Below are 288,358 nucleotides of genomic sequence, written 5' to 3' on the forward strand. Positions count from 1 at the left end.
CACTAAGAGCACACTTCAAGCTTTTCCATCCTAATAAAATGGCAGACCATAAAGCGCTCAAGTGATCTGATACCTTTGGTTCCCTTTGCCTCCAAATTATTACTTCATTTTCCTGTTTCTTTTCCATTTCTATGTTACCTCAAACTTGCAGCTTACTTTTACTGGCTGACATTTTATGCTTACATTTGCCTTCACACATTCTAAAGTGAACTTCAATACATCTCCCCTATCACGTCCTCTATTTTAGTCTAACAATATTTTATGAGCCTCAGAGCCAAGTCTTCATCCTTCCTCTTTTGGCTTAAAAACTTGACTCCATACCTATAACCACTTTACATTATACTGTTGCAATTTACTCCTATCTAGACCCAGTGAATGAAGTCTTGCCCCCTCCTTATCCCCATACACATTCAGAATGCTGCTGAAAAAATCATCCCCTCAGTTGCTCACTTAGGTTATGCTGTCAATAACTTTGCATCCTCCAATAATGCTCCCTTATTTGCATCCTCCAGTAATACTCCCTTATTTATTATATACTTCATTCATGATCAAGTGGCAGACATACTTCTGTCTATGATCAATCAAGCTCATGTTACATTTTCAAACAAATTATTCCCTGCTTCCTCCTATGGTAGCATTCATTCTTTGAAAAAAAGCTCTTCATAAAAATGTTTAAAATGTCTTTCTTTAAATCCTCTTTAATATATTATCTGTAAAACAGCTTGCTAAGAGAGTGACTCTCAGAGAACCTGACTATCATGCTAATATTATCTACATTATTTCCTTGTATTTCCCTCTTATTCAGCATTGCCTCCTGTCCTAAGCTTGGATAGCAAGGGCTGTTTTTTTTTTTTTTTTTTTTTTTTAATTCTGAACTTATACAGTGCTTAACAAAATGGACTTCTAGTCTGTAACTTTGATTTTGAAATATTATGATAAATCAATGTTGACTAATAATTGTTTCATAGTATTCTGTTGAAGCTGATGGGATTGTAATATCTTCAAACAAGACATTTTCAAGCTAGTCTTATGACCACCAAAGGAATTATTTGTTGAACAGAACTGAACAGAAGAATATGCTCTTCTCACTATTTCTCAGACCAGAAAACCCCCAAATCCTATAGCCTTTTCTACTCATTGTCACCTAGCATTATATCTTTCTCTTGGTGAGAGATACATTAATAAAGGGTTTTTGAAACTCTGACGATAAAATAATAAATAAGAAAATCTACAATGCTGAAGAAAAATGTAGGAGGAAGGCAGAGAAACTGTGGCAAAGAAATGATACAGATAACATTAGCATTGCATTCAAAGTACATTAATATGAGAATCCTGCATTGTACTTTGCAACTGAGGATGTAATTTATTGCTTAGAAGAAAGAAAGAAAAAACAAACTCGGACAAAAAAGATGCATTGCCTGTTGAAGTCAGTCCTAAGTATCCCTTATTTTCTCTGTAGTCTTTCATGGGATTTGTTTTACTCTAAAGCAAACAAACAAAGACATATAAGTATATTATACGTATATGTATACATATAGCATATATATATAGCTCTTAGGAGGATATTTTAAGATTTTCTGTCTTGACTGATCTACCAAAACATAAATTTTTAGAAAAAAATACAACGCATTTAGTAAGAATGACAGAACAGTTGTGATATTTTAAAGTACTTTCCAAATCTCCAAAATTCCAAATTTTCACATGTATGATGATGTGGCACTATTTTCTAAAGAACAAATAGTAACAGTAGCCTAAAAGACAGACTCGTCCCTATTCTTCTCAGTGGGCTGAACTATTAAGAGCTGAATATGACAACTTAAGTGGCAACATTAACTGTTTCAATACTGAATGCATAAGCAGAAAAACAAAGGTTAGATATTTTCATGAGATTGTGGGATGATACTTGACATATTAAAGAATATTGTCACAACTTTTTCTCATTCCACTCAAAATATACATGAATATCTTTCTATATTACCACAGGTTTTACAAAAAAAGACTGCACTGAGTGAGTCCCAGCAGAACTCACATAACATACTCAGCTGGTATTATATTTCAATTTAGGCCAAGTTTCAGATCTTCAATTCTGGTCATTTACGAGAAAACAAAGGTTTTCTGGTCATGAAGAAAATACATATTTGGCACTAAAGTTTCCAGGAGCTGGAAGATGAGACAAACTCAGACTTTGCTGGAAGAGTTTTGGCCCTTCATCCAGTCCAGTTGATCTGTGGAAAGATTTTAATGTTCTAGCTTCTAATCAATATCTCAGCCAAAAGCCATTACAGTTGCCAAGCGTAAGTAAAGTCTATGAAAAGTAGAACTTTGCAGAAAAAAAAATAAAGTTTGGCCTATTATAAAACTTACAAGGCTGTTTATTTGGAAGCATATTAAGTTGCTAGGTGACATAATGGAATACAAGTCCTTGAACTGCCAGCTCCCAGAATATACTCTGACCCATATTACTTTCTAATTAGAAGAAAACTGGAAGAGTAAAAATGATTTGTTATGATGTTCTAACTACTAATTCAGAATGCAATGACAGATCTTTTTAGAACATGTAATTGCTAGATCCTGGAGCTCTAATCTTACAGAGAGTCACATAATCAGGTTCTGTGGTACACTGACCTTTCTCAAATACAGTAATTGAAGAAAATTTAACACTTATTCCTGAGCTATATTAGGTTTAGCATAAATGCAAATGTCGAAAATTCTTCAAGCACAATGTTGCTTACCAGTGACAACATAAAGACTTTAAAACCAGTACATTTAAAGTAAACCAAAGTTTCTCAGGCCTGCCGCATAAGATGCGACCACTGGACCAGTACATTATCTGGAAAAGTTATCTGTCATGTTCAAGTCCCATTCCCCAAGACTCTTTAAAACTCTAGGGAATACAAACACTGAAAACAGTTCTTTTTCTATGATAATAAGAGCTCCTACAGTCCTTGCATCTTTTTTTACCAGCTCTTTACCATTATCTCTAAAAACAGGCCTCTCTTCCAAATTTGGGGACAATTTAGAGAGCCAGTTTGGTTCTTTAGCTAGGCCTACATACATGATAATCAGCAACTCTGTAATTGTGAATGAAAAATACAGTAAATCTTCCGCTCATCATGTCCCTCATTGTTCCTCTTATACCTTTCTATCTCATTTCTTCTTAGAGCGTGGAAACCTACTGTTTCTATTCTACACACTTTTTTTAAGTGTGAAGATTCTTACTTCTAGCAAGAACTGTATATGGCATGTAGACTCAGCACATGGGAAGATGATCTAAACAAGTCTCTGTTCTTAAGAAAATTAAGTTAAATCGTGGAAGAGTGAAGAGATCAAGACAGATTATCTTAATAATCTCTCTTGGTTAATAAAAGTTTTGTGTTCCTTTACTTTTACAGTTTTAATCAAATGAATTAGTTTAACTAATAAATGCGTTAGCCTTTTAAAAGTACAGAACCAGTTCTGCCCTTATCTACACCTGTGCATATCACTTTGATTATGTATGTAACTCTTCTGAAAAATGTACACTAGCCTAAGAGAATATTGTTATTGCTTCATGGCTAATGCCTGTGAAAATGTGGCACTCATGTTAACATCTGCATTACTACAGCAAACAAAACATTAGGAGATATCAGGTATTATGAGATATTAGGAATACTAGGTATTTCAATAGGTCCCCTTATGTTTTTATTCTTACATGCGTATTTCTCAACAGTTATAAAAACAGAGGTCCTTCTAGCTTCTAGCTTCCACAAGGGTACAAATTTTCTGTTACTCGGGCCTTTAACTCCTATACAAAATTACACACATAAAAGTTATAATTCAAGGATATAAAAAGCTTATCAATTTTAAAATTGGAAGCATCCTTAAAGCTATGAAGTCTGACTCACACAGCATAAAATCTTGTCCAGTAATTCCTGAAATAATCATTTTTCATTGAACTAGAATCTCTTTCAAAGACAAGAGGAACTCTTTTTGAATCTCTATTTTGAATCTCATGCAGCTCTTATCAGTACTTCTTGCTTCTAAGCACAAGAGAAGCTGCATTCAGCCTATTGCCAACAGCTGACTTTATTCTTAAGTCACTTGAATGACTGAACCAAGCTAGCAAAGGTTTTGTCACTTCTTTCCTTTCCTTTTTGACAATACTTGAGTGTAAGGGTTTCCCTTAAGAAGACGACATGAAATGCTTTACTGAGTCCTAACCTCCACGATTCTCAGGCTGGGGAGCAGTAGTGCTCCTGTTCTCTTTGGAACAACAAACAATTCATCTCTGCTTGTACAATGGTGTGAATGCTTTCTTTCCTCTTTAGGAAATGTTACCAATTCACTTATGGACCAAGACTGTCTTTTTCACAGGCATGTTATGTTGGCAGCTATCATCTGGACTTGCACTCCCAGAAAATCCTCTCTTGATTCTTTCAGCTGAATGGATTCTAGCTAATAGAATGTGTTGTCACTAGTCCCCAAGAACATGCCTCTCTGATTTTGTAACTTACCCTAGTCTATCCTATTCTATCCTAAATCTATTCCTTTAGTCCTCAACATCTCCATCTTTTCCTAAATACCTTGATCCTCTTCAATACTGATGACTTTCAATTCCATCTCATCAGAGTTTAATTAATATGCACTCCTATTTTTTCTGGCAAAGACATTAATTAAAATACTACATAAGATCTGTCTCCTGACAAAAGTCTGCTAATAATTTCCTTATAGTCCATAAATACCTTTTTTAAACAAACTGCAATAAATTTACCTTTTGATAGTTTCTCACCTACCTTACAGTTCTTCCAATAATCTCCAGTCTTCTACAGTTTTTGTACTACTTTCCCACAAAGCATTGTATCAAATGGTTTTCTGAAGTCTGCATAGATGAAATCTACTGCATTACTCTCACCTAGAAATCACAGTATATGAAAAAAATCACGACCTGACAAGATCTGACAAGATATCTCTTCGACAAATTCACGTTGCATTTTATCATAATTTCCATTTATCTCTGCATCTCTAAATAAATATTTGTAACTTTTTTCACTGGAGGTCAGCTGGTAGTTGCTCTGATGGTCATCTTTCCTCTTCTTTCACTTTAGAAGCGCAACTAACTCTCCATTACTGACAGAAACAGCAACTGGTAGATACCACAGAAAAGGGGAAGAAAACAAGAGAATTTTGATTCTCAAAAGAACGATGCAGCCTTTTGCATTGTGGAAAGACTAGTAAGCCTAGGTAGTGCTAAACCTGAGCTGGATGGCACTGAGCCCTTCTTAAATGCAATATTTTGGGGAGGACAATACAGAGGCACACTAGTATTTCTGAAACAACAGGTGTGTAACAAAAGACGTACCTTTAATAAGAATTTTCAATTCCTTCTTTCATGTTCCTTTTTTTGCTGCACAAGTGACCATTCTGCAGGTGATCTGGGATTCCTCTTCCCCTTTCAGAAATTCTGCTTGTGCTTTTATGCAAGAACTAGCTTGGGTCTGTGATAGCTCATTGGCTTCTCTGTGCAGGCCACACCATACTCAGACAAGTTCTACACAAACCACTTGAGTGTCTCTGACCTACCTTATAGCTTAGACTTTGTGTTGAAGAAGGGCAGCTAAATTCTTTCCCAGTACTTTGTTTTGAAAGCATTATAGTCTCAGTCACCTGAGTCCATACTTAAGTTAATAAACTCTTTTACCAGACTTAAACTGACTTTCCACACAGCCAACTGCAGTGTCTGTGTCTAATACTCAGCTAATTAGCAATCATTTAACCTGCCAAATAACAATTTAATATCACATGTGCCATTTTCCAAGAATACTGTAGTCTTTCTTATCTGTTTCAAAACAAACAAAAAAAGTTCCTGGACTTCAATTCTATGCCCATTCCTTTAGAATTCTGAGATTATCTACTTTCTCCTCCCAAATCACCACCTTCCAATATGAATTCATTAAATGTTGCAGGGTCTGCTTCACTGTCGGCTGCAGTGACTTCCCTCCCACACTTCCTCCCCATTAGGCGCTTCTGCCTCTAACCCTACCCATAGCAGATCCCCGTCTCTGCTGACAAGAGGCAAAGAATTCTCATTGTTTGAGGGCAATCCAAGAAGATACTCAGCATTCATTTCATTATCCCATTCCAAAGGCCCATTTTTCCTTTGCTGTTTAATCACCAAACAGTATTTTCTATTTGATTTCATTTTTATACTTTTGACTTTTGCACTTGACTCTACTTGGTGATTAGTCCGTTTCCATTTTGTTCCCTGAAGGCTCACTGCATACTCCTTGTTATCCTTTTTGAGATAGTTATTTGTTCAGTTGGGACAGAAAACCTACTTTTTTTTTTTTTCCTATTGGGAATACAAGTTCAAGACACTTAACATCTCTGAGTTAGGGAAATTCCTATCTTTCTCTGTAATCAAGTCCCTGATTTTCCACTTAATTAAAATTAGTGCATCTGTAAACTCTGTAATCTGATCTTTACCACTACATCTTACCAAAACTAAGCCCAAACCTTGATTGCCTAGTGTTGCTTGTGTGGCTTTTTGGTGGCTACTTCACAGAAATTAAACTCTCGCAACAAGAGGGTTTAACTCTGCTCTGCCCTAACAATTTTCTTCAAAGCCTTTAGTCTAAGTCTTCTTATATTAGAATTAAAAATTCGAAGTCTTCCTTCCATCTAAGGATTTTTTTCCCCGAACGCCTCTCCAGTTGCTTCAGCTGGTCCGTAACATTTCTTGGGAGCCAGGCAGCCTTAGAAATGAGGTCGCTTTTTCTCGGAAGAGGAGCGTTTGGAAACGCAGGTCACACGCGCCGGCTGACGCTTCTGACGGGAAACACCCGGCCACCGTGTGCCAGCGCCGCTCCCCCCGCTCACCACAGCTCCCGCCGGGGAAACGCGGCGCCAGCGCAACTACCGTTAACGGCCGCTCGCTCACCCACCTGCGGGGAGGGGGGGGGGGACGGGGGAGGCACCGCCCGCCCGCCGCGGGGCACGCTGGGTAGCGTGCACGGTTACCGTGGCCACGGGGGTCGTGGCGCCTCCGCCTGCCCCAGCCGCGGAGGGAGCGATGGTGAAGGAAACCATCCGCGTCTACGCGCGGGTGAAGCCCCTGGGCAGGCGGCAGCAGGCCGGGGTAGGCGAGGAGCCGGCTGTGCGGTGGTGCCGGCGTTGGGGCGAGCCAAAAGCTGAGGGGCGGCCGGCTGGCAGGGGTGGGGGGTGGTGTGGTGTGGTGAGGGGTTGGGAGCGGCGCAGGACGCCGCACCGAGCCGTGATGCTCTCTGAGGCCCTAAGAAGTTAGTAACGTTTGGGAATACAAAAGCGGAGGCTGTAACTTTTGACGGGGCAAGGAGCTACTTTTCCGCGCCGGTACTGGGGAAAAGGGGCGCAGAAAAAGCCGTTGGCTTTTCCCCTGGGCTTGGACAGTGAGACGGCGTTAGGAATGCTGAAGGGGGGCGTGTGGCTCCTGGCATTTAACTTCCGTTAGAAGGAGTAATAAAAATAACTGGAAGGATTAATAAAAATGCTGAAAGAATTCCTCCAAATAGTCTGTTCAGGTCTCTTTATTGTCTTCTCTTTTTTAAACAAGCTCCATTCATTCTGTCCTAGTCTTTCCTAGTAGATTCCCCCAAGACTTTTGGGATGGCATTGCTTGGGTGTTGTGCTTTGTTTTTCAATAATAGCTTAAATATTAAAGCAGTTTATTAAGCAAATTCGCTTACATATCTTCTAAAATCTTACTGTGGTGTTTATGTGGTAGCCAACAAACTAGTGTTCTATGTGCTTGTCTTGTATAACAGCTGAAGGAAAATCTACCCAAATAGTAAGGGCTTTTAAAGTAAGCAGAGCTATGCTGGTCTACTATGTTATGTTAAGATGCTGATTAGCCATGGTATCCAATGAGATTCTGAAATCTGTATGCAGCTTGTCTTTTGGCAGTTACAGATGCCAAGCTTATGTAAGTTATACCTACGGCGTGTTACACATGTATTTTTTATATATATATATATGTGTGTGTGTATACACACACACACAAATAATACTGTTCTTTTGGTAAAATCATTTTGTTAATTTGCGTCTGTATTTATTAGATTTATTCAGTTCATGGTGATGAGAAATCTATATCGAGTCTGGAGATTATTGTGCCACGTGATTTAGCTGATGGGTTTGTCAATAATAAGCGAGAAAGCTACAAGTTCAAGTAAGTAGAAACCTTATCTTTATCTTTTGTCTTCAGTGGTTGACATCACCATTCCTGGTGGTTCAAATCTATAGAATCAGGAAAAGCCTTTTCTTAGAATTAAGTTTTCATATAGTTAGCTTTATTTTTGTGTAACTCTTTTAACAAGAGGAACGCAGCAGCATATTTTGCTATGCACCTGATAGAACTTGACAGTTGAGGATACATATATATATGTATATATACACACATATATACACACACACACATATATATTCTTGTCTATCCATTGCATGTCATTATACATTAGAGTCTGTCTCAAAAATTGCACCTTCAGTTACCAGTTCTTCAATTCTTACAGCTTGTTTGAAATTTGCATGTGAAAAGTGAATGCAGGACTGTGTGTTCTCATGTGACCTAATGAGCTGGCATAGGCTTGCTAAAGATGTCCTGATGTAAAACGCTCTGTTTAGAACTTGTTGATTTCAGGCATAACCAAAACACAATAAAGAAAACCAGAGATTGTTAAAAGAAGCAGAATAATCACACTAGAATGTAAATATTATTTAGAGACTAAAAATAAGTACAGCATTATCCATTGAATATTTTCATCTTTTCAACAGAAAGTTGGAGGCAGTATTTAAAAATTTTGATAATTATTGCATAAAATGCATAATTATTTTGATAATGTGTTAAATGTATAACCACATTTAAGATAATATCTTCTTCCAACTTGGAAGTTATTATTTTTTATAACACAAAAGCTGTAGGTCTTCAAATTAATTATTTTATGCTACTGAAAAAGAGTGCATCTGACAAACATCTGCAGCTAAACTGATGTCATTGTAAATCAGCTATGGAAATCTATTCTTCTTTGGAATTGAGGAACTACTCTCTTCAACTAGATGAGTATGCAAGACTAAGTTAGGCTGCAGATGCCCAAGCCAGCTGTAAGGAATGCTGATGTTTTTTATGACTTTATCCTTTATTAAAAAGCCTGTGAGATGGATCCTGAGAAATATTATACTATACCTTATAATCCTTAAGGCAATAAGAAATTGTTTATGTAATGCTTTCAAGTAAGTATTTCATTTTTCCTCCTTAAAATCCTCCTAAAAAAAAACTTGCATGTATTCTTTGTATCCTGGTCACCTCAATCATTATTTGCCTTTGTTCTTATTTTCTTCTCCAAGTGTCAAATAAAATTGGTTGCATAATTTGGCAGATTAAAGGTTTGCAGGATAGAGTGTATGCCTCTACCATTTGTATTATGTGTTTCTCGGAGATGTTGTACACACTGTATAATACACACCTTGAAGAATGTGGTGCCTTTCTAAATAAGTGAAATGCTGTGTGAATATACACTTTCATATGGGAGGGACAACATGACAACATGGAAAGACACAAGCAATTCAGGAGATGCCTGGAGTAAGCTGATGATAACTTCCTGACAGGTGAATAAGGAGCCAATGAGGCGTGATGCTGTGCTGGACCACATTCTTGCAAATGAGGAACTGATTAAGAATGTGACAGCTGGGGACAGCCTTTGCTCCAGTGAGCATGGGATGGTGGAATTCAGGATCCTAAGAGGAGGGAGCAAGGCAAAAAGTAAAATTGCAACTCTGCACTTGGAGAGCAGACTTAACTGCTGGTTAATACAACTACTTGGAAGAATCTCATGCAATATGATCCTGGAGAGAGGAAGGGCCCAGCAAAGCTGGTTGATATTCAGAGATCATCTCCCTGAGCTCAAGCATGCTGGTGAGCATGCTGGGATGGGGCTAGGAAAGCCAAAAATTCACCTAGCATTGAATCTGCTGAGGGATGTACAGGACAAGAAGAAGGGCTTCTAAAGGCATATGAGCAGCAAAAGGAAGGTGAAGGGAAAATGTGGGCCCACTGCTGAATGGGCAGGGGACCTGGCGAGAAAGGGCACAGAAAAGGCCGCCTTTGCTGTGGTCTTTATTGTCAAGACGTTCCTTTGGGAGACGCAGACCTCTGGGAGCAGTGGGAAAGTCCGGAGCAAAGCAGAGTAGCCCTTGGTGGAGGGGGATGGGGTTAGGGAACCTTGAAACAAACTGGACCAATTTGTTCAAGGAAGTGCCTGGGAGCTGGTGGGGTGCAGCGCCAAGTGCTGAGGGAGCTGGCGAGTGTCATTGCGAGGCCATAGTCTAGTGTCTCTGCAAAGTCACAGTGACTGAGGGAGGTTGCTGAGGACTGGAAGAAAGCAAATGTCACCCGCTGTCTTCCAGAAGTGCAAGAAGGAAGGTGGAGGGTACTACAGGCTTGTCAGCTTCACCTTGATTGCTGGGAAGGTGGTGGTGTAAATAGTCTTGGTAGTGATTTCCAAGTATGTGAAGGACAGGAATATAATTGAGAGTTGGATTTATGAATGGGAGATCCTGCTTGTCTAACCTGGTAGCCCTCTGCAAGGAGATGACTGGCTTGTTAGATAAAGGGAGAACAGTGGATGTTGTTCATCTCTGCTTTGGTAGGGCTTTTGGCACTGCCTTCCATCAAAGCTGCATAGATAAACTGATAAAATATGGGCTAGGTAAGTGGACAATGAGTTGAACTGAAAAATGGCTGAACTGCTGAGCTCAGGGTGTTACACACAGCAGCACCAAGTCCAGATAGAGGCCAGTCACTGCTAGCATAGTCAGTATTGGTGTCCAATACTGTTTAATGCCTTCATTAATGACCTGGGTGAAGCAGAAGAGTGCACCCTCAGCAAATTTACAGATGATACAAACCTGGGAGGAGAGGCTGAAACTGCACATGGTATCCAAATACCTGTTGTGCTGCCATTCAGAGGGACCTTAACAAGCTGGAGAAAGGAGCAGAGAGGATCATCTGAAGTTCAACAAAGGGAAAGGCCGAGTCCTGCCTCTGGGGAGGAATAACCCTTTGCAGCAGTACAGGCAGGGGCTGACCAGTTGGAAAGCAGCTTTGCTGCTTTTGGGGTCCTAGTGGACAAATAGAATGTGACCCAGCAATGAGCTCTCACAGCAAAGAAGGCAAACGATATTCCAGGCTGCAGTAGGCAGAGTGTACTCAGCAGGTTGAGGAAGGTAATTTTTCCCCTCTGCTCAGCACTGATGAGACTACCTCTGAAGTGCTGTGTCCACTTCTGAGCTCCCCAGTACAGGAGAGATGTGGCCATACTGGAGCAAGTGGAGCAAAGGGCCTCAAGGATGATTAAGAGCTTGGAGCATGTGACACATGAGGAGAGCCTGCAAGAGCTGGGACTATTGACCGTGAAGAAGAGCAGGCTGAGAGGAATTTTACCAATGTGTATAAATACCTGATGGAGATGGAGGTAAAGAAGCCAGAACCAGAGTCTTCTCAGTAGTGGCCATTGAAAGGGTGAGAGGCAATGGCCACAAACTGAAACCTAGGAAATTCCATTAAAACATAAGAAAAAAACTTTTTCACTGTGAGGGTGGTCAAATACCTGAACAGGTTGCCCAGAGAGGTTTGTGGGATCTCCATCCTTGGAAACACTCAGAACCTGACTGGACCTGACCTTGAGCAACTTGCTGTAGTTGCCCCTACTTTGAGAATGGGGTTTGGACTAGGTCATTTCTAGAGATCCCTTCCTACATCAACTATTCTGAGTTTTTGTGATTTTATAAGATAATTGCAGTTTTTTATATAGGGGAGGACAGAATTTAGACTGGGCTAAATATCTCCTTTATCTCCTCTTACATACGGTAAGTATGCAGCAGAATGAAGGAAATAGTTATGAAAAAATGTGAGCCTGGCAATACTGGTGGGATGCTGTATTTGGTTATAGCGTAATCTATTTATCCAGGTTTTAGGCTGGTGCCAGTTACAAACACTGATTCTCTTGATGGATCTAAGAGATCTAAGATAACGTTTTTTTTTTTCCAAGCCACATCATTTTATCAGAGGATTTTATTGTACAGATCTTGTCAAAGCAGCACTGTGTGTAGCCTGTTTATATACAATGGCACAACAGCATGCTGTGGGTAAGATTACAGGGAAAACATTGTACTAAGTTATGTAAGCCTGGTGATGTAAACATTGACTATTACAAACAAAAACAAAAATGTATGAATCAAGTAGTGTTTTAAGATTCTGAACAATTATTATTTGCCTAATATTTTCAGATTTCAGAAAATTTTTGATCAAGAGGCTAAACAAGATGTCGTTTTTGACAGCATTGCCAAGCCAGTGGCAGAATGGTACGTTGTTGTTCTTGTGAGTGATGAGGGGTTATGCAGGGTCAAAATTAGCTTTCATTGCGTTATTTGGAGAAAAGCCGACAAGTGTGTCACTGTTGTAAAAGTGGATTATGTTTTAATTTTCTAAATGTTGGTGTGTCTGCATCTAGTAGATATGCACAAATCTCCTGGGATTTTTATGTGGTAAGGTTCTGTCATTAGCACCTAAATTAGAATTGCTTCTGTTGCCTCTTCTGTTGCAGAAGCATAGAAGTCAGTATCTATTAGGATTTTTGTTTATAATATAAGCTCACTTCGCAGTATTAGAAGTATTCCCTATATAGTTCTGTGAAGGGTTAAACCTAAGAAAATCTAATCCCCCTTATTTATTTTTCATTATGTTGAGGATATTAAGGAGTTAAGCCAAGATACTCTCAAAATTTGCCTTATTTTTGTCTTAATGTGTATAACAGTGCTTTTGGAACTAAATATATATATATATATATATTTCTCCTCAGTATAATAATTAAACACAGCTTATATTTTATGACTCTCAAAGATGGGAGTTTCTACTGATGTAGAAGTCACACTCATTCATTGCACAGTTTAAATGCCACTCTGAACCAAGTGGGATTTCCTAATATGCCATTCTCTTTGTTCAATGCCCTCATAGCTAAAGCTATTACTACTAGTCTTTGTCTTCCTCCCCATAGTGGAGGAATCAGAATGTCTGCCTAATATTTATTTGTTTACTCTTTAGAATCCAAGTTTTGAAGTAAATTTGGAAGTATTACTTCAGGTACTAACTTCTTTCTCATTCATTGTCAGATCTGCCCATGGACTTAAGCTATAGTTCTGCAAGTTATTCTTAGCATTCTCATGTGTTTTCCACCATGTGAGGCAGGGAGCAGGAAGACATCCTGAGTTTGACCCCTGGTGTTTCTCCAACTGTTAGTTGCATGTGGTGGGTTTAAAAAATACACTTAGCTCTTTTTTCTTGTTTCAAAAAGTTTTTTCTTCCTCTCTCTATTTTCTGCATAAAAGGCCCATGTGAGACAGAAGGGGAACTGACTCTAAAAATGCAGAGCCAGTGAAACTGAAACCTGAAAAGCATAAATTAAATGTGCTTGAAAAAATACTTTTTCTGAATTCTTTAGTCCAAAATGGATCTCTGCGCATCTGACTCTGCAATGTATAGCTTCAGGTTAACCCATTTACTTGAAATCAGAAATACTTTGAGTGTTTCTGATTTTAATGATGATTGCAGAAAAATTTCTGTATCTTAAATAAGACTTGACTGTGTTTGGAAAACAAATGGTCAAAACCATTTGTTACATGCTGTGGATTAAATTATCCTCAACAAACTCAAGCTGTTGAAGCTAACTAGCAACAAACAAGCATGTTTTTTTTTTCCTTCGGAGTAGTTTGCCGGAATATGAAAGGATTTTCTAGTTGCACAATTCACCTATGCAGTGCTTCTAATAAACAGGAAGTGATGCCATTTTTCCTTTATTTTAATGTTGGCTGATACAAAATTTTCATACATTGGTTTAATTCATTACATAAACTTTAATTTTCATTTTTAAAGGTCTTTAAGTGCTTAAATGCTGTTGAAATCAGTGGGACTTATGCACATAATCATCTTGAAATATCTGAGCCTTTATTTTTATTGCTAAAGTGAAATTATAAAATCATTCTTAAACAAGAATGTTTTGAGTTTTCTGAGCATTATTAACATGTTAAACTTTGTATCCAGATTAATATTTTTGTTTTTATTGATAAAACTGAAGGATATTTTTTGTTGTATTTTTGTAGTAGAATAGCAAATATCTGAAATGTGTTCCTGCTTCTCCTCTTCATTCATTTACTTCCCAGGCAAAACCAAGTACTTTAAAATGCCCTCTTTGTTGTGAAGTTCTTTGACTGATTGAGTCTTCAGCTGCTGATTCAAATTTCCTTTCCATTAGGGGGCAATAAGGATTGCCCTGTTACTTCTGAAAGACCACAGTCCTTTATGGCAAAATTCTCTTCATGATTTCTTTCTGTTTGTTTGTGAGTCAACATTCTTATTCAGGGAAAAAAACAGTTAAAATGTGCTTATTTCTGATATTGGAGTAATTTTACTGAGTGAACAGATTTTGCTTCTGTATTGCCAGGAAAAGGAAACGTGCAGAAAAGTGCCAATGAAATGGTTCAGTAACATTGTGAGGCTCTTCATCATGCATACCTATAGTTATGAGAAAATGCAGTTAAGAATTTGAATACTCAGAAAAAAAAATCTTGGGACTTGTTTTAAACTAAAACCAGCAATATATGTTTGTGATTCTAAAAGCTTTATAGTTGTTCTTGGATGGATGAAAATTGGGTGCAACTTTTTCTGCTGCTGCCTAAATCTGCTTTATTTGATGTTGTGCCACTACTTTTCTGTCTTTAAATCCAGTTACATTGTCATCCTGCCTGTGGTTTCAGAGGCACCAGACACCAGTTTGCTTAATTTGCTTCTTCTCTCAGAAGTGCCAGTCTCTGAAAATCATTACAAGCATGTGATTCACTTGATTTGTTTTATTACTTTTTGTTAAACCTTGACTCATCTCTTCCTTGGTTCCTTTGATTTTCTTTCCTCTTCTCTCCCCTTTTCCTTTTTGATTTAAGTGCATGTTCTTGACTTTTTTTGTGCAGCCAGCTTGATCTTTAAGATGCAGCACTAACATGGTAACTGTTAAAAAAGAGAAAATCAGTAACATCCTTCTTTTACAGTTCACGAACAAACAAGCTTTACTTTAGTGTAACAACAGAACAAGATTATGCTGATAATGCTTCAAATATCAGTGTTTCGATGATGGTTTCAATAAGAAAATAAGTATTGTTTTTGAATTAGTTTTCTTTTCAATTCTAATATGGCCAGTGTTTTTGTGTTGACTTACATAGCATAGCATTTTCAATAGCACTGAAGATATTTTTTCTCTTCAGATATATCGTGCAATTTACAAATAACTCAGCTGTGGTTTTTGAAAGATCTGATAGCCTCCATGATAATACTCCTTTTTCTGCAGATTTTAGTTTCTTCTAATGTGTGGTGTTTACCTCAATAATCAGCATCTGTATTACTCTATGCACTATTTTTTCTGCTTCTTCATCTTCATACAAAGAATGTAGGCAAAATATTTTGCAGAATATGGCCTAATGTTGACCATACTGTCTGAAGCAGAAATAAAATCATTAACGTCCCTTTTTGCAATTTTAGAAAGTAATTCACAAGTAATTTAAAGAATTTGGGAAAATATTTTCATCATTAGACTCTTTTGTAATATAAAGCCACAGGATGTAGACTAAACATCCTAATAGGACGTTTCTAGTTCTACTAAATATACTTACAGAAATCTAGTGACCTTCATGTGCTTTTTCTACTTTCATATATTTTTTCTTCCTGCGTAAGTCCATGAATAAGATATGTGAAAGTATTTAGATCTGCTCTGATTTTTTCATTATTTTTTAGTTCTCTGATAACTCAAGGATTTGTGTTTTGCTATCTAATCAAGGAAAATAAAGTAGCTACAAGATTCTTCAAACTAATGAAAAATTCAGTAGTCAGTAAAAGGGATACCAGTTTTCTTTCAAGGTATGCTTTCATTATGGCCATCTAAGCTAAATAATGCTATATGCCCTTTTATCAAATTAAATAGGATTATGGGTTAATAGTGGCTCTGAAGTTCAGACCTTTAGATGAGATACTTCTTGAAACAGAGAATCTAACTTATGTTATAAGGTTTTTGTTCTAAATAAATTATGACCTCTATTTTTTAACATCGTATGGTAAAAGACCTGTAGAGATTCTTAAATACTATAAATTCTTATTTCTTAATTGTGAAGGTTTTTCCTTGGTTTTGAAGCTGTTGGGGACAGATCAAAAGGACAGACACAACAATAGGAACATTTTAATTTTTATTTTATTGGAAGATTTCTCCATACATACCTTAGTATAAATTTATCCTAACAAAGCATGTGTAGTTAATATTGATATTCCTTCGAATGTAGTTAAGGTGCAGATTATGTCATGCTCCCGGATTTGATGCAATCTGTACTTTCCTGTGTCCAGTTCTGGGCTCCCCAGTGCAAGAGAGACATGGAATCCAGTGTTGGGCTACGAAGATGATTGGAGGACTGCAGCATTTCCCTGTGAGGAAAGGCTGCCATAGCTGGGCCTGTGTAGCCTGGAGAATAGAAGACTGAGAGATCTTATCAATGTCTACAAACACCTTAAGGGGGAGTTGTCAAGAGGATGAGGCCAAACTCTTTTCAGTGGTGCCAAGCAAAGGGACAAGAGGCAACAGGCACGAACTGAAACACAGGAAGTTTCACCTAAATATGAGGAAGAGCTTCTTTCCTGTTAGAGTGACAGAACACTGGCGCAGGTTGCCCACAGAGGTTGTGGAGTCTCCTTCTCTGGAGAATATTGAATATTCAAGACCTGCCTGGACGTGATTCTGTCTGGCATGCTCTAGGTGACCCTGCGTGAGCAGGGATGTTGGACTAGGTGATCTCCAGAGGTCCCTTCCAACCTCAGCCATTCTGTGATTCTGTGGTTTTCTTGTAGTTTAGACCTTGTGTTGTGATTTTATTTTCCGCATCTCAGAAACCTTGCAATAGTTCTTTCGATTTTATATAGGATACTATATTGCTCTTTTCCTGATGGATCTTTCAGAACCTCCTTAATTTCTCTTCTTGTCTGAAGTTATTCCTGCAAACTTTAAATATTCAGGTAGCTGTCTTGAGGAAAATATCATTATTATGCAATCAGATTTGTTTTTGTTCCCATAATATTTGCTTTTGTATAATTTGAAATAAAAGCTCTTGTTTTGAGTATTTAACAATAAAATTACACGTATGTAACATATCAGGTATTTAAAACACTTTCAGTAACATTAGTAGTAAGAGTACAAAGAGCTTTCAAGGAAGTTTTAAAATACAAAGTCAGGGAATTTATGTAGCAGGAGAACAGAAAAGTAAAAGGCAGTCATGATTATTCGTGTATTCTCTAACATCCAGAAGCCATCATCACAATGAACATCTGATTTGTTACATCTCAGATAAATTTATTAAGAGATACTTTCCATTCTAAAGAGATTATATCTCAAAAGAGCATATAGAGCTCATCCCTTTGAATGGACAAATAATGCATCCTTTTTATTTTAGGAAGAAACCTGAAACAGATAGAATTTTCTTAACCTGTAATTTCTCCTTCAGTGAGGAAATAATCTGAATAAATTCCTTAGAAGATTAACTAAGCTTTCATCCTTAGTTGAATTTATTCTATCTGAGCAGGATGTAGGAGTATGTGAAAAGTCTTGCTTATCTATTCATCTATTTCTCTGCTTCATCAAGGTGTTTTGTGATGTGCAGCTTAAGTCTTTTTCTTTCTTACATAAGAGATTTCTTCTACCAAGAATGCTAATACTTTCTTACAAGAAGTAGAAACTGGTTTATTTCCATTCCTAACTGCAGCAGCATGTGTTATATATGTAGGCATCAATGAAGATTAGGCAAGAATTGGTGTAATGAAAAAAGCAAGAAATGAGAGAAAGAAAGTTAGGTCATCTCAGACAAGAACGTGTCATGTGGACTGTTTGTATATGTTGCAAATTGAGTCCTTTTATATATACAAACAAATAAGATTATCACCATTAGTAATATGTGCTGGTTCCATCAAACACTTTCTTTTTTGTTAATTTCCTCTGCCCAGTACTGTCCATTACTTCATTTGCATATATTTAGGAAAGGGGACAATTCTTGAGTTAGTAGGCATTTTCAGAATGAACACCATGAGACACTTTCTAAAAGATTTTAAGGAGACAGGGTTAGTCAGTTTTGAAAAACAATTGAGGAAATACAACAAGTTAGCATAGTCTATAGTCTTCTATTCTGAGCAGTACGATTTTGGAAGCGGTAATATTGTAGTTGAGTAGAGTAGTTGAAAGGCATATCAAATATCAAAATAAAATGAACATAGATTGTGAGCTAACATTTGCTTCATTGTGTGGCTTTTATGAAAACAAAAATGCAAGTTATGTATCACAAATCATGTTAAATGATTATAAGAGTGTCTAGATTTAACTCAGTAAGCTCAGGGATCAAGGTAAGTGTATTGGAAATGTAGCTTTTGATGTGAAGGGACTGTTTTCTGATAAGAAAGTACTTAAAGGCTGAAACTCCTCAAAAAAGTGGTGTCATTAATTGGTTACCATATTTAAGCATACAAGAATAAAATTTAACTAAACTTCCTATGGAAATAAAGTGAAAAATTTGCCTTAGTTTTAGGAAGTGCCTGGTGAATTCTGCCAGAATCACCGTTTTTTAATAAAAAAGGATAAACACCACAAAACTATAGTGTAAAAATGAGAAACATCTCTCAAAACAAATGTCAGATATTTAAAGGCACCTGTTAACTTCAGTGTTTTCATTCAAATGAGAGAATTGCAGAAATTCTGAGTATTTTTCAAGTCTGTTGTCTTTTGGCTCTATCATCTATAGGAGGCTGTTTCTGCACTCTTTATAGATACATTCTTTCTCCCTGCCCCCAAATCATTTACTCATTATTCTTTGTTCGTTATTGCCACCACTCAGCTGTAGTGAATGATGGCAATATACATACCGCATTTTCCTTTCTCTTTAGGCTTGATTTGTGCAGTAACAATGAATATTGATTCTGCCTTTGTAGGTACTGTTGGTTGGTACAGTAGGTTGCTAGATGACCTAACTGGAAAAAAGAATAGTTTCCAACACAGTGAGCTCGTGAAGAAAAAAAATCTTTTACATTTGGAGTACTAGGATATCAGCATAATCCAACTCTCTTGTAATACAAAAGGGTAGAGTAATTAGAATGTTGTAAGACCCTAGTGACAGAACAGTCATTTACTCATTTTTGTAGTCCTGGCACAATAACTCCCTAACCAGGGTAAAATCTCTTGGTATAATCAGCATCATACAATACTTGCTACTATGATGAGTCTGTGGAACACTGACCCTTACATAAATCTTCATGTTCCTGTGATTTAAACGAAGAATTCCTAGTACAACAATTATGCTTTAATACAATCTTCTTTTCTGGAATTCTGGAAAGGTGCAAATATCAGGCTTTAATATTTGTGTACTTTGTGGAAGATTTTCAGTATTTATTCAATAAATCATAGACTTGAATAAATGATGATCCCTTCTGACTTGGATGTGTTTGTGATGCAGTGTGGTAAATAGTGGCACAGCTCAGCTGCAGGCAAACTTGTATCACGGCTTTATTATTTCTAATGTGGATTGCTTGGGCACAAAGAACTATAGAATCTATATACAGTAAAAGGACACAGCTTTTGAATGCAGCATAAAGTTTGAGCTAAATTGGAAATGGAAGCGGTAATGATTACAGTTCTTGAAAATATGTACACGTATGAGGCAGTAGAAAATGAAAAGACATTATCAGTTAATCACTATTAATTAGGCATGTTTGTTTTGACTTGCATTTAGTTTAGAACTGTTAAAAAAGTTTACTTATTATAGATTACAGTTTGATATCTTTGGTTCAGAGTACCTTTGTGTCACCTATTTTCAGTGTTTGTGGTGGAACTCTCAGTATATTTAGATACTTTAGTTTAAAAGAAATTGTATTATCTTTTTATTTACTTATTTTTAGGAACCTGTTTTGAAATTTCTGAAGAAGCTTATTTGCAGCAAGTTTTCAAGAACAGATACATGTGCATTTGGAAATTGGTCTTCTTTTTGAAGCATGAGGCATAACCAGATTAGATTTATTCCATAAATCTGGCAAAAGTATAAAGAAAGAATATCATACTGAGATACTTTATTTATTTAAATTAGAAAGAACTTTAATCTGCGCTCCAAATGGTAGATGATACCTAAGTACTGAATTTCTATAAAGAAAGATCCTCACTTAGAACTGATTTTCCAGATCTTGCAAATAGTTCTTTACTCCTTTAATCATAAACATCGTATCTGGGAGTTGTTTGTGCAGGATTGTATTGGGTTTATTTATAAAATGACTATGGATTCAGGTTTTCTGAACTAGGGTTAAGGAAAGCAGAGGGATATTGGTAAAATATTTCAGATCAGCAAGAACTGAGATGAGGAAAGAGTTGACAGGATCTAAAGATCAGATATTGGTGTTTTCTACTTTTTTCATCAGTCTGATAATTCCTGGTTGTTGAATGGCTATTTACATTTACATTACCAGTAATTTAAAATGAAGCTGGTTGTTTTTGTTAGCTTATTTCAGATTGATATTATTATTTCAAAGTAATTCAAGCAATATTTCTGAGTCCCAGGTGTTTCTCTTATCTGCATATAAACACTCACAGAATTTAGTCCTTATTTAATAAGGTTTTCTTTTTTCTTCATTAATGTATCTTGACACATTTTATTTATTCACATTGTAAACTTAGTGCAAACCTTACATTTGGAACTTTTTAGTTTTAAAACAAAAATAAGAAATGAAAAAGGTCTTCATCTGCTTAAATGTTTTTAATCCTTTTGAAGACTGAGATGTATGCCTAGTGATAGAAACTAAGTGTCACAGCAAGCAAATCTTTTTGCTCAGACTTAATATTCAGGGTTGCTGTGATGATCTTCAGTGTTCTGGATAAGCTTCATTTAGCAATTGTCAAGATGAGATTCCTCATTTGTAATACCTGCTGATTCTCAAAAGCTTGAGAATAAGTTCATCATTATTTCTGTGGCTTTCTCACAATGAATTGAAGATTTGAGTAACAAAAAAGGAACCAGAGTGCTGTGACGTCTCTGAGGAAGGCCATCATATTGGTGGTTATAAAAATAATGCATAGATGATCTACAGCAAAGTTTGCAGTGCGTTTGCAGGGATTGGTAAAGACTGTTAGTTTGGGGCAGGGGGCATTAGGTTCCCTCCTTTGTAGATGAGTCTGTGTGAATTATGTCTACTGCTAACAAATTCTCTCTTAAAATCAGAGAATAATTTAGGTTGGAAGAGATCCTTGTAGCTTATCTGGTCCAGTCTCCAGAGCAAAGAAAGAATAACTTTAAAGTTAGATCAGGTTGCTCAGGCCCTCGTCCAGTAGAGCTTTGAAAATGTCCAAGGATGGGACACTTAAGATTTCTTTTTGTGTAACGTGTGAACACCGCCTCTTGTCTTACTACTTTATCCTTCTGGGAAGAGTCTGGCTCTGTCTTCTTTGGTATAGCCATGGACACCTTTTCTCCAGGCTGAAAAAGCTCAGCACTTGGCTTCCCCTTGCATGTTATGTGCTTCAGCTCTAGTCAGTTAGATGATCCTCCATTAGACTTGCCTCAGTTTCTTTACAGCGCCCTTCTTATACCAGGGAGTCCAAGATTGGACGTAGGACTATAGGTATGGAGTTATTCTTAATATTCTTCTTATTATTTTTTTACAGATCTTGTAGTTTTCATGGTAGCTTGTCTGTCTGGCCTTACAGAAAGAGTGCAACAGCAGAGCAAGGAGAATACTTCATTATGCTTGGGCATAAGCCTGCGTGCAGCCTCTTTAACAATGAGCACAAAAAGAAATGAAAGTTCTGTGTCCATAAACTTTAAATAGAGCAAATAACCATCGTTGCAAATTAAAACAAAATGTAGTCAGAGGAAATAACCACAATAAAACAACCTTAGTCTGCTTTCAACCTCTGTCTGCTGTCACTGGTTTTTAAACATCTCTTTATATAGTCTTGTATTTTCAAGGACTAAATGCTGAACTATATTTCAAACCATAGTAATTACCCATAAATTGTCTAGCTCTCACTTTAGGAATTTCTCGTGTGAGGAATGTTAAGCAGTTGTAAACATATTGGATCCATCAGTTTAAATAGAATTACTTGCATGAGTTAGACTTCTGTATCAGGCCCGTTATTTAGGAATTATGCATCTTTTAGGGATGAGGTAAATCAGCTGACTGACTGAAAATGCCAATACATAAGTCTGTAAAAGCCTTTCTTTTTTTAAGTAGGGATCTAAATTTGAAATTTTAAATGAAATGGTAATTTCTTATTGTGCATGTTTTAATTTGACATTAATTATATTAGAAAGTACAAGTTGATAACTGAATTAGAAAAAGTGAGAAAAAAAACACATAGCTTTGCTCCTCTTTAACTACATTCTTAGATAAGTGTCTACTAGAAGGAATAGTGTATGTCTCACAATTAATGCAAAGTTCTACTGACAGCTTTTGCTTAGCAAGATTGTGAGGGGAGAGGCAGAATCTTCTTTAACGTAACGAAAGAAATAGTAAGACAGTAAAGCCCTGGATCTTCTCCCCCACCCCTACCGCATTACCTTTTCTAATAAAAGATACTACCTCTCTAAACACCTAGTTTTCCTTATATCCTTAGACCATCATAGTTGCAACTACGTTATTACAACATTTGTTTAATTTTCTTCAGTGTTACTGGTTAAGTCTTTACATGTAATAAATGACTTTCTTATTAACAATTTTTTTCTTGAGACTTTGGGAAGCTCTTTTTTTAAATATGTATAACTGTCTTACCACTGATAAAGTGGAGCTTTTAAGGTTTTAAACCCTTGCTATGTATTTTTTTAATCAATAAATGACTTTTTTTAACTAGTATTTCAGAGCCACAAAACAAAAGAGAAAGCAGATTGTCATTAATTTTTCATAAAGCCAAACTTTTTTTTTTCTTGAGCAAGCATTGTTACATAAACTTGCATATAATAGTATTTAGGTTATGGAACAGTGTTTCAATTATACTGAAAATGGATTAATTAAGAAGCATTTACTTCAACTTGTTGTTTCTTTATGTCTCTTCTCCAAAACAATTGAGTTGTTAAAATTCAGTGTATTCCAAATTAGTTGGGGAAAAAAATTACTCAAAACCTTTCTAGAATGTGTGTTAGGAGAACAGAATGTGTTAATATCAGAAGTACTTTTGATACATGCAGATATATTTAAATGCTGTATTGGGTTTAAGTGCTTATACTAGCAGAAAATCTACATCAGATTGTATTAGTACCTTCCATACTTCGGACCTCACTTAAAGGTCAGTGAGTTCATTGGAAAAATGTTCTGTGATATGAATGAGCTTTGGATTGCGATCTTGCTTAATGATATTTTGCAGATGATGAATTCTTTCTCCATGCTTTTTCTAAATCTTTTCTGCTTATTTCAATATTCTATTCATGAAAATATTGAAAGTATTGTAATTTTTGACTTGAGCGTTGTCAATGTGAAAAAAATACAGAGTATCTGTGTCACAGCTTGGAAGTAAAACTAGAAAATTTCTAGCTTGCCCGATCACAAAATGCTAAATTATGTTGCTATCATAATAAATGGTTAAGTGTATATATACATATAAGTGTCTATATAGTGTATATATAGCACTTATATATATAGTATATATGTGTGTATATATAACCTATATATATATAGGTTAAGTGTATATATAATGTTAAATTTAACATTAAATATTTTCATATGCAATACAATGCTGTTGACAGGCATTTTGCTGTGTAAAGATGTATGTAGCTTGTGGTAAATAGTATTTTCTCTTCCTTTAGTAAATGTGTATATATATATCCTCTGAATAAGGAGATCAAGTTAATCTTATTCAGTTGTGTGCGCGCACAATCTCTCATTTGGAAGAAGTGTGATTTCAGGTGTATGCAGTATAGAGAACATATTAAATACTTTCTTGTATTTAAAATATTTGTTGATTAAATTTGTAAAGTAAAACACATGCTGTTTCAGTTCTAAAGGTCAGGAACAATTTTTAAGTGCTTAACCAGAAAAGAATATGGCTCTTTGAGAAAAATGTAAGAAAAGATCTAGTGTTTCTTCTACATTAAAATCATTTTGAAGTAGGTATATCATTAGACTAGAAGAACTATTGCAGAATAATATAATAAATTTGAGCTGTACTAAAACAATATTCATTCAAAGACTAGGGGCTGCTTAACTGCACTTTATGTTATTAATTAATTAAAATTGATATTAGCTGTTGTTATGGCCTATTTTCATATTGCTTCATTAAAGGTTTAATTTCTTCTTCCTTTAACTTTCACCAGAGAAAACTTCTGGTCTATAAGTTTAGACTGTTCAATGGTTTCAACTTTGAGAGCTGCTTAGTTCATAAATACTTGTTGATGGCTTTAAAATACTTCTGTATCAGGCAGATAGCTAAGATGTTTCCTCACCAATATTTTGCTTTAAATTGACTTTTCTTACAGTAGTTAAAGAAAAAGAAAAGAAATTTATCTCCAAATACCTTGCTGTAGAGAACATGTATGTAAATATATTGTCATGTAGGCCATATATGTTCCAATTTCAAGCAAGTATATGCACCAGAAAACATTACAGTAGTTTTCATTATATATGACTTCATGAACTGTGAGTCTTCAGATGATGTAACCAGATGGATATTTTGAAACACAAAAACAGATAGTTTTTTAAAACATTTTTGCATTTACTGACAAAATTATTAATTATATTACAGAAATTGAGAAATCCTGGTATTTTGACATCATGAGTTAGATGAAAAATGTAAAGACTAAATTTGCTTGTTTTTTCTGAGCCGTTTGGTTTTGCAGCATGTTACATTTTCAGGCTTTTCTTGGCAGTCATGAAACCTAAAGCTCGTGCACCTCAATAACGAGATATAAAGACAACTCAGTATTTTAAATGAGATTGAATTGTGCTTATTTGCAGAACTGTAATACATCTATCTGCAATATGTCTGTGTTTTCCCAGAAATGCCATTTTTTTCTGGAAATCTTGTCTTCATAGAATTTGAGGTCTTGGACAATTTCTTTGGGATTTCTTTGCGTGTAGAAGTCCAGGCCAATGGTTCTTGTCCATATTTAGTGGATTTTGTTGTTCATAAGTGCTAAGTCCAACATGTGGGATTTACTAATCATGCAAATGATGAGCTAGGTGCATCCTTTGCGCATACAGCTTGCTCCATATTTTCCAGATAGGAACGTGGCATAGCTGATTGTTAAGCAGTAGAAGTAAAGCTGAAACAACAAGCTATTTGTTGGAGAATTGTTAGAAACTCCTTTTTTGCCTTTTTTTCTGTATTTTGGGGGCTTAAATTTAACATTAAATATTCTCATATGCAGTACTATGCTGTTGACAGGCATTTTGCTGTGTAAAGATTGCTGTATGTAGCTTGTGGTGAATAGCATTTTCTCTTCTTTTAGTAAAAATTAAATCTATCACAAAATGTTATAAAAAATACACCTGCATGTTCTAGCCTGTAAGTAAAATGACCTCTTCAAATTTCCTAACACAGTGAAACAAATTCACAAATTTGGACAAGTTTAGTCATCCTATTGCTTTTTTTTAATAGGCTCTATAGTTCTGATCTCAGTATTTGTTCCCTCCAGGAACTCTTAACAATCATAACGGGAGTAACTTTGCTAAGATATCTGCTGGAGACAGATTTCTCCAGCAACATTTTAGCTAATCCATCTGGAAGCAGTCCATGAACTTCTGAACAGGGAGCCATACAATGTTGTATAAACTCATGAAAGATCTTTTCAGCAAAGCCTCTCCTTGGATTATGCGTCTTTGATGTGTTTTGTTTGAAGTAGCAAGAGATAATTTATTGAACAAAACATCCCCTTAACTATGCCAAAACTCGGCTTCCTTGCAGAAGAATAAAATGGGCATTCTGATAACACTGAGGGAACATGACTGTGAAAATATCCCTTTAGTGTATGTTCTTCATGTATGAATATTCTAAAGTCTTCAGAAAACTGTTGTCAATAAGCATAAGCTTAACAAAGTGTTGAGATTTGTGTTCATAAAAGTTGGAGAGTAAAGATGTGGACTTTGTCCGAGTAAACTGACATTTTTCAGATGTAGATTTTTCAAAATAAGTTATGCATGGTAGAGAAGAGCTGCTGATTCCCTGCTGCCTTTCCCAGTAGAGAATCTGCTCCACTAGTGTTAGGAACAGCTTTCATTTGTGGATGACAATCCTCAAGAATCCTTTTGGTGGAAGCTTTTCAGAGAACACAGCTTCTTCCCAGCCTCTCATAATTAATATTACCAACTTTTCAGATATCTATTACCGTTACATCTTGTGAAGAATGGGAGACTGTGTGTATTTTCTGAAGATTATATTAACTCTTAGCATTTGAGAGATCCTTCACTTTGTCAACGGTAATTCTACAGTATTTTTATCTTTTAATAACGTTTTGTTAGTGACTAAAGGACATGAGGCCTTATATTCAGTTTTCACCAAACAGGTTGTACATCTTAGGTTGAAAAACAATAGGTGAATATCTTAGACTTAGACTTAGAGTATTTAGCATATAGATATCAGTTTTAAAAGTGATTAAGTATTGACCCACCTATATATATATATATTTATATATGCTTATGATTTCAGTATAAAACTCCATGGGAGAAAGAATTAAAATCAGACTTATAAGGCAGTTTGGTATTCCATTTTGCCTTGAAATGTTTCAAAATAGAGAAAGAACAAAGTATATCTTTAACAAGTAAAGGATGCCAATTCCTTAAAAGAAGTATGAATTAGTAAAGCCAGAGTTTAAATAGCTTTTATATGATTTAATTCATTTTAGACCTTATCATACACAGACTTTCAAAATTGGCATTGACTAGCATTCATAACATTAAACATAGATTTGTAGTTGCATGTTGAGTTTTGAAATTTATTCATTCATTAACCTATATGTCTACGCAGGTTGTAGTTCTGTTTAGATCATAAGTTTAGTTCTTTGTGAACCAGCTGTTCCAACAGAGAGTGTTCCTTTTCACTGCGTCTTCCAATCTACTCTTTTTTTGGGAGCTGAAATCACAGTCCTCAGCTTGATTCTAAGCAAAGGAGCTTTGTCAGTCCTGCATTGAGTTCCTAGTCACTTGTCTGTTATAAAGTCAGTTTTATTCTCAGACTTCCTGAGGGAGTTTATCCTCCATCCTATTTCCGTGGCAGATTGTACTTCAATTTTAGAAGGCTTATGCTTGCAGTTTCATTGATAGCATTAGTAGTCCTCTTTTTTCATAGGCTTCCTTAGCACCTCAGGGTTCCCCAGAGCCCTGGGAATATCCTCAGGTCCCTGTTGCCTTCAGGCTTTCTAAATTGACTTGATTGTTGATTTTAAAATATTCTGAATGAAAGAAATGAATGCTATAAATATGGACAGGATTTATATTTTTTATATACGCACACATGCATATATATACACATATATATGTACATATATAAATATAAAAGAATGATTGAATTTCTTTTTAGATATTACAATGAAATTCATAACTAACACTTTTGTAGTGCTTCTATGCAATGCAATATTAAGATTGCTTATAATTATATTTGACTATGACCATACATTGGCTTTGGTGTGTTTACATTTTATGAATGTTCAGTGTTTTCTGGTAGGCTGTTCAGACTTCATTAATGCATTGCAATGTGTGTAATGAATTTATGAATCAAATATCAGAAGAAAAACTACTCACTGACTTTTGTGTTTTGACAGTGTAAGGTATATGAAATTTTGTCCTACATTTACACGTGTGATGATTTTAACTGGTAGCTTTTTGTATACTTTTTAGTATACTGCTACAATTTTACCATTTTCTTTGGAACACATTAGAAAACTGTTCTGCAGGAGCAACATCACAATAATTGAAATATATATCTTTAACAACTTGAGAATAGAGGAAAGGAGTAAGAAGACTTAACAGCCCAAAATACTAGATCTGGAAGAGCCAAAGAGCAGGGATGTAAAAATAGAAGAGCAACTGTACTTGGTCATAGCAAAGTTACATCTAGCTCCATATATTATCTCTGACAGTAACTAACAGTCAACGCCTAGGGAAACATAGGGTAAGCATGCTGAGCTATTTTGCCCAAGTATTTTCCTAACCTTCAGCCATTTGTAGTTCAGAGGCTTTCGGAATGCAAAAGTGATTTCTCTTTCATGAACTAGTCCATTCTCCAGTGAAGCCCGCGTGAATTTTTAGCATCCACAACATCCATTGCAAGGCGTTTCAAAGCTTAAACTTCATGTTGTGTGAAGAATCATTTCCTCCTGCTTGCCTGCCATATGGAAGTTTCATTGATACCCCCTACCTTCTAACAGCTCGTTACTGTCTTCAGCATTCAGATGCTATAGTGGTGGGCACTAGAAATTCCTAAAATAGATGAATGGGGTGTTTTCTAATAATGGTTATGTCTTGATTTTTAACATCTGGAATCTAAAATCTATATGTGCTCTGTCTTCATTTGGTGTTTTGGTCTTTTGGAGCAGATGTTGAGTGTATTTTCTTTCAGCATGTTTTTGTTTCTTTCTTTGACGTACTACTGTAGTGGATTAAACTAAGCAATTTGGCAACTACTCAGGCTTTTAAATAAACTTTAATAAATTGGAGAAGCATTACGTCTCTTGTGGCGCCAGACCAGCAGCTATCTATACATTGTCCTTTTCCTGTTATGCAACGATTGCTTTTTCTTTATTTTTTTAAAAAAAATCTGGGCTTATTTATCAGTTTCTCAATAAATAAATTACACAAGAATAATTCTAGCCTTTTTTTTTTTTGTACAAAATCTCTAGGTCCTTAACCCTCGTAAATCAAATGCAAGGTAGATTTTGCTTCTAATAAGTTTTATCAAAAATCCTTTTTCAAATATTCTCTTCAATTTTTTTTGTCAGGAGATGTTGGAATTCTGGGAAAAGAGTTTTAGAAGCTGTATAAATCCAGGGCAAGTCTTTCTAAATGACAGCTGTTGAAAGGAAAGGGTAAAGCCTGACACTCTAATCTGGTATCTTTGTTACATATCCTTTCAACTACAGACTCTCTTGAATTCTAATTTAACATTTCATTGCTAACGTAACTCTAATCAATTTTGATAATTTAATTGATTTTCTGCTTTATAGACAATTAAAAATTCAAGATAATAGTCCTCCATCTTTTTACCTCATTGTTTATAGTCTGTCAGTCAGTATAAGGTGCAGGATCTTAGAATACTTGCAATGTTTTTCAAGAATAGGGCAGTAATAAGAAATGGAGTCAGAAGTATAGAAGAAAGTTTTTAGTATTTTATCTTTTGAGATAGTTGACTAATCAGACATTTTCCTTGTAAACTCTAAGAGTATCAATAGAAATTTTTAAAATGATATACATGATTTTAAAAAGTCTACCGTAAATAGCAAGGGAACACAGCCAGATAATGAAAAACTGAATTCATCTTTCAGATATCACTCCTTCAAAGGGGTCTTACTTGAGGAAAATATGACTATCTTCACAAGTGGTACAAGAAAATTTGCCTCATATAAATCAGGAAAAAAACACATATGCTATATTCATGTGTACAAATAATTTCTTCAAATTTTACCAACTTATTGGTAATGAAATCCAGATCACTGTAGTCAAGGGCTGCAGCCAAATTCTAATTTGCCTTCCGAGCATTCAGCTATACTACTGTCATTAAGCTTATCTACTGTCTGGAGAAAATCAGGTTTATGTTAATGGTATAATGGTTTACAGAGGAGAAAAAAACAGACTTTTTATTAGGCATTTCTGCAAGTAGGCATAAGAAACATGAAAAAAGATGATCAAGCAATGGCATAGCTAATACTGCTGTTACAAGAAGCTTTTATGGATAGACACAGTTCTAACAGAAGATACTGCTTTTACTGATGTGGTTTTGATTGTTTTCATGGTGAGTGATGATTTTTACTATGCTGAGAAAAGCAAAAGTTCTCCTCTATGCCCTTATCCAAGCTAGGAGTACTTTGCTGGTTTAGTAGGGTAGTTTTCCCCAAAGTAAAATGCCCCTAGTATAACTGAATCCTTACATGAGTTTCTAACCACAATACAATTTTCTCTGGTTGCAATTAATGAAGTCATATGTGAAGTATTTTTGGATTCTTTAGCTGTAATGTATGAATGGCCACAATTCCTGACGACTACAGTCTTTCAAGAGACTAAACTACTGTTTCAAGAAAATGATCCAGCCCTAGAAAAAGGTGCACAAAAGTAGTGCAGGTAGTAGTAAATGTTACCAGCTAATGATGATACTTTATTATGGAATATGTCAAGGCATAAAGTCGTTGAGTTCTAGAAAATCTAAATTCCATTGGATCTAGAATAAGTGTCTTTAAGTGTGATCCTGTATTACTGTAGACAGCTGATATATAATCAAGAATTACTGTTAATTATATTTCAGTTCTATACAAAGTTATGTAAATTGACCATGGAAAATACATTATGCCTACTCTATTAATTACCTCTTCATGTCTTTATTCCATAGTGCTTTGGCAGGATATAATGGTACTATCTTTGCATATGGTCAGACAGGCAGTGGCAAAACTTTTACCATTACTGGAGGAGCAGAACGTTACAGTGATCGAGGCATTATTCCCAGGACTCTGTCTTACATTTTTCATCAATTGCAGAAGGTATGGGACTTTATTTTCTATTTCTTTTACATGTCTAGTTTACAACTGCTTGATTATATTGCAAAAGACTATCTTTGTAATAGAGTTACAGGTAAGCCCTAAAATTAAAGCAAATGCTGAATAAAGCATGTAACTTACTACAGCAGAAAATTACTAATACTGTTGGGTGACCTGGTTTGTTACGGTAGACTGAAAATAATGGATATCATTGAAGGGGTTTTTGTAGTTTTCAAAGGCATGCTGTTTCTAGTTGATGAGACTGGATCACATTTAGCTCGTATAATTGATTCTAATTTTTTTAACTATATTAGCTCCACTGTAATTTTTGTATTGCATGCATTACATAATACACGTTAAATACAAAAAGATAATTTAATATCTTTCCAGTGTAAGCCAAAAAAGACTGTATAAAGGATATACCATTACGTTCACTCTCATATGTTACTTAATTTCTTTGTATTTGACTGATGCTCGTAAAAATATATATATAATAGCAAAATGAACAATAGGCATTTTAAAATGATGTTTTTATTCACCACATTTTCCTGCTTGCATTTTACTTAACATTTATTAGCTAGAGTATATTATAGAACTACAGCACTAAATGTATTTAAGTATTATGAAAAGCAATTTCTAAAGTCAATAATGCAAATCTTTTAAGTATTCAAAATAGGAGAGAGATGCATATTCATTTTCCTTGCATATTCTTTTCTTCTTAACTCTAATTATTCACTTATATGGAATTTATGTATTTGTAAGTGATATTGGTAATAAAAAGTCTGATTCACTGAGTATAACTGGAAAGTAAGTAGATGTTTGCATGGGCATAAGTTGAACATAGGCATCTGCATAGGTATAGCATACAGACAAATAAAGCAGTAAATAGTAAGAAATGTCATGAATGTTTGTTTTTCTATTATTATTATTATTATTCCTAGTGCATTCTTTCCAAGATGCATTTGTCCCTTTGTTTCTCATTGAAGTTATTGAAAAAGAATTCCTTTGGTCTGTTTTTTAAAAAGGGTATTGGTATTTAAAGACTAGTTAATAATGATTATAAAAAACGCTTTCAAAGGTTGTAAATTTTATTCTGTCCAGTTTTGCATATGCTATACGCATGAAACTTTCAGTGGAACCAGAAAAAGAGGTGTATTAATACGGTTGAAGTGACAATGGATTTGGCTTCATGAAGAAGTTAGGCAGTAGAAATACTTAAAAATATTTATTTTTTCTCTTTTTTCCCTTTTCCCTCATGTTTTAATATTTCTGAGTCTTAGTTCTCAGTAGTTCATCTTTTTAGATATTCCACAGCAGACTTTCCTGCCACTGACAGCTCAATGGCAGCTGCTCTTTGATTACTGAACTTGGCGTAGCTGTTGGGGCAAAGTATGACTCCAGTGTTATAATTAACTTAAAACCAAGAACTATAAAATCACTTTTCAGTTAATCCAGTGATGCTAAATTGAATGGTATTAGGTATTTAAACAACCCTAGCTGTGCCCTGCAGAAGTAGTAGAAGAACAAAGCCTTACGAATTCTCAGAAGAGTTTTGTGATTACAGGAAGAAAAGTACCCTGGAAAAATCATAATTGTAATTGTTGCATTTACAAATTAATCAAGTTGATGCACACATCACTGTACACCACTGAATTTGCAATTTGTACTCTTTCATTTTGAATCAAGAAAAATGCAGTGTTGCATTGTATGCCAAAAAATATCTTGCCTGGCAGAAAGAGAATTGGCAGAAGTTGGCAGAAAGAGAATACTAATTTTAATTTAATTGTATGGTTCTTCTGGATTTACTGTTCTCCAAAAAATACAACTGAAACTGAATTTGGTGATTTCTTTTTTTTTTATGTACAGAAAACATGGCAGCAATCCAGTTTTACAGAAGGTAATAATAGCATTTAAAATACTATACTACACAGTAGTCTCAACATCTAAGAGCCTCTTTACAAATGGTTAAGAAAAAAAATGGAAAATCATAACTTGCCAGAAACACTCCCTAATATCTCTCTATGTTAATTTTCCTAATAACAGCCAACTGATACTTCAGGAATGTAAATAAAGTGACAGCGACAACATTTCTCATTGAATAGTGAAGTTAATTTCAAGTCCACTGCTCTTAATCCAAAGTCTTTTCACTGATTTACAGCCCACAAGCTGTACGGAAAGATTAAATAACACATACTATTTTTGCCCCATATAAGAGGACTGTGAGAAAAAAAACAGTAACAAACTGATGATACTGTGATTGGCATTGCAGGTATAAGAACTTCAGAAAAAAGTTCTTTTTTGTCTTTAATTGTAACCAAAATATTGTAAAATGATTTTAATTTGACATTTGTATGCAACAAAATGCAATTATTCTACTGCTCTTGCAACTGTAGGAGGCAAAAGTGAAGAGAGCGAAAGGACGTTTGTTTTTCAGTCTGACATAGTATAGGTTTTGTTTCCTCATTTAGTCCATCAGGCTTATGACTAATTCAAGATTAATCTTCACATTTTAACAAAGCCATTAAATTAAACAGTTTTGGGCATTATTTGAGCCTAACATCAATCTTTAACTCATACTTTTATATTCTTATTCATCTAATGTAGGGTTGGATCCTGCCAATTCTTACTTGTAAGTGTAGCTATCTCAGTCACATGAACATACTGCCTTTGTAAGGATTAACAATATTGAATACTTACCTTGATACTTTAAAGGTATGACTTCGGCAGGTATGTCTGCATGGCATATTATGAGTGCATATAAGTTTGTTCTTGTGTGAAGAAGAAAAGATGTGTAATCATGTTGCCTTGGATGTTCTGCATCACTCGCAAGAATATAGTAAGGACTTTTGTTGTAGAAAGTAAATGTGCTGATCTTGCATTTGCAAACAACGTGTGGTGTAAACACATCAACATGCTTATACAGTGCTAATTATGTGATAAAAACAAACTAGGAAGAAGGATAACTAATGTAAATGCCTTGTTCTCAGCAAATACACTCTATAGAAAGAAAAATGTTTGAGTTTCTATTTTTGGACTGATTTTTCTGTTCAGGATATTTCTGCCTGCCTGCTTCCGGATCTTTGTTTAATATGTTTTCTTTCTCTGCCTCTTCTTGGTGCTTTATCCTTCCACTTGCCTTTCTTATGGTATCCTCCTCTTGTTTCATTTCTTTTTCTGTATGTAATGGAGCTTTGGAAAGCACAGACACAAGGGAGAACTGTCCTCCTATCCTTAAATATGATAGAACAGAGTAAAGTGATCTTAGGGGACAAGATCTTTTCAATAGGTCACTTGCATTGAGCCCGAGCAGTTTGAAACAAAGGAAATATTTTTTTTTATGAAAAAAAAGAGGCAAATCAAAACCTTTATTTTTAATAATATCTCCTTTTAATTTTTTGTTTAGAAATTCTCCTAGTTTCACAGCTTCCTATTTGAACAGCTTCTTAATCAATTTTTCCATCCATCTGTAGTGTATCTTTTGAAACAGTGTCCCTTGAAACAGTGATCTGTCATGATCAATAAAAAGCTCGTATAGGAAGTAGTTATTCAATGAACATGAAAACTTTATATCTCAAGGTATTTTGAAAAACAACTGTAGCAGATTGGAGTATGGAACTGCTACTGTAAGTGTGATGTGAGTGCTTTCACAGTGGTTTCATCTGCTGAAAAGAAGTGACTAATTTTCTTTCCTTTTGAAAATCATAGCCCATTATTTTGAGGTTTGTGTTGTTTGGATTTGGCTTTGGGGGAGGAGAAAATTCTGTCTGCAAAAACCAGTTGTGTTAAGTTACATTTTGGCAATGTATAATACAGACAAAATGAGGATTATAGAGAATAGCCGACATCATATACACTGTTTGAATGTTATGATAAAGAGTGTGGAAAACAGTATGTCACTGAAGTTTCTAAATGAAGTAAAGTCCCGATTTATTTTTTTTCTCTTTTTTCTTTTTTTTCTTTTCTTTTTTTTTTTCTTTTTTTTTTTTGAGAATAGCCTTTTTATCCATAATGTGAGGGTTTACCTTTTTATAGTAACATTCTTTTTTTGTCATGGAAGTAAAAAATGGCATGTTACACAGTTTTGTAACCAATCTGCCACATTCTAAGTGTACTTAGAATGTACAGACTTTTTCAAATATATGGAACCAATAAAAAAAATAACAGACTAAACTTACTTCTAATCATGGGTGTAGGAGTGTTTTATTTTCTTGTTCTTGGGTTTTTTTTAAGTTTTTTTCCCTTTTCATCTTGAGCTTTTATGTATATGGTAACAGAAAAACATAGAAGTATCATGAATTGAAAAAGGTAAACTATACCCAGGGAAAGAATAAGAGACAGAGTGAGGAAGCAATGTAGAAGCTGTAGAAGTAAATTTATCCTTTGGCCTAGCTCTGGCTGCTATTTATAGATCTTCCTTTTATTTCCTGTCTTATTTAGGATAGCAGCAAAGTGTATACCACTCATGTTTCCTACTTAGAAATCTACAATGAATGTGGTTATGATCTGCTGGACCCAAGACATGAAGCCTCCAGATTGGAAGATTTGCCGTGAGTAATAAAACTACAAAGAATTCATGTGAACAGCAAAAAAAACCCCGTAATTTTCAGATGCCCTCTGACATTGTTTGGGGATTTTCTTGAAACTCTGATTGCAGTCTTAATTAACTCAAAATATTTTTTCAGTATTATCAACACTGTCTGTAGTTTCTCTTTTTTGGTACATATACTAGGGAAACTGGACTGGGCTAATTGAAGGTGAAAGTGTAAAAAATTGATATGCAGAAGAGATCTGTTGCAGCTATTGGAAACAAAAGTGAAGCTAAACTTGTTCTTTTCATGACAGTCCATCCCTTTATATGGTATGCACATGTGTTTGTGTGGTGAAGACATACAGAACAGGGAGTATTTCCTTGAAACTAATAGGAAGAAAAATTCCCTGCTTATACCGGGGCCTTTTCTTTCAAGGATAATTATTTTTCAAGTATAGACAATTACGAAGTAAGCTAAATAACAGGAAGTACAAAAGCTCAAAGGGAACTCTAAATCACAGTATATTTATTTCAGAATAGATTGTCATAACATTGTTCCTTGGTAAGACCCTAACACTTACATTTGGGCAAGGGTAGTAAGGGTAGTAAGTAAAGGTTTATGTAGGTCCTGAACACATACATTTGCTGAAGTTTATGATCTTACAAAAGTTATAGTAAACAGGAACCTTACACGCTTAAGATTCTTCTGAAAAAAAAAATCTAGCCTGTGATATTTGTAAAATAATTCAGCAAACAGTAAATAGGTAGGAAGAAATGATTTGCTGATTTTTTTGAGTTTTAAATGCCCTGAAATGATGCTGGGAACTATGAATCATCACACTCACCTTAATGGTGACTGGAACATGTAAATTTTATATTAAAATCACTAATTATGTTGTTAATTATTAGACCTTTTTTCTTAATTCAGCTGCTGTGAAAGTTTCAGAATTGTTAGAATTTGTAATAAAATCTAGCTTTAGTTTTCTATGGAATTTGTGGTGTCTATCCATATTTACAAAAAAACTTTCACAATTGATCTTTATAAGACAAGCTAGTCTAGAGAAAACAGAAGGGCAGACAAACTCCTATTATAAAATGGGACTAATGTCCATCTTTTTTTGACATTTCCATGCTAAAAGTCCTGCATGTATTAATTAATATCTTTTGTAGTAAAGTTAGGGGTCTAATGTGGTTTATTATCTGCTTCCTGTGCTATGCAGAAAAAAAATAAAAATCAGAGACTAATTTTTGAGATAAACTTATTTTTGCATCCATTCTGTAATTAGTAACTAGTCTGTTGCTTTAAGTAGATGTTTATTCAGCTTATTGAAGTGAATTTATTAATTGGATTGTTAATTCAAATTTATTAAATTATTGAATACATATATTGAATGAATTCAAGTAAAATATAATTTAATGTATTCATTATATTAAACTGAATTAATTGAATTGAATTTGCTTTATATGAAACTTTAATTAAAATGTGGCAATTTGGGACTATGGAAAATAGAAGTCACTTTTTAAAACTGGGTTCTGAATATTTATTAATATTCATGAATTTTAGAATATCAAGATCGGTTGTATTTTGTACTTTAAGCTAGACTGGAGAATTATTCCATATATGTATCAGACTATTGTAGAAAAACAAAAAATTGAGAGAAAATTTGGTTGTGAATTGAGGATAAAACACACTGGGATAATCAGTTACCTGTAAATTTATGTGCTATATTCTATTGCAGAATGGTTGTTAGTGAGACAATCAAATTTTGTTCTACATGGTGACTAATTTTTATAAATACTTAACTTTTTTACATCAATTGTCAAAAAGTTCATACTGCAGCCTAAAACTGTATTTAGTATTGTGTAAAATAAATTCAATGATAAAATGTGATTTTTTTTTTTTTTTTTTTTTTTAGATAATAATGTAGGGAGCTAAAAAAGGAGTACAGGTTGTAGAAGGGTTGTTACATGATTAATTGTACTTTTAGTTAGTTGGATAATTTCTTGTAAATGGCAAATTAAATAGTAGTTATTCAGATTTTAAATTCATTGGATATTTATTTGAAATATATGTAATATATATTTAAAAAAAATTATGCTTAAGACATTAAGATTTTACTGGTAGTAAGCAAAGCACAGAATAATCTAACTTGCTCAGTTTGATTTGAAAACATGTATTTAATTAGAATATTAAAAGCTAAGAATTTACATTTGTTGCACTTGAGAAGAATCCTATTATCGATAATTTCCTGTTGAGTTTCATGGGGGGGGGCATCAAGGTTTTAAGCACCATGCAAAGCCAAATGAAATTTATCTATGCTTGGATATTAGCAGTCTGTGCTGTTATTCCTCCAAGCGTATGAAGTGGACAAAAAAGCGTTGAAGAAATGTGTCACTTTGGAAGATAAACAACATAGATAACCCAGTGAAGTACGTAGATTGTTATTTTGAAAGTAGTATTGTTATGCATAGTCTTGCAAAAGAAAGTGATACATTTCAAATCAGAGATAATGTACTTCTGTCTAACAAACTAATATACAAATGACATTACATTACTTAATTCAGTGAAAGTGATGACATTCAGCAAATAGAAGTACTTCTAGTACTTGAAAACTGAGATGTGAAAATTGTAACTGATGCAAAATAAATAATAGCACTTAGAAGAATTACCCAATCCATCTAAACCTGGTGAGTTTTGGAATCCCCCCTCCTGAAGTCCATGTATTGTATGTAACTATCCTTTGTATTCTATTTTCTATTGATTTTTTCTTTTTGATACTGCTCAATTTAATTGGATTCTGCTGAATGCAGAGGAAAGAACCTTTCACATAAAATCAGTATTTTTGGTAGATAAATTTCTGACAAATATGTGAATGTAATTCACATATGAGCGAGAGAAGAATGTAGCTTGCATGTAAGAGAGAGGAAAAAAAGTCTCTTCAGTGTAAGTATAGTCAACAGAAGTCTGTGAAGTTGGAATCACTAAAGTCTAGATTTTGTCTGATTTAAATATTTAAAACATTTGTTATATGTTACATGTTTACGTAATTGGAAATAACAGTTTATTTTACAGACTTTTCAGTTTATGTGGTTAACTTTAATACTCTAGATTTACAAAAGTAAGGTGGTTCACAGGTCAGGTTCATTAACAAGTGTTAATGTAATCATGTTTCTGATAGCTACTGGTATTTACACATCAGCAAAATTTACTTTTGAAATCCAAGTGAACTTGTAATTTCACAGAAAAAAACTCCAACTTTCGTAGTGTTCAGTTGTGATGATATTACATGTAGCCTGTAGTAGATACTGTCTGATGCATCTTAATGCTTCTTATACGATATGCCTTAGTTGACAGTTACACTTTGTCTTGTTTATACAAAGCTGACACTATTTATTTTAAAACACCAGCTGAAACACAGCTTGTTCAGATGAAGATTCATTTGAAGTCGCTTACTTATTAGAAAGGAAAATATAATTTCCATGTTGACAGTCCCATTACAGTTATAACTGTACACAGTCTCATGCTTATACAAGAAAATTGAAATTGTGATTGTTGTTGAATATTTAACAAGTATAAAACTATTATTCTAAAATACAGATGAAGAAAAACTATTTGATTCCATACTGCCATCTCTTGTTTTTGTAAATGTTTTGCAGGATTGTTCAAATTAAATAACTTTCTGAAGCTCTTCATTAGCTCTAAGGTTGTGTATTTCCCTATGAAATATATTCTTTGGAAATGAAGAGTGTTCAGTCTAAGTGTTACCATTGAATGCTAAAGGTTAGAAGAATATTCAGTTTTTAAAATGTATGCTTTTGTATTTGTTCACTAGAGAGACAACAGATAGCTGCTCTGAATCATTTCTTCAAAGACTACATTTTGTTCTTTACAGTTCAAACAACATATACTTTAAGTATGTAAAATAATTTTAGTGTACGTTATGAACAGTTATTCACATCCACATTTTCTGTTGATTTGTTTCCTCAAAACCAGTAGGGAGCAATCAGTGAAACCTTTCTGAGGTGACCACTTGAAGTCTTAACTTAGATAAGTCATCTAATGAGTGAAGTAGTTCAGTTGAGATTCTTGCTGTGGTGTGTCTTTACTTTTGAATATGGAAGAAATTTATTTAATAGACATTTTACTAAGAATGAGGTTATTGCAGCTGCCTGCAAATTCTAGCAGATTTTGTATGTTCCGTTCCTGCATGATCCACCAGTCCTATCGTTTCAACTGTAACTGTCCATAAAGCGTAGAACAAGCACACTGTTTTTTTCTTGACTCAAATGTAGAATTTATTGGAGAGGGTGGGAATGATTTTCTATCATATATGTCAGAAAAGCAGCCTTCACTGATACTAGCTCATCTCATAGTTTTGCCATATCTCACAAGCAAAGGAGATTATGCTTTGGTTTGTACTTAAATGGAATATCAAATCTGTGTGCTATTGGAACTTTGGTGGTGGTTGAATAGCTTGTAGCTGTCCCTCTTGAATCAATGTTGACTCTGTCCTCTGATGTGGTATAAAGGCAGCTGTGCTTCTGACGGAGCTTTTTCTGGATGTTACATAAAATGATGATCTTAGCCATTCTTTCCTAAAAGCTAAAGCTCCTTGGAATTTTTCACAAAGACTAGCTGTCCATTTTTTTATTCTGTTTTTCTGGACAAACCCCAAGATGCATACTTACTGCTTTTCTCTCTTATCCTTTTAATAAATTTATTATCAATTGTATTGTCTCTTTCTCATTCCAAAATAGCATCACTATATTTTGTTAACACATTATTATGGGGTGTATATGCTCATCAGATGATCTGCCTATATCACTCTGGTTAATATTTAAATGTTTATAAATTTGTGAGATTATTTTAGATGTCTTTGGTTCTAAGCCCTGAAGATAAATATAATCATAGCAGACTTTATAAAAGAAAAAATTGTCATTTGTTTTCCCAAAGCTCTGAGCTTTTTATTGATATTAAACAATTTAATCTGATGGTATTAATGAACCAAAAGAAGCTTTAACTTCATTGTTTCCCAGTAACAGGGATTTCATATATAAAGTACTCACTGTGTAAGGCTAGCTCTTGCATTAATGGCAGCTAAGCTGAGGCAGGAATGGGCCTGAGTTAATAACAGTATAAAAAATGCTGATCCCATCCTACAGGTTTTCTAGTCAGCTACAAATTCCATCCATTAAACCAAATGGAAAAGATTCTTTGTTTATAAAGAAAACAAAGCCTTGTCTCTGCCTTTTTTCAGTCATTATGGATAACTTAACAGAACTTTTCCAATCCAAGATCCAAGTCAGGGCTAAGAAATTTAAACACATCACTAATATGCAGTATTCTGTCGAAATCTGTTGTCATATTATGCAGTAATTTTATAGCACTATGAAATAAATCATTTTGTCATCATTTGAGAATACATCTTTTTGGAGAGGTTTTAACAGATGCTTCTATATGTGTGCAAATTTGGACTTCCATCTGGTAATCCTCCTAACAGCTGAAAGGCCACTGCGCAGGACAGGAGATTGTCACTGGTTTACAATCTCTCCACTCTGCCCATTCTGACATAATAATCCTCCAGAAGTTTTTGTCCAAACTAGTATCTTCATTGTCTGCAAGACTGGAAATCATTTATAACCATTGGTCAAAATATAGTCTAAAAAGATCCTTAGAAGTTGAAGTGCGGTGACAAGCATTTGCAATAAAACAGCATCATTTTCCTAAAGAGGTGGATTATTTTTACTAAGCCATTTCAAAATATTAAAGTCAGTCAAAGCATCATATTTTAATCAGAGATATTCTGGCCTTTAGTGTGTGATTCAAGCACAGATGGAATTGAGGACAGAACATAATTTGATATTATCAAAAGTTGTTTTCTCAGAGCACACGTATGCTTTTGAGTTTAAACTCTTAGTGGAGGAAGTAGAGGTTTCTTGACTTTACTAGGGATTAAAGTTATCTTGCTCAAGAGCACAAAAACAAGGCTATAGCAGGAGGCTATAGCAATCACACTTGGAAAAACAGTTGTTACGACTACTAAAGCAGCATTGTGTCTACTTTTACATGTATTTTTTGCTTGAAAATCCTGTACTGCAGTGCTTTCAAATGATTTCAGATTATCTGTTCTAACATTTTGACCATCAGGATGTAAACTACTCTTCTAATATTCTAGAGTAGTATTTTGGAATGCTGCTTAGCTGCTCAGTTTCTTTTTGCCTGTTTTGCGAAAAAGCAAGCCAAAAGAAAACCCAAACATTGTGTTTTCATAGCAGCTTGGAGTCATTAACATACAAGAATTACCTAGAGATAAAATCTCAAGATCAGCCCCATACTCCCTCTTGTGGTTGACCTCAATGAATATGAAATATATATTTCTATATTTCAACACATTTATACACATAAAGCAAAAGTGCTGTCTTTTTTCCTTTGATGTGTGATTGATCTGTTGTCTCTATTTGCAAAGAGATAGCTCTAATTTCCTTCTTATAAATTGTCTCGAAACATGTCACTCACCCTAGTCTTCCTCGGAATTAATGATGTCCTTCATTTTTAACACAGTCCTGATTCTGGGAGTTTTCCAAATGCAGTGAAACAGCTACTTGGATTCCACATTGGATATTAAAGAATGTCTTAGCTAGGGAGACTCTACTGGCCACTCAGTACAACCAAAACAATTTAATGTTTTATTACCCAATCAAAAGAAAAATGTTTTAGTTAAAGGGTTATTTAAAGAAGTAAAAAAGTGTTTCATTGACAGTAACTCCCCTAGAGCTTTGCCATGTTCTTGCTGCTTCCATCTAACTTCCTTTTTCTTAACTTTTAAGGCTTAAAGAAGTGCAATTAACAGCATTTCTAACCTCAGTAAAAAAAAAAAATCTGTTTTTATGCTTTTAATTACAGAAAGAGATCATTTTCATTTATAGTTATTACCATTTGAAGATAATTGAAAGAAAAATAATCTTGACAAATTCAGAGTTATTAGAAACATGCTGATTACAGATGTGTTGATTCTGAAGTATTCTATGCCTATTTTTTCGTCAAGATTATGCTATTCTTAGGTATCATGTGCTTAAATAATAGTTGCAATGGGAAACAAACTCCTACTTATTATTTGTTTGTGATAATTCATCTAATGTTTTGTTCTTGAGATTTTACTCACCAAAAAGATCCCAAACCTTTCTCTAACTATTCTTTTTTTTATATGGATGCTTATAATAGAATGATAAAAGGAAGGTGATGCAGAATCAGAAATATTTTATTTGGTACTTTGTTTAATATGATCTGTAATTCTCCATATTTCTAATGTATTTTTATTGGGATAGGTTTTGTTTCTTAGGTGCCACCTGTTTTAGATGCGGTCTTACTGAAAATATAGAACAGAAATCACCTTGCAATGATTCTAGTTTTTCTTTCTTTCTTTTCTTTTCTTTTTTTTCTTTTTCTTTCTTTTTTTTTTTTTTCTTGTAGAAAAGTGATGATTATGGAAGACCCTGATCAGAACATTCATCTGAAGAACTTGTCTCTTCAACAAGCAACAAATGAAGAAGAAGCCCTAAACCTGCTGTTCTTGGGAGACACCAATAGAATGATTGCTGAGGTGAGAGCTGCTACCACAATCTTACTTGATACCATCAGTATTAATATGGTTATAAGCCTCTCTACATAAGAATTAGCTAGGAAGCACACAATGATAAATGAACAAGCATTTCTATGATAGTATCTTTGACTTTACAGAAAGCTTTCTGTTTTTCCATATTGAATCTGATTGTTGGTGGCTGGTTATTAAAGTTATTAAGTTATTAAACTTGCTGCAATTAAAATAAGTAAAACAAAAATGTTTTTCTCGTAGCAAAAATGAGACTGGCCTTTGAATATTGGACATTTCAACTTGAATGCCAATTTAAAGATTAGAAAAAAATATGTTTATGAAACATTGTCAAGCTTTCCCATAGACATATTGGCTTACCTTTGAAGTAGTTACAGTAATGATTAGCAGTCTCCTCTTCTTCTTTCTAATTCTGTGAACAGGTCATCTTATGTGCAAAGATTCAAATGGTGGTGTGTAGCACATTCAAAATAAATATTTTCTAGTATGCAAAGACAAGAGCAATTTTGCTGATTCTGGAAAATTCAAGTGAATTCAAGCATATATTGTTTCCATATCCAATTAAGAAATCAAAGAGGAGGGTTCTTATCTTCATGTTTGGAAATGGAATGTAAATATCAAAATGGTATTACACAACATGAGCGTTGTCATGTCTGAACAAATGCATCTTTACTACTACAACTAATCATATTTTAGAAATCTGTGAATTTTTTTCCTCTGTTGGAGCAAAAAGATGTATAGTAAATCAATGAGGAGAAAGATGCATTCAAAGTGGCTTTCTCTGCTGGCTGACCAGGCACACTTGGGCACAAGGGAAGGAGCATTTGATTACAAAATACAGATATGCAAGAAGTTGATCTTTTCTCTCTCTTTTAAGGGAAATTATTTCAGCAGTGACATTTTGAGAGCGCAAAGAGTTTTAGGAAAGAGATGATAAAGCTGTAATTAAGACTGTTAGTAAATATGGATATTGAGGTGAAACTGTAATGATAATTCTTACTGAAAACAAAAAAAGAAAGTTCATGAGATGGAGAAAGATCTTCAGGAAATGTCAATTCAGTTTTGATGAACTGAGTAGGAGATTGAGATAGGATATTTAAAGAATGATGTTCTGCTGGTTGACAGTTTCATAAGTCAGTAACTGTAAAGGATGGTCATGTTACATACATAGAAGATGTCACCTAACATGAAAATATATCCAAAACACTGGAAGTCCTGAACAAGAAGCAGGACTAATGAATATGTTAAGTCATTAGAGCTTTAAATAATGTGTAACACTTAATAAAGCTGTAAGAATATTCCTAATGAGTCAGATGAAATATGTCTGTCCCACATTCTCATTTCAAATAATGACTAGTAGCAGATATATAGAGAAGAGTAAAAAAATAAAGTAAGTAAATAACAGTACTTTCTGAAAAACTCTCTTGGTCTTCATTAATTTTTGATCCAGAGTATTTATAGCTAATAATCTGTGTTGTTTTTTTTTCCACATGAATTCATCCAGACACTTTTTAAGTTCTATAATTTTTTTCATCATCCCAACTCTCAAGTGACACGAAGTTTCATGGCTTGACTATATTATGTGAAGAAAAATCTAGTCTGTTTTTGAATCTACAGCTTGGTAATATTGTTTGAGGTGTGCTATTTCTTGCTAGAAAATGAAAGAATAGACAGAGAGAATGTGTTGGAAAATGTAACTGAATCAGAAGAGTGGCAAGCAGTTGCAGTGGGCCCCACTAATATAGAATTCACTGATCTGAATGGCTTGGAGTAGCAAATACTATTCTGTTGCCATTTCTGCTGCTTTTGCTGCAGTAAGGTTTTCTGTGTTATATAAATACAATAAAGTTATTATTTCATTGGTGGTGTTTAATGCAGCATACTTAAGAGAAAAGATTGTTAGCATATTCCAAGAATACTAGTTTGGAATAGCAGCTGCCCATTGCAGCAGTACATATTTAATTAATCTGAATGCTGATACAATGCTGAATACTTAAAATGATCAAGGTTTCAATCCTATAGTTTTACTTAAGTAATTAACTTGCACATTGTTTCTTTGCAACAGCAGCAGGCACATTTCAGTCTCATGAGTGCTAGGACCATGTATTACAAAATTTGTCACCCATGATCCTTTGGCCTCATGGTTTTAGGTCACTGTGATACTATATATGATGACTTAACAGGATGAGAAAATTGTGGTTGCAGAAATGACGGATTAATGTAGAGGTCTGTGAAAGAGGGTTTGCGAAATCAGCTAAAATTTCTTCTCCAGAGATACGTATTATTAACACTTAATTGAATTATGGCAACATTTCCTGACCTCCTTTAACTAAGCTTTAAAAGATACAAAATGAACAAACTTAAACAAAAAGGAAGTAAAAGAAAAACTAGACTTGATCCATCTTTTTGTTTTTATTGATGAGAAGTTTAGGTATGGAAAAACTATGGTGATCACTGTGGCTCACACAGGAAGTCTGTGGCAGAGCTCCTGTCTCCAAAATTTGTCTAATGCTTTACCCCTGAGATAATCCTTCTTTGAATAGTTGTAGGACCATTTTGATAATGACAATGTAAAGTGTAAGATTTCTGAAATGCCTGAGAGCTGATGGAAGTCTAACTTGTGGTTTGAAGGCTGTGTTTTGCCGTGCCTACTGACTGTGCTTTAAAAGAAAAAAGTGATTGTGATTTTAAATACATTCCTTAGACTTTTTATTCATAAAATGTCTGAACCTAATGAACAGTTGTAAGAGAGTGCTTCCCACACATGACAATATAGCCCATGAGAAGAAAACAGAGGAAGCAACTGTAACTTGCGCGATACTGGTTTATAGACAAATATGGAAACAATCTTTTACTCCACTTCTGACATGTGCCGTGAACCGTGGAAATTGAAGAAATGAAAATAGGAGACATCTATGCATAAATGCTTCATAATACAAAAATCCAAATAGGAAGTTTTTGTCTCATATTTTGGCAGGGACAAATGGGCAGAGGCAAACCCAAAGAATTAATTGTTATGTTGGCAGCTCTTCCAGCTGCACTTGTTATTTTTTCTGTTTGTTTTTCATCCATAAAATGCAGTTTCTTGTTACATTTGAATTCATAAGAATCTCAGCAACAATCTGTAAAAATATCAGAATTATTTTTAATACACCTTTATGACACAGGTGGTAGCAGCAGCATCTAGAAAAGTCCGTGAAAATGAAGAAGTGTTTGTTTGTCTGTTCAGGTGGCATTCACAAATACTTTTTGCTGGTAAATATATTATTTAATATGCCTGTGACTGAGGTTTCCTCATCTAACTTCTTGCGATAGGAAGCTCTTGTGATCATTTTCCTTTGAAGTAATATGTCTGACCCTCTGTGATACTTCTTTAGTATTTCTTTTAAAATAGCAGACCAGCGTAAAGCTAATAGCCTCCCAAGAGCATATATCAATTTCAAAACTGTTAAATATTTAAGCAAGATTGATATGTATATACACTGCACTCTCATGTAAATTCAGCATTTGTTTCTCTTCTAATGAAAAGTTACTTCATTTTAATGAGAAAGAAAATGTTTTAGTGCGTGATTTTATAACTACAACTCAGCATTGTTTACTTTTGGAAGACAGTGCATACACAGTATTGTTCCAGCCTTTAAAATGCTTGTAGTATATATAGGGCAAGCAACAGACTTCTGACAATCTTTAAATACATTTTTGTCAACAAAGAATGAAGCTTTAAAACATTTAAAGATAGTTGTGGGGACTGACTTGTGATGTCTGTGTTGGACTCATTCCACTTGTAGTTAGTTTTACTGTCAATTAGTGTTCTCCTGAATATGTTTGGAGAGCCACTTGAGGTGCCTGAACACATTGCTTCTTAGATAAAATATGAAAAATAGGATTTGACAACATGTGACTATACCAGATTAAATGACACTTTCGTTATCCATGTTTGGGTTGCATTCCAAACCAAATTATAACTTTCTACTTCCCTAAATTCCTCATTGGTGTTAGTTATTAGCACTCTCACAAACCTGTGATGTGTTATTATCAGCACCAAACAGCATCATGATTTCAGCACAGGTGCTTTCATTTTATTGTGTGGTAAAACAATCACTGTCTCATTCTTTGAATAGTCTTTAAAGTGCTTTGGGATATTTATGGATAAAAGGCACTGTGTATTGTAAAGTTTAATAATAGTTTCCCTATGGAATGGTGAATACTTTAAAATTACCTCAGTTACTATGATCTAACTGCTAAACTCTACTTGTAGTAAATATGCACAGGTGCTTGTAGAAATCAGGAAAGTGCCAGAGTACACTTATTCTCTTCCTTGTGTTTTCGTAGCAGATAAGTTTGCAACTTAATCTGTGTCAAGTGGACCTAAATGCTCCACAGGAGCCATTTGTACCATATTAATTGGAAAGGGAATCAAATATATATTAAGGTCTCACTCATTCAGCATATATAAAGGCAGGAACTTCTGATTTTTGCTGAACTCCTATGTCCTTCCATATAGCATGGTCCTGTTGGAGCCCATAGAGTTTATATCTGCTACTTTTTGACACAGGAATCTCTGCTCCTTCTGTCTTGAAGAAACCTATGAGATTCTATGCTGTTATAGTGTGAAAATTTGGGAATGTTCTAACAAGGATGAATTTCAGACAGAAAACCAGACTACGTTAAGTTGCTTTGTTATCGTCCTTGTAGGATACACAGAATGTTTTCCTGCCATCTAAACTGTAACATGACTAAAGCTGTCAAAACTGCTTCATGCAGATATGCATCTGAAGATAGTTTGAGATTGGAGAAAGTCAATGTGGTATCCATCTTTGATACTATCAATGCTTTCTCTTTTCCCTTTAATCTTCTTGAAAAATTTCAAGAGCAAAAAAAGGACAAGAGACTTATTCTTAAGAAAATGGGAGCATTCAGAATCAGCTTTCCTTCATTTCTGTCTTAGCTAGTCAGTAATTCATTCAAACAGGAAAATCATATTCTGACATCTAAATACTTTGATTCAAAGAAGAAAAGAATCCACTGCAACAGTGTAAGCCACCAAGTGGAGAAGACTTGCAATTGAGCTGAATGTCTGCATTTATCACCGGGAAATCTTTTGTCCAAGCTGTCCTAAAATCTTCTTATGTTTTCTCTAGCTTGAGTATACTTGGCAGCCATAATCAACCTAAGATTCTTATAGATAGGAGTGGCTTCCTTTGGTGTGATGGTATTTTTCAAACAGCTTTCCATACATTTTCTACTATATAAGAAGCTTTCTTCTTTTTAGGATATCACTTATTAAGAACTCTATTTAACCTAGTAGCCTGTTCCTTGCTATTCTTAGTGGAAGTTGCATTTTTAATAGCATCTACAACAACCAAAGGGTTTGGGAAATACATTAATTCTTGTATAGGGCAGGACTCCCACAATTTATTGTGGATCTAAGATAGCTAATAATTGAAATTTAAATGTTAGATCTTAAACATTCCTTGTGCTTCAGCAACTTCTGCTGCTTAAACACCGTATGATCTAACACCTAAACATTCAGTCTGCACTGAATGTGGACATTTCTTTCTTGTAATTTGCAGTATGGGGAACGTCACATATATACAGCCTTAATTATTTTTAAATGTGTGTATTTTATGAAATTATGCAGTAAATGATTCCCAACACTTGGGTCAGCATATGTAAAAGGTGTAAAAACATTTGCTACCTGAGGTAAAGGGATTATCAGAAATACAAATGAGAATGGCTTAGCCTGTAGATTGTGTGGTAGATTTTTCAGGGAGTGCAACTGGCTTCATTTTACTGCAAGAGTCTATTTCAGAAGTTCCAGAAATTCCACATATGTATACATAATAAAATGTAAAATGCTGGAATTTGTACTGATCTGTTTACTAAAACTGTTACGGTATTAATTCAATGCGGTCAGTAATGTCAGTCTTTGTTCATTTTTTATTCTGTTTCACGTTTCTTCAGGTTGTGACTTCTACACTATACATTTTAATTTCAGCAAACACAGATATGTTCTGGTCCTGTAGAAACAGGAGGCTGGGCCGTGTGTCCTTGAAATATCTTGTATATATTTTACTACATCAGAGCAAGAACTGATGCTTTACCAAGAAGCGATCTTGAAAGGTGCACATTATTAGATTCCTGTTTTACCATAGCACAGAGGGGCAGCATCGGTTGACCTGGAATTAATTCCTTTGTATTGTTCACGTGGTATCACAAAGGATTTGAAGTCTGCTTCTGCGGCCAGTGAGGTCACAGAATTCCTGGAAGAAATTAGTTCTTTGTAAATAACTGCAGCTCACCTCTTATTCTATATATAGCCTTCACGATGGCAACCATCTGCTGAGAGGCAGACCACTCCCCTCTTTTTTCTTTTTTCCCTCCCTCATCACATCAAATTAATGTAAGGATCGTTTCATATATAAACAAATGGACAATTGCTGACAAAGCCAAAGTGAACCCTGAAGACCAGTAATGGAACCCTTTAATAGGCTGACAAAAATGTCTTTGTTGACAAAAATGTATTTAATAGGCTCTGAGACCCTTTCCAAAGATTTTGTTTGTTTGTTTTTAAACTTCATGAACAGCCAAATCGTAATATTCCATGAAGTTTCATATGTAAGATAGCAAAAGAAAACCCACAAAAAAAATGTTTTAGGCAACAGATGTTGACAAGTTCTCATTTCTGTTGCTTTCTACCTACTTGTGTGGTACAAGTAGCAAAGTGTGGAGGATTATGGCTACAATTAACATTTCATAATCACCACCTTTTTAACAGTTTACATTTTTATTGCCTTACACTACCTGCAAGAGTTCTAATAGAGCTTTCTATAAGTGGGAATGTTTTAACTAAATGTGTATTCATGAGCCAGCAATGTGCCCCTGTGGCCAAGAAGGCCAATGGTATCCTGGGCTGCACTGGGACGACTGTTGCTAGCAGGTTGAGGGAGGTGATCCTGCCCCTCTACTCAGCCCTGGGGAGGCCTCATCTCGAGTACTGCGTCCACTTCCAGGCTCCCCAGGACAAGAGAGACATGGAGCTACTGGAGAGAGTCCAGCAGAGGGCTACAAAGATGATCAGAGGGCTGGAGCATCTGCCCTATGTGGAGCGGCTGCGAGAGCTGGGCCTCTTCAGCCGGGGGAAGAGAAGCCTGAGGGGGGATCTTATCAATGTGTATAAGTACCTGAAGGGAGGGTGTCAGGTGGACAGGGACAAACTCTTTTCATTTGTCCCATGTGACAGGACAAGAGGCAATGGGCAGAAATTGAAGCACAGGAAGTTCTGCCTGAACATGAGGGGGAATTTCTTCCTTGTGAGAGCGACAGAGCACTGGAACAGGTTGCCCAGAGAGGCTGTGGAGTCTCCTTCTCTGGAGATCTTCAAGGCCCACCTGGATGCAACCCTGTCTACCATGCTCTAGGTGCCCCTGCTGAGCAGGGGGGTTGGACTAGATGATCTCCAGAGGTCCCTTCCAGCCTTACTGATTCTATGATTCTAATTGCAAAGTAGAGATAGTACCATATTGTAAAAAAGAGGTTAAATCATGGTTCTACTCTGAAGAAGGACTTTATAAAAATAGCAGTTTTGGATTCTAGCCAATGACTCCCAGATCAGCTTTGTTCATTTTACATGTAAAGAAGTTGTGGAGAGAAAAGTGACGGAGTTTCTAATGACCAGCCCAGCAGAGTCTGCATTGGACATGGAAAATCAAGACGTGGCTAGTGTAGTTGCTGTAGGCAATAAAGACCTTACAGGCAAAATATTGCCCTGAGCTAACTTTTGGCACTGGGAGTCCTGAAATTATTTTCTTTTATTTCTTTGTAACTTTGTTAGATTTTGGGAGTTAAACAGGTGTTACAAAAAGCACATTTTTTGCAAAATGTAAGGTTTTGTTGTTTACTGAAAGCTAAGAGTGTTTAAGCATGATAATTTCTTCTGCTTCTTATATTGGTGTAGTGGCCTTTACTGAACTCTGCACTTCCATTGCTAGATTTGTATTAATATTCAATCTGGCTTGGACTTGTCTTCAGTGCAGTGTGACCAGTGCCATGATTGTAGTACAGAATATCCTTAAATGTTAATTCTGTTGAGGATTGTAAGCTGGAAAAATAAAATATCGAATCCTCCTTCCCAGAGCTACAAGTAGTAAAATCACAGCTCTTCTAGTAAAATAAGTGGAGCTGGCTTTGATTGTTTGTGGAATCAGAATTGCTGAATAAAGTATATTTTAACAGGATATAACTTTCTCTTAGTATAACTGCATTTTAGATATGTTTGGGATGTGCATTTTCTTGCTGTTCACACTACAACTCACTGGCATCTCATTTGTTCAGCTTCACCCCTGAAGACAGCATATCATGTAACTGAACTCTGTCACTTTGTACAAGATTAAGAAATGATCCTTAGAAACCTGGCAGTTAAGTTAACCAGTGACTTGCCTGTATTATTCCAAAATTCCTCATCTGTATAATTCTTAAGTGATTAAAACTCTTTTCCCTCTCCCTCTGAGTTTAGCTTTGTTAGGAAAAGCAGCTCAAAATAAAATAATGCTAAGGCTGTAATTTCATTAGAATGAAATTACATTCACCAACAGTCCAAGCTTATGCTATTCCTGCGTACCACCTACTTGTTCGCACACTGTGTGCTGCCATTTTCAATTATTCTAGCAGACCCGCTTTATATAACTGCGCTGTGACTGAATCAGAAAACTGATCCAGGTTAAATATCTATGGTTTGGAGATTTTTTTCCTTTTTTTTTTTTGGGGGGGGGGGAGCTGGATCAGTTCCCCAAAACAGTTCAATTTTGCTTGCACTATTAAGAAACACGATGCTGCAGCAAGGCTGCAAGTATTGGGAAATTGAAGATGAGACAGTTTAACCAAAAGTTACAGCTGTTCATATTATTCCTATTAAAGGAATATTCAGCTTGCAATCTGTTTTTGGAGAGCTAGATTTACAGAATTTACAAGCCAACAACTTCAAGGCTTGCAACACAAGCTCTTTTAACATCTAGAATGTGTAATACCAAAGCAGATTACAGAAAAAAGCATTATTTTGATGCATCTATTCTGAATCCCTAGATAAGCCTAGATAAATATTTGCTCCAGTATAGCAGAGGAATAAGGTGTAAACAAGAAGTTAATGTATGTTTAGCCAGATTTTTTTAATCTTTTTTAAAGCAGCCATAAATAAGTATAGATTTAGCTACTCAATAAAATTTATTTTTAATTTATTTCACTACCATATTTTTTTGCAAGTGAAGTACTTATGTGCAGATATCAATGTACTCATAGGTCTAATAATTTATGTATGGAGAAGCAGCTCCTTAAAAAGAAAAAATTACTTGTAGGGCAAACCTTTTATCTCAATATATGTACTAAAACTTTATCCATTTATGAAATGAGGATAATAAGTACTTCATTTTAGTTTGTTTGCAACAATAGCATGATATAAGCAGTTTTGAGAACTCTAGCATAGATGCTAGAAGATATCTTTATACATTTTTTTTATGAAAAGTGCACATTTGATATGGTATCTGATCACTGGAAAGGTAAAGCTATGTCCTGTGTTTCAAAAACTGGGAATCCCACTAACATCATAATAAAGCAAGAAGTTAGCATCTCTAAAAATTGCCCAGAAATGGGAATGTGTCAGTCTGTCAGAAGCTAAGGAATCGTCACAGTAACTTTCAAATAAATATATTTAAAACCAAACCTTTTGTGAAAATTGAGTTATGCCATCTAAAATTCTAATGCTAAGTTTGCAAAATTATGAGTAATGAAAATGTGAAAAGCTAAAGCCTTATAGAAATTTTTATTGTTAGTTACACTGGTAGATATCTGGAGAAAATAAAAAGAGATAGTTCTGGTGATTTTACTAAGAAACAGACACTAGTTTATGTGCAAAGTCATATCTAGATATCATGATGTCATACTGATATGCTACAAATGCAGGTCTGTGTAGTAATTAAGTTATTCTGCAGTGCTTTTGTAGCTTTCTACAAATGCTAATTTTATGTTCTGCCCATATGATTTGATAGATTATCAAATCAGGAAGTGAAAATAAAACTTCCTTATCCTTTCTTTGCTACACTTCAAAGTAATAGTATATAGGTTGTAATCTACCTTTTCACATCATACTTTTAGAATTAGTGTTAGAATACAGTGCATAATACAATGCATTCCATAAACAAGCATTATTTATAAAATAAATTTTAAAAAGCTACTAACTATGCTATAAAAAATAGAACGTCGTTATACAGTAGAGAAAGTGTATTCCAAGTTTTTAGTCAAATTGGCCATGCAGCTTGATATTTATTCAAATTCTTTCCAGTGAAGTAGTTTCTGAAATACTGTTGTTCTTTGAAATTTGTGTTGTTTATTTTCATCAATTCTGTGTGAACTGCAAATATACAAATTAGCCAAAGATCTGGTTTTGCACAGACTGCCAAGATTACTTGTAGGAGGTCTTCTGTTGCTAATGTTGAAACTCATGTGCCTTCTGCAGAACCTGATGAGGGTTAACAACACATTTTATGCTTCTGCTAGAATCGTTAAGATTTATATCCTCTTTTCAATTAGTATCTTGCTTTAGTCTCAACAACAGAAAAATAAACCAACAACAACAACAACAAACAAACAAGGATAATGTATGAAGCTTTATAGAATTTATATGTTCCTGAAAGTTTTATGGAAGGGAATGCTTAACAAGTAAGCTCAACTGTGTTCTCTATTTCCTTCAAGATGTGTTCATTACACATTTTAGCTTTCAAAGTAGTTTTAACTTACATTTTCCCTTCTTTCTCACTTGTAGAATATTTATAGACTTATAATGAAATGTACTGGTAGACCAGGTTACTATTTCTGCATCCACAGAGGTAGTTGTCACTGCTGCTTATCTTAACAGTCTCCCAGACTGGCTTTACTGTAAGGAAATTAAGAAAAGGGGAGAAAGAGAAAGAAGGGAGATGATTGATAATATGAAATCAGGGAAAACAGTAACCTCTTGGATATCAGGAATTAGTAAATTTCCCTTTGATCAAGTTCCCCCTTTTTAGAACTGTTCTTCAGTGTAGTGAGGCCAGCTGCTTCTGCAATGTCCTAAATGAGTTTGGGTGGTATTAGAGTACCCTGGAATGAAATCATAGACTTACTTGCAATAAAATTTGCCAAGATTAAAACTATCCAGTTATTCAAAGTGTGAATGCCAGATAAATCCTGCTAGGTTGTTCTTATATTTGTCCCAGCTACCATGGCTCACAAATTGGATAGGTGATCTCAATCACCTCATTTTTGAGCTATACCAAACTAAATTTATTTATTAAATGAACATTTAGGAATCTTTCTCTCTTTTTGTCATAGACACCAATGAATCAAGCCTCAACTCGATCTCACTGCATTTTCACTATTCACATCTCCAGCAAGGAACCTGGATCTGCAACCATCCGACACTCCAAGTTACACTTAGTAGATCTTGCTGGATCAGAACGTGTTGCAAAGACTGGAGTTGGAGGCCATTTGTTGACAGAAGCCAAATATATCAACCTGTCATTGCATTATTTGGAACAGGTAAAATTAAAATAGTGAGAAACATTTTTTTCTTCCCCATGATCCAGTTGAACAATGTGCATTAGTTTGGAAGCCTTACTTCCCAAATTCAGTTAGTCTTAGAACTGTGCATTCATGACAGTTTTTTAAAACGTTTGAGTTGATAGCTCCTCATTTGAAATAAAATATTTTCGAAACCTTCATATTTAAAAATAGCTTGACAATTAAAACAGTAAGGTTACATTAGGTATACATGCTTGTGTTTCAGGAATGGTTTTCTTGTTTTGTTCGGAATACTGAAGTTATTAACAAATTTGCAACTCCATTTCTGCTTAAAATTTTCTTTGTGATCTTCATGCCCTGTCCACACCTGGGGTTGTATCACTCAAAAGTCGTTGAACTGAAGTTGGTTCAAGTAAGCAATGTGATATGGTAAAGCATTAGGCTCTTCCCTTATCTGCTATTTCATTTGATCTCTTTGAGACAAGAATTATCTTCATATATATTTTTATTGAGCAACTGCTACAATTGTTTTTACGCCAATAGAACTCATAGATACAACTGTAATAATAAAAAATCTCCACAACTCTGAGGAATTAAGTTCCTCATTCTAATAGTTCTTTTTCTCTCTCTCTCTCTCTTTACAACCATCTAGAGTTTTAAAGGGGAAAAATCTGCCTGACACTTTCTTAGATCATATTAAAAAAACAATATTGGGAAAGCTGAAAATTCTTACTTTTGGGTTGTATTTATTGAGTTGACAAAGTTCAGTATCTTATTCTTGTTCTGACTTAAAAAGGAAGAAAAAGAAGTGGTAAATTAGCAGAACTAAGGAAGTGGGAAGATGCAGTCTCTCTCTCTGTGTTCCCTGACCACCCCACTGTTGGAAAATAGATTCCCTGGTGAACAGTTTACCAGATTTTTCAATGTTGCTTTTTTTTTTTCCTCTTTGGCAAAAGCAAATGTTGAAAGGGTAGGTTCATCCTGACTAATCTCACTAAATTTTTACTAAACAAAAACTTAAGAAAAGAGTTAAGATAGTGATGGGATGTAAGTGTTGCATGGAAACTACGAAAACATAGCATTGCAATAAAAGTGTTTGGTTCACTTCTTTATGTTGCTCAGGCTTCAGCTGATACAAGTTAAAAGAATTTTTTTCCTTTCTTTCAGGTGTTTCTTTTTGCCTTTTTTTTCCTTTTCTTTTTTCTTTTTTGGTATTGCTAAAAGAAATTTATGACCTTGCAGGAATCTCAAAATCTTGGAGTTGCAGGATTCTATGGTTTAAATTCAGTCAGGTTGCACAATGTTTCCAAATTCAATTTATGTTTATTTATAAACACTTCACATTATATTTACATATCTCTGGAATTCTGTAAACTTTTATATTTAGTGCTGTAAAGCTCTAAGCAAGAGTAAAAAAACACTTGGCAATTCAATGAAATATATTTGTTGTTGCTGTACTATTAAGTTGAAATCATTGGAATTTTTCAAGTGAGGTTTTCAGACTTCACAGCTGTTAAAGAAATGAAGTTGTCTCTAAGTTTAAATATATAGTATTACTTTCATAGTCCAGTAAATGCTGTTGCTATTGCCAGACATTTGTTTATTTTGGAGTTCTGCAAGAGACTATAGTATTTTTTCCAAAAGCTTTATTAAAAACTTTTATATACTACAATATTAAGGTACATATTGATCTGTGAGGCTATCATTTGGTGGGAGAAATGGAAAAAAAGTATGAAGAAAAATGCTTAATTATGAATAATTCAGATTTGCTCTTTTTAATTTTTACTCTGTTGTATGTTTTATTTAGTAAAATTTACAGTTGAGGAAATCCTTCAAAATAGGAAATTTTGTGCTTGTTTGTATGTTTGAATTCTTTAAAATTAAAAATGATTAGAAAATATAAACTGATTTTTCCACTTACTGGGAAGCATATTTTTCATTTTTATGTGTCTTTTTTAGCAATAACAAATGTCTTAGTTTTAATTTAATCTACAGTCAGAGATACTTAATCTGAAAAAAGGGGAGACTTAAGGCACAGTGGATGGCAATCAGTCATTTACTATTACACTGGATTCTTTTCATAGCCCCATTTATTTAAATTTGACCTAGCAGTAAAATGTTTTTATTTTAGTTTTGGTCATGGTAAGTGATAACGATAAGTGATTCAAAAATGGGCCTCTTTGGAGTCATAAATTGCTTATTATGTGTGCTCATGATCCTTTTTATTTACTGTATGAATTTATCTATTTACAATACAGCATCACATGACCTTTTCTGAGGTTGAATTTAATAATCTCTGGAATGTATTTTAGGATACTCAGATTTGAAGTGGTATAGAAGAGAAGAATTTTGCATTTTGTCATGCAACTTTTCATTCCTACTATAGAATAAATACAGTTGGGGATAAGCATGTTGAGTTCTGTTCGGGATTGCATATCATTAATAAAAATGTTTACTATACTAAATCAAAGAGTAATGAAGACAGTAAGAAATATCTTGTGTTCAGTAGGAACTAGTCCATTCAATCATGATTCTGCTGTGACTAATATTAAAATGGAAGCATTCTCCAAAATAATTTATTTACAAGTTCAACTGTTTAGTTTTGATCCATTGATACTTTACTACATGTATGAGAAAAAGCCCCAGTTTACTTTCATAGATGCTTGAGACTAGCATTGGCAGAATATGGTATCCAAAAAATAAGAACGATAAGAACGATTGCAAATTACCAGATGGCAACAGAAGAGGTGGGACTGTGAGGAGCAGAGCTTAAACTGTAAAACTCTAATAGACGTGGGCTGGGAGAGTGGATTGGCAGAAATTAGAAGAGCAGGGAGGTATGGGCAGGAACATGGAAAGTGTGGGATGTGGATCAAGGGTAGGGACAGAGCTCTTGTAACAGTGGACGGACAGGAGAAACAAAGGAAACGTCTGGCATAGGAAGATAGTTTCAGAGCATATGATGCAAGCAACTGCAGGGTGTAGTGTAGCCAATAACTCTGTACCCACTAGAGACACATCCCAAAATCCTCGTTTACTACTCACGCCCTGACTACATTTCCTGTCTGCCTATTGGCATGAGGCATGGGTGCAAATCTTTTGCTTGTACATAGGTTACTGCTTGCATAATGGCTGTGCACAGGGACTGGGCCTCTTGGGCACGCTGCAGAGGGTATCATAACAGCTTGTGACTCTCAGATCTTATTTTGTTCTTAAAAATATTTCTAAGTGTTTCTGTAAAGCTATTTGTGAGTGATTGTACCTATAGTACTTACCACCTGCTCTTTGCTGCTGTATTTCATATAGATACAGTTTTACACTCCACAAGTGGAAATATCTCTGACTGCTTTCATGTTTAAGAGATTAAAGAGGTCTTAAAGTGGTTTCTTTCACGTACTCCTCCTCTAGTCAAACTTTGTGGCTTAAATGATGACAATTCAAATCAATATATTGCAGTCCTGGTTCATCAATGATGTTAATGCCTATCAAAATGAGACCCACCAGTATCAAAAGGAAAATCACTTACTTTTGATATCAAAAAGGTAGACATGCCATTTTTTTTCTGTGTCAAAATGAGACAGTTTTTTTATTACGTTTGGCTGGGTATAGAAAATTCAGGTTCAAATCTTGCCCATTCTACAGGGGGTCCCTGTCACTCACTGAAAGAACATAATTGCCTTGTCCTTCAGATTTGTCCCCTTTCTATTCCAGATTCTTTAATTAGATTCTAAAGATTGATTTTTGCGGTTTGGGTGAGGTTTTACCAAAGGGACTAAAGTGACGTTAGCCATCATATCCTGTGTTACATGACTCACATGACAATAAAGCCACTCTTGCATTGTGAAAGTGGGTCACTAGTTTGGGTAGGTTCAAATTCTGTCTGGGCTACAGACTCCTCTGTAACAGTTCCCATTTTTAATGGAAGTAACATTTATTTCCTCTCATTCTTTTTCCATGTTCTCTATTCAGATTGTAGTCTCTGTATGGGAAACTGAGTGTGCATAGTATACTCTATATTGCATAAGGTTTCTAGGCAATATGATGAATATATATATATACACACGCAGGTGTGTGTATATTTTATATATATATATGTATGTATAAAATATTTAACATACTTCAATCTAACAAGTTGTGAGATGTGAGATGTTAAAACCTTGCTCCAGAAATGTATTTTCAGATTGCTCTATAAGATAGTAACTTTTGTGTTATGCATTTGTCCCTCTGAGGGCTGTTACTATAAAATTTATAGTAAGAAATTTTAACTTTCTGAAGACTATTAATAAAAACTAGTGCCAACAAAAATATTAACACTAGATTTCCTAAAATAACAATTTTCTTAAATGCATCATGAACAAAATATATGTTGGTATGTAACACTTTTCAATGTTGGTATGTAACACTTTTAAAAGGAAAAAACTTCTAACCATTTGGGATAGTTTACATAACTCATATAGCTATAGTTTTTCATTATAGTGCTTGGCCAGATAGCAGTTCAAATCTTTTGTATTACAACAATTCATAGGGTAATCTAGCTTTTTATTTAATAATAACTAGGTCACATAATGTAAACAACTGAAAAGGGAAACTGAGAATAGTAGCTGTATCATTTCCTGTTTGGCTAAGTTGTATATATCTGAACTGAATTAGGCTATTTCTTTCCAGCAGTACATGGTCACAGTGCACCATTTTAACTGTATTTGTACTTTTCAAGAAATTATTTCTAGGAAATAAATGAATTGACCACTCTAGGAACTGTGTGTTTAAAGAATTTATTGTTTTAAAAGCATGCTTTAGCAAATGTTAAAGAAATTTTTAGTTGAATACTATTCATATTTTGCTTTCTTATTATACTAGAAAAGAAAATCTAGGAAAATTTTCAATAACTTACTGTGTATCAGGAAACTGGTTTTAAGTTTATCATGTGTTCAATTTCCATTTTGTTGAGAAGTTGTAAAGATAGAATATAATGAAATTAAATTTATTTAGTCTCTCAACTGCAGCTCCTACGAAGTCATAGAAGCATACTCTAATTTAGGAGATAATTGCTTCAATAAAATCAGTGGGTTTGCAGGTAACTGTGTTTAGTTTTTGTTATATCAGAAGTTTAGGTTGCTGAGCAGATCTTTTTTGTTCTCTTTCTGTGTTAATTGTTAATATATATGTAAATTTAAAAACCTTTCTGCATTTTCACTATTATTTCAGGTAATAATTGCCCTTGCAGAGAAAAATCGGTCACACATTCCCTACCGAAACTCTATGATGACCTCAGTGCTAAGAGACAGCCTGGGAGGAAACTGTATGACTACCATGATAGCAACGCTCTCTTTAGACAAAAGAAACATAGATGTATGTTATTTCCATCTATTTTTAAGGAAAACAATCATTTGTTACAAACTGTACTGTTTTTAATTTTATTACAGTTTGCAGTTACAATATATGTTTTCATTCTTATCCTCACAAAAAATATTTTACCATTGTCTTCAGAAGATAATTCTGTCACTGGTAACTGCAGTAAGATGGAGACAAATTCTTCCTAATATTCTGTAAAGAGGAAGGGAGAATTCTTTCTTGGGAAAGAACTTGCACCTAGTAGTGAATCAAGAAAATTGAAAAATTGAACTCTTTTCCTGATGAATGAAACTCAGAGTTATGGAAAAATATTTCCAAGGAATTTTCCAAAGGACACGTTGGTAAGATCTATCAGCAGAATTCTGATCTCACTGAAAATCTTGAAAGAACTGCCGTAGACTTCTGTGGAGCCAAGATTTCATCATTTGAGTATGGTAGAAAATTCGAGAGTTTATGGTAGTAGGAGGGAGCTGAGTGGAATGATTAGGGATTTTTGGACACTTTTCAGATATTTTTAGCTCCCTTCACTAGGTTCCTGCCCTGGAATTGTACCTATTGATGTTTTCTTCTCTTTGTTTACCAAAATATATGTTGCAATGTGCATACGTAGAGCATTGCTCAAAGCAGTTTATAATCTAGTTATTTTCTGCTTTTCTATAACATCAAAATTCTCTAGTATGAGCAAGCAAAAAGAACTATTACAAAAGCCTGTGAATATTTTCTGAAATGCAATGGAAAGCACTATACTTAAATTCTATCTCACCTAGTTGAAGACAGTTTCTTCTTTAGAAAAGAACTTCGCTGTTAAATGACAACAGATCATTTGAACTTGTAAACTCATAATTATGCAAGTGTGATGCCTGGTTACTTCTGAATAAATCTGTTAATACATTTTTTAGTCTGTATGGGATACAAACTTGTAAATCAATTCACGTCTATCTCGCATTGCAGTCCAGGTTTCTATTTCTGAAATATTTAGCCCCAATAATCATCCAAAATAGGATTCTCACAGCTTTCATGTGCTTGTTTTAACATATACCATCTGCAGAACAGATCTGGTTCCTCAGTCCTCCCAAAAATAAACAGAACACCCTACACTGCCCCCCTAAAATCCAGGATGCATAAGTAATATTAGGACAGATGTTAAATCAATTACCTAACACTGGGACATGTCAGAATTGTCACCATTTAATTTTATTTTTCAGCCCTGGGAGATATGCCATTATCATGGGGATTTTTGTTCATTGGCTGTGTGCTTCATTCATGAATGACAAGACAGACTTGTGATAGTATGAATTCAAATTGTATAGCAAAAGCAACGTCCTTAAGGACCAAGCTTTCTCTCTTGACAAAAATGCAAACAATAAAGCAGAGAATTCAGAATAAAAAAGAACATTCTTATAATAGGGCATAGATTGTCCTAGATAATTACATTATATTGCAGCTTCTACCAAAGAGTTTGTATAAAGCTTATATAACTTATTTCATGCTAGTTTGTGCTTGAAAGAAAAGCTTGACTCTGAATAGTAGATATTTTAATTAGAGCTGTGACTACAGTTGAATGGACTTGAATGGACTCCATTATCAGCAGAAGATAATGATAATGATAATCTGAAGAATTTGGGGTTTTGTCATTCTATTGTTTAATTAAAATTCATTGATACTGTTGACTTCAGTTTCCCTTCTGTAATGTGTAGTCATTCCACCTGCTTACAGCAAAGCAGTACTTAGAGGGTTAATGGATTAATTTTTGTGAAGCTGTCAGGTACAGTAGCAATAAGCACAGTAGAAAGAATGATCAGGAAATTAGTTGTCATCTTAGATTAGCATTGTAATAGCATAGGATAATTAGATCGTAAACTCACAGATTGAACGTTGGTTAGCTATCCAATAAATTAATGTATGCTTCACGCTTAATAGCACGAAGAGGTCTGAGGGAAGTATATGTATAATGTACATATAATGTACATACAATATACTTAGTGAAAATATAGAACTTAACTAAAATTACATCAGCTGATTATAGTGGCACAGGAACTGTACAGCAAAGGTAAACAGAATCCAGCTAAGGCTCTGTGCAGCTCTCTTAATTATAAGGCCTTCTTTTCCTTTCCTTGAGAACTCTGGTTTGATTCACTGAGTATCTTTTGCAATAGACTGTTTGTCTTACTATCTGTAAAGAGCAGTCTTTCATCATATAACCCTAATTCAGATCCCACCACTCTAAATAGTGAGAGAGGCAGCAGTCCTTTAGATAAAAGAGTATATGATCATTTACTTCAATTACTGTTCATGTGTTTTGGGAAACTGAATAAAATTTCTTTAATTTGGAAGTAGGATTCGGACTGTTATCAGTTATGTTATACTGATATTTTATTGTTTGAGCTAACTGAGATCAGTTGGTTGCTTTTATCCGTTAGGTAGGTAAGTTCTTTAGTGGAGTGTGGCATTTAAGTATTTGCTGACCTCAAAGGAGAGAATAGGTCTTAGAGAGCTTCCATTTCATTCTATGTCCTAGTCAGATGTACTAGTTGTACTAGAATACCTAGATGTACTGGTTGTCGCAGACTTTCTTGCAGTCTTGTTTTGGTGACTTCATCAGCTCTTTGTTCCAATTACCTGGTGCCAGTCTAATTGAATTTTTTTTTCTCTTTTGTTTTTTTCCTTCTAGGAATCTATATCAACCTGCAGATTTGCACAGCGAGTTGCTCTTATTAAGAATGAAGCAGTTCTTAATGAAGAGATTGACCCCAGACTGGTGAGAATTATTTGGGGACTTAGGGAAGGAGATTGCTTGTTTTTTAGTTTTGGTAATCTAAAACAGTCAAGTAGATGTTGAAGATTTTATGATGAATCATTCTATTACATGGATTTTAGATGCAAATTCCAGTCTTCTCTGTAAAATAGCTACTACTTTTATTTTATTTTGGGGGCATAATTACAGTTAAACTGATCTTTATAAAACCCCTAAAGGCTTTCTCAGCCCCTAAAGCAGCTAAGGTGCTTTTTTGTGTTGACAACATTATTGTCTTTATGTTGCTTATTTTAGGGTGACAGTTCCTATATCATGGTCACAGATAATTGGACATTCCTAAAGCTCTTAAAAATCTATGAATAGCACTAATCACTTGATGATGCCTTTTTATTATTCCTGTCTTTTACTTTGATATCATACATGTGGGATTAAAGATCTTAATGAATGCATTAATTGTTTTCCTGGTAGTACTCTTCCATGTTATCAACTGCTAAAATTGTCATGGAAGTATTATGTGATAGAGAGAGGTGATTTGGTTTTGCTCCATTGATGTCAGAGGGAATGGGATCAAGCTTAGAAGGAAAATGTATGTATTAAAAGAGAATCTATCGGGTATTATACTGAGCTACAGTTCATAACATGTAATTTCTAGTGAACTTCAGCTGGAAGCTACTGGTAAGTTACTGCTATTTTGTCTCTTGTAAGTCTAATCTAGTTAGCTTTGATCAGGTTACTTGGACAATGCTAGCAAAGTAGCTGCTGAGCATGGAGGACTGCACAGTTGAGCCATCCCAGTATTTTCTCATTTCAGGATTCTAATAGTCAGTTGCAAGCTTTTGGCTGCCCTGGTGCACAGTTAGGAATTATAGTCTGTCACAGTGTTATGATGTCAACTATGACTTCTGAGCCAGTTTTGTCCTTAGCATTTGCAAAAAATGAGTGAAAGCAGCTAATCAACAATATTTTGTTTCTAGATGAGATAGCCCCTGAGTTTCTACAGGACACCAGTCAGATTGTTTTGCTGCCAGTGCTTCTATAGATAAATGCCTTTCTACTAGGCAGTTGTTCTCAGGAATGAAGAGCAAAACTGATTTGTTCTTCAGCCTATTCTCTCCTTTGCTTTATTTTTTCTTAAGCATATTGCAATTGCCTGTGTATCTCTTCCCATTGTATTTTCACTGTTCACAAAATGATATGAATTAATTAATGAAAACAACATTCAATTAAGTGAATGTTTGTTTAACATAAAATTGCTTCACCATTTCCTCTGTCATCATCTATAAATAACTTTTTTTAAAAAAGGAAGAAGAAAAAACATTGCTTAATGTATGGAAGATACAAATTTCTTACAAGCAGAGTTGGTTATTACGTCAATGGATATTTAGTACTTCATTTGGTGGCTGAAGATCAGAGAATTTTAAATGTAATCCCTTTGCACCTATTGTCCTCTGTCTGTATTTCTTAGTAATGTCAAAGCCGACTCGGAAATCAGTGCACCAGACTTAGCATTGTGATATTTTTTATGAGAAATACATCTTGAGCATGATGTTTTTGATTGGAATCCGTATCATGATCTTAACATTTTAGATCATTTTTTGATATCTTGAATCTTTTATAGCATTTGTTAATGTTTTCGGTTTTGTTCCTTTGTAAGTATTTGAAATAGTTGCAGCTAACTTCATCTATAGGTCAGACATTATAATATATATTGTATAAAACTTATCATGTGGGTAAATGCTGTTTTATACCTAAGTGCTCCCCAGATGCTTTAAGTTACTGGGAGCTGCCGAAAGCTCGGCACTTCTGAAATTAGGATGCTAAGTCTGTCCTGCAGTGTACACTGTGGTGTTGAGACAAATGAGCATTCTCTGGTACAGTGAGCAGTGTAGTATAGGAACATGGGACACAGATGCAGGCTTCTGGTACTCGTGGTGGATTTTAAACCTCTCAAAATGTGCACAAAGGGCAATATGCATGAGTGCCAGCAATCCAGAGATTTCAGGAGTATGTTGATGACAATTACTTGATGTAGATGATTGACAAGCCAATGAGGGAAACTGTTAGACTATTAGACTTGTTACGAACAATGATGGACTGGTTGGTGGTGTGAAGGTCTAGTGCAGCTTTGGCTATAGCAGTGATGACATTGCAGAGTTTAAAGTCCTAAGAGAAGGGAAAAAGACAAACAGTGCAATCACAGAACCACAGAATGGTTGAGGTTGGAAGGGACCTCTGGAGATCATCCAGTCCAACACCCCAGCTCAAGCAGGGTCACCTAGAGTACATTGCACAGGATTTTACAACCTCTCTAGGCAACCTGTTCCAGTGCTCTGTCACTCTCACAGGAAAGTTTTTCCTCATATTCACGTGGAACTTCCTGTGTTTCAGTTTCTGCCCATTGCCTCTTGTCTTCTCACTGGGCACCACTGAGAAGAGTCCAGCCCCATCCTCTTGACACTCTATTTTCAGATATTTGCAGACATTGATAAGATCCCTTCTTCCCTTCTCAGTCTTCCCTTCTCCAGGCTACACAGGCCCTGCTCTCGCAGCTGTTCCTCACAGGGCAGATGCTCCAGCCCTCTGATCATCGTCATAGCCCTACGCTGGCCTCTCTCCAGTAGCTCCATGTCTGTCTTGTCCTGGGGAGCCTGGAAGTGGACGCAGTACTCGAGATGAGGCCTCCCCAGGGCTGAGTAGAGGGGCAGGATCACCTCCCTTGACCTGCTGGCAACAGTCTTCCTAATGCAGCCCAGGATACCACTGGCCTTGGCTACAAGGGCATGTTGCTGGCCCATGGTTAACTTGTCCACCAGCACTCCCAGGTCCTTCTCCACAGAGCTGCTTTCTAGCAGCAATACAGCAGGGCACCACTGGTTAAAAAATACCTTTCTAGAAAAGGACTTGGGGATCTTGGTGGACAGCAAATTGAACATAGGTCAGCAATGTGTCTTTGAGATGAACACCAACCAAATACAGGACAGTATTAGGAATACACCACTTGTGAGACCCATCTGGAGTACTGGGTCCAGTTTTAGGTCCAGACCTAGACATACTAAGCAAGTTCAGCAGTGTCATCAAGATGGTCAGGAATCTGGAACACACGGAAGGGCTGAGAGAAGTGACTTTATTCAGCTTTAGGAAGAGCAGATTAAAGGAAGATCCTGTTACTGTCCATGTTTACCTAAAAGTTGAGGATATTGAGAATATGGAGCCAGAGTCTTCTGAGTGTTACACAATGATGGGACAACAGACAACAAACACACATTGGAACACAGGAAATTTCAATTCTGTGTTTGGAAAAAAAATTAGAAAATAATTTTCATCGTGAGGGGGTTAAATATTGAAACAGGTTGCCCAGAGGTTATAGAATATCCATGCTTGAGGATGATCAAAATGCAACTGGACAAGGCCCAGAGCAACTTGATCTATTTGACCCTGCTTTGGATGGGGAGTTGGACTAGAAGATCTCCAAAGGTCTTTTCCAAACTATGATTGTATGATTCTAACTTCACACCAACTTATTTATCTAGCTTCTGATCTAACAGAAATAAGAATTCTACACAGAAATCTTTGCAACAAGGATAAGAGAGATGAGAAACTTGGCTGTTTTTTAAATGTAAGCATTCTTTCAAATTTAAATGTGACGTTGTTTAATCTCTATTTTTTTCAAAGGTCTGTATTAGTCTAATTTGTTATTTAAATCCATCAGAATATTTTTTCAAAATATTCTGTATTAAATCCTCATAAAAAGATAGTGTGAAGCAGGTAGACTATACCTCACTCAAAGAACTGTTCCATATTCAAGATTTGCAGTAAGAAGACACATTATTGCACTGAAATAGCATATAGTAAAAAGCTAAGAGATGTACAGTTGCAGATCTTCCCTAAGATTGTTTTGAGGAATATTTTATCCAGGAAGAAAAAACTCTGTAAAGTTCTTAGGAAACATAGGAAAAAAGGAAGACAAGTAAATGAATCATAGAAATAGGTCTTCCACAATAAAATATTAGACTGCTGTTCACATCCGAAGGAGCAGCAGAGGAGCTCTGCAGACTAAGTAAGGCATTTAAGAAGCAGAGATATAACAATCCACATACATAAACACAAAACGTTGCTACACAAAGAGAACACATTTCTCCTTCTTTTGATGTCCATAACAAGAATATACTTCATTTTTCTATTAATATTTGGTCACTTAGTTCTTTGAAAGATTTTATGTGCCTCTAGCTTATTACGTCCCAGATTTGTTTGAAGAGGTTCTCTGTATTGATGAGATTTATTATATTAATAATCTTCAGTTATTTATTTAATGTAGTTTTCTGCACCTGGAAAATTTATTTCCTTTCTAAATATTCAGGACACCTCCTAAGGAGTGCTCAGTTCAACATAATATAGCAAATAATGGTAGCTAATGGAGCAGCTGGAGTGCATGCTGCATATCAAAGACGTTTCTGTAATGGAAAATGTTTGAGTGATGTTACGCTGGTCACGCCAAAGCTGGATAACAAGGATATAATGAAAAAAGAACTATAGACATATTTCAATATAAAAAAGTGACAGAGACATCAGATGAAAAATAAGTTCAAGTTAAGCTGTTATATTACTCTGTTTATATATAAACAGACATTATTTAAAACTCATAGTACTTTATCAATGTAATTATAAGTTTGAAGTTTAGCTTTTCAATTCTAAAGAATATAAAATCTGAATGAACTATTCTAATTTCAGTAAACCTATCTTCTTTTATTATATACTAGTCTAATTCTTTTTAATGGACAAAATTTTTACTGATTTCTAATTTTCTCATGATTAATTTGTAATCATATGCTTTATGTATTTTGTTCTGATATGACTTTCTGAGCTGGCTAGGAAATGTACTCCCCTTGAATACTGGACTGCAGAAAGGAAAATTTAGATCAAAAGCATAAGAAGTATTTGATTTCTTAAAACTAGTGGATTAGATGATTGATTCTTTCCTTTATTGTTACTTAATGCTAATTAACACATTTCAGTAACTGCTAATGATTATGCCTTTATTTTTTCTTGTTCTGAAAGTTCAAAGGGAATAAGAGAGTCTTGCCAGGTTATTTTTTTTCACTTTGCTGTCCAAACAATTTCTGACAGTAACAGGGTCACAAATAAAAAAAGAGAAGACACTGCACAACTACTGTCTTTCTATCTTTATGTCCTTCTTTTCCTTCCTTCATAGGCTTTGTAGTAGTAAATCATGCAGAAAATTCCTTCCATGGCCACAGAAGCCTTTGACTGAGGTGGAACACGTGCAGGCTGCTGAACATTTGCTACATCCTGTGGAGCACAAATCTGGTATTTCATGCTCTGCAGGATCATTTAGCAAGTAAAATAAAAGTGGACTAGGGAGTTATAAATCCCTTCCCCCTTTTGGAAAAATGAGGGTTAGCACAGTTTTTTGGGGCTTTATATGGCTCTATGCTCATTGTGGAATTTGTTGCCCATCTTTGCTACCTGAAGTATATTCCCAGGGTGCAATTATTCAGTAAACTGCTGGACTTAACGATTTGCAAAATCAAATGCCATTTATTTACATAATTCATCATCTGTAAGTTGAATACATGCTTTATAAAAGGAGCATGTGATACCTTTTGATAGATCTGAGATAGCTCTGACTGCTCTATAAACTTTATTCTTCATAACAGAGACTTCTTCACAGTGTATCTTCACTAAAAAGATAAACATGTATTCATTTTACTTTTTAAGCAACACAGCTTTGAACCTCTCTCACTCATGACCAGAAGGATTTGATTTAAACTGAAAACTAAGCTGTTGACCCTGAATTATATTGAATCTCTTCTGGCATTCATTTAAAAGTATATATTACAACATTATGTTTCTGCAGATTTCCGTTTGCTCTAATATTATTTGAAAATCAACACTTTATCCTTATCATGAAAATGATATTTCCATTGTTGTCAGATTAAGGTTAATTATTATAACAAATTTGAACATTGAACAAAAGTTCAATGAACAAATATTAATCCTGCTCTTTTATATTCCAACACCAAATTATATTTTATGGACTCAAGAGTACAGCACCAGAGTGAGACTTCCTAAAATCAGATTAAAATACTTACCCTGCAATATTCTTGAAGCACTCTTGCAATATCTGTGATTAGCTGTTCACCATTCTAAAAAATTCTTAGATAGAACATTTTTGAACTAATGTAATCTTTCATGCATTATGGTAGCAAATATATTACCTGTAAGTTTAGAGTAAAAACAATCTTGAAGAATATTTAGAAAGCGTTTACTTTTTAAACTAAAAAGAACCATTCAAAGCTTAGGAATTCATTGTTCAAATTAACAATTAAAAGAAATCTAAATATTTGAATGAATTTTAATGTCCAGAGCAGATGCGTCCTTTGTCACCAGGGCCACTGCCCCATTCAGTAGTGGGCCCACATTTTTCCTAGTCCTCCTCTTGCTACTGCATAACCTAGCTATTACATGTGATGCTTGCTTTATTGTTACGCTGTTTTTAGATGATTGCTCAACTGAAGAAGGAGATCCAGGAGTTGAAGGATGAGCTGGCACTAGTGACTGGCAAGCAAAGAACAGCAGAGCTCTCACAAGAAGAGCTACTTCGGTAATGCCATAATCATTTCATTTTATTCTTTCATGATGAAGATTTTGTCAGCTTCTTTGTTGACATAAATATTTAAAATCATCTCTGAGTTTTAAAATTCTCAGAGATAATTGTAAAGTGAAGTTAGGTGCCAGGTTAGAATGGCAGCTTTCCATGAAAAGCTATATGAAGCTGCTGGCAGCCTCAGCTTTGAGGAAGTAAAATGAAGTAAATGTAAAGGATGGGAATGCCTGTCAGATGCCAGGCAAATCTTAAGAGCCAAATCTTCAAATTTTTAACTGAGCATACTATTGAAAAATGCATGATTAATTCATACAAGTGTTTTAAGAGCTCACAGCTTCAGGAACAGATCAGTACAGCTTATAGGAACATGCTGTGCGGAACATAGAAATATTTACTAAGTCTAAAAGTTCACCATAACTAAATTCAGTTCCCAATTTTGAAAAATTATTGATTCCGTAGGATGGACCTATTTAATCTCTTTGCCTCACTAACTTACTTGAGATTTTAGTTGGTTGATAGGTTAATGGTAATTAATTTGAAGTTGTTTACTGTCTGGTCTTAATTTCCCCCGGAAATGATCCAGAAGAATGCTACTAGTGCAGGGGTGACTCCCTTGCCATGTGGGAGATCCTGGAGAAATAAGACATGCTGCTACCTTTAATCTTGAGTTTCTTATGTAGAGGGTGGTTATTCTCCATTCTTGTTTCTTGTTTGTTTGCCTTTTAAGTTCATAAACTAAATGATGCCTATATCAAGGATGAGGAACTAGATAGCCTTGTGTAAATATTTATTTTACAGTGTTAATCTGAGTCATTTTCAATATAGGCAGCTGCCAGCATAACCTGTCAGCTGGCCACCAGTTCCTACTGGATATGCTATTTATCATTCTACCCCAAAGTATGTGAGTTTTCCTTCCCTATGTCAAATGCACCAAGGACTTTACGGGGTTAACACTAGATGTGAGAAAATAAAGGCATAGAAAGAAAATGTAAAAAACAACAAAAGTCACTTTCTTTTCCTTTAAAAGGAAAATTAAATGCCCTTATTGGCTAGTTTCTCTTTGCTCTGACAGTCCTTCAGAAGATGATAGTGACTCTCAGTGAGTTTATTGTGATGTACTTAAGTAGTCTGTACATTAATTTAAAGATTTTCTTTCCTAACTTTACTGTAAACATCTATCACATTAATTTTCTACTATGGTCTAGCTTGCTGTTTGGTTCTGTAGGGAAATCAAGATTTGGGAAATCATTAGGATATTTTTAGGCCAAGGCCATACTCACAGTTCCTGAGATTTTCTACTGGCTTTTTGCCACAAAACTGGCAGTCTTATAGATGGAAATGGTTTTACAGTAGATGAAAGTTTTTAATACGAGTGTGCAAAGGAAACTAAGAAGGTGAAGTACTGGATACAGTGGCACTATAACATACAAACATCTGGGAGGCCTTGTTTTCAGAAATACATTAAAAAAAAGCTCACCATTTGTGTATTTTTTTTTTAATCTGTATAGCAAAATAGTCCATTATTTTATCAGAAAAAGGTTGCTTCTGAAATTATAGCAAGGAAATTCACTTCTTAGTGCTCCAGAGGGAAGCAAGGAGGAAAGTTTATGCCTCTAATAAATTTCTACCTGTAATAAAACACAGAAGGAAAAATTAGTTACAGAGAAAAATTGATTACTCAGTTATATTAGGACAACATAACATTTTTAAGTTTTTTAATTTGTCTTTTAATTATGTTTCCTCAGGCTCATGTACTAGTGATTGAGATACAAGGCATTTCCTGAGGACCGATAGTCAACAAGGACTCAAACATTTACCCTTAGCATTCCAAATAGTGACTTTATTCAAAGATCGTTTTTATTGTAGGCTTAAAATGGAAAACATAATTGGTTATACAGAATTTTTTATGTATACAATGTCTTAAACAGTGTACAAGATATTGCTAGAGATATTCCTATCATATTCATGAGCTAGTCAGACTCACTTATTAACATTATATGCTGAATGGAATGTTGAAAGATGAGTCAATCTTTTCTTTAAACGATGCCAATGGAGGAAATATCAAATGTCAGACTCTATTTATTTGAAGTTTCACATTTGTGTGTTTTTGCACACAGAAAGTTCACAGCTCAACAACTATGAATATAAAAAGCCACTACTTTAATGAAAATATCTTTCTGTGCTTTTGAAAATGTACACATTCTGAACTTGATTTCATATGTAGACATTATTTATATGAGCATATTGCTTGTGGTAGTTTTGAACCTCCTGTCATGATCATTTTTGAGCTTTTAAGTATATGAACATCAGCAGATAGCATCTGAATGTTCCATCTCTATCAATGCATAACATAGCAAATCTTTGTGATAATTCTGTTTATTGAGACTGAGCATCTGAGTTTGGGGCTACTTGTTATCTGGAGAGTTTGCACAAATTAAAAAATAAATATACAAGTGAGCAGTCCAGAGATAAATGTTGACTTGGATGAGGGCTGATAAAAGCAGGATTTACTATTACTGAAACATGTCTATTTTGTGGTTTGCATTTAGTTATTATATAATGAAACCTAAATAATATTACTTATTAGGAGATATATGGAGCAGATTGTTATGACACAGGCTAGAGGAAAAGAGACAGGGTGTATGTGATAATGCAGTGTAGTGTGTTGCTATTTATTTGGAGTCACTACTCAATAATGGCTGTTAGGAGAATAATAAGTACTGTAGGGGATTTCTGACAGAATAATACTTTTTTTTGATTGAAGTTTTTAAAAATATATAGAGTAGATTTCAAATACTATTTACAAGTTTCTGCTTAGTTATCTTCTGCTTAACGTTAAATTAACTTTATCTCAACATATATACATGTATTTTAATAATTCAAGTTTACATAGTTCTTTTCAAAATTTCCAGGTTTAACATAAGTTTTACTGTGATTCATTTTGTTACAACTTAGGAGAAGGTAATTAGTAAGGAGAAAAGTTATTAAATATAGACTAAACAAAAGTAGATATGTTTGAATATTTTAATTTTTCTTATCCTGTTTCATCATACATATTTTAAGGGAGGTCAGAGCAAAATTAATCTTCTGAAAGCATTCTGTGTGAATGTTTGTATTTAATCTTTAATTCTGGATCAGATGATCAAAGGTACCAAACACATCAGTGAAAAACTCCAAGCACTTACTAAATATTTATTTTGCTTTCTGTGCATAAGTCTTTATCTCAAACACTTTTTAGTAGAGGATAGATGCTGATAGGACACTAGACTCAATGAGTACAGCCATAGATCCAATAATATATTTTAGTCTAATAAAATGGAATTATTACTTTGATTTTTGCCCTCTACCTGTTAGTGATTGCCTTGAAAATAAATGTTCATACTATGTTAAAATGGTTAAGTATTTTGTATGTTTTGTGACATACAAAGTTATGCCAAACATTTATTACAATAATGAGCTTCATTCCACTTGCTCACTTGCAGAGTATTCCAAATGAAGTCAGTGGGCTGCTGGAGTTAAAATTGTTAGATTTTTAAAGCCAGTATGTGAATGTGAATATACTGTAGCTGGTTCTTCATTTGTCTTTTTTTCTCATTTGAATCGAAGAAGGCTTTTTTTTTTTTTTTTTTTTTTTTTAAGTTAACAGAAGAAAAACCAGAAGAAAAACTGTCAGATAGGGTTTCCTAAGAACTTCTATGCTGCCACATTGTCGTTCACTAAATTTACAACAGAATGGAAAACAAATGCTCCTGGCTTTACTTGTGAATACTAAATTATTATGCAACACAAGCTCTCCTGAGAATAAAGCTACAGCTATCTCTGAATTCTTAATTCAGAATTCTATTTTTAATAGTTAGTATTTATATTATTATGTAATATTTTTAGTTTTATTATTTTATTCTCATAGATGTTAAACATATATGAATTCTACTGCTCTCATTTTGTTTTTTTAAAGGCACATATAAAACGCTTCGCTAGACTACATAAGTGGATCAGAAAGGAGTTCATAAAATGCTTCCAAAATCTGAATTGCTTGCTTTGGATGTCCATATCTACTTCCTCAGCAGTAATGAGCTGATCTCTAAATATTCTTTGAGCTAGAAAATTAGTTTCTTGTTTAGTAAAAAAAAAAAAAAAAAAAAAAAAAAGGAACGCTTTGAGAAAAATACATAAAATGGCATCATGCTTCCTGAATAGAAGGAAATTGTGAACTTACATGCTTCTGTATTATACTTTAGAATAGAATTAGATTGCATTAAAATGTATTCTTTTTTCTCTGGTGAGAAACATGCCAAAAATAAATGGGAAAGGCCTTTTTGTTTGAATCATTTGGGATTTTGTTGTTGTTGTTGTTGTTGTTATAAATGAGCTCAACAACGTTTTAAAATACATGCCCAGAAAGACAGAACTTCAAATCAAAATCCTGTGTTCCGGAGCACCCACGCTTCCAGAACCGGTGCCAGTTGGAATTCTCTAGTAACAGGACCGGAAGTGCTGGCTTAGCACTTTAATTTATTAATAACTTTACCTTATTTCTTTCAGATACATATGTTATTATAACTCCTGTATTTTTTACTTCAACAGTCATATATTGTTCATCTTATCCTAGTGCTGGATTTCTCATTACTTCTTCCTGTCTTTCATTTTTCTATTTCAACATTGTGACATCTGTATGCTATCATGGTATTAACAATATTGCACTGTTGTAGAATATAAAGCTTTTAACAGTTACTCATATTTAAGCTGTTTAACAAATGGTTTCATTTACAAAGCAGAGCAAATGTTCGTATTTGCTGATGTCAGTGTTCAATTTCAGTTGCAAGATGGAAGAAGTAAAAGCATATTACCTTGCCTTATGTCAACACAGCTATGCAGAAAGTGGATTTGTGCAGAAGTTAAGAGACTATATGACACTGAGAACCAGTACTATGTAGCACAGTATTGAAGGAGGGAAGCTGCATTAACCATAGAGTAGTTTCAAAACATCTCACATTAACACTTCGGTGCCTGAATTAGAAGCATATTAAATCAATTTATTTCTCCAAAGGGCATTTTTTTCACTTAAGTGATAGAAAATTTTTAGCAACTGCACAGAATATTCGGATTCCTAATTCTGGTACCTAAATTAGATGCTCAAAATAAGAAAGTGTAAATATCTTTTCTTTGATCTTAGGTCATTGAGGTAAGTAGAAAATTTTCTTTTATTATTTACACTGGCCAATAGTTTTACATTGAATTATTGAGAAATAATTTAAAGTTCTTTCAAAGATTTGAAACTTTATTTCACAAGGAAAAGGAGACCACATGCTATGTCATATGTTCTAATGTTCAAAAGTATACCAGTCATCTAATGCCATGTTGTTTAAGGAGAGATAATGGATTATACCATAACTCATGCTAATGAGCTGTATGGAAAAAAAAAAAAAAAAAAAAGATAGAATAGAATACCAGAAAGTGGCTGTTTAGATTTCTTTTTCAAAAAGTTTTGGAGTGAATTTCCAACATTCAGAAGTGTCTGGTCAGAGCAGAAGTCTGTTGGATGCCTTTGAATACCTTTTGAATAATTTTTTCTTCTGAGTTTGCATCTAATTAAAAATTTGTGAAAGATACTGACAGAAATTTTTCAAAAAGACCTCTCTCTTCTATATTATAGGAGCATCTCAGTTTTCATCTACATGAGTCCTTTTGACTTTCTTAAGTAATTTTTATTCTTGTCCTATGTTCTTTCTTTTTATTTGAGGTTCCTGCTACTTTATATCTAATGGTAATTATTTTTCAAATTTTAGCAAACTGAAGCTTAGTTTTTCCTTGCTTAGTTTTCTATTCCTACTTACAAATGTACTCTAGTGATTAGATTATGACTATCATTATGGACACAAATATTTGTGGATAGTGAGTAGCATTTCTTCATGTATATGTTTTAGGTTTGTTATTAGCAAGTACTGTTAAAGAAGCAAATGTGTGACCTGCAAGCTTTTTGACATGTTTATTCTCTGCCAAAATTCTGCACTTGTAGTATTACTGAGGATTTTTTTTTTCTCCATATAAGCCAGTCTTGGTCTTATTACAGTCCATGCCAAATCTCCCCTTGACTTACTGGTGCAGAGATTTAGATTTCTGTGCATTTCATCATTGATATGAATGATTTTCAACTGTATAGAAAGACTTAACATCTGTTTGCCATATTGTAGCCATCTAGTTCAGAAGAATCTCCTTATATAAGGACATAGTAAAAATAGCTTTGCCCGTATGTCTAATAAAAAAGAAGAGAGAGTGATACCTACAATAAGAGCTGTATGCTTCCATACTGTGCAGTGCAAATGTTTAATGTTAATTATTCATCTGTAAGTATGATACTGTTTGAGTGCTTTACAAAATTATAAGCTTTATTTACAAAATTTTTACTCTAAAGTAACTAAACTCCATACAGTTGGGAAAAAAGAATTAAAATAATTAAATTCCACACCAACTTGAATTCAGGTAGTCTCTTCGGATACAAATCTATGGACTATATAAAGAGGCTGCATATAAATCCTAATTGTTGTTTATATTGTGAACAAAATGGATATGATATTAACAAATCCATTTTTTCTACTCATTTACAGGAGAGAAGGAACATATTTTTACTTTATTATCAGGTTTTTTTACAAGTACTTGTCACCTGTTGACAATATTAAATAATTAGGAGTAAAGGACTAGGAAATGACCGTCTGGTGTAATAAACATGTTCTTATTAGACCTGGAAATACCAGACAACATTCAAGATTTATGAATACCACTTTAATTCCTTAAATATAATTATTAGCCATATTGCGGTGTTCTCAGTTTTCTTCTTTTTATAGGTCTAAATATGTAACATATATATTTTAGAACTTCAAATTTTGATCACGTCTGTGCCTCTTTTTCCTTTTTTGTACGAGATACCATGGCTTTCTTTTTGGGAAGGTTACTATATTGATAACCATTTTTAAATATTATTTACAAGCTTTATTTCCACCATTTTAGTGAATTGCTATCTGCGTAGTAACAATAGGATTCACTTCCTTATACAAACACTAGAAGTTTTCCAAAATTCAATATATGAGAAAATGTTCCAAAATTGTCTTTAGCAACTTCAAATTCTAATATGTGGTAAAATTTTGAAGATCTGCAGGATTCATTTTCAAGAATAATTTAGGCTTTTAGTAACGCACTTTCAGTTGATTTCCAATGGCAATCATTGTCTGAGGCTTTTAACCAATTTAGATTAACACCTTGTACAGTCAGTCCTAGTATGCATATAATATCATTGAATTAAAACTTCTGTCCTTCTATATGGTTTCCAGACCATCTACATTGTTCACCTAAGCTAATATTCTGTGAATTCACCTAAGCTAATATTCTGTGAATTGCCTGCCTATGTAATTTGGTATAATTATCTGTTTCATAGATTCAGAAATTAAGGAAAAAACAAAGGAAGGAAAATAACATGAATTTTAAAAATCAGTATTGAAGTTGGTATTTGCTTATTCCAAGTTCAGTGTTCTGATTATTCCTGGACTACTCTTTTGTCTTTTAATAATCTATCATGAAAACAATAAATTTTAAATATTAGAAAATTACAAAAAAAAAATTGATACATAGGACACCAGTGAAGTAATGATGTGCATCTTTTATAAAAGTTCATGCATACCTATTTCTGTTTATGTTTACCTCACCAACAGTATCAGTTTTTTCTCATAGGTAGTTAGTAGTGAGTAGCTGGAAGAACGAAGCTGACAGTATGTTAGTTCAGCTTTCATCTCTCTGATCAACTATGGTTGGTTCTTAATTACTATATGACACCTCAGAATCAAGCTTTTAGTTTAAAAAGTTATCCTAAAAATAAATGAGCATTTTGTCATTTGCAGCAATAAATCCATTATCACCCATAATTCTGTTTCTTAAAATGAAGCTACTTGTATAATTCAATACTTGAAAAAATCATGATTACTTACAAACTAGCCTGGAATGCTTTTTCACTTTACAGGGTGAAACTGAACTTCACAGAGAATTCATAAAATGTAATTTTACCATTCTAGATGTCCTCTTACTTAAAGTATACATTTCAATATAAAGTACATTATATTCAGACATTCTCTTGAAAGACATTGCAGTCAGGGCCAGAAAGGAGATCTTTGTCTTTATTATTCTGTAGTAGATTTTTTTCAATTGTTAAAGCAGCATATAGATAATTAAAGCAACAAAATGTATAAAAATTTTCTGAAGTATAGAAACAAAAGAGGCTCAGGAGCTCAGTTGCTCTATTTCCCTGCTCCAGGATGGTACAAAATGTTTTTATGGCAGTCCTCGACTGTGTTTAAAAAACTGTTCTTAAAAGCATCTAATGAGGGAATTATACTAGGCTTAGGTAACTAGTTGCACTATTTAGTTACCTTTATTATTATTTTACCCAAGAGTTAACCTATTTTTATTAAAAGTTAAGCAATTATTTCTAGATATGAAATACATTACCATTATTATATGTCAGTAATTTGTTAGGTAATTGCTATTGTGTTCACCATCGTGCACATTTCTCCCATTGCTTTTTTCTAGACCAATTGCTGACTGAAGTGGAACAAGAGGGAGATCTGTTCCACTAAGGTCTGAAAATGCCCATTTCCTTTTCCCGAAAGCATGCATCTCCTAGTCATGTTGTCACTGTTTTTTGCTGGCCGGCACTTTGCGATAGTTCAGGGTTCTCAAGCTGCTCGAAGTGGTGAGCTGTTCTTTCTGGATACCTCCCAATGTAGATTTGATAAATTACTGAATTTTATCAGTAATGTGTTAGGTTGGAGCCATAAAGTATGCAAATTATCTATTGGACCAGTCTGACCTCTCTAGGAAATTCTTTTCTGAGATCAAGTTATCCTATTGCATGATTTTAAACCATTGCATTTGATGCAGTCAGTGGTAGTAAATTCTTGTTCACCTCTGGATGTAGGCTAAAACATAAGAACCCTCTTGCCTAATGAAAACTGTACTTGAGAGCCTCTGGAGAGTAGGAATAATTGTAACTTAAAAATAATAAAAAAATAACATCACCCATTTTCTGGATTCAGTTACTTCCTGAACATAAAGTTAGGGCATGTCAACTATTGATAAAGTATAAATTAAACTAGCTGTAAGCAGGAAGAATTTCCGAAAGTGTTGAATGTCAATAAAGTCATTTGAAAAAAGAGTCAAGAATATTGTGAATGACAAAATGAGTTATTTTTTGAGTGCACATGTGCTGACCCAATTCCTATTCATTTGAGTGAAAAGACTCCTTTTCTGTTAAGTAAGAATTAAATCAGATTTATCACTTATTAATCTCTATTGTGTTATTAATATTAAAAATAGGTTACATTTGTCTATAATGATATGTGTAAGCAGTAATATAGAACTCTATATGCAGTCTCCTTTCAACAACCTGCTTAACCTCCTTCTCCTGACCTTTTTATGTTTTCCTGCATGACATGCTTTGGTTTGATGAATGATGATTTATAGCTCTTCCCAGGACAAGCTCTGATGCATTGCATACTTTATCATCTTTGTCATACTATTAACAGCAATGCCTGGAAATACTTTCCATAGTCTCTCTTGTCTTTCATGGCACCATTGATAAATTAGCTACTGAGAATCCCCAGGGTTTTCTCTTATTGATACACAGAAAATTTACGTGGTTGCTCTTATTAAATATAGTAGCAACTTTGCTTTAGCTCTCATGCATTTTTTAGGTAGGTAGATCTATAATGTTTATGGAAGATGTGAGTTTAGAAATTGTTTATGTGAACATCATTCACATACTTAAAGAGGATTTTTGGAATGAATTTATAATGGAATTGACGTGGCATTTATTGCTAATAGCAGGCGAGAAAGGTTACTGAAGAAGCCGAGGTAAGCAAACGTCTCTCACTGACGCAACCTCTCTGGTGTCCTCAAGGGTTTCAGTAGCTTCTTTGCAGCTTATTTTTCATAATCTTGGATTTCCATTTTGGATGTCATGGAGTTCACAGTTGACACACAAAATTAATTATTCCTTAAGTGAACTTAATTTTGGTAAGTGATTTACAGTGTCAGTGATCAGGGGTTAAAAGGCAAGCTCTCCCAGAAATGAATCATGGCACATAAAGCAAGGTCAAAGTGAGTCCTTCCAGAATATGTATTTTGAGACCCTACATCTTGCATGTTATTGAGAGTTCTAAATTTTAAAAACACACTCTCAGTTGGCTAGGAGTGCTTTTCTGATGCATTTCAGCTGTGTGATTTACATCCTCCTTCATGCAAACATAAGACTGGTTCAGAAGTAGGAATGTATGTTGAATGTTTTTTAACAGATGAAAGTCTGCTATTTGATGAATGAATAAAATTGTAGTAGCGCACACTCATCTAATCATGGAGCTAGGCTAAAAGAAAACTTGCATGTAATCTAAAATAATGTGGCTAGGCTTTGTGGTTTAGGTGTGGTCTGAATGATAAGCAGGCTTTATTAAAAAGAGTTCCTGAAAGGACAGAAAGTAATGGAAGAGAGGTAAAGTTGATAATGCAAAAGCTGTTTGTGAGCTGCAGTACAGTATGTGTTTACATTATTAGTGAGAATGCTACAGAGAGAGAAATGTAGACCAGAACTTTGTGATTGATTCACGTTCACTAAACAGAGAGCACTAGTAATTTAACACATTTCCATCCCAAGTGCTTGTTATTGTGAGGCGTTTTCATCCTAGCATCAGAGTAAGAACAGACTTGTGCCTGGCAAAGTTACGTTTTCATTCATAGTCTGATATTCATGATTCAAACTCACCTCAATTGACAGTGTAATACCCTTTTTTGTACTATGCTATTATGTATAAGACCACTATCAAAAATCATTTTAAATTAATTTCATAAATGCTGGAGTATGTTTTTTTTGGAATTGCCTTAGAAAACAATTTTTTGATGGGAATTTGCTACTCATCCTTACTGTTTTTTTCTGATGAACATTGAGAAAGAAAACCTTGTTCTTGTTTACTGCTGTTTTTCACAGAGAATGGGTCTTTGTTTGATACTTTTATGTTCTTCCTCCTTCAGGGAGTTTCTTTGGGGGAAAACTATTCTTCCTGATACAGCAGGGTTCTGGCAATAGACTTCAGCACACTCTTGCTCCCATTAGTGTAAATTAGGCCTGCTGTTGTTAGGGCAGAACCTAGCAGTCCTAAAAGGAAGAATGGAGAGAGAGAGAGAGATGAAAAATCCCCTCTTTTGCATCTGGCTCCAGCTACTGTAATAACATTAAATAATAACTCTTCAGTAGTTCATAACTTCTTTTACCTAGCAACATACAGGATAAAAAGAAAAAAGAAGTGAGTTTGGATCTCTAGAAGCTAGAAGAGACATCTTCATTTAATGCTGATTTTAAATATTTTTTTCTTTCATGTGAGCTTGGCTTTGGTTATTAATGTTCCCAATCTGATTAGTATAAATTCTGCATGGAATCACTATTGAGAGCACTTGTAAGCTAAAACAAATGAAAAATGCAGCAGCCTGCTTGTTAATGGTAGCAATTACAAGAAATACATTGTAAATATGATCTGTGATTGCACTTAGTTCCATACTTGTTTCTAAGCGCAATTTGTGGTGTTGATACTGACTTTTCTACACAGAAAGGGGAATTTTAGCATTTCTAAAACAAACTTTTTTTTTGATGTTAATTTAGTACTTTTAGTGCAAGTATCTTGTGGTTAGATACTTTTGTTTCAGAGCAACCTTTTCTGACATGTCACCACTCACACATACACAATTTTTTTAAAAAATAGTTTGTCTCATTTTAAAATAGAACACCAGATTATGAAACAAAGGTACACACTGCATATTCCTGCTGAAGCTGTCAAGTATGACTTTTAAGCAGTTTAGTTACATTTCTCTCTTTGTAGCTAACTGAATTCCATTGAATTTCACTTAATTAAACACTGTCTCCATCATTGCTTTTTCCCATCAAGATAAGTACATGGCTATGGGCTAAATTTTTCTATAAGGGTCTTTCTAGTGTGTTTATACCTCTGGTGGTATGTGAATTCCTGGTGCTGATCTTCAGGCAATAGTATAGAGGTCATGTCTGTATGCAGGTTTCTGTCCCAGTCAGTGAGAGGTATCTCTAACTGTTCTTTTGTTTGGTTGGTTTGGGATTTTTTTTAAATTGTTTCACTACTAGATCTCTGGGTTGATTGTCTTTAATCTTAATTAATTTTAATTTTAGTTGGGCAATTATTGTTCTTGTCACTGATGGATATATTACTAAGCTAATTTTTCAAGATGATATAAAGAAACAGAAATATAGAAAAAAGTACTTATTTGTTCCACAGTCAGTCTCTCATAACAACCATAAAGTCTAGCACTGCTAATAGCACTGGTCTTTATAAATTAAATCAAGCAAAGAAGAAAAATCCCTAATGCATGCAACAGTGTTCATAAATACTAAAGTTGAAAGTTTGTTTGTTTGTTGGTTGGATTTTTTGCTAGAGCCTATCTGTTTTTTGATGTTTTTTCATCATAACCTTAAAAACAGACTTTTTTCCTGGTTTATGAATTACCTTGAAACCTTCAACAGTGTCATAGTAACTAAATACATAAACACTTTTGCTTTTCCTAGATTATTTTCCATTTGCTTTTGGCAATGTGTTAGGGGGACCACATACAGATAGGGATGTTTTTGGAAGAGAAAAGCTCAGTCACAAACTTAGAATCTTTTCAAATATGTAATGGATTGTGTGCTAAGCATGATTACTGTTTTTGCAAATCCATAAAATCTCACTGTTTTGAGCAGTTTTCATTCCTAATTTCTATATTAAGAGGGCATGCAAGTATTAACCTATTTTTGGCATAATGGTAGAAGATGGTCATTAGTGAATTTAAGGATTGATCACTCAAGACTTTTTGAAAAGCACTTTAAATAGTAACTTTTCCAGGAAACAGAACTGACTAACCAAGAGAGGTCTAGGTATGTGAGTTCAGGTCTAAGTTGGAGAACTGACCAGAAATATTTTGTTTCCTATGTTTTTTTAATTATTCCACTATGATTGCAGTCAAAATGCTCATAAAGAAAAAGGATATTGTTATTTTAATTCATGATTTCATATTAGTTCTGTTCTGCCACATATGCCTGCCTCTGAATAGGCAACTAAAGCAAGGTTTGCTAGGGAGTTCTCTAGATATGTACTGAGGGCTTCTTGTTCTTCCTGAACAAGTAGGTGCACCTTTCCTCAGGGCTGGGCTGTTTTATCTGTTTTTCTAGTTTGATATCTGAAGACATATATTCTTGCAACAGCCTTTGGTTATAGAAAAATGGTTTAATATCCATTTCTCTGTAGAGAACTAAGAGGCTAGGTCCAAAGACATCATTAAGTCTGTAGTTCAGTCCCAATGTAATGTCCTTAAAACTGACACCTTTTCATAAAGGAGAAGGTCAAGTCACTTCTTTAGCCCTGGGGAGGCTTCCTATTGCTAAGGAGAAAGATGTTATCCATCTTTTGAAAGTTGAGCTGAATGAAAACTAAAAGCCATTTTGGCTTTCCTCTACCTGTTACAAAAAGGATTTTCTTTCTCTCTTGATAGGAGGATGAATACCACCTGTGGATGATGTTTTGACTAGAGATAATGTGTTTGAGTTGTAACTGTAGATGCCCTATATGATCTTTTTAAACCCCTTCCAGCCCTATTTTCTATGAATCTGTGCTATATTCTAGTATTTCCATTATATATGTTCTAATATTTTCCATTTTATCTTTATGGATGTGCAGTCTTTTAAAAGAGAGAGATGCAATAATCTCATTGAGTTGGGAGTTTAAGAAGGGCAAGGATATTCACCTTATTTAAATGGCACCTGTAAAATGACCAGTAAACATGTGTCAAGATCTGTGAGGAAGAATGTCTCTTTAGTAAGACACTGTTTTGACTTGGAGCCTGCCAACCAAAGAGTACCTAAAGGTTTTCCTTTACTATGTCAAAAGCTTCATTAATTCCCTTCTTTCTTGTATCTCTTTGCATTTTTTTTTATTTTATTAAACAAACTAAGACCTTTGTACCAAAAATTCTCTTTTCTATATAAGGCTTTTTTTGAAGATCCTCCGAGCAAGTTACATAGTCCTTTGTTTCCAAACCACCTACAAATACACTTGCCTTGACTAAGTTAAGGAGAAGAAAATGTACAAAACAGAATTTTCTCCAACAGTTAGTATTCCTTCTTCTGTTATTCTCTATTATTTCTTTCCCTTCCTCCTCTCATTCTTTTTTGTGTGTTTTTTTTCTATAGGCATCTTTGGAATTGGAAGTACCATTTTTGTTTTGCAAATCTTGAAACTGTATAAAACTGACTGTGTAAATTCAACAGAATGTTCAATTATTTTTACAATTGTTGAGTTGATAGATCACTTGGAAAAAATAGTTCAGTTAACTGGGATCTATTCAGTAAAAAGAGAAACTGTAAGTAGCATCTGTATCACATTGGCGGTTTATTTTTACCTTTGTTTAATACTTTAATATACTGGAAGAGTTCCCAGAACATCCAGAGTGCAATCCCTGTAGTTGTCACTGTATATTTTAAAAATAGGTCTAGCAATTTTTACATGGAAAACTAAAGATGTGAGAGGTGCAGTCATTTCTTATGCTTGTCTTCAGGGGGATTTTTTGGTGCATCTCTTTTCTTCTTCCATGTAATTTCATATATTCAGTTTAGACAGTCTAGTTACAAAAAATATTTTTTACTTTTTTCCTCTTATTCACTGAAATCAATATGGTGCTTAGGATAGTGACAGATAGTGACTTTCTTTGTGTCTGTGTACTCACTCTAGCATTCTCATTAATAGTATAAATCTCTCTCTTTTCCCAGTGCTTACACAAATGGCTACCTCCATGTATGAAGAGTTGATTCTCCTGCTCATTGTGCTTAGTGTGTGTGCACAGAGAACGAATATCCTGTTGTAGTACTGGCATTTTTGGAGGACTCTTCAGGCAAAGGGATTTATGTAGCAATAAGAAAAATTCTGATCTCTCTCAACCAGTAATTTTTACAGTCTCTTCACTTGAGAAGCAAGTCAATGCCATGAATGCTTTTGAAAATATTATTTCTCTTTAAATATCCTTTTTTTAAGCTCTTGACATTTACTGCTCACATTGACTTGAGTAGGTGTTCCATAAATTCTGGAGTGGTGAGTCTTGCACATACAATGAATGATATAGACAAGATGTTTGTCTGTAATGGAAATAAGAAAGCATAGCTTATATGAAACTAGGTAAGGGTTGCTATCCTTCCTCCAAAAATTCACAGGTTTCCATGGAAAACTAAGGAGGAGATAAATAACCAAATATGTCCATTATGTTTGCCAGTTTTCATTCCAGTCACACACCTTGAAATTTTTCAGGAGTTACCTTCTGAAAATAATTACCATGTTTTTTTCTGTTTTGCATCTCATTGTTTCATCTTTGAACAGGGAATGTTACTACAGTGGAGCAATGCTATACAGAGGAAGGGAAGCCTTTAAAAGTAGGGAAAATATCCCAAATACCTACTAGAGGGTCAATTTAAGATGCTATGGTATTAATACCTCAAATTTTGGTATATGCTCACAGCAAGGTGATTCAGCAAACAGCAACAAGATTTCCAATTCCTTAATGACTATGAAGTGACATTCAGAAAGTTTGCATATTAAGTGAGGAGCTGAATAGATCTAGGCAAAAGCAAGTGCTAAGCAGTGTTCAGAGATGGCTCTGAATTCCTTCCTTCTCTGGAACTTGAACACTTGATGCTGAAGAACCTGAGTTCATTCAGCTTCAGAGCCCAAGTTCATCTCCTGATGCTTAAAATCACCGAATTATTCTTTAAAGGCTGTCATTGTTGCCCACCATTTATCTATAAATTTAGTGATTACAGCATTTTTCAGGAAATAGGAGACCTTTAAATCCAGCTGATGGAGACAGAACTTGTCCTTGCTATTTCCCAGAAACATACCTTATTAAGTGAGCTGTGAGCTACACTTGGTTTAGAAATCTTCTGCCATTTCTCTTGAGGTTGATCTGCCATGCATCCTGGAATGCAATACTTGAGCAGCTGGTAAAAGGGCTTGCAAGAGAAAATCTGAGGCTGTTCGTATGACTGTGACATTCATCTCAGAGAAGTGGTAACCTCTACTTCCCTAAATTATTACTGTTTATTATCTAGCAGATATATATTGTAAAAGGCATACACAGTACACAGCCCAAAGAACAGGTTGAAGAAGCCTTGAGCCTAGGTACCCTACTTACTGGTGAGTGCTTTAACTAGTAGCATCTCATGCAAAAAGTGTCTACTTATTGCTATTTTAACGTGAATTCTGGTTAATGCAGATTAGGTGAGAACTGAAGATCTGGCAGTTCTGCCAATATACTTGGACATACGCTTGCAAGGAGCTTTTGGAGCTGAGGGGCAGTCTTTAGATCATTTTTATTATGAGATGGTAGGAGAACAGCAGGTTATAAAATAAATGAAAAAAAAACAAAAGACTACTTTTTAAATGCTTTTAGTTCTAGAACTATTCATTAACACATGCAAGTATACTTCGTTATGGATTTGTGTATCTCCAATATCAAATCCAGGAAAAAAAAAAACATTGCAATTGTGTGGATCTTGAAGAACAACAACCTTCTAGAAGCAGTCAGCTTGGCAAATCAGCATTTGACACATTACAAACCAGAACCATTAACCTACAGAATTGTCTGCTTGTTTGTGAATTTTTAAATTTTCCTTTAACATATTGTGTATTTTCAGGCTGGATGAGCTAACTGAAAGATTTCTGGAAGATAATGATCCTGAAAGCATTTTAGATGTTGGTCCTGACATGCGCAAGATCAAGTATTGCTTCATTCATGTGAAGGTATATTTTTTTAAACATACATGGAGGTACAGCTGACACTAAGAATATGAAAGAGGTATTCACAGTTGAAAAGTGTTAAAAGAAGTGCAGTGCAGTTGAGAGGCATTGCAAAAGTGTAACACAATTTAGCAATACTGAAAAGTGCTTGGAGGACTGATATAAAATCTAATTGGAAAAATGTGGCAGGATTGTGTAGAAACCCCTGCAAGGTTTCTGCATGCAGTAAATAATAAGCACTAGAAGTTACAGGAATCAACACAGATATTTGTAAATGGGTAAATGGGTCAATCTGTATTCTCAGCACTATGGAGGCTTTATTTTGGACAGACTATGCTGAAAAAAAATAAAATAGAAGAGTAAAGATACCATATCCTGAATCTTTTGCACTGAGTGTTTTGATGGTGTTATAAGACCTTCTAAACGGTTGAGCAAGCAAGGTATGTTTAAAGTAGGAAGAGCAAGTGAAATTAATAGACTATGAAATTGAATATAGTGTATACTTTTTCTGTATTTTCTGTAGTTTTCCCATATGATAAAGTGTATGTTCCTGAGTTCAATTTATTGTTCATAAATGTTAGTTTTAGTTGTATTGTTAATACTCAAAGTACGGTGTTATCAAAGTACACTAGAGTTTATGTATAGAAATGTTAAAGTAAATTGTATACTTGTTAGTGAAGGTGAACAGATTCAGCTTGTTCCATGCTTAACGCAAAGTATATAACTTGACAGTTAACTGGTGACATGATTTTCCTCTTTCAAGAGCTTAGAATAACTCAACTTTGCTACCATAACTAGGCAGTCAGAGTAATTATATAGTTCGAGATAAAGTTAAAAGAGCGTACTTCTTTTTTTCTTCTGTTAGCAACTGTTGAATTCTTCAAAGATTTCTGAAAAAAACCTGCTCTCACAACACATTTCAGAAGAAAAAGAGACTAGCGTACAAGCAGGTAAAGAAGAGTTGAAGAAACTGAAAGAACTTTTGCAGCAAAGAGACAATGAAATCAGTATCCTTTGTGAGGGAAAGAAAATATTTAGGTTTGAGCTGATCTGGCTTCAATATTTTTTGTGTGTATGAGATGGGAGTTAGCTGTATGAAAGGAATTACTCTCTACTGACTCCAGTGTGTTAAAGCAATTACTCAGTTCCCAACTTTTATGTGGCAGGACCCCTGCTTTGCACCTGCTCCAATTTCAGCCATGACCCAAACCAAAATCCTGGATCCAAGCACCACTTAGCTTTAGAGAGTTCCAGCCAAGATCCAAGTACTATGCACCAGGCCATGCCTAGAACACCCTCCTCAACAAAACGAAGCCTTTTGTCGTATGGGAAACTGTGATGCTATATAAAGAACAATTTATTACCTTACAAAGAAAAAAATTTCCTGTAAGAGTTATTTTTAGCCAGATGAAGTGCTGCTTTGGGGACTCTTGGACTCTGTGCCTTTAGGATAAATATAAAACTTAGGCTCTTTACAAGCAGTTTTAAATTAAGGCTAAGGCTTTTTTACGTATAAAATTATTAAGTTGTTCAGATGTGCTTTGTCCATTTCACTGCCTCAGAGGAAACATATGAGTAGCTGCACCATTGCAAAATGTAGCAAGTGAGTTATTTTTAGCTGGTTGACAGAACTGTGGGCAGACCACAGCATCACCCTGTCCCTAACTGTGGCTGCTTTGTGAGTAAAATTTGAATGTTAGAGAACTGAAAAAGAAAGTTAAGTTTATGGAGAGCAGAGATTCTTTTGCATTTATCAGTAAAAAAAAAAAAAAATCAAAAAAAAAGAAACCCACTCAGTTGCATTTTTTGTGTTCACCAATTTCAGATCAATTTTATATGCCAAATGAGAATAGTTTTTTACTTCATCAATGTATAGCATGCTAGCAGTCTGAAGTGAGGTGGCAGGAAAGCTTCTCAGTTTCTGCTGCATCTGTCACTGAAGATAAGGTGTTTATTTCCCCAAAGACCCTTTCAAATAAATTTAGCAATAACCTTGATTTACTGTTCCTTTAAAAATTCTTTAATTTTGATTTGCTTTAAGATCTGGATTCCTCAAAACATTTTTTCCTGAAGTAAATCATTTAGTTGATATGAGATTGATAATGAAACGACAGCAAAACAACTACTAAATAGCTAAATGCACTTTGTGCCTAAGAGCTATGACTTTCTTTGCTGATGTACAAGCAAGAAGCCTGTTGCTTAAATTCACATTATTTAGAGATATATATGAAGATTGTAAAAATTAAGACTTTGAACACAAAACTAACATACAGATCTGCAGCTTCTAATAATCTCACAATATTGTTAGAAAATTAATATCATAACTAGTGTGATAAAGTGATGAGAAGTGGGGAAGCTGTTTAGTCATTGAACTTTCTTCTTGCCTGTAATAGCGAGGGGCGATCATAACAACTAGTTTGTGAAATGTTTTATTTTTGCTACTTAGTCTTGTAAATAGCATACCCCAAAGGTTACTTAGATTTTCTGCTGTGCATTTAGGATTAAAATAATCAGTGCATCAAAAAACATACCACAGGGAGTCATGTGGTTTTTGCAGCATGCACACAGGGTTTTCATTGTAAGCCCCCTGCATGCTGTTTAGGAAAATGAATTTGTACCAAAATACACTTAAAGTAAATATACAGCATTACTAGTGGAAATTTCCTACATACCTGTTCTCATTTTAGTAAACTTTCTTATTGCAAACAGCTTACAGATGATACACTTGCCAATATATACTTGTAAAAGCTAAGGATTTTTTCTTCTATTTGGAAATTTTGTTTATCACAGAATTTAAAAAAGAAAAAAAAAAGGATGACTATAAATTACTGGAATTTTTATTCCTGTTTTTCTATAAACAACTAATATATTTGGCTACTTTTATCAAAGAATTGGTTGAATGGGATCAGCGATTGTGACCAATGTGTGAGTTTGTTAGCACTCAGTAAAAATGAATTTACTGCTTCAAAAAACTAAGGTGAGTGAATATAATTACAAAGAATATACCTAACTCCAAATTCACATTCACTTAATAAGCTTCTCTATGTGAATTGTTCCTCTTGAATAAAAAAGACTTTATGTTACCTTCTGGTTTAACAAAGGTGATTGCTGCTTTATGAAAGAGATCCTTAGTTAATTCCTTAATATATTTTGCAGATATTCTAGTAAATATGCTAAAAAAAGAAAAAAAGAAAGCGCAAGATGCCCTTTTCCAGCTTAAAGCTGTCTCTGGTGGTTCTAAAGTCTTGGAGCAGTCTCTTTCTATAAACTTGGAAGAAAGTTGGAGGCCATCTAGCTGTGTTAATCTGAAAGAGGCAAAGGATTTCAGCTGCTCAGTTCGCCAACTGCCTTTTCTTTCCAGACAAACAGGTTAGTATAATAAATTAAGAGAGCAATTACTGGATTATTACAATATGAGCTTCAGCATTCAAATGTGTAATGGGGCAGGAAAGTTTTATTTTCAGTTATCAGCAGTATTATGCTAATTCTATATCCACAAATGCTGTGACTTCAATTTTTGGCACTCTCAAGGTGCTGGTGGCTGACTGTGATGTGAATCCTGTGTTGAACAGTCCTCCAAAACCAGAATATGAGTTGAGTTGCAGACCCTCATATCTTCGAGTAAATCTATTCTCAGAAAAGGATTTTTGGGGCATAGTTCATAAGACATACTACAAAATAACATTGTTCCCATGGAAGTTTGAATGTACTGACTTTTAACAGAAAAAAACTCTAATCTGGAACCACAGATATTGGAAATGATTTTATGCAGACATTATTATTTGAACAATTTCCTTAAACACCAATATAGACATTTTATTTTTATTTTTATTTAGTCTTGCAGCCTGGGAGAGAAATATTGTCTTCAAATAAAATGAAGTTCTATTAATTTGCTTCCAGCTATAAGGTCACTTAGTAAACACAAAACCTTTTGTGACTGTAAGACTCTTTAAGAATATATTTTTTTATATTATACAGTTTAGCTACCTGGCTTTTACTTATATTACACAAAATAAATGTGATCAAATTGAGGACTGAGGCCTCAATTCAGGAAATTATTCAGACATTGTTGTGCATGCAAGCAGCTTTATTGAAATCCTAACATCTTACTGCAGCAAGATCTTAGTAAGTCCGAACAAACTGTTCATGTATTTTAGAAAAACTATTTAAACTGTTTGACAAGTGGTACAGGAATTCATATTGTTTGCAAACAGATTAGAAACAGCTGAATTCTTAAATTTGTTGATCTATTATAGATAGCACACTAAGCACAGCTTTACCATCTGGTTAATAATCTCATCAACAAATGAGTACTATTGTATATAGGTGACTGATAAAAAAATTTTAGTCTTTTGTAGCAAAACAGTTCATTTTTATTCATACTTTATTCTAATAGCACTGTTTTGCAAAATTTAATAAGCAAACATACCAAATGCTGTTCATTGAAAAAGGAATTGTTTGGGACAGATAGATGGCACAGGGAATCTGCTGCCATGATCTTTGGTTAACCAGTAAGTAAATGTAATTGATTCATGTCCTGTTAGCATAATGAATCTTAGAGACAGTTACGTGGTATGAAAAGGTAATTGTTTTTTAGATGATGCTTTTTGTATATGGTTTTATCTTATACATCTTTCTCATTCTGTGAGTGGCTGTAAACCTACTTACTTCTTTCCAGTTTTCATTAAAGACACAACACACTATTTGTAAAGTGTATTCTACACAACAAAGATTTTTCTAGCAGTTAGACTGTTATTGTAGCAACTAGTAAGCTAGAAGTTAATTTTGAATGCAGCATTATGTTCACAGTGCTTCTTTTAACCAATTAAATGGTTTAAGTATTATTGTGTGTGCAGTGAATTAGTTGAAGTGAGTTTAAAAAATTGAATCCTTCTTCCTTCTAGTGTATATAGCTATAGGTGGCTTAAGAAAGATACACTTCTGTAGCACCATATTAATATTTCCTTTCTTTCAACTAGAAAATCTGTCACAATCAGTTACAACACTAGCTGCGATTTTAAAATGTTCTTATTACTGATTAATGTGGTCCATGTCTTCTCTTTCAAAAATTTTGTGTGAAGGTAACATTAGACAGTCCTCATAGTTCACTAGAGACTATGTATGGTTTATAGGGTCTCAAAACATTCAGCAAGGACAGTGAAAGGCTATGAAATTCTGGTTTGTTTTATTCTTGTTTTTATGTTATTGAAATAATGAGAAAGCCTGTATGTTCAGCTCCAGTGCTGAGACGAGCCATATTGTTCTCATAGCAGTGATCATAGTGTTTTTATATTTCTGTGTGTTCTGTTATACTGTGTGAGTCTGTTATGTGTTAACAAACAATAATTCTATTTGTATCCTGAAATTATGTTTGTTACTTCGCTGTTTTGGCTCTATCAGCTTTTACATTTTTAAGCCACTGGAGTTTTTTTTTTTTTTTTTTTTTTTTTTTTTTTTTTACATTTATGATAGCAATATATAATATTAAAAAAAAAAGTTGGCATAAAGAAACTCTGTGTGTTTGTGTTTGAGGGGCCCAATGACCATATACATAATAAATATTTTTTTAAAAAAATTTATGCTATAATAATGAAAATATAAGCATGTAGTAAATCATAGTGTCTTAAAACATAATATTATAAAATGCATTCTTATGAAGTACATTAATTGTAATTAAAAGGCTAGATTTTTTAAAAGTAGATATGCATAAATTGCTAGTAATATTTATTTTCATCCAGTTTATTCACCATCCATGCAGAAAATTTTACTTGATGAATCAGCTTTTGTATACTGTAACACATATTAGTTCCTTAAAAATGTCTGAGCACATAGGCAACCATTCGAGGTTGGAGAATCTGAATCTAGATACTGCTAATGAAAGCTGAAAATGTGTTAGTGTTTTAATAGTTTGAATTGGTGTTAGTGTAGCTGAACATAGTGGAACTGTCGTGACCGTGAATTCTCTGACTGAATCATTTTCTTGTGATTCTTACTTAGTCAGTCTGCAGCAGAAAGAGGAGTTCAGAGTCATTAGCTTTTTAGGTCACATAACCCATTGAATCTGTTTAAATTTTTAATATGGGATTACAAAAGATGGCTAGTGCCCTGGAGTTAAGTTTAGTTTTAACTCCTTATCTACTCTTTATAATTGAGGAGAGCAGCTTCCATATTTTAATAAAAACAAACTGCACTTGTTACTTTTCTGTCAGTGAACTGGTTAATGATTTTGGCAACTGTTTTCTTCTCCTAGATGTTATGAAAATTGCTAAATAATGGATCTACACTGGTATCAGGATTTAAACTTAGATAATGAAAGCCAACTAGGGGGTTTAACCACACAATTTATGTCCTAGTTTGTCTCAGTAATTTGGCTAGATGGGTATTTACTTTTAAAAACATAAACTGCTTGCTTTTGGAACAGTTAGTTTTGGGTCAGGTTCCAGTATTCTGGAATGACGTTCAATGTGGACGGGAAAACAATAAGGTCCTCAATAACCAAAATGCTAAATGTGAACATGAAAATTCTCCTTCAGACTCACTTGTTAATTAATTTTTAAATTTTTTTTCATATTGCTCTGAGTGCTATGTATAAATAAAAAGTTATTTTTGACCACTGCATACATAGCGACTACCTAAGTGGCTACATATGTTAAATTGCACTCCTTTAGAGTAGCTGGACACTCAGCTCCAAGTCTAATCCAGTCATGCTCCCAAAATGACTGGATTAGACTTGGAGCATATGGATTTCTATTACGTATAACTGGTATAATGATAATGTCTTACAAAATTAATTCTTGAAAGGTTTCTCTTATTGTGCTGGAAAATACTTTAGAGTTAGTTACAAAAATTAAAAATTAATTAGAACACTGTTAATAACACAGCCTGTACAGACCTGCCAGTATGCCTTTGATAGCACTTGTCTTTACTAAAATACGAGTTTAATTCTTTTGTGTCTTTACTGAGAATGATAGTATTTTCTCTCTAGTTATATAAATAACTTTATTTTTCTCTTTGTTTTATTTCTGAAAGTAACAAGCCTAGATAACAAGCTTCAATATTTAGCTTTGTATTATAAATATCATTTATAGAAAAAGTACCTGAAAAATAGACTGCAAACTATATATTTTTCAAATCAGCATGTAGGAATTTCACAGTTTGAGTTTATGCAGTACATAGACATGTTTGAGAAAAAATCACCATGGAACACTTGTAAATGTATGCAGACAGTTAAAAGAAAGTTCTGAGACTAATAGTCAGCAGAGAGAAAGCCAGTACCAGGACAAACTGTCTATGCCGTAGTAAAGAATAATAATAGAAAAACAAATTACAGTACTGCTGGATCAATATCATATAAACAGAAACTGTGTATCCATATAGAATATCTCTCTTTCTTTATAGGCAAGTTACTTTTTGATATCCTTAGCTGTGAAGTGCTGTAAAATTTCAGCTATTACTAGTTTTCTAATTTAATTTAAAGCTGTAACATTGCAAAGATACATAGGTGCATTCCATGGCAGCCACAATTCATCTCTACTAATGGCTAGAATATAGCTTTCTTTCCTATCGGACTCAGACCTGGACCCAGTTGTACATTTAAGAGTTGGTTAATGTAATATGTTCTATCTAATGATGAAGCAAAATATGCAATTAAATACTGCAATCATTAGCTTCCAGAACAGTCATTTTTTTAAATGAAAAATGAGGAAAAAGCAGTACAAGTTGTATATTGGTAATTACTACTGTATTATTAGCAGTAATATTAATGTTAATAGTTTGGAAAAATATATCCTTCTGCATAACAGATTTTCAGACTAGTTGAAGCCATTGTTAGAGCCTGATTTTACAATGCTTTAAGGATATGCTTAACTTTACCCATAAAAATAATATCATGGGATTTATCAAGTATGTGTTTGGATCTTTAGAGAAACAGTAACTCAAATAGTGCAAATTATATTGACCAGTTAGGATGGATTGTGTGTAAATAAAGGATTTTTTTTTGGTGGTTAATTGAAAAGTGTTAATTGTTAAGCATTGCAGTTTCTTATATCTAGTTGATTAAATGATAAATAATAATATTCTTGCAATTGTTTCAAAACTAACATAGGACAACATGCAATAGTAGTAGACAGTTATTTTGTTGTGTAGCTGCTTGTTTTATTTATTTTCAAATTTATTTTTTCAAATAAAAACGTTTGTTGACGTCAGTAACCTCTAAAAATGCTTACGTTTTTGTCAGTAGACAAAAACTTGTCTCATGTATAACTGCTTTATGTGCCTATGACTTGTACTTCTGTACACAGGGATTTTTTGTGCATTTTGTAAGGAATCCTTTTACCTGAAAGGAAAGAGAGAATCTTCAGTTCAAAATTAAGTCAGATCAACTGACAAGTTGAAAATGTAGATATTGCAAGCCTCCTACTGTGAATAGAGAACAACTCACTATTGTTGCTAATTACCCTCTAAACCTGCTTAGTAGTTCAGCTAGCAGTCAATTGTCATATTTTTTATTTTGTTTGGGAACGCTCAAAATTTTGCAGGATTATAACCTTATTAATTTATTTTGGAAGAGATTGCATGCAGGAATGGGAAATAACTTCTGCTTATCGTCTGTGATAATTTAGAAGGAACAAATGGATTTACAAGAGCTGTATATCATGAGCTGCATACATATGAAAGAACTAGAACTATCCCTAAAAACAGAATTCTGAAAAGATTAGAAATTGAAATCATAGAAATGCTAGTTATTCTGGTTTCTGTGAAGGAAATTCATTTCTTATTGACTCTGTGAATTTTTTTTAAATATGTCATTCCCGTGGTGAATTAAGAAGTGGTTAACATAATCAGAGTATCAAAAGGCATAATGAGATCCTATACAAGAGGCTACTGATGAAGCTAAGTAGTCAGGAATTAGAGTAAAATATTGCTATAAAAGAATACTAAAGATCATTGAAGGAAAGCATATTAAAACTTTTCCAGGTCATAAACTGGTCTCCAGCAAGAAGAAATCAAGATCTACAGCAGATCATATCACCTTTTTTCACAGGGGGTACTTCACATACTCTTTTGTATTATCCAGCACTACCGTACTGTCACTTGTCAAACAGGATGCAAGTTGACCTTGTGTATATTCCATTACAGCAATGCCTCTGTTTGTTTGTTTTTTTATCTCCTAAACGAGAGGTTGAAAATTTGTTTGGCAAGTCTTACACTCTTCCAGTTTCTATACAGAATCCTCTTTCATATTGCTTCTTTTCATCTGAAGTTGTTTAGCAGAAAATCACTTGGCTTCCTACTTTTCCTATTTATTGTGCTCCTTGTTACTTACTTTATAGGAAGAAGTTACTTGATTTGGTGCCTAAATGATATTAACCAAGTAGAATTGTTTCCTCATAACACATAACTTTTGATAATCTCAGAAATGTATAGGCAAAAAGTAGCTATATTTTATCAATGAATAACTAGTACAACTACATCTTTTATTAATGCTATTTATTCTTTAGTGTCAGCAAATTCTCTGCCTTGATATTATACTCTCACTTCTTGCGAATAATTGTGTGCGTGTGAGTCTGTTCTTCGAACCTGCTTCTGGGAACCAGCATGTTAGCTCAAATGACCGGATCATTGAGCCTTGTCTCCTGCACTCTGCTTTGGCAAAGCCTGATATTTCAGAAGAAGATTAGGTGGCAATTGTCTTTGAGTTCTGTCCTGATATCATTCATCATATTCATCAGACAGAGAGGGAAGAAGAGAAGTGGAGATGAGGCATTATTCTTGCATATTTCAAACCTGCAAATATTTGTAATTATAAAGCTATCTATTCCATACCAAATCCATCTGAACTACACACATATATCTTCTTGTCTCTAGTCATTAAGGATTTACTAAAGATGCGTGAAAGAGCTTGGAACTAAGCAAAGGCATAGAAAACTGAAGTAGAACTTTTAGTGTAATATTAAAGCTATTTTTATCATTTAAATGCTTTCCATACCTGGCATCATTTATGAAGATTTCAATTTACAGCATGTAGGATATCTGAAATGTTCTTTATTTTAACAGCTTAGTTAATTTGCAAGCTTTCTTTTTGCTTCTGTTGCCTCAACTGCAGCTTTTTTAATGCAACATTAAGTGCTGATTCTAAAGGCTTACAAAGTAGTTTATTCAGTAATTTTAATTTAAATAATGTTATTTACCAATATTATGTAACTGTAAATGTGAGATAAATGTAATATTTTCTATTTTCTTATCTCAGTTCTTCATCCTAAAAATAGTTAAACACGGAAACCAGGAGGAAGTATATGAAGAAAAACCTTTAGAAAAACCTAGTATTTGCGGAATACTACAGGAAGTATATGAAGAAAATCCTTTAGAAAAAAATAGTATTTTGTGGAATCCTAGCTATCCAAGCTAGTATTAGGATTCATAAAGGTTATTAATTTTACTTAGAACCTTTTCTTTTACCATTGATATGGTCTATAACTTTTGTATGCACAGATCTATTCTGACTATTCTGTCATTGAAAGTAGGATAATTTCATTCCATTATTTTCACACTAGGTTTGCTGTTACTTTTGCTTCGTAAATTCTCCAAACTTACCTGTTAACCAGTCCCTGAGAAAAAGTAATTTCTGCTGTAATATATGTGAAAAGTAGGATGTACACAAGAATATAGGCAGCCTTGTGAACATACAGGCAAAGTTTGTATGTCTGCGTGGTAAAAAGTGTAGTGTGTGACAGAGCTGCTATCTCTGTGGTGAAACCTGTTTTTACCATTTTTTCCTTATCTGGCCTAGGGACGTGTCTACTTGTAAAGATCAGACATTCATGTTTCTGTGCTATGCTATCCAGGCACCAACTTAAGCAGAAGCAATGTAGCCATGTTGTTTCAGTGCTGGGCCTGAGCTAATGATCTGTGCTAAGAGGAAAGTTTTTTTTTCTTGAACTGAACACAGCAGGAAAGTGGCTCTTGGGCCAAAGCTGTTTCATTGCAGACTGGCTTGGAAGGTGAATGAGCGGATATATGTCTGACCTTATCTACATAGACATGCTGAACTCATATGCTCTTTCGGACAGAAATTGGATTTCAATGCATAACATACTGTCTTTGACAGCTTGATGTATGAATCCTGGTATCTGTGTTCCTGTTCTTCATCTTCTGTCGGCCTGAAACCCTAAGTAGTAACCTTTAAAGGTAGGAAATGTAGAAACATAAAGAGAAACAAAGCCTACACCACCAGATTTCAATTCGAAATAGGTCCTTGGGCACTACTATATCATATTGATTTACGACTAATAAATATCACATTGTAAAGAATTGATTTCATGTTAAATAGAATGTTTCTGAACAGAAATGTCTTTAGCTGCTCATTTAAATGTTTCTGTAGGTCAGGGCTGATACTCCGTGTTTTTCAGTGTATATTACAGTCTATTTCAGGGTGGTTTTGGTGATCAGAGCAGATGAATACACAACTGTGGTTTCCTAGTAATGCCCTAGGTTTTGCTGATGACGGTGGGTTGCAAATCCAGCTGAAAATTTTATCAGTTTATATGCTGACAGATTTGTTGTTCTTGAATCCCAAGAGACTGCTTTTAGGAGAGAGTGGTAGGTGTCATTCTGTTCTGATTCAGGAAGACAGCAGTGTAGCAAGGCCTGTTTAGTTTGGAAGGTTGCCAGCAGCTGATATTTTGGCAGATCAGCTCCTGTCACTGAGGAGCCTTCACAGATTGGATAAGACAGTCAGTTTAGAGTGAACAGACCAGAACTTTTTAGATCAGTACAACAGTTATGCTGTGGAAGAGGAGAATTTGTTTTGTAATACCCATTTTAATTAGAGAACACTGTAGATCATAAACACCTAACTAGGTGAGGAAGAGTGAGTAAAACACTGCAACATAATAGCTGAGCTGGGTGTCTGCTAATATTTTTTGCAGCATGATATCTTTCCTAAATCTGAAACAGACATAACTCTTTGAATTTAATTAATGTTTCAGATGAGCATTCCAGGAAATGCAAAGATAAATTATCAGCACAATAAACTGAATTTTACAAAGGCTTAAACATTATTATTTTAAATCACAGTCATCTTATTGATTTTAAAGTGTGTGCTTTAGCTCTGATTTTATTCATAATTTATATCTGTTGGAGTCCTTGTATGTGAAATCCTAACTCCAAAATAGAGCTGCATATAACCATTATCATCATATGATGCCATTATTGTAAACTAGTAGTTTCAAGATAAATTGAAGTATGAATGAACCTGGCAAAATAAGAAAAAGTCAGACCTCATCATGCATGTCACTGGAGTGAGTAATATTGTGTTGAATTTGACTTTTAGTGTATAATAACATTTTTCCTGTATAGATAAGTCTTATTTTGAAATAGTCCTCAGACTCCTGCTTGCTTGTAGTATAATTCTGTCAGTGCGAGAGACATATAATTTTCCTCCTCCTAGATTTGTTTTACCAGAAATATAAACAACTTGGTAACCAGAAAACAGTGTGAATATTGTGACATTCAAAGAACACAGTAAATCTTAGTAATAGCTTCAAATAGTTGTATATGCTCATGGGCTTGAGAGGGATTATTTTGGTGTCTCAGAAAATTTTATTAGGATCATGTTCACCATTTTTAGCAACTTCTTTTATCTTTCACTGAGAGGGTTTTCGAGGTTTTTTGAGAGTTTATTGGAGAACTTACCTGCTGTGCATCCCATTCAGGGATATTCAGGGTTTAAGATTATTTTTTACTAGGCACTATGCAAGCTTGTGTGAAAAATAGCATTCCTGCTGAAAGGCTGGCAAGCTGACTTTAGAATGAAAGGCAAGAGGTGAATTCTGTAAACAGATGGCGATTATGAATAGCAGGATAATAGTGATGATAACACACCAACGGCTCAATTCTGAAAGCTAAATATTTTCGTCTTGTATTAAGATTTTTCAAAATATTTATCTTGGCTATTTTATATATTTATGTAAAAAATTTTGGGGAAAAGCTTCTTTCTATTGTTGGAAAACCCACAGAAAGCTCCCTAATGGAAAGGATTGACTGAGGTTTTCCCATCATAATCTCTTCTGTGTCCTTAGATTTGTAAGAAACAGGTCTCAACCCCCCAGAAAAATTAAGTGCTTAGCAGTCAAACCTATGTATTTTGGGGTAGCTTTGTGTGCCCTGTAGAGTTTTGGAGTATCTGGGGCCAATCTTGTGATACTGTACTCAATGCTGAGATCCTTTGCCTGCAAATAGATGTGCCCATTTTACTGCTATTTGCTCAGAAGAAAAGAGCTCAATGATGCATTCAGAGCATTGTTCAGACTCATGGTTGATCTTTCTCAGGTTGAGTTTAGCATCACTCTGAAATCAAAGTATGTGAGACATTTTCTGTTACAGATCCAGGCGAAAGCATATATTCTATTCATTTTCCAGCTAAACTTCTACCAATAGGATGTAATGACTATTTTATTACTTCTGTTATACTTCTGTAACTGATACTAAAAATGAAACACTTCATGTAGCTAATTTCTTAAATAATAAGTGTTTCCTATAACGTAGGGTGGTTATTTGCTACAAGAAAATTTTCGTTATTGGCAAGTTTCAGGATCAAGCAGGGAGTATCAGAGTCCACTACTTTAAATGTAGCTGTTTAAAAAAACCCTTCCTAACCAACAAATATTAACAGTCAACATATACTCCTAAACAATTTAATAGGACTTTATTTTTGATAAATTTAACAAATTGATTTTCCAGTATTTTAAGTCACAAGGCAAAACTCATATTGCTAAGGCTCCAGTCTGTGTAATAAATATGAATCCATATGTAACTTCACGGGCATGTTTTGAAGCATGTATTCATGGGATTAATTGTCTTTTTAAATTTTTTGGGGTGTTTTTATATCCTTTGGTATATCTGACTGCCTTAAAGATCACTATTTTACTTCCATTTTTAATCTTGTGAAATGAAAATTTAAAAGTCGAAATTATCAAAGGAACACATTCTAGAGCAAAATGGATTTCTTTAAAAGTTAGTTGCAATAAAAACAAAGAACAGTGTCATAATGTTCACTGTTATAACTTCATATATTTACAGGAGTTTCATCTAACTAACTTTTAGGAATTTTTCTTTTTTCAAGATGTATTATTCTAACTGTATTGCTTCTAAAACCTTTATTTTGTCAGAACTTCTAGTGAGTCCGATGCAAGTTTTGCTTGAGTAAGGACTTTGAATTGAACTCACTGTGATGAACAAACTGTAAAAAATGAATGTGTTAAGAAGTTTAAACCTATATAGAAATGTCTATGTAAGCAACAATGGATGACTATTCTTCGTTTCATATATTTCAAAGAAATATAATATAAATACATGTTGTAAGGTTTAAAGTTAAATGAGCTCTTGCAGTTGGCTTTCTAAGATAAAGCTCTGTGTATTAGGATTTTTGTCATTTTAACTAAGTGTTTATGAATATGGACATAGCATTATTTTTAGATGAAGCCCAGATTTTGCCTTCTGGAGCTAGATCTCCATTTGCAACATCAAAGGTTGATTTTGTAACTTGGAAGGATTTACTGAGAGTGGGAAGTGGATTATTACAGTACTTTCATTAATTTTTCAGAGATGTTGAACCTTAATTATATATTGAAAATGCTGTTATGCAAAACCACTTATTGCTTATATGGCCATCAACAGCTTTTTCCTTTCCCACATTTATTTAGTTTTACAAAAGATTTCTGGCTTGTCTAAGATGCCCATCGTGTCTTTCTCAGCTGGGAATCTCTTCTGATGTGAAACGTATGTTTGGAAGCGTGTTAAAGATGCTTTAGGCAATTTTTACTGCCTTCTTCTTGAGCCTGTTTAGATGGGAAAACTTTCCAGTATTTTTGTACTAGTTTACTCTTTCCTTATCAAGATTAGTCTTCTAAAATCACAGAATCAGTAAGGTTGGAAGGGGCCTCTGGAAATCATCTAGTCCAACCCCCCTGCTCAGCAGGGGCACCTATAGCATGTTAGACAGAGTTGCATCCAGGTGGGCCTTGAAGATCTCCAGAGAAGGAGACTCCACAGCCTCTCTGGGCAACCTGTGCCAGTGCTCTGTCACTCTCGCAGAGAAGAAATTCCCCCTCACATTCAGGCAGAACTTCCTGTGCTTCAATATCTGCCCATTGCCTCTTGTCCTGTCACATGGGACAAATGAAAAGAGTTTGTCCCCGTCCCGCTGACACCCTCCCTTCAGGTACTTATACACATTGATAAGATCCCCTCTCAGGCTTCTCTTCCCCAGGCTGAAGAGGCCCAGCTCTCGCAGCCATTCCTCATAGGGCAGCTGCTCCAGCCCTCTGATCATCTTCGTAGCCCTACGCTGGACTCTCTCCAGTAGCTCCATGTCTCTCTTGTCCTGGGGAGCCCAGAAGTGGACGCAGTACTCGAGATGAGGCCTCATCAGGGCTGAGCAGAGGGGCAGGATCACCTCCCTTGACCTGCTGGCAACAGTCATCCCAATGCAGCCCAGGATACCATTGGCCTTCTTGGCCACAAGGGCACATTGCTGGCTCATGGTCAACTTGTCATTCACCAGCACTCCCAGGTCCTTCTCCACAGAGCTGTTCTCCAGCAGGTCTGCCCCCGGCTCGTACTGGTGCACAGGGTTATTTTTCCCTAGGTGCAGGACTCTGCACTTGCCCTTGTTGAATCTCAGGAGGTTCCTCTCTGCCCAACTCTCCAGCCTGCCCAGGTCTCTCTGAATGGCAGCACAGCCCTCAGGTGTGTCAGCCTGCCCAGAAGGTCTCTAATCGTATCCTCCTCAACCAAAGGAAAGTCTTACCTTCTCTGGAGTTTCTCCCTCATGTCCAGGCTGCAGGAATCATGAGGACTGCCCTTAGCAGTGAAGACAGAAGCAAAGAAGGCATTCAGTAATTCTGCCTTCTCTGTATCCCTTGTCACCAGGGCCCCCGCCCCATTCAGTAGCGGGCCCACATTTTTCCTAGTCCTCCTCTTGCTGCTGATGTATTTGAAGAAGCCCTTCCTGTTGTCCTTGACATCCCTTGCAAGATTCAATTCCATCTGGGCCTTAGCCTTCCTTGCAGCATCTCTACATACTCTGACTGCATTCCTGTAATTCTCCCAAGTAGCCTGTCCCCTCAAATGTAACCTAGTGTTCTCTGGATATTCTCTAGAGTTTCAAATATTTTTGGCTTCCTGATTCATTAGCCATATTTTGGCTAAAAATGCTATTGACTTCTTCAGACTAACTTCTTAAAGATGTTTGTGACAGAAAGAAGCTCTTCAGCTCCTGGTATTTTAGCAATAAAATATACTTCTGAAAGTGTGTGTGTGTACTCAGAGGGTGTTTGCATTCCCTTATGTATTGGCCATTAGATTTGGCAAATGCATCTCTGAAACTTCTTTTATATTGTTATTAATGTGAACATCAATCTTTAAGAGAGTACTGTGCCTTCTCATAGAGCCATTGTGTGCACGTTATCTACACAAAACATCTATACAAAATATGAGTTCTTCCCATTAGTTTAATCTTCAGTTGTTTTTGAGCAGATACGGCTAATTCTGCTAAATAATAAAATAGTCAAAAGAGTTTGGTTTCTCTTTTGGTTGTGGCTTTCATTTTGAAAATGGCTTTTCATATCCTTTTCCAAGCAGAAGCAGATACTGCCTTGGGAGACTAGTCTCTGCATATTTCAGTATAAACCCAAAGTATAAATTATTAGAAATGTCCCACAAAATACTACTTTTTCCTGATATTTGCAATATATTTAGCATGTTGAGCTAAGCTTCTGACAAATACTTCAGGCTAACTTTTGCTTCTGTAAGTGCAAGTTTCTTTTGAAGTCATTGGAACTATTACTGTTTGCCTCAGTGAGAATACAGCTCTTAAACTTTTAGATGCTTCTGCGGAATAAATCAAACACTGTACATTTCATTCATCTCTGATGCATCATTTTTTTGCATATTACAGTTCTAACTCTGAAACTTCTATTTTTTAACTATGCCTATGTTTTGTTCCTTTTTAGCCACTTTGTTGTTTTAAGTTCAGAAATACACTTTTAAAAGAATGATGCCATGTTAGCAGTGGTTTATACAGTTTTTAGGTTCATTCGACAAAGTTTGGAGTGCTATTGAGTAATGTTGTACAGTAAGTTCTGTAGTTCTTACTTGAGGTAAAAGCTGAATTGAGGTAAAAGCTCTCATTGCAGGGCCAGCCTTGAGAATCTGTGTCTGAGACGCTCAGATGAGCTACACTGAAAACACTCTTATATCTTTTTGTTACTAGGTGCAGGTAGGAGATGATTCAACACTTCTGTAAATTAAAGCAGATGAGAAAGTTGTTCTGATTATATGAAGAGATGAAATGTTTTTTTGAACCTCTGTGCAATCAAAGATCACTGAGATATAGGTGATTATAGGTGCTGTCTTGTAGCTGAAGTGGTTTTCTGTAGACACAAGCAAAACAAAAGAGTGGAGATGCATCCAAAGCTAAAGAGGTAACCTCCTATTGATAAGCATTAGCAGGAATTCCAGTTCTTCAAATTTTTTCTGTTATACTGATAACATGACTTACATAAAAGTGGGTTGTTTGGTGACTTGGGCAATGCATTTGCTGAAATATTTTTTCTATGGTATTATGTCAAATAATTGTATGCCTACTCCTAGCATGAGCTCTCTTCCTGATTTTTTTTTAACTTACTAGCATTTTTACTAGACTAGCATTCAAATGAAGCCAAATTTGATCTTTTACTGTTTTTTCTAGTATCCTACCATAGAGAAGGACAATCATTGTTTATAATCAGTTTCTCACTGATTTTATGTGCTTGTGTGTGATAATTCAAACCTTTCCCATTTAGTCCCATTTAATCTGGCCATGGAGCTACTGCTCCCTCTGTGTGTTGTAGAACTTGCTTAGTATTACTGTCATAGTATTTTTAATGTTTATTAGCATTCCATAATTTCTTCAGATAATGTTCAGCTCAAGAAGTATATTCTAAAGTTCAGCTCTAGACAAAGATAATACAGAAAAGTCATCTGAAGATCTTGATATGAATCTTAATATGCTGTTAATATAAAGTCTGTTAACCTGAATGGCATGTTTGAGATCTACACTTTCTTTTATTATACCTATTACATAGTAGCTACTGCTTCCATTATAGACTTTTTATCACCTGGAGATAAAAACCTTCAAGAATGTCAGTTTATCATTAAGGAACTGATGATAAACTTTCTAAAAAATCTAAGAAGCAAAGATTAACTTTCTTTTATATTTATAATATATATGATTTAGGAAGAAGCTGTCTGCCTTGTGCTTTTCCCACAATAGAAGTCAAACAACTTGATGCATATTTGTCTCAGTACAATTTTCAGTAACACAGAGTATTGTTCATCATGGCAATAGTTGAAAATTATGAACAGTCTTTGGTATTAATAACTTTCACTGAAAAATTGAGAACTGATTTCTTGACATTCTTTGGATTATGTATATATCTGGTTTATGCTTTTCTTAAAGTTAAGACAGACTTGGGATTTTTCAGGTAAAGAATTGGAGCATTTCAACTGTAATGCTGTCTTCTCTTTGCACTGGTTTACATACTTTCTAACATTTTGTTTAGCGCCTCCATTTTCAGGCTCTTTTTTTGCTTTTGGATTTATGAGGATCCAGTGGTCACTTCAAGAAGAAAATACTTTCAAGTTATATCATGAAATGCATATAAAACTAGATACATATAAAATGTTTATGAAATGGATATAAAAATAAAGCTTGAAGTCATAACTTTAATTTTCTCTTAAAATCACTGTCTTTAAAATAATGAAGTCAGTGTGCCACTAATCTTTTGTAATACATGAGATGTTATCCAGTATGTCTCCCAGTGCTGTTTTCTTTTTGAAAGTGTCTATTTTCCCCAAAAATAAAAGTAAGGGTGCTGTTTATTTTGTATTTGCTTACAGAGAAGGGCTTACAGAGAATAAACTACTGCTAAACTGCTGAAAACACTTATTTTTTTCTTGTGTGGTTTTGTTCCTCAAAGGAAAGAAAGCATAGCAGTACTTTGAAATAGTGCTTGAATGTTCTAAGGGTGTATTCCTAAGCCAAAACAGATAGTGGCACCCCCTCCTAGAATAAAAATACTGGAAGTACCTGCATCAGAACAATGTCAGATACTTCACAGGAAGGTATAACCTCCCCCCCCCCCCCATCTAGCTTATATAACTTACACTTCAGCTTGTTTTCATGTTGATATCTGTTAATCAGAATTTAAGCAAAAGGTTTTGTATTTCTTCCAACTTTTAGTTGCTATGATAATGCTAGGTATGTACATGGCCAGTCTCCTCTCTGGTTTCTAAAGGACTGTGTGCACATTTAAAATAATAAGTACTCTGACGTTTATAATGCACATGCACATTTCCTGGGCACAACTGCTTCTGCCAGGTCAGAGCCTAATGATTAAAACATCCGCATGGCTTGGAAGGATGATGGCAGAAAATGTCTTAAATTTCCACTCTTATGGGAGCCTTCAATGTGGGGCTTATCCTACAAAACTGAGAGTCAGCAAGAAGATAAGCACTTACAAAAAGAATAGACCCAAGGCAGCCACAAGATTCACTGGATTATTGTGTGACCAAGCAGGATTTATTGTCATGGCTTCTGTAAAGCACTGATGATATTTTAGCACAAGTGATAGTCTCTGAAGAAGTGCGTATAGAAGTGATATAGGCATTTTGTTTTTTTTGTGATAAATTCAGTGGAAGCTAAACACATATTAAACATTAACTTAATGTTAACGTTCTTTGTGAATAAGAGCTTTACCGTGTTTAATATTCTTACAAGAATACCTTACAGGAAAACCCTGCTGTTAGAGAGGCAAGGTTAAGTCAAAAGGATATCTTTCCTGTTGCTGACTTCATGAATCTTTGCAGGCTGCTTGGATGTTGTCGTTAGGTATATCTGTGAGTGAATTTAAGATTAAATAAATCTGGATATAAAAATTTAAGATCTTTTTCAGAGAAAAAAAAATATTAGTTTCTAAACTTTCTCAACACTTACAGATTTCGGTAGGATTATATATATGACCTGTTTGATCAAAAATTTTGTCATCTGCTGTTTGAGGCTGGGGTTTAAGTGATTAAATCACCTACCAACTTCAATCTAGATAGTACTGATGCAACATTATGGGAATACCTGGAAATACTATTCAGAGCTTACAATACCAATCTTGATGAGGAAGTTTTCCTGTGTTTTTTGGGGGCTCCAAGCTCAATTGAGTACTTACTGTAAAAAAAAAATGTTTCCATCTGTGACTTACAAGCATTGTATGATTTTTTTTTTTCAAATTAATGTTTTTACTCCATTTTCCATGCTTTTGTTGCTCTGAGTTTGATTGCTGTAGTATATTCTGTATGTATAGGGCTATAGCTTGAAAGTATTCAGGAACAATATAATGTAAAAGTAGCTGCTTGTCTGTTAAATAGAAGTGGGCTCTGTGTACATGTGATGACACATTTCTAAGTATTCCTTCATTATAGTTACTTCTGAGATGAAGCTCTTGGCCTTTAAATTATTAGGTCCTTTGGGACCTGCCTCTTTAAGAAACACTGCTAGAAGTGACATCTATTATAGCAGGGAAGATCTGTGGTCAGGCTGTTGTTTGTGAAGCGTCTTCCTCTGCTTCCCCGTTTGGTGCCTCAGAGCTAGCTTTCCATGCTGTTACAAGTCTGTTTTTTCCCCAGATTTTAAAATGAAGGGATAGATTGAAGCATGTAAACTCTGAGAGGAGATTTTGTACATACATATATGTGTGTGTGTGTGTCTGTATATATATATATATAGAGAGAGAGAGCTATTAATATTAAAATATTGAATTAATATTTAGGTGCAAGAAGCAGAGTTTTTTGGGTAAATTAACTTTATTGGCTTTTAGATTTATATCATAATGTCTAAAGCTGAGGGGGGAAGGACTTAGGAACAGAAAAAGAAGAAAAGATAGACCTTTTAATTTCTCTCTGATGCTCTGTTTCTGAGCTTTTTTTATCCAGACATTATGAATCTCTGTGATTTGTTTGGTTGAACATATTGAGACCTTGTATTGGATGCAAATAGCAAATGTATTTCTGAATCTGTGGCTGCCAGGAAACTTTACTAGGAATAGAAAATGGTAGCAATTGATATTACAATATTTTTGGTGCCTCACGCACAAGTATCTAAATTGTGGGAAAATAAAATGATTTGGCAGGGTAAAAAGAGAAGGGAAGGTATGGATAGAAGGTATTTTTGATAAGCAGGGTGGAAAAGGACAGATTGATGTGGGGCCTAGAGTATATTCCTGGTGAAGCTAAAAATGGGACAAGGAAAGGACAGACTGAATTCCCAGTGGTAGGTTGGAGGGAAGCAAACTTTGAGTTAATGGGGAATGCACTGTGGAACCAAGGGTAATTGTAATTGGAAGATAGCTAGAGATAAAAAAGATAATAATATGTGTTTTCAAATGACATGAAAAACAAAATAAAAACAGGAGTTGGAAAGCGACCACTTGCCGCTCTCAACCTATTTGTTACCCTAGAAAAAGAACCTAAGGCTGAGAGACAGGGACCTACACTGGTTTATGTTCAGTGGTGCTTCGTAAGGACATAGGAGGCTGTAGAAATACAATTTTAAACTGCTGCATATCTAATTGCAATCCCTTCAGCAAATTTTTTTAATTCTTAAGATAAAGCAATTAGTCTGGAGTCGAAGTGACCAGAATAACTGCAGATTACTTTTTCCTGTCTCATTATTTTTAAACAGTTCATTTAGAACAATTATATTTTTATGGTCAAATAACTAACTTCATCATTGCAGAGACTATGCAAAGTAAAGCCTAATGAAACATTTATTAAAAAAAAGTCCAAAACAATAAAATTCAGTCACTGAGAGCTTGTTTGTTTCATCTGATTGTTATCATGTGTTCTGACCTTTTCAGTTATAGTAGTGCAGGTGTTTGTTACGGACCCTTTCTCAAAATTTTTCTTTTCTATCTACTACTGAATCAGGTGTAAGTAGTGTCAGTGCCAAATATAACAGTGACTAGGTTATGCCATATTCCAATGAGTAGTCTCTTTGCAGGCTTTTTATAGCTTACTCTTCAGAGTGCCTTCACATGGTAGATAGAACAGAAAGAAGGGGATGGGGGAGGAAGCAAAATACCAAATTGAAGTAATATCGGATAGAAGATGAAGGATGAATCAGTATTTATGCTTGTTATTTGGAACCTGTTTGATGCTGTTTTTCCTGACACACGTGAAATTGAATTTGTTATTACAGGACTGTAATACTTTGAGCAGTCAAATGTATAACACTGGTGTAAAGTTCTGGGGCTAAATTGAGTTTTTGTGTGGCTGAATGGAATGCCCATCTTGGTTGGATTGAAAAATGTCATAAGGCTTTTTTTACCCAAGCATTTCTGCCAAGTGCGTACAGGAAGTGGCTTTGGCAGTCATATCCAAACAAGTAACTTCATTTCCTGGAATTTGCTTTCCTGCAAAATGTGGACTGTAGGAAAGAAAGTGTGAGGAGGGATGTTAAGGGGTAGAGAAAGGATCACCCCCAAAAGCATTTAAAAAGAAGTTTGCCCAAACTGTCAAGATACATTATCTATTTTCCTAGGTTTAGTCATAACAGCTTCATATAATTTAATTTTCAAATTAATAGTTTGTTTATACAATAATACTATAAAAAAGCTGTTGAGCATACCTATACAAAATTATTGGAACTATTATCTTAACAAGGGTCCATTTTGCAGTGGTCCATTTAATATCTGGAATAAAAGGAGACAGCATTTACTGGCAGTGCAGCTGTAACATAGTTAAGATGCAAGAGGATGTATCGTATGACCATACAGGTTATAGAGCTGATTTCAACTTCAACTTTATTTATGCTTATGTTTACCGACATAAAAAGCACAGAAAATGGGAAGAGAAGAGATACAGTCAGCTGTAATTTTAAGTCAGAAAGGAGACATGAGTAGATGTATCTTTAAACATATTCTTATAAGAATATCAAAATTTTATCTGGCTGGTCAGGTGCTGGGTTTTGTTCTATTGCAAGTTCACCTTTTCCTAGTCTAACTTGCTGGATTTGAATTGCTTATTTTTTGTCCTTCTTTTTACCTACTCTCTTAAGATTAATTCAGAGATTAATTCAGAATTTTCAATAATACTTCGTGCAACCTTCCTCAGTGTTGGATAGCTGACTAAAGTGTAGGCACAGCCTTCATGTTCTTATACTCTTCATCTTAGGGTCTAATTGTAGATCTTTTTAAGATGCTTGAAAAGTAGTAGTAGTTGTTTTGTATCAAGTGGTTCTTAAAGGGTTATTGCAAATGAGGGACTATTTAAGAAAGGCTAATAGGGAAAACACAGTACATTTGAAAAAAGTAGAAGTGATGAATCATAATGTGATCAGATGGAAATCTTGGAAAAAAATACCATTTTCTTGTAAGTAATATTGCAAAGTGCTGAAGTTTAGAGAGAAAAATAAATGCTTCTGATACAGGAGAAATCTTATTATCAGACAAATAAATACTATAAAGTTCACAGGTAGTGGAGAAGTCAGAAAATGAGTTTTCTATTATATCTTTTAATAATTGATTTAGTTGTTCCCTAACAGAAAGACAAGATACTAAACTACTTAGTGTAACTGTTGATTTCTGTAGAAATTGTTTCCAGTCAGTAAAAATTGCTTTTAATAGATGTACTATAGACACAAGAAAACATATTTTGGAAGCAGTTCAGTGCAGCAATTAAGGTGAGGGTAAACACAGGCAATCATTGTGTGTACCTTTTCCAAACAGCAAAGGCTGTATGTATTAAGTGATAAACAGCTGCTGCTGTAATTGTGTGATCAGGTCATTTTTGAATGAAAGCTTTGCCTTTTTCTTTTTTCTTTTTGATATTCTTTTAAATTATTCTTAATGTAATCAGCTGTTGTTTGGTTCTGTAGTTCTCATGACATCCTGCAGTGTTCACTTTTTCATTACTTACATGGAGTTGCTATTTGGAGCCTCAGACAGCTGGTTTGTTTGCAGTTGTGCCCACTGACTACTTATGCCTGTTTTGTTATTTCTAAATATGCAGAACTTCTTAGGAAGAATATTTTCTAAAAAATGTCAGTATGTTTCAGATTTTTCACTGAATGCTTGGAAAAGTATGTGATCTGATGATGATGTTAGTTGACTTTTCAGAATTTTTTTGTTGTTTGTCATGTTTTTCCTTCATGTTCACTGTCATTTGTAGGCTCCCATTGCTGTGCTGATCTAAATTGTAAATAAACAGTTCAGCTTTCTGTTGCATTATGGAGGCAATACATTGTATTGAATATGATCCCAGATTGAGATGCAGGGCATATGTTTTTTATTTCAATCTTTGTTATTTACTAAGTTTATGAACTTGTGCAAGTGACCTCATTTCTCTGAACCAGTTTCCTCAACTGTAAAATAAATTAGGGTGGCTTATCTTTCTTGATCACTTTGAGATTTTATGTTCAAAGGCCATCTGTAAGTGCAAATTCTTGTTTTTCTAACATTGAGGAACAGGTCAAATGATTTGTGGAAGTAACACAGTGAATTAGAAGCAGAGTACCATATAAAGCCTTAGAAGTCTTGGCTCTTTATTTTAAGTCTGTGTAACTGTTACAGCAAATTTGTTCTTGAAATGATTTCTTTTTATTGATAGCTAATCTATTTTGGAACCTTTGATGAAAATCTAGGTTCAGTTGACTGTTTAGAATTCTATGCTGCTATGGGTGAACATTTCTGGTTTTAATATACTTTTTATTTATTGTAAACTCTAGGAGTGAGCTGTGTGCAAACATTTCATGCAAAACCATCTCCACTCGCTCAGTAAAAGAAGGCATAGTAAAGCAATCAGAGTGAACTAGCAATGTTCTGGGTATTAGAGATTTTTTTCTTTATCAAGCCTTTCCTCTGCAGTAGCTGCCCACTTTGATCACCTCGGTCTACTTATCCTGTTTACATCTGGCTTTTGCTCTGGGGAAAAAACAGTTCTGAATATGGTAGAAATTTATTTAATCTTTAACTGAAATCAGCTTAAAGTGATGGCCAGTATTTTAGGAAAAAAAAAATAATGTCTCAATTCTGTATCAGGAGCATTAAAACAACTTTACATGACATAATACTAAAATAAAACGTCAGAGTTTCAGGCAGATGCCTTTTGATTTTAAGCAGCTTTATCTAATTAGCTAAAGCCTAATACAAGAGGGCTCGTAGCTCTAAGATGCAATACATTGAATTTTGAAGTAAACTTGTATGACAAGCAATTTCCATAACATGTTTTGTCCAATTTTGATCTTAAGTAAAACAAACAATTTATATCCGTCAAGTAAACATAGTGTACTTGGAGTTTGAAAAGAATTGTCTTACTTTTTCTATATATGTGTATTTCAAAACATCTTTCCAAGATACAGGAATACTCTTAATTCTGTGTTTTGACATAAGCAGACTCAGACAGAGGTTACTAGTGTGAAATCTTTTGAAGCTTTGCTTAAATCCAATATGTAATTGGATTTCATTCAAATAATTCACATGAAATGAGAAGGGTTTTTTTTTAAGTGAAGTTTCCAAATATAGCTGCCGAGACCATTGACTTTTGAAGAACCCAGAAGATCACTTGAGGGCATTTTTTTCTGAATTTTAATGCAAAATCTGGTATCCATTGAACATCATAAGAGTAATTAAGTTTTTCCTTTCTTCTTTTTATATATTGTGGAAGGAATAGTCAGAAAAGCTGGAAATAAATTAGAGCAGACACTGTACAGGACATTCTTTGAAGTGATGGTATGAAATTTACTGGATGTTATTGTGCAGCTGTATACATGTTTTATAAATGAAAAATAAATTTAATAATGAAGGTTGCCTTCTAATACTAAATTATTTTGCTTGTTTATTGTAAGGATGGATAAAGCCCATTTGCATCTCCATGCTTATGCATGAGTGTAGGTACATGTGTTACTTGTCTCTCTAATTTATATGTCATTTTTTGGAGGAAAGAAAAAGAGTTTGCCAATGCTTGTTCATTTTCATTTTCAGGATCAGGACTTGATTCTAAATTAATTTTCTTTCTATAATTAGTGTTGAGCATGGCAAAAAAAAGAAGACTGCAAAGCCTGTAATTGTATAATGTACATATTTATCCAAAAACAGATGGTCTGTAACCACTATAAATTTTCAGGGCATCGTGGAATTTGAAAGATAAAATACTTTTCTGTCACTTAGTCCTCTTCTAATAAGACAAAAAAAGGAATGGTTAAGAAATTGCTTAAGATGCACTGGTAGTTTTCTGGAAGACAAACAGTCTGCAAACTATGATAAACAAATAGAAGTTGCCAAATCATAAGGTTTATATTACCACACTGCAGTATCAAATTGCTGTCTGACTTTTCTTTCATGGGGAATGGTTGCTGCACATAAAGACAAGAAATGATTATTTTGCTGAATGTGGATATATTTCTTATTATGGCAGCAGAGCTTAGTGTTAATGGGATAGACTACACAAACCGATAACTACAGGGTAGAAGGCACTTCCTGCCACTAGTGTCAATTTAAGCTGGAAACCTCATCAAAAAGTTGAATTAATTTTATCTTGCTGAGGTTTCAGGGATCAAACTTGGAGTTAATATGAATGCTTTTGTTTCCAAATGAAATTTATGAACCCTAACGTGATTATTTCTGATGTTTTCAGGACATAAAATAATGTGAATACAGTAGATCTCTTGGTCAATTTAGCAGATGATTCTACTTTTGGTAAGACGGAGAAATTCATTCTCTGTAGAGGACCTGCTCTCATAAAGGGATCTTAATCCTTTCAGTCACCCAATATCCATGGCTGGATTTCAGTTGCAGTGCATGCAAGACAGTCGGGGAATTCACAGCCTAGTAATTTTACAGTGCTCATAGGTTTTTTAGTTTTAAGTATTTTTTTATCATTATATAGTGTTTCTTTATTAAAACACTAAAGCATTTAACAAAAATTCTCACCCCAACTTTTTAGAAGAAGCAGAAGCATAAACTCATGACCAATGTCGTGTTCATGGCCAGTTCCATGCCTGTGCTGCTCCCAAGGGTGTTGTATGCGAGATGTATGTGGCTGGGTATTGTGGAATATTAATTTTTAATGAATATGTTCCTGTTCTGTTCAGTTCTGGGAGCAGTACTGTAATTAAATATGGAAAGTACTCTTTATCCATCATCCTAGAGTGGATATATCATGCCGTGAAAATGGATGAAGAGGAAGAGGTTCAGGGTAATTCATGGTATGAAAGGAAGAAACATTGAGATATGGCTGAAAAGGACTAGATACGCTGCATTAGCAAATAATCTATATTTAGCTACTTGCAGATGACAAGACTTGCAGTGGGGAGCTGTCATTTTCAATCTTACTGGTTTAAAACTTGTGGAAATAAATATGGAAGTGAATATTTTCACAATAATATTTGTATATTAAAGATTGTATTTTTAGGTTTTGTATTTTTGAAATCCGGATTTCACTGATGCTGAACTGTATTTCACCATTATCTTCAGAGTGGTCAAGATTTCATAGCAAATCACTGGTTATAACTCTGAGAGAGAGCTGGATGTTATTAAATATGCAATATATATATATTTTATATATATATACACACACATACATATATATAGTGTGTATACATATATGTACACACATATACATATATATATATTTATATAAATATACTCTTGTAATGGAAGTCTTTTTCTCTGTTTTTTATCATGATAAAAAATGCATGACAGTGAAATACCTAACAGTGAAGTTCAGGAAAATGATAGAAATTGCACCAAGTCGAAATTAAGGTCATATTGCCAAGCTCATCAAGTAATAGTACTAGTTGGGGAGGATAACATTTCTAACTTAAATTACATCTTCAGTTTAAGCCTTAGAGAGTCTTGAATATTGCTTTTAAATCAGATGGGTTGTTAGAATCCTGTTGGTTGATTTTCCAAATGTTTCTGGGTCATCTGTGAAACTGCTTTTGCCCAAGGGGAATAAACAGGGATACTTATTTGAATTCCATAAATATTAGTAAAATGTTCGTGGAATTTTGCAGGCCTTTTTTCATTTCCTTCAAGCAATCTAAAACAGAGACATTATAAAAACATGGTTGTTAACACTTTACTTTTAGTCTTGAGATAAGCAAGAATTTTCTTGCTCATGTCATTTTGCATGAATTAAATCTTGCAAACTACAATTTGTCCTTACATGTAGGAAGTTCCAAAAATATCTCTCACAAATCTTCGGAGGCATTTAGCTGATGCATAAGATCGGGTGGTCCATCTGTACTATACAGACTTTTATGGACACTGATAACACTTTAGTCCAAGCTCTGTCCATCCTCCTTCTCTCAAACATGTACTGACATGAAGCTCTTTGAAATTAACTCAGTTCTTGGATTACTCTGAAACGGGAAATTGCACATTTTGAATACTCAATCTATCACGATTAGGAAAATAATACCTCCACATAGTTAACTTTCAACTGCAGTTGTGCTGTGGATTTACAATGACAATTTTTAATCTTTATTTTGAACTTACCATGGTAAAAATACAATCTTACCAAATAGGGATGCCTAAAGAGAGAAATCAGTGAATAATTTGTATATAGTCAGATGACAGGAACACTCTTGACACATTAGTAATTTAGAAGCACATAAATAGATATTGAGTAGCAATAATTAATTTCATATTTATAACCAGAAAAGAAAGACCACATCACCAAGGTCTGAGATGTTACAGCCATTAAAAAAAATGGAACAAATCAAAACATTCAAATCAAAACATAAACAGCAGAGATATTAACTGGTAAAGCAAAATCAAGCATACAGAAACCGAATGTAACAACCTGTTGGTCTTCCTATTCATAAAACTACCAGAATTTATTCTTCTGTCCCCCAACCCATCATTATGTTCTGAAAATAACAAAATTTTAGCCCTCGATAAGAGTAAGTTGCAAAGTCAAAATGTCCTAATCAAAACAATCCTTATATCAGATCTTTTTCTTTAATGTTCCCACTGAAACAACTCTGCTGCTTCCCCATGGAACTCCATTTCCTGATGGATGAGATCTCTTTGTTAATGTTGGTCTTAGTCCTTTTGAGGACATTGTTCAGTGGAAGTGCTTTGGACAATATTTTGGTCTAAAGCATTTTTCATTTATATTTCTTTTTTTTCTGATTGATTTCAATGTTTGATTGTATCATTGGGGATAAAAGCAGTATTTCCATTCAGCATACATGATTGCTTCTCTACCCAGACTGTAGAGTCTGACTGAATGTTGTATTAAAACGTAAGTTTACAAAGTTATCTATGAACAATTTTGTAAAGAAAGCTGCAGGATTAGGAAGTCTTTGGATTTTTTGAGCCAAAGTCGTATGGAAAAGATGGCAATAGCAGCACATAGCTGGAGTTCATTTCTCTCCTATACTGTCCCATTGGCATCCAACACATGGATTCATGTGGAACCGTAGGCTCCTACCCACTTTCTCTGTCCTGTTCCTTGAGGTTATAGACACATCTCCTTCCAGCTGAGCTTACTGTCCCTGATTGTTGATAACTGCCAGTCTTCCTTCTCCTGTCCATCTCTCTGGTTTACTAGATTAACAAAGACTTGCTATTTAAGATAAATTGATTAATTTTAACTGAAAACAGTTAGAGAGCACTCACATGAACAATTCTGCTAGCCAATATGGCAGAGGAGTGGAGATGAGTGGATGGAAAGTTATATCAGAGCCTTTTCTTGTGTGAAATTACAAAAGCATAATTCTTCAGCAAAACAAAGCAAAAATGTGATCTATGTCTGTGGTTGGAGTTACATTTGGAAGGACACTTTTGTGTGTTAAAGTGTTATGACAAATAATGCAATGATTTGGTGATTTTGGTGGGGATGTTACAAACCATAAATATTTACAGCTGACCTATGAAAACCTTTCTTGGTCAAAACCAGTAACGCACTTTTCACTTACTGGAATAGTTTTCTATACATTCTGTTCCCAATTGAGTGAGATTTGCAGAACTGTTTTTTTAAGCAACTCTGTGTGTTTTATGTCCTCCATCATTGTAAAAGTGCCTGACAACATACAACTGCCTTAAGAAAGGCTATCAGTAAAGGACTTTACATTTTTGATTTGGAGATGATTTACACAAAAAAATTCTGATGGAACACAGATTTCAAAGTGAATGTGCGAGGTTTCTTACTGGTGCAATATCTAGTGGACCTTTTATTTTTCTAGCCCTCCAATATAGCAGCTATCTTTTGGAAATGTATTATAAATCCATGTTCTTGCTTTAATATTAATGTGGTTGAATACCGGGGCTAACAAAGACTAAACAAACCCAAAGTGGAAAAAATCATTTGTGAGACAGTTTTAATTTCAGTGACATGCATTTCTTCTGCATACACACATTTTTACTTATCTTCTGTTTCCCAACTCAGCATCACAAAAGTAAATAATTTACAGTAATCAAAAGGGGATAACAACATACCCATTTTGGAATAAATTAAATCTTGTTCCATACAAAGAGACATTTGAGAAGCATGAGTCAAAGCCTTAAATTTACACACAGGTTATACATGCTGTAACATTAGCAAATCTAAAGTAGATAGGAGACTACTTGGGGTCACTTTTTCCAACTGATATTTCAGAGTTATAGGATCACAAAAATCCCACTGTCATCACTCATATGATGCACAGTCAAAGTAAATCTATTTTGAATTCACGTAGTGATGGAGATCGTCTAGTAATATCTGACAGACAGACTCTTAGGTATAAAAGAAATTTTGTTCTCTCATTACTGGTATACTTAAAAGTATTTCATGCTGTCTCTTCTCTAACATGAATTTTGACTGTTACTTTGTGTTTTCAGGACCTTACTAGAACCAAGAGAAATCTTTTGTTCTTGACTGTGTGTATGTTACTCACCAAGTAAGCGCGATGATTAGAATAAACACAAAAGCTACCACTCCTTTTAAGATCAAAGAGAAGTGACTTGAATATTTCCCCAAAGGCTTCCTGTTAAGACAGTCTGAATATTTTTGTACATATATCATTTCTCTGATACAAAACCCCTGCAAGATATTTAATTATTTCCGTTATTACAGATAAAAGTGCTGAAGAAGACTTGAAGACCAAATGACATTCAGAGCATGCGCTTATCTCACAACAAAAAGTGCTACCAACAGTCAGAACTTGCTACCAGTCAGGCCTTTCCTGGAACTGGAAGAATTTTAGCTACAGCATCATAATACTGAGAGACCGGTTATTTAGAACAGTGGTATGTCTGAGATTAGGCATTATGCTTAGTCAACTCCACTGCTTCAGGATCTAAATTAATATCTTAGCACAGCACTATGCAGAGCATGAATATCCCAAATTATGCCTGCACTAGTTCAGAGATCACTGCTCTATACTTTATCTTGGAAGGGGAGGGCAGTCCGCTGAGGGTCATGATTAGCTTCAAAAAATATCTGGTCTGATTTCTTGGTTCATTCTTTTGAAAAATGCTGTCATCACATAGATTACAATTTTTTAGTTCTATGTAGATGTGTATAATCCCAGGAGTCTTGGGTAAGATAACTTGCAGGAATGTATCTTGAAAAAAATAGGCAAAAGTAATGCTTCTCATGGGTATGAACTTCATCTTCATCATGAATAGCATCTGAGTCAGCTCCATAGACTGTATAAAAACAAAGTATGGGTCTAGATTTAAAATGCATCATCTTCCAAGGCTCTTGTATATAAAAAGGCTCAGAGCAGATATAGTTGAAGGATCAGTTTCTAGGTTATGGAAAACTTTTTAATCTATACATATTTCTGTGAAAGGCTGAAGCTCCATCCCTGATGATATTAGTTACCTTTTGCTGATTCTTCCCTAACTGCTACAATATCCTTTTGTAATATGGCGACCAGAACTGCAGACAGTATTCAGCATGTGGATGTCCTGAGATGCTGTTTAGCAGCAAAATGACTTCTGCTTCAAGTACCCTTCCACACAATGCCCCATATTTTTTGACATTTTTTACAGCTGCTATACATTCATCACATGATTTCAGAGAACTATTAATAATAATTCCAGCATCTCTTTCCTGCATAACTGCCAGCTCTGATTTCAGCATCATGTAATTGTAGTTTAGATTATTTTCTTCTAAATGTGTTACTTTATATCTATCTGTACTGAAGTTCATTGCCAGACTTTTGCCCATTCCCTGTTTTGTCTTCTGGAGCTCCTCACCATCAGTGTGGCCTTTGGCTTCCTCAAGGAGCTTAGCATCATTTGCCAGCTTTGAGATTTCATTGTGCACTTCCTTCTGCAGGTTACTGATGAAGATAGATACTGAATGAAGCAGTCATTCATTGATCCCTGGGGCCAACCCCCCTACTGAAACTTCACTGTCATGAAAACTGATCATTAAACCCTACCCAAATTTCAGTCCTTTGAAGAACTTACTTTCAGTTGCACCATACTTTACTTTCATTATAACTAGATTGCTACATCTCAGACAGAAAGTGAAAAAACAAATTAGTAAAGATGAATGTAGTTGAATTGCAGCTTGCAAGGGAATTTAAAGCAAGTGAAAAAGTTTCTTCTAGTACCCAAAGCTTACCTAGGAAAAAAATAGAGAGGTGCAGTGGTGACACTATGTATGGATTAAAGACAATGTAGGTGCTCTTTAGATGTCAACAAAGTATTTTGTCACAAGGAGAGGATGTACAGAAAGATAATGAAAAGACACCTAACTGGAATTCAAAGTTATGGAAACTGTTGTATTCAATGGAGAAGTAAAATTTAGACTATTCTAACAGGTGGTTGCTAGTTTATAACACTGAAAGAAGTACCATGTGACACTTCAGTGAATCTGACAGTTGTATGGTAGTGTCATGTGTTCAAAGAAAGGCAAGTAATATTTTTTTCCTTGTTCAAAAATAAAAACTACTAAGTTGGGCAACTAGGTACTCTACCTTGAAAGTAGAAGACTCACTAGTGACCTTTAAAATAAAGATTTAGGGACAGGTTGTAAACGAAAGTATAATGAAGAACAAAGAGATCTACAGAAAGTGGAATAAAATATTTTAAAATAGTTTTATCAAAGGTAGAACATAGCATATTAACCTAAAAGCCTAGACAGGAGTACTGCAGTAGTCTGAATCTGTCTAAATTTAAACAAAGTGTTTGATGTATTGCTGCATAGAAAACTGTAATGAAGCTTGGCCATCATGGAGTTAATAAAACAGTTTGGAACTGGACAGAAAGGATATTGCAGTGTATTCTTGAAGAGATAGTTATGTGGATGAGAAAAGCTTACATTTATTTCTTCAGAGTTGCCCTGAAGAGCAATCATATTTTTCAATTACTGAGCTTAGTGTAAAAACAATGTACATGCTTATTAAATTTACAAGTGATTTAATATTGGAAGAATTGCAATTACTAAAGAGAATAGAATCATTATACAGGAAGAAATACATGATTTTTTGGATTACAGTGGCCAAAATAATGTCAAATAGCACTAACTGCAAAGTCAGAAATTCAGGAACTAGTAAAAAAAGCTGTTGCTTATTAGCTCAATTCAGCAAGTGATGGGTAAGACTGCATTTAGAATGTGAGGTTTATATCAAGGTATCTGGGATTAAGCAAAGAAATCAAACTGAATCAGCTGGAAAGAAAGAATAGAAGGGCTATTTTAGAACAGGAAATCAAACCTTTACTTTTCTAAATGAAAGCTGAGAGGAAGTATAATTATGCTTTATGAAAGCATTTCAGGGACGATACAAAGTAGAGAGAAACTTTTCTGTGGTAAGTGATAGTATTGATTAAAAAAAAAGAAATTGATGTAAAGTGGTAATAAACACATTGAGGCGATAAATTAAAAGATTTGTAACCATCAGGAGTGAGAAATTCAGAAGCAACTTTCCAAGCAAGAGAGTGGGAAAGTGAGAAACTTATGTAGATTGTAAGAAGAATTGTGTAGTAGGAAAGAATTGATCTTGTAATTGGAAATTAAAGCCTATGGATATGAAAACTTTAATTTGTTGTTGTCTCTGAAAGGGTGTTAAAAGAATATTTGACTACTGTTTCTTGATTGTGATCATTATGTTGGTTTTAGGGATCTCATTGCTCACATTGGACCAGAAATCATTTTTCCCTTTCTAGATGCATCATTTCATTTCTGGGTAGTTTTATTTTCTTCTCTGTCTTTTGCTTTTTACTTGAAGATTAGTAATGACTATCGATGTAGTGCTTGGCAAGGTGCACTGTTTCTTCCAGTAACTTCTGAGCAGCATCTCATATGCCTTTTTGGTGGGCCAAACTCATACATCAGAGATAAAATAACTGTCAAACTGAACATCAGGAAGGAATTTCCATGTTGGCTAGCAAAGCCCATTGCAAATCTTTACTTTCTTATATAGCACAAAGTATATTCCCATTCCTAGGAGTTTTCAGCTATCAAATTCCTTTGGCAGAAGGATATTAGCGATATATTTCTCCTCTTTTTGTGTGTGTATTGTAACTTTTAGGAGTTGATTCACCTTTACTAAAACTGAGATACTTGATGGAATGCTTCCTTGGAAATGCTCAGTTGCTTCTGGAAAATGCAGCTACTAATTTATCATATTTTTTGGCTGCATACAGGACTTAATGACCAAGGTCATTAAGCCATTTTTTCCATGTAGTACTTTATGCAATCTAATGCAAGAATGTAACAGTTTAACATAAGGTTAGTAGGTATATGATTAATATATATCTTGTTTACAATCAACAAGAATATCCATTACCACCAAAGACAAGCCATGGCTTCAGTCTTGGCAGGAAGAACAATTCTAATAAAAACAAAAGAAAGATAGTTCATTCTATGCTTCTTCACACACAATAAAATTCCTGTGGATGGAAATGATTTTTCTATTTTCTTTTAAAATCTTTTCAGCAGCATTTCAAAGATCTTGATATAATTGCACTTTGTTATCCTAAAAATTTGATCAGCTGATCATGTTTTGTTTGTCGCAACAATTGTTACTACTTAGAATGCTTTCCAAGTTGATCAATTTAATATTAATTTCTGTGGAGTCAGGATTGCTCTTGCTGCACAGAGGCCATAACTCAAAACCGCGTACCTTAAGTGAACTTTCTGTGGCATCTTAAGAATGTTCAAGTTAAAATTCATCTTTCTGCTGGAGAATTCAGTTTCTGAAGGTTTTATTTTTAGAGTTTTAAAAGTACATACTATTAATATGTTGTGTAATTTTGTTCTTAGAAATGTAATGTACATACTATTTTTTTATCATTGTCAGCAAAACCGGATTTGAGTCCTTATCTGTTTCTCCTTGATCCTATTTTTAGTGAGTAGTAATATTTTGGTAAAACTATTTTAAAAACAGATAGAGGCGTTTACCAGAATACTCTGTTAAAAATACAAATTATAGCTTTATTTAAACCTCCTCAAACTTCTCCTGGACTATGTGAACACTATGATTCAGATGGCAACTACATTTGCAGTTTTGTTCATGGAAACTGACTTTAAAAAAGATATATATAGGATTCAAGATCCTTTTTTTTTTTTTTTTTTTTTTTTACAACGTACCAAGGTTTAATTTTTTCCTAATCAAGAATATAGACTTTTTTCCTTCAAAACAAAATAGATATAGTTGAAAGAGTTTTTGAAAAAGAAATGTAAAAGCCTTTGATAGGTGGGGAAAGTCCATACCAACAGAAAAGCAGCCAACAAGTTTTGTAAGAATAATTTGATAGAAATTTGAAAAAGCTGAAGTGAAAATTCAGGAAGAAATTATCTAATTGTTTTTTATATATAATTCCAGGTCCCGTTGTTATCCCCTCCTCCTTTTTCATCCTGGTTCCCATTTCATAACTGTTACAAATGAAAATGTGAAATACATACATTTCCCAGATACTGACACTAACCACTTTTTTCTATGTACTCTACCAACTATTTAGGGCCAGGGCCTGATTAAGGTTAGCTAAAATGCAGCTTTTCTATAACAAAAGGGCATAATGTGCTTAATACAATAGAGAATTCACCTAATTTCTCAGATGCCTGCATATTCTTAAACAGCTATCTTTTGGCAGCAAAATTAGGTTGTCTCTGAACATCTGCTGTTCTGTATGCACAGGACTTCTATTTTGACTATGCTGAACTTCCTGGAGCTAGAAGGTTCACATGTCCAGAAGTCTTCAGTTTTGTGGAGATAAGCTAAACCTCCTGAAGGCCCAATCTTTTGCATACATTTAGAGTACAGTTAATGTACATTGACCACATTGACCACTGTTATTTAAAACTTTAGCTGTGACATGCAAAAGCAGTTATGCTGTCAGTATGATAATGGTTGCAGTATTTGTTCAGGAAGGGAGCTATGCTTCTCTAGGAGCTGAGTGCTTGAAATTCAGTGTGGTCATTCTGGGAAATGACATGCTAACTGCTTTTTAAAATCTGGCCTTTGGTACACAACAGATTATCATGTTCATTCTCAGAGGCAAACTCCCCAAAAGCTTCAACAAAGCAGGAATCAAAGTTCAGTCTTTTACAAAGAGGTGTCACTCATCCCTTAAGTGTTAATTTTCATCTGTTAAAGAGAGTAAACAGTAGGATTTATAAAATTGATTCATCTTAAGTATAAATAGCTAGCAAATTTTAAACTTAGTTAGTCTAGGATGTTTAATGGAAAGAAGAGATGATTTACCATGGTCTATCATGGTTTCTTCTAGCAGATCTCTGTCTCAGCACCCCCCTTCTTTTGGTACTACAGAGTTCTTCTGGGGCGGGGTGGTTGGGGGGGAAGGATCAGTTTCTCATGAAACAGCTCCTGTACTCCCATAGTTTATAGCTAGAAATATTAAGAAAGCCCCAAACTGGTGGTAATTGATTGTTTGCCCGCGACAGCTTTTTTTATTATTATTATTATTGTCTACCTAAGATTTAGGACATGCATTACTTCAGAAAACCTCAGTATCTTAATAAAGAATAAAGCTAAAATGTAATATGGGATTAAAAGTACAGTAAGTTTCCAAAACCAGATGCATATTTATAACAAGTCATTTTTCCTCTGTTGAAGTCCAAACTTCTCTGAAAATAAAATACGCCTCTTTTGTGGTTTATGGTGTTACCGGCAAGATTGGTGGTGGAGCTGGTTCTCCAGGCACCAAAAATACATGCAGATCTCTACAGATGTTCCTGACAAAAAAACTTCAGTTGCATTTGGTCCTAGCTGTCATGATTTCATTGATGTAGGCTGTCATTTGGCAAAGCTTTTTAAAATATTCTTATCCCACCATTCAGTATTTAAATGCAATATCTATCACTCAAAACATCCTAAGATATAGAAATAAGACAAATTTTTTTGAGAGTATTTTATCTTTTGTAAGTGTATTGATCTAGTTGGAAAAGGCAAACAAGACATCTAAGTCCTTTTTCAGGTCTAAAATTGAAGCAGCAAACTTATTACTGCAATATGGAAAATACATGAAGAATGTATTTAGTTTGGTTTTAAAACTCAGTTTTACTGAAATATTTATTTTAGGTGCAGTAATCTAATTTAAATTGATAGGCAACTCAAGTGATTAAGAGATAGCGTTCCTTCAAAAGAATGTTAATACATTCAAATAAAATAGTTGTATAGCATATTATTTGCCTAGTATTTGTCTTCTCTGATCTTCTGTGCCTTTGTACTTTCTATGAATGACCTTCAATGTCTAGTGTAAGATTCATCCCAATTGCAACTGTGCTGTTTAAATTCTATGTTAAGGTAGGCCACAGTAATTGTCTGCATAATACCTGATTTAGATCACAATTAATAGAGAAGAAACAAAGAAGCACTTTGATATGTTAACACTGTGCATACATCTCTAATTTCCATTTTTGAAAGTTAAACAAGAAAGTTCAAAATCAAGTAAATTTAGCATCATGTTAAAGATGTTCCTTCTACCAGCTGAAGCATGGTGTTGGCTTTCATCTTGCCTGCCAGCTCACTGTTCAGGGAATAAGCATCTAAGTATGAATTCATTTTATGACTACATTTCAGGGGTTTTACAGATTGTTATTCCTTTTAGGTTCTATACTTTAGTCTTTTGCCAGAAGAGTGAACAGACAGTTTCTTCTTTCAAACACTTGTCACTTAGCTGAATAACAAAAGGTCATTCACTCTTAGGAAGGTGTTCAGTTCTATCCTGCACTATATTAAGCTACATTAAACCAATGAAGTAGTAGAGGACAGTAGTCTCTTACAACAGTATCATGTTTCCAAAGACTGTTAATCATCAAAGAATAGAGGTTAGTGGTCTCCTCTTTTATTACAACTCCCAGAAACCAACATCATGTAAACATGAAATGAATGTGGAAAGGAAGTTTACAGCAAGATACAAGTGGGTTTTGTTTTCTTTGAGGATGTTTCGCTATCTGGATGATAGCAAAGAAGATTTGATTGTGCGTATAAATATAAATAGTCCTCTTCTAAGTGTAATATAATACTCTAATGTCTGAGCTGGAATGCAATAACTTACATGCAGGTACAAGATAAAGTTTTTGAAAAAAAATGAATTTACCTTACTAAGACTTTGAAAACAATTAAGAGTAACTTGTGGGAATGTTTTAGCTAAAAAAGTACCTGCAACAAAAAGCAAGGTTTAGTTTCACAACATCAAGATACACTGGGCTAACATATTGGCCCTCTGTTTTTCTACTTCAGTAAAATTTTTGCAACTGCATCAACTGTTGAAGGGGGCAGATTTAGATTCCTACAAAGAGAATTGAAAAGCACAGTCTATCTCTAATGTCATTTTTTTAATATATACTGAGCAGTGCAGTGTAAGGTATATGCCTTGTTTTGTCAGAAGTTATGTGAAATGTGTGATTTCTGGCATAGGCCTAAGTGAATCTTGTTTATTTAGATGGGCAGCACCATTGGGTGGGTCTCCTAAAGGTTTGTGGGTTTGACTTCATAGTTTCCTTTGTATCCACTCCCTGAGCATCTGCCAAGCCTCCTGTACTTCAGTTCAGGCACTCTTTTCGTACCTACCAATTAAGGACTATCTTTCAATGTGTGCATATATTGTATAAACATGATCTTACAGGAATGTTCAAACAACTACATTGTTGCAAATAGGAGCTGCAAGTTAAATTTGTCATTCATCTATCTTTTGAGACATACAGACCCTCATACATGAAGTGTAAAATGTTTATTTAATAATATTAGTATCAGAACAAGAAAAACTTTGGTGTACCAATAGACACACAAATTCATTTTTCACTGCTGACATCTGCAAACATTTAGTTCATGGTAAGTATTTCCTGATTCTCAGAATCAGGAATTTGCTTATTTGCTTATTTTCCGGAAGACGAAAATGAGGAAAAGAGATTTCAATGATTTCAGTCCTGTTACACTCAGATCACTCTAAGGTTCTGTCTGGTATCAGACTTAGTACATATTAATAAAGGAGCTAAAATGGAGCTTCTGACTGTTACTAGTTGTTTAACTTGAAAAATCTTCTTACTTGCATTTTTACCTGAAATTTCTAAGAATAATAAAAGTGAAGGCAACATGATTAAATTCAGCTATCATGTTTCACATTATTTATTAATTTATTTATTTGTTGTTCTGTGATCTTAGACGATTTTAAAATAGCTTAATCTTGTTTTAAGCTAAGTTTATATCCATTTAACCATTGCATTCTTAGGAAATGCAGTGCAATAACATTTTCCTTGCTACTTCTGTAGAGGAATGCTTATTACTGTGAAAACTTATTCCTGGTGGAATTTCTGTAAGCCACTGTTTTGGAAGCATTCCAGTTAAACTTTTTAAAAATTGAAGTTTTACAAAGTCTTCATTTTATGTGATTTTTTCAATGTTATTTTGTTTTGGTAATCTTGGAAAAAATCACAATTCAAATGATTGCATATCCTCTGACAAAATTCATCACAATGGACATGATATTTGTCCCTGATTTGTCTCCTATATGGCACTGTGCAAGATTGTTCCTTACAGGTAAGTATATGCAATTTTTAATTTAGTGGTGACTTCTATTTCAAAATTATTTGAATGCTTATGTGATAGTTTGTCTTGTACAATCGATGAACTTTTTCTGGCTATAAGTCATGTCTAGATAAATGACCCACGCACAAATTAAATCCATGCAACACAACTTGAGGGTTTGCGCATTAGGCATTTTCACTTACTTGTGGAGTGCAGTGGGAACTGTCTGCATCAGCATGTAGTATCACGGTAAATATGCTCATAATTTCAAGAAAATGTTCATTTTGCCCTCTTCCTTCCCCTAAATTAACACATGAAACTGCAGAGCTAGTAAATTAAATTATGTCGGAGTTTTATTTAGAACATCAAGTGTGAATATTCTGTTTATTCTTTCAGGCTTTTAACTTTCTGAAAGACTGTGTTTTGCAGTTCAACACTGCAGGGGTGCCACAAGCAACCTTGTTTTATGTCTTTCCCATGTTTGAAGTGCAGTCTAATGAAGGTAACCATATGTAGTACAAATGCTCTTCATGAAGAAGTTGGCTGAGTTTTATAGCAGGGAAGTATTTGTTGTGTATTGGTTTTTGTTTTTGTTTTCCTCTTTTAAAATACTTATTCTTTATTGATTCATTATTCCAAAGGTTTGTTACTTCTACTTTTTTCCATTTTGAACAGATGGCTATGATATCTGAGAGATCCTGCTGAAGATGTAATTAATTATGCATACATACAAACATTTCTAATACTTTAGTTTTAATACAAATAATTTTCAGGTAATTTGAGTTTGATTTGAAAGTGCAGAGTTTGTTTGTATTTGATAATAAATGGAGATATGTAATACTTAGTACAAGTTGACCATTGGAATATTCTATATAAGAATGAAGAGCCACAATTCATGCTAGTTGCCGTCTGGAAGTTCTTCTTAAATCTCGATGGAGAGCTCACTCAGCTCTCACTCAAATGAGAGCTTTCCCTGAGTCAAGGGACGTTTTGGTCCTGTTGATTTCAGTGGAAAAGCTGACAGTTATTGATAGGTAGAGCACTTATTAGCAATAAAAAGATTGAGTCTTTTACTGTGAAAATATAGTTTCTGCAAAACAGGTATGTAAGCAGATACCTTTCTCATCAAAATACATGGTTTGTGAAAAGTCAAAACAGCTATTTCCAAGAGTTTGCTTTTGTTAACAAAGTCTTAATATTCTTCTCTCAGAACAGCTCAACTTGCATCTCTGATTCGTGTCTCCTGGAAGGTTGTTTCCAATTCTCTTTGCAGGCTGGATTGACAGCCTTCACCAGGAGGGCTGGTAGAACCCTTCTTGAAGGTCTCATACTGGGATCAAAATCTGGTCACCAAGTTGGATCCTGAGGAAAAGTTGTGATTCTGCTTTCTAACATACCAAGGTTCTGCAGAACAGTTCCTTAGAATATGTAAGACCAAGTTTGCAGATGAATCATAGAATCATACAATCAGTAAGGTTGGAAGGGACCTCTGGAGATCATCTAGTCCAACCCACCTCCTCAAGCAAGGTCACCTAGAGCATGTTAGACAGGGTTGCATCCAGGCGGGCCTTGAAGATCTCCAGAGAAGGAGACTCCACAACCTCTCTGGGCAACCTGTGCCAGTGCTCTGTCACCCTCACAGGAAAGAAGTTCTTCCTCATATTCAGGCAGAACTTCCTGTGTTTCAGTTTGTGCCCATTGCTTCTTGTCCTGTCACATGGGACAAACGAAAAGAGTCTGGCCCCGTCCCGCTGACACCCTCCCTTCAGGTACTTATACACATTGATAAGATCCCCTCTCAGGCTTCTCTTGCCCGGGCTGAAGAGGCCCAGCTCTCGCAGCCGTTCCTCATAGGGCAGATGCTGCAGCCCTCTGATCATCTTCGTAGCCCTACGCTGGCCTCTCTCCAGTAGCTCCATGTCTCTCTTGTCCTGGGGAGCCCAGAAGTGGACACAGTACTCGAGATGAGGCCTCCCCAGGGCTGAGTAGAGGGGCAGGATCACCTCCCTTGACCTGCTGGCAACAGTCGTCCCAGTGCAGCCCAGGATACCATTGGCCTTCTTGGCCACAAGGGCACATTGCTGGCTCATGGTCAACCTGTCATCCACCAGCACTCCCAGGTCCTTCTCCACAGAGCTGTTCTCCAGCAGGTCTGCCCCCAGCTTGTACTGGTGCCCAGGGTTATTTCTCCCTAGGTGCAGGACCCTGCACTTGCCCTTGTTGAACCTCAGGAGGTTCCTCTCTGCCCAACTCTCCAGCCTGTCCAGGTCTCTCTGAATGGCAGCACAGCCCTCAGGTGTATCAGCCACTCCTCCCAGCTTGGTATCATGGGCAAATGTGCTGAGGTGGTGCTCTGTCCCCTCATCCAGGTCATTGATGAAGAAGTTGAACAGGATGAGCCCTGGGGGACGCCACTAGGCACAGGCCTCCAGCTAGACTCCACACCACTGATGATGACCCTCTGAGCTCTGCCTTTCAGCCAGTTCTCAATCCACCTCACTGTCCACTCGTCTAACCCACACTTCCTGAGCTTCTCTAGGAGGATGTTATGGGAGACAGTGCCAAAAGCCTTGCTAAAGTCAAGGTACACAACGTCCACTGCTCTCCCCTCGTCTACGCAGCCAGTCATTCCATCCTAGAAGGCTATCAGATTGGTTAAGCAGGATTTGCCCTTGGTGAATCCATGCTGGCTACTCCTGATCGCCTTCTTTTCCTTCATATGTCTGGAGATGACACCCAGAATGAGCTGTTCCATCACCTTTCCAGGGATGAAGGTGAGGCTGACTGCCATACTAGTTTATTCATACGGTGGTGATCCTGTGCTAAGATCTAATATAGACTTCTCTGGAACAAAAAATTATTTCATAGCTCACAGAAAATATCAATTTCATGCTATTGTTTGAAAGATTTTTTCCAGATTTAACTAAAGAGCCCTGTAAATGTTTTCTGTGGGGTTCACACATTAAATAAATAAAGTGGCCAGATTCAGCACTTTGGAAGTGCCATTTCTAGGTACACACTCTGAAAAACTTTATGAGCCTATACTAAAATAATGTTACTTTTTTTTTTATTGTCCAGTATTTGTAAACTGGTATCACTAGAACAGACTCCAGTAGGATTTGTAGCAGTTGAATATCTTCAAAAATCAGCGTGGTCATTTAGATGTGTACAAGTATGTTAGATCACTTTTGGCCACAAAATAAGGTTTAAGTTTATCCACTTTCCTGCTCTTACCTACTCAAAAATATTCCTTAAGTAATACTAGTGGATACTACCTAACACAAAAATAGCATTTATACCTAACACAGAAATAGCATTTAGCTCTATAATTTCTCTTCTGGCATTTGCGTATGCAGTGCCACACTATGTCACGCTTTAACTCATTTTCCCTTTTAGAGTTTGTGAGCCACTATGAAGTAGTTGCTTAGGATTGTTGTGAGTAGCATTTGTATATGTAACAGCATAGAACAAATGATCTTTTGATTAGTTACTTCAGTGATAGAGTAGGGTGCATAATATTTACTAAGACTTCCAGCTGTTGTAGGCAAATGACTGAGTCTTGGGATCTCCTTAATATTTTTACATCACCTCAAAATGTAATTAGCCACATACAAAAGCCTTATTACATTTTTTACTCAGTGTATTAAGAGACAGAATTATTACTATTTCAAGTCTTCATTCTATTATGAACAGTACAATAAGCTTTTTCTTACTTGATCATTTCAGATCTTTTTGCTTTTGTTTGGGGCTCATGAGGGCTTCTTGCGGTTCTGCTTTTTGACCTACCCAAGTTCAGCAGGACAGTTGTAATTTGCACATGTTAGGGAAGTAACCCCCTGAGCTGAAACTTTTTTAATAAGAAAGTGAGAGCAGTACACTAGCTAGGAGTAGGGACTGAAACTAAACTTTGAAATTTCATTTCCAACTTTGAAGAAAGACTTTTTTCATAATCGTAAGCAGAATCAAACCTTCAATGAGAACATTCTCAACCATTTAAATTCAGTCTATGGACCAAATCTCAGTTTTCCCAAAATTTGAGCTATTGAATTTGCTGCGTATAAACATGAGTTTGCTATAAACTTCACACTGTGAGTTGAGCACACTTCTGAGTGTTTTAGCATCGAAGCCACTTTGCACAACCTAATAGTAGAAGTATAATAAAAATTACCGTGATACAAAATGTATAACTTTTAAATGCAACCCTGTCAACTGAAGTGTTGAGTGTAATTACAGGATATTTTAGCCCTTTTCTGATGATCTGAGTTTTTATGGTAATGATTATTGCAGTTCACATTGTAATGGCTTGATGATGCTGATTCACAGACTGTACGATATGATGGTTCTTCTGTAGATAAGAATCCTCAAACATTTATTTTGTAACACTACGCCATTGGATTAACGAAGAAGAAAAATTGTTTCCCACAGCACTAATAGTTTTAGCTGAATTATTTAATTACCTTGTCAACAATGTATTATCATAAATGATTTCTTTCTACTGTCAGTTCTTGTTTTATTCATATTGTTACTATATATAACAGTATAAATACATTTCAATTTAGAGCTGGAAAAAAATAGAGGAGCACCTTCACTTGAAAGAATGTATAGCTTATTTACTCAAACTGGGGCCAGCACAAATGGCAATGATGTTAGTGCACCTTTGTGCATGGAGGCCATTTGAAAGAAAAATGTGAGGCTACTTTATGAAATTATAGATCATTTCAGGAAATGCAAACAACATGAATACAAATACAACATCGAAGGGGAATAATCTTCATTATAGAGCAGAATGAACACTTGACCAGTTCATCAAGCTTCCAGTGTTTTTTAGCAATCTTTTAATAGTGTTAACACTACTGTACTCTATAATGTCATCCTAAAGGTCTTCATCATTTACCGCAGGCTGCAGCATTATTCTGTAGCTATTCTGTGCTTATATTATGTTTAAATATGATCCTAGTAGTTATTTTTAAGCTCCTTTCCTCTGATACCATTTTCAGAATGTGGTTGTTTATTATTTCATATATTTCTGTGTTTTCTTAAAATAGCCTGTATAAACCATAAAATTTCACCTTCCTGAGAGTTGTGGGGACCTATTTTTATGTGGTTTATTTAGCTGTACAGTTCTGCTGCTTCTTAATGTAACAGTGGAAAATGATTAACAGAGTGCCTTTAATTTTGGCTGATGCAAACTTGGCAGAAGCAATAATCACTACGACAGGATTTTTTTCCAAACTTGCTTCTTCTCTTTGAGATGTTGGTTTTTAACCTGAGTAGAAAACACAGATTCAAAAGCCTTCCTGTTTATAGTTATTAATATATTTATTTGTTTTAGTGGTATTGTGTGGCATGGCATTGTTGCTGCTAATCAGCTCTTGTTAATTGACCATGACCATTCTTTACGGTAATACTTTTAACAGTGAGCAAATAGATGCACATTTTGGAGCAAAGAGCCCTGAGAGCTAAGAGCTCTGCCAGAGCTACTGGCAGAAAGGTTAAATTCTTTACATTGCGACATTACATATTAGTAAGGGTGTTTCATTGTTTATGTTAGTTTCAGCCATGAATTTCATTAAGGCTTTCTGCATGTAATACAAACTTGTTCTGCAAAAAAAGCAATTCTAAGGGTCATTTCAGCCTGGAGATTAAATTTAGTGCTACTAATGGGATGAATGTGTTATAAAATTCTACTTGTAAAGCTGACTCTTTTTTTCAAGGCAAGCATGAAAACATTAAATTCTCAGGTCATTGTCACAGAAAATATCTTTTCCTACACCCTCTCTCCTTTTTTGATCACACAGAAGTAAAGACTGCACTATGTCTTTCTCCCCCCCCCCCCCCCCTTTTTTTTTTATTCAGAAAGGGTGGAGCATTTTTGCATGCTTTGCCACTCAAACATTCCTGGTGGTTCTATTTTCAGCTCCAGATTTTTAAATTAGTAACAGATGTGCTGATTCTGTTGACTGAAACAGAGTATATTTTGAATAAAAAGTTTTTAGGAGTTGCTGATTATTGAACCATGAGTGCTAGTTTTTGTTACCAGCCTTCATCATAAATAGTATCTTTTACTACAGAGATTTCACTGAAGCCAGTGGGGATTAATGTTGAAACGGTAAGTATGATGAGGGGCAGCTGAACATATTCCACAGTGACTGTACAGTGCATTTTTCTTTCTATAGACTGAGCTAGATTCCAGTAAGGTGTAGCATCCCAGTAGGGGGTAGCCCAAATGTTTAGATCTTTTATTAATATATAGTTATCATTGCTATTTATGACATTGTAAAGCAGGTGAGGAAAATAAATCCCATACATTATATGTTACTGGAAGTACTGATCCATTAGCACAGAACATATAGAAAATTCTTGGGCAACAAAACTCCCAGGAATCTTTATCTCTCTGCTGCACAAGGGATTTGAGGGTCTTGATAGCTCTAAAGCAGGAAGGAAGGCTTGTGAGTAAGACAGAAGAAAAACTTAGAAGTAAAACGATCAAGGAGAATCAAATCTCAATTTAAGGAAGATCATTCTGAGGTTTCAGTTGCAGCTGTGAGGCTGAATTGGTAGCAGAGCGATTTTGTGTCTTTCACACAGTTTGTGTGCTGGATTCCTTCCCCTCTCTGCTCCTGAACTATCTTCACTACTGTCATTTCTTTAAATGTGAATCTCATCCTTTCTCCATCTCTATTTGATGCATATGCATACATGATAAACAAAGCTACTTGTATCATCTTTCATTCTCCTTAAACCTTTGAATCTTTTGTTAATACTAATACTGATGAATGACTTTTTATGTAGACCTTTAGATTATCTGGAGATGAGAACTAATAAATAATGCAGACTATAATGCTCTTCTCTAGTGATTTTGGAAAAGATTTGAAGGACAAATTGATATTGGCCTTGTGGTGCACAAAAGGAAACACAGCACCGAAAGCATAAAAGGCAGGAGCCAGTCGTTTTTGTAGGTACAATTCGTGATTTACAAGAGCATTCACTAAGGGAGGTTACACTTATACATAATTAAATAAAGCCCAAGATTCCTTCTTCCAGGCAAGCTGAAAATATTGAAAGCATGTTTTGTGGCAAATATGAATGAGACGAAAGAAATACAGAAGCAAAGTGCAGTTTGCTATTGTGAAAATACCTCCAGCTTTCACTTATGAATATTTCACATATTTCAGATGTTCACATTTTGATTTTATTTATGAAAATTTTAAGTTTTCTTGAGAAATTACACAATCCAAACATTCAGGCTTTAGATAAATGAAGCTAAATTAAGTTGTCAGATATTTTCTCCAAAATGCTTTTCTGATGGTGGAACATAGAGCATATCCTACTGTGTGCTTCAAGACTTCTGGGGTGATTTGCTATATTTTGGTCTAAATAGGAATAAAATAAATGTAAAATGTCTCTCTCTTGATGACACTGAAGTAATTCCGTCCTTTTCTTGGGACAGGAGGAGAGATATCGCTTGGATGTCAAGAGGCTTTTGAAGTTTTTAAGAGGGACCATGCTGACATTATAACCATTGAGGACAACAAACAGCTTCTCAAACAGAGGTGAGTGTCACAACAAGATGCAGCTGGAGACAGGCATCTGAGAACACATCATGTATGCGTACAAATGTGTAACTTTACAACAGACATTCCAGTCTTCTAGTAAAAACTTGGTACAGAACCTTGGCCTTTTCTTAATGGGGACATTTCTTACTCAGAAGGCACTGAGTGATGACAGAATAAAAATCTGAATAGAATATGAAAGTAGCATGAGTGATCTTTATGCATCTTTCCTCTGTTTTTGCTATTCTTACCTTCTTAGCCCCATAGAAGCAAAGTGATAAATGGCATTTGTGGTCACAAATTATGTAGAGGAAGTTAGATTCATGTGGCTAAATTGATTACTATGATTTCCACTGTAGAAAACACTTTATCAGCTTCAACACTTAACTGGAGAGTAAACTAGGCGATGTTTAACATATGCTTTTGTCTATTCCTACTAACTTGTTTGCCAAGTGAAGCTTTTCTCTGCCACTTTTGCACTCTAAAATAGAAGTAATACTTTCCTACTATGCATTTATTGTTAATGCTGGGAAAGCACTTGGTACTCTTCTGGTGAAGATAGTGAGAATGGCAAAATATTAAAAACATGAATATTCAGAAAGCCAGTCCTGGACATCTCAGCAATTATAGCATCAATACGTGTCCGTGTCACTTGGCTAACAGTACTGTTTCAGGGTCATTCTTGCAAGTGTCAGCCCTCCTTGTACTGTGGGAGAAATAGGGCATGATGAGATAACAAAAGCAGGTCTTGGGACATACCTTTCTAACTTACATTTCCCCTGACTGGAACTAACTCCTCCTTCTAGTTTCAGAATATGTAGTGGAGATGGGTAGAAGCCACAAAGTTTAAAAGATTTGCTTTCCCTAAAGAACAAAGAGATTCATATCCATGTCTTGGATAACCCCTCTCTAATATGCAGCAGCTGATTGCTAAAATGAGTCCTATGTGAGTGTTGATACCCTTGACCAAGATACTTTTACCCTGCCACTTGCAGTGGATTTTACCAAAGGTACCTCTAGCTCCAAATTTACTGCATTCATGAAAATTGATTTATATCAAGTCCACTCTGTAATTTGAAATGCAGCTTCTGAACTACTAGTTGCATAAAAACTCAGTTACCCAGACAGTGTTCAAATTGCAAGTTAAAAGTGTGTGGACAACAGATATTTAAAGGTTACCATAAATTCCCTTTACATGTAGGCCTCTCATGTTAATATTTTTGTTTATAGTTCATGCATAGCCTTCTTATGGAGAGATCTCTATTGATGTACAAGACACGACCTCTTTACAGCTAACAATGTAGTTGTTGTCTCATCACTATTCCTAATAATATCACCTTTATGCTAGATTTTTTTATTAGAGGAGTATCAGAAATAACCATTTTCCTTTCAATAATAGGGTTAAGTTGTATGTCTTTGTCTTATTTATTTTGTTTGACTGTGATTCATAGTCACAGATGGAATTTGTTGGGCTGTCATAAATTACTACCAAATTTAGTTTATGGTATTATGCCAGTTTGTAAACTGTGCTGTTTGAGAAACAGATGTGAGGCTCATCCAGCTATTGCTGTTTTGAAGGCAGCAACCTATGAATAAGGGCTGGATAGACAGCTGGCCTCAACTTGTCTGTTTAAATCCATCTCTAAACATGAACCAGAGTCAATAGCCAATAGGAGTTTTGCCTAAGTAATTGCTAAGTAATTGATGAGCTTAGTATCTGCCCATGGGAGCTAGGGGAAAGAAAGAGGGAGATCTGTAAACAATCTTCAAGAGACCTGCTTGGGTGCTGTAAATCAACACCAGTGGAAGAAACTTATTTAGAAAAGTCTCACAGACTCTTCAAAGGCTTGTGCCTTCCTTGTGTAATAAGTGGTAAGTGCTGAGGAACCTTCCAGCTGGGGCCATTTACAATTCAACCATGAAAACAAGTGTGCATGAGCATATATGCCGTGACCTGAAATTCCAACTCTTTCTAGTTTTAAAGGAAAATGGACTAACTGAAAAGGAGCAGTTTTCTGAATTCTACCTCCCCAGGGGCAAGCCACATTTCTTAACTTTGTTTTGATGTAATTTGAGTTAAACAGAAAAATAATCTGTGGATTTCCACAGTTACTTTACCCAGACCAAGACTAGTCCAAATCAACTGAAGGATTACTTAACAGTTATGTTTTGTCTCCACACTCAGCAAGATTCGTCTTGTACACATCTGAGTAACAATTCAAAATTTCGTATCGTGTCTAATGTCCTATCAAAAGTCCTGATACAGCAAATAATCCTTCTAGTATTTATTTGCATTTTGCACTGTTAGAATGGAAATTCCTTGTAGAGACCTCAGTTCTCTCAGATAATTTTCAGATTTTGCCATTGTACTTCGAGTTGTCACTATTATTACAGTAGAATACATTTAGTATTTGAAAGTCTATTATATATTCCATTTGCCCTAAAGAGCTTTATATAAATACTGAGTTAAATAAGTGTAGGACAGTAATTATGTCAGCAACTGATGTAAAAGATCAGAAAACTGATAGAAAATGCCTGAAAGGCGAAGGGATCAAGTTCTGGCAGAATATAGTGCATTTTAAGGCTCTGAGGGCAGCTGTTTTTTGAGGACATATGTATATATTACACACTTACTAAGGAACAAGATACAGAGGGAGCAGAATTTTAACAAATAACACTGAAGTGAGCATCACTGCAACATCATGTTGCAACCTAAAAAAGTAACTTCTGATCATTAAAATATTTTGCATACCATGTGAAAAGTTAGTCATTTTAATATAATTAGAAGTGGTTAGTGAATTAATTTAGAAAAATACCTGGTGGGAATTGGTAAACATTGTAATCATGCTTTAAAAAATTATATTTTTGACTATGTAATTATTATTTATTATTTTCATTGCTATCACTCGAAAGCATCCTAGTCATGGAATATATATAATTACACTCAGTTCTGTTCAACTATAGTTCAGAAACACATTCTTTGGTCCCAAAGCACTTGCAGTGTCATCTGTCGTGTATATTGGCAAGATATTTTGTATGTATGTACATGATTTACATTACACCACTCTTAACAATTTGAGATAAATGACTGTGCTCAGAGCTAGAGTATTCTGCATGAGAGTGTACTTTCTGACATTATTCATAATCTCACCATATCTCAGGTTTCACTTTTTAAGATGGGTATAACAATACTTTACTCTGAAGAATGCTGTGAAGAGTATTTGTTTAATTTTGTATATACTTTGGAAATATTAAGTTGTTAAAGTGATTATCATGTTACTCTTATCAAAGAAAATCTCAAATGAAGTATCCATCTTCCTGTGAATAATTTGCTACTTAAATTCAGGCAACTTTTAGACAGAAAAAATTTACCGTGAAAAAAGTATGTAAAAGCACTACTTGCTCTGGACTGAAGGCTAAAAAATGAATATTTGTAGGAGAAATGTAGTTACCAGTGCTAGACTCATCCAGGCCACCAGGATTAACATCACTACTTTTGTAGAAAGGGCCAAGCGATCTTTAACTACCACAAGTGGTCAGAGCCTAGGTTTTCTTTTTCAACACACTCAAGAAATATGTGAGTAAATTAGTTCAGTTGATACTCTGAGAGAAGAAACACCTACTGAATCACCAGCAACATTTCCTGTGGCATGCTAGATTTTCTTTCTTATCTCCTCTAAAAATTGACCAAGCTCATTTTTGCTGTCAAAACACTATCCCAAGATGATAAGGCATCATTCTATGCCTAAATGATATAAATATGACATATTAAGTAACAGGAATGTTGCATATTATAGAAGAAAATTAGTAATATTGTTAAAAGAAAACACCTTTCACTTAGTCTGTATTTATCATTCGTTTACAATTCTTCTACAATTAACTTCCACATTTTTAAAACATCATTCTAGTTTTGATTTGAGGTCCGGCTATTGGAGTAGTACAAAAAAGACGTTTTTTCCAAAACCTGATTCGTTGATTTGTTTCCACCCTGCTCAGACTGCTTCTTGCTTGCTATTTTTAAGTCCTCATGTGGATAGCTTTGGCTTACATCAGTGTGTGAGTAGTTGAATATCATTTGAGTATGTGCATTTACACAAAGACTCCCCACAGAAGAACAAAGTAACTTAGTTTTGTCATAGTTTCTTATTTTTCTGTTTGAGAAGTTTCTCAGTGAAGTGTGAAATGTATTCAGGGTATAGATTTTCACATAGCACAAATAGTGATTCTTGTGAGCAAATTACTCAAAGGTTGAAATTTGAAATTTCCTGATAAACAGAAGTTCTGATACTATCAAACATTTTGTTTTGACTTTGCTTGGATTTGTTCATCTTTCAAGTTTTAAATGGTAGTAAGTTGAAACATTGCATATAATTTAGCGTTTTAAAAATAATATTTTAGTTTAATACGAGTATTTAAGAAATCCAGTCATTAGAATTGAAATAGCATTATCAGAAGAATTTAGAATGTAAAATACATTTCTTTTGTCTTTCCAGTTAACCTATTTGTTAAGTTCAGAATGCTTTGTTTTAGACCAGATTATCTTTTCTGTTGGAAAATTGTTTCTAGCTAATTCTACGTGCAAATAATAAATCTTTTGTAATTACCCGAATCAGCTTGAATCAGTACTGAATCAGTGATTTGCAAGCAAAAAATAACCTGAATCATTTAATATTTCACTGTGAATAAATAATTTAACTAGTTGTGCCTGTGAGTAATCCTATATCATTATGCTTCTGTTACCAGGTTTGCTGAAGCTAAATCCCTTGGAGAAAAAGTAAATGAAGTGAGAAATAAAATAAGTGAGTACTTTTCAACTTCATTTTATATCTGTAGTTAATGTAAACTCACAGCATTCGGAGGATATGGGGAGAGACTCTAGTTTCTAAAGAATCTGTATATATCTAGTATTTTCGGTAAGATTGTAGTAGTAATTTTATGTACCAGTTTTGATTATTACAAACACCATGATCTGAAAAACAAAACTGTTCTTTACTTGATAGGTTGTGTGAAATTTTTTAAAGGGAGAAGTTAAGATATTGACTTTGGATTTTCTGAATTTTATTGAGATAAAAGAATCTAAAAATATCATCTCAAATTGTGAAATCTTTGGATAAAGGATTGTATGTTCTTTACCTATATATTTTTACAGCTTCTGATAAAAGAAGTTCTCATTGTTGAATTGCTCCTGTGCACTGCCTTTGTATAGATTAATTGGAGGGATTCTGTGGAGTGCTCGAACTGGATAGGCCTTTTTTTCAATTTTTGTTTTAGGATCACAGTAGCATATGCCTGGCTTCCCATTAGGCTTCCAGTTTCAGCATATCCAAAGCAAAAAATCACTTATAGAAACATTCAGCCCTCAGCTGGGTCTTCCCCAATACTTATACCAGCCTGTGGTGTGTTCCTTGGTGATTTCTGAGTTAGTTAATTCCAACCCAGTTGGTGCTTTCCTGATGACTGACTATTCAACCTCTCCATCAAATGTGAAGAAGCACAGTTTTATGTTCTAGACCAAAAGTCCTTGGAGATCAGGCCACTGTCCTCCTGTATGCACGTATTCTAGTGAACCAAGTCTCTTCAAGCTTCCAGACACAGGCGCAGGGGGCCGTGAGGGACTAGTTTTAAAGGTAATCTACCATTCACATTCAATGGTGTAGCTTCTGCTGTAGGTTTCCGTTGCCTTCCCTATCTCCCTTTTACTAAGGAACTTGCCAGCTGCAGAGGTATATAGCTGGCGAAGGAAGTATATGCAGTATATTTAGAATTATGTCATTTGTGAAGATTCAGCCATACACAGACATCTGCAGGCACTGTCAGTGGGAAAAGGTATGATTGTGAACTGTCAAATCGTCTCGAAGTCCCCACTGTCTTTATTTGCTACCATCTCCCATAATTTTCTGGTCTGTAATAGAAAGCACAAGTAATTTCTTAGCCTGAATGAGTTAGAGAGAGACTCAGCAGTAGATGCCAAATTTCTTTCTCTTCCTGAAGCTGAAACCCATTTTGGAGCGGGCATAGTACCTACAGTACACCAGCAGTAAGTACTCAGAAACAAGCACATCTTTCTCAGTGCCAGGGACTGTAATATTGCTACTTGAGGACAGAAGCCCTAGCAGCCAATTGCATGCACCTTATATTTGTTGCAAACATCTTAAGGGGAAAACAAGTGCCTACAGGATGTGGGAGGCGGTACAAGAAATGATGGGAGACATGACAGTTCTGAAGGTACCACTTGTTCGGCCATGACTTGGGTGGTCTGGAAATCCATTCAGATTTGCAGGGGTCTACTGTGGCAGTCCTCAAAACTAAAGTAACAAATCAATACAGACATAGCTTTGGAAGCTTTGTTTCATAGATCCCAGTAGAATCTAAAGCAAATCTTTGGTTTGGGCTTTTTTGTTCCCAAAAATATAGACAGAACTTTTGAACACTACAGTGCAATAAAGTATGGATTTTACTGCAATTAAAAGCGTCTGTTTTAAAATTTGGTTTTGGTGAAATTCTTAAGTGTTAGACATGGAGCACTTAATGGACTAGATTTGGGGGGCATGGATGATACAAAAATCTGAGTGCATATTTTATGTATATATATAAATGATACTGGAACAAAACATAACAGCTGTAGAGCAAATCGGTAGTGCTGTACTGAACTTGCCAGTGTATATATGCCTCCTATAGGAAACTGTAATATCTTGTAGACAACATGAATATTGAAGAGCTCCTTTAAAAATAGAACTAGAAACATCTCTGTAATTCTAAAGAAAAGGTATACAAAATGACACATTCTGGTTTTGTTTTGCTGTTTAAAATACAGTTACAAGTTAAATGGTTTCAAGTTGAAAGATGAGTTTCATTTGTCTCCATTTTTTTATTTCAGTAGTAAAATGGAGAAATAATCTTTTCATTTTGGCACCCACAGAAAATATTTTACTCATGTAGCCCTACTGTATGAGCAAGAGATTCCATCCACATTGAGTCCTTTCATAGGTATCTGTCTGTTGATTTAGGCAAATTATGCAGATGTATGCTCCGTGGATGTTTTCTAAATGCCAGTGTCTGAGGCATGCCAGTGTCTGAGGCTTGAGAAGGATCGTAGTCTGCACTCCTTCCTTGAATTCTTTCTGTGTAATTTTATGCCACATATGAAAATTCGCACTCTGGTTTTATAAATATTGTATTTTACTCAGTTATTCTTTTCTCCTGTACAGGCATTGATTGTAGTTGTTAATAGATCTGCTTATTAGCACATCTCTAGCAATAATTAAAACTTCAAATCAAGAATGACACTTTCTAGCTTCTTTAGGTTAGCCAATGCAATAGCACTACTTTACACAGTTTAGTAGCCTGAAACAATTTTTCAGTTAAGTGTGGTTTATCATAGCATGCGTACTCAGAAAACCATTAAAGATGCCACGTAAGGTTGCTAGCCTGCCAAATTTATACTGAAAACCTGATAGGGGGAATAAGAGTCATCTGTGGCCTGCAACTAGATCTTTAGTTTACTTTTTATTGTTGTTTTGGTTTTCTTAAGCATTCCTGGCTGCCTTGTGCACAATCAAGAACAGATTCCATCAATATCAGTTTCTGTTATTTCTAAGCTATACTTAACAGTATACAACTATGCACCACAGAGGTCATAGGGGAAGCCACTTCATGCAATGTAGAGCCCATTTCATGCGGTCTGATTATGTTCTGAGACATTGACAGCAGTTGGCTGTAACTTGTATGTCATAAATATCCTTTCATTCTTACTTTGAAAATATTAGAGTGTTTTGCAGTAAAAAATACGCAAAATACTCCAACCACTTCTCAAATACACTCGAATTTCAAAAATACATTGGGAAGCTGGTGCTGAGCAAATAAATTTGCAATAATATTTTTGATGTAGGCTTCTGTTGGTATTATTGCTTCACAGAATCACAGAGTTGGTAAGGTTGGAAGAGACCGCTGGAGATCATCTAGTCCAACCCCCTGCTCAAACAAGGTCACCTGGAGTATGATAGACAGGGTTGCATCCAGGTGGCTTTGAATATCTTCAGAGAGAGAACCTCTTTGGGCAACCTGTTCCCATGCTCTTTAACTCTCACAGTCATAGAATCATAGAATCAGTAAGGTTGGAAGGGACCTCTGGAGATCATCTAGTCCAACCCACCTCCTCAAGCAGGGGCACCTAGAGCATGGTAGACAGGGTTGCATCCAGGCAGGCCTTGAAGATCTCCAGAGAAGGAGACTCCACAACCTCTCTGGGCAACCTGTGCCAGTGCTCCATCACTCTCACAGGGAAGAAATTCCCCCTCATGTTCAGGCAGAACTTCCTGTGCTTCAATTTCTGCCCTTGCCTCTTGTCCTGTCACACAGGACAAATGAAAAGAGTTTGTCCCTGTCCACCTGACACTCTCCCTTCAGGTACTTATACACATTGATAAGATCCCCCCTCAGGCTTCTCTTCCCTGGGCTGAAGAGGCCCAGCTCTCACAGCCGTTCCTCATAGGGCAGATGCTGCAGCCCTCTGATCATCTTCGTAGCCCTACGCTGGACTCTCTCCAGTAGCTCCACATCTCTCTTGTCCTGGGGAGCCCAGAAGTAGACACAGTACTTGAGATGAGGCCTCCCCAGGGCTGAGTAGAGGGGCAGGATAACCTCCCTTGACCTGCTGGCAACAGTCGTCCCAGTGCAGCCCAGGATACCACTGGCCTTCTTGGCCACAAGGGCACATTGCTGGCTCATGGTCAACCTGTCATCCACCAGTACTCCCAGGTCCTTCTCCACAGAGCTGTTCTCCAGCAGGTCAGCCCCCAGCTTGTACTGGTGCCTAGGGTTATTTCTCCCTAGGTGCAGGACCCTGCACTTGCCCTTGTTGAACCTCAGGAGGTTCCTCTCTGCCCAACTCTCCAGCCTGTCCAGGTCTCTCTGAATGGCAGCACAGCCCTCAGGTGTATCAGCCACTCCTCCCAGCTTGGTATCATTGGCAAATGTGCTGAGGTGGTGCTCTGTCCCCTCATCCAGATCATTGATGAAGAAGTTGAACAGGATGGGACCCAGTACTGAGAGCCCTGGGGAACGCCACTAGGCACAGGCCTCCAGCTAGACTCCACACCACTGATGATGACCCTCTGAGCTCTGCCTTTCAGCCAGTTCTCAATCCACCTCACTGTCTACTCCTCTAACCCACACTTCCTGAGCTTCTCTAGGAGGATGTTATGGGAGACAGTGTCCAAAGCCTTGCTGAAGTCAAGGTATACAACATCCACTGCTCTGTCCTCCTCACATTCAGGCAGAACTTCCTGTGGTTCAGTTTTTGCCCATTGCCTCTTGTCCTGTCACATGAGACAACTGAAAAGAGTTTGTCCCCGTCCTCTTGACACCCTCCCTTCAGGTAATGATACACATTGATAAGATCCCCCCTCAGTCTTCTCTTCTCCAGGCTTCTATAAAAAGATAAAGGATAGAGGATCAGCACAGACACTTGGACATGCTCCTTTAATATATAGAAACGCTCTTAGACCAATCCTCAATTTTAGAACTTACTACCTGGTTAGTTTGCCAGAATTTAGTTTCATTAATTCTGGACATCCTACATAATCTGTCAGTTTTCTTGGAGGCTGTTCAGGGGGCTGTGCTGAGATGACTCATTATCAGTCTTTTCTCGATTTTGTAAATTATTTCTTTATGACTGAGGTGTTTGTGAAACAAAACTGATGCTGTAGTTTCAGTTAAGAAATTGGAGGCCCTTGCTCAACATAAACATAGCAGTATCTTCGAGAAGGGCTGGATCTGTCTTTAGGAAAGCCTGAAGGCTGAGCTGGAGGTTCATTCACAGGTCTATCACATGAGGCATCTTAGCCTTAGGGACACATTGCAGAGCATGGCAAGGCTGCAGAATTAAGCTGTTTCTGTAAACTTTTACTGTCTAAGCCTGCCTGCTGTCAACTACACTGCAGATCCAGATAGACCCTTCCTTATCATCTGCGTATCAGTATGACACTGAACTTTGCTCACTGACCAGGAAAGGCTAGTCCTGTTCTAATCACTGTCAAGGAAAAGTTAGAAGAGCTTTTCAGCTTACAGCTGTGCTATTTTTGAGAAAGTGTCTTTTTTTTTTTTTTTTTTTTTTTTTTTTTTTTTTTTTACTTTGGAAAGTAATGGCAAGTAATTATTTATTAAAATAGTTATTATACTTCAGAAAGTAATTTTTAAAGAATATGCTTAATCTGGTAACAATGAAAGAATTGTAACACCTCATTTTTGTTAGTATAGTCACAGATTCAATACATACTATTTACTATTCTACAACAAGATGACTATCATAGAAGAGCAAATTTATGTTGTCATGATGATCACCATGACCAGCAATTTCTGCATGAGGAAAATGATGCTTATGGAGCTATATAAAGAGCTTGCAGTGACCAGTATCCACTGCATGGACAAGTTTGGAAGGGACTAACTATTGCAATCTGGAAGCTGACTACCGCAGACATCAGTAGTCTTCAATAGTCTTCAATTAATCTGGTTTGACAAGTTAACTCTTGGTAGTGTAGTATCATAGGTTTATAAGGTGATTCACTGAGGTGCAGGAAACATAGCTAGTATAACTGACGTAATAGATGATTTTGAGAGAACAGACTTTCTAAACTGTGCTGAGAATGTCAATATGCAATGTGTGATGGCCAAAAATGTGTGTATGTATTCCAACTGCAAAGAACTCAGTCATTATGCAGGCCCTGGCTGACCCACAGAGGTAGATTCATGAGCAACATCAAGGAATATCCAGGGCAATATTTGACAACAGAGTGCTGCTAAGACAGGGCATTGACCTGTCAGGGTTAACAGGAGCTTTACTTCTAGCGTGTGGTTATAAGCAAAATATTTTTGCCCCTATTACCAAAAAATTCTGTGTGGAAGCATTCTGGTAGTAAGGAGAGGAAGTCTACATCTGAACAAATTGCAAAGCTCTGAATGATTACAAAGAACTCTTGAGTGCTGTTTCATTGGTAAATGAATAAATATTGTTCTCAGTGACAATTAAGCCAATACATTCATTCAGAATTTAGTGACTAAAAGACTGCTCATACACAAGAATGTGCTAAACACATGCATGTTAGATGCATCTAAAATTAGAAAAGATTTCCAGTTCATCCTCATAGATGGTTTTTTGTCTTGATGTATTTATATCGCTATTAGGGCTACTTTTTCCTAAGAAAAAAGAGGTACTAAATGGTATTTAATGCCCAAAGGGAGGCAGCTGTTGTTTTTAGTCTGTCCAGAAATCAGCTAACATTATGACTGAAGCTGGGAGAGGAAGAGCCAAACTCATGTGGGAGTAATAACTGTGTGAGGAAACAGGCACTCTCGGAATGAAAAAGGGCAGGTGTGTGGATTATGTGTGCATGATGTTGATGATGCAGCTATATCCGTAGGAATGCTGAGATGTTGTACTGCTCTGCCTCATTTCAAGCTTTGATTTTAGTGCACAAGATCAGGATATCAACAGCAATGATAATCTTTAATGAGGACATGTCCTGGTATTGCCAAGCATGATTATTCAAGAGTCAATTTAATTTGCTTGCAAGTCATTCAAACAATTGTCATTACATATCACAGTTAGTGGCGTGCTACACTGAAATGATGAGGACTAGAAGACAGCGAGGACAAGAAATAATAGCAGTCAAAGAAAATATTGACCTTGATTCTCTGCCTTGTATCTTGCACTGTCATTTCTGTGAATGCAAAGTAGATGTAAAACCTAATGAGAACCTTGGTAAGATAAAACTTGCATCAGACTTCCTCATGCATGACCATGATAGAGTTTTAGTCTATATGACTGTGGAACTTTATTTTGATATAAAATGAACAGGCAGATTTTAAAAGTGGAGATTAAAATGATTGTATAAGAGCCTTGTTCCAGTGATGGCAAGTTTTAAATTCACAAAAGACACATAATCTCTGATTATGGCTGCTGCTTCTGCTTATTCATTTCTGTATTTATGCATTGCAGTATGTAGTCTTTCTGCCTGGAAACCTCTGGGAAGGAGCAGTATCCTGAATTAGGGATGGAGAGCAGTAAACCTGAAATTTGTGTTGTTGCTTTATTAAGTATGGTGAGTTCCTGCTTGTAGTTCCGCAGTTTTCTTACTTTGGTCAGACAGCATTTTCTCTCTCTTTCTTCTTCCATAGCCTGTTTCTTACAACCACTTTTCCACATATACATAGATATACTCTTACACTGAGAGAAAAAAGTGATTATAAAGCAATGACACAAGACAGTTACAAAATATAAAAACAATAATGAAAATATGCTTGCATAGGTATATTGGTAGCTATTGCTAATTTTTTAGCATTTGATGGTATCAAATTATTTTCCTCTTTAATTAAATAAATACCTCATTGATTAACTCCTCCACTCACGTTTATCTGGCACATTTTCATATTTGACTGACTTTTACTACACATCATAGCACAAATGAAAGACATGAGTCTGCAGTCTTATCTTACTGCCTACAAGAAATTATTTAATGGGAGTGTCAGGTTAAGAATTATTTTGGAATAGTCACTATCTCTCTATGGAGATGGGCTATTTTAAACACCAAAGTAAGAATATTTTGTGCAAGGTTTATAATTGTACCTGTACAGCTTTATCAAGGGAATTGATATAAATGTTTTTTGAATAGATAAGAACTGCAATGAGAAAGAATGATGTTTTTCAGGCAGAAATGGTCTGAGAGCAGTATATTAGCTCAGTTTTAAATCTATGTTATTTTAGCTTCACTTGCTGTCATGAATTACTTACTTTGAGAAGGACAAACAAATTACTTAAGAAATAGAATCCCAAAGATGATTGTAGGAATATTATGTATATTTCAGGCCATGATTATATGGATTTAAAGAGATGAGGGAAGTCATGCATGAGCCAGAACAGTTTTAAAACTTTTACTGAAGAGGTATATGTACTTAGAAAGGGTATAATTTTTCTGTTGAAATGGAACCTTAATTAAATGCAAGCATTGTGATGATTTGCTGTGTAACAAGAAAATTCATCCAGATCAATCCATTGCTTTCTTAAAGTTCAGTATTATCAGTAGTATTATTTATTGATTTTATGTTAGTATAAATGTTCTAAGTCAGAGATGTTAGCTCAGTGGACATTGTTTCAGCCACATATGAAGTGAGACTCTGAAGTGGGAAATCATTGTGCTTTGAAATCTGTTCCATTTTCCAGTGTAACATTCTGAAACACGTATCTTTTATGGAAATTAACACTGAGACTTTAGAGTTGCTGATTAGTATAATTCACATTTCTATTTTGATTCCAGAAAGTCTCAAATACTTATGCAGTCTTTTATCTGATATATATGCTCAGTGAGTTTTACTGGAAATGACTAGCATAGAAGAAAAATCATAGAATTGGGTTTAGAAAGGCATTGAGAAACTCTAAGAAGAAAAAAAGTTACATTCCAGAGACAAATCTGTTTCAAATGAGATGCAAACAACTCATAAATAAATTATTTCAGTATGAAGATTTAATGAACAGATAACTCAGTAATATCATTCCACAATGTTTCATTCTTCAGGTAGCTTAGTATGAATTGCTGTTCTCAGCAAAGACCTTTAAATTCCATGCAACAAATCTTGAATTCTTCACTCAAGAAAAACTCCAGCTGAGGTCAGTTTGAGTTCTACTTGCATCAGGATTAAGAAGAAATTCTGAAAATATTTCCAGATTTGGCTTTATCATTGTTGTTTTAGTTGATAAAAAGCAACAAGCATTAGGTATAGTACCAACATAAATAGAGAAATAAAAGCCCTTATATTTTGAAATACATCACAATATATTCTGTCTCTGAGATTGCCAAAGCTTCCTTCTTGAGCTGCATTCATAATTTCACTAAGCATATGATACTGCTGAGGCTGCTCAGCCTTCTGCTGATGTGGACAGCAGTCCATCGTTCTGCACTCGGTCAGTTTAGGGTTGTCCTCTGTTTAAAAGGTAACGTAAGAGCTACTGCTGTGAACTACAAATACTATTCTTTGTGAACTACAGTATGTCTATAAAAATTAGGAGGAAAGGGGTTACTTTTCTAAAACTGTTCTTTGAGGCATGCTCATATGTACAGTCACAACCCATCCTTTTATTTTGTCCTGCCAAAGTTTCTAAATTTGTAGATATGCAGAGATTGGCAGGAACAGGCAGATACTACATGTAACTCTTACAGCATGTAGCGGGACAAATGTTATATGTCTGCTGATCAGGTTGGCTGAGGTGAGATGTGTAAGGATGTGTATGTAGATGGTACCTCTCAAAGAAAAACTGTCATAAATAAGTAGCCCTTTTTTTTTTGGTTCTGATTTTCTTTGTTTCTTTCACTTAATCTTTTATTCTATTTCAAACCTGTCCTCTTATTCCAGAAACAGGGATATAATAATCCAGCATCAAGGGGAAGAACAGGCCATTTCTATGGCATGTTTTTAATTGATATATTTAACTGATTTCTATAATGTTCATCAGAAGTGTCTCTCATACTGAACAATTTAAAACAATGGTTAAGTGAGTATCATGGGGATACTCAGCAATTAGGAGTAGCTAGTCTCAGAAGTCTGAGCTTCTCTGCTGATGCTTAAGAGGAATGTTGATAATGATCATATTTTCAAGAAAAGAGAAGAAAAGAAAGATGCAGCTGTGACATAGCTCTTTAAAAAGTCACCGTGGTTTGTAACAATATTACAATATTGTAATTGCTGAAAAATTATAATGCAGACTAACTTCTCTAACCATGCATCTCGTTACCAAATTTCCAATACCTGTCAATGGCTTAGCATTTGCAGTGTCCCAACACGAAGAGATTCTGTGGACTGGAAATTAATTTCTACTTGATAAAATTAGTTGCTTATTAGGTATAGGAATTAACATGTGTTAAGGATATAACAGAAAATACTGTAGCAAAGTGAAGGACTATTTTAAATAATAAAATAGGTAATTTCTGAATATCTCAGTCTTTTTGAATCACCTCTGCTGGTGTTCAGGAATGACATAATAGGTATGGTGTGTTGTTTTTCAAGTGCTTTTTCTTATTGTACAAGCAAATGTTTCATTTTACAGAGATATTGTATACTACTCTTAAACATTATGCAAAACATTATGCAACATTTTGTGTCATTAGAGAAGAACTCACATGTAAAGCAAGAGAATTTGCTATTTTATCATCTTCTTAAATCAGAAATGGACATTCTTGATTTAGAGAAGCTCCCTGGGAACCAACCATTAGCATATCCAACAATACTTGATATTTTAAAAGTAGGACTCCCAGATTTCCTTCCCAAACAGAAGTCTGTGTGGTGTAACATGTTTAGGATATGCTGGGCATGCTGCGCAAATGTTCAGTTGCATGACTGCATCAGTGCAATCCACCTAGCACATTCTCTAGGTGCCAAACTTGCTCTATGTGCACAAGTGAATCTACAAAGTGTGCTCTGCATTCTGCGTGCATTTAATAATGATTATTGGGTACAAGATTTCTGGCTGCCTGGCAGCTACTACCAGAGCTGAACTGCTGAATACCTGAGAAATTCCAGATGAGGAGACAAATTAGTGATCTATAACAAGTCAAAACAGTAGTTTACCATGAGAAGTAGCAGATTTGACAAGTACACATTAGTGCAGAATGAAAGCTCTTCGAAAAAAAGAGATTGCCTGGGAGCTGCTTCACCACTTCTGGTGCAGCTTTGGGCTATAGTCAAAAATTAAGCCTTAATGCATTTCCAATGGTTTCTTTTCTGCTGGGAAGGTGCATGTGGCAGATATGCTCTGCTGCTTAACAGGGAGTCAGTCTTGGTCTCAGGACACAACAGTAGTTTCAGTGAAAGGAAAACAATTCTACCATACTTCATCTCAGGTGTGCAGCTATGCTGTTTACTCCTGAGGGATGTCATTTATGACTAACATAATGAAGCAGATGATTGGCTCTGCAAAACCTGCAGCCATCTGTGAGAAAAACAACAGAGAACAACAGGCCACAGGGACAAACAGTCCCCCAGATGTAATTTCCCAGCTGGGACGTTATTCAACGTGGCCCAGTGCCTAGAAGCCCCAGTCTGTTTCTGATCTCTAGGTCAGTTTCAAAGTAGTTTTGTAATAAACTAGGCATGTTTATGTGTCCACCAAAAATAGCAGTAGCTGTTAAAGTTGAAACCATTCAGCATGGCTGACACAATCTTCAGATTCCTTCTCTTCGATTTCTTGGCCCAACGGTTTTGCAACATAATACTGAAAAAAGCATAGTTCCTGTGTGTATTTGTTTTGGACAGATATCTAATCATCATGCCATATGATTGCAGTTTGGGAATCTTTTATTTTTTTTTAACGTTGCATTTTGATATTTGGAAACATGAAATTAAAAACACAGAAAGACTGCTGAGTTTCTGCAGATTTTGTTTCTTAACCAACTTTTCACCATCTGCAGTTTGTTCTTTGCTAGAAATGTGATTTACTTCGCTTTGTAGGATGCTACTTCTTATTCTTCTGTTTGGTTACAGCCATTTATGTTCATTTCTCTTCTTTCTGTAATGGAATATCACTTACCTTCACCCTGATTCTGCTAGGCTTCTCTTCCTACTCAGCTCATTACAGCCATGATTTCTGAGATTCAGGTTAGCCAGGAATCTGTAGAGCGCAAGATATGTGAAGGTTGTGATCTCAAACAGTGTCTTTCATACAGTCTTCTCTCTCAAAGTGCTGTAATGTGGAATAGATGTCATGCATTTCTCCTAGGGTTGCTAGATAGCTGCTTAATGGTAACTGGTTGCTACCATCTTAGGACACCCTCAGAGCTGTGATGAGAGTACCCTCCATGATCTATTTTTTTGTTCCAGGAGGAGCTAGCTGACTCGTACTAAAAAGCAATGAATGACAGGTATATATATTTATTTCTCACTGGCAATTCAGTGGAATGTTCATGTTACTAAGCTCATTGTTCATTCACAGTGTTGACAGTGAATAGGAATAATCAATTACTGCCTTGTTTGTAATCAACAAACATATTTTCAATGTATGTGAGAATTTGTGCTTAGAATCCCAAGGGCAGTCATTATAAAGTAGCACAGGAGCAGGACTCACATTATGGAACTGTTGGAATTGCGCGGTTACATTTACTTAGAAACTTTACGTTTACTTAAAACTCATGATTAAGCAACAAAAAATAAAGTAATATCTTTAGATCAATGACAGTCCACAGAAACTGGTAGTGAGATGTGTAGACAAGTAGGAAAACCAGATGACAATATAAATCCATTACAATAACTTGTGAAGTATTACTCTACTTTTCTGAAATCAGGAGAGACATTCAGTCTTCATTATACTTACTATATGCAATGTAAATCTCATAGGTCAGATTCTTATCTCACTTGGGACATATATCTAGACTGATAGCAACTATAACAGAGCTGTCTGTTCTGCTACTGCTCCAGCTTGGGGCCATGAGTGGCAATTGTCAGAAAAGACTGAAGGAACGATGTCAGTGCTATGTGCCTGTCAATCCTTAGCTGAAATAGGATGTCTTTCCTGCTCTCACTTAGAGTAGAGACTGAAAAGAGAAGCAGGGAGCACTAGCAGTTTTTTGGCAGCCTTTCTCCTTTTTCTAGAAACCCTGTAAGAACAGGATATAAGATACCACCTTCAGTAGTGTAAATTTGTCTTTGCAGCAACAGTAAGGAAATTCTAAAATGGACTTATTTTGGCAGATCATTAGGCTTCAGGGGGCGATGCATGTGTTTATGCCAATGCTAAATATTGCCCATTGTTTCAGAGTAGCTTACATGTGTTTGTTTTTACTTTCAAATAATAGGCAATGCCTTTGGGTGACAGGGCATAGGCTGAATGCACCCTTGGAAAGAGAAAACATGAGTTGTCAAATGATATATTTAGAAAATACTAAACTGAATCAATTAATTTGAGCAGCTCTATTATGCTCCCCCAGTGTGCTGTTCATTAAACAGAGGAACTTTATTAGTATAACAATCATTCCACATCCTAAGATGTTAATGTTTTCTTTGGATTTGAGTTAGAATCTGAATATGTAGCAAACATTTTTGTTTTCTAATTATAACAAATGATGTTCTGTTCTTTAGAAACAGAATTATTTTCAGGGGAAAATATTATGCTCAGGAGGAATGCGAGTAAACACATTTTACTTAGGAGTTTCACTAGAACAGCTAAAAGCAAATGGACTCAAGCTCATTGGATTTTTTTTAAGCTATGAACTGCCATGTCTATAAATTTAGAAAGTTTGTAAACCAGAGATTTTCTGCTCACCGACTGACTGCACACTGAAAACAGGAAGTCATCGCTGAATTGCTTCACTACATTTTACTGTTTCATTAAGCTAATAAGTTTTGATGTAACCAGTCTATTCACTTTGCTCTTTAAGAGAAAAGAGGCAAGGTGACAGTTACTGGTATTGTTTTTAAAATTTTGAACACCCATTCTTATTCTGAGTCTGTCGCCCCAAAACCTTGACATGCCCTCAGAACACATTAGCAGCTAAGCAGCTCCAGCACCTTAATTTTTTTTTAACTTACTTAATTGTGAATTTAGTGGCATATCTGTCAGATTCTTAATATCCATCTAAGTGTGTCGCATCTGACCAGAAACCACACAGCAGTATGATTTTAATTCCGGGACAACTATTTGCTGGGTAAGCCAGCAAAATCCTAAAGTAGTGTGAAACTGAAGTATACAGTGAAGCCTGGAAGTCTATAGTTAATTTTGTTTTGGGCAGTCCTGGCCAGAGAGAACATCACAGAATGAAACTAGACATCAAATTGGTGCATAGATAATACAAAGCCGCAAAGGCAGTATTTTAACCAAAAAAAAGTCTGTGTCTATGTCATACTTAGATATGTTCACTCTCTGTTCAAATTATTAATTGAGACCAATGTATTATTATCAGAAAATTTATTGGAGGAAAAATTCTTTATCTTTAAATTTCCCTGTTCTTGCTCTAATGTCCTGCCATTTGTTTTCTATGCTTTTTAAATTTTGTCATTAAAAAAAAGGAACTGCATACAGAGCTGTTCCTCTGACTTTATTTCCTTATTCTTTCTCTTGACACTAAATTCTCAGAAGTAATCAAGAGATAAGTTATATTTAGTCAAATGTAGACGCATCCAGAGCAATAAAAACTGCTCTGCAATAGCAGTCTTAAGACTAAAGTGAATTCACAGATTATGATTCCTTATCCATATGGCATTTCTTTCAGTCCTGCTTTTGGGGCCATCTTAATATTTAAATCATGGACAAATAGACATGATAAACAACTGAGCAACAGTTTCCAGATGTGCATCATTTCTGTCCTCTTTACAGCATATGAAAAGAAGATAGCTGCACAGAATTTTCACTAACTTTGGGCAACACCTAAGATAACACTTTGGAATCTGAAGTGTAACAATTGAAATTTAGGCACCAAAATTCAGGAGAGCTGTATAAGGGGGGGAAACAACAACAAGAAAAAAAGCTATTTTAGCCCACTTTAGTTCTGGAATACAATTAACTTCTTTTTCTAGTGCACAGAGAAGCACTACTATCTTGAGCTAACTATCCAGGTGTTTGTCATACCCATTGAGAATCCCAGAATTAGATGTCCTTGTGCTGAAGTTCCTCAGAGAGTACTAGCTGCTAAACCTCTATGCTTACCTAATGCTGCCTGATAGCACTGAGTTCAACTTCAAAAAAACCCAGTTGGCTAGTGACAGCCAGCATTTAGATGATAGTATAAAAGTCTGAGCATTTGTTTCTAAATTCAGAAAGCATCCAAGTTCTGAATCCCAGTATGGACTGTTCTGAACCACAGTCCAGAGCCTTCAGTTCTTTTTGTTGGTTAGCTTAGATATCCTGGTAGTCTGTATGCGTGTGGTTATACATTTATATGTGCTAGCCACTTCCCACACTCCACTTTTTATAGAAAGGAATCCTTTGCCTTTGAGTGAATGAGATCTGTGATGCGTTCTAACATTTTCCTGATCTGAATGAATGTCCTGTTGATGACCACCTCAAGAATTAATGCCTGCAGAGACAATGACAGTCTCTACTTAGAGAAAGAGGGAGGTCCAGAATGATGTGATCAGAAAAATAAATTCAGTTTCTGTATGGCTTTGCCATGTACCCTATTAAAGTAGTTTTTCTATACTAGTCAGCTGTCAAAAAACAACTAGATAAAGGGAGCTATGGGAATACAGGCCAAATAGTGAACAGTTACAAGAATGCACATCAGCTGAAAGGTCCAAGTAATCATCTCAGTGAGGAAAAAAAAAAGAAAAAAAGAAAAAAAAGATGTTATCTGGCCAGAACTAATGAGAACATGTAATAAATGGGGAAGAGAGTTAATATGGAGGCTAGAAATGAAGAAATGAAAGCATAGAAATGGGGAAATGAGAACAGAGTTTAGAGGACTAAATACTGAGTAGCTCAAGAAACAATCAGTGAAGTTCAAGTGCAGGATCATCCTACAAGTGACAGAGACTGCTGTGTCAAAATATGTTTTCTGTTTGTGAATTTGATCATGCTTCTAGATATTAAATGTATTGATAAAAACTGCTCAGTATTGCAAGAAAGGGAACATGTTCCAGTTAGATATTTTTAATACTAATCTCAAGATGTGCAGTATCTTACACCATAGTAAAATGTATGCCCTTAAATTGGCAATAATTAAACTTCAAAGACTGTAAGCATGTTAGGAAAGCTGTTCATTTTCAAATATATTTGCTTATATTCTGAATTTAGTATATGGTTTACAACCATGGATTTGGTATGAAAGTCAGAGTTGTATTTCCAGTTCTGAACCTGCTGTCTTTCCTAGGAACTCTGCCAGATGAGTTCTACTAAATGTCAGAAACTACCTTGCTCCCAGTGGTCTGCCCCATCTGTTTGCTGGGAGTTACTGTCTCCACCACATTCTTCCCAGCACAGCTGGCAAAAGGGAGTGTTTACTGGTATTTCAGACATTCCAGTTAACTGGATAGTGTCACAGCTCAAATCTCTAATGAAGATATGATTGCGCTGATATGCCAAACTGTATGCTGAAGTAGTCAAAATACAGGCAGTCACTTCTACCTTCTCTGCTGTGGGGTCAGTAATCTTTGACAGGAAACCTTGGAAGACTAAGGAACGGGGAGGAGGGAGAAGGAGAAAAGAAAAGGATAGTAAGTAAAATCTTAAACTGCTGCAGATGTTTCTTCAGTGAACAGAAGGCAGAAATCTCCTGCAGCAGATTATACTTCACAGTATGTTACAGTATTGTCATTAATATATTTTTAATGCTGATAAGGGCTGTATTTCATCCCTTGAAAAATGTGTTGGACCTAGTCAGGAGCCCTGAGGGCTGCATAAGTGCTTTTTCTTTCCTGGACAGCACTTGTTTATGTGTTGTAGCTTATTTTGTCTAATTCATGAACGACTTAGAGATTTGTAGGTTTGTACAAGCTATCAAAGACAACCATTAGAAGGATTAAGAAAAACACCGTAACAGTCTGATTACACTAGAGAACCGTACAGAAGTTCTCAGACTCCCTGTCTCTCAGCATGGCTTTGTCATGAGAAGTATTGTGTTGATGTTTCAGCTAGCTAATTAGCTATAACTCTGCACAGTGCTGCATTGTGCCTTGAAGATGCAACCTAAAATGGATTAAACAATTGTTATGACTATCTGAGACTAAAGATGGATCTAACACTTAAACTACATCACATTGATAGCAACCCCAAATAATTACCCTGGAGGGTAAGTTCCAGAAATGGGACGTTCTCTGAATACAAAAGAGGGTGTTCTGCTAGATATTTCATGTAACACAAATGAAAGATTTAAAGATGAAGAAAGAGACTACACACTACACTAGCTGAGATGTGAAGATTTCAGAATCTCCTGGATGGAGTGACTTTTTAAGCTAAACACAGATTTGGAAAATGTTGCAAAGCAATCCCACAGTATTAAGAAAAGGGAAATGATTGATTAAGGCCCTTTCAGTCATTATATCAGAAAATACCCTACATCAAGTTAAGGACACATCTACATTAGTAACAACAAATATTCTCAAAGGGATGGAGTTAAAGCTGTATGTGCACTCTTAACTTGTCTAGTAGTTTTATCCTTTAAGTTAACAGTCTTTCAGTTCTCATAATAGTATTTTATAGGACATCTAATTAACATAAGAGAAAATTTAAAATATATCATGTGGATCCAAACAAAGCCAAAACTGTTATTTTTTAGTCAGTATTTTTAAATTGTAACATACTCTTTTTTTTGAGGGGGTGGGGCCTGAAGTGTGCACTTTATGGCAAAGTTTTCATTTTATGTGATAAATTGAAAGACAACTTCAGCTCCTTGAAAGAGGCTGGAGGAACAGAACTAAAGACAAAAAGTTACAGGAGAGCCTTAATTATTAAGTTACTGATTCTGATATTTGGTTAGCCTGTAAGATACTCTGCTTTGCATTATTATTCCTAATTTGACTTCTCTATTCCATTTTGTCTCCTCCATTTCCCTTGTTTCTTTTGTCTCCTGTCACAAAGCTAAAGTTCTCTGTTACGAGTTCATCTCTTTTCCATACCTCAGGATGGTACATGTGTCCAGAAACACAGGCCAAAACCAACAAATTTATCACAGCCTTAATGACAGCTGGCTGCATGCTGAGTGAATTCTTAAATTCCCCAAAACTACTCTTTTGCCAAAACATGTGGAGCTGCAGCAGTCAACATTTTACTAGGACTGTTATCTCCAAGTGAAGAATGACTCTACTGGAAAAAATTATTTGGTATCAGCTGCAGACCTATTTTTAGCTTCTTGTTTGGTGAGACTTCAGAAAACATAACTTGCCATATGTTGAGAGATGTTCGCCAAGTATTGAATTCAATTTCTGCAAACCACATTTAAGTGCTACTTTGTCCACAACTTTACACTGTTGGAATCAAAAGACATGTTTTTGTATGAGAATGTGATTCTTCATATTACTTTGAGTAAATATTTGTATTTGTGAAGGTTGTAGAACTGGCAGTACTAAAGACTGAAATCTTCCATTTGTTTATAATGGGAAGGTCTCTACAGGCAACAGTATTGGAACTATCTCCTAATTCTGTCACTCATAACAAACCTTGTATTGGGGCAACTGCTTTCTAGGAGAGAGAAAAGTAGAACAGGTCAGAAACACTCATTCTCCCACAAATATATTAGTGGTGAAAACAGAACCAGATTGTTTTAATCAAAAACATGTACAGAAAGTGTTAACTTTGTCAAAAGTCAAGAATTTCTATATGAAAACCAGAGTTTTTTCCAAATCTAAATAAAACATCAAATTTCAAATAGGATTAAAATAAATTGAACAATTAACTCATGTCTGGCTAAGTTTTGGTAGAGAATTGTAGTCAGGTGCCTAAGGATATCATTATATCCTCTTAACAAGAATGCGTGTTTGGGCTACATTTCCCATAATACATCTATAGTTTCTTCTCAGAAAGTTTTCTGCTAAATGATGACAAGTTAAATTTTTGCAGCCCTGTAAAGACAGTTTGGACTATTTGAATCAGATAAGTAGCTCCTTTCTCCTGCAATTCATTGATGAAAAACAAAGTTCTCTGTCTGCTCTAGGACTAAGAACGAATTTTTACTTTTTAAGCAGATGGAGATGTTTTCTTTGGTTCAGTTTTGATTACACGTGGTTCCTTTTCCACTTTCTCACTCTCCATAAAGCTGCCATAAAGAAGAAGGAAGAGATTTCTTATGACATTATGAGGCCTGTTGGATGGAGTAGAAGTGTACAAAGGCTGGAAGGAAGGGAAGGTGGAGCATTTGGGGCTGTTCCACATCTCTAGCTGGCCTAACTCACAGTGAAAGTAGATTTCTGCAGCCTCTGTGCTCTTTATCCCAGCTGTACTGACAGTAAAGTCTCGGTAATTGAAAGTTGAGCCTCTTGGCTATAATCATTTAAAAATCAGTCCCTGAATTCTTCTGTTTCCATTTATTTGTATTGACTGCAGGCTGTTGTCTATGAGTTCGATCTCATTTTCATTGACTTGTTTGGCTTGCTTTTTTCGGTTGACCTGATTGCCACTTGATAGAAATTTATGCAAAATATTTGAATTGCTGCTGATTTTTTTCTAGAAAAGTTAAAGACAGAAAAATAACTATTAAAACCACGTATTGACAAGATAAAGAATTTCACATATAAATAACGTTCAATTTCAGTTGACTTTTGATGAACACATATTGTAACAAATTGTAACATTTTTTTATGATGACAGTGGCATTGCCTTTCACAATTCAGAACACTTAAGAAAAGGAGTTTTTGAGCCCTTATATGAAGAGACATTTTTAGGTGGCTTTCAAGGCACATAATTAGTGGTGATCTATTGAACTGAATCACAAGATTACTGCAAATTGTTACATATCTCATGGCTCAATATAAAGTGAATAACATCACCCTATGTGATGTAATACAATAGAATAGAAGGATTAAAATATACAGAATAACAAAAAAGCAATTTAAGAAAAAAAAAGATAAGATTAATCACATTTCACTGAATAATGACTTCAACTGAGTTGTTCTACAAAGCTTTTAAAGCACAAAGGACATGAGTGTTAAACAGTTACTTGAGTTTTTCTATAAAAATTAACCAAGCTTTTTTGTCTTTAGTTACAGAAATTGGAAACTTACTTAACTAAATGGGTTTTTTTTTGGTTGAGTGTTAGTTGAGCTGAGACAGAGGATTTGTTTGGCTGGGGTAGAGAAGATTAGTTCTTTCAGCTAACTTGTTTCTCAGTAGATGAATGCTTTTCTTGATTTTATAGATAATTTGAAGTACAGATGAACCCACTGGTTTTGGTAGAAATAATTTAAAAGTATAAAACTTCTACTGTGCAGCAAGTAGGAATCTGCAATATCTCCTTTAAAGCTAAGGAATAGGTAGGGTTTCTTTCCAAAAACATGCAAAATGGTATTACCGGGCTGTTATACTGTAGTGTATTGCATACAGTATCTGTTCTAGAATGCTACTAAATACTTTAAAAATTATTCTCTTAGTTCTCTATGAAGTTTAATTTTCATGTTTTTTTGATATTCACAGAGCAGTCAGATTCTTATGACCTGTGAATGTAAATGTTTTTCCCTGTCTCTAATTAAACATTTGACAGCTTTTAATGACTTAATTTGTTCTGATTGGCTTGCTCTACAAGTGCTCATTTGTAAGCAGGTATTTTTAGTTCTAAGTAGATGCTGATAGGGCATAAGTAATCATCAGTCTGGAGCAAAGGTGAATCAGCACTGAATTTTGTATTTTTTTTCCTCCTAGTATACAGATGTATAGTTTGGTAAAGATTGTATGTATGTCTCTGCTTAGAAGAAGCTTTAATTTGAAAAGTTGGAGAGACGAATAATCTTGTCCTCCTTCAAAACGCATATACTGCTGAAGTTGCACATTTAGGGTTATGCTTTCCTTTATTGGTACTATTAGTATCAATGAATAATGGCTTTCCATGTGGTAATCTAATTATGGTTTGAAATAATTGTGAACTGGACCAGTGTCACAGGATCAAGGCGGAACTTAATAAAAGAAGGGTAAAGGTGAATTATATAGAGCATGGGAGCCTAACTAGGAATAATGAGATAATGAAATTAAGTAAAGAAAAATTCTGACTGAATACCAGTGACTTCTTCACAGTGAGTTCTTTAAGTAGTGAAACTTGCAGAAGCTCCAGAACATGGGATATTTAACCTGAGCAGGACAAACGTGAGAAGATCTACTGTACGGAGCCAATTTTTCACTGGTAAAGAGGTGGATGGGGTGACCTAATATGTCTTTTCCATGGATAGTGTCTATAAGTCTATTTGAATGAATACTTGGAATTATGTGCATCTTTTAGCCTCACTTGGCCTTCTTTTGTATCTAGCAGCAGCAGATCGCTATCCTGTGAAAGTGCTTGACAGTAAATAGCTTCTTTTTCAGTCTTTCTTATTGGACAGAGTTATAGTTGAGGATATATAGAGCCAAATTATGTCTACCTTTTAGCTGTGAGAGTGAGAAGGACAGAGGTCAGGAAACCACCTGTCCTGTGGATCAGAAAGAAATCCTTCAGTTGGCCAATTGCCTGGGGAATTTCAAATGGTGGGAAGTAAGCAGTGAGTTTGTTAATTTTTGACCTTTTAAAACTCTTTAACTATTTTCACTCTTATGTCTTTTACAGACCATCTGAAAGGAGAGATAACCCAGAGGCACATTCAAAGGGCAGCTTTAGGTAAGAACATTTCAAATACAATAGGAAACAATAGGAGCAACAACATAAAGCACCCAGAGCTTTATCTTACTCACTGGTAGACTGTATTTTCTGCAACAGTTTATGCCACATTTCAACACCGTAATAATGAATAGTCAACACCATAAACTCTTAAACTCTATGAACTTTGCCAGAGATTTGGTTCAAAAGGCATCAGATTTTATGTGGTGAGAAAAATGATGCAAAAGCTATATAAAGTTTCTTCTAAAATTGTAAAAGCGTTCTTTTCATGGTGACCAAAACAAGAACAGAGAGGTCTGAGCTCTCCAGTTTTTAGACTGTTTTGCTTTCTGATTACTCAAATTTGAATTCCCATTAACTGTACATTGATTTGTCCTGAGACAGGGCTTCTAGTTTGCCATGCTGCCACAGTCAAACATCCTTTCAGATTTTCCTCATTCTGAGAGGGACTGAAGGCATATACAGGTCATTTCTTTCAGATCTGGTTATAGAAATTGAGATATTTTTCCTTGCAACTTTTGTTGATGCAGGTGTGAAGCTGAAAACATCTGTGTAAGTTTTCTTGTTCATATAAGCATGGAGTCATGCAAATTTGGTTTAAAATATTTAAAGCTAACTCTGCTGACTTTGCACTGAAATGAACTAGGAGTGTTTATATGAGAATCCAATCTGGAGTTAGTAACCTGTAGCTAAGAGGTGACAGAAAACAGTTGGGAGCAATAACAGTTTACTACCTCTCACTTAGATCCACAGAAGAATGCTAAACTGTACCTTCATGGACTTTCTTTACATAAAGAATGGAGCTTGCTCAAACTGGCTGCAGTTTATGGTTTTATTTCAGTGGATACATAACCAATGTTTGGCCCTTCGTGAAGGGAGGAAATTTTTAATCTTGAATTTCTTCTGGAAGTCATGAAAATAAGTTCTGCAAAGTATCAAAGTAGTTTTGCCTTTCTCTTTTATTTTAGCCATTTGCATCTTAAGCTATATTGATGATGTTAGTGCTTTATACCCTCATCCTTGCAATCTGCATGATAATAGCTAGGCCAGCCTTGTACACTGTTTTTTATTGTATATAGAAAATTGTGTTGAAAATGCTGTTTTTCAACAACTATCAAAGCTGCTTTTCATAAAATAGGTATACATATTTTTTGTCATGTCCTGAGGAAATGACAATGGTTTTGCCAGCCATATGTTCACACTGTAAACATTTGATTGGTATTCCACGTTTCAGGCAACCCATGTGTTTTGATCTTGTGTTTTGAGCATTACTATCTGCTTATCATCACTAACTCTGGACCACACAAAATATTTTCCAGTCTTTTTTTCCCCTTCATTATTCATTCTTCGAATATTCTCAGTATTTTGACTTAATATTTATTCTATGAGTTGGGGAGTATTAGTGTTATATGCCTGCTTGCCTATATGGATGAACGTTCTTCAAGGAGGAACAGGTGTGCAGTCTCCCAGGATCTCTCTTGATGACCAGAATGTCATCAAGATAGTCTTAAATGAAAACTGCATGGTAAAAGCCTAATTAAGAGTCTGCTGAAATCCCAACATGAAATAAAACACTCCATTGTTTCAATTAGAAACCAAGTTAACGTCTTCCAGCTGCCATTTTTTTTTTTCTTAACTTAAAACATTTTTATGGTCAGAACTCTTTAAGAAGCAGTTTTAGTTGGATTTTGAACAGTTATGATCTGTTTCCCTCATGGCTATGCTTAAGATGTGGATTCCTCGTGGAAGGAAAACTCCACTACTTAGCCCATTGTTCTTTCCTATCTTTTTTTAAAATACCATATGCTGGGAGTTAACAAAGGACACAAGTAGATGGGAGGTTTCAGTGATGGCAGAGGAGTGTTCCGTGTTTTTCAATATAGACCAGAAGTGATGAATACTTTGTGTAAAATTCCCTGGGTTCACACTCAAGTGTTGCTTTCATCTTTATTCATGCAGAAAAGACCGTGTTATGCACATAATTCCCCCTTTTCCAGTAAGATCAGAGTAACATATACTGTGAAGTGTCATGAATTAGCATCACTGCATTCAAAGTTGCCTTTTTTTTCCTCTTTTCATGTTCTTTCTGCCTTTCTTTATTTCCCTTTCTACCTTTCTTATTGATCTCCTTTTTAACTTTTCCTAATTCTTACTGCTTTTGTGTTTTTCTATTCTTGGATTCTTCCTATTTTCTATTTTTTCTCAACATTTTCTTTCCCCAACATCATTTACTTCTGCATTTTTCCAACTTGAAGGGCCTATGTGATTCTTTCCTATGACTTTTCACTTCCTTTTGCATCTTAAACTGCATTTTCAGGCAGTCTTTAAAATGAATTAATATGCACAGCATTGAAGTACTGACAGAGCAAAAATCTTGGATCACCAGGATACTTCTGGAAAGGAAGATTGGAAAAGATGGAAAGAAAAGCTTTCCCTCAGGTCTTCAGTATTGTAGAAGTCAGATATATATTTTATGTCATTCCAAGGGAGTATTATCTTAAATGCTTTAAATTAGCGTTTCAGTAAAATACCATAACTGGTTCTTCATTATCTTATTCTACTTTTACATTAATTAAACATGACTGCAAGCAGACAGTCAAGCCAGTATAACATTTTCCACCTAACATTGGGGGAAGACTGAATCCTAAGCTGGAGCCTCGTCCTGACATAAGAAAATACCACAACAATACTGAGATGCAGTCATACTGGCAAAGGCATATTTTTTAAAAATAACTTTCCATAACAGAAGTAACTGTACTGAGAATAGCACATGATTACATCTCAAGCAGAGGCTTCTGTTGAGTCAACTCTAGAAGTTAAGAAGGACATTTGAACATAATCCTGACTGATATGCTCGTATCAGCAGAAAAATTTAGTAAATCTACCAAGAGTTTTCCAAGCTATTCTGTCTGCTTCAAAGAGATCATGACAAAGCTTCGTAGACAGAAAGTTCAATATGTGCATTCTGAAATTATCTTTTCTAAATTAAGGTAAATAGTAGAGTCTGAATTCAGTGATTCAGCATCTTCAGCACAGCTTGCCCCTCCCTAGACATAATTGCAGTTATTTTCCTAGCTGATTTGAAATGCAGTTTTGCAGCTTTCCATTTCAAATATTTTTCCTATTTGTTCATCAGCTTTCCTTCTGATTTTACATAAGTTTGAAATCTGGCCTGCCAGCAAACTACTACTTTTGGAATTCCTCTGAAAACATCTGGAGATGACAACACCTTTCCGGCTTCTAGGAAGGTTCGTTAGGGCCGATTTCAGCTCTGTTTTTCTAATACTGACTAGGCTAATAGTTAATAACTATGTCTTCTAGCTCATCTTCTGTGATCTGCATGAAAGGAATGCACACAGCATTTCCAAACTGCAGGTTTGAATCGTATTTAATCTATTTAAATAAATCCATAATTAAATAAAATGAACTCAATTCCTTTCACTGCTCTATATCTTGTAACTGAGAAGCCACTTTGTTCATAGGAAGCAGTAGATTCTTGGTCTACATTAATACCTTGAAATAAGGAGATGCAAGTGTTTTCAATCACAAAATGACAGAAGCTGAGAAAAGTGACAGTGTTTTCTTTCCCACACAAATCCAAGGCAGTCCATAAAGAATAATAGTTTTATTCAGAAATAAATTAGAAAAAAAGAAATTATCTGAGACCTTCATTCCTGACATTGAAAATTGATATCTTAGATGTAGGCTAAATAAAGATCTTTGGGGAAATAATCCATTTGTCTAAGTCCAGAATTTTATTTTTGCTTTGAGTTTTTTTTTTTTTTCCCCCGCAAGAAATAAAGCAACATCTTCTCAGGGCTGCTAGGTATCCAGAGGTACTTGCTCTATAACCATGTGGGTTGGTTCGTGTATTTTACACATCCCTGAGTATTCAGTCTGTAATATACACTATTTTCAGCAATACTGAGGAGTGTACTCAGTTCATGTAGAATGCTTTCAGGTATAGGGGAAGATTTCTCTTAGAAATGAACATTTTTCTTATGCACAATGGTTCATATGATCTGTTTGTGTGGCTATTTGTTCTTGAAATCTCAAGCACTAACAGACTAATTTCTGTAAAATTTTACAGCTCCTGTAAGCAGCAGGCGAGGCACTGATTATATTCTTAGAGTGACCTCTAGTGTTATAGAGCCACTTTTTAGTGATGGGTTTCATTTTGCCAGTGTGTCCATTATTTCAAAGGAAAATAATCAGAAATACTTTACATTGGGGTTTGTTTTTGGAATTCTGAGGTTGACAGAAGGTGGGTAAGACCATTCTTGTCAACAAGGATGCTTTTTCACTAAGATAAAGATATCAGTAGTAAAATTGGCTGAAGATTTCAAAAAATAATGGCTTTTAGAAAAGGGAGATTACTTAGGCAATGATCAAGATCATTTTGAATTTGCTTTGTATCATTATTGTAGCATAAGAAATACTGTTAGAAACATTTACTAAATCAGTTTTTAAGCAAATAACTGAAATATTGCTGAGCAGTGAATTTTGAACATGTATATAAGTATTTGCATAGGATAAGTAGATTAGAGGACCTTTATAGCTTCTTGTTACTGCAATGTATTAAACTTGTTGCATTTATTCCAGATTTGTCCTGGAGGAAGACAGCATAGGCTTTGGCCTCTGGTAGCTGCAGCTACACAACATAACACACTTATTTTCTTGGTTCTACATGCTTTTGTGCACTTGTAATCAGAGCAATCCGTGGCTAAAACTGAGAGCTCTTCAAGAGCTTTTGTATTTTTCTGTGTACCAAGTTTTTCTGTACCTTCTTCAATCAGGAAAAAGAAATACGCATTTGAAGCAGCAGGTAGATGAGCAGCAATGATTCTCTTGCTGCAGTATTTGTGGTTTGTTGTTAGGTCTTTTTTTCTTTTGTTTTTTTGTTTTTTTGTTTTTTTGTTTTTTTGTTTTTTTGTTTTTTTGTTTTTTTTTTTTTTTTGGTTAGTTGGTTGGGTTTTTTTTAGTATTATGTAGGAATGAAGTTGAAAACTGTAGGAGTATGTTTTAACAAGAAGACACTCCTTAAACCTGGCGCTTGAGGCCTCAAGCCCGTACAGACCTTTCTTTTCATAAGTTTCTATTTAGTCTTTCTAGACTGTTTCATAGTTTTGTTTGTTGCCGCGTGTTTCTATTACTCTTTTCAGCAGCTTTTTACTGCTTTGTTAAATTCTAGAGGCAACCATGAGCTTTCTCTTTTACTGTGTCCTCAAGAAGGAGAGTACTGCATCCAGTTGGGAAATCTTTGCAAGAATGTTGTTCTGAACTATCAGAGAAAATTCAGAGATTATATGTGTGTTCTCATTAAACTTCCGATATGATCCACTCAGCTTCAGATTATCTGATATCAAAAAAGAAGCAGAAGACATCCTTGGACTAAGTTATGTTTCTATTAGGAGTTATAAACTGGTATCACAGTTACGGAGTTTGCAGTTTTATTGACAATCATTTTAACATTTCACTGTTGTGGGAGCATCTTGCAGTCTCCAGGATTTCTTGCAATAAGTATTTCTCCTGAAATAATAAAGAGAAAGTTCAGTGTGAGTTCCTTTATGATCTAGAGAATCCTTCAGCTGACTAGTAAGTAGCAAGATAGAATCTGGGTAGGAAGGTCCCAATTCTCAAATCTAGTCTATCAAAATTAAGATATAAGAGAATAAGTTTCTGTGAAGTTGGTTAAGCATTGAAACAGGCTCTCAGAGAAGGTTACAGGATCTCCATCCTTGGAATTTTTCAAGACATGGCTGGACAAAGCCCTAAGCAACCTGGTTTGAGTCGAAGTTCACCCTACTTGGAACAGGAGGTTGCACCAGGCAGGCTCCCAAGGTCCATTCCCACCAGAGTGATTCTGTGATTCAAAGACAGAACTTGAGGTGAAGCAAATCAGAGAAAGTATCTTTTATACACATAGCCTACTAATTCTGAGCCTGAGCTGGTTTGCTTTGGCTCCAGTACCTCAGAGTAACCTCTGTCTGTTGGATCTAAAAAGCTGTTAAATAGCTGAGAATAACTGGCAGTATAAAGTGCTGCTGTCTTCCTTGTTTACTAAAGGCCGTGTACAGCAGATGTGCTGGGCAGCTAGACTCTATCAGTCAAAGTTTCTTCCATGAGAGCTCTTAATACACCAAACAAAAATTTTGTAATGTAGTGAACTCTAAATAACCAATAGAGCTCTTTTCAAATTTATATTTTCCTTGATTTTCTAAAGTTAAATGTCAGAGAGAGAATAGTATTTTCATGTGATCGGATAAGCATAGTACAAGGAGTGAGTGAGAATCAGTAGGGATAATGTGATGCTCTATGTTTCAGAACGAGCTACAAAAATAATTCAAAACTTTTTCTATTTTACATTTTTCTCTAATAGCCAGAAAAAAATAATTCGCTGTTTTTTCACTCATTAATTTTGAATGGTCAAGGTCAAAGAAGAATAATGAATTGGAAGAAGTTGCTAATACTATCCCACAAATGTGCCAAGGTTGGTATACTTCTCCAGAAAACAGTCTTGTGGATAAGTTTTAGTTTTCTTCTCAATATACAGTACAGTGTAGCCCAACTGGCAGCTACAAGGACATTTTCATTGAGCTCAATGCTCTTTCCCTCACAGGACATAAGTAACAGCTGTTTGAGTGGTGAGAAATGTCTGAATATCTGTAGACTTCTTGCACTGGCTCATAACCCCGCATAGCAGCCTTAGCTGTTGTGCTGCTGCAACTGATAGGTATGTGCATGGGAGCTAGCAGAAGCGTGAAAACTGCCTGAGTTGTCTGAGTTGGCTCTGATCTAATACTTCTATTATAACACAGAACAAGATCAACAGGAATTTTCTTAAAGACTTAACATGTCTGCTGACCTAAAGTCCTATGACTGTAGATTCAGAAATTTTCCAGAAAGCTTGTACATCATGTCAACATTTAAAGACGTATTAGGATTGTTCTTTTTGAGGGCCATAAGGGATTAACTAGTTTACTACAGATTTAACCAAGGCTATTGCTCAAATCTTTGCACATGTTCCCTGCTATCTTCACCAAAAAAAAAAAAAAAAAAAAAGGAGAGAGAGAGAGAGAGGGGAAGAAAAGAAATCTAAGTATGAACTCAACACCATTCATTTGTCTCCTTTGGGACATTAAACTGAACACTGCCACCCCTTGCTCATGATTTATTTATTTCACTAACAATTCTGTACCTGTGTCTGTAGTACTTCTCTCAGTCTTTCACACCTCCATCCTTCCTCTTTTCCACCTCCTCCACTTGCAGATGAAGTTTCATTTGCTATTACATTGTAGCAAACAGATAGACCCTGCAGTTCAGGCTGATACTACATTGTTATCAGCCTGTTTTATGTATGTATGTTTGGTTAGTATTTGGAAGTATCCACTCCTTGAATCAATCTGCTTTTTGTCCGAGTTGAGCTGACGTGTCAGTTGTATGACCTATCTATATGCATACACAGCTAAAACAGAAGCAGCTAAGTATAGAGCATGCGTGTTTATTTTCCTTAATATTCTTCCAAATGACATTACTATGAACTCACTGTACAGCCCAATGTCAATAATTTTGTGCATTTTCATAAGTATTTGTGCTGACATTGCTCCTTATCCATTAATGTTTAAGTTTATTTACATATCTATATCATTTTCAAAGAAGTGGTTGGGCCAGAGTTTCATGCAGAATGCATGTAGAACATCTAATAATTTTAGAAATCATTAGGTATTAGATTATTAAACCAATACCACAGGTGCTGTGTGCATTGCATTCCTAACTGTGACCTGCAAGCAGAAGATTTATTGAGTATACATATATATATTGCCTATGCGCAGTAAATCTGAGGCTTCCTAGAATTGAGTATAAGCTTAACTGAAGATTCTCAGCAAAAAATATGGCAGCTCTGAGCTTCAGTGTCTCTACTATGCACTGTGACACTCAGCATGAATGCACTTTTAGCACCTTCAGATACGTCCCGTTCTTACTAAATCTGTACTGTATCATTCTCAAACAAGTTCTTATGTTGGCACTACATTACAAAAGTTGTGGTGCCATCTGATTACACATACCATCCACACATTGGTGGCAGTGTAGTGCAAATGTCTCAGTTTTATGATAGGCAGCCAACTTCAGAAGTATTTTCCATCATTTCAAGAAAAGCATTTCAAACTTGGCAGAGACTTTTTTTCAATGAAAGCTCTTTGACGTTGTAGAAGTGAACACTAAGAAAGCCTCAAAATTGGTGGATAACAAATCACCTCCCTTTTGAGGAGGTGGAAAAAGACAATTCAAATGGCAGATATGGCTTTGTATAATATTATGAGCAAGATAAATGATGCAACAATAACCTTGTGTAATCTATTGATAAAGTGCATTTAGTAAATGTAGGCAAAAATCTGGATCAGTGAGGGTTTGCTGACTATGACTTGCTATGTTGTTATTCTGCTAGATCAACTGGCATGTATGGAACACATTAAACTTGAAGTTTCATTTTTTTCGGTAAATTGTACTTGTATATTTGGAAACCACCCGTGAAATTTTAGCCACAGTGGTTTCAGAAACTTTCATGGCTTGAGTACAGATGAAGTGAAGGCAACGCCTTTTGTTTCATGTGCCATGTATTTTCAGGACCAAATTTATAGATGACTAGTTTCAAAGAAGAGACTTAAGGGAATAGAAGTGTGACTGTGCTTAACCAAAATGGCTCACAGAGACTGAAAAAATAGCTCAACTTTCCAGGTGTGCAGTGGAAGTAAGTTAGCTCTAGCCAATGTTAAGCCAGTAAAACAATAAGCAGTACAATGATACAAAAAAAGCAGCATACCAATGGACTTTTTAACTAAAAACAGTGATTAAAAAGAATCAATAAAATATATATGTCTTTAATCCTTCTTCCCTGCCCCCAAACATGTAAAGTGCTGAAAATGAGGCAGTCTCTTTCAATGTATACTCCTGATCACCTGGCTGATAGTTTAAAAAATCTGTTCAATATGATGATGATAAACTTGCTCTAGAACCCACAATGCAAATTCCTCCAATCTTCATCTGGATCTGAGTTTCATTGTGCATACCCGTCTTGGCTTTTGTGCAAAGTACACGCATAATTCCCAGTGACAAACACCGGCAGACATGGCCTAGGGGAGGAATGAGAGAGAAGAGCAGGAGAATTCCCTGTAAATCATCCCCAAATAATGAAGGAAGAATAGCTGTTTTTTGAAAGCCCAAGTGACAGCATATGCTCCAGTTAGAAAGTACTAAAGCCAGAAGGCTTGCCAAAAGTTGTGCAGCTGATTAATAAAGCAGTAAAAATATTAACTGGGTGCTGAAGTCAATTTGAAATGTGAGTTCTTCAAATGACTATAAACTTAAGCTGATAAACACAAGATTAATGAAAAAAATGAATAACCTTTGACTGCAAGTGTACAGCTGAAGGGCAGGGCACAATGTTAGTTGAGGCACAAGGACAACAAATTCCAAGGAAATTGACTTTTAAGATATATTCAGTTCTAAAAATATGTAGTGCCTCAGAGTATGAAGTTCAGGGTCACAGAGAAATTCTTGCAAAATTGTGTGACTGTAAACAAGAATCTGTCTGAGTATTTCAAGTTGTTGCCTGCTTGCAGTGAACTACGGTGATAACAGTTGGTATCTTACGTTGGAAATAATGTTTTTCATCCATGTTGCCATAATGCTTTGAAACGGTGAGCCAGTTAGCAGGTGCTATAATTTCTTTCTGCTACTGTTTGATTTGGTGGTGTGGAATATATTCTGAAATTTACTACTTACTTTGCTCCAAAATTGGTCCTTTCATTAAAATGAAAGCATTGTAATTTAATATGCATCTTGCAATTTTGTCTGTGAAAAAAGGCACCCTTAGTGATACAAACTGACTATCAGCACATGCAGAGTTCGCCTTCCTCTCTGAGTAAGCAACCTGTATCAATTGTTTCACATGCCCCATTTAGCCAATGGATTGTTATATTTGAAAATGAAAGAAAAGCAGTTAATGATAAATATAAATGTTAGTGGCTATTTTGCTGTCCAACATAGTGCTGTCAAAACACCCTCTTTCTGTGGTGTGGCTCAGTACTGTTAGTAAAAGACTCTAAGATTCATGAGTATTGCCTCTCTATTGTATGTGCTGTTATGCTAATAAAAAGAAATTTATACTCCATGTGAGTACACTGCTGATTTCTCCTGAAATAACTCTGTTGTATACAACTGAGTAGAGATTGCCAACAGAAGCCCCTGGCATACACATAGACAATGTTTTCCCAAACATTTACATCATACCTCCTATGTGCCCCAAGACCTGGATCTGCAGTAGCCAGGATCAAATTCCACCAACTGCATTTGTTTCCTGAGAGGAGAAGTCACTGGGGAGCTCTAAAAGAACATGTGATATTGCACATTGGCTGAATGGCTGCTCAACTTTACTGATGTACTAAAACGGTACAGATGAACTGTACACCCAGGCTTTATGGGACAAAGTGCGAATCCATGAATTAAAGTCAACCCTGAGTGAGCTAGCAAAGCAGATACTGCTGTGTTTTCTCCTGTACAGTTGCAGAAATTCTATCTGATATTTAATATTTCAGCAGTAGCACCTCTGCACTTTCTAATTATTGCACATTTATCATGTTTATGGACCAAAATCGATCCTGTGAATTTCCAGTTTGTCCTGACTTAAGTGTTGTTTTGTGTATGTGTGGTTAATACATAGATAAAATGACTTGATGTTTTAATATACTTTTTCTGTTTGTTTATGAGCAAGGAGACATATATAGCAATAAAAGATAACTCTTTAGAGGAAGAAAAACCTGTAGCAAAAATTCAGTATTTCTTCTTATCTATCATATCTATCTGAACTTCATGAGTAAATATTATGCCTTGTACGTTGTAATGCCTGTTCACTCGGTTATTCCACTCATGTTATTTTAGAACATTGAGCCTGCCTGCTGAAGAAAGGTAACATTAGACACAAGATGCAGAACACAGCCTGAGCCAGCAAACTTCTGCCTAGCCTCCTAGCCTGAGCTGTAGCTGAAATTGCCTGAGCTGGTGGGAGGAGAGGGGTGTGAGGAGTCAGCAGCAGCAGTGCAGGGACACACAGAGGCCCCAGCAGGGATTCAGGAATGGTAAAGAGGAGAGGGGAGAAAAGAAGTTGCAGAGAATGAGCAGAAAGTAGAAGTAGCCTACAAAAATATTGGAAAATACTGTGCCAGACCATAGATCACCTTTACTTTGAACTTCAGGGAAGAGCCATGTGTTTATCTGTGTACATTAAGATAGGGAGATTCAAAGAGATCTACAGTTTTTAGAGCAGGGTGTTGTTCAGCAGACAAGCATATTGTTGCAGTAAGTAGGCGTGATAAATAGCTGAAATGCAGACTGCAGCAGCACAGGAAAAGAACAGAGAACATATAAAGTGGCACCCAAGTAGGCATGTCCTGGGACTTTACTTACCATGGGACTTCACCTGACACTGTGATCTTCTGCTTTTGTGTCTGAGTCACACTGAGGTATATATAAGTTTTGGTCATTTACTAGGTTAGATTTGTTTTGCTGCCATGGCCACTTCAGCTTGCACTATATACATGTCTTTCTGTTCTGTACATACACAAATCTCTGGGCTGCTCATCTTGCCCACAACCACGATCCTTGCTTTCATCACCAGTGGATTCCTAGAGAGATGTATAGCTGTTTCCTGGAGAGAGCTGCATTCAAAGTTGAGGATGGTGAAGGCTTTGCATCATAGATGTGTTTGTCTTTTATAAAAGGCTTTATTGTTACTTCTGAAGGTAATTTTCAACCATGTCATCCTTTCCACAGTATATAATCATCATCAACAAAATATTTTTCTTATTGTTTTCATATATATAAATGACCAGATTCTGCCTAACTTTGGCTGTCCTTTGAGGGCTAGAGTAAGATGTTTTTCCAAGTACTAAATGTCCAAATAAATCAGGGAAGGAAAGTTGCAATATTATGGCCCTGCATGACTTTCTAATGACTAGGAGAATTTCCTGATGTTTGTGTGTAGGGAAGCATTTACTTCAGGAACAGCATTAACATTTTAAGATTGTACTGTATTACATTCTACATTATTTCCCTTCAGCTAGAGCTACCACCTCCTGAGCTCAGACCCTGTAACAGATGATGTGAATAGGCCAAATGCACTTCATGTGCTCAGGAGAGTCCCCTTGAACTGCTGCTGAAAATGATTCAAGCTAAGCCTGGCTGGCTTTGCACTGCAACATATCAAGAACGTTCACATGGTCTGTGAACATGACTCACTTGGACAGCAGTAACTCCTTAAATCATTTCAGTTTGTTCCACAGGTCCATGTTTCTCTCAACCCTGGATGTTGCGAATTCATAAGATGTAGAACAAAATGCAGAGCCTCACAAGCTCTGCAGTGAGTCTGTCTCCTGGAGTTCCTTGTGTAGCTCTGCACATGTATGCACATGTATGCCCTCTTTCTGAGGGTAAAATCTGATGCATTAGAAAGTCCAGATTGCCTGAAATCAATGGATGTTTTACTGCTTTCCTCAAAGGTTCTGAAGTGACTGCTGAGACCTTCTCATTACCTACTGTGTTCAGTTATAACTTATTATATAATGCCACTGTTCTAACATCTCCTCGGTCATGAGGTTTGCACCTCCTAATTTGCGTGTTTACTTTAATATCCCAGTTCATTTTTTAATCTTTTGAGGGTATCCTCTCCACCACACTCACATCTTCACTCTATCCTTTTATAATGTGCATGTCCAACAAGACGTGTAGATGTGTGGAATGAGAGTTGTGCGTGGGTTTTGTCCACCTTGGCTTTTAGTCTGTGTTAGCATGCTTGACCTAAGCACTCTAAATGACATAAAATGCTTTTCAGTTTCATTTTTATTAAGCTACAGGGTGCTACAACAAAAGATTAATGGTTTTAGCTGGCGTGCTGACAGGCAGAGAGGGGTCATTACTGCCCTCTTGATCCAGACAGAATTCCATTCCTTGAAGCTGGGGTACACTCCTTAGGCCTAATGACAAGGTGATGTATAATTTATTTTCTTGGCAGAAATAATAGTCAAGATGGAAACTTACTTGTATTGTACAGCAAATCTTTTGTTTCTTTCATTTTTTATGTAGTTAAAAAGTTTAAACATGTTTTCTTGGGACTCTTAAACTACTCATTCATTCTGGAAATAGAAACTGTGTAATACTAGTAGGTAACTTTTTACATTTCCTTTCAATGTTGAATTGAATCCGGTTCATATAACCTGCAGTGGAGAGACTGTTTGGCATTTCTCAGTATAAGAGCTAACCGTGTTATAGTGTAGAGAAATCCTATGTTGTTTTCTTAGACTGAATTAGGATGAATGCTCTTGACTCCTTCACTTTGAAAAAGTTCTCAAAGACAGTTTCAGGATATTTCCTTTGTTTATACTAATTGTCTGAATTTATTGTTTATCAGAGTTAATTTCTTCTTCAGGATATGTTTACTCTCCTTTCTGTTACTATATTTCCAGCCAACAGCACAGCTATCTTCTTCTTGCAAGAACTTTGTTATTGTAGTCTTACTTGTCTTTGTAGCCCAAACTGACAGATTTAATGCCTTTGGTTTTATGCCAAAGGCAAGAAGTTAAAATGGACTGGCAAAATGATTTTCATTAATATTTAAAATAAATATTCCAATCTTTACTGTAAAATTCAAACCAACTCAATTCAAGTCACTAAAATTATTTTGATCTCTCTTATATTAAATAAAGATTAAAAGGAATTTGAATCTACATTTCCAGAGGAAGCAAAATGAGTACAGGGCCCCATTTCACTACTTACCTCTTAAAAAATAGCTTTTATTCTAATTAAAAGTTGCTTCTTTTGGCCTCATGATCATTGCTTATATGTGGTTATTTCTCTTCTAGCTGTTGCCAGTCCCTCTGATGAGCTAAATAAGCTTGATCCAGTAGAAGAGAAGCTTCGAGCACAAATTGAAGAAGAGAAGAAAAGGTATTAGTTTTGATTCAAACCACCCTTCAGAAGATAAATTACACTAATAATGTATTCTGATTAGAATTTTGCACACACTGCTGTCCTCAGGGTTTTCTTTTACGTTTTAAAAGATATCAGCTTTGTAGTTCATTAATATATTTTTAACATTTGCATATACTGTTGGTTTATTTGTCTGTACATTATAAATTATATGTTTAGACTAATGGTCAAAAATAAATAAAAATAGATTAATGCCCCCTTGAGGATTAGCATTAGAAACTTGTTCTTTAGTTCTGAATGTATTGTGAGCCCAGTCAGTTGTTTCAGATGTAATGTCCTGCTTTCCTTGACCGAAAGACAACCTTCAAGCTCTGCAGGGTGGATTAAGCATAAATACTATGCAGAGTATGCATTGCTTAACCAATTGTTCTGTTTGCTTTATTGCAACAGTAGCCAAGATGATAAAAGAAAATACATGCAATGATATCAAGTAATTTGCTAACATTTATTTTAGCTCTAATCTGTGAGGAAACTTCTGGCTACTTCCTGCTATATAGGTAAATCTCCAACCGTACATTAGACGAGAGGCCTGGTTAATGAAGCTTTGACTGAGAGGGGAATAAATACAAAGCTTCTAACTGAATCCAGGCTCTGGATACCAGCTGTTGATTTACAGTATCATGCTGAGAAATCAAAAGAAATAATTGACATATTTGACTGAGCCTGTATTTTAATTGTTAGTATCAGTCTTACTTGAACTTCACTACTCTTCAGTGAAATAGAAGTTTTCTCAGATAAATTTCTTCTATCTACTACCCCATGAAAGCTCTGCTAAATTTGGGATGTCTCTTCCTCCCATCACCCTTCCCCCACAAACTCTGCTTATTGCATCTTATAGTGTAATTTAAATTATTAACTATTCTAGGGAGAATAAGGCTTTGTTCAGAGATATATTGGAAGATCTGTAATATACTTTCTTCTTCTCATATTAGTTATAAAACAATGTTCAATCGCTTGAAAGGGTTGAAGGTAGAGATTGAGCACCTACAGCTTCTCATGGAAAAAGCCAAGGTGAAACTGCAAAAGGACTTTCAAGTCTGGTGGTCTGAAGAGGTAACAAAACTACAGGTATAAAATTGTTTTCTATTTCTTCCCTTTTCATGCAAATGTAACATCTTCAACTGGTGCTTAAGGAAGTATCTAATTGGTTAGACAGAAAGGAGGCTGAAGGGTAGGATCTGGGGCCTGATTCATTCTCTGTTCATTCAACTGTAAATCAGACACAGCTCATGTGAATTATGTTTGCATGAAACTAATACAAATGAAACAGAGCTCTTGTCTTCTACTCTATTTTCAGTTTTGACTTCCTCTCAGACAACTAGAACAAAAATCAAGAATTGTCCCAAAAATGCCACAGAGTCTGAAAGAACATAAAATGAATAGGAAAGACTTGGGGAAGAGTATCTTTCTTACTGGTAGGAAAATTCCAATTTCATCAGGTTTATGCTATGTTTGAGTGTATTAGAAGTTGGCAGTCATGGCTGTAGTACAGCAAAATCCAATAAGCATAACTGACTTTTAGCTTTCTGTGGTTGCAGTGACTTCCATAACCTCTAATAGTTCCTAAGCTCCCAGAGGGCCGCTGACTCTCAGGATAGAGTGTGCATCCCTAGCTCTCTAGCCGAGTCCCACAGCTAGTATCATTGCCTGTTTAGGAGCCCAGCAGAAACAGAGTGCTCTAATCTGATGACTTGTATAAAAACAAACTAACGAGGTATTTTAAACAGTGTATATAAAGTGTATAACACAGTGAGACAGGCTGAAAGATGTGTAGTTTCATAAACACAGGAGACAGTACCAGAGGTTCTAGAGGGGAAAAACTGAAACAAGTCAGCTTTTTAATGAGCTCCCCTTCTGATTTTTATGATGTCAAAGCAGTGACATGGCATCTCACAGCACAGCACTGCGAGGAAAAGCACATTGGCCTAAATGAAAAAGTGCTGAGTGCAGTCCATCCATATTATATGTTATTAACTGAAACAGAAGATTTACTTCCCTGGAAAAAAAAATGATGTTTTTTTTTTGTTTAATGAGTATGAATTTTAACTATAGTTTTAATAAAATGGTATAAAATAGATATTGCACTTAACATGAGCAACTTAGTTGTCCATAAAGCACCATCTAACTATCTTAACTTCAAGTTATCATTGCAAAATATTTTTCAGATTAAAAGCCTTAACCATATATGTGGCAAAGAGGATATGTTTTAGTGACCTTACTGTCTACAAATTTAGAATTTTCAAAGCACTGCAAGTAATATCCTTGCATCTGCCAGAGCATATTTTTTTCTATCCCTTGACAGGAGGAGTCCAGGATTCAGCTTCTCATGATTCATCAGCAGAAGATAAAAAATCTTGAAAAAATAATTGGGATTTATTTCTTGAATCTTGACCTATCTGTACATCTGAATTGCCTAAGAAACTCAAATCACCCAACACGTGCTGTTTTGTATTAAAAAAAAATGAAACCTGAGCTTAGAAATACTTGAACCAATTTTAAACACTTTTCCCTTTGTTCAGAAGTGTGTGTCCAAGCGAGGAAAATATTGTATGATTCAGACTCTGTGTTTTTTAAGTGAGTCATTGACTATCTTGTTACTGCCGAGATCTGTAGGCCAGTATTAAATACTCTAAAAGAGTCCTATGCTACATAATTTGTTCTTCATTCTAAACCCAGCAGGAAAAGCCAGAGCTGGTTAATACAGCAAATACGGCAGCAGCTTATCCCCAGTTTATCAAATCCTCACAACATCTATCTACTAACAGGTAAAATGGTCATTTTTCTCTTCCTTACTTATTTGTGAGTAGGTACAGTTTTATTAAATCTGCAGTATACCAGAATGCTTTTGCAAGCATCACGCTCAAGTACTGCATTTCCAGTTACAAGAAAAATGACTATGTAGAAAGGGAATTTTTATCATTCCCTTATTTTGCAATTGTATTGAAGGTAGCTTATTGTAACTCAGCCTTCTTGACATGTTCATATAGGAACCCTAGGAGACCTGTTCCTAGAGACTCCATGACAGGTAACCAATAAAAGCAAGCCTATTATCAGTGGATTTTGCTATATGAGGAGACTGCATCTCCACTGGAATATATTTAGAGGGCTGCAAATCAAAAAAGATTTAAAATTGATGTAATGTATAGCCTAGATTTGCTGTTGAAAAATGTCCTGGTGCTGCATATATCCGGTATATTATGTCACAATGACATTACATTTGATATTGTAAAACACTGGTGCACCCCCTGCAGCAGAACTGTGTAAAGCACATGTGTTGTTCATTTCGTTATCAGTCACTGCAGGTTTCAAAATCTCGAGTTTACATTTGCACTAATAGGTCTTTCATAGCCCTGTAGAGTGCAGCAAAATAATACCAAAATGTGCACGTTTCCATGTTCAGTGACAATAAATGGAAGTGGTCTCTCTCCCTCTCTCTCTCCCCAACACTTTCTGTTTCTCTCTTCTTCCCTCCCTCTCTCTCTCTCTCATCCCTACCTCTGTCCCCCCCCCCCATTCATTATACATTCAACCCTTTCCTGATGAGTGGCTTTGCCTGCTATTTTATAACAATACTGTGCTCTAATGTTTTCAGGTTTTTGCAGCAAGCAAAATATATCCTACATGCATCCTAAATGATGAATATTGTGATTTGCTTAAAACTGTAAAACACATTCTAGTTTTTACTGCAGCCTTTCAGGTAGCTATCATAAATGCTCTACAGTCCGTGCAGAGAGAGAATGAAAAACATAATCCTCGAATGATACCTGAGAAGGCGCTACCAGATGGCTAGAATTGATGATTCCTAACTTTAATCTTCTCTGCTTTGCTTTGATTCTTGTTCTGTGTTCTCTGAAGACTTAGGCACATTCACTGCCAAAGGCTGACGTAGTTTAAGACCTAAATTTCAGCTGTTCATTTCTGATTTTGTGCTGACCATAACTACGATTATAGGAAAGCTGATGGAACAGAACATGAGAAGACTTTAATGTATTGCTGTGCAATCAATTAGTTCACACAACCCATGACTGTCACTTGAGCTACCCTTCTTAACTTCGTACTGAATTAGACAAGGGAGCAATTACACAACATCTTTGCCCCGTTGTTCTTGGGAACAGTAATTTCTAGTTGGTGTGCTCATAAATTTCTTAGGACAGTGAAATCTTTTGTAGTTTAAGCTAGAACCAAAATGAACACATGATAATGCCAAAGGGCTTTTCAGAGCAATGGGAGACTGTCTTGCAGCAGTGGTGATTTTTTGCTTTTTTTCCACAGCTCAGAAGCAAAAATGCATAATCAGTGCCTCTATGCTTTTCTTTTAATCTTTTCTTCAAGTTCTATTCCATTTGTGTTTATCAGAGGACAGGTCTCAGAGAAGTATATCTGGCATTTTGAACAGAACTTGGGAAGGTGTGTGGTTTCTTTAAATTTCTGAGATTATTTCACAGTCCTGGACTGCCCCACATGATCTCTTGGAAAAACTTACATTTTCTTCATAATAAACGGTTCCATCATATCTGACTAATGGACATCTTGAACAAGGATGGCTGAAAGATCCTCCTATGCATAGAATAGACCCAGAATGTTCACCTTCCTGAACTGAAAGTGTAGTGGGAGTCAGAATGAATATAGTTTTGCTTTCCCGTATCTAATATCATCTCTATCAGTATTCATGCAATGGTCTTTTGAAGTGAACTGCTCTTTCCATCTTATATTTACAGAGTAGATCTTGTTTTATGTAAAGTGGTTTAAACATACTTTACATAGCTATATTTCCAGAGTGATGTATATGGAATTAGAAACACTATTTCTACTCTTTGTGAGGGGCAGCTGCAGGCTTAACATCCCACTGTGAATGAAAATTTACTCTTCCCCCTACTTGAGGCAATAACATGTTAGAGTAAAAGTTTCCAATTTCACAGACTGTAAGAGTATAAAACAGTAGAATGTTCGTTTCCCAAGGATTTCCTTGAACCATATGGACACAAGAATTTTATTTATTAATTCTCTTGATTGTGTAAGATAAGTCTTAGCTACAATTTCTCCTCACTGTTACATAGTCCCAAGACACAAATGGTCCTTTGTTTCTAATTCACCTAGAAATCAACAGCCTCTTTCTGTAAACTGATGTTGCCATTCTCATCTATCAGAATAACAGGTCAGAAAAGCAGAAATGGGCTTAAATTATACACAACATAATATGGTATATATAAAATCTATTTCTAAGGAGGAATTTAGTTCACAGATGTGTTCAGGGGGCATAAGATCTAAAACTTAGTGGGCTGCATGTCAAAAATCTAAGACTGCTGCTGACAGAATAAGTATGCACTAAAACCATTCAAACAAATTCCGTAGTGTGAATGGATATAAATACAGACTTCACAATGGATATAAATACAGACTCAATAAATAGAGTATTAAATCTCAGCATATCAAGGATGCAGATATATTCCATAGTATTTCTTGAGATTTATATATTTGTTTGAACAAAATCTTTTGACCATCCTGTCGTGCACAATTTATGTGCATTATTATTGTTTGACATATCTTAGTCACGTTACTAGAGATATTTAAGTCTTGGGAGAGGAATGTGATAGCCTCATATTGTATTTTATATTAAGTCAATTTATAACTAAAATAACAGGGAAGCAAAGCTTGGTAATCCTTATGAGGCTTAAGAAGGATACACTCACATAAAAGGCACTCAATTTATGGCCAAACATGTCTGTTTTTCAGTTGAAAAAAAAAATGGACGAATTGTTAAGTGCCAAAATGAGTCTGTGTTATAATGGAGTGAAAAGGGGTGCATATCTGCCTTAATTAATAAGGTTTGAAAGCCATAGGCTTGTTCCTGCTACCATTAAATTAAGCAGCAAAACTTGATTGATTTCAGTGAGCACAGTGCTGAAGGAAAGGGCACCTAAAAGGTTATCAGTGAGTTCAGCATGAGGTCTTCCTCTGCATGAGAAAAGTATTTTTTAAACAGGGTAATTACATTACCAAATCTGATATGCTAAAGTAGCTGAAACTAGTAGTTTGTATAATGTAGATGCTTACAGGCTCATGTTCATTAACTATTGAGCAGATTCTGTGGTTTCCCAATTACATATAATCTTTGCATATTTATTTCATATGAAGGTTGTAGAAATAGTAAATCTCATCTGTTCGGAAAGATTAATTACAATGAAGAAGAACTGTACAAAGCTGAGAAAGAGCGACCCATCTCTGTATTTCAGGCTGAAAAGGGTCTTATCAGCGTAATCCCAGAGGCACAGTACAAAGAGAAAGGAAGAAGAATGTAAAATAACAAGTTATTTTATTCAAAAAGAACACCTGATAAAATTCCTCAAATGTGAAAAGGAATGCACTGCTTGTCCATGTTGTCTCTGCCATAAAGGTGTGGTGTTAACTGCAGCTCTTCCATGAGCTTATTTACATCTCTTGGTGGTATCCTGTCAAGTCTGCAAAAAGTCTTAAAATATGTCAGGCTCAGCATTCCATGTCTGCTCCACTCCAAAATTCAAGTACAGTGTTTTGTTCATCCTCATATATTCTTCTTATCCATTGGCAAAAAGTTTATCAGGTCCTTGTCTGTTCAAGTTACTGCTCCCACTGAATGTCTAGCTTCACTGGTGTTGAACTGTTTTTGTATTCTCCTTGAATCAAGAAATTGTTGGATTCTTATTCAAACTTGTTCAAAATTTTGGATTTCTTTCCTTCTCTCAGGAGGGATCCAGTCATTTTTAATTCAGTCAGATCTTTGTCTGTTAACCTTACTCATTCCCTTTTACTGAATCTCATTTGTCCTATTCCAGCAAGCCCCCCAGGCTTCTTGGCTCTCCAGCTTCTTTTTCAAAATCCTCCTTGGAGATTCCCTTGGAGATAATCTCAGATAACTCTTCGTGCTCTCTAATGACTTTTAGCATCAGTTGTTTTAACATTTATTGTCTTGAAGTATAAAATTCACTCCCTGTATTTGTGCTGTGTGAAACAAAGGAAACATTTACTTTTTTTTTTTTTTTTTCTGTCTTGGTCATTTTTCATTCATGCCAGTTTTCTAAAGTGTTCTGTGATGATGAAATATAACCTGGGAATAACATGTTTGATTAGTAGCATTTCAAAGGTTTTCACATTAGTGTCTGTTGGTAATGATTTAGCCTGAACAAATCATCTAAAAATTTGCAAATAAGGCCAAATTTGATTTTGTAACCAAATACAAAAATGTTCAGATTTTAAACAGCTTGACTCTTGCTAAATATATTTTGTCTGCCTTTACACAGAACATCTGTTCCCTCCACTTCCAAGGCACAGATGACTGGAGAACTGCAGCTGAGGGGGTTTTTTTGGTAGTTTTTCTAAGAAAGCAAAGTTTGCATACCTTCAAATTTTACACTTTCCATTTATTTCCCTGATATTCTTCTTTTTCATTGTTACACTGGCAAATCAAGTGTTCCTACTGCAACACCCACCTTCTTTCCAGCTCCTCGGACTATGTGCTAGAAGGAAGTGATCAGCCCCATGGGCTCACCAAATCCAGCTCTTGGATCTCCACAGCAAGGGAGGCACTGCAGCAATAGCGTGTATGTCCCTCTAGCTGTCGTGTATATACCTCTAGCTGGTGCCCCATATCTGAACCAGGAAGCATACTCCCTCCCAACAGATGACCCCAAACAAAGCAAGTTGCTCAGTGGGTGAAAATTTAGGTACTAAATTAAAAAGAACTTAGAAATCTGAGGCTGACTGACTATCTGTAGCCTTAAGAAAAAGCAGGAACTACAAAGAAGGTATCAGAAAGCAGGAGTTTGAGACTACTTGAAGAACTCAACCCAAGGAAAATTCAGACATATTCAGAATGAAAAAAATGGGCATTATAAATTGTCAAAAGAACTTGAGCAATTTTAGATCTTAGGAGATAGATAGAGAAAAGGTGACAGAACTTTTATACCTATGTCTGACCAAGTCCAAAAGCATGATCCAAAAGTGCCCATTTATACATTATAGAAATGTTGGTTGGATCTAGAGCTCTCTAGGCCAATCTGCTTGAAGCAGGATTATCATCACGCTGGATCATGTCAGTTATGGTTATTTTTGGCTTTGTCTAGCAGCCTAAATCAAGAAGCACTGACTGTGCATTTACAAATCGAGACGCTAAATACCTGACTTTTTACCTTCAGGTTTCCTAAGCACCTGCAGTTTTACCTTTTGCCAGTGCAGCATATTCTCAGATTGAGCCACTAGAAAAGTTTTCATGCAGGGACATCAATGTCTGAGTCTCCAGAGATGCCCAGTTTTTCAGGCTTGTCACAGAGAGAGGGATATCATTTCCCCTGCCCCTTGCTGTCATAATGGCTTTCCATTAAATTTAGAGCAGTGCTGGCAAAAATTCTCATGTTTTCTCATCACTGGAAAAACATCTTACACTGAGGGTTAGACACTAACTAAGTGTTAGGTTAGAGCCCCCTAAATGTTGTAAGCCTGAGCATACAAACCACTGCACAGCAAAACTACACTTTTACTCCCTTTCCAGTTCTGTCTTGCAATGCTGTAGATAGAATGTCCCAGCTCCAGTTCCTAGGATGCAAAGTCCTTCCTCATCCGCATACAGACCTCTCCCCCTCCCCAGCCTGGGGGATTACAGCAATCTCTGGGATGTGTAAAATATCATTCTGAGTTCTGTCAAGCTAAAGAGAACCCTGCTTGTTACATTAGTGCTCTAATCATTAACTTGTTATAGGGAAGCAGCACCCTGAGTCTGTACAGAGAATCATGTCAAGCTTCCGCTTGCAGGGGAAGAGTTTGGATCCCACAGACAAGCTTGTCTTACTGAAACTCCACAGCCAGAGAGCTGGAGTTTAAGGCCTATCTGTGAGCATTGTACTGTTAATTCCCTGGTTCTAGGCAGCACCTCACTCAGTCTAAGGGTTTTTTAATATCAGCTTCCCCCCATGCCCAGTTCTCCCTGAGCACTCTAAAGTGAATTTAGGCATCTTGTTCTGGGTCTCGCTTGAAGGAATCACTTGAAAATGAGATCTAGGGAAGTCAAATTCTGCTACAGCTGCAGTATCTAGGTTTTTTTTTAACAAAATCTGAATCTAAATCCCCTTTAAGAAAGAGACTTGATAATTTTGGAGACTAGTTTTCAGTGAAATTTACTGGGAAACATGCATTCAAATATATAAGCTACTGCGATTTGGAAGTAACTTACATCAGCTCACCCACTGTAAATAAGCTTGTACACTCTTCACAGCAGATAAAAACCCAAGAAGCTTATTTCAGTGACAAAAGGCAAAGAAAAAGGATCACATTACATCACATCAGCTTCCATCTGTTGCAGGCTAAGAGCACAATCATGGATGGTTGCTGTGGCTCATGTGGTGCATCACAATTTGAGAAATGGTGGTTACACAACTTTGATACCTTGGTATCTCAGGGCTCAGACACAGAGTCCTTTTTCAAAATGGAATTTAAGCCCTCTAAATCACTTAGTTCTTAAAAACTGCCAAATCAATGGGAAAAAAACCCACAAGAAATCCTAAAGCAGAACTATGATCACAGATATTGTTAAATCACACAGTAGGAAGTAACATCACACATTCTTTCTAGCTCCTGTACTATGTAACTATAATAAAGTATGGAATACTATTAACATTAAATATATAATTACTTTAGTAGAGTGAGGCTGAATCTTGATGTTATTTTTATCCATATAGGCATGTGCAAATGGTATGGGACTCGAGGAGTTAAAGAGAAACATTTAGGAAACCTGGAGCTGTTCATCTTAAAATGACTTATACTCTTGGGCATAATATCTTCTACAAAATTGAACCTGGCACAGTGTAATACAGTAAAATTTTAGTAATAAATTTCTTTCCCTTGCCAAAAATATCAATTCATCAGCCAACAATGAACATACTATTGCAGTTAGAAAAGCAAGAGCTTGCCCATCCTGCCATCTACTGGAAAAATCCTACTGCTGAGTAATTCCATATTTTAAATTCTCTAAAAGATTGACACAGGAAATGTGCAAGTCCCCAAGGAAAGGAGAGAGTCCCTAGACATTTCGTGACAGAAATCTGCTTTCCTAATTGAGAGATTCCTTGATAATGATATCTGTAGCAATAGGAATGCACAATAGACGTTTGCAATATATTTGGCTATCATCAACAAGCCACAATCCAAAGTCCTCACTCAATTTTTATCCAGTCGCCTACTGATTTCAGTAATAATTTTGCCTGGCTAAAGAAAGAATGGAAAATAAGCTAAGGCCTCGCTTGGCTAATAGTTTGGGAACTAAATATGCCTCCAGAAACTGCACATCAGATACATTCAAATGCTTTACAAGTCCAGCTTAGAAGGCAAATTCTAGAAGCATAATCTTTATGAGTTTATTTGGTGTTTTTTATTTGCACATTCCCTATACCTAGTCGTCACTTGGCTTCAACTAAAATCCTCTTTATTCTAGTAAACAACAACTGTTTTATATAGATTTAAAAAAAAATCCGATAAACAGCTTCTTTGTAGTCCTTTAGCATGTATTAACATTCCCACTACAAGGACTGTATTCTTTCCATTATTTCCTCTCTCATTCCAGTTCTTCAGAGAGCAGAAGAATCAGCCCTAATGAAGACTCAACTGGGAATAAAAGTTCAATTACTTTTAGTTACCCAACTTCAGAGTCAAGGTAAGAAGTGTACCTGGGCTATTCAGAGGAAAACGTGAACCAGTAATATATCTCCTATGTAATGTTCAGTCTCTTTAAAAATGGAAAAGAAAACTGAAATTGCAGGTTTTCCTCCAAATTCCAGAACACCACCACAAGCTGTCCCACCATCAAACATCTGCATTATCAGTGGGAAAGAAGTGACTCCTTGTTTGGCCTGAAGTTTTTTCCTCAGTGAGCTCAAGTTATGATGACTATATCTTCTCAGCAAGAAAAAAAGGGACTCCTAAAAAAATAAATAAAAGCATTTGAAGTGAAGGCAGATCGGTGTTTGTAAATACTGCAGAATTCAGGGACTATACAGAGATTTTTCATTCTTGTGGTTTAGTCCTCATTGTGACATTAATATAAAATTTTAAGTAAGATTTCTTGTGTTTCCTTAAAATATTTAGAGACATCTTCCTGCAAACTATTCTATTAAAACAAAATGACACCAGCAGCCTGGATGTGTCAGGCTTGGCAAAGGTTATATGTCATGTTTTCCCAAAAGTGGTACTGTTTTGTTAAAATTAACTTAGCATGTTAGCAGAAACTACCATTTTTTTCTGACTGCTCCTCATTTTTTTCATTTGTGTTGATTTCCTTGACCTTTTCCTCCACCAAAATACCATGCCAAGTTAGTATACTTCCAGAAGTTATAGTCTTATTGTGCTTTAACAATTCTGGCTATTACCACTCTTAGGAAAATATGGTTTTTATTTTTCCTATTACAGAAGAAAGAACAAATGGGAAGGATTTTTCTCCTTTCATTTTCCAAAATAATCCACCACTGGAAGAGGAAAAAAATCATGGAAAAATTACTCTGCCAAAATTAATGTTTTAAAATTACATTTGTGTTTAAGAAAAACAGAAGAAAATGAGAAGTTAAAGGGGAATTTAGACAGCACTTTCTGAAATATATTCTGCATCCTTCATTTTTTATATTTTCAAATGAACATTGATAAGACAATAGTCCTTGACTGGTGCTGACATCTCCTTGCTGAATGACATAAAGGAAGTATTTCACTAGGTTCATAGTCATTTTGTTAATATTTTGATTTTTGGTTCACTGATCTAACAACCAAAGACTTAATTAGTAGCACAAAGACAAAGATATTGAAATTCTGTTTTGTATCAGGCAGAATTATGTTCTGCTGTGATAGTCAGTGAAGAATAATGGAAATAACTATAGTTACAAAAGCTGGATACATAAAAGTAAAATTTCTCCCTATAGCGCCTGTTGTGCTTTGATGTAACAATTTTTATCATTATATTTTTCAATTCCCCAGTCATGCACTAATTATTCTTTAAACAAGGCTAATTCCTTAGCTCACGTAGAATAGCATCATTATACTACATCAGTTGAGAAGCTATCAAAGAATAGAGGTAAGTAAGTCAATGCTTTAACTGCATAGACACAAGATTTCACTCAGTATTGGAGAGTAAAGACCAGAAAGTAGTCGTCTCTGTCAGCAGATGCCTTGTGATTGTTTACTTCTATATGTGTATGTAAACTTAATTTCCTCCTTTTAGATGTATATGAAAACTTAATTTCCTTACAGTAGGCAAAAATACTACTGCTCTGCTTTAATTAATAGCAGCACTTTTTTAATGAATTTAATTTCACTTTTTATGTGAGCTTTTATAACTGGTAAGCTTACAGCCCTACCAAACCAGAAAGCTAGTGGCCAATCTTAAGAATCTGCCTAAGAGTATTAAGATATCCTGAGCTTGAATCTCCTCTAAACTATGCCATCTCTACCAATACAGTTGCAGAACAAAGTTCTCCATATTGAAAAAGCAAACAGATACAGGAATAGAAAAATAACCTTCTTACTCAGTTGAGTCTGCAAATATACTTGCTTGTTTCAGGACCCTACCAAGTTCTAGCTCATCTGTTCCCCTGACTGGAGACAGCCAGATTGATGCTGACATCCTCGCTTTCATTAAAGCAAGAGAGAACATCCTGCAAAAGAAAGGTAAATCTTTCCCAAAAATGAGAGGCCAAAATGAAATTTCTAGTACAGCATTTCAAAGCCAAAATAGCTTTAGTCTACATTTATATTGACACAAATGGGAACTGATTCTGGTAGTTACATTACACTACATCAAAACAGTTAGGATTCTTCACATGTATTTATTTTAGTAGCTGAGTGCTACAATGTAAAACTATGAAGGCTATCTGTTTTTCCCCACTAGCCTAAATTAACTTTCTGAATCATGTATGCCTATGTAGCCTACATGGTATGTTTATTTGCACTGAAATAAGTACTGTTACGTGTTACTGATAATTAAAATACTTCTAAAATATTCAATATACTTTTTTTAAAGCTATCTGGTCTGATTTTCAGCTGCTGATTTTCAGCATAGAGTACTAATTTAGCTGTAATAATTTGCACCAAATAAAAATTATACAAATGATTACATTGCACCCTACCTCACTTTTACAGACTGATTTGCTGTGTCTAATAGAGTCTTCCAATAACAAATATTTCATTATATCAGAAGCTAGTAAAACTTTCTATGGGTATTTGATATCAGATCAGACACTGAAAGCAATCATAGGCAATAAAGTTCACTCTACAGTGTAAATAATTGAAATTGGCAGGAGGCACTAAATGCACAACAGTAGCACTGTAAGGTAGTGTGAAAGTAATTCGTTGTGATAAAGAAAAACTGTCTGAGCTTTTCTTGCTTTTCATTTAATTTTTTAAATAAGAATTTTTAGTGGCAGCAACCAATTAGAGAGAAGATGAAAGCAGCAGTGGTTACTGAAGCAATAACCTTCCATCAGCACTTGAGTGCTGATGACAGCAGTACTTAGCAAGCTATCAGCACCTGGCAGATGGTGTTAGCACTGTCACAAAGTGGGTCTTCAGTATCACTCTGCTTATCAGGGAATTGTCAGGTAAACACACAGTGGCTGAAAAAACAGCCTCATTGCACTCACCCAAAGCAAACACTTAACACATTTAGGCTTTGGGTTCCCTTTTGGCTTAATTTAGAAAAGGTATTGTAAAGTTTCTTCTGCAGATGAAATTAAATGGAATTTGTAGGCAGCTCATTCGAAGCAGGTTACAGGTAAGTGTCTTAAGACAAACATTTAAGACCTTTAGAAGGTCCAGTCTGATCCATTTTGTGAAGTACAGTTACCTAACAAACAGGAGTGTAACTTGCCATGTGATCATCTCCTAAATCATACCATATCAGGAATGTACCTCTCAGATACCTTTTTCATCTTACACCTTTTTTTTTTTTTCAGCCACAGGCTATTACCTAGCATCATACATCAGTTTCAGAAGGGACTAGGCATTATCAACATTGATAGCTATTAGGCCCCAAGTTATAAAAGGTGTTCTTGCAGATGGCCCTGGTCAATGCTTTTAGAATTGAGTTGAAGTTCAGTTAGTCAAGATGAGCTACATCCTGCCCTAAGTAGCTGAAAACGATTGGAGTAGCATTTGCATAGTGCTTACTCTGGTCATCCTGGCAGTGCAGGGCTAGATAGCTCAGCCAATCACTAATCAGTCACTAAATACAGGCAGGGGACAGAACTGGGTAGAATCCCATGTGATTCACACTGCCCACCAATCCCTCCTTCAATCTCCCTTGGAAATCAAGGTCTGGCTTAAGGGTGTGTTCCACCACATCTATTCTCACTTCTTCTTAACGGGGCATGTGAGCCTCTCTCAAACTTTTCTCAGTTGGCTTTTCTCAGCTACGTTTGCTGTCTTTCCTCACTCCTACCTGGCATCTTTCTAGCCTGCATGCAGAAGAGAGGTATAGTGATTGCTGTAGTATTTGTCACTGGCTATAAGAAGTGCCCCGAAGCGGTTGCATCCAAAGCAAAGGAGATTTAGAGGGTAGAGGGGAGGGGGTTGCTCTTAAAGAAAAGATACAAGATACAAGGGAAAAATTAATAAGACAGGAAAAGCAACAGAACGCATACTTTGAGAAAAAATTTTACATGTTATCAGTCTGTCATAGAACTTCTCCTCAATAGATCTCAAACAGCTCCGAATTAAAGCAGAGAGAAATATTAAGTGGCCCAGAGTCACTGTTGAGTGGCTTCACTTAAAAGCCACTAAGTCATATAGAACCTAAGTCTGTTGAGTCCCTGTCCAGTGCTCTGTTCTCTTCTTGCCAAACCCTCCTTGGCCAAGATATTCAATAAGTATTTCAACATTTACATGCAATTGTGTGCTTTTCCTGTACAATTATTTCCACAGAGCTTCACTCTCTTTCTAAGAGTGCCCTGCAGGAAACAACATGAGAAAGCATCAGTCCAGCCAAACCAAAGTCTGCCAAGTCTAAAAGATGTCAACGTATTTCCTGCTCTACTTTATTGATCCTGACCCTTTCAAACTGTTATATCAATAGCTTAGAAGCAAGCTGAAGGTCCCACTTTGCATTAGCTGAAAAGAGAGGATAAAATGTGTGCAAAAGCCAATGGAGTGGAAAACAAGTTTCATAAATAGAAAGCATGGGAATGCTCAATATCCCCTAGTGACAGTAATACTGGGGAGGGAATGAGAGGTCTCAGATAACATTAGCTCAGTCTGTAGGTCGTGGCCATTTACTTTCTAAACAAAGATGAATTAAAGCAGGTACATTCACAGTGGTTTGCTGGGTTGCTAATACAACGCAACATTGGAAAGCTTTTTACAAAAGGCTACTCTGTAAACATGCATTTTGGTACCTTTTTCAGTCTTGAGGTAGAAAAATGAAAACTGCAGAGAAGTGGATGAATGATATTTTTCCTAAAAGCTTTAAATTAAAATATCCTTTTTTTTTTTTCCTTTTTATCGCTTTGTGTTTGTTTGCAAATTTCTTTTAAAACTGATGACACCTCCTGAAATACAGTCTAACAGGTTCTTTATCTCTTTGCAGGATTGGGGAACAAGTGAATTTCTCATTGCAATCTGCTATTTACTTTTAGAAGTAGTTAAAGACTTCTTTACTTTCCTCTTCTGTTTAGAAACCAGGTATAAATAACTACTTCGGATGTATGACTTTAATTGGTAAAGATAAAGCAGTGACTTGTTTATGACAGAAAAATACATTTCTCTAGGGAATGATATTTGAAGTTTTGCACTCAGCATGTTTAGCTTGCATTAAGATTTACCAAGACTAAAACAACTAAACAGAAACTTGCCAAGTGTGTTTGTTTACTGAGAATTTGTTGAGTGTTTTCTAAATGTCAAAATTATCTAATGTTTTAATGCTCTTCTACATCTTCAGTCTGAGGAGAACTTACTGTTATTGATGTTATTTTTTTTTCTTCTTTGGTATTTCTGTACTGGAAGCTTGCAAACAAATTCAGTTCAGCAGTTTTATTTGCAAGGAGAGCTGTTGCTGATGACAATGAATGAGTTCTACTTTTTTCCCTTCCCCCCAAAGTACGTGTCTTACAAGATGATTGGTACTGAGATTGTGTTGTAATACAAAAATTAATTTTCATTGAAAAGATATTCTACAATTCAAAATTGGAACGTTTTCTCATTTGAATATTAAGTGGTATGCAAAATATATACTCTCCCAGAATATCTAGATTTCAGAATAAACAATGACATTTAATAGGTTAAAGCAATGCGGGACTATTTGTTGTAAAACACAAATGGAATGTGAAAACTTAAGTGCAGTTATATGTTACACGCAGCTAACTTCATTCTTGACACAGTGCTACTTTATTACGTAACATGCAGCCTTACTTTACACTTCAGATTTAAACATATCTAAAAACTCAATGCAAAAAGTCTGTTTCTGAGAAAAGCATATTTTCAGATTGAAACCACCATTTATCATGCTATTGCTAAGCTTACAGTCGTATAATTGGAAGGGTTTTGGTTGTTCACATAAAAATTCAGCAGTATATTGGCAGGAGTCACACATCTTTCTCAAGGATGTATATTTCCTCAAGTTGCTGTTACTGAATTCTGTGGCAAATTCAGAATTATTTGGAAGCACATGATTAACTGATACATGTTCAAACCTATAGAAGACATATGTTGATCAAACTAACAGCTAAGATGCAGACAATAAAGAAATATTTAAAGCTATTTCTTTTTCCACGTTTCAATTTTCTGTAAAATTCAGCACAGCTGGCACAGAATTAGAAAGTGTAAGGTAAAGTGACAGTCAAATATCTAGTTACTTTGAGAAAGGAAAAGAGAGTTTGACAACTTGGTGAAGGGTGGGAAAAGGCCACGGGTCTTCCCTTTTCTGTTTGTCAGCTTTGCTGGAGATTTTGTTAAACTGTCCCTTTTTTTTCTACCTGAGTCTTTACCTGCTTGTCTTTATCTTTCTTCTTCTCACAGAGGTTACTTTATTATACACACACACAGAGAGAGGCTGCTCAGAGTGTGTGGGATTTCCATTCCTTGCTGCTTTTTCCAAGAGAATGGGGATTGGGGTGGAGGCAACTGTTGAGTTCACTTTAGCAGGAAATTTAGAAGAGAGCTTGCATCCTGTGATCAGCCATCTCTCTCTGCACCACGGTTTAGGAATCACTCTGCTAGGCAGTCAAATCCTCAAGTTGGTTTTCTGCTGACACTCTCTTTCCACCCGTCATGCTGAATTAATGTTTATACAACTCCACTGAGGTGAGCAGGGCCACCAACATGTCTCCATCTAATCCAGCTAGCTGGAGAAGAACAAGAGGCTCCAAACCATTGCTGAATAAAGTAACTCAAACCATTGCTGAGTAAAGTAACTGTCTTTTCCTGTTTTCAGTAAAATCCCCATCACAGTGAACTTGTTTGGATATTGCCAAAAGAGAATTATTGGTAAAGTAGCTCATTTCTTTTGACCTTTAAACATTTTTGTTTAAACGTTTGAGTAACTGATTAAGAGAGGGATCTCAGCACTATCTTCGTAGGTTGTATATAACAAAGCAACATGATGTTTACATATCCAGTAAACCTCTAAATCCTAGACAGAGAAGATTATTGTTATTTCCTGTTTCAAAATCCTTCAGTCTTTTTTTATAATGACATAAAATTGGTGTGAGGTTTGATCATCAGTATCAGCAAAATCATGCCTGATTTGCAGAATAGTGTCAGATTATTGTACCAACGCACATGAGAAGAGCCTGACCAAGAGGACATCTGGTAATACAAAACCATATAAATAAACATAAATGCAGAAAATTGGCCTTTCTTCCTTCTTCTGGATGTTTCCATAGCATTTTTAGCCAGAAAAGGTTGCTCATTCAATACACAGTAGTCTTAAGAAAAAAGCATACTTTATTTTTTTTAATATAAACTGCCTGTACTCTTTAATGGTTTTCTCTTGTGCTTATAGGCAAATTAAGGTTGACAGGGACCTCAGAAGATTTTTAATCCAACCTCTTTCTCAAAGTATCATCAGCTGTGAGATCAAACCAAGTTGCTCAGGGCTTTGTCCAGTCTGGTCCCTTGAAAACTTCCAAGGGTGGGAACTACACAAACTCCCTGGGCAACCTGTTCCACTGCTTGACTGTCCTCATCATGAGAAAGCTTTTTCTTATATCTAGCATGAGTATCCCCTTGTTACAACCTACTCTTTATTACTCCGGGAAATTTCAGTTGGCCACAAGTGAACAATATGACTTGTTTTAATAATTTATCTTCAAATAATTTCTAGATGAATTGGAAAGGACCCCAGTGTTTACCACATTGTAGAATCAATGGCCCACATTTGCACTGGTCTTGAACCTGCTTAGCCACCTGTGAAACAATATTGTTATGTACAGAGGTTCTCATACATGACTGACTTCTGTCTGTTCACCATGATGTCTAGCTGATGGTTATTTAAATGTGTATATGATAAATACAATTTGTTATCTCCAACCAGAGTAAATCCAAAGATCTTGTTTATGGAGATTTCTTGGGGCAGTAGCTCTAGAGCTAAGTGTGATTCAGATATTTCCAGGATTAATCTGTGCCAGGCATTATGGGTCATGTCGCCTCTAATTTCAAGGTATTTCTAATCCTTCCATATAGTTTATTTTAGGAGAAGATAGACATCCCCTTAAGCCTCTTAGAGCAGCAGAGCTTATGGGAAGGCCAGAGTATGATCCAGATTTCTGATGAGGGCCAAAAGGCCTGTTCTCATCCATGCTGAATCTGCCAGGGATCTCCACACAGCCTGGAACCATACTAGTAAAACCAGCCTTAGGCTTGGACATTTGTTTCCATTTGCACCACTTCCTGGCCACCACAGCCTTCCAGGGAGCTCCAAGGAGAAAATGGAACAACCTTATGTTGAGTTTCTCTTGTTTGGAAGATGGATACTCTACCAGTTCAATGTCCCATTTTCCCTCTTGTGCTTTTTATGAAACAGGTTTAATGTGGAATAATGAGGTTCACATATAACAGTGTAAGTATATTTTGAAATTTCTTCCCAACAAAGAGATTTTATTTTTCTTACCTGGTTTACTCAGTTATAGGACACAAGTGTGCTATATTAGTAGTATAAACTGAGGGCATGTCAACAGAAGAGTGTTAAGTTCTTGTAAGTGCCAGCTGTACCAACTATTCAACTGGTGAAAACAGATGTCAACAAAAAGAAAATCTGGGAATGACTTGATAGCTGTAGCATGCTTGGTAGCTGTATATGTAATTTATTTGTCTTTTCAAAGTTCATTTTTAATAACCTCAACAATTGAATTTCTATTTTTAGATGATTTCGTATTAATCACTTTTATTGTGGTTTAAATCAATGTTAAATGAACCTTTTTGAATATTTTTTCTGTTTCACTTCCTGTAATGTTTACTTTGAAATTTCACCAATAAACCAAGCAATGTAAATTAGAAAATTAGAGTAGTTATTATTGGTGCCTTGAGTTAACACCAGGACAATAAAATTGAAAATTTTTAACTGAAACCTTGTTTTCCCGTGCTCTCAGGGCCGTGACTTGAGATTTTCTAAAGATTGTCGGCAGCTTAAGTGCTTCTTTTGACACAATCAGAAAACTAAGTAAATACTTACAGTTTGGGTCAAGAGTGGTTTACAAAAATGTATTTGTATTGATAAAGAACTGAAAGAACAAGGTACACCTACAACACAATTACTCTAGAATTCGGGGAAACAACAGCTTTTTCATGGAAACTGTCTAAGAAAAATACAATTAAAATCTTGAAGCTCTTTATAACCTTTATCTGAAAGGGCTCCATCCTTTCACCTACGTGAGTGTAAATCAGTAAGTCAAAATGGTTGTTTAAATTTGGAGTGAGAACAAAATCAACAGCAGAAAATTGCCAGATGGCAGTGTCAAGCTTGAATAAATACAGTAAGTCACTGTTATTTATGGTTAGCATACTTCTAAGTAATTTCTGTAACTCTTTTCTAAAATGCAGCATTTAAAAGTTATTTGTGGTGCAAGGCAAATTCAAAACAATTCAGTGCTTCCATGTGCAAATTGTCCAGGCTGGATTCGTACCCTGTGGAAGAAAAGGCCCCTGAATCCTTACATTCAGGTTGTTACCTAGTTCTGTTCAAAAATATTTGTTCCAGAAAACTAGCCCTAAAATTTCATCAGAAATTTGAGTAAGACGTAATCAGCCAAGGTATCTTTTAACTGTTTCATTGCTTGTTTTAGAAATAGCTTCTTTGTGTCTGTAAGTTATTCTGCTACTGATTATAGTGGTATTTTTTTCTGGCTTTTGAAATACAGAGTAAGAAACCATGTCAGTTATTTTAGGCTTATCCTTTATTTAGTGTCGGTCCATGTTTAAGAATTGTCAGGGACTGTAAAGACAACAGGTTGAGCAGTTGGACAACACTGGATTCTTTGATTTGCTCCAGGTAATATGGTAGACCAGGGTGTCCTGTCAATATTTGTCCTTCCAGAATGGCTCAGATTTTATGTGGGATAGGCTGGGCCCCGGTGGGTCAATCTCATAATATGTCAGCATGGAGGGAGGAAGAAATAATAACTGAAACAATAATCAAGGAGATATTGATCAGATCTGGATTCAAAACACATTTTGTGAGAACAATTTCCTTAGATTTGAGACTAAGCGCTACCTTGCATTTCAGGTTGGCAGGAAACACTGGAACTTTAAGACCTTTGTGTGAACTTCCAAGTTCAGTTATTCTCAAGAGTGGTTTTGCCTTCAACATTTTTTATTCATAATGTTTTCCCAATTAGGTTTTGTTAATTTTTTAATCAGAAGATGGTTAGAGGAACACCAAAAGAATTAAGATTAGACATTGTGCTTTGTCATCCCATCATAAAAAGTGATCTACTAATATTGTTGACATATTATACTTATGCCTTTTTATCTGGAAGCCAAATTCCATTTCCCATGTGGTAAGGCCTGCTGAGCTCATTCGGCCAGATTCAGAACTCACTCAGAAACCACGAATCTTAAGTTTAATTCCAGCTAGATAGATTTGAGGGGGTTTTCTAACTGCGGGAAGACATGAATTCTGCTCTACTGTAAAGAATCTTGTTTTGTTTATTTCCTATATTGTAATCTAAAAGATAATATATAGGTAAGATACAATATAAGAAGAACATACAAAAGATACAATATAAGAAAAACTTTGCAAACAGAATATTGATGATTTGTATAATTTGAAATCTATTGCTATATATTTCTGTAGCTTTTCTATGGGAGTAAATATGACAATATCAGTCACTTACAGATTGTTATGTTTAAGATTTTGAGAGCACATTGTTTTATTTAGATGTATGGAACCATGCATGTTTGTGAAAATACTTTCTTAAATGTGTGCTTCGTAATTTTACCCTTACATTTATCTGTAAGATCATTCAGCTGGAAAGTGGCTCATCCCTAACTGCACATCTAGTCATCTGCATTTTCTCTTGGACATAAAATTGATTTTTTTTTCATCTTTCTGTAGAAACCACTGCTTACTAAGTCAGCTGCAGGACATATCTTATCTCTTATACTACATATTCCGTACAGTTCCCTCCAGCTGTCTATTATGTTTTATTTTCCATTAATTGATTTTTGTTGCCTGTATTTTTGAAATGCTTTTCAAATAAAAGTAGTAGTAAAGATGATAACACCTCCTCTGATAGGTGATTAGAAATTATTTCCCTTGGACAAGCAAATAGGATATACCTCTAATGTGACATACTTTAAGTAGGAATGTCTAAAATAGAGCAGTAAACACATCTTAACAAGTGTAGTCACTCAGTTTGCAAAACCCTCAGAAAATTAAGATCCTACAATTAAGCCTAAGCATTTTTTTTAAAGAATGGTAATTTAGTCTTCCAAGTTTGGCAGTTGGAATGCTTTGTTGAACAGAACAGGGGAGACCTAAAAACATTGACTAACATATTTGTTCATTAATATTTTGTTTCATAATTTATTACCTTTAGTCATGATAGCTACTTCAACTGGGGGATTCTTTCTCAGTCTATCAAATGCAGTGTGAATATGTCTGCAGCCATTTCAGAAAATCAGTAGGCTAGCACTCTCCTGGACTGGTAGAAGCAGGTCCTATAAACTATAACATGAGAAATGTCTAGAGGTCTCTTCTGTGACAGGCAGTGTGACAGGTGGTTGTGCAAATATCCCAGGTCCATCTACCCATCACTCTATGCAGGGTACAGAACAACAGGTTGTGCCTGTCGGTTATGGAAGTCAGAGGCAAGACAGAATCTCTTAGTAGAATCTCTGAAAGTAGTTGTTGCTCTTGACATAGGCCACCAGAAGGCAGATGTTGCCATTAGTGGAGAGTAAATTTGGCTCCTCAGTTTCTTCAGAGTAGTTGGCTTCATAATGCTATTGCAGGTCAACAGTATCATTTCCACTATAGCTTTTAGCTCCCATATGGTTTACTTCAGCTGAAAGAATGAATCATCAGCGCACCAAAGCTTTAACTTGAGTCTTTGCATGTTGCACTTGTCTTACTAATCTCTTTCCCTCCCTCTGCTGCAGCAACAGAGCAATCTCAAAGTCTAACATGATCTACTGCGAGTTCTCCACAATATGTGTCGCTTTTCAGAGTGACAGCTGGCCGCCTGTGCCAGTCTTCTTCTGGGTGGGGATGTCTCGCCCTAGGTGAGGATGGCAGGTACATAGTTTTCCCAGAAATGGATATGACTAAAAACAGTTCTTCATTTCAAGGTAGGTGAAAAACAATCCTGAGTATTAAGCAGAGGAAGGGTATTTGTATCCAGAACTTTTTAATAGGAAGGGAGTTTGGTAATGAAATCACAGCCCTAGCCACCTGGTTTTCTTGCCCTGTATGTATTTTCTTTCAGAGGCAGTCTGACATAGATGCCACTAAAGAAGAAGCCATAAGGCTCTTCCTAAGAAAGATATTGAACCCCAGTTCATTTTCGGTGCATGGAAATCAGTAAGGCTCCCATGAGTGAGTCTGTAGTGCTTTTTTAGCTAACGATTAACCTTTAGCCCTCCTTCCCCTCATGCATTGGGATTAAAAGGGCAGTATGAAGAGTGAAAGCAGCAAACATGAGTGGTTCATTCCCTGCCTCAATGGACTAAGGATTTTTCCAAGTGTGGAATCATCTGACAAAGAATTCAGGATCGGAAGGCCGAGCAGTGAGGGGACTGAACTTATTAGGGTTAGAAAAGAAAGAGAAGCTGTCTAGTGACCAGACTGAATTCAGGACGTTTATAAACTTCATCATGCTGGGTTCACTGGTGCCATTGGTGTTTGTGCGGTACAGACAGCAGCTATTGACTTTTCCATTTATCCAGGTCTACACTTTTCTTTGTTCTGGGGAGTTTACTGTAATTAGAGAGTTTATAGTGTTTTCTTGTACAGAAGGCTAGTGTTTAGAGTAAGGCTTTCCTAGCCAAGACTTACAGAGTTTGTTCCTGGCTCTACATTTGTGTCACCCTGGGTAAGTTATGAAACAATGAATTTACCTCAGCTTCCCAGCCTGAAAAATGGTACCTACCTCAAAGGGCTTGTGTCAAGCTTCGTATTTAACTGAGATCTCTGGATAAAAGGTGTTCTAATAAGAGCAAAATATTCAAAATATTTTGATTCATGTTCTTATTAAGCCATAGATGCTCTCCATTTATTTTGGATAAAGAACAGATGTGGAAGGGTAAAATTTGTCTACATTTGTCTCGTTTTGTACAGGCCTGATGCCTGTATGTTCTGTTAAGAAAATCCCTGTGGCAGCTGAGAACATGGGGGTGTGATTGCTTGGGTGTCCTGGCTAGAGCTCACCTTGGAACAGTAACCTAGTAAGGACTGAGCAGGGACCTCAGAGCAGCAGCAGCAGCAGCATGACCCTCCTCACGATGCACAGCCGGCAGATCAGCTGGACTCTGCTGCTGGTACTAGGATATCTCTTTTACCTCCTCCTGGGCGCTATGGTGTTCCAGTTGCTGGAGAAGCAGGCAGAGGCCCACTCTCGGGACCAGTTCCAGCTGGAGAAGCTCAAGTTCCTGCAGAACTACACATGCCTGGACAGGCAAGCCCTGGAGCAGTTTGTGCAGGTAAGAGGAACAGGCTCCCTAATTTTGGCTCAAGATTATTTTGATTGGAAGCAATGATATTGTTTTGTCCAAATGTGTCATAAATTGATCTATTGTCTTTGATAATAAAGGACTAACCATGCTAGAGAAAGGCAGAGTTTTCTCAAGTGCTGTTCACACACCTCTGCGACTTTACTTTGACCTAGTGCATGTCTATCTTTTTCCAGTAATGAACTCCCAAAACACACAACTCTATTGATGCACCTCTATGCTACCTTGTAGTAATTCCAGCTTTGCTATTCTTATCTTCCCTGTTAATTATTGCCTGGAAAATATACATGAGGAAAAAAACCTTACAAGAAGTAGGTTCCCCTGCCAAGGTACTTCAGCCCAAGCCTGTGCAAATTCTGCCCATCTTCGCTAGTAGGGATTGGCTACTGCCCTTGATAGTTGTCCTTCACTTCTAGACTTCTCAGAAAAAGATTAAAGTCAGCCATCATGAGCTGTGGCTTTTTCTTCATCATTTATAATAAGTCATAAAAAAGTCTTGTTCAATATGGTTTGAGAATGACAGACATCTACAACTGGCTTTTAATCTATCCCTCAAAACAGGCTGGAGATGAATTAAAAACCACGCTTTGGTATTATTATAGAAATATCCTGTCATTCTAGGATTGCAAGAATTGGACAGAAATCCTTGAATTTTTACTTTCTGCGTGCTCTAAATTCCTCTAGCTACAGAGCTGGGTGCATAAATGGTTCTGTTTCTACCAGGTCATTAAATCACCCCACACAGGATGCAAGTTTGTACTGTCTCAGTCAGAGGACTCCTGCCAAGGTGTATTCATTTGACAAGCAAAGAGCCTAGATTCTGTAAATGAATTTAAGCAAACTTTTGCAAAGTCCAAGTCCTAAAGAGAACTGCCAGTGCCTGAACATCCTTCTACAAGGGCAATGTTCTGATGTCTAATCCTGTGATGTATGACTTGAAGAACATTTGTTGTTATACAGAAAACATCTAGAGTTTTCAAGAATTTAAGTGCCCCAAAATGTGCCTGTGTTTCTCAGATACAGCAGTTGGTGGTATTATCTGTCTTTTGCTTGTCTCTGCAGTAATGATAGTAGAGAAGGGACTCCTAATTCTCATTCTAAACCAAATTGAGAAGCTTCATAGGATTAAAAGGTATAGTTCAGTCTCTAGTACACCAGAAACCTAAGGGAAGGAAGGTCAAAAATTTCCGAATTCTTCTTCCTCTTGCTCCAGTGGATCTTTATTAGTGCAGTGGGCTATTCAGAGAATTGTATTTTGTTAAGTCTCAGCTGAACATTTCAGTTTTAGTTGTTCCGGACAAAACCAGCTGAGGGCACCAAGTTATTGGCTACAATGCGCAAGACTTCAAAGTAATTGCACTTAATCCTCAAAGGAGCAGTGAATGAGGCACAGGTGCCTCTAACTCCCCTCTCATTTATAACTCTTCTTAAGAAATTTGTCCAGGTTTACTGGTAATAACAAGTAGAATTCTTTCCAGATGAAATCTCTAAAACGAGAAGCAATGTTTTCTGTAGGTTTTTAGCTATATAGTCAAAGAGGCTTGTTCAGCATATCAGAAGTTCTAGTCTGAAAAGTGATAGTATTTGTGCTGTGGTGAGACACCACCACCAGATTCAGTTTGCTCAGCTGACAAGTATACAATGTCTTTCCTTACTGCTAGTTCTTTAAACCTGAATCCTAGAATCTGAGAGTCAACCTATGGCTCATTTTTCCATATCCATTATCATTAGTAGTAGCATTTTCATTTATAATTCATTAACCTTTGACTTGATTTTGCATGAAGCAAATTCTTCTCTTTCTATGTCCATGATCTGCATTGGCTCTGCCTGTCTAGCTGAGAGGTGGCCCTGAGCTGCAGCTGAACAGGCTGGAACTTTAGGAAAGTGCAAATCCAAAACCTGTGATCTAATGTATCTCAGGTAAACATACCTTTGTCAAAAAATAATGGCATACTTAGAGTATAACCAAGAAGCAGATTAATTGAATATGAAGGTGTTTTTATTAAAAAAAAAAAAAAAAAAAAAAAAAAAAAAACTTTTTTTGATCATGCCCATACTTTTTCAGACTTAAGGCAATTGATATAAAAACTGACTGAGAGGGCCAAATCCTTATCTATTACCACAAGAGATTGCAATGCATTATTAGGAAAGGACAGATGCAGAATGGCAGGCAGCTGCACATACTCTCTCCACATCCTGCTATAGCTTTATGTAGACCTCATACTTTCACTGTAGGTCATAACAGATTGCTTTTACTTACTGGCTGCTTCTGGTCCCAAAGGCAATTGCAGATGTTCATCAGGTATTCACCAAGTGTTGTTTTCTCACTTTAGCATCACCCCAACCTGAACTGTCGACAGAAAGGAGCTAGGAGCCACTATATTGGTCTTTGTCCCAAGCAAGAGCTTGTTCAGGAATGATCCTTCTGTGCCCCAGCCACCTCTTTCATAATGTTGTGCTTGAAAGAAACCCTGTCATACCAAGAAATCTGTGCTTGTCGGAATGTTTTTAAGTGTTCAACTTAACACTGCCATGCTCTTTCCTTCTGGCTTTCACGATGTGGATGGAGCACGTCTGAACTTGTGTGCATTGAAATGGAGAGAACTGAGAAGTGTTCCTTATAGGGATGAATTGAACCTGAGATTGTTTCAGTCATTTCAAATGATTCACACCTCAGTAGCTTCTGAGTGTTGCTTCTAATCAGCAAATAAAATAGTCACCTTTAGATAATTTGACGTGACAAACTCTTCCCTGAGGACAGGCTTTTAATGAATAGTGCAACGCTCTTTGTGCTGTTAAAAAGAGAATCTACTGGCGCTTCTATCATGAGATCACGTGTGACAAGATGCCCAGCACCAGACACTTGTCTGATGGACTTAATCAATGCTATAGGATTTGTTAATGAAGAGATAACATTGGCTATAAAACTTAGGATACCCAGTCCACCAGCACAGAGCACTAATATTGCAGAAACTATGCAAAATTAGAAGCTCTATAATGGATATGTTTATTAGATAAGCAGTCTTTCTGGCAGCAGTTGCCATTTGAATTAAGAAAGAATATCTTCTTTGATATCTTGCTCCTGAAACCGACTAAAGCTGTGATTGCTGTTGAGTCCTGCTCATGTCTTGCATCATGTAAGAGTACCTGGAAGACTATGACTGTGAGTTCACAAATAATTCACTCAGTCATTTGGTAAACGTGACCTGGACCTCAGAATAGATATGTAACAAAGAAGGAGATTCTTCAAATCCCACCCTGCCCATGAACAGAAGGCACCCACTCTTCTTCAGAATGAGCCTCAGAGAGGGCAGGGAACAGAGTCACCACCAAGGTAGCTGACAAGATATTTAACATATAAACAGCAGCTGCAACTCTTTTGCACACTATAGTTCTGGTCCTCCAGTAAGAGCTCTCTGGAACAGCATAAAATACTTCATTAGCTGATCTTTGAGACTAGAAGCTGGGTATTGATTGACAATGCTGAGAAGTCATAGCCAAAAAACAGTGACTCATCCTCACTTGTGCCTACCTGGAGGGACTAGAAATAAGGGTGTTCCCAATACCCTTCACCCCAGCACAAACATACACTTACATATGCCCAATTTTAAAATTGGAATGTGATGGTTGGAAAAGAGAGGAAGAGAAGAAGAGGAAAGAGAGAAGAGGAGCTGCCTTTGTTTTTTATGGCATCACTTCTCTTCTTTTGCGGTTTGATCACTTTGGGCACTCCCTCTACTCCTTTGCCTTTTGTAGCCTTCAACTAATTATGGAACTGATCTTTCCTTAGTAGTCAGTTCTCCAATTCACACAGAATATCACATAGAATCAGAGAGGCTGGAAGGGACCTCTGGAGGTCATCTAGTCCAACCTCCCAAAGATTTCCTGGTGCTGGTTCCACTGGGGCTTGAACCTAGGACCTTCTGCATGTAAAGCAGATGTGGTAATCACTACACGAGAGTTGAATTTCCTAGCCAGCAGTATTTCACAGAACTTTGCCATGCCAGCACAAGACCTCTCTCAGGTCCTTCTAAACAAAGTCTGACCTGTCATCTTCACAGCTTATTGCACTGCTTGATCAAGATCAAAAGCAATATTTACTTCTCTCTCTTTTCTGACATTCTTCCTGACTTAGTCTAATGAGTTGCTCATCTTTGCTCCTTTGGCCTACTCTGCTTCAGGTGCTCATGGAAACATGGGAAAAAGGCGTCAACCCAGAAGGAAATTCTACCAATCCTAGTAACTGGGACTTTGGCAACTCCTTCTTCTTTGCAGGAACTGTTGTTACCACTATAGGTAAGGTATGCTTTTTTATTCTTATCAGTTGTGAGTTCTTCCAGCTGCCCTATGAAGTCCCAAAAATGTACCATTGTTGAACAGAATACTCCTGCAAGAAGATCTTGACGACTGTGCATTACATTTTGCCATTAGTTCCCAATTATACCTGTTATTGTTATTTTATAGTGTATTGCACCTGCAAAACTGGCCAAGTGCCTACTTGGTACATGCAATGTGATTTTGTACATGCATAGCACGTATTCAGGTTATTCTGAAGCACTCAGTTGCATTCCCTACAGACCTGTGGAAGATTAGGATACTCTTTAAGATTAGTATTTTTCATGTTAAATATTCTGTTAATTGTAACAAATGCACATGGTTCTATCAGAAGCTGTGGCAATTTGTAGACAGAATTTAGTGTGGAAAATAATACACACAGGCCTTTAAGTTGCTGAAGCTTAATGAAATCCTTGGAAGCCTTGGAAGTTCCCATAATAGTCTGCAGACTGACTGTAAAGCCCTCTCAGGTAGCTGTCTTGTTTTCCTTCTTTTATTCCAGGTTATGGTAACCTGGCCCCCAGCACAGTGGCAGGGCAGGTGTTCTGTGTGTTTTATGCCTTATTTGGAGTGCCACTCAACCTGGCCTTCCTTAATCAGTTGGGAAAAGGACTCAATGCTCATCTGATTACTCTGGAAAGATGGGTGCACAAGCCAGGCCGTGCTCAGGTACAGTGTCAATTTATCATTAATTTCAATTGTTTTAAAGCTGAGTAAAGCTGTTTTCTCAGCTAGGTAGTGCTGCTGCTAGTCTGAGTGTCATTGTGTGTGCCCACATTCTCCAAATCACAGCAATCACATGACCCTCTTTATCAAAAGAATGATATATTTATACATGATTGCTTTAAAGCACTTTGCTTTTGCCTGAGGAACTCCAGATTTGCCTTTTTAGACCCTGATTCAACAAAACTAATAAGCAAGCAGTCTCAATTTTGAGTAGGGTCTTTGAGCTCTGCTGACCTTAGCAGAACACATGCACATACACACTTTGCTGAATCAAGCTCATATTATCACACTTATCATATTATCTAGCTCAGAATCCAGCTCTACATAGTGCAAGGACAACTCATTTTTATTGGCCCTGTTAACCTGGCTTGAGTTATTTTCCCTGATTGTGCCAGCAATTTACCGCTTCCTTCCTTTTCACATATTGAATTGTAAATGTCTTCTACTTAGTTATAGCTTATTGATGACTCATCAATAACTCATCAATTCCAAATGTATCAGAATAAGAGAAACAGTGATCATGTAAAGTACTTGAAGGTCATTTGTAAAGTTAGTCAATATTTCTGAGTTCCGTGAATTCACCCACTGAGTTAAGGAAAGAGAAGATCAGATATGTTTGTTGTAACTATCCTGAATGTCACATCAAAACATCCAAAACCACTTCGGAGTTCTGGTATATGCTTTCTTTGTCTTTCACATTTGTGAAATCTCTGAATCACCGTAATCTTTACACTGGTAAAGATTTGCTGCCAAAGCTATATGGGTGCTATCAAATGCAGACTCAGTTTCTATGAATTACAGATTCTTTTGCTGCATAACCTATGTCTATTCCCCACATACAGGCAACTTTACACCAAAAAGACTTTCATGCTAGTATAGCTGCATCCTTCCTGAGATTTGTAATGGCACTTCAGTGATAACGATGTTTTTTCTCACCTGAATTAACACTTCATTTCTGGCAGAACTTAAACGATCAGATGGAACTTTGGAACTTTAACTGCTTGCTCCCTTTGAAAAGCCTCTCCCAGGAAACTGGTTCATCGCTTTTCAAACACAATTTAATAACACTCTCAATAATTAATTACAGCTGAGTCTTCCTGACTTACACTTTTTTCTACCTGATGAGTTTGTACCAGAAAGTTCTTTAATGCCAGCCAAAAAAGTAATCTTGAGCATTTCAATATAAAGTTTTAAGAAAAATCTACTATCTAATTAAATGTTATCACACTTCTGGAATGAACTAAATGAAAGTAGAAATCACCTATAGCACATCTATCAGTAACTCTCAAAGTGTTTTGCAGATGAAGTCCATGTTATTATGCAGCTGGAGAGAAAGCACATAGTATAGAAGTGATTTGTCGAAGTCATCCAGTAGGCTCAAGCCAAATTTCCAGAATTTTAACTCAGTGAACAATTTTATGTATGAGATAATGCAGAGAGAGAAAGAAAATAAAATATTACCTGGACTTTCCATTTCATAAACCAAGTGGTTTGATTTTTCATCAAGTCACAATAAGCACATGCATAGCACATATCATACTTCGGTTCAAATGCCCATGAGGACATTTTTAAATGATTGCAATAAGCTTGCATCACACATCACTAGTCAAAAGTTAACTAGTCATGAGTGAGTACCCTGGGAACCCATGAGTTCCTGATGCTCAATCCTTAGAGCAAGCTGTGAGGCCATTCCTCTGTCATGACAGACGACTGCTCTGTGTACCTAACTAATGCAGCCACATGTGCTGTAACTTAGCTACCCTAAATGTCTCCCAGAAGGTGGACGTTTGTTCTGAGAGATACAGATCTACCCTGTGCTGACAGAAAAAATGTTCTGCTTTGAATGCTTCTAAGTTTAAAATAAAAGCAGGGAAACTGACTTCACTTAAATTTCATCCAAACATGTTTTTGGCTGAGCTCTTGCAAGCCACTTTGTACATCTTTGGAAGCAGCAGTGAAGTGAACCCTGGTTTGTTCTTGCCAATCTTTGTATCATGAGTTATGCAATATTTGGTGCTTTTCCTAAAAGACTGTATTCTTGGAGCCAAGTGATTATGAGAGCACCTCAGTTTGAAAGGAAAATATAAAGTAAGCATTTAATTCCTGTGGTTGCCATAGTAAGTTTGGAAATATGGCTTGAATATACTTAAAAACTCATAGCTTAAAGCATAAAAAATCCTTTTTTTTCCACTAATTTTGAGGTATTTTTGGACTCATGATTAGCTTCAGTATCTATGTGCAGCCTAAACAGAGAGATCAGCCTGCAGTGCATGGAAGCAATAGTTTGTTCTTCCTTTCTTGTATATTGCTCCCAGCAGTAGCAGGTTTGTGATCCAAGAGCAAAACAAAACCAGCAGTGTCCATTGGGCATATGCTCAGTGCTGCTGAGCTGCCATCTTCCTTTTCTCTTGCAGGTGTTTCAGACGCTGGCAATGACCATCTTCCTGACCACTGGGACCTTGCTTTTTCTAGTGTTCCCACCACTGGTCTTCAGTTATGTAGAAGGCTGGAGCTATGGAGAAGGCTTTTATTTCACCTTCATCACCCTCAGCACCATTGGATTTGGGGACTATGTAGTAGGTAATAAAAAGGGTGGACATGGATGAATTTTACGTGTTTGTCTGCATCTTTACCCCACTGGCAGTAACTCCATTGAAATTAGTTACTCCATTATAAACCTAAGTATAGAAAGCATAGATACCTATTCCACTATAAATCCAGTACAAGAGAGAGCCGAACCAGACTGCTAATGATTAAATAATGTATTCTATGATACAGACATGTTTCTTCTGGCAGCTAAGCTGAGACTCACTAAACTCATTTCACATACAACACTCAACACTCATTCAATAGTAACTATGGCCAAGGGGGTATGAATGTGATGTATGGGTAATAGGTGGAAGATTAGTGAAATCTCTTTCTTGGTGTCAAGCCTATGAACCACACTCCCTTAACAGTGTTTTGTTTCAACTACTACCTCCTATTCCCAAAGAGAAAGAGTCAGACTTCTGTGAAATTATGTCAGATACGAAATGCTCAGTAGTTACAGTAGGGATAATATTAGTCACAACCCTGGGAGGTCTGTGAAAGAAAATGAACCCAGTGGCTTGGATCCCTTCAGGGATCTAAGCTGAGACATAGCGATAGAGACATGTGAGGGGCTATCTTTCTATCAGCTTATTTAAACTAATGCTTTTAATACAGGACATATAGTGCACTTACTCATTAAGAACACTAGGGTATGACAGGCAGCTCTCCCCTCCTAGAAGCAGTAATTATATCCTGAAAGGAGAGAACAAGCCTATACCATCCCAAATCCAGATACCTTGAAGTTTCATGATGATCTGGGCAACAGAAACTAAATGGATGGATGCAGTTCTGACTATCTTGCTTCTGTACCAGCTGTACTGAGTGCCCGTTCTGTGAAAATAGCAACCTGGAGGTTAAGACTCCCATAGCCATATATTTAAAATGGCTGCACTTCCCAAATAGCATTCTCCAAGTGGTTTTGGACCTTGTGTGCTCAGGTATATCACACTACAGAAATAATCATAACCTCACTGAGACATTTTTTTTTTTTTTTTTTTTTTTTTGTCAGTGCCAGAAATCTGGGCTCCAGAGATTTGATGCCAGCTGTTCTAGGCTTAACCTGAATTTTGGAACAAAAGAAAACAAAAGAAACAAAACAGAAAAAGGATGCCCTTAGATCTTATAAGCTTGTTAAACATAAACCTTTGCTGAGGTGTGTGTGTATTCATGTGTGTTTGGAATCTTTTGATGTGTTGTCTGGCTGTCCAAAGCAGTCAAGATTAATATTCAGAATTTCCTGGATTTTCAGGTACGGATCCCAACAAGCACTATATCCCAGTATACAGGAGCCTAGCTGCCATTTGGATTGTTTTTGGTTTGGCGTGGCTGGCTATGGTCTTCAACGTGGGAGCTGACATGATGGAAAAATTCCTTCAGCTAAAGTGGCACAAGCCCGACTTAGGCTTGGTAGAAGGAGCTGCCACCAAATTGGAAGAGGAACCTGATGGGCCCAGAATCCATATACCTAGCTGAGCAAGGTACACAGAAAACAGTGTTGAAAGAGCAACATTTCCTATCACTACATCTCACACTAAGCAAGCCTTATGGACAAAGGACTAAACCACAGGTTGTGGACTATTTCCTAAGGAGGAAATATTTCAGATGCTTGGAAATTTCCGTGCATTGTAAAGGCATCTGCCAATCCAGGGAAGTGCCATTCATGGTTAAAAGACTATCCCAGGATTTATTTAGCATTTCTCACTCAACAATGCCCATGGGCAATTTTTCCTAAAGTAATTAATTACTATCCTTTTTCTATTGAAATTCAGTTCTGATATTCAGCAGTCTTTAAAAAGTCCATGGTGGCTGCCTCCCAGCACAGATAAGACCTGTCACCAAGAGTCTCAAGTTGAAAAAGCAAGTACAGAAATCTTTCTTCCCTTGCAAGCGGAAAACAAACAAAAATCTGGAGAAATATCAACAATAATGGCCAGGCACTTAATGACATCCATCCAATGTTTCACAGAATCACAGAATGGCTGAGGTTGGAAGGGACCTCTGGAGATCATCTAGTCCAACCACCCCTGCTCTAGCACAGTCATCTACAATATGTTGCCTAGGACCCTATCCAGATGATTTTTGAATATGTCCAAGAATGGAGACTCCACAACAACTCTGGGCAACCTGTTCCAGTGCTCAGTCACCCTTACACTAAAAAGGTTGTTCCTCATGTTCAGACAGAACTTCCTGTGTTTTAGTTTGTGCCTGCTGCCTCTTGTCCTATTGCTGGGCACCACTGAAAATAGTCTGGCCCCATCCTCTCTACACCCGCCCTTCAGATACTTTTACACATTGCTAAGATCCTTCCTCATTCAGTCTTCTCTTCTCGAGGCTAAACAGGCCCAGTTCTCTCAGCCTTTCCTCATAAGAGATATGTTCCAGTCTCTTAATCATCTTAGTAGCCCTCCGCTGGACTTGCTGCAGTAGCTCTGTATCTCTCTTATACTGGGGAGTCCAGAACTGGACACAGTACTCCAAACGCAGCCTCATCAGGGCTGAATAGAGGAAGAGAATTACCAGTCTCAAACTTCTGGCAATGCTTTCCTAATGCACCCCAGGATACTGTTGGTTTTCTTGGCTACAAGGGCGCACTGCTGGCTCATGGTCAACTTGTCTATCAACAAGTCCTTTTCTGCAGAGCTGCTTTCCAGCAGGTCAGCCCCTCCCCCCCCCCGTCTGCCCTGATGCCTGCAGTTATTCATCCCCAGGTACAGGACTTTGCACTTCCCTTTATTGAACTTCATGAGTTTCCTCCCTGCCCACCTCTCCAGCCTGTCAAAGTTCCTATGAGTGGCAGCACAGCCCTCTGGCATGTCAGCTCTCCTCCTAGTTTTGTATCATCAGCAAACTTCCTGAGGGTGCACCCTGTCTCTTCATCCAGATCATTGATAAACAAGTTGAACAATACTGGACCCAGCATTGACTCCTGGGAGACACCACTAATAACAGGCCTCCAACTAGATTTCGTGCCACTGATGAAAACCCTCTGAGATCTGCCATTCAGTCTGTTCTCAGTCCACCTCGCTGTCCACTCATCTAGCCTCCACTTCCTAAGCTTGCCTGTGAGGATGTTATGAGAGACAGAATTGAAAGCCTTGCTGAAGTCAAGGTAAACAACATCCACTGCTCTCCTCTCATCTACCCAGCTAGTCATCCCATTGTAGAAGGCTATCAGATCCTGGTTAAGCAGGATTCCCCTTGATGACTCCATGTTGACTACTCCCGATCACTTTCTTATCCTTCACATGCTTAGAGATGACATCTAGGATGAGCAGCTTCATCACTTTTCCAGGGATGGAGGTGAGGCTGATTGGCCTCTAGTCCTCCTGGGAGACTCTCTTGGGTCCTCCTTCTTTTCATTTTTGAAGATTAGAGTGACTTCAGTTTTCTTCCAGTCCTCAGGCACCTCTCCTGTTCTCCTTGTCCTTTCAAAGATGATTGAGAGTGACCTACTAATGATGTCTGCCAGCTCCCTCAGCACTCATGGGTGCATCCCATCAGGATCTGAGTGTTAAGTTTACATAAATGATCTACCTGATCCTCCTTGACCAAGGGAAAGTCTTCCTTTCTCCAGACTTTCCCCCTGGTCTCCAGGGACAGGGATTCCTGAGAGCTGGTCTTAGCAGTAAAGGCTAAAGCAGAGGAGGCATTCAGTAACTGCCTTCTCTGTATTCTTTGTCACCAGCACTCCTGAAGCTTTATCTGATAACTATCTGAAATTAACAGCCTTCATCCTACGTATAAAATAACATTTCTTTAGTCCCTTGACTAAAATGCTTAATGCTCTTAAATTGTGAAGAAATTATGTGTCTATCAGCACTGCATGAACCGTTGTAATTCCATTCAGAACAAACTGACAGCTGAGAGCAAGCTCTTACCTCAGTTCATTTCACAACCACTTGAAAACAGCAGCACTTTAAACCAACTCTTAATGCAAGTAAACGTCCTATTTCCAACTAGTTCACGAGTACATTAGAGTCTGGTATTTGCTGTGGGCCAGTTCACTGAAGAACCATCATACACTATACAGAACTGATGCTGTCCATCTACCTCTAAACAAGGCTGACAGGTTCTGTGTTAGATCTGGTCTTCGGTCATATGCATAGCATTACCAGTGAGAATAAGGAATTTGATTTTATCACAGTTTCTGTAAGTCAGAAATAGCAGCAGTCATCTCCAAAGGTGCAGAAAAGCTAAAGAAGGACATACAAGCACCTTGCAACAGGCTTGTTACTAAAATACAAAACTGTAGTCACACTTTGTATCGAAGTAAACTATGGAAGCTTGATAAAACAATCGTTATCAGCTCTGTCAGATAACTGTCAGTAATACATTCCATGGATATGCTAGTAATTACTTACAGCTGTTCATTCAGCATGTTTATAACTGTATTAACCATTAATTAATCCTCTTAAAGCTCGTTTATAAGAGAACTTTAATTTAAGGTGTGACTGAAATATGACTGGACATGCAGACTAGCCCCAAGCCAGCCTGTGGCTGATAGAATACAGTAACATCAAATGTCAGCCCTTCAGCGACTGCTTTGGTATTTCATTTTGGGGACTTGTCCAAAAAACACGTGCAGACTTTTGTGTGTGTGTGTGTGTGTGTGTGTGTGTGTGCCGGGCGGGGGGGGGGGGTTAAGAATCTCTTCCCACATGTCATCTGAGCTGAATTTCGACTTCTGAGGAGAGTCACAGCAGATGCTTGTTCCTGCATCTTACTTGGTGCTTGCTTTCTTTGCCAGTTGTTGACTACTGCATATTGCAATCTGGCTGCTCAAATCTGAATGCTGGCATGTAAGAACAGCAGCTATCAGATTTATTCGACTCATTTGAAAATTGTGACATGCTTATCCAAGCTCAGATTTCACTCGTGTCTTACGAATACCTACCTCACAGATTTTATCTCCTCAGGGTTTGCATTGATCTTCCTTTATGCCGACAGCTATTCTCATTAGTTTGTGCAACAACTTTCTTTGTAGCCTCTTTCCCTGAGAGCAGCCAAGTCTGTCTTGTCTGGCTTTTTGTATCTTTGCAAATCTCATGAAAAACGTTCTCCCTCAGTCTTCTCTTTCCTTCGGACATCATGCTTGTATATTGACTCAGTATCATCATTACAGTCACTGTATTCTGTAACTGTCTTGTGTCAACACTATAAAACATTTTACGCCTGTTTGTATGAAAGACAAAGTTCTACCGACTTTTATATCTAATCAGTTCTATTTAGCTTTCCCGTTTTCCATGCCTTCCTTACTTTATCTAGCCACAGCAAGCCATAAAACATGCAACAGTCTAAAGGTGATCGTATAACATATTTTACACTGTTTTGCGTGCCATAAAAAGTGATAATAAGATTTATCAAATATACTAAGCATGCACCACTTACTAGCAGAGTATTTCTATGGTCTTTCTTTCTTGACATTTGACAGCTGTGAGTTGGAACTGCCATTACCTCAGTCCAGTAAATTGCTTCTGCACCTGATTCTGATTTTGCAAAGGAGCAGCTCAAGGCTGATTTGAGATTCACATTGAGAGCACAGGCCCAGTTCTTCTACTTGGATGCATAAGTACTTTCTAACACCCTTCCTTTAAATAACAAAGACATAATCAACAAGGAAGAACTGACCAGCTACAAAAAGTAAGTTGGAAGCACTGTGCAATCACTAGGGCCTACCAGGAGTCAGAGGAGTGCACGAAGGGGACTCTTTTTGCTCTCTTTCTGATCTGTTTTACCAATAGTGCACAGAATGGAGATCATAACATGCTGCAAGATGCTCAGCCAGGATGCATGGAAAACAGCACTTCTGATGACTGTGAATGTAGCTCTGCAGCCTGTGGCCCAAGCGCTGTCCCAGGCAGGGTTCATCTGCGGTGTGGAAAAGAAGCACCTTGTCTTTAACAGCCACTACTGCATCCCAGTGCAGGGCGAGAAACAACACCCCTCCTCAGCCAACAGTCCTTGCAGTCTTACGGTTATCCTTTAGCCCTGCTCTGCAAGCCCTTCCTCAGCCTTGGATCTGTCAGTACTTTCCAGAAAATACCAATATAGCCTCTGCAAATAGCTGAGCCAGTCTCTCAATCATTAGATCTGGGAATGCAAATAAGAGGCTGACACAAATGTTTCCAGCTCAAACTTAAAACACTTTTGTGACTGCAAAGTGACATTTTTGAGAATTTTCAAGTAAATCAGCCAAGCAGTTCATGAAAATACTAAACGGTTCTTCAAAGTTTTGTTGTGAATCTTAACTTCTTCTCTTCCTTCCTGAATTCCTTCTAGCAAGCATCTGCCTAATGCTGTAGATTTGAAAATGTTCTTGCTTGTAGTTACAAAGCCTACACCTCACTTGTATTTTTTTTACATTATTTATCTTCTGTATGCACATTAAACGCTATATGTTTAGTCAGTAACATTTCAGCATGTTATATTTAGATATTTAGACATTATCCAGATATATTTAAATATTATTTTCAGCACGGTTATATTTAAAAGTGTGCTTTGTATAAACTGTCTGATTTTAATGCGATTATAATGTAAAACTGTAGTCCAATTGTGTCTATTTTCACATCTTAAATGAAAGAGGAAGGAAAGAGGAAGTATGCGTGTGTTTTAGTATCTTTGTGTCCTTTCTTCCTCTGGTATGTTATTTATGGAAGGTGTCCTTTTCATCTTAAACATCATTCAGTAATTACTACTGCTTTGCTGGTACCATGCCTGTTTGAGCACTGCCTTATTTGCAGTAATATAAATATTCTTCTGGCACTAAACTCACAGGATAGCGTGAGAAGACATTAGCATCTGACAGTGTACAAAGTCATCCTGCTCAGCGATGTGAGTGTTTTTATTCCTTTTTATCTCACATTCTGCAAGAAAAGAGGTAAAGTACCGAATTTGTTATGTCCTAAGAGCAGTTTGTTTTTTTCCTCCAGTGAGAGAGAAGAGAGGGGAACTGCCGAGGCAGTCCTGCACAGCAAGCGTCACCCGGGTCTCGGGCACTCGCTATGTCAGGAAGGTGCTCCCACGTTTCCCAGACAGACCACAGCCACGGTGCGGAGAGTATCGTGTGAATTCCTTGCTCTCCCGTTCCCCTTCGCATCTGGGCTACATGGCATTGTGCCCAACTGCTTATGTTGAAGAGACATTATTGAAAATGTATGTTGGCTGCCCTGTAAGCAGACTCCGCGCCAGCACTGACGGGGGACTGGCTTTATAGGAGCTGCTGGTGCTGCGAGCGGGTCCCCAGCGGGGAGATGGGCAGTTGGGCTCGGCGGGAAGGAGCTGGGCAGCGTCTCTCCGGCTGGAGGAGGTGGCCCGTTGCTCGGCGGAAGGGTCCACCGGCCGGGGCCGGGGGCAACAGCAGGCCGGGCCCGGGCCGGGGAAGGCGGCGGGGCCCGGCGCCGCCCTCCCGCCGCGGGCGGCCCCGCGCCCGCCCCCAGCGCGGCCCCTTCTTCAGCGCCGCAGGCGGCGGCGGCGGCGGCGGCGGCGATGTCGGCGGGAGGGCGGCGGCGGCGGTGCTGGCGGACGCCGGCGCTGCTGCTCGCCTACCTGGGCTACCTGGGGCTGGGCGCCGGCGTGCTGCGGGCGCTGGAGGGCCCGGCCGAGCGGCAGGCGGCCCGGCGCCTGCTGCAGCAGCGCTGGGAGCTGCTGGCCAACTACACCTGCCTGCGGGGGCCGGCGCTGCAGCGGCTCGTCCAGGTGAGCCCGGGGGCTCCCGGCCCGCGGGTCCCTCGCGGGGAGCTCCCCGGCCAGCAGCCTCAGGCACAAGCTTGCGAAAAATCCTTACCTTTTTTCCTCTTTTCTCTTTTTCTTTTCTTTTTTCTCTTTTCTCCTTTTTTCTTTTATTTCTTTTTTTCTCTCCTCTTCTTCCCTTCTCTTCTTCTTCCCTTCTCTTCTTCTTCCCTTCTCTTCTTCTTCCCTTCTCTTCTTCTTCCCTTCTCTTCTTCTTCCCTTCTCTTCTTCTTCCCTTCTCCTCTTCTTCCCTTCTCCTCTTCTTCCCTTCTCCTCTTCTTCCCTTCTTCTCACACTACCAATGCACAAACATGGGCTACACCACGCTGGCTCCAGAATGTCCTGCCCTGCAGCGCTGGGGCAAGTTTGCTTGGAATAACCTTATTCCCGGTGGTTTCTTGCTGCTGTGTTTCCTGTGTTCACTTCTGTCCTCCCAACTTTGCCCTGTTCACGTAGTTTTTAAGCAATGTGTCCTGATAGAAGGGAGATAGTGGCGGCATTTCCCACTATATGATGGTTACCGGCGCAGTTTTCCAAGGTTTAAATGCAGGTAGTTTTTGTTTTGCTGTTGAACTTATTAAGAATGAATTATAGCCTGTGACATCTTACGGGTGATAAATTCTAGGATTTAATAGTAAGGCTTCCTCATGGTATGTTTAACTGGTTTTGACATTAGTGTCAAACTTTTTTCCCCAGTTTTCTCCTTGTTGTTTGAAAGGGAAGAGGAAAAATCTTGATAATACAACTCAGAAGTAGTCTTATAAATGTCTCTTAGGATATTTTCAGGATGGTTGTGAAATGCAAAGCTGGACTACGTACCATTTCAATAAAGTACAAGTGGCCATATCTTATGAACCAGAAATGAGCAAAATGAAATAAAAGGTTTTTTGCAGCCTTCTTCTCACTTAGTTCTTGCCTGAAAAAGAAAAAAAAAAACTCACCAATACTGAAATGATTTTAGTATTTACCCACTCCTTCTAGTTCAACAGGTGCCATTAGCTGGAAATATACTGCTTGTTTTGGCTTGTCTCTATTTCAAATAGACATTTTAAAAACAACAGCAACAACAAAAGTAATTTCCTCTTTGTAAGGAATGTTTGGGGGCCAGAACCACGGCAACTGGCCACGAGAGCTCAAATGAACTATATGGACTTGGAAAAAAATTTCTTCTTCTTTTTCTTTTTTTTCCTGCAGCAAATAAAAAACCAAAATCCCAATCATCAAATAGATAATCTTGATAAGAGTTTCAGCAGGGCCATGACAAACAGACCCACGCTGACAAATCTTCCAGCCCTCATCCCTTCCCTTGCTGGGTCCTGAGGTCTCTGGGTCAGTCAGTAGTACAGTGAGGATAATAGTACATATTTGGGCCCTGGAAGACTGCTATGGTACCTGCCCCTTATTATTCATGTTGTGTGCAGTGTACAGTGGAGTGCAAAAGGTCTTCTTAAGTAACTAATCCAAGGGAAGTGAGAAATAAAGCAGAGAAGAATAGTTCAGCATTTTGTAAAGGCAGCTCTAAGTTGAGTTTCATTCAGCACCAGTTCATTACACCGTGAGCTCCTGCCTCAAGGTTAGAAGGATTTTACTTGGTGAATGAGAGAAATGAGGAGATAGAAATGGAAAGAAGGACCCATAAGATGATAGTCACCATTAAGTAGATACAAAGATTTTTCTGACGTGTTTCTGATGGTTCACTTTACTCCAGGGTGACCTCTATTAATTCTTAATACTGCCGGCTATTTGAGAGAAGAGGACAGCCACCTAAATCCCTTTAGACCACATCGATGCTGGTATCATGTTTTGTGTCTTCTTGTGTGAGTATTTGTGACCTGCACAAGCCCTAGATAAGGAAGCTAAAAGACATTTTGTTTTGGTTTCATAGAGGGTCTGTGTACACCTTCATCCTTTGTGAAACCACAATCTGAGTCTGAGTGACTGTGTGTGCTGTTTTTAATAACGTTCACAGCAAGAAATGAATCTTAAACAGATAATCCAGAGGATCACTTCTTTCCTACACCTTTTTCTAATTTCTTTCCATGGAATACCATGTTTGAATGTTGTATATGTGATCAATAAGGGGATGTTTTCCTCTACAATCAACTGCTTAGCACACAGTTTTTCAGGTAATGTCATCACTGACCCTCTTCAGATAACAAGTTTGTGTTCTAGATATACAGCTGATTATTTGCTAGTTAGGAAAGAGATATAAAGGGTGTCTGAAAACATAAAGCAGTGAGCAAATTTTGATTGCTTTGACATTACTGGTAATTCTTCACTGGTTTCTTACACACATAGCTTTTTCATCCCAGATAATTCTAAACTCTGTTTATTTAAGAGTGCATAGAGGCCAATATAGAAGAAGATCCCAGTTTGCTAAGCAATGTACAAACATCACTTTATAACCTGTTTATTGCATAGCTAGGTTACCAGACAAGACAGGAGCTCCACTGTTCCAGCCTCGCACAGTCAGAGAGCAATAGAGAGTTCTGCTTTGAAGAGTTAGCAGCAGAGTATGGTGTGAGGACAGGCAGAAAAGAAAGGAAAAGGCAAAGGAAAGGAAACTGTACAGTGGTAGCTAGACCAGTGAGTTCTTGTTCAGTAATTTCCACAGCTCACATCTATGTTGGCAAAGAAATAGTTTTCTAGATGGCAGAAGAAAAGAAAGAAGGAGCTGGAAATAGCAGACTGTCAACAAAAACTGAAAGGCAGAGGAGAAACTGTTAGAGCAGGCTGTGACATCTGTATTGGTGGGTTTCTGCTTCCTGCAGCTGTTCCTCTGTCTTGAGAGACTGGCTGGCTCTTCTGGAGCATAACTTTTCTAAATAGTTCCACATTTTCTAAATAATTGAGGGTAGCACATGCAAATTCTTTTATGCTTATGTGTTTGCATTTTGTGTGTATGTATATATAAGCAAACAAAAAGTACATGCATGCATGCATACTTTTAAAAATATTTTTGGATGGAATTGGTTTGTGTATTTCTTAGGCTTCATTACTTATGCTCAGAACAAGTACAAGAGGATGACAGAGAGACTGCAGCCACTAAGCCATGTGCTGTACACCAGGGACATCTGCTCAGGGAAGAGCAAAACCAAACCTAAGTTCGGTTTTATTGGCCTAGTAGGCCTTGGCCATTTTTCTGAGATCTTAATCAAGGTTTGTGGCATGACCAGGAACAAAATCAAGAGCAAACAGTTCCTTGAGAGTCACTGAGCAGCATATGAACTGGGAAATATCTACCTTGTGGAAGATGGAACAGATATAATGACAAGGTAGGCTTCAGACTATGGACCCTCAGGATCATGGAGAACAGTAACTGGACCCAGCTGGGGAAAAAGACTACCCAACAGACACCTTCCTGACAAAAATGATGTTCCAGATTTGAGAATACTTCTGGAGGTGCCCAGGCTGTGAGGCTACAAGCAAAGAGAACACTTTCTGCATTCGTGTATCTCCTACAGCTGAGACCCTTTCTTACCTTACTGGAGGGGAAGGCCCTGGAAACGCTAACCAGCTTGGTGCACTTCTAGTGCAGAAATCTCTCAGCCTTACTGCCTAGGCTGAGTGTATATATACCTCAGCGCCAGCCGGGCTGTCCTCTGAACTCTCCTTTTCCTGCAGTGCGTTCAGCGATCACAGACACCAGTGCAGCTATAGCTGCTTGGGATCTCATCAATCAGGAGATTGTCCATGTGGCCAGACTCAAAGCAGTGCATTGTCTGTGAGTTTCTTGTTTTGTTGCCGTTCTAGAAGAAATTTGAATTTAGCAAAGCTATGGCCAATGAATCATGGGCGTTCCTTGATACAAAAGCTTCATTTTCAGAAGAAGCCCTCATGGTTTAGGTTAGCACTGATTGTAACACTATTGTATCTCTTGCTCCTTCCATAGAAAAGAGTAAGACTAGGTGAGTTCTAGAAATCTTCTGTGATAACAAGAACTTTAGTGCTGACCCAGCCATAGCAGTAAAAGTGCTTTTAGTAGTAGAGTTTTAGTTCAGAAGAACTAATCCAATTATATTAGCAGAAGTGCGGTGGGTTTTTGTTTCTTTAATGGAATTAGCTGCACCTGCCTCAGACAGATTTACTCATATAGCTACAATATGTCAGGTTTTATTTTTAATGTAGAATGGTGTCAGGAGAAAGGTGATGGGAAAGTTATTTGATCAGGTCCTAGTAATTCATGTAATATGAATTAAGAAACAAATGGATTCCACTGAGTTCATAATTCATCTTTGAATTATCCCGCTCATGTTTTAGTCAGATAAGTTTCCATTCGAGGCAAGGAGAGGGGCTCAGAGTTCACTACTGGGAGCTGTGATTCATAATCCTTCTTTTGTGTTATTTTGAAATAAATTGACCCTTATCCTCCCCATCTGAAACCAAAGATAATGCTACTATTTTTTTTCTGATTGTAATTGGTATCCTGTGAAATATAAATGCACATTTTTATTAATCTTGCACAGAATTTCTGAGGTACAGAATTTATGTGAGCTTGTTTTCTAATTAATCCAGTAGTTTGGATATACCTCCTTTCCATCATTGACTGTGAAGGGGTGGAAACAATCTTCAGGAGACTGTTTGGTCCCTGAAAAAGTTAATTTCATCTGAGTATATAAACTTAATGAAACTTGGGACTGAAATTTCTTACTCCAGTCCCTTCTCATACTTTCGGCCTTTCCTGGGAACTATTCTCAAATACAGTTAGGAAATACTGCTACAAAGATATCTCAGGATTGTAGTGAACTCTGCCTAAAAATATTATAGTTCAGAAGCAAAGTGTATCAGCAGTAACTGGTGTTGTGTTATATAAAAGGGTGATTTGCATGACTCTTTCCATGACACTTTCTTCCACCAAAAAATAGTTTGTTTCTCTTTTGCCCAGAAATTTAAAAGAAAGAAATTTTGAGCATGGTCCAGAAAGGGACAAAGATCCTTCATATGGTCATAATCTCCAATGGCTTCACTTTGTCTCGTGTAATTTTAAATTTTGCTTTTATGATGAAGAACAGATAGATTAGAATTAGTTCGATTAATCATTTGTATGAAGTTCACTTTCTCCTGCGAAGGTGAAAGAAGGAAGGAGAAGTAGTGTTCTGGAGGAGACAAAGACTACAAAGAAAGTAGTATCTCAGTTTACATACGCACACAGTCATTCCTGATTTTTGGATGTTTTTTTCTGAAAGCTGTGCCCTTGTCGCATGCAATTATGACTCGATGCGTAGGTGAAGGCTGAAATTTTTAGTTAGTGTAAAGGACATCAGAGTAGATGATGTAATGATCCCTCCTAGCCCAAGAACTTTGGATCAAGAAAAAAAAAAAGAGAGAAATTTCTCTTTATGTCCTTTTAAAGCACCTGGAGATGAAAAATTTGAGCGGGAACTAAGAGCCTCTGACTTGGAAAGTGAATGTAAGAACGTAGAAAACAAGGAGGCAGAACCCATGGGCAGAGCAAAGTGTTTTCTCCCTTCTGAGGTGCTCCGTGACCAGGAGCTGTGCTGCTGCCCCAGGACGGTGGTGGAGAGGCACTTATGTGATAAGAGGGTTTTAGGAGAGAGGGGGTGAGTGAGCTGAGAAAGCCAGGAGCTGCCTTGTGCTCCAAAATGGTAACATAGCACGCAATGAGAGAGGTGTAGGCATATGGCTGAAGCAGCGAGTGACTCCACAGCAGAACGAAAAACAATTAACTTACTTACATTTGCCATGGAAGAAAATGATGCAATTCAGAAATGTCAAGAAGGAAGTGAACTCACTAAGCCAAGGCTGCGTTAAGTTTCTGAAAATACTTAAATGGGTGTGCTGGTAAAACCAGCAACCTCATTACTGATAAACACCTAGGCAATATGAGCAAAGAGCTCTTTTGTGTGTAATTCAAACAAGTATCTTCATTTTTTGTTAGTGTGACTGTATCTAAGTTGGATCTGTCAGGACAAGCTGTGTAGATTGAGAGTTTTAGCGGGTGAGTGCACTCATCAACAGTCATCTGTGGAAAGACAGCCCTGGAGTTACGAAGAGCTAAAAGGCAATCAGTCTGAAGCAGTGACTATATTTGTGTTTTTGTTTTTAAGCTGGAATAGGGGAATCAGAAGACTGTTGTGTTTGGATGCTCAAGGAAGAAAAACCAGGGATGCTAATTGTTAATGGGAGATGAAAAGAAGAAGGGATTTTGCCATCCTGAAAATAAACTCTGAGATTCCATAGGTAGGCAACCTGCTGAAATCCACAGCATCTTCACAGAGTTACTAGTGGACTTGAATTAATGGAGGGAGTTCTCTACAAAATGATGTACAAGAACAGGCTTTCATTTGTACTGGGAAATAAAGATCTAAAATAAAGCTGGCATTTGCAAGCCAGTGGCAAGAAGCCTCGGTTCATGATGTTCTTAAGTTAGAAAGCTACAGTGTTTATGGCGAGCAAAATGGAGTTTGGGACCCAATTTATGTATTCTGAGGTGTGTTTTATCACAGAGGTAACAGGACAAATATCTACATTTAAATAGACTTCTTTGGGTGGAAGCCATACTGTTTTTCTTAATTATCTGTGACAATATTTGACCATGCAAATAGCCTTTGCATGGTACTATCACAAAACAGCACAACCTAGTCAAGGAGAAAGAGTAGGAGCTTCTAAATAAAGTTTCATTGATGTATAAGGGTCTAAGAGTCTAATGGATCTTAACTTATAAATCCAATAGTAATTGCAATAGTTTCCATAGAAACATCTCTGAGGACTAACTGGTGCTTGCAAGCATTGTTAACAAAAGACTTGTGATGGTCCCTGTGAACTGTAAATTGATATAATCATTTTAAAGGGAAAAATAAGTGTAGAGAAGTTTAATTACTTTCTTATGTTGCATAGCTTGTCTGTCAGTAGAAACCAAGCGGAACCAAGTTCTCTCTGTTTCTGATAATTTTTAACCAAACACTCCTCTTCCTTCCTGTACTTCTTGAGTTACACATCTGATTTTACAGGTTCCCTAAATGTCAAGCTCAAGCTCAGTCATTTCAAGAGGCATTGTGTTTGAGCAGTTGGTGGTGTTGATTGCCATCTTAGATCAGACATCTAATCCCAAAAGCTGTATTTGAGACCCTACTTCGACTAGTTACCTTGTAATTCTTCAGGTTTTGCGGAAGATGCCTTATAAATGACTAATCTAATCCAGAGAAATAGGAAAATCCTTATGATTTCTCCCTAAAATCAGTGTAAAGCAAAATAAAAAATGCCTTTGGTTCTCAGGAAGACAAACGGAGTAAGGTGTATATGATCCAAAGCATGTGAGTCAGTTCCTCTTGTGCAAATTTTTAACCCATGGCCAGCAGTTCGTTCAAGTTTCTTGAAAATCAGCAGCAGAGACAAGCCAGTGCCTTTTCTACAGGAAAAGCAGGGAAAACTCAGTTGTTCTATTTGAGTAATTATTAGGTAGGTTTCAAAAAACAGAAATGATAAACTTTTTTTTTTAATAAAAAGCTACACTAGCAGAAAGCAGATGCCTGGAGAAGCACATTAAATTAGGGCAAGTATACACTGCTGATTTTGTGAATATGCTCTCAGTTTCCAGCTGTCCGATGACTTCCTGAGCCAGAAGTAATTTCTGTCTTAATAGCTACATATGTATTTGTCTTTTGTGAAGCTGCCTATAAGAGCACATCTGTAGGAAACCAGGCTCCATTAGTTCTTCTGCTCACAGAAGGAGCCTTCATTAGTGTTCTACTCTCATTTTAGTGCTTCAAAGGTTGATTTGGGGTATTATAATAAAACATTCTTACTAGAGGAAAAAATCTGTGTCTCCACAGGAATCGCATCAGTAGTTCTTTCCTCCTAGTAATAGTAAACGATATTTCTTCTAGGAGTGTTTGTTTATTCCAAGGGTTTTGATTTGCATGAGTATTCAGTGATCTCCATATCAGGCTGCGTCAGGCACAAGGGATTTAGTGGTTAATCATGTTATCTGGGTGTTTGATAACAAATTTTAACAAGGAAATGCTTAGCCAAGGGCTTACTACTGAAGGCTCTTGGAAATCTCCCATAAATCTTAGATCCCCAGAAACAGGGAAGAGCTGACGTGCTGCTTGCTGGTTTTTGGTGGCTTATGATACCACGTGAGCACCATCCTCAGGGAACGGTGCTACTCTGATACATTGCACTGTTATAAACCACTGCAAAATTAACGTGGGCATTTACAGCTGCTTTGTCTTTTGGTCTTGTTAAATCATGCAGAATTGAAGTGATGAGATGATGTAAAATTAAACATTTAATGCTTCTTCGGTTCCTGCTGCTTGCAGCTTACATGATGTCCCACGCAGGCTGCCTGTTTCCCCTTTTTGTGTGAAGAACTTCCCATTTCTTTGGGTCAGTTCAGCCACAGTTGTTTACAATCCTCTCTGGCTGTTAAGGGCTTCTGTCTTTAAAAACTTGATATCATGTGTAATGTTGTCAGCTGTTGAGCTTGCCCCAGCAGAATATCAGACAGAAAAAAAAAAAAAAAAAAAAGAAAAAAAAAAAAGAAAAAGAAAAAAAAAGAAAGAAAGAAAGAAAAAGAAAGAAACTCTGAAAACAAACTGTACAGAGTTTTCTTTTAGTCTAATTGATCAGTTCGGTAATAACTACACCTGAGAGTTGGACTGCTGGCCTTCCAGCAGATATGTATGGCTTTACAGCTAACTACTTAGAGCTACAGAGGTCACATACTGCAGAAAGTTTGAGAGACTACCATGCTTTTTATTTCCCTTCTTTTTATTTTTATTTTCCTTGCCATATGGTTTAGTTTGGGAGTAAACTTACATTTCTGATAACATTATCTGCAAAACCTCTTAAGCTGCACTTCTTAAACCTGAGGTCAACCAGCATTAGAGATCAAGCAGTATCAAAAGAAGAGAAAAAGGTCAGTGCCTACATCCCATGTAGCCTGACAAACCCCAATGCTCATACTGACATGGAAGAAGAGAAAATTGGAAAATTACACATAAACTATTCAAAACAAATTCTACTGGAGCCTTCCTGATATAACCTTTCTTATTTATTTTTCTGGTGGTGGATTTTTCCATTATCATTTATGCCAAATAATAATTCTTGCTGTGAGTTGCCCCCTTAAAGGCAACAAGTCACAAGATGAGGTGCCATGTAATATAGCACCTGGTCCTCAGCCCTCTTCACAACACAGACTCTGTCCCCCATCTTATGCAGGAAATAGCATGTTGTCAGAGTTAAATAGATTATGATGTGACCTCAAATTCTTTAAATTGCCTGGATTTATGAGTAAATGAAGATGATATTCCTGAAATTGCAACTATCAGTGTTTCTTACTTGCAAAAATACATGTTGTTCTTGGAGCTGCTCTTTGCTCTTAGTGTAAGAAGTCTGGAGAAAGGAGGTAATGGCCCTTGTGGTTAAAGTGCTGAGTGGGACTCTGGAGACCTTGATTAATTCACAGCCCTGTACACTGTTATATAAATCACTTATTACATTTCTTCATCAGTAAAATGGGACAAAGCTTTCTTGCTTTGGAGGCTTGAGCTGCTGGTTTGCTTGGTAGATGTAAAACCTACAACTGATGCAAATCTGACCTGTAAGTGATTTATTTTATTATCAGTGATGAAAGCGTTATCAGAAACCTTATGATTAGGGGAGGGACAAGGGATAGCATTATTAGATATCTGCTTGTGTTTCTTGGAAGAGATAGATTTTATATCTTCTTGACTAAATTTGCATTTGAAGATAATCAGCTCCCAAGGTTTTCTGGTCAACTGTTGTGAAATGTTTGATGCACATGCTATGACTAATGCTGTTCAGGTATAACTCATTTTTCCTACCTCATTAACTTTATTGGCATGAGAAGATATAGTCAGGTATGGACATTATCAACACATCCAAAATCTTATTTTGTCATAATTCTGCAGATTCAGCATAGTGGCTTCTAGTTCTTCCCCATGTACATTGAGCAAAGTCAGGCCTCATGCTAATCTAGTTCATTTATTGATAGTAATAGTCCTGATGTGGGGACATAATTGTCCCATACTAGTAGGTTGGTCATTCTGTATAGTTTCCATCTGATAGTTATGCCCTTCATACATTCCACCGTATCCCTTCCTCCCCAGTATAGTCAAGGTACCTAGTATGTATCATTTACATGTACATGTTTATTCACCACTCTGCAAATTCTGCTGTTAGAAGATCCCATCCAGAAACTTTATTTTCCTAATGAATATGCCATGGGGCATAATAACTATATGGCTGGGATTTCCCTGGGTGGTTCTTACCCTCCAACCTCTTCCATATTCACCTATGAGTATGGACTATCTGCAGCTTTCTTTTATTATGTAGCTATCTTTTGCTTAGAATAAATACGTTGACTTCTGGCTTCTCTTGAGTTCTCAGCTGCTGGGTCTCTAAGGCACAGAATATCCTCTGCTGAAAGAGAAACAGCAGAGTTGGAACTAGTCATAATTTCAGACCTTACCGGTCAGCACTGGGAATAGCAGTCACACAAGTTTCCAGTAAGGTGCTTTTTGAATGTCACGTTACTGTCTCTTTGCAGGACATCATCCAAGCCTACAAGAGTGGCATAACCCTCCAAGGAAACTCCACTAGTCTGGGCAGGTGGGACTTCAGTGGATCTTTCTTCTTCTCCATCTCTGCAATAACAACTATTGGTAAGAGTAGTCTGCTGTTCACAGGGAAGCCTTGCAGGCAGTCGAGGAGTGGGAATGACCTGTATGATCAAACCAGCCCTATGAGGCTTCAGATAGCTTCTCTATTCTATGCAATGGATAAGCAGCCAAGAAGCCAGCTCTGGGAATTAGAAATGATTTGTCAGTGCCAGTACAGTAATGATTGTAAAAAAATTGGAGACTAGGATAATTAGCTTGGCTCATATTCCCACTAGTAGTTACACAACTTTCAGAGTCTGAACTAGTATCCCTTTTTGCTACCACAGGGCTCTATACTTTTCTATATCTTTTCCAAGCCCGGTTCTTTCTTGGAGGTCTGAGGGGAACTGTGTATTGAAATAAGCTTTTCTTGTCACAGTGAGAGGGAAGGATTTTGAAAAACTCTTTTAATACTGGCTTTTGAATCTTTGGAAATTATATTTATGAATAATTCCTTTTTATGGCTACTTATATTGGATGAGGACCTGGAAGCATGTTTAGGTGAAGATCCCATATGCGAATAAATTAACCAGTTCAACTGACTCAAGATTCAGCAAATGTCTAGCGAAAAGCAATGAAGGAAAAAATGTAGATAGAAAAATGTGGATGGAAACAAGAAAAAGGATTTAGGCATAGCATTAGTTACAGCAGATGTTATTAATAATTGTCATTCCACGTCCCCCATCCTCCAAACCATTAATAATTTGCCCTAACATCTTTTTCTTACAATGTGACCCAGTATTTCAACACCAGTGGGGAGAGAGGATGTGGAGAGATGATCACTGAGTATCAAAAAACCCTCACAGCTTTTCTGATTTATGTTGAATCTATCAACTCTCTTCAATTTCAAGTACTTTTCAGATCCAGAATTTTCTCTGTGTATTGTTTTGATTTCTGTGATCGTTACTGAAGATGCAGTAACCTTAGAAACATAAAGTTCCCAAGCAAGAGCTGCAATAAAGCATTCTGCTTTTAAAAGTGATATTCTTGTGACTCAGTATGTTTACAGTCTTTTCCACACATTTTGCTTCTGTTTGGGAACTATGTTGGTTGTGCGCGTTGTGCTACCAGGTTCAGCTTGTACCAGATGATGGCAGTGGAGCCCCGTTAGATAGGGCTGCACAGGCATGCCAGCTTTCCAGTGCAAAGGCTGAGTGCTTCCCGCTAGCCTAGTACAAAGCAGTATCTGCACAGAGCTACTGTGCTCACCTCTGCACTGAATCCTGATTTGTTTCTAAGCTGTCGGAACGACTCTGTTTAACCACAACCAATTGAAGTTAATGACTTTCAGAGAGGATCAAATTTATCATATTAAAATGTAAAGGTTTTTTGTAATGTCAGCAGGGATCTAAACTAAAAATTTCTGGCTATACTCCATGAAAACCATAGCTACTCTTTTTTGTTTTTTTCTTTAAGTAAACTTCTTGCCCTGGTGGCTGTGGAAAAAAAATATGACTTGATACCAGGAGGCAAATAAGAAGAAACAAATAGTTCTACTGTTCATATCTCATTATTTAAATCTGACAGCAGTTCTAGGGGCCTTGTTCTTGATTTCTGCAGTGCTGGAGTAGTGGGTGCTATACAAGTCACTTACACAAATAAAACTGAACAATCTGGCCCCTGATTTTACTGTTCCAAAATAAGTTGTTAATTATGCACCTTAAAGTATTAACACTCTGTAGATGATAGTGTATTTCTGAAGGGGAAAATACATGTGGCCTCACAGAGCCTCACCTCGGATCTGAATGAACCATCCTCCTTGTTTATGCAAGTTTTTGAGACAGTAGATGTTACAACCACATTGACCCAGACATCACTGCATGGCTAAGAATAATGATGATTTCACTGTAAGTAAAGTGACAAGGTCCTTTCCAAAGAACTTAGTGAAGCTCAGAGGAATGATTCACAGCAAGAAGATTCATGGGCAAGGCAGTGCCATGACAAGGAACGACATAGATGAGAAGTTTTTTGACAAGGGTGTGGTGAGCTTTAAATGCCTTATGTGGCAAGGGAGAATTTAAAATGAAGTTAAAATGGAGAAGAGAAATTCTTAGGAATTTAGAGTGAACAGAATAGACATTGTAATGGAGAAACCAGGGGGACCCTCCTCCATGAGTTCCAGCTGCTGCAAGTTCCTCTTTTTGTCATGTTTGCCTCTTCTATGCTCTTTCTCTGCAATTAATGCTATTGCCCATGCCCTGTTGGCCTCTTTGGTAATGTGAAGCTGTCTTTGTGGCTTTTACATCAGCTATTTACTTCTCCTCTAGTGTGTTCAAACAGCACTTTCAAAGCCACTATCTCCATTCTTTTATGAGATGCTCTTTTGAGTCTGCCAGCTTGCTTCTGCTTGAACTGCTTTACCCTCCTTCAAAATTACCCTCCTTCAAAAGGCTTGGTGTGTTTCTCCAAGTGCTCACCGGAACTTCGTCTCATTGGGATGCAGCAACGGTCAGCGGACAGGACATTCGTATCTTTCCCTGTTAAGGCCTGACGACAAACTATGTATTCCCCTGTCTTGTGGTAGAGCCTCCTATAGGCTATCCCCTTCTTCTCTCTAAATCAGAGCTTCACCTATTTCCAGAGAACCAGCGATTAAAAAATGTATGTAAATTTTGCTTAAAAAACAAAAAAGTAAGGTTCTAACCTGCAGGCTAGACAAACTTGGTACCCTAAGCTGAAAGACTCAAAGAACAGAAGGGGTGTATGAACCCAAAGCTGTTGTTTAAAGAAATGCCCCAAAGTCCACATAGCTCTTGGCCGATCATGTAGACGGGGTGGAACTGTACTTATACTTTTAATCATGCGGGATCTGCAGTCCTAGCCTTCTACAAGTTCCTTCTTCCCACTATCATGTTTCTGTGCTTTCTTCATTGCTGTCTTTTACCTCTCATATTATCTTGTATGCAACCTCATTGTCTGCAGTTTCTTCTACAGAAATTCTTTCCTTCCTTAATACCTTGAAGAATAATCTTTAGAGATCCTTTAGATCTCTAATATTAAATGCGTTCAGAAAAAAGAATCTAACGTGCTGTCAGCTTTATCCCTCAAACATCTTTATTCCCTGCTGACATCGAGTCTGTTCTCTCTCTCTGTTTACTCTCCTCCTTGTTAGTTTAGGTTAACAGGGCAGAGGTCAAAACAAGTTTGAAGTGGGACAGAAGATTAAAGTATGAGATAGGGTGATTTCATATCAAAGGAGAAGGCAGGGAAAGGATTTGAGATGAGACTGAAATCATCTGTACTAGCCTTCTAAAGGTAAAAGGAAGAGTATTGTCCTCTTGTAGCCAAAATGTCCTCCTTTATTCTGTTTTGGTGGATGCCTTCATCTAGCACTGCCTTCCCATTTTCTGATAGCAAAGCTAAGTACTCATTTGTATGATTTTTAAACATCTTTTTTAAACATAAATTAGAAGTAGTAAAAGCAAGTGAACCATCTCATGATGAAGAAAGGAAGGGGAAGATCAAACCTTCCTTCTGTCTTTCTCTTCTCCAACTAACACAGTCTGATAGCGCCTAATAAAAGTCCTCCAAAGGAGCCAATAAAGAGGCAAGGAGCAGGGATTTGATGAGTGAGGGGTGGTATTTAGTACATTGCTACAGATGGTTCCCTTAGGAAAAGCAAAAACCGTTTTGGGACTATAAAGTCCTGGAGCTCCTGGCAGCACAGGACTTTGGGCCAGCAAGAGTTTGTCTCTAAGACTTTGACTCTCTGCAGTCTGCCCAGCACGTAAGGGAGCCCCCGAGGAAAGGCCCAGTTTCTGCCAGGCAGCAGGCTCGAGATTTGTTGGGAAATCCTCTTACAGCAATGTGATGCCTTGTGGTAGTTAAACGGAATTACAGACTAGGGCCATTTTCACCTTTGAATTCTCCATTCGTGCTGGGGAATTCTCCACTGAGTAGTCCTGTGTCTTTAACTTTTGATCTTTCTCCTGCCCCATGGCACCTGGCAGAGCTGCTCTGGAGGGATCAAGTGGGACACGGCAGAACGGCCCATGGAGGTCACCAAGACGGGAGGAGATAACACTCATGTCAACCTCCTCTGTGCTGTTTCCTGAGTGCTGGGAAATTCTTGTCTTTTCTGACTGTGTGGTTTCTCATCCTGTTGGGACTAAGCTTGGTATACAGCATCCAGTATATTCACAGCACAAACAGATACAGAGGAGAAGGAGGCAGTACCCGTCCCAAGCCTTTTCTGGTCTTTCACACAGGATTTTGAGTCACAGACTCAAGCAGTGTGCAACCAAATTTTGCTATTGCCTTAAACTTCATAGGAACAAAACAGATAAATAACATGATTCAAACATGTTTTCAACCCATCAGCCTTAATTATTGTCAGTCTCTACTGTAGTAGCTCTCCACAACCCCAGGTAAGATAAATAATGCTTGGCACCCCACTGCATGCATACATGTGTGTACACACGCATGCATGCACACACGCACCTGCACGCACACACACAGCTTCAGCTAAATAGCTGCAATAAAGCTTATTGTAGCATCAACGGACTGTGCATTAGTTGTGAGAGTATAGGTTGATAGATAATTAGATAATTCATATACTTTTGAGGCATGCTAATTTTGATATTTGATCAGTTATATTCATCAAAGACCATTCTGACTAGTATTCATTTCTTATGCAAACTTTAGATAATTGAGTTGGATCTTTGGATCACCAGAATAGAAAGCCAGTCAAGAACAGTTCTAGCGTTGTTTATTTTTATGGTCCCACACTGGCTAGCCTGGACAGATAAACAGAATGTTGTGTTGAAGTCATATTAGCAGGATCTCTGCTTATACCTTAAGGCAACACCACAAACATTGTCCATGCATCATCTATCCTATTCACTCAACATGGTTTTTACTATTCTCCACTTTTTTTCCTTTCAGCCTGCCAAGATCCAAATGAGGTTCCCCATATGAGACATGGTTCCTCAGGTCCTACCACCACTACCATTTAAAAATCCATTCTCATAATTTTGTGTTTTTTTCTATTAGTAAAGGTGACATTCCAGTGCAAATGCTGGGACTACTGCACTCTCTTTGCATCTCTGCCACCAATAGGTGGATCATACCTATGAAATAGAAATGACTATGACTTCCAGTATCAGTCGTTTTGAGCTTAGAGGCCATGTCGAAATGTTAAGCATTCTTCCTCTTAGAGTATGTGGGTATAACAAAAATCTCATGTGAGAAGGCAAGCACCTTTATTTATTTTGAATATCTAAGTGCTGGCAGAGATTTTCAAAGGTTTGAGAGAGGGTAGGAACCCCAGTCTCACTGATGTTTAGTTGAGTATAGGTGGTAGTTAATTGTCTTTGAAAATATTACTGCTTGCAAGGATCACACAGTAATTCAGGTTAGCAGGAACCTCAGAAGGTCTCTAGTCCTGACTGTTGCTTGAAGCAGCATCAATTATGAGGTCAGACCAGGTTTCTCACAGTTTTATCAAGGGCCTATCCCAGCTAAGCTGGAAATATGGTCATTTTTTCAGGAATCAAACAAATACAGCTTTGGGCTATGTGAGTAGTCAGTATCTATTTTTTTTTTTTCAATTTGGCTGCTGCATTTTGGGGTGCATTAGGAAGAGTGTTGCCAGCAGGTCGAGGGAGGTGATCCTGCCCCTCTACTCAGCCCTGGGGAGGCCTCATCTCGAGTGCTGCATCCAGTTCTGGGCTCCCAGTACAAGAGAGACATGGAGCTACTGGAGAGAGTCCAGCGTAGGGCTACGAAGATGATCAGAGGGCTGCAGCATCTGCCCTATGAGGAACAGCTGCGGGAGCTGGGCCTCTTCAGCCTGGAGAAGAGAAGCCTGAGGGGGGATCTTATCAATGTGAATAAGTACCTGAAGGGAGGGTGTCAGAGGGATGGGGACAAACTCTTTTCAGTTGTCCTGTGTGACAGAACAAGAGGCAACGGGCAAAAGCTGAACCACAGGAAGTTCTGCCTGACCGTGAGGGGAAATTTCTTCCCTGTGAGAGTGACAGAGCACTGGCACAGGTTGCCCAGAGAGGTTGTGGAGTCTCTTTCTCTGGAGATCTTCAGGGCGCACCTGGATGCAACCCTGTCTAGGTTGCTTCAGGTGCCCCTGCTTGAAGAGGTGGGTTGGACTAGATGATCTCCAGATGTCCCTTCCAACCTTACTGCTTCTATGATTATAAAAAGAAATCTTCTCTGTCTAAACTGAATTTAAGTATTTTGTTTGTTTTGCTTTGTTTTTTTCTCCATGCAACATTTAAATTCATCATGAACACAAGTTTTCATTTAGCCCAGATTAAAACACTCAAGTTTCTTTTAAGAAATACAAAGGAAATGAAAGGTTAGATCTTCTGAAAAGTGTTAGACAAGGACCCAGCAGTGTACTTCTTAGCAGAAGCTCTGTGGTTTGAGCACTCCCTCAAGGTGTAGGAGAGCAATGTGCAATTTCTGCCTGTGCCTGAGAGAACAGGATTGTAGCTCATTGGAGATTGTCCCAGATGGAAATGGAGCATCTTTCTTTGACTGTTTAAATGTGTAATATAAAGTACAGTAATTCCAGTATTAGCACCCCATACTCACATGCCCAGTGGCTCCATGGTTCAGGCACTCGTGCAGGGGGCGAGACACTCAGCTCCCAGGCTTCAGTGAGTGTTTGAGCGTTCAAAGCAAAATATTGTCAACAGGCGAGGCTGAGAACCCTTCCCTACTCCTACACAAGAACATCCCATAACTTTGCGATTAGATCATTCCTATGGGAACTGTTGGTTTGTATCTGTTCAGGTAGGAGAAAGAATTAACCCCAAATCTCCTCAAAACTGTGTTCAAATGCTCAAACCGCTGACAAAGATACTGGATAAAGAAGGGACTTTTCCTCTCGCTTTTTTTGTGAAAATCTAACTCTGTTTTTTCCCCCAGTGGAAATTATTTGGTGAATTTGTAGATGTTTTTTAACTGACTAGAGCTACATTTTTTTTTCGTCCAAAGTGTTCTTTGCCTAAAATAAGTCTTTTATGACTAGGCAGTGAGAATTGGAGCCAGACATATCTCCCATTGTCAGTAGCAGGAAGTAGCAGTTGCCACGGCTGAGCTGGGGGCACTGTGAGTGGGATAATGTCTTGCAAATGAAGAGATCTTTTATTAACACTCCATTAATCATGCATCAATCTCCTCTCCTTAGCAAGTGCCCAGAGCCCACGAACCCCTTATGCACAGAAATGTAATGGGCATGAAAGGAAACTAAACCGCATTTGCTGAAGCTGTGTAGCTGAAGCATATGAGTTAAAGCATGTGAATATGATCATTTAAGAATAAAAATGCTCTTATTTTGCTTCTTCTAAGGAAGATTAAGCTACAGTAGACTTTTTAGCCTTTTTTTTTTTAATTTTCAGAATGAGAACAGCTATACAGGAATTTAATCCAACTACTTAAACCTCCACATAGTTTTCGTGAGCCTCCCTGAATGTCCCTATACACACAAGCACCAAGTAAGATCCCTGCAGTGGGCTTGTGTGGGGACACAGCTGACAGTGTAGCTTGTCTTGTTCTTTGGAGATGTTCAGAGCTTTCAATATAGAGCCCACAATGGTGTAGCACACCACTCTGGTTCCTCTCACGGAACAGAGTAAGTCCCGTTTGTCCATTCCTGCTTGGAGTTTATGACAGGAAGATAGAGTGTTAAGGTTATACTGGCATCTAGTTGGCTAGTCCAGAGGAAAGGGGTAGGTTGCTAGACTTTTTTGCACTAAGATCTGCTGTGCCATCTGATCAATCTTGGGTCCAGTAAAAAAAAGGTAATAGGACATGGCTTTTCAGTATATCAACAGCAACTGCTCACCAAGGCTTCAGGAAATTATCCTGAACTACTGAGCCTGAGGGAAAAGGGAGTAAGATCAATTATATATAGAAGGCTGATATGGTGTTCGGTATATCATGGACTTTCTCACATCAGTCAGGCAGTGATTTTGCTACTCTAAATTAAATGAAATGCACAGCTTAACATCCTAAGGACTTTAGATGTTCCATAGTCAGCACTGTGTGAGGTCCCCAGAATCCTGAAGGTAACTGTGCTTCACACTGTGCATGGACCACTGAAATCATGGACCTTTCTTCTCCCTCTTGAGTGTCTTCTCCAGAGACTGGCTAGTATGGGAAGCTGTGGTGGCAAAAGAGCTGCCCAAGCCAACACATGGCCTTTGTTAACTTTATACAGAAGTGAAAGAAATTGAAAAACCCTCACAAATGATTGCCTGTAAATGTCCTCTGCCAGATCAATGTGACTCACGTTCAGGCTCTAGCCTTACACTAAATGCCTCCTAGCTCTGTCCCCCAGATCCAGACCAACCTGCAAAACACCCTAAATACTGTTGCAGAGAAGAACTGGAATCAGTCTGCTGAAATGTGGCACAGTGAGTGTGGCACAGACCATATCAGGCGCATGTCCAGTCAAATTCGTTTGGATGGGATCATCTACCAGATTTACTTGCCTGTATGTCTCCCACTTGTCATACCTTTTAGTCTAAAAATGGTCAAAAACAGGAGAAGTGACTGCCAGCAATTACATGCCGGGGAAAAAAAAAGTGTATAAAGGTCACAAAGTAACACAAAAGTGAAGAATATAGCATTGGAATTAAGGCTGCTGAACAGTTTTAATTGTTTGAATGTATTTCAAAACAACCTTTCGTTACATAACAGCATCCCATTCTTTTCCAGCAGCACTCTGCCCTTTTCCCAGGCCAGAATCTTGCAGCTATTGCTTTGGAGATATGTTACATAGTACTGTGTATGTGAAAAGCAAGGGGCTTACAAAGCATTTAAACGTGGAATTATTGGGCCAGTCATTAAAATTTTGAATTTGTGGGAGGAGGGAGGAGAGGAAAAGACAGCCCACATGCACACTATAAGAGTGCTTGCTGCCAGACCTTTAGTTGAGTAGCTTAGCTGTGTATGTGCAAAGGCACGTAGAGTATTTGTGGAGTTGTCCACTGCAAGAGATTTTGTCAGTATGAAACTTGGTGCAGAAAGTGTAGAAATGCCACGTTTGTAGTTGCAGAGCTTATTACATTGTTGGTCAGTGGCTTCCAGTGCCTGGTGTGAGATGAATTTTAGTTAAGGAGTGGGACCCTGTTTTGCCAACTGTGGGTGCCTCCAGGGTGCAGTGAGCCAGCAACTGTGTGTTGCCAGAGAGGGTTAGTGATCTTCAGGGAGAAAAGAGATGTTTTGCCATCTTATGTCAGTCTCGCATATGGACACACACAAATCCTGTAATGAGGGGAAGGGATTTTGAAAGCCAGTCAAGTCAGTAGGGCTGTAAGTGGCTAAGTCACTGCTTAACAGGTATTACTCTTTCCTTCGTCTTAAAAGCATCCTCTGAAATAAAGCAGTTAGATCTGACTTTTCTGGTGGCATATGCCACAGGAAAGTACCAAAGTGCAAGTCTATTAATTTACAGGATATTTTAAGAAGGCAAATGTGGGCACTAAAGACAAATATTGCAGCAGCACTGCTGAAGCCATGATACTCTAAGGATACAAGCGAGGCTATGTTTGCAGAGCAGTATGTTTTATTAGACCAACTGATACAATTATAAAAAAAAAATGACATACTTTCAAACACACAAGTTTTTCTTTAGGTCTGAAATTGAAGCATTCTATTCCAGTTAAATACAGTTGCTCTCAGTTTATTGACTTACAGTAAACAATCTGACTATCTGAGAATGAGGGGTAGTTGGTACCTGCAGCACAAAGGACAGTGTAAGCAAGAAGGCAGTGGTAAAGTTCACTAATCCCGTGGGACAAAGGTAGAAAAAGGGTTTTATTATTAAAACTTTATTGTTATGATTCAGAGACCTTCTGACAGCCATAAAGGATCATTTACCAGAAAATCCTATGCCAACAATATTTACAAAAAGTGAAATAAACGGAAATTTTGCATTTACGTCAAATCCCACCAGGGCAGTGGGTAGGGGAGAGGAAATTCACTCATAAATGGAAAAGGAACTAAACAAAATAAAGAAATGTTATTTTCCAGCCTATAATAAGATATGACAAACAATGGATGTAAGTTATAGTTATTTATAAAAAGGTCCTTTTGGAGCAGTGACCTTCTTCTCTTTCTTTTGTAGAAGATGGAGGTCCACCTCTCCAGGGAAGGAGGATAAGCATAAACTGCTTATTAACACCTTATTCCTCTCCTTCTAGGCTATGGGAATCTAAGCCCCAGCACTGCAGCTGGTCGAATCTTCTGCATCTTCTTTGCACTTTTTGGCATCCCCTTGAACCTTGTTCTCTTGAATTCAATCGGGCAGCTGATGCTGTCAGGAGTTCAGCATTGCGCCCATCGCCTAGAGGAGAAGTTTCGCTGGCGGGTAAGCAATGTGGCCCGGTATGTCTTGCCCACAACTTCAGGAGAGAAAGCACATGGTTGGGTGTTTGGGATCCTTTGACTAACAAGAACAGACTGCCCAACTATTTGGCCAAAAATGGAATAACACTCAGGAATAAATGGAGGTGAATAAATTTAGCTTATGACAGCCCTATGAGGTGTCAGATAAGGTTGTTTATTAATTGATGAAATTTGCCCTGATAAATGGCTTCCCCTACAGCAACAGAAGTGCCTTAGAGCTGTTCACAGCCCTGTGATATCTGATCTGCTTGTCATCAATCATAGTTAAAATTACACATGAGATTTATGTGGAGCATTCGTGGAATAGCCTTTGAAGTGGCATGAATTTAGGACTCTCAAAAGTGATGCCCAGTTTGTGCTGATTGGAAGACCCGTACCATTTATTCTAGTAGAATGTCACAAATGTTTGCCTGTTTTTATGGAGTGCAATGTCATCTTCCATGAGAAATTGAGCTAGACTTTTTGTTCCACCTTTCTTGTGACGGTGTCATCTTTTTCCTGTTGTACTAGAAAAAAGCTACCCTCCTGATAAAGATCTGCGCACTGCTAACTTGCTTGTTACTGTTCCTCCTGCTGCCTCCTGTGTTGTTCTCTGCCAAAGAAGGATGGAGTTATGAAGAAGGCTTCTACTATGCCTTCATCACCCTAAGCACTATAGGGTTTGGAGATTATGTGATTGGTGAGTAGTTCAAATTTCATTGTTTTCACCTACTAAATGTCAGAGTCAAATGTGCGGCATTCAAGCTCCCAACTTGGCAGTTTTACACCACTAGCAATCCTCAAACCAGATAACAAGATCCATTATAGTAGGCATTTGACAGGCTGAAGAGGGCATGATTTCTGAGATAGCAAAGTCACAAGCGGAAGAAAAAAGAAAAAAAAAACAGTCATTTCAAGGTCAATGAGTGACTTTCCAATATCCAAGTGAAGTGTTTCTTGAATGACTATGAGACTAGGTTGGAAAGCTACCTTTTTGATAGCCACATCCTTTCATTGCACACTTGGTGGAACTACTTGGCGCTGGGAACATTTAGTTTTAAGCTGAGGCTACTCTGTGTTGCCCTTAGCAGACAGTGACCTTTTTCCTCTGTCAGAATCCCAGATGGCTGCGTTCTCAGGGCAGCCTAAGTCACTGAGGTGGAGACCGTCAGGTACCAGGCACAGCTTGTTCTTCGTTGCCAAAAGCTTTTGCCAGAGGAAATGGGATTGGACCCATGCTTGATGCATTTACTGAAACACAAAACACACTTTGATAAAAGCTTTCTCGTTAAAAGGAAATTGGTTATAGAAATACATGCATGCTTGAATCCCTGGGAGACAGAAAGACTGAAACCCTTTACTATGAGTTTTTTATTTTCAGTTTTTCAAAGTGCTTGTTTGATGCTTAGAAAACTTAATGATGGATACATTAGGACTTGTCTATAATACATCAGAGCTCTGACTATACCTTCTGCAGATATTCTTAAACTGTCTTGAATCAAGTTAGCTTGGGTAGCTAGACAGAGCTTAGCAAAAGCTAGCCACTTCAACATTTTCCTATGTTGGCTTTGTAGATATTATTGGACTCTGTGCTGTAGCAACTTTATTATCATTTCCTGCCAATTTTGAAGCACTTCAGTAGTGTAACCCCATATTTCAAGGCATGCCTTCACCTGTGCGTAACTGCCGTACACATCTACTACCATAGATAATTTAGGTTCAGTATGGGAATAACTAGATGCATGTTACTGACCTTTGGCATGTAGAGGCCAGACCATTTTGGCCTCACAATCCATAAACCTTTCTGTTTTATGTCTTTACTTTTAAACAGGGCCAGCGCCAGAGCATAGGTTCAAGCACTCTTTTGTGGCTATCATACGGTTTCCCTATGTTTTCCCCATTTTCCCACTGCTCCCTGGCACTCTTCAGATCCAGACAAATTTTAGGGGATTTCACATGCCAAGAGCAATGTCCAGTGTTCTCTTGAGTCAGAGCTGTTCTTTGAGGGGAATGTGAGACAGGCTATGGCACTTGCCTTTGGAGATATAGAATGGTCCTTCATCTCTTTTATTTAGTAGTATTGACATAGCTGCTCTTACTGGCTTTGAAATCCATTAATCTACACACTCAATAAGCCCTTCTACTAGGAGCATGGTGCCATGTAGGTCCTAAACTGCTTCTGACCTTCTCATACCCAAAACTGCATCTATTAAATGATATCTGTGAATAAACGATTCTCCTCAGAAGCCTCAAATGGTTCTTCTCTCTTGTTTTCATGTAATATTTAGAAACAAAAAATTTTTCTACCTTTGCATTTATCATTGGTGAAAGGTGCTTGTTTGAAGGATGAATACAATACTCTTTCTGATAGAAGTTCACTTTGGTGTAGAATGCCAGCCCAAAGAGTAGTTACTATAGAAGGGGCCCATAGGTCCAAAACATATACCAATGGCTCAGTAACAAACTCTGGTCTTGCAATTCCATTACATTGAAAATACAATTGAGTGGATGTGAAAGACTGACTTTTTAATGTTGCTCCACTGACCGATTACTACTTGTCATAATCTTCTGGATGATGACACTTTGTGGGCCACAGTTTAGGAACTGCTATCTTATCCAAGCAATGTCAGGGCAGGATTATTACATATGGCCAGCAACAGATGATAAACACCTAAACTCCTGTTTGTTGATATCCCATTTCAACCCTGTGTGTCCTCTTTGTTAGAATGTGGTGCATGGAGTGACCTCCTGGCTCATGAAGGCACCATGTCATACATATTAACTCTTCATGCTATGCCCCAAAAGTATCTGGTGTCCTTTAGTATCAGCTGCACAGTAGGTATACAGTTATAAAGTAATAAACTTTCCTAAGGCAATAAAAATAAATAATGAGACCTGCGAAGATGTAGAGAAAGCTCATACAAAGACTTCGCTGTCACCAGTTTATGTTTTCTGTCTTCTCTGTGTTTGTAAAGGTACCCTAGACTGCTTTACAAATATAGCCCAGTCACTGAGCTCATTTCTTTACTTTGCCTGTGTTATTATTATTAATATCAATATTACTACTGACACATAGAAGCCTCTTTGCATTAAACACTGTGGAAATGTAGACCAAAAATATGGGCTCTGCTTCAAAGAAATCACAGGCTACCTTACTAAGAAATCAGCCAGAGGTAGCAAAATTTCAAACTGTCTTCCAGTGCCTGCTTTGTCTTAGACTTTTATGCTTAGGACTGCTCAGTTTACTTTGCTCCCTCTCTTAGAGACTCACTCACTCGCTTACAACTGGTCTAGTGAGACATGTACACCAGTGAGTGGATAAAACCTGTTTACATCTTTGCCTGCTGGGAACACCTGTTGTGTACTAATACAGTATTGTCATGCGGAGTGGTAACTGTAGAAATGAAACTCTGCAGTTGTAGTCACATCCATGATCATGTGAATAATTTCACTTTCACATAGATCTAATCTGTGGGTAATCTGCACAATTTCTGGTGAGTTCTGGACTGTTGCTGACATGTCTATGAAATGCACTTGCTTTACGCTATTTATTTATATGCTAAAGAGATGGCATACTCATGCTTTATATGGAAATCATTAATATTAGGTAATGTTTCTTCTAGGTGCTATAGTTAGTCTATATTTCTACTTACCCGTATGATTTATATGCTGTCTTAATTACCATGGTTGTCTGAACTCCACTTTCACCATGCAAGGTGACTGTAATGAGTCCATGGGTTACTGTTTATGTTAATAATATGTTACTAATGAGTCATGACCTTAACTGAGTCCTTCCTCAACTGAGGAACCTCCTTGACTGATTCTGTGAACTGAATCTTTGCTTTACATGTGATGCCTCCCTTTGAGGCACTCTTGGTTCAATATATAAATGTGTTGGGTAATTCTCTCATAGGGATGAACCCAGACCGCAACTATCCAGGCTGGTACAAGAATGTAATCTCTCTGTGGATCCTCTTTGGGATGGCCTGGCTAGCACTGGTTATCAAATTTTGCATCAACTTACTAGAGAGCTCCAGTGACTTGTGCCAGTGCGACAAGAAGAGCAAAGAGCTGGTGGAAGACTTAATGGATGGCAACAAAAATAGTATGACGGGACTCGATGATGTGGAGAGCTGCAGTGGCAAGGACACAAAACAAAAGGACCAGACTGAATGGCTCACCGACACAGCTCCTACAGAAGCACTTTAGAGAAGAAACATCCCCTTGGTGTCTCTTAGGTGTTAATCCACCAGAGGTTACTGCTTAGAAATGTGGGAATGGAGCTGCCCTGACATTCACATGGGAATGAAAACTTGTTTATTGACTCTGAAATCCTTCTATTCTGAATTGAGCAATGACAATAAAATGTTCCATTTGTGGCATCACCAAGAATCAACCTGCAGGACGCTTAATCAAAAGTCCGTTTACAGAGATAGTACCTACCCTCCCATCCCAATATATAAGGTACACTTTAACATCTGTACCCAACACTGGCTAGTGCCTTTTCTTTGTATGGAAAGTTCTTGGAGCCTCTCACTGCATGTGTGGCATTTTGCAAATACAACTAGAATGCCATGTGCCATTTCATACAGAAAAACAGATTTCATGTTGCTAAAAGACTTGATGAAAAACACTATTTCAAAACGGCCTAGCAGCCACTGCAGACATGCTCCATGACCAATGTGCTTGTTCTTGCCAAAGGTGATAACATTCTTTTGCTTATCAGATTTCTAGTTTGTAGACAGCAATGAGGCAGAGCACATTTAGGTGCCTAGTAGAGATGGAATATTCAATTATGTGCAGGACATTTCTGCACCAGAGGTTGATCAATATTAAAAAGAGATCAATAGGGTAGTTAGGTAGATCATACTTTATCCTAGAAGTTATGCAGTATCATCCTCTGTGAAGTATTAGGTAGACAAAATATCATCAGCTAAATGTGACAGTTAATTTAGGTAGAACTTTTCTCTTTACTTGTTGGAAGCTAGAAAGGAGGACTAGAGGCAGTTTTAAGTGCCACTGGTCCCAGGATTGTCATAAGTTCAATATTAGCAAGGGCTACTTTAATCCAGAAACGGACTGAAGTATCTCTTTGATTGAAGATTGTGATCAATGGGAAAACCCAAGATATATTATTCTAATGAGCTGATGGCATAAATGAGTTGTGCATCTGTTTTTGTTAATGTCTTTATATTAGCACAACTGTCTTTTATCTGTGGAATTACAGACCTGCTCATGTTGCCCTTCTGTCAATCATCAAACGGAACTGGAGGGTTTTTTATTATTATTCCAAGAAATCCTCAGAAATGTTTTGACAAATTATGCCATTCTAAAAGATCTAATAGAGTCTAACTCCTGCTGCTATTTGTATATCCCTTTCTAATCCTCTAATTTCTTATTCCTGTTGTGCTACTTGCATCCTAGTCTATTAACTTGGAAAAATTGACCATAGCAGTAAAACAGAGAGAAGTATTTGGATGAGCCATCAGCTTCTGCATTGCACTGAGATTCCACATGGACACTAGAGAAAAGAGAGGGCAGGCTTTCAGAGTACAAGGCTGAATAATTAGAAATACAGATTTCTGAATTCCTGGAAATGCAGTGAGTGAAATGTTTACAATGTCCAGGAACCCAGGTTCTGGAACGTGTGTCATCTGACTACAGAAGAAACTGCAGGAAAGGAATCTACTACATCAGATTTAGTCTGCACATCAGCCTTTTCTTACTATAGAAATACATCATCTCTCAAATGCTGTTTCAATGGGCAGCAGAGATAAGAAAGGGGAGTAGTGGAAAAAGTTGGGATTCTAGCTGGGAAAATGCAAAATAAGCATACCTACATTTTTTAAACACTGGGCTAATCTCTAACAAAACTTTTGTATTTCTCCTGTGTTTTGCCTTATTCTTTTTCACTGATGGATGCACAATGAAGTTTTTACTAACATTCATAATGGACTAGCCTACAATAAAACCGAAGTGTGTTTTCCAATCCTAAGTAAGAGAATCAGCTCCACAGCATAAAAGGTGGTACCATTTTATGCATATCCTTTGTAGCTTCTTTCAGGTTTGAAACTCATCAAATATAGCTGCATCATAAAACCCATATGTCCAAAACATAGTAGGAGTTTCTGCTGTCAAAACACAGGAACGACTGTGCTAATCTATTTCAAGATTAACTTAAAATGTCACAATCTCTGGTTTCTACCAGCTCTGTTCTTCCATAACAAAACTTAGCCTAAGAACAATTTCTTCTATTCCATTTAAATGTCTCTTTTATGGATCTCATCTGCTCCTTCATGACCTCTAAATATTTGTAGTTTGTGGGTGAGGTTTTCACAAGTGCCTTAGAGTTTTAGACACCATCTCCCACTGAAGTGCAGAGTTGCATGCATTAAGAGAGAGATTGCAGCCTTGTGAGAGCTGAAAGGAAGAGGAACTCTAGGAGTAGTCCTGTAAAAGGAAAAAACAGTAATTCTTCATAGATCTCAGTGCTTCCAACGTATGTCAGGGTTCAACCACAAACCCAAGCATGTGGCCGGGTCTCAAGTTGACTCAGTATCTGCACCAGCAAACCTTGCTGATTCACTTCCTTCCTCAGCTGTGGTGTATTTATTACCCAGCAACTCAACACCAGAGTAGTCCTGGCGCTAACTCCTGTCTCATGGTGGCATATCTGAGTAGCTTGCAAGCCACAAGCAACTCTAGAACTGCAATTTGCCTGCTTCTGTCCTAGATCACCAGTGTAAATATGAACTAACAGTGGGTCAAATACCATCTCTTGTTCTTGTTCTCTGACACCAAATTAGCATGTTGTTGTTTATGAATACCCTTTTACTGACAGTTCATCAGCTAACTTTTGATATAGATAAAAGACATTTTTGTATCTGAATCCCTACAAAGTGTGCCTTTAGCCTTTGTGTTCTTTATAAAGCTGTGCTGTGGTTAAATGACACGGATGAATTTATTCCCAGAGGGATAGGAAGAAAACGGAGTTTTGCAACATCACAAAAACATTTTCATCAATGTGCCTCCTCTACCAAAATATGAAAGGTTATCTGCTCAAGGGTAAAATAAAGAAAACAAAAGCATGGTGCCGTTATCATTCTTGTCACAGCTGACTTGCAGTCTTCTGTATAATCTGTATTGGAAAATTACTGATGCTCCTTGATTTTTTTTATTATTTTTATTTATTTATTTATTTATTTATTTATTTTGGATAATGTCTCTTCCTGTTCAGATAACTGTGCCATTTCCATTAGTGATTTCAGGCTAGTCATTCACTGTTGTTATTCTTCACTAGTCAATTCTTTCCTATTATCCTGTTTTTTTCTTGAGAGGACTAGGGGCTGAAAACAGGTTTGATTAGTAACAGTAGTTATAAATATTTATGTAACATCAGTGCCACATGCCTTTTCACAATCACAGAGAGCATAATGTGCTTCTGACCTTTATACAGTTTCCCAGGAAATAAATCTCTTTCGAAGCAAGAAAATGGGCCTCTCTAGCTCTTCTACTCCAAGAGCAATCCCTGGTTTCAGCCTCAGTGTTTCTCATGCTGGCTCTTTCAGAAGGTCTGAAAAAGATGTTTACCCCTTGGGGAGAAATATATCCAGAAATACGTAATATGATGTTACAGCAACATAGCACAGAGTGCTCAGAACTAGGCATTTTTTGATAGTCTAATTGATTACAGTATTTTAAGATCCCTAGTGTAGAGTGAAAAAGCAAAAACTTTTTCCATACCCATGCATCTCTGAGTGAAAAGAATCCAAGATGTCATTTTTCTCACAGCAGTCAGCTGATGAGGTCTTTTCTGAACTGATACCTCCATTCTGCATTTTAGGTTCAAGCCATTCTGTTCCTCATTTTCCATAGTTCATGGTCTGCCACTATCTTCAAGCTATCTCCATGGACATACAGAGTACAGTCACAGCATGCCCGAGAGGCCTGATTCTTCCCAAAGAAGAAGTGTATCTTTCCAGTCTGAGTGAGCTTAATAGGGTCATTTCTTTATGTATATTTTTCCTAAAAATGTGCCAAGTTTTCCCCTATCTCTGCAGAGTTCAATCAAGATTTCAGTTCTGTTGCCCTGAGCAATTTGTAGACACTAATTCTTTTTCAGAGCTCTCACAGTTAGAGAAGAGTTTTGTAAGAAGTGTAGTACAAAGCATATTCAATTAGTTCAAGGTGGTTTCTCCCTCTCCAGATGTCTAAAGTGCATTGTGCTGTTCCAAAAATGTGCATTAATGTTCAGTTTTGCGTTGCCTCCCATCATTGTTTTATATCTACCTACAAGTTCCAGCAAGTATGTTCAACACTTTGTTTGTGACGCACTTTGGGTAAGGCTCACTCTGGTTTATTCTTTCTAAATTAGAGGTTTATATTGGTATGGGTGGCTGCTTACCCATTGAACTGGAACAAAAGCTTAATGTATTAGGGCCTCAGTTTTCTAATATGATCTTGGTACCTATTGTCTGTATAAATAAATGCGAAAGGCTTCAAAAAGCCACTGAAAGTGAAAGGGAATGCCGTGAAAAATAATGATCTTTTTGAATACTCTTATGCTACAACTTAGGCAATTATGCACTTGGTAGTGTCTCTCTTTGCAGTAATGCTGGCTTTGTGTGAGGTAGCATCAGAACAAATAACTTTTGTGATTGCTACTGAATGCTTTTCTTTTTGGTTTTAGAAGGGCTTTTTTATTTGTGTGTGTGTGTGTGTGTTTTAATCTTATATAAATATTTGGAAACTTACACCCAAAAGGGAGTTGATTTTGAACATCTAGGTTACTATCATGCAGCACAGTAAAAACACAAAGCTCTCTCAGTAAGATTAGTGATTACTCTGGAACAACATCTGTAGACTTGATTTTTTTTTTTTTTTTTTTTTTTTTTTTTTTTCATTTTTCAGAACTAAGATTCAAATGGCTGGACTTTTTTTAGAGGTAAACTGAGATATGTGTTTTAAGCTAGAACTAAAAGAGTAAAGAGGATCTCTGGTCCCACTGTGATCAAAACATGTTGCAGTAGGAGCCACCGAAAAGCTGTCACTGTGGCTGAAGGAGACAGCAGCTATATGGCTTCTGGAAACTGTGCATACTGGGACAGGACAAAATGAACTTTAGGAGAACACATGAAAACTATTTTAAGGTCTTCAACGCTGAACAAGATTTCAAAGGATTCTTGTATTCTAGAACTATCAATGTTAATATATGTGTAGATACAATCTCCAAATTTTTTAATTCCTTTTCAAATTTTGAACTAAGGTACTTCAGTTTTTAAGTTGGATGGGGAAACATTCTCAGTAAAAAAAGTGATAGCTCTACCATGCTTGAGCCTAGGTGCTAGAGCTACCAGTAGCAAAGGAGAGACTTTGAAACTGTTTTAATTTTGTGATAAAATGTAGCCTGTTTCTCCTATGTTCCCTGCTACTGACTCAGACTCACTCCAACAAAAGTTTCAGTTCTTAAGTTACACAAGTTTCCAAAATCTGTAAAGTGGAATGAGAGCAAGCTAACAAAGGCAGATGATGGCAGAAAGAAAACAGAAAGGGAGAGAAAATAAGAGAAAAGAAACTGTCTGTGGAGAAGGAGAAGCCTGTGGAGTTTGTTATTCATTCCTAAGGAACCTGCTCATCAAACTTGATTTGTTTCACATATTTCCTTCTGGTTATGCCCTTAAAAACTGTCTCTTAAATAAATCAATCTATATTTAGTCAGTGGTCATGGAAAGGCTTCAAACAGCCATGTAACTGAGTGAGTAAAAAGGACCAATGTATAAAATCAGGAAAATGCAAATCTGCCAGCAGAAGCAAAACTGAAGAAGAGACAGATGTGGAAGTGAGCAAGGAGGCGTGCAGGAAGGAGAGGGTGAAAGAGAAAGGATGTGCTGGGGCAAGCAGAAGTGAGGCAGTGAGGCAGCATTTTCTCACCTGGCTGTGATAAATGAAGAATGGACAAGTTTAAATCAATGAGCTTTGGGCTAAATGGTTAGAACACTAGCTAATTCTGTGAGATACAGCTCAGTGAAAAAGTAGTTCTAGAAGGCTGATAAGGTGGATGACTGCTTGATGTACGGGAACTGTATAATAGACAGTGCCTGGCAACTTGGTTTTACAGGATTTTTCTGTCAACAAACCACACTGAGGAGTTTGGTTAGCTGTGGGCTTCAAAATAAGGGAGAATTGTGCCAAGATAAACAGTGAAGGTAAGTCATGATCTTAAAGGAATATAACTGGTTTGGATGCAGCTAAAATAATGCCCACATTACTTAATTCAGAGACTCAAGCACCATCTGATCATTTGGATCAGAGGACTTTGGAAGTCTTCAGCACTATCATGCCCAAAGGTTCAAAAATCCTGAGTTGGACCTATAAACTGTAAGACTTTTCTGTGTCTGCCCTTTGAATTTGGAACTGTTTTTGTAATGCACAGCAATATGTTGTATCTGTATGAGTTTCTGTGAAGGCAGAGGAAAAAGATAGCAGTGCTGGAGTTCCCACGTATGTTAAATCACATTAATTCCTACAGCACATTCCCCCTTAATTCCAGCCCCTTGCCCAGCAAATAAAACAATCTTTTGTAATTTCTTCGTGGTAAAGCATGTATTCCTCAGCATCTCTTCCACCAGTTCTGGTCTTCCTTCTTTCTGAGCAGATTTGCTTTAGCGTGAGTTCTCTTCCAAGCCAAATTCAGCTCTGCTCCACTTTTGCTCTACTTACACACTTCTCTCATGCCAGAAAGAGGTATGTACAGCAGAGTCCTGCCCTCTACTATGCCAGGGCCAGCATTGTATAAAAAACAGGGAAAAAAAGAGAAAGAGGAGGAGCAGAGGATTCACAGGAACTACCTTTCCTATGCCACTCATTTAATAATGTTAAGTTTAGGGTGCTAACTTCACAGAGGAGCCAGCTTTCCTATTATATTCACCAGTCCTGAGCCAATGGTCTTCTCCACAAGGGGAAAAGGCGATCCAGACAGTCTCATGTGACTTTGTTTCAGGCTGGTTGAAATTCATTGGAAAGTTAAAACTTCTGGTGTTGGCTCCAGATGTGCTCAAACCTTATTTGGCTTGTAGAGAAACTGAAAGTGTTGGTAACACTTAAGTTCTTCAGGAAAAGCCTGGAGGAAGGTGGCAGTAGTACAGGAAGTGGTGATGGTGTATTTAACACAAAGTTTTCTTCCTTTTGAGCCAGTATTAGCAGTAGTAATCCAGGAAGCTGCAAAGAGCAATCTAGGGAACTCAGCAGGGAATAATCTTTCCTGGGGATCTCTCCTGAATCTGGCAGCCCTGGCTGGCATTGCTATTTGTTCCCTGATAGCCTCTTGAGCTCAGAACTGAATGTTTCAGCTGAGCAATGAGATGAAGGATGAGGGTTGAATACAAAGATGTCCTTTAATGTGACATAAAGTATAATACTGACAACTAGTAGCCACAGAAGAGTGTACTGAATGGTGCTTCCTGTACAACACTGAACTAAGACTTTGGAAATCTGAGTTTAGTTTGGGGATCTGTCATGGAATTTCTGCATGATTTTGCAGATATGGATACTTAATACTCTAGCTACATCATTCCCTGTAAGACCTCTCGTGCTCAGGGTAACAGTACAATATTCCCTACTAGGCATGGAGTAGCTAACTCTAGGATTCACTGATGTCAGAAAAAAAGTGAAAGAAGCTAACCAAGCCTGTCAAAAGGAAATATCAATGAGCTGGGCAGGACGCCAGCCTTACTCAGGCATAGTGAGGTGCCTTTGTCTGAGCCATCTCCAGAAGTTAGATGCAAAGTCAGTGTTTTCTCTTGAAAGAATAAGAGAAACATCTGGGAGGGTGAGGCCCATTTTCCAGTCTCAGTTGGGGCAGGCCAGCAGTGTGACAACAATGCCATGAGGCTAAAGTTTTTGTGGGCAGGCCTTTTCAGCCACGCTTGAAGCTATTTCACGGCCCTTAAATTATTATCCCTATGGTGAAGCAGGGAATTATTTCCTAGCCCCACTATCCTCTTATTGCATAAGATAATCACCATGTACCTAAGTCCTTTTGTGGATTTAGCCCTTAGGGAACAAATAGAACAAATAGAGAAAAAAATAGTCCAGTGCTTGGATAGCAGTAGCTGGCAGTGTGAATAGATATGCTTAAGAAGTTCTCTTGGAACTAGATCCTTGTTTGGTTCTCAGGCACTGCAACACCTCAGTATTTGGTAGACTTGTCACACAGGGAAGCCCTTAACCCTGAGAAAGGTAAGCTTGCTCCTCGTGTAATGCACAGGAGTGCTTAGATGCATTAAGGTCCTCCCTTGCTTTTCTGCAAGAGGCTCACAAGAAACCACAGATGAAAAGAGCAAAGAATACACGTGAACCAGCTGACTTGCTCAGAGGCAGACATCTCTTTTCACACAGCACTCAGCCATGAGTCCTTTGCCAGAGATACCTGTACGTGACTTTTCTGTCTCTGAAAACCAAACAGAGCCACCTCAAAATAGCCAGCAGCCTAATGATTAGGGAAGTCACCTCGGTCATTGAGACTTGGGTATATATCTCAGTGTGATTAAAATCAAGGAATTTAAATCTGTGTTACAGCTAAGGCCCCAGGCTAAACAGGGGTGAGTCTTTCACAGTTTCCTGAGCTAAACACTCACCTCAGGCATAGATGGGAGAGGGGCAGTGACTGACTCTACAGCTCACATGTGAAGATATGGGCATGTGAGCAGGTGATGTTCAGGATCCCTTCCAGCAGGGACAAGTGTACCAGGAGAGCATGAGAAAGACACCCCTCTGGACAGCCAGCAGCTGTGAAAAGGAGCCACATCTACTGCAGTTCAGGAGGGGCAGAGGCTTGAAGACCTGCTCTCAAACCCCAGGTGAGCACATGCTGGGTAGCTAGTGGCAGCTGAATAGCAATTTTGAGAAGGCCATGAGCCCCTGAACAGGGGGTAGCTGAGGCCCCTATGCCTCCGGAGTATCCTGAGGCTTCAGTGTGACTGCAGGTGGCTAAACCCGGCTGAGCTCAGTTAAGCTGCATCGGACCTGAATGAACTGTTCCACAGGATAGAGCTCTAGCATATAGCTAGGACAACTGTGCTACACTATCATGCATCATAAATCAATGACATGCAGAAAAAGTCAAAGCATGCAGTCTCTGGGTGGGTGAGTCCAACGTGACTATAGGTATCTCACCTACAATCTTTCATACCGTTTGCTCTGCAGCATGAGGGAGCAGCCAGAGGCTGCCAATAGGAGCTGTGTCTCCTAGCCTTACCCCCTCTTATCGTATTTCTGAGCAAAGCCAGATGATTAAGCAGGGTGGGGCACAGCTGACCTCACGTCTGGTTTGAGATCTGCTCAGCATGGGATCATCCATTGATTCACTCTCGCTAATAAACACAGACACTAACTTTCAGGTGCATAACCCTAGATCACTTCACTCTCAGACAGGAATTAGATGGTTAATTTAGGTCTCGGTTTAGAAGTCTGTTAACTCATGGTACAGTTCTGCACGCTCGTATGGGCTGGGGCACTTCTGACCTGACAAATGAGGGCTGCTGCTGAAATTCTGCATGTTCATGGATATGCACACACACATAGCCATAGGGATACACAATGAGGTAGGAGCAGGATTTTAAATGCAATACATGATGTGTACGAGAAATGGTGGAGTCCGGTGAGGGGAACACATGTTTTTGCACTGATTAAAATTTCATCTGTACAAGGAAGTATTTGCCAGTTAACTTAAATTGGTATTACTATACCAGGAAATCCTCTTAATGAGTATAAAGCTCATGCTACTTTCCCAAGGAAATGAAGGTGGAATAAATAAAGGTGCTGTATTCACTCTCTGGACCAACACAGGTTGGCAAGACTTGGAAGGAGGGATAAGGCCCCTATTTAGGCTTCTCTATGATTCAACTTTATCAATCGTAAAATGGAATTAGCATTCCTTTTCTGTAGCTCCCAAGAAACACTGAGAGAAGTCGTTACTTAATATTTGTATGACATTTTGAAAAACAAGATCTCTACCGCGCTCCCCAAATGGGGCTGAGTGTTGCTAGCATTGTGGGAACACCCACACAGCTGGTTCGAGGAGGTGTTGTCACCAGCTGCTTACAGCATCGGAGCAGCTGTAGAGGAAAGCGTGACATTGCTTGCATGGCTGCCAGCTTCTCAGAGGTAATCTAGTTCCCACCTCTTTTATTTCTGTGGGAAAGGCATCTGAGCACACCTGAATCCTCATCAGGCATTTCATGTTAAGCTCCAGCTAACATATGCAGATATAGGCATGGAGTCCTAAAAAGTGAAACATAACTTCAGTAAAATCTGCAGCTTAGCAGAAACCTGGGAAATTGTCATCACTGCACAGACATCACAAATCAGTTCCAGTCTTCCCTTATCTTGTCCATCTCCAAAAATATTTTTCTGATTCTACTTCTATTTAAAATGCCTAGTTCAACTGAAAAGGTCACTATGATGTTGCAGATATTGATTTATGTTCAAGATTAGGCAAAGAATTCATCTCATCTAACCATAGGCATCTCTATATAATGTAATCACAGGCACTTCAAGGGTGTAACTCATCTGACTCACTTTTAGGATGAGATACACCTTAGCAGCGTGTATATCTTTATGTTGCTTATACGGGAGGCCTAGGCATTATGCACATTACCGTGCCAGATCAATCACATCCTAGAGGTCTTTAACTGCCTTATGCCTAGGTCTCTGATTATTATTATTCTGTGTTGATGGAAATAAGGCAATCACTTCTGCTTTTATTTTAGGTTAGCTTCACATTTTGGTTTTCAGGCACTTGGCAGCTGTGCAATGTTTGATTTGCAAACACTCCTAGGGAAGGGCTCAACCCAAGCCAATTATTTTCTTTATGAAGTGATAAAAACTCAAACATTTTTCTTTACTGTTACGTCTTTTAAAACATTTTCTGCTTTACTGCTCTAAAATGTAAACTCCAGGTTCAAATTATTTATTCCTGTACCTTTCGTCTTTTTAAAATCTCTTCTTTCCAAATTTAACTCAGGATTTTTGTGTGGTTCTGTGCTTGGTTTTGGTGGAGGTGGGGATTTTTTTCAACTATTTTCTAGCAAGCTAGTCATTTTGGGCGGTTGAAAAAGGTATGTACATGGCTGCACCATGCAACATAGCTATATGGACAAATGACCTATTTCTGCCTAAACTGGTTTGTCTGTATGACTTGCGGAAACCATCTGTGGAGAAACTAATTTTGGTTTAAAAGCAATAGAGGTCCTTGGAAAGGCCCTCCCTCCCAGGCGCCATGCTACATGGTGGCTATCATGCTGTGCTAGTAGTTGCCATATTGCTAGATTAGGTGTCTCTGTACTCATGCGCCACTGAGTGATGCAGACATGCCAGGAAGCATCCCTTAATACTGCTGCTGCCCCTTCATTGCCATGCCATGGAGAGTGCTGGTCTTCTGTGTGCCTGCCATTCTTGAAAAGGTACCATAAGGAGGTATTTAAAACCAGCACTACCTATAAATAATTCCTTACAAAAAAAAAAAAAAAAAAAAAAAAAAAAAAAAAAAAAAAAGAAGAAGAAGAAGAAGAAGAAAAGAAAGAAAGAAAGTTAAATGTCACTGTAACTATTTTTCCATTTAAAAGTTCTCAGTTAAAGTGCAACTATACGGGAGGCTGTTCACAGATTCAGTTTGCATACTTCCTCCCTTCTCATAAAATATAGAGATTAAGATAATGGAAAGGCACTAAACATATGCCAGATTCCTTATGGTCTAAATCAGTGTATTGTGATTATGCAACGGATCATATCTGCAAATGATGTAGATTTTTACTGACTTATTTCAGCCAAGAATGTAGGCTGACAATCACATTTTCATCTGAATTACAGGTCAAGTCATAAGCAGAAGAGCTATAGATAATATGGCATCCAGTGTTGTTTAAACTTCCTTGTGCTGGAGGCCAGGTACCAGCTCTGGACTCCTTCCCAGCTAGCCTTGGGTCAGGAAGAGTGAGGGCCCGTGGAAGTATGCTCTTGGCATGGGAAGAACACCTCTGATTTCCACTCCCAGTTTTTCTTCTCCTTTGCAGCTGCACAGCTGCAGCATCCTTGAAACAAGGGAGACTCCCTGTGACCCAGGGCACGCGCTGGACCTGGACAAAACCACTTACCTGTCTGAAATAGTTCAATAGCTCTGTGCTGTTGTGCTTCAAGTGTGTCATGTGGGATGTGGCAGACCTATTTGCAAGGTAGAACCTAAATTATAGGGGTACTTGCAGGCAGCCCAAGAGCCAGTCCCAACTCATGTACCATCTGAACTGTGAACAGCTTCATTTTTTTCAGTCAGAAGGTCTTAAAATATGCATTTATCTGACCATATAATCCAATACCCAGCTGTTAAGAAGCTGGACAAACCTGATTTGTAATGTTGGTTTCTCCAGCCTTTTTGAAGGCTGACATATGAGTTGCAGGAATAAATCTATTTTGGCTTTCTTGGGTTTCTATGTTCCATATGGACATGGTTGAAAGGTTTTACTACAAAGCATCTTTTAAACATGGGCTTCTCCTGGACAGGATAATCAGTTCAAAGAAAACTTTGGATGACAAAAGCAAATTTCTCATCTGCAGAGACCAGCTTACTTTTATAATAGGTGCATTAAATGGTTTAGTTTTTTCTCTTTTGTAAGTTAAAATGTTTTCAATCCTTTTTTTTAAAAAAAACATTTTCTTCATAACAATAGTGTTGGGGAATGCAGAAATCATTGCTGCTGCACTAAACTATAAATAATAACACCAGAACTATGATATTAATGGAAAATGGCAGTTTAATTGGAAGAATCTAATTTTCCATTTTCTGGCTCTGAGAAATATTAAATATTAATGAGAATCAGACCTATGGGGATGATCCAGAATGATTCATTTAAATTAACATCAGTGCCTGAGTGGATGCTCTTATTTCAGTTCCTGGGTGATTTTTGAGGTGGATAGATCAGAAGGCTGACAGGTCGATGGATGGGCCAGTTAACAGGTGAGGCTTTAGCATGGTGGAGAAGTGATGGTTCCCTAAACAGCAGAGGGCGCGTACCCTGGCTGCACTGCATTTAGTGAAGGTACTATGGGATGGCTTATGTCGTTGTTCTGGGGACACTGAAAATCTGCAGCAAAATGCAGGGATATAAATTAAACCAGGATGAGCTTAAATCCATCCCTCTTCTCTTGATAACCCACCAAAAGATACAAGGTATCCGTGGGGCCTGTTTTCTTAAAAGACTTTGTTAAAAGCTCTCCTGCCAGATATTGGTTCACTCTACCAGGGCAGGCCTTTCCCTCTGGGCCCAGGCACTGCAGAGCCTAAAGGGCAGGTGGCACACCGAAAGCCATGCCATGTCCCTTGCTCCCAGGGGCCAAGGATGCTTTGCTTAATGAGATGCTGTTCATGGCACAGCAGCTGGTCATAGGCAAGGTAACGTAATGCCTGTGGACTGAAGTGGAGTGATGAGGCAGTGATGAAATCTAACTCGCTCTGACTTCTTGCAGAGTTTATGAAGGGAAGATGAAGGGATAGTGCATGGCAGCGTTATCCAGCTTCAAATAACATAAATTATCCAAACAATAAAATTCTTAGATTTCCTTTGAATGGCTTCCATACAACAGCTATGAACACATCTCTCCTTCTTCACTGCTCCATTTATTGCTGTCAGGCTCAGGTATGCTCTTATCCCACTGCTTTTTGTTAGTGGTCTCAGAGGTTCTGAAACATGAGGAATGAAAGGACAAAACACCCTGTTCACAGGAGCAGGCATATGGGAAGATATTTTCCACCACTTTCAGTATCACTTTCTTTCCCTTCTGTTTATAATCTTCTGCAGCCCTAGCCTGTCTTTGGTGGAAATGTCTTGATGCTCTGGGATGAGAGGGGTGCTTTTGAGTCAGGAGCTGCACAAGCTGTCTTGCTCTTGTTAGGAAGGTCATATATACTAGCTATTCAGGTGATATCTCAGGGTGATTTGTGAATACTGGGCCGTGCCTGTCCTTTCGTTACTACAGGGTTGCCCTCAAAAACTGGCCTGCACAAAGTTTCTTCTTGTAGTATTGCTCATAAACATCAAATTGCCTGCAGGTTGTTTTATGATTCCTGGGTCACTCATGAGGGCGAGGACTGCTCACACACAAATCAGGTATGAATTTGGATCATATGGTCTATTGCAAAAGCATGCGTGTCTGTGTGTAAACCTAAGCCAAAAAGATCTGCATCCAGAAACCAAATTACAGCTTTTTCTTTTCCTGCAGTACTTGAGTTAGAACTTGCCTCCTGTTAACCTCAGACGCAAGTCGTAAGAGGATGAGAGTAGACCAGTGACTGCTTAGCTGGTAATTTAAAGATCTGGATCCTGTTCTGTCATTTTCTTTTGACCTGCTCTTGACCCTGGGACCTCTCTGTTCATCTTTTCTATTCAGATTGATGGGTTTCATTCACAGTCTCTGTGTAGGTATGCAAGTCAATGGAATCACAGTTTCAGGGTATGTCTACATTGTAGTCTTAAACTGTGCTCCTGCCTGTACATTTGCCTCAATCCCCTACTGTGTGTGTATAAAAATCTTGTTTGCATGGCTCAAATTAGGTGATAAAGTTCAAGCACTTCTTTAGCTTGAGTGGGTTCCCGGGAATGTTTTTTTTTTTAATGCATTCTTAGGTTGATGCAAACTGTTGACTTAAACTGTTTGTATCCTGGAGGAGTAAACAGTAGCTGCTGTTTGCATCCAAACAGGTGCTGAGTAAGCACAGCAGGCACCAAAATGACTTATAAAATATATAAAAGACAATCTCTCATCTCTCTGCAAGCCATGTCATCCAATTACTGATGTTATGATGTGTACCAGTTATGAATCCTGGTGAGATTTATTTCAGGGATTTCCAAGCTGTCTCCCTTTCCTCCTCCTTCTTCCACTCTGACACTTGCAGGAACACTGGAGGTGCTGTCTTAGGGCTGGAAAGAGAGTCATTTTGAGACCCTTCCATCAAAACAGGACATATTCCATAGTGTATTTTTCTTAGTTGGCAGCCCCTATATGTTATCTAATATGATTTACTTCAACCATTAGCAAAATATTTGTGATGTTTTGCTACACTTTGTATTTTTCCATCTCATCACTGGATCAATGCCTTGTTTTATCTTTTTCACTTCATGCCTCTTTGCTCTCAGCCCTTAGGATGTATTGCTGAGTGCTGCAAAGGTTGTCTTTCATACTCTGTCTAATCCAAGACTGGTGCTGATTAGAGCCTCTTTTCTAAGAAAATGCAGAATGGGAGCATGTTTTGCTGTTTCCATTAGTTTTTAACACTCTAATAACACTTTAAAAAAAACAAGATTCATCACTCACTATTATGCTGGTTTTGTCAATGAGCAATTATTGCTGGTGAATACAAAGTATTTCATGTCTGCAAATCAACATTTTTGTTGCCTCTAATTTCTCAGCTGCAAGAGGTCACTCACTTGGTCTGCCTCTAAGGTGACTCTATCAATGCCAATTTTGCTGAAGAGCAGAGAAGTAGGAACACCCACCTGAATCCCTTTATCTATAACCAAACTTTGTTGTTTCTCAGCACCGTTAAGCAGGGGCTTCATAATTCAAGATACAAATCTGACCAATGATGTGTTCTGTCCATGAAGCAATCATCTGTTATTCAGCATAGTAAATGAATCACTCTTTTCAAAGTCATTTTTCCCTGGAATATAATTCAACCCTTATCTAGAGAATGAACCAGGAACCTGAACGATGACCACAGAGCTAAGGAAAGTAAGTGTTGTTTCCTCGTTCCTCCTGAGTTGTTGTGCAGAAAATCAATAATGTGGCATTTGTTTAGCTTGTATTCTTCTATGCTTCCCTCTTCTCTTTCCTGCTCCCCACCATGTGTTTAGCACCAAATTTTGTGTGGTACCACTGACATCATCAAAATTACAGAAACCAAGAAGGACTGATCCAACAGAAGGGGATGGAGAGCCAGAAATCCTGTAATTTACCAATAGCTGATTCTTGCATGATGCAATCTCAGATCATGGCAGGTTGCACAGACAGATCGAGCTGCTAAATTCTTCCAAGGAAGGCATATGTCTATCCAACTCTCCAGAAGGTGCTTTGCATATTATGGATGCTTGGAAAAAATAATGATTAAAAACAAATTCTGCAGACTCAAATCAGATTAGCTGCAATTCTGTTAATATCACTGAGATTATGACTGAGGTTGCTATTTCTTGTCTTAGTCTAGGTCACAAAGCCCTTTATTGTTGTAGTAATTAAGCTTAAGATCAGTTCTCCGAATCAGTTTTCGTCATAATTATGTACTGAGCCTAAGATTTCTGTTAAATTATTTTTCAAGGTGCTGGGAATTCATTTTATTTCATTATTGGCTTTGCTGCAAGTACACATTATCTCCTGAGAGACTGGCAATAAATTACCTGAAAAAGGCCACAAAGTTAACATCCCAAGTATGAGTAGGACTCAGAAGTCCTATCCCTCAGTTCTTCTAGTTTTAAAATATTTTGCTATATGAGTCCTTCCTTGTTGTAGTTCAGCCATGTAAGGTGCACACTTTTTGTGCTGTAGTGGAAAAGTATGGCAAATGTTTTCAAACATATGCTCTACATTTCTTTAAAGAGACACATTATGATATCTTTAAAGAACGTTACTCCTTGTGCCTAGTCCCATGCCTTGAGAACACTTTCTATTCTGCTTTGTAAGTCACATCATTTCCAGTACCCAGACAGGCTGGTCATGGGAAGGAAAACCTTCATTAACCTCCAACTAGACCTAGCCAATGAGATTCTTACTTATAATTACATCAATGAAAACTAAATTACAGTCAGGTGACTTTACAAACATCTGGCTGAGGAAGTCACATGCAGTGAGATTCATCTGACTAAATGCGGAGACTTGCATCTGAATAAGATACTAAGCTCTCCTGATAATGGAGAGGAAAATAGACATGGCTGAGGCACGATTCATTTCATTCTTAAGCTGATGATGAACAGACAGCAGATAAATCTCACTATAAAAGTACCTGTTTCCATAAGCTATAAAATGAGCTGAGCATTTTAAGGTAATGAGCCTCAGATAGAGATTTGCATCATAAGCATTTAAAGTTGAATGAGATAGGCTTCCCCTCAGAATGAGATCCTACACAAAAGAAAAGCACAAACGTGGAGGTCATCCAGTGAAGTGAACTCTGTAATGCAGATCCTTCAGCTCTTTCAAGCCCATCATCCAGAAGAAATGCTGCTTGCAAGATGCTGGAGAAGTCACTACTCATATGACCCACAGTCAGAGGCTTTGATGCCTGCGGGGAAGCTTGCACTTAAAATGCTAATGATAAGATTTACAAGATAACTGCCTGAAAAGCAAAGTACAGCATAAGCTGAGGAGGCTTTAGTTATCTACTGAGTCAGTTAATTGAAAAGAGGAAAGGTCAGCAGGACAAGGCCATGCAGGAGCCCAGCAAACAAAGCTCTTCAGTCAGGCTGGGACACGTTTATGAGACTGACTGGCTATCCTTGATACACCCAATCTCTCAGTGCCTTCATATCGGAGGAATGGGAAAAGCACCAAGAATGCCCACACGTAGGAGGATGCCATGTTCCCTGTAGCACTGGCAGGTTTATCTCTGTCCACACAATGAGTTAGTCTTGTCACAAGGGTGCAGGGACAGCCTGGAGGGGATTTGATTCTTACCTTGCAGACTGCCATTTCCATCCCCTGGTGACAAGGAATACGGAGAAGGCAGAATTACTGAATGCCTTCTTTACTTCAGTCTTCACTGCTAAGGGCAACCCCCATGAATCCCAGAGCATGGACATGAGGGAGAAAGTCTGGAGAAGGGAAGACTTTCCTTTGGTTGAGGAGGATAGGATTAGAGACCTTCTAGGCAGGCTAGACATCCACAACTCCATGGGCCCAGATGGGATGCACACACGGGGACTGAGGAAGCTGGCAGATGTTGTTGCCAGGCCACTCTCCATCATCTTTGAAAGGTCCTGGAGAACTTGAGAGGTGCCTGAGGACTGGAAGAAAGCCAGTGTCACTCCAGTCTTCAAAAAGGGTGAGAAGGAGGACCCAGACAACTATAGGCCAGTCAGCCTCACCTCCATCCCTGGTAAGGTGATGGAAGAGCTCATTCTGGATGTCATCTCCAGACATCTGGAGGAAAATAAGGCGATCAGGAGAAGCCAGCATGGCTTCACCAAGGGGAAATCCTGCTTAACCAACCTGATGGCCTTCTAGGATGGAATGACTGACTGGGTAGCAGTGGACATTGTGTACCTTGACTTCAGCAAGGCTTTTGACACTTTCTCCGATAACATCCTCCTACATAAGCTCAGGAAGTGTGGGTTAGATGAGTGGACAGTGAGGTAGATTGAGAACTGGCTGAAAGACAGAGCTCAGAGGGTCATCATCAGTGGTGTGGAGTCTAGCTGGAGGCCTGTGGCTAGTGGCGTTCCCCAGGGCTCAGTACTGGCTCCCATCCTGTTCAACTTCTTCATCAGTGACCTGGATGAGGGGATGGAGTGCCTCCTCAGCAAGTTTGCTGATGATACAAAGCTGGGAGGAGTGGCTGATACATCTGAGGGCTGTGCTGCCATTCAGAGAGACCTGGACAGGCTGGAGAGTTGGGTGGAGAGGAACCTCATGAAGTTCAGGAAGGGCAAGTGCAGAGCCCTGCACCTAGGGAGAAATAACCCTAGGAACCAGTACAAGCTGGGGACTGACCCTCTGGAGAGCAGCTCTGCAGAGAAGGACCTGGGAGTGCTGGTGGACAATAAGGTGACCATGAGCCAGCAATGTGCCCTGGTGGCCAAGAAGGCCAATGGTATCCTGGGCTGCATTGGGACGACTGTTGCCAGCAGGTCAAGGGAGGTTATCCTGCCCCTCTACTCAGCCCTGGGGAGGCCTCATCTCGAGTACTCTGTCCAGTTCTGGGCTCCCCAGGACAAGAGAGACATGAAGCTACTGGAGAAAGTCCAGCAGAGGGCTATGAAGATGATCAGAGGGCTGGAGCATCTGCCCTATGAGGAACAGCTGCAAGAGCTGGGCATGTTTAGCCTGGGGAAGAAAAGCCTGAGGGGGGATCTTATCAATGTGTACAAGTACCTGAAGGGAGGGTGTCAAGGGGACGAGGACAAACTCTTTTCAGTCATCCCATCTGACAGAACAAGAGGTAATAGGCAAAAGCTGAACCACAAGAAGTTCCGCCTGAATGTGAGGGGGAATTTCTTCACTGTGAGAGCAACGGAGCCATGGAACAGCTTGCCCAGAGAGGTTGTGGAGTTTCCTTCTGTGAAGATCTTGAAGGTGCGCCTGGATGCAACCCTGTCTACCATGCTCTAGGTGCCCCTGCTTGAGGAGGTGGGTTGGACTAGATGATCTCCAGAGGTTCCTTCCAACCTTACTGATTCTATGATTGTATGATCTCCTCTGTACTCCAGGTGTCAATCTCTGCACTGCACAATGATATCTGTGTTCCCAAAGGCATTGGTGGATAGGAAATCTAAGAGGAAGCTCCAGCATTCTAGAATAACCCCCATGTGTAGTCAGAGTAGTCTTGCAGAGAGCAATGCTTGTAACACTTATTGTGAAGCTGGATAATAGCTAATAGCTGCCAGTACCCATGCTAGCAAGTCTGAAGATCAAGCATTGCTCAATATCAAGCAAGATCAAGCAATGTTCAAGCATTGCTACATGAACTTCAGCAGCTTTAGCCCCTGCATATGCTGAGGGCACTGCCAGGAAGTAAGCAGATATTCTAAACACAGACATGATCTTGATATGTCTATAGCTGTACCAACAAGAAAAGAGCTGGGGAAATTACAGGGATAAGCCAAGCTCTGCTGCTGAAGCACAGCTCTTCTGCTAAAACTGCACTGACACAAGAGACTTCTGCCGGCATGGCCGTTTTGTTCAGAGATTGCTGCTCTTCAGGCCATATCTGCCACACTACACAGAGGTCCAGGGCCCAGATTTGTTTGTCAGTGGTAGTTGTTCAATAACGTAAATAATCTTGCCCAATGTTTTCATTTCCCGTCTATTGCGCTTGTGGGCCTTGCTGTAGAAATGAGGCCTCTTATAATGTCTGCTATGCAACCAGAGAAGTGTCTGCTGCAGCAAGTCTCACGGTGAGAGGTGCTGAGCACACAGAGCAACTTCTGAGCCAGCTGCAAGCCATTTACTGTGGTCCACATCAGCAGTTTTGGATGTCAGTCTGGGACACCTACATAACAATATCCTGGAGTTCTAATCTCCCGCTCTGATTTTAGCTCTGTTCTATAAAATCATAATTAAGGGGAAAAAAAAGCAATATATCAAAACCTTTGTGTACTCAATAGGAACCATTACTTTGCTTAGAGACTGTTATTGCTATGAAAGATTTCCTGAGCATTAGAGGGATTTATCTGTTAACAAGAACTTTATGAAATATTCATTATCACCACCTACCTACCAGGAGAGCTAACAGTTTCACACTCTTTTTATTCCTAGCTACATATTATACCTTCTTAACAACATTTTAAAAATAACTACAGGAAGAACTGAACCACACATAATTTGAACAATCAGAAGTGACAAGCTGTTTTCTCATTTAGTAAAATATGCCTATTTGGCATAGTTTTCTGTCTAGCAGAGCTCTTTTATTCATTCCACTCCAGTTTCTAAGGAAGACTAGCTATTATTATTATTCCGTGGAAGAAATGGACATCTGCAAGATTATGAACACACAAGAGTCATTTTATAGACCCTGAATTCATTGTTATAAATCAGACCAAGCAAACTGAAGACAAGACCAAGCCAAACAAGCCCTTGTGAGAACCCTCCCTAGCCCACAAAAGTAGCCAGACAAAAGCCTTCCTGCCTGTAGCATCTCCTAAGCTCGGCTTTGTAACAACATTTGGTCCTCTTATCCCTGCAGTTGGTAAGTCTTTATGCAGTTTAGGAAGGTGGAGCACTCCATGGCATGGCTGGCACAGCTTTTGTGTCCTAGAGACCTACAGTAAGACATAGCTTTAGGTTTCTGTGTCACTTTTAAAAACGGATCACCTAGGTCTCATACTTAAAGGTAGGTAGGTGCCTAAAAAATGAAAATAAGTATTAGGTTAGGTTAGTATTTCAAAAGTGCTTTCACGTCTTACTTCTATTGAATCAAGTAAGAGTCAGATGGTTAAGTGCTTCGAAAAAACATAGAAAGTAGATTTCTGTAACTAAATACATTTACATTCTTGGGCTCTGTTACCCATAAGTGAAATAAAAGTTATCAGAACCACCTATTTCCTTGGGGATTATGGCATGATTTCACTAGGATAGAAAGAGGTCCAGAGAATTAGCATTGCTGAAGAAGATTAAATAGAGCCAAGAGATCTGAGAACATCCTAGTTTCTGATTCTATGTTCCTTGCATAGAGAAAAGAGGAAGTGGTGAGTAGAAGCATTTTATTTTACTGGACCCTTATATGTCGTTTTTTTCACACTGGTTCATTTCTTTCCTTCACACAGCTCTGATCATCTTTGGTCTGCAGCGCACCTCCCACCTGCCACACATACAGCTTATCTCATCCCACCCTCTTGGATGGTAATGGAAGGTTAATTATCCAGTGAGACACTGTATGGCTCCTTTCTTCTATCTCTCTGGGCACTGACACAGTGCTCATAATTATTATATCTTCTTCAAATAGCATGTTAGGTATTTCAGGAGGCAAAAAAATGCTCTCTATTTGCCACCAGCAAATCCTATTCATTTTGCTTCATTCAGCCCTTTTTTCTTCACATTTGTAAATTATTGAACCTTTTTTCTAGAAGTAAATCAAATATGCTTTCATTGTACCATCTGTTAGCAAAACAGTGATGTCCAATTCCTAAACACGTGTTGTTTTCCTTTTTCCTCTCTCCTTCTGTCCCTTGAGACTCAGTAACCCGCTGTGAAAAGTCTAACCATATTATGACAGAACTGTAAGCTCAGAAGCAATCAATAAGTATTCACTTGCTGGTGCGCTAAGCAAATCTGGATAAAGCACATGAAAAGATAAGACTGATCCATTTCCATGATCCCAAAGGGAGAAAAATTAGCGCATTGCTGTGCTTCCTTGCATAAACTGTAGTGACTACAAAATGAGGGATCTGGCTGGTACCCAGAATTTCTCCATTTCTACAAGTGATTAATTCTCCTATTTGACTTAATTCTTCAGAGAGGAAATATTTGTTCGGAAGTCTAACAAGTAATCTTTGGTTCTGTAATGTAGTACATTTGACTCCATGAGGTACTGCTGATCCTTCATTCTCACTGTGAACAATGGGAATTGATAATCTTGATAACTTTGATGGATCAGACTGAGGAGAATTCACCCTAACAGTTTAATTGGTTTCAAATCAACAGTAAGGGTTTTTTTTATATATATTTTTTATTATCAGTAAGCACAGGATTCTAGTCTTCTTTTACCTGCCATGAAATGTATTTAAATGTAGGTGAAGTGAGGCATTTCCTTCCATATGTGGATGGGGAGCAGTGGGAAGAGGTCTGCAGGTTTTGCATCCAGAAGGAACTGGCTGCAGGAACAGGGGAAATAAGTGAGGATAGATGTGGTTGAAGACTGGCAGGGATCTGGAAGCTAATGCTTTGTACAGCAGCGATTTTCTCAGGTACTTGTCATTGAATTCCTGCGTGCAGAGCCTTAAGTTGAGCAGCTACACAGAGTCTTAAGTACACCTGCCTCCAGCAAGTACCCTATAAGGAGCAATCAAGGCAATTTGCCTGAGGAACACCCATTTGAATAATGGTCCTCTTCCTGCGCTCTCTTTACTTCAAACAGGTCACAATTTACAGCTATACCAACAACCAAGGGCCACTGCAGCCTGCAGGCAACTGGATTACGACTGCAAGCAATGCACAAAGAACTGTTTTGCAAACGGATGTATTTGTGAAAAGCCTGTGCCAGAGCATCCGTAGTCCCCTGTGGCAGATTTCTGATCTGGCAGCCTGCGTAGGGTTGTGAAGTGAATGTCTATCACCTATGTAAGTACAAATGATTTTAAAGGATAACTTAAACATTGAAACCAGGGGACAAATAACCTCTGCTCCTGTCCCCGTTGAATCCAAAGTACACGTGCTGGTGGATATCATCCCTGCTTCCGGACCCCCAGGGCGTTGTGCTGGCACTGCCACGGCTGTGCTGCGACCCTTGCTGCCACATCCAGAGGAGGCTGCCCACCCTGAGCCATTCCTTTCGGTCCCAAAGGGGCAGGAGGGTGCCGCATTCATTCAAAAGCTTCCTCAACAGCTGTACTGTGAAACGTCTATGTTTTTCTTCTGTGTTGAGCCTCGGGAATGAGTTAGGAGGGATTCTTTTTTCCTGTAATTTTTTTTTTTTTTTTATGAGCTGAATTTCAAAAATGGGAAATATTTGCTGTTATGTAAGGAAAAACCTGACCAATATCAGTCCATCAAGAGCTGTCTCTTCAGGTCCATAGCTCTCTTTTTTTTTCCATAAATGTTCATATTTGCAGCCTTATGCTTTCTTTTTTTTGCACACAAAACTTTTTTATTAAAGTTATGCCAGAACCAGGCCTCCCACTGTGTTGCTTTCCTGTATGATTTGCATTATGGGGAAACCCATACAGTTTGACCTTATGATGATTATTATTAATAGGTACTAAAATAGATGCTTCTCCTCCAATGAGTCTTAGTTATTCAGAAGTGAATCTCAACATTCTTTACAAAGGAGAACAAACTCATACAAATGCATACACTCAGATTAAATAGGGAGTGAGGGCTCAGTGAGGAGATTGTGATTTATAATATGTGGAATGCAGGATCATCTGACACATCTGTGTGCTGGCCTTCTGCTGGGATCTTCTTTTCCTGCAATCCCAACATTACATTGCATCATCAAAGTTGTTCTCTTTTAACTTTCAAATTTAGCAAGTGTCTAAAGCCTCCAAATCCACATAAAAAGTTGCTAACCTCCAAAGATTTTTCTGATATCTTCTTTTGATGCTGGAGCTCATTCATCTTCCAGTCTTTCCACTATGAAAGGGAATATGTTGGGGAGAATAAAATCAGCATGTCAGACAGACAAACACTTATTGATTAAAAACACTACTCCTTAATGTATCATCAGTGCAGTATAGGCATTTGCCAGCAAACATAATCCTACTAATACGGTGAGGCCAATACCAGTCTACAGCAAAAACTTATGGAAAAAATCATCTGGTTGCATGACATTTCTGTTACTTTCATGCAGCACTCAGTAATCTCACCACTTTTAATTCCATTTTCAAATTTCCATTCTAGAAGAATCGGTAGAAACATCTTGTATGCACCCACCACCCACACAAACACATGCATACAGAAACACAGTGCAAAATGGTCGATCAGTGGTTGTTATTCATATGATATTAAGTCTTATATTTACAGTCAGAGGTTTTCCACCTGAGATGGCCAGCCTAGCTAATGCAGTGACAGCATAAAGTAAATCCACACAGGGATTCTCCACTCTAGTTTGCTTTATCTCTTGGATCAGAAACAAGCTACAAACTTTTTTTTTTTTTTTTTTTTTTTTTTTGTGCATATCAAGCTGCTGAAACCCAGACTCTTACACAGAAAGAGCTGCTTAGGACTTTGTCCTTAGTTGGCTGGCTGCGGAATACTAGAGCAGATCCCAGTTTCCTCTCTGCTTTGTTTCCAGCTGTGTCATCAAACTTTTGGTGATGCCATTGCCATGCACCTGATCCAGGGATTCCTGATAAGATAGCCATCAAGGGGCAAACCTTGCATATGGTACCTCTGCGGGATGGCTTCCCCAATGTTAGGGCAGAGGATGCCTTCTGTAATTAACCTTGCACTACAAACAGGAGGTGTCATGTTGTCATGTCCTCAACATCTTGGATGGTTGCCTTGGTTGGAGAGTATGTGACTGTTGGTTTAGAAGATCCCATTCTTTGCAACCTTTTATATTTTTTTCCTGACCTCTGACATATAGAAAACATGTCTGTTTCTTCTTCCCTCTCCTCTCCCACATATCTTTAATGCTCCAGACTACTTCTTGGCATTTTCTAACCAGCCTGTAATATCGAAGGGAGCTGTGTTACACTCAGAGCTAACAACTTTGTTCTCTCTGTGAGCTAGGACTGGAGTGCTTGTAAGAGATGTGTCCTTTGAGCACTTCCACACTAAGACATATTCATTCTGAAGTACCATGCTGTAGGAAGCTGTCCTCTGCACTCTGGTGGCTCTCTTCCTGGTGGGTGATGCAAGTCTGCAAGAGGTCTGCACAGTGGCAATGACTTGTCTCCCAGGGGTAAATCAGATGTATTTCAGAACTAAGTAAAAAGAGGTGGTCACTGGTAGTTGCTGTGACTAGATCTGTCTTCCACTTTCCACTCACATGTAAAAGAAGGCCAATCAGTGCTGGGGGACAATTCTACATTGCTACAGAAGAGATTCCCAAGGAGTGTGAACAGCTTCTTGTGAGTCTAAACCAATGTCTCTTGAGAATCTGTGCTCTGAGATTTTGTGTTCAATGCCGGTGATCCAGATACATTGGCACTAGTTCACCTTTCAGCTTGAGGAAATAGAAATCCAGCAATTGAACAGATGCCACTCACTTCAGGAGGTTTGCTCTGCTTTTATATTTGCTGGTGGACAGGAATTGTTCAGCTATAGCAGGGTCAAGGTGCATACTCTTTCCAGCATAGTCCAGTCTGGTGTGCAGGTTCCTGGTCAAGTGAGAAAGAAGCACCAAAGTAGCTGTACAGTTGGCTTTTCTTTCACTCTCTATGTGCATCTGACCATATCTCTAGATGAAACTGTCTTGAGAACTGCCACTGCTACATGCCTCTTTTTCCTGTGTCTGTCTTAAGCAACAGAGAAGATGCACACGATAGTACCATTTTTGAAGGTCTCTTGCCAGTTTTCCTACTATCATACAACTTTTTACCCATATTTGCTGGCTATGGAATTGAAGAATGATTTCAAGACAAGGGACTTTAGTGTTGTTTTTCAAAACTTTGCCTCTGAATACTGTTTGTGCTCCTTCCCATTCAGAGAATTAAACATCTCGGTGTAAACTGTTGCTTTTGTTACGATGTGCTTTGGGAATGCCAGCAATCTCAGGCCATTTCTCCTCTTCTTTTCCTGAAAGTCCCTACAAATACTGTCTAGCGTTGTCTCAGAATGTGATTGCGTAGTTGGGTGTTTTGTCTCCTGCTACTCTGGCATTTCAGTGCCTTGCTTGTCTGCAGTTAAGAGTGTGATTTTTGAATGTCACTTCCTCATGTGCCCATGTGCAAGACTGAAGGGACCTTTTCATAACTGCAATAACAACTCTCACCAAAATCAATGGCACTTTCATTACTTGTATGAAGCATCCATTTTTTTTCACCCCCAAGCAACAGATGCCTTATTGCAGAGCGATGGTACAATAGAGGCTGACAACCAGCAGTTACACAGCAAACCACATCACAGGGAAGTTCTGTCACGAGGCTGCCTTTGATAGGCAGCCAGGAGAATCTGGCTCCTGCTTACAGTGAATTCTATTATCAACAAATCTGGCATCGAAGACACTACAGTCTTCTTTTGGATTTTCTGAGTTTGTCTAAATTTCATCACGAGGTGGTGGCCTTTGTTTTCATAGCCACTCTTTAAGCTAGAAAATTGCTCTTGCTCCCATTCTGTGCAGGAAGAGGAGGTTTTAAGGCAAATGACTGCCCAAAGCTACACATCAGTGCAAGGATTTAAACTGGTCACCTGAATTTTTAGGCACTTGATTTAGCTTGCAATAGATACTTTCTGGCACATGATTCTGGGTGTCTTTCCCCTAAAGCTAAAAGGGAAGACAGAGAGGGAAGAAGCTGATGCACACTCAAGCTTTACCGTGTTGAGGGACTTTGACATCACTGGAACATGCTCCATCCCCAAATATAGGGATGTGTTTTCCGGGAGTGCAGAGACAGATTAGGCTGTGTGTGACCTTATGACTACTCTAAACCAGTACTATTCCTCCTTCCCTCTGCTACTTTTCCCCATCACTGACAAGGATCCACCTTTGTGCTATCTTGTGCTGACAGAGCTACTTGTGTGGCCACCCTGTCAACCAGATTGGAAGACTCCATCTAAAAAAAAGGGGAAAAAAAAGTATTGTTGTTTTCACACTGGATCAGTTCCCTGAGGCTATTTACAACAGGACTGCACAACTGAAGGACTAGGGATTAGTGTGCCGCTCATTGGGTGTAAAGGAGAGAAGGGATCTGTGGGGAGGGGTCTGTTAGGGAGGGGAAGGTGATACTTAAACCCAGAATAGCTGTGAAACTCTTTGTAATGTAAAACTACAGCCTAAGTCAGTTAGCTCATCTTCTTGGTCTTCCTCTGTGGTCACTAGGGAGAGATAAGCTCCTTCAGAGTGACAGAAAGCAGGAGTGCTTATCTCATTTCATTGATTAAAGAGGGACTCCAGCCAGCAAATGTGCGTGATGTTACTTGATGCAAATACCCCCCAAAGCAAGTAGTGATTTGAAGCCAGACCTCCACCATCTCAGGCATTTGTCCTCATGCTGTCCTCATATTAAGGAAATAACTTTCATTCTTGTGCCAAGAGCCTGCCAAAATAGCAGAACCACACTCCTGAATGTACAACATTTTTGTAGTTCTGATCAGCCAGCCAACAGGAATGTGAATACTAACTACAACTGTCAGCCCTGACAGTTTTCATCTCCAAATATTTTCTCTCTCTCTCTCTCTCTTTTTTTTTTTTTTTTTTTTTTTTTTTTTTTTAGAAAATCATACAGTATTTAAGATAGGGGCTATTCCCATATACATCTACTGCAGATAATCCTTTAAACTCTGTCTCGACAACTTTTTTCCTTGCGTTTCTTTTTCTTTCTTTTTTTCCCTTTTATTTTGGTAAGCATTTCTTAGTCTATGGGGCATATTTCAACCTCCAAGGTGTTTCAAGCAATGGGTTGCTTACTCAGCTCCTGCTTCACCCTGAGCGCTGCTGCAAAATGGTCCTTCATTAATTTAAATGGAGCGTGGGCTGGAAAGGAGGGGAAGCACTGCACTATAGTCTTCTAGATCAGCTGGAACAATGAGGCTGCAGTTCCAGTGTGCATCAATACCAGTTTCTGTGCTCTGCAGGATCATGTGGTAGTGCACATTTGATATGGACAAGTCATGAATACAGAATCCCATTTCTGGCAAATCAGTCAAGAGGAACAGATGATAACTACTGAGCTACTTCTTCAAAACATTGTGAATATCTTTGAGCCAGCAAAGAAAGTAGATACTAGTTCAGAGCAATGCAGCCTGAGATCACAACGGTTTTGATCCGTTACTCTGTAACCTGAAAGTGGAATTACCATCTTAGGGAATCCTGGTCTGAGAAATGTCTGCAAACAAAGCAAGTGTCCTATGTTTCCTCTTAGAAGGATGAGATCTATTCCCACAGACACTGTGGTCCACCTGTATCTGAACACGCGGTGTTTACTCCTACAAGCTGAAAAAGGGCCACCCCGTGACTGTGACTGCTGAGTTGTCATCAGCCTTCAACCAAGCAAAATGAGCTTGCTTGTTAATTGACCACTAAATAGCATTCTGTGACTTTCCTTTTTTGCTTTGCCCATCTACATTTTCCTTTTGTTTAGTTACAGACCATAGGAATCTGCAATACTGTAGGATCCTTTTTTAGCACTTTTAAGATGACTTGCAATTCAGCTCATGCTGCACCAGACATGGTTATGAGATAATTCAGATTTCGGATTTATTTTAATTATGTTCTCAAACTGTGCTATAGATGCAGATTTTACCGTGACTGCACCAAGATGTAAGTAAGCACATGGCTAAAATGTACTTCAGAAGTGTATTTCAAGAAAGATCAAGCTATGGTCTAATTATATCAAGAACTAATCAGGTCCTACAAGAAGATATAGATTCAAGATGTATATATGAATTAAAATGCATCTTTCAAATTGCTTAATCTATTTAAATTGAAGTTGTGGTGTTGATGTGACTAAGACCATTCCAACCCCCTGTACTGATACACAGTTTCAGGTCGTATCTGACTTCTGTGGAGTACATCCAGTGTAAACAAGACATATGCCAATGTCAGAATGTCCTCATGCAGAATTGCAATTTATCTAAATCTGTGCAACATCATTCTATTCATTAAACTGATATACCTTCATATTTTGAGTTGGCTATTCCCTTACCACTCTCACAAACAGATATGCTTAAATTAATTTTTCTTGCTTTCTACTTCAGCCCCATGTTTAATGAAATCCTCCACATGACAAAACTCTGAGCAAAAAAGTTCCTCTTACAAGGAAGTGTGAGATTATTCACAACTTGGTAATGGGAGTTCAGCCTATTAATAGTTACATAAAAAGGGGTAATTAACAATATGTATCATTTCCGTAATAACTCTTTGTCTCTTTCTTACAGTTTTGCACATGCTGATGGGATGGCCATAAGCAGTTTCCTTCCTCTTCTTCCTCTTGTATTTGGAAGAAGCAGGAGCACAAGCAGAGGTTAGCATTCAGTGGAGTAAGAGCTCTGGCCACAATGCCAGATGAGGGGGGCCCTGCCCTGCTGTGGTTTGCTGAGCCCTATCCCTAAACCTCCACAAACTGTTCCCTCACTCTGTCAGACACAGCTGCTTATGGTGCCGTACCACGACTACTGAATCCAGATAAACTGTGAATAGATGCATCTCTGCCTTCCCCTTCCCCAAAAGAGCTATTTTTAATGAGGTTCATTTCAATGTTGTGGTTCACTGCACAGCTCCACGAACAGCTGTGTATGAGCACGAGCAGCTGGAGATGGATGGGATGGGGACAGGAGTTCCCGTAATGGGAAACCCTGTATTGTGGCTGTGCAGCCTCAGCAGACAGTGGGATGAACCAACACCCTGTTTCAGCTGAAGCTGAGATTTGGCAGGTCAGTGCTGAATTACTTGCTGGCCATGCTGACTCAGAATAGATAAGGAGAAGATGAGGGCTATTCCTGTGATAGCAAGACAGTCTATAAGGCAAAGGTCCTGAGTTGGGAAAAAACTTGTGCTTCAAGGCTGTGCCATGCTATAGAGTTGGGTTACAGTAGCACTAACAGCAGAGTGTCATTTTGCAAACAGCTATGAACACAGGGTAAGATAAGCTCAATTTCAAATGCATCTAAGGTTGGCAGGAGATGAAGGGAAATACTGTGTTTTCCCTTAGTTCTCCCTATGTGCCAGACTGCTGAACCAGCTCTTGAAGGAAGAAATATAATAGTTTAGCTTTCTCATTTCATAATTTTTCCCATTTCTCTCACTTGGTGGATGGGGATGTTTGCCTTCTGCCGAAAACCCAGAGACTGGCCAGACGGTCAGTGACATGAACTGTTAGTCCCAGCGGTGCTGGTGCTAGAAAACTCAAGTGTTACCAATATGTGAGCAATGTCTATCAGTTACCAAATATGGATCTGGAAGAAACTTTCCCTTAGTTCAACCTGCCAAGAACAGTTATTCCATTGTATTTGTTTATTTTATTTTGTCTTCTCCTGCAAAATACAACTACATTCCTAAATCATCTGAATATTTTCACCTATGCATTCCTTTCTAGATCAATAATGCAGGTCACTAGTAACACTTTTGATATCCTGGTGTCTTCCTATGGCAGAGTTTGTGTTATGATCTTCTATACAGAAGTTTTGCTATAGAGTGTGACAGAGAGATTTGCATTCTGTGGTAGGATGTGGAGCAAATGGTGTGTGGAGCCTTTTGGAGTAGGCATGTCTTACAGGGTTATCTGCAGCTGCAGAGGTACTGAACTAAGGCTGGCCATCATTAATTTTTCTGCATATTAAAGGGAATGGCAGAGTACCTCAACATTTCCCCTTGCAGTTTCTCTCTTCCATTCTTACCCCTTCACAGACATAGCTATAAGGAGTATTTTGCATTCTTGAAGCTTTATTGCTGTTTTATCTCTCTGAGTGACAAAGAACCTTTCATGATTAATACTATTTCCTGCTTACAATGATCCTTTTCTTCAGGGGCTGCCTTAAAATCCCTTTGAAAATTCCACGAGCACTCATATGTCTCACCGTTAGACTCCCCTTTCCATGCCTCAGTCTTCTGATAGTGCTACACACATGACTAGCTCATGGGTTGCCCATACCACTGTCCATCTTTCCAGGACTGCCTGAAACTGAACCCCTTAGTTCTAATGATGAAACTGAAGTGCAGCTTCAGTTTGGTGCAAATGTCCACACATCTGCCATCCCCATGGTCTCCATTGGCTGCCAGATCCAAACCAGAAACCATGCAGTCATGTTAGCGTGGTCCTGCACCTGAGCACATAAGCCTTGCTGCAAGGCAGGAGATGTGGGCTCAAACACAATGCCACTCTAAGGCCGTTACTTCCGTGTCAGCACTGGCTCCTGTCCAGGCTGCTGGGAGAGCAAGCAGAACAGCCCTGGGACTGCCTGCCCCCATCTGTGTAGAGACTTCTCTGTCAGGGCTAGCAAGGAAGGGCTAAATCTACAAAGCACAATATGTCTTTGCACTGCAGCCTCTCCCGTCCAGCTGTCCTGGCACCAAGAGCAGCTCCCCGCCCCAAATGAGACGCTGCTTAGGTCCCTGAATCCAATGCAAAGAGAGAGTTGAGTAAAGAATGTAAAATATTATTTCCAGAAGCCACATCCAGAAGAGGAGAAACATGAGTTTTACACCTAAATGGTGTAAAGAAGAAGATAGTCTAAGTCAGAGAAGAAAAATCATCTGACAATGGATCCTCTCCTAAACATAAATACCTGAATTACATTAGCTCTGTCAAAAAGAAAAAATTAAAAAGGCAATTAAATGTTCCTATGCTCAGTATTATCAAATGAATATTTTTACCACTACAGCGCAGTTAGGCGGACAAGTTTCTCTGTGGATTTGGGAACACTATACAAGCTTCATCTATCACCTGTGCAACTTGGCAGCAACAGAGAAGCCAGTTGGAGCATCAGTGGCGAAATGCTTGCTTACTTAGGTGGAAAATTATTAGCATAGTTTTCTTGTTACCTAACAGTAGTCTGGATTGCTGAAAGGGATAAAGGAAGAGGATCATCTTCATTCTTTCCAGCTGCACCAAATAAACAGCATTCCTCTTCCATGTTTGTTACTGCTTAGAGAGCAGGCAAAGAGACCCATTTTTTTCTCCAACATTGATGCTTACGAAAACTGGAAATTGTAGGAAAGTTCTCTGCAGTTGTCTTCAACCAAAAAAGAGTTAATTGCAGTTGACCCTTCACTTGGCACTCAAGGGAAGGATGATAAAACCTTATCTACACTGAAGAAAAAAGCCACAGCAGCATAACAAGCACTGCATTGAGGAAAAGTAGGTTCAATGAGCAAAGACTTCACATTTAGAAATTTTACTGCTTTTACTGTATTTGCATAGTCAATGCAAGCAACCTTTCTCCACCCTTTATCACAAATACAATAATATGTATCGAAAATGCTCACTGAACTTTACACTCTTCTTCTATCCTGAGAAGCAATGTAAGTTATATCAGTGTCAAGGTTCTGTGCCTAGGGCTTTTACTGGTATAAGCACTTGCCAGTTAAAAACAGAAGCAAGGATCTTGCACCTCTGAGCAACATATTTATAACCTGTCTAGGGTAGACCAGAATTTGTAAATCTGAATCTAGTACATTGCTAGCATGATCCACATTAGTGTAGCTCCCTCTTTACACTTCTGCAGTGCAACTGTAATGATAACTTCTAAACTGCCTTAACGATGATTGAATTCTTGAGACTTTTGTGGGAAAAAGTCCTTAGGAGTCTGAGCTCTAGGACTGGATTAAACCTCAAGCTGTGCAATCAGGTTTTCTTGCTTTGAATATTTAGTCTTTACCTTCTATAAATGGCAAATTTATGGAAATAGTCATTGGAAACAAACACGGAACTGGAAGGAAAGGGAATGGGTACTCTGAGCTTTGAAATAAATGCTTCCTTATGAATGTGATAATCTGAAGTGAATTTCAATCATCTCTGCCTTTGCTCACCCGTATGAGTGCAGATTCACTCCACTATCTCATGTCAGTTCAGCTCAGCAGGGTTTTGAGCCTGTGACCTCTTTGAAGTGGTAATACTTCTGTGGGGCCTGTGCCTCCAGAAGCCAAAGTACTATCCAAACATCAATAACTTAACTCATAGCATGCCTGATAGCAAGGGAGAGATAATCGGAGCCTGGATCATAGGCTGTAACTCCATGGGATGGCCTGGGATAAGATGGGTGTTGAGTTGAAGGGAAGAGGTGCAGTGAACTTTCATCTCCTACTGAAGTTTTATCTGGCAAATTAGGCTGTTCTCAGATTTTCCACTGAATAGCTCACTTTTTCCTTTAGTTCCAAAAGAATGGCTTTCTTCTGTTTGCAGTCATATAGCAGTCCCCTAGCACAACTTTGAGGACTATTACAAGGAAAGCATTTAATGTATTTTAGCTAACACAAGGATTAAGGCTATTTGAATATTTCTACAATGTAAAAGGTGACAGAAACAGATTTTCTGTTACACAGTGTAAATTGAACAAAGTTAGATTCCTTTCACTGCCTACACTCTTATGCTGCAAAAAGTAGATCTAGAATAGTAGAAAAAATGTTCTTTTGGTATTCATTTCAAATTTTCAGTTCATTTGACCCTTGATCTTTTTTAGAATATAATTATGCCAGGATAGCTGTGCTGAAAGTCTTTCTAATGGAGACATGCCTTATGGGTCTTGATTTCATTGAATTATCAATTAATTGAATTAAGCAATTAATTGAATTATATAAAACAGACTTCCCAAAGGACTTATTTTCCTTGTTCTTTTCTCCTTATTCTAATTACATCTTTATTGGTAGGGATATGGTTTTATCTTTCATTCTTTCTTCTGCACTTGTATCCCTTCTTATTTTGCCTTCCTTGAAGATTCTCACCAGTATATTCAAGTAGGTTAATAGAAACAATTCCATTTGCAGCAAATATCTGAGAAAGAAAAAATGTATATAGAACTTGAAAATATAACTCTCCATTCCAAGAATGATGATTGCTCAGGGAGCCTTTAAAATAAATAAATAAATAATAATAATTTGCCAGAAACTGGCAAAAGCTAAAGGTGAAGTTTATCTAAGTCCACACTGCTACTGCAAGCAGAGGGCCTCCCTGCCTCTGTGCCATGTTGCTTATGCCATGGCAATGCTCACTAGGCATACATGCGAACAACTCCTGCTCGAAATGAGGTCTACCAAAAAAGAGAGTTTATTTCCTTTTAGATCAGCCCCCTGGCCCAGCTGACTGCATGGGTACACAAGCACTTGTGGTAGCACATAGGAAGGGACAGAAATTCATGAAGTACAGCATTAAATCAAATTAAGACAATTGGGGAAGTATACCTTAAGTCGATAATGTTGATCAGTGAATGAATGTGAGCAAATTCCCTTCTGTCCATGGAGAAGGCTCAAGTAGAAAGACAAAGAGGTGTCAGATATGTTATTTGCAACAAGGTATGGGTTCAACTCTAGTTAAGAAGTTGCTCATATATAAAATAAGAGAGGAGTGATAAGACACTGATTAACCCTTGAAATAATGAACAGAATGTTTCAATTTTAGTTTGGTTTCAATTTTAGTTTGGTTAGAGGAGAAACAGAAGCACTGAAGCTGCCCTTTCTTTGACTGCAGCCCAAGATATGGGCTGTAGCAAAGCATCAAAAAGGTTGCAATTGATTTGGAGCATATGGCAAAACTCTTTGTCAAGGAAGAGGAGCAAAAAAGTTGTTTTGTTTGCTGGAAGAAAAATAAATGAGAAGACCAAAGCAATTCAATCTGCTGAGTGTAAAATGCATTAGGAGGACGGGAGTGTTGCACAGCTGAGTGCTGAGCTGCTGCTGCCAGACACTTCTTTGCTGGCTCCGTGTCCTGGAACTGCAAAGCAGGTCTGGCAGCTCCAGCACTATCTCCAGCACTGCCACTGCTCTGTGCTGCAAAGAGGGGAGCATGCTGCTCTAACCCAGGATAAATAGAGAGGAGCTGAGAAAGCTTTTATATGTGTTTTGAAATAGAAAAAAAAAAAGGGAAAAAAAAAAAGCTTTATAGGTATTTTGAAACCAAAATGCAGGAAGTACACCGATATTCAGATACTGATGGCATTCTTATTTGGAAACTGTACATCTTCAGTAAAAAAATCAAAGTTACACCAAAGTTTCCACTGTGTCCCCAGATCTATGATTCCTACCTTGCAGATGCCACCTCAGCCACTGCAGACTTCTTAGCAGTCCTCTTCACCATATACCACCATCACTTTGGTTATCAGGTTAGCATTGGTAGGAACAAGAAACTACCTTTCTCAACTTTTTCTATCCACCAGAGAGCGCCTAGCTTAATCGCAGGATCTGTCTTGCATCTATGAAAGAAGAAGATAAAATTGTTCTCTCTTCTCTGCTTTGGAAGAAAAAAAGGTTTGCCTCTCCATACTGTAGAAGGAGGATTTTAAAGTTATCTAAAAGTGTAAAGCTTTCTGAAACAGTCATATTACTTTTAGATTGCAATTAGCAAACCACTAGTTTAACAGAGTTAAAATTTGTTAACAAGTGAAGCCACAGTCAGATAGAGAATCCACTGCACAAGCTAAGGCAAACCTACAAATTTTATTGCTTTTGATGGATTGCTTTTGATTGCTTTTGAACTTTAACTCACTAGGAATGAACAGAAACCATACTTGGTTTATCATGTAGGCTCTGTGATCTTTGACCAAACATGTGCTATTATAGGAGAGGCATGGTCTTTTTTTTTTTTTTTTTTTTTTTTTTTTTTTTTTAAGATACACCCCTTTCTCAAACACACAAAACAAATGTAATTAATTTCTATATCATTTAAGTTATAACTGATAAACCATAGAGAAAGTGTTGATCAAAGTGTCATACTTGATACTTGATAGATCATGTCTTGGAGATCATCATATGACATAATGAAATGGTGCTACAGGAGAAGACATGAGGGCAGAGGGACATGTCAGCCACAACACTGTTTGTGAGCAGATATCACTGTGAGATGTTAAGAAACCTAAATTTTTTCCATTTTGACCCATTCATGAGGTTTCTGTGCTCCAATTAGTAGGATGGAAAGTTATTTCTGTGGAGTTTTTGCTGCCTGAGTCTCACTTTGCCCATTCTTCCTGTAAAAAGGCTTGTCTTCCCTTGGACTTAAATCTTTGCTGCTGGAAGGTGTTAGATGACAGGTTTTAAGGAATCCTTGTTTATAAATTAATAGATAACAATGGAAGACAAACTGTAATGATCCCCTTGTTTAACCTTGTGTAAAAGGTTAGTGAAAGAATTTCATCCTAACTGAAACAATTAATCTCCTGTTTAAGCCTATGCAGTTCTTCCTATACTGTAATAATTGAAGATGCTGGCACACACCTTCTGGAAAGATAGGTTTAAATCTTATCCAGGGCAGATCCAAATAGTTAGTATATTATTTCTGCAGGACATTTTCTTTGTAGCTTAACTCGAGAGCAAAGAGAGAGCAAAACTAGGCTTTATAATTCATAGACTCCCAAAATCTAACTGCAAAAGTATAGGTATCCTCAAGATTACAGCAAATCACAGAGTATCTCCCCCAAACATAGAAATCATGGTATATTTTTAATTCACCAATTAATAGAGATACTGTAAAGAGTAAGGCCTGTTCAAAGACAAATGGTCAGATGGGTCATTCCTGTAAGGTTATATGAGGGCCTGGGCTGTGGATAGTATTTCTCTATGTGGTAATATCATAAAACTAAGGATGTAAACAACATATGTGTTGTGGTGGAAAAAGAGAACCACTTCAGAAAAATATATATGCAAGCATGACACTTTTTTAGAAATTTCTAATTAGTTAATAGACTTATGTGTCTGATAAACACTAGGAAAAAATTAAGAAATATGCATGATTTGTTTGTGTCATGATGTGAAGGGTACTATTTTAATGTATATAGATATAGAAACAGCCAAAATGACAGATTTTGTTTTACTTAGATTCTTCTTTGTCTGACTGAATAAAGCTTGAACCAGTCTAGTTTGGAAGCCCTACATGTCTTCCTGGCATCCTGATATTCACCAAAATCTCAGATAAAAAACAGGCTCTTATTGTGTTCCAGCTGCCATGAAGTATGCCAGGAACCATACATTCTGTTCTGGTACTAGCTAGAGAATCAGTAAAATCAAGTCCATAATCAGCTTTTATGATGTTAAAATGTATGTTTTGAATAACCAAAATGCAATTAGAACTTAATCATCTAAAGTACCTTCAGGTAGTTACTAATTCCATCGAGGTTCCTTAAAATGTGATTCTACTCTAAAATATGATAAACAGGAATGAAATTGTCAAGCCAATAATCCTGTATGTGTTCAGAGTCGCCTCAGATGACTTTAGCATTGGTTCTGTTGTGTTTGTTGCTTCTTTGCTGTGATTAAGGGAGAGTAAGCAAAGAAGCTGAGCATTTAGCCATGGACCTACCTCAGCTGAATGGCCCTCTATGAAATGCATCCTTGACAGCTGAAGAGAGGACAATATAAACGGCAGGGCCTATTTTCAGGATCCTACCCCAGGAACTTGACTGGTTAATTCAAGGATAATCTTAGCAGCAGATCACAGAACAAAGCCTAGGAGCTAGTAGCCCTGGCTCTTGAGCTTTTGCTCTGACCTCAAGCCTATATATTTATGGAAAAGACATTTATATTATTACATTAGCTATTCTCATTTGATCATCTTTCCTCTTGCTTTTCCTTATGTGCCCACAAACCTGGAAAACAAAGCTCCTACATGTTATCTTACGCACTGAAGAAAAATTGAAATGACAGGAAGACAGCTCAGGAGGGGTATTGCTATCATATAACAGCCTTAGCTTTGAAAACCCAGTGTGCATTAATGCCCTTTACTGGTAGGCTCTTCCCAATATTATCTGCATACCTGACAGATATAAATAAATAAATAAATAAGCTTAGTTTATACCTTAATCGATCGAGGGACTGACACCTACTATAGCAAATAACCAATTTGACCACAAGTAAAACATCATGGTTGTTTACTTTTGTGTATTTACAGAGCACATACCTCAGTGGTATGCAGATTTTAATTGCATCACATTTTCTACATCATTTATAACACACTTTGCTCATCAAACAGTCTGAGCTATGGTAGATAGTTCAGCTGAGCAAACTGTTGTGATCACAGTGACTCATAAAAAGGAGGCCTACAGCAAGCAGCCAGGTGACAGAAATGCAACAGAGTAAGAGGTTATTTCTATTGTTATTTTTATCAATTTCTTTAGCCCACAAAGCTTGCTTACTAGAGGAAACCCAAACTACCATTCACATGGTTCAAAAGTACTTATAAAACAGAGTGAAGTCAAAATTAGCGAAACACTGTCATAAGAGGGGTCATTTTCATCCTCTCTTATATTTACTAGATTTATGTCATAGAATCATAGAATCAGTAAGGTTGGAAGAAACCTCTGGAGATCATCTAGTCCAACCCACCTCCTCAAGCAGGGGCACCTAGAGCATGGTAGACAGGGTTGCATCCAGGCAGGCCTTGAAGATCTCCAGAGAAAGAGAGTCCACAACCTCTCTGGGCAACCTGTGCCAGGGCTCCGTCACTCTCACAGTGAAGAAATTCCCCCTCACGTTCAGGCGGAACTGCCTGTGCTTCAGCTTTTGCCCGTTGCCTCTTGTTCTGTCACACAGGACAACTGAAAAGAGTTTGTCCCTGTCCCCAAGAGTTTGTCCCTATCCTCTTGTCATGAAATAGGTCCAAAATTTATTTTTATATGAAAAATGCTGCATTCTTTTAAGAAACAAATTCTTAAATGTCACATTTCAGACAATAGTGCTGAAACCAACTGCTGGTTTGGCATAGACTAACTGGGGATTAGATTTTCTCATTAAAAAATTATAACAGAAAAAGAATTTTTCTCTCCCCAAACCATGTTAATAAGAATTAATGTATGCATCTAATTCAAAAGGCATTACTTTGGCTGAGTTCTCCTTACACTCTAATCCTTACACACAAAGAGGAGAGAACCTTTGCTGATCTAGCAGCTCATAGCTCAGCTTTCTGCTTCACTTTTGCACTTGCAGAATGTGAGGCATGACCCTTGGCCAATCTCACATCTGGGAGATTCATAAATTCAGTGACAGATCTTATATTCAGCGACAGGAGACATGCTTAATACAGAGTTAAAGTTGTCCAATAGTATTTCATGCCCTTCTGTATCTTTGAATAATCGGAAATAAAGGATTAAAGGATATATCTGTAAAACCTTGACACTCACCCCTTCCATGTCAATAGCAGTGGGATTATGTGCAAATCTTCTAACAATCTTCACTGTTTGAGGTGTGATTAGCCTGAAGGATTAGTCATAGCAGTTCAACAGAGCTATTATTTGTGTTAAAAGGCGATCACAGGAATGGATTATAGCCATCTGCAGATGGGCTAGTAAATTCTTTGACAGGATCCTCATCTGATCAAAGGAGGGGTTCATGTATCTTTGAGAAATCCTAAACATCTCACCAAAGCACTGCATTGAATAAGTTGCATAAATAAGGAGGGCAAAGGATGTCAACAGTTAGCTGGCAGCTGTCTGTGCGTGACAAATTTAATGACAAGTGAGTGCAGAGTTAGATTGCATCAACTTCATAAAGACAGAGAAATATAAAAAGAGGCAAAGGGCTTATCAGATTTAAGAGATCTGGTCTGTGAAGTGCACCAGGTATTTGGCTGCAGGGCAAGTATAGCCACCTCCCATTCTGCACAGTTCAAAGACAACGTGAGAGTATGTGAGCTATTCATGTAGTGGAGGCTGCACAAGTCAGGCAGAGTGAAGGTTGCCTCAACATGTACTTTAATTCTTCATTCCCCATTTTCATAAGTTGGAATTTTCTGACTTAGTTTTTCTAAAGAGGCACCAGACATCATCAGATGGTCTCTATGCTTCCAGAAAATTCTTTGAAACTTAATTTCCTACCTTTTTTTTTCCTAAGCAGAAAGAGTTTATAGAGGTTAGAGATACACTGGGTAGCTGTGACTATCACATAGCTTGATAGTAGAGACCCTATGGCAACTAGTTAAATAGAAAGGAAGCTACATGATATCTAAGTAATCTTTCTGTTATTTATAACAGGGAGGAGTGAAGTACTTGGGGCTGCTGATATTGCTTCCCTTACAGGGCCAGTGACATGCTTTAGCTGGGTTAACTGTTGTGTGACTTGAAAACTTGAGCCACGTTCTGCAACTGAGCTCATGCAAGTGTGCCCCAAGTAGGGTCATGCTGAAGACTGTGGGCTTCTTAGATCTGTTCTGCGTGGGGGGGGGGGGGGTGAGAGGGGTTCATAACAAGGTCAGGGCTCTTGTCAGGAACAGGCAGAACTAAACAAGGTTTCAATCTGCATCCATATCAGTAATCAAGTCTGAACATCTCTAAGAACAGGCTAACCCATGGTATTCCCATACACTTAATCCTAGTTCTCCCTTTCTTCATGCACTTCTTGTGTGCCTGTCCTGTTCTGGTCTTTCAATTTCTTCCTAGTAATCTACTAATCACATGCTTCATCCCTTTTCTTCTAGTCTGTTCTTATATCTTACATTTCTCTCAGGTGCCCTGTAATCCTCTATTACCATATACACATACATATTTTGAAGCCATAGACTTTTCTCATGCAATTCCATCTCTCTGTACCAGCTGCAGAGTGAGATTGCATGTGAAATTACCATTGCACAGCAGAACACACTGCTTTAGGGGATGTTGCAGTCTCCATAGGGGAAGGAATGCTCTTTTAAGCGCTTTCTGTTAGGCAGCCAGCATCATGCTGCAGCTCTACTACTGCTGTGATGTTACTGTGATTTCCAGTAGTTACAGGAATGAACACCACACTCCTCTATAATTTTAATCCTAAATGTTCCAACTTTATGGCAGCAGAAAGAGAGAATATGTTTAAGATTTATCTTTAAGACTAAGGTGGGTATTATGGTGAAAATGGTGCTGTAAAGTTGCTTAAATGAAACAGGGCACTAGAGAGGACAGGGTAGAATTGATGTTAGACAGATGTTACCATATCTGAAGTTCCCTTAAATTCAACTTTAAAATGAGAGGTGATGCTGCATCTTATTAGATCAAGCAGTCAATTTTTCAGAATTCGTGACCTTTAGCCAGCAGAATCTTGAGAAAGAAGACTTGACTGTGCCAAGATTCACTACAGCAGGTTAATTATCTTCTAGTACATTTGTAGCATATGATAAGCACATGAATTTAAGGCACCCCCTATATAAACTAGATGACTGCTATGAAAGAAAAGTTCTATGATTTCCTCTAAATGAACAGCAAGGGTCAGCCTGTAGCTTACACACTGAGACTACAGTCTTTGTGGTGAAAAGTCTCTGCTGATCTCATCTCTGTTTTCTTTTCCACCTCTTCCATGAAATATCTCTCCTTCTTCCTGCTTACTAAGACTGTAGTCCCTCCTTTCAGACCTCTCCCAGAATCTTGCTTCTGCAATATTGTCTACCAAATACAAGCTTTTAAAAGGGAAGAAAATGACTTAAATACTCACATTATCTGACAGTCTAGTCACATGAACTGAAAAATATCAACTTTTTTTCTCTTTCCTCTCTCTCCATTTACTGTATTGCTTTCATTGTTTTTTTGACAACTAACATTGAGGCTATAGGCCTTTCAGGACACACAGACTCACTTGGTTTGTCCTGAGAAACATCAGCACATCTGCTGAACGATGAGGTATTATTTCTAGCAATGAACAAACAATGAAATTACTCTTACATTTTGTTTATAAGAAGCTTGGAATCATATGCTTGATAAAGCTGTGCAAGAAAATAAATGTTTATGCAGATCCTAATGTTCTGCTCATCCACAATTTCATATCACCTGTGAAATAGCTATACCTGGGAAAGTCTGGACTTCTCTGGTCTAGACACACCTGGCATGAAGGAAACCTGAGGGTGATGCAGTTCAGAACTATGTGGTTTACATATAAAGACATTATTGGGACACAAATCTTCACATTCAAGAAGGAAAGGTTCAGGCACAACTCAAGAAGGGGGGTTCTTATAAAGCTCAATAAAGTTAGTCATATTTTTGCTAAATTTGTCCCCAGCAAGATAAAGCAGAAAAAGTTCTGCAAACCCACACAAATTGAGAAGCCTTGTGCGAGACAGGGTTTGTTTACAATAATTTCTCCCTATGCCTGTGAGTAGTTCTTGTAATCTGAATTATAATTGCTTGGACTATTACTACTGGTTTTGACCCCTGTTCTCATCCCATCTCCATGCTTCGCAACTTGTCCTTACAGCACCCCTGTAAGATAAACCAGTACTCTTCTTCCTTTCAGAAAGGAGGAACCAAGACACTGAGACATGATTTGCCCAGGCTTTACTTTACAAGTAATAACATGATTCAAGGTCTTCTGAGTCCCCAGTCATTTCTTCCACAGCTACTACTTTCTGCTTCGCTAGATGATTTAACAGGTGCATCTTCTCTGCACAGTAAAAACCCTCTGTAAATAGCCCATATCAAAGCAGGATTGTTGGCACTTGAAATATGGTGCCTCGTTACTGAGGAATCTCAGAAGGCTCTCTCTCTAGAAGGGGTTAGGTCAGTACTGATCTATATAAAACTTGTGTGCCTACCTCCAGGAAGGGAACCCCTGGCACAGAGTAAGGTGTTCCACATAACAAGCAAGCGGAGGCAGATGTTGAAAGTTGAGGTTGACAATAGGAATACTGATGTTTAAAATATTAAGCCAGGCAAAAGGAAATGCTGAAGAAAGGGGTGTGTCTGAAGTTCTTTGTCTTGCCTAAATTTAGTAGTTTAACATTGCTATAGAGTTTGTGCTTTTGTGAGCTAGGCACAACCTGAAATCGGTTCTTGAACTTAGACAGCTAAGTCATACACATGAATGCAGTCAAATGAGGTGGAAGGACAGACAATTACAGTAGCTACTTCTTGCACAGTCACTTTCTGGCACTCCCCAACCTCAGCGGCATTGAACCTGCGGCTACCTCTCTGCAGAAGAGCTAGTCGCCAGGCACTGGTGATTCCTAGTGACACCTTCTACCTTCCTTCTGATGATAAGCAGCCACAATTACAAGGTTCATGTGGCCAGGAGAGACAGGGCAAGAGGGACTTTTGGCATGTACTGCAGTGCTTGGGTGCTCAGGAAGAAGGGGAGGATTTGTGTCTCCTAGGCTGTGGTTGTATATATGTATGTATATGTGTGTGTATATACATATATATATGTGTGTGTGTGTGTGTGTGTGTGTATATACACACATATACACACACACTAATGTCTTCCATTAATAGAAGAGTGAAACTCAGGGCTTCTCATGGAAGCTGAATATCTTAATCCCTAGTCAGTCCAGATGAACTTTGAGTTGTTTGCCTCCAAGGAGGTGGAAAATTGCCTTAAATTGCTCTTTATGTGATTAAATGCTGTCATGTATCGCACCATACCAGTTGCTGTAATTCAGAAATCATAGTTTAGTGAGAGTTAGCTTTGATTTCTTTTTTTACTTTTCCACAAATTTCCAGCATAACTTTGGAAATCAAATCAATTCAGGTCAAATAACAGGGAACTCAATGTAGTAGTCACTGGCTGTCACAAGAAATTGGACTCTATACGTGCACCTAACTTGTGCAATCCAGAATTTACTCATTTCACATAAATATCAAGCAGATAAGTTTACCCACTTTCTCATTAATTGTGACAGTGCTGATCAAACTTGCTAGTTTACCCTGGTATTAAACTGATAGAACATTTCAGGACAAGAGGCAACAGGTACAAACTGAAACACAGGAAGTTCCACCTGAATGTGAGGAGGAATTTCTTCACTGTGAGAGTGACAGAACACTGGAACACGTTGCCCACAGAAGTTCTAGAGTCTCCTTCTCTGGAGATATTCAAAGCCCTCCTGGATGCAGCCCTGTCTAACGTGCTCTAGGTGACCCTGCTTGAGCAAGAGTTTTGGACTAGATGATCTCCAGAGTCCCTTCCAACCTTACCGATTCTGTGATTCAAATGCTGTTTGCAAAGCACTTTTTAGACTCTGAGATGCATCAGATTTTGTATTTTGTGCAGTACACATTTTGTATGCACATGAGCTAATAAATATACCTTAGCTAACTAGTATTTTTACGTCACAAAATCTGCTATCTGTAATATGGATGCTACCTTAGGCAACAAAAGTTCACAGTGCAAAATCTTCCTCTGCTTATGATCTGTTCCATGAAGAAGCCTGGCAACTATGACTTCAGACAAATCTTTCGATAATGGAAATTTCTTGACCCCCCATCTCTGTGAGGAGCCAAAGAGTAATAGGTGGTGTTAGGCTTAGGACATAGCAATGCATCAACAATATAATTAATGATTAATGTACTATTTATATAGGGGTAATGTTTACAAACCACAGTCATACAGCAGGACCTCATTATGCTGTACAAACAAATACAAGCATAATTCCTGCCCCAAAGAGCTTCAAATCTAAATCAGAAAATAAGAGCAGTTTTCAGGGCCTGGAAAAGCATTGAACCAGTGGTGATAAAAAGACTGTGCAAAGCAGTGCATCTGCATTGCAACATGAAACTCGTGATTTGTCTGCAAGGGAAAGCTGCTCTCAGTGTAACCTGAAGATATTTTAAGCCAACATAAAAGATTATGTAGCTACCCTTATTTCACAATATTGCTGCAAATCTGCCTGAGTGTTTGCCTAGATGATATATGTTTTTCACATTATCTTCATCTAATTAACTAATAAAAAAAAATAGAGTTTCTTTGCATAGGTACCCAGAGAGAATACTGTTTGGCTACAGGTATGTACTTAGACGTCTATGTAGCTGATGTAGAGAAGTAATATTGATATACTAAATTATGCTCTGAAAGCTGCCCAAGAACATTTGCATATGCTAAAAAAAAAAAAAAAAAAAAATCTAAGTTTAGGAGTACCAGTTTTCCCTGCTTTCCCATGTTTCTGCTCAGAAACTGTGTCCATTTGTTGCAATAGTACCACTCTGCCTGGACTGTCTGACGAAAAGATATCTCAAAAGAAATTGCTACCAGTTTTGTAGTGATCAAGTCTACAGTGCACACATAGTGAGTCCTGTGAGTCTTACTGCATGCACGCATGCATGGTGTTGCATCCATGCAATTGATGCTGCAGCGCGTTGGATGCTCATGCACTTCATGGTACACACAAATATTAGGGAACTCCCACAAAGAAAAAAGGAAGCCCTCCCTAAACTAGAATATATACTCTCATGCACCTTTTTTTTTATAGGATAAAATATCTCTTTTCAGTTCACATTAAGTTGAATTAATCAAAGCACACAAAGCTAAACTGGAGAGAAACAATTATACATCAGAATAAGAGTGTCTGAAGGGGCATTTTATCTGTGTATCTATACGCATTTGTACTTTCCTCCTACCAAACAAACCAGCCAAAGGCAAAGAAAATGGCTGGAGTAGTACCATCTTGAACTCCTGTGGTGATTTTTGGCAGAGCTCATCTGTCAAAATTGTGACGGTAGTGTCTATTTCAGTTTCCCCATACTGATATAAATTCATTTCTCCAGTTAAACTAGTATAACTTTCTCAGGCTAGCTATATGCTGTCACATAAAAAATATTATTATTTGGTGGATGAAACTAAGAAAATCATAGCGTGCCTAGGATGCATGCAGTTCTTATTACATGGACACAGAACATGGTGCCCTCAGCTCACCTCAGAGTTAATATTATGCAGTCAGATGCCTCAAGAGGATGTGAAGACCTGAGCGCTATCAACCGTGAAGGCAGAATGACACGAGAGCTGAGGGCAGTTCCAGCATGGTAGTAATTGCCCTGGTGCTGGCATACCACTAAATATTTTGAATTCCTTCTAGGTAAACAGCATGTACCCAGCAAATATGTCAATGAATGCAGAAGGACTGCAGACAAATGAAAAATATGTGCCTTAAGGCTGGTGAATTCAACACACAGGATTGAATTGTCTCAGATGTCCGCAGTATGTCCATCGGTTTTCGTGCAGTTATCTTGGTATCATGTCTGTGTCACATGGTAGAGAGCTGTGAAAGGAACCTGATCTGTTATTGCTCAAGGCTGCTCTGGAGCTGGAGCTAAGCGAGGAACTTGCAGGGTTAATATTCTAGATGCACAGGCACATGGAAATTACCCCACTTTCCACCAGGTCTTCCTCAAACCTCAGTTCTTGCCTACAACAACCTCTTCCACCATGTCATCGTGTCTCTGTGACACGTGTCTCAGCTTCCACAGTCAGACTCCAACTTCTCCACTTCCCTACCTTGAGCTCTGCAGCCTCTGTCCCTGACTCCCAGCCCTGCTCTTCCGACTTCACCTGTGGAGGAGGCAGTGGAGCAATCTCGGGAGGGGCTGCCTGGCTGTGCATTGCTTAGCAGCATGGGACAGCAGATTTGTGGTATCTTGCTCCATCCCAGGCCGGGGCCCAGTTCCCAGGATGTTATTTATCAACATACCATTGCTCAGAATCAATCTCTAATGCACTTTAGACAGGACTGTTAAAATCCAGACAGTCCCGAGAGTTCATAATAAGCCCTGTGGACTGGCAAGGCTTATTAGTCTGTATATCATGCACCTGTATTACTTCTGGATCTGAGCAAGTATCTCTGAGCATTTGTTCTCCACACATAGCCATCTGGATATGCTAAATTAGGAATCGCTGCACTGCTTTCTATTGTTTAGCATAGATTTGCCTTTGGATAAGTGAAATTAGGATGTGCCTTGCAGAATCTAAAGCCTAAACAATCATTCTGAGGAGACAAGCGTGTTTGCATATAATTACATGAGAATGTCTTTGCTCAGTGTTACTATAGATTTTGGCTAGAAAGAATTCAATCTATATGAAGTACACATTTTCTGACAAATTCTGCCTAAGTCCCTGTGAGACTCCAGAACCTTCCCTTGGAAGACAGAAACCACGTATTTTGTATCACTACTGCTGTCTACTCATCGATTTGCAGCAGCGAGGGATCTTGATGCCAGTTAATCACTGACACATTCAAATCAATATATTAGTGATCTTTCACAAAAGGAACTCAAACATCAAGCCTCCGTCCATCTGGATGAGGTAAGAAAATACCTTTACTACATACGTAATTCAGGTTTATGATTAGCTAACACAGTTAACTAATGAGATGATAAATTTTTACTTGGCTCTTTGGACATTAGGAATAGTGAAGCTGGAATTATATTAACTAGTTATGCACCCTAGGTGCCCAGCTAAGCTGAATGGCCTGGAGTTCACCTTCTAAAATTCTCACATATTCTTCTGGGCTTCTAAAGACAGCTGCATTTCAGAGTGTTAGCATGGAAGGAAAATTGCTGCACTGTAACAAGACTAAATCCAAGGAAATATACTGTCTCTATCAGTATCTGGAAATATTTCTATGTTGTGTCTATGAACCTTACATTTACCATTAGGGGAGATACTTCAGGATTTAAAATCAAAAGCACCTGAAATTATTGATTAATAAGAATGAGATGAATAGTAACTATTTTGGAAAAACTTTTTTTTTTCTGAAAGCAAAACAGTAGGACCTTTGAAAGAGAGAATGGAGATGAGAAAAGATGAAAAAATGAATTCTTGGCTAAAGTACTCCATACTTGGATAAAGTATCTGAAGAAAAATATGTGCTTATTCTCCTTGTTGCTTTCTTCTGCCCAGGAACTGTATCATTAGCATGTGTGGTGCTTCTCGAGACAAAAAGAGGTACCATAGTCCCTGCCATAGGTTTCATTACCTAAAGCTGATTGCCCTTCCCAACCTCACTATCCTGAAGATGGACTATTTTTTACTGCCTGAGCTCTACTACATACACAAGTACTGTCTGTAGAAGGATGTTTCTTGGCAACATGGCAAAGAACAGCTGAGGCATCCTTGGCTTGGTCTAAACTAAAAATACAGGATTTGATTTTTTTTAACCCAGGTTTGCCTCACTTTCCTTGAGACTGAGCAATAGCATGAATGAGAGAAGAACAGAAGTCAGTGGCAGATTAGGAAAACCAAATGACTGGAAAAAATCTCTGCCTGAAGGAAGGGCTTTGAGTCACCTAGTCTTAATTCCTATTATAATAAAGGTTTTTTACGTGGTGTAATATGGTAGCCAGCCTGAGTCTGGGTCTCCATGAAATAATTACAACCTGGTTGCTAGTTATTGCCTCCCTCCAGAGAGGTGTGCTGTGAGGCTCTAACTCTGCCGTGCCCACAGGGGTGATTTCAGGGCTGGCTGATAGGGCGAGGAAAGAAAACAGGGATAAGCAGCAAGAATATCTGTGGAAAAGGACCTAAGCACGAACTAGAGATAATGGGAGATGTCTGTTGCATGAGGAATGGTTGTAGTTTGAAAGGCTCAAACCTTATTTGCAGTGTGAACTAAGGGGTCCAGGGTGGGCTAAAACAGACATCTGGCTTGGAAAAGGACTGTAATGAATAGAATGACTGTTGGGGTAATTTGCTAACAGATATGTGGTGTAATACTGTTCTTATTAATGAAAACAATGAACGGTGCAGGAATGGCCAGGAGAGAGCACATGCTGGGATTAGAGTGATTTCACAAAGGACCAGGCATCATTGGCCATATGCAATTTTATGTCGACACTTTTCAACTAATAAGTATTAGGATTTACGCAAATCAAGTAGTTTTGCATCAAACCTCTGAATGCAGACAACTTGCTTTGTTGGCTCTGGGAGCTCTGAACTTTTGAATTTGACATAGATATCTGAATGTCTTTCAGATCAGACTGTGTGCATGTATGCATGTATAGCATAGCAATGAACCCACCAGCTGTAATAGGTGATGCCTGGATCTCACAGTAGGGTTTCTTCACTAGGACAGGAATCTATCAGTATGTTTGTTAACAACCATTTTTCTGTCATAAATAACATTAGAGAAAGTGAATCTTGGAGAAAATGGATTTTTAGTAGAAACATAATGTAATATTGATGACAAACAGTCAATCCAGACAGGAATAAAAGACAACTGTTAATGTAAAAAAGCAAATTCTATAAAACAAGACCCTCAAATTAGAGTGAATTGTATTCATAGTGTTGTTCAATACTGGTAGGATTTTTTTTCCTCCCTCAGGTCTCAGTAAATAGTTATAATTAACATGGGGATAGATTCATTCTGTAGGTAGCCTCCAGGTGGCCTGAAAGTAATGGCAGAACAGATGAGAAAAACATAGCTTTAAAAACCTGGCTATTAGCATTCAGGCATTTTATTTACTGTTATCATGGTGAAAACCATGCTAACCTCTCAAAAGATGTTTGCAAGAGCAAAAGAAATCTTCCTGTGTTGCAAGATGGTATATTATCCCAATTATCTTGTTTTTAAGCTAGAAAGTATTAAATCATTGCCACTTTGTTTTAATTATAGTCAGTCATGACTCTGGAGGAAACAAGTTGGAGTTTTGTGAACTCTTCTCCAAGTGAGTAATTAGGAAACAACAGGAGATGAGAAGCAACAACTTCCTGCCCCAAAGTGGTTCATATTACAGGTCTGACCTGAAGCTAAACTCCTCAAATCAGCAGATTCACACAGGCCACATCTCTCCCTTGTGTGCAAGGAAGAGCAAGAACAGGCAGACAGCAGTAGCAACACTCTCAGATCTGTTATGAGGGGAAAAGAAGTGCTCAGGAGCACAGAACCAATTGGAGGGACAGACATACAGTTGCTTTCAAAGTGATAGTTGCTTTTATTTATTTCTACTGCCTTCAGGGAATTGTGTTTTGGTGCGTTCCTTGCATCAAGAAATATACCCAGTAACAGTAT

The 288,358-nt window shown here is 37.2% G+C and overlaps 3 protein-coding genes across 3 annotated transcripts; all 3 read left to right on the top strand.

Annotated features, from left to right (window-relative positions):
• The first annotated feature begins 7,037 nt into the window (after positions 1-7,037).
• Positions 7,038-190,713, top strand: KIF6 (kinesin family member 6). The gene is made up of 22 exons (XM_062573606.1): positions 7,038-7,114; positions 8,070-8,179; positions 12,292-12,366; positions 30,633-30,780; positions 35,215-35,324; positions 42,777-42,906; positions 54,277-54,483; positions 59,671-59,814; positions 62,489-62,575; positions 69,091-69,194; positions 85,972-86,077; positions 86,940-87,081; positions 89,231-89,443; positions 133,546-133,648; positions 138,392-138,447; positions 159,862-159,912; positions 173,826-173,910; positions 174,885-175,020; positions 176,629-176,717; positions 184,541-184,630; positions 186,521-186,627; positions 189,539-190,713. The coding sequence occupies exons 1-22, from the start codon at positions 7,049-7,051 to the stop codon at positions 189,553-189,555; spliced, it is 2,376 nt and encodes a 791-aa protein (XP_062429590.1). The 5' UTR covers positions 7,038-7,048; the 3' UTR covers positions 189,556-190,713.
• A 7,158-nt stretch (positions 190,714-197,871) lies between these two features.
• Positions 197,872-207,237, top strand: KCNK16 (potassium two pore domain channel subfamily K member 16). The gene is made up of 5 exons (XM_062573607.1): positions 197,872-198,084; positions 202,296-202,410; positions 202,952-203,118; positions 205,590-205,755; positions 207,014-207,237. Exons 1-5 carry the CDS (start codon positions 197,872-197,874, stop codon positions 207,235-207,237), a joined length of 885 nt encoding a protein of 294 aa, XP_062429591.1.
• Positions 207,238-213,249: 6,012 nt separating this feature from the next.
• Positions 213,250-238,700, top strand: KCNK17 (potassium two pore domain channel subfamily K member 17). Its single transcript, XM_062573608.1, has 5 exons — positions 213,250-213,459; positions 224,027-224,141; positions 234,308-234,474; positions 235,023-235,191; positions 238,405-238,700. Exons 1-5 carry the CDS (start codon positions 213,250-213,252, stop codon positions 238,698-238,700), a joined length of 957 nt encoding a protein of 318 aa, XP_062429592.1.
• Positions 238,701-288,358: the final 49,658 nt, after the last annotated feature.

Source organism: Rhea pennata, chromosome 3 (assembly GCF_028389875.1).
Source record: "Rhea pennata isolate bPtePen1 chromosome 3, bPtePen1.pri, whole genome shotgun sequence".
Classification (NCBI taxonomy): domain Eukaryota; kingdom Metazoa; phylum Chordata; class Aves; order Rheiformes; family Rheidae; genus Rhea; species Rhea pennata.

Coding starts and splice junctions, on each gene's coding strand:
- KCNK17 (XM_062573608.1), top strand. CDS start 213,250: ATGTCGGCGGGAGGGCGGCGGCGGCGGTGCTGGCGGACGCCGGCGCTG. Junction 224,142..234,307: donor CTCTGCAATAACAACTATTG/GTAAGAGTAGTC, acceptor CTCTCCTTCTAG/GCTATGGGAATCTAAGCCCC. Junction 235,192..238,404: donor GTTTGGAGATTATGTGATTG/GTGAGTAGTTCA, acceptor ATTCTCTCATAG/GGATGAACCCAGACCGCAAC.
- KIF6 (XM_062573606.1), top strand. CDS start 7,049: ATGGTGAAGGAAACCATCCGCGTCTACGCGCGGGTGAAGCCCCTGGGC. Junction 35,325..42,776: donor TCCAGATTGGAAGATTTGCC/GTGAGTAATAAA, acceptor TTTTTCTTGTAG/AAAAGTGATGATTATGGAAG. Junction 42,907..54,276: donor CCAATAGAATGATTGCTGAG/GTGAGAGCTGCT, acceptor TTTTTGTCATAG/ACACCAATGAATCAAGCCTC.
- KCNK16 (XM_062573607.1), top strand. CDS start 197,872: ATGACCCTCCTCACGATGCACAGCCGGCAGATCAGCTGGACTCTGCTG. Junction 202,411..202,951: donor AACTGTTGTTACCACTATAG/GTAAGGTATGCT, acceptor CTTTTATTCCAG/GTTATGGTAACCTGGCCCCC. Junction 203,119..205,589: donor ACAAGCCAGGCCGTGCTCAG/GTACAGTGTCAA, acceptor TTTCTCTTGCAG/GTGTTTCAGACGCTGGCAAT.